The sequence below is a fragment of the Pelecanus crispus genome, chromosome 1 (genome assembly GCF_030463565.1).
Source record: "Pelecanus crispus isolate bPelCri1 chromosome 1, bPelCri1.pri, whole genome shotgun sequence".
Taxonomy (NCBI): domain Eukaryota; kingdom Metazoa; phylum Chordata; class Aves; order Pelecaniformes; family Pelecanidae; genus Pelecanus; species Pelecanus crispus.
This window is the reverse complement of record NC_134643.1, coordinates 218,392,188-218,680,545: the sequence shown is the minus strand read 5'-3', so window position 1 is coordinate 218,680,545 and position 288,358 is coordinate 218,392,188. Positions and strand designations below refer to the sequence as shown.

Below are 288,358 nucleotides of genomic sequence, written 5' to 3'. Positions count from 1 at the left end.
AAGTGAGACAGGACATGGGAGGGACCAGAGTGCACTGAACTCCTGGGGCACCCCAAATGCTGGTGGATGGGTAAGCCTTTGCAAGAGGGAGGCGTGTCTCCATGAGGAGGTCTGTGAAGGGGATGGGGAATGAAGAGCCGGTGTCAGCCCATGGCACCAGCGCTGCCGGTTTTCGGAGAGTATTGGGAAGACAGCAGGACACCTAAGCTCAGGGCACAGGTAGCAGGGGCTACAGGCTCTCAGAGTAGTAGCCATGTAAAGACAAGGAGCTTAACTCCTTGGGAAATGAAATACAAGAAAGCATCTCTTGTAGGGTTAGAAGGAGCCAGTGGGCAACTGGATCTGCGACCTGATGGCCACCACCAAGAGGAAAACAACCAGAGAAGACTGTACGCATGTGAGTTTAACAAAGTGAGCCTTCAGGGGTCTTAATGCCTCCTGTGTTGCAGACCTTTCTTCTCCCCTTTCATCCTCTCCCATTTAATAGTGTGTAATGGTCTGGGATGTCACAAATTTCTGATGTCTATTTATGATCACATCCTAAAATTTCACCACCGTTTTGCTTACGGATATGGTTTTCTTTTAAGAAAGCATTGCAAGCAGTAATAAGCCACTGTTAGCCAAAGTGGGGGAAGAAAAAAAAAAAAAAGCAGCCTGAAATGTCATAGCAAAGTAACCTGACATTTCCTAAGAGTTTTGCAGGCACTTTCAATACAAGTGAAGAAATCACTGGGGCCGGAGCCTCACACACAACTCTCTTGCCAGCTGGTTCAAGTATCAGTGCTTCAAAAGCTTAGAAACACTTCCATCCCCGCACAGAAGGTGTAGCCTGGGCCCGCAGGCAGACGCCCCCAACCCCCTTCCACCCTTTCCTCAAAGGCCAGGCCTGCGCGGATTTTGTGGAGGAGCCTGAGGAGGCCTTCGCGGCCGCCGCCCCGGGCCCCATGCCGCGGCAGCCCCACGGCAGCGGCGGGACACGGCCCACGCGGGACGCGGCGGGCGCTGGCCAGGGTGCTGAGCCGCCGCCCCGCCGGCTGCTCGCAGCGAGAATGGCCTCAGCTTTCCTGGCATTTTCCAGAATTTTTTTTTTTTTTCTCCCCTCTCTCTTCCTACGCTTTCTGTCTCAAAATTTTCTGTCAACCCAGAGCTTGGCCAGTTCATTCAGCCTCGCCTCGCCGTTAATAGAATAGAATCATAGAATCATCGAATCATCGAATCATAGAATCATAGAATCGTTTAGGTTGGAAAAGACCTTTAAGATCATCCAGTCCAACCATTAACCTAACATTACTAAGTCCACACTAAACCCATTAAGGGTAGAGTAGACCAAATCATGTCGCAAAGTGCCACGTCTACCCATTTTTTGAACACTTCCAGGGATGGTGACTCCACCACCTCTCTGGGCAGCCTCTTCCAATGCTTGACTACCCTTTCCGTGAAGAATTTTTTCCTAATATCCAATCTAAATGAGGGCATAATTCCCGTGAGGATGCCAGAACAAAAAGGTGGGGTGGAGGAAAATCTGAGTGTAGCTTATGTCTTGAGGAAATAGAAACTTTTCCAGTCAGCAGCATGTCCACATTAAGAGAGTCCTGTCCCAGCCCCCTGTTGTGCATTCCTGAACAAATGAGCAGAACTTTCAACTTATTTATAGCAGATTTATAGCTGTGCTTCAACTGAAGCAGCAAAAACTTCCTATGGTGTAGAGGAAGACAGAAACGGTAAGGGGTTTGTGTGTAGGACAGAAAGGCAGAAATGGTAATAGAGTTTCAGTGGGGTGGTGGTGGTGGTCCCAAGTTGGACACTGGTGCTTGTGAGGTTAACTACTCTTATTTGTATCATGGTGAGTTCTTCTCATGAGAGCGTGTATGAGTGGCAGGAAGATATTTCAGACAATAGTGAGGGTCTCAATGCCTACATTCAATCTTACTATGCAGAAGTTATGTTAGAAAACAAACAAAAAGCAGTGCTCTCTTTCTCTCAACAAACATAAAGAAACGATCATCACTTTGCCTCATCTTGTAAAAATTGATTCCTATTATCCATCACTGAGCTTCCATTTATTTCCTTTTTTTTCAAGAGCTAAAAAGGACAGGAAATTATGGATTAATATCTCACATCACAGAATATCAGGTCTATTAATAAGCAGTACTGATGAGATCCAGAGATAAAAATGGTCAGCTGAAGAGACTGTAGCCATGCTTCAGAGTCTCCAGTGTGGTCTTTGAAGTGAAATAAACTGTCTCACTACCACCAAAGTCTCACATTGTGTCTGTTATTCCCTTGTATACCAAGTCCATACCAAGAAAAAGATGAACTCAGCATGTTATAATAGTACTTTTTTCACCTAAGTGACTCAGTGTTTAGTTGGAATAAGGTAGTAGAGAAAGGTCATACATATTTTATAGCCAACGTGGATTTGCCTAGTGCAAACCATTTTTAACTTCTAAGATAACACACCTACGTCTAAGGACAAAAGGAAGAACGATGAATGTTGTCTACCTTGACATTAGCAAGGCTTATGACACAGTCAGCCACAGCATCCTTCTTTTCAAGTTGGGTTATTAAGGTCTGACTAGATGGATTACTATATGAGGCTGAAAAACTAGCTGGGCTGTGAGGTTCAAAGAGTTTCGGTTAAGGGTTTGTACTCTTCCTGAGAGCTCGTTACAAGTGGAGTTAGTCAGATGTTTATCCTGAGATGTATCTTTTTTTAACATCTTTGTCAATGACCTGGAGGAGAAGACAGAATGCACCTCCTCAACTTTGCAGGTTACACTAAACTGTAGGAAGATCGGGGAAGAGCAGTTGGTACACTTGAGGGCAGGGCTGCCATTCAAAAAGACATGGACAGGCTGAGGGAATGGGTCGACAAGAACCTTATGAAATTGAACAAAGAAAGAGATCTGCAAAGTCCTGCCCCTGGGAAGGAAGAACTCATTGCAGTGGTGCAGGTTGGGCACTGATTGACTGGGAAACAGCTTTGCTGAAAAGGTCCTGGTAGACAACAGCCCAGACGTGAGCCAGCAGTGTGCCCTGGCAGCAATGAAAACTAGCAAGTTACTGTGCTGTACTAACAGGAGTGTAGCTAAATATTGGAAGGAAGTGATTATGATTCCCTTTTACCCCGTGCCTGTTAGACTACACATGGAATTTTGTGACGTGACCAGTTTTTGGGCCCCCAGCAAAAGAAAAATATTGATTAACTTGAGCAAGTCTAGTGGAAAACCACCGAAATTGTCAAAGGCATGGAGCACATGCCCTGTGAGGGGAGGCAGAGGGAAACAGACTTGATCAGACTAGAGAAGTGAAGGTTTGGGGGTTACTTAACAGCAGCCTTCCCATATGTATGAGGAGGTCATCAGGAAGACAGAGCCAGGCTCTTCACGATGATTCATGGTGGGAGGGCAAGAGACAGTGGACAACAGATGGAACAAGAGAGGGATGGTCTTTAAAGAGTGACCTGGTAGAATGTTATTCCTGTAACATAAACTTTCAGGTTAGGGTATTCTAACGTTTGGCACTTCCTTTTATCTTGATAGAAGATTCTTTTAGTCTTGCAAGTCAATATTTCAGCCCAAGCAAAATGTTGGTTATACATTCTATGTTCATAATCATTCTATGATTCAAGAGGTAGCACTGGAACATGCAATTTGGATTGGATGCTTTTTCTTCTTCCTTTCTTTTTTCAAAAGTAACAAACAAAAGAAAAATCAATGACTCCAAGAAATATTTTTTTATCAGTTTTGACAATTTGTGTGATTACATAAGTGTCAAATTGCCTTTGTCTTCTGGAACAGGATAATTTAAAAAGTTTTAGTTTGCCAGGCTAGATATTCTGTGCAAAACTGCAGACACATTCACGATATTAACTTCACCAAACAGCCTGCCACATGCACTGGATTTCAACCTATTGATTGATTTCTGCTCAATACTCAATTATTTTTCCAGAAGTGTAGAAATAATTTCTCAGAACACAGTTGGAACTTCTGGCGACTTTTTGGTGGTTTTTTTGTTTATTGTACAAATGCACCAGAGATTTGACTGTGCAAAGTACTCAGCATTCTGGCCCTAGTTCAGCAAAGCATGTAAGTACATGTTTAACATCAACCCTAGACTTCAGTGCTTTGCTGGATCAGGGCCAGAGAGGGTACTATGCTGAAAATCCATCCCGAAGGTATGCCATGTAGCTAAACAAAAAAATACAGCTTTTTCAATGGCTCTCCTCATTTCCCTTTTCAACTACATTTTTAAATAAATAAGTAAATAAATAAAATTAGCCGTCCTTCTCCAGCTATATGGCAAAGGCATTATGAGAAGCTTTCTCTGTGTGGCCTTAGAGTAAGCAAGCAGTATCACATGGAGTGGCTAATAAAGGGGTACACAGGCATGCGATAGTGATGTTGCTGGGATTGTGACTATTCATTGAATTTTCGCAGCAGTGTCTCATCCCAAGGGGTAACATCATTTCATGGGATGTTAGCAGCTATTTGTGTTTAGTTCAGGTTTTTCTGATACACCCCAGCATTATATTTTTGTAAGTAAAAACTATAAGTGATCTTTTTTACACACGTGAATAAGCTTAGTTCATAGCTTCATTAAAAGACAAGCTTGTAGTATTTTTTCTCCTCCATATATATATGTAAGTATATAAATTAGAACTGTGCTTCTAGCCTGTGTACATAAATAGCTAATTTTTGTGCAATGTAGATAAATATTGTTGAGTTGCAAAGAACAGGAGTACAAATGCTTCCTGAAGGCACACAGATGCTCCTGCAGCACTTGGACACAGCAACCTTACCCTGGGAGCCAGCATTGCCAGCAGAATAATGCACAAAGATTCCTGTTTATTCTTATAATTTACAGCTAAACACCACTAGATGTCCTCTGCTGCCAACCCTGCTCTTACACATACAGTTAAAGTGGTGTTACCATAGCCTCTCTTTACAGTTATGCACCCCTTGCGTTGAAAAGCACATTACTACTGCCGGATTATTGCTGCCTGGAGAAGAGAAGGCTCTGGGGACAGCTTATTGCAGCCTTTCAATACTTAAAGAGGGCTTACAAGAAAAATGGGGCAGACTTTTTAGTAGGGCCTGTAGTGATAGGACAAGGGGTAATGGTTTTAAACTAAAAGAGGGCAGATTTAGACTAGATATAAGGAAGAAATTTTTTACGCTGAGGGTGGTGAAACACAGGAACAGGTTGCCCAGAGAGGCTGTAGATGCCCCATCCCTGGCGACATTCAAGGTCAGGTTGGACGGGGCTCTGAGCAACCTGATCTAGTTGAAGATGTCCCTGTTCATTGCAGGGGTTTGGGCTAGATGACCTCTAAAGGTCCCTTCCAACCCAAGCATTCTATGATTCTATGATTATTTTTGCTTTATTGACAAATGCTATATGACAAGTATTAGAAAAGGTGTGATTGCAGTATGTCCTGAACACCTGTAGGGAGGAATTAGAGGTTTGCAACTTTCCTTCCATTCTTGGACTTCACCTTTCTACTCACTCTGTCACCATCCCCTTTTTGGGGACATGAGAAATTAGTAGATGAAAGGTCTGAGATTTGGCTCTACACCAGCAAAGGACTGGCTAAGCTCCGGTCACTGGAGAGCTCTTTCTTCCTGAACACGATCTTTCCACGCTGATTGTCATGTCTTGCCTTTATACCTGCAAAACTGTTCGGTCTTTTTTGCAAGCTGGAACTTGGATCAGAGCTGAACCAAGCCTGCTAATGGGATTAAAATGGTCTTGTTGTTGCATGAACTTGCAGTCTGTATGATAATGAAATCCATACATAGGGATTTATAAAAACAGCCTGCTGTATGGTGGATGGGGAGGGGATAGACACATAGTGCAAAAAGGGTTCTAGGTACATCTCAACAGAGAGGACAAGAAAGTTGTATGTGCACAGTCAGAGTGTTTGTGTTTATACAGAATAATGTATCATGAATGGAAGTAAAAAGATTTATCTCAAGTGACAAGCAGGTTTATCATCTACGAAATCATCTTCCTTTTTCTAGGAATGCACGTTGTGGGTGTCAGTTCGGGGACACCTTGTGTCTTATAGCACTTGCTGGGGGCATTGATTAAGGCTTTTACTGAAGAATGGAGTTTGCATTTCATGATTGTTTTAATTGCAAGTACTCTGGGCTCAGAGCACCGTTAAGGAAGAGTTTCTCTGTATTATCACTTGTAAACACACTGTTATTTCAGGTGAGAGAAAGGAAAAGCTTTTTACAAAAAGAAACATCTCTTGCTAGATCACTCAAGCATTGAATTATTTTCACATAAACTGGTGAAAGAAATGTCATTTATTTAAGGGAAGAGTCTATAATACAGAATTAATTGTGAATCACTTGCGCTTTCAGTTTGTCAAGAACAGTCTAATATTGCTTGATGAAGCAAATGATGTCTTATTACATAAAATATTTTTTCTGCCCACATATTTTTATTATCTCAGTGAAAGGTTTTGAAAATAGGAGGTCTTATTTTCTACTGCTATATGTCTTCAATGTTTATTTATTCTCTACATTATACTTATTATTTGTACAGTGCTTCTGCCTAAATAATCTTAATCTATTGTGCTCACATTGCAAAATACCTAATAAAAAAGTACTCTTTCTGGCCCGAATAATTTGCCTCCTGGCCATGAATTCAGAAGCAGTTAGGGGGTGACAATTAACCTGTCCCAATTCAAGACACCTTAAAATGTCTTCTATGAGGCAAATTAAAAGCAGCTTTGCCCCAACATGGCGAATTTACTACTTGACTATTGAGGAGCCATTTTCTCATGCTTTGTCATCACTCTTTAGGTGCCTCCTTGGCTACCACTGCATGATACACACCAGATTTATGCCTAAGCTTCAGTGCTGCATGTACATAGCCACAGACGAGAGACAGCAAGTAATTAAAGCAAACAGACTGGGAATTTTGAGTTAACCAAGCAGCAGTTATGGGCTAAGAGGTCAATCTGAATTATCACAATGGCATTTTATTGTTATTTGCCTTTGCAGAAGGTGTAAATGAGCTGCAATGATGCACACAACTGTGGAATAAAGGCTGGAATTTCTTGACCCTCCTTTCCACCTAATACCTAGTGCTGGTAGATTCCCATGATATTGTGCTGGTTTTCCTCTTATTTAAACATTGACCATATAGTTCTGATACTGGCAATGACTTCTCTGTTTTTCCTGATGCCTCCATGTACATCTAATTGTGGAGTCTCACTTTACATCTAGCTTTTCCAAGCCAGCTTTTTCATCTTCTTTTTCAAGAATTCATATAATCTCACTGAAGTCAGTGATGTTGCATCCCCTCTTATTTATACTACTTTCATCTTTGTTGCCTCCAGTTAAAGCAGGACCAGAAGAGTCTGGCTCATTATGTACATATTACTTCACACAGAGAATGGACGTACAAAAAACTGCAGTGGCTAGTTATGCATTTGGGTTTGCGACCTCGTCTCAGCCACCTCACACTTAGTACTTTGCTCTATGAAGCTGCTTAACCTTTCAGGCAGTCCAGTCTGGAAGCTTACATGTCCATCAGCAACTAATAAAATCAGCAGTACCAGCTGATCTATTTTTTATAGCTCAAAGAGAGACAGAAAGAAAAGAGGTGTCTACAGCAACGTTGGGACTAGATAGATAAGAGAAAAGTCCCCTGGAACAGTGGTCTCTGGTTTGTCTTCCTGAACATCTCAGAATGAAAAAGTTTGCCATGACACTATGAGCCCCTTGAGAAGTGTATGCTCTGAGTGGCTGCCATATGGAGACCAGGGTTCAGGGTTTCTTTCTTATTGTTCCTCATCATATAGGCTAAGTCTTGTTCTGTAAATATCTGACTTAAGAAATATCAATCTAATGATAAGAAATCACAAAGATCATTTCTTACTGATTTTGGCTGGAGGTTTTAAGAGGAAAGGAAGCACCGAGGGGTCCTTCAGGGACTTGTGTATATTTGCAATCAGCTACACCACCATTATAATATCTACTATGGAGCAGAACTTTGATTAAATGCTTCATAACAAAGCAAAATCTGTCCTGGGAGCACCTCTCTTTTCAGGGGTTTCTTTTCAAGGCTCCTAAGAGACCAATTCAAACCATGACCATTGCACATTAGTGTCATAGAGCCTGATTTAGTGCGCCTTATGCAAGAAGTTAAATGCAAGATTCTCCTGAGAAAAAACTGCAAAAACTAGGGACCTAAATTCTTATAATAAGAGTCATCAGTGAGGAGCCCAAACAGCCTTCAGATGTCATTAATTCTGGGATCATAAAGGAAATAGGTTCACGCAGCTTTCTGTGCTAACACACTACACAGAACTGCAGACCTGGTACAGATTTTTTTAACCCCATCTTTCCCATCTCAAAAAATCAACCATAAACCAGTGTAATCAACTTGCCACCTGATCTCTGACTTAGTTGCTTCTTGGTTATCCATCTAAAGAAGGCTAACTCCTCAGTCTAGATCTCCTTTTCTCAAAGAGTTCAACATTTTCAGGTGAGTTGAGAGGCAATCCACCTCAGCAAGTCACAGTAGTTCATTTATCTCTTTGCCAAGCCTGGTCAACAAATGCTGATGGGGCAGGAGATTTCAGGCAAACACTGCCAGTCTGGCACAACCACTGGCTTCCAAATTTCCCTGTCTCTTCTTTAGTCCCTTGTAATTAAAACCACAGTGGTATAGAAAGCACCTGATCAATCTCATACTGAACTCAGTTTCATTCTTTCTGTAGATTTTAATGAAGGTCGTATCAGGTCCTGACAATACAAATATTCAACCTTCTAGGCTGTTTCAAGCGCTCATGATGTTGGGTTTTTTTCATGTTTACCACTACAAAACCTGATCTGCTCAAGTACATCCCAAATGTGAATGTTGCCAAGTACAAATTAAATCATGAATGTTAGCTAGTAACTGCTCTGAGGGCACTAGTCTGAATGATATACCAACTGCAATTATTATATTCTTTTGCCATATGCCTTCTTGCCTTAAAAGACTGAGTCAGGAAGAAGTTTCCTTATAGTTTGTCTAAGCTGCCACTTACATTCCCTTTTCTGTAATCAGCAATTGCATATTAGATAAAGTTTGTCACCATGCCAACCTACTTAGAAAGGTCTTGGACCGGAAATACAGGCAGTGAGGGACAGAAGTTCATGAGAAAGAGTTTCCAACATTTTTCCAGCTGACAGGAAACTACAGTTACCACAAAGGATTTCTTGATGTTTTCATGCCAAAACACGGGTCAACAGTCAGACATTCAGCTCATGACTCAAGCATGAAAAATGTAAAACATCTGGCTCAAATCTATGCTATGAACATGTTATGGAGACATTCATGACCTTAACCTAAGGGCTCATCGGGTTCATTTTTAAAAAGGATGAGTTTTATTTGAAGAACAACCATGTAGGAATATTCTGCAGTATTCTAGGTGTCAGGACTGAAGCAGTGAAAAGCCTTCCTTCGATCAACAGCAAATGGAGGAATAATAGAATATAGCACTATTCTGCATTTTTCAAACCCAGAAAAATAGTCTTTGTTTGCCTAATGCCTAATTGCATTAGGGCTCACTTCCTTAATTTTCTTGAAGTTTTTAATAAGTAGTGACAATGTAGTAGTAGCAACAACAACAATTGTATAGAAGCTGAAGCTAGTAGGAGGTCTTACCAATTGCATGGTAGGTACATACTTTACTCACAATCACTGTAATAACAACCTAGTTCACAAACACATTTAACATGACAGATGTTTTTTATAAACCCTGCTTCAGGTGATGAAATGTTTTGCAGATAGAAGAATAAATAGCATGCCTGAAAACAGAGAAATATTAGCTGTGCTAGGGAACAGACCCAATTCTCTTCAGATCCAGTCCAACGTCTGTATAAGAATAGATTAATGAACTGAGGACTGATCCCTCAACATGCTGTCACTCTTGAAAAATCTTTTAAGTAGAAGATAGTCTGAAATGCAGAAATGGTCATGCAGTCACAGACAAATTAGTGGCAACATCAGAACTAGACCTCAGAAGATAATCACAGAAGTCCATGCAGATGGGTACAGTTCTGATGCAGTAAAACCACATCCATCTTGTTGATATTTGGCTAGCTGAGAACATAGCAAAACAAGCTCACATCTGCCTGTATGTGTCTGCATAGACATATCCATAAATCCCAGCCTCACGCCTAATTCTCTCACCCATGCTGCTTCATCAAGAGTGATGCAGAAGCAAGTTACTGCTATCGTTCCTCACTGCCACTCAGACACCAAGCAAAGGAATGTAATGGAACAATTTTGGTTTGCTGCCTATGTTCAAGGCTGATTCACATCTACAGAATTGTGATTCTGAGGCATGTGGAGGAACAGCTTGAAAAAGGGCCTGTAAAATCTGCCTGCTTATGGTCAGTTGCTATCTCTATTTCTTTTTGTGGCCATGCAGCATAGGAAGAGACAGCTGTACTGAGCACTGGGATCCAGTCGCTGTGTGATTTTTAACTACTGATGTATTCTTTTATGCATAATTGACTAGCTTTTTAATAATGGGTTCGCAATTACTGGAAGAAACACTCATGAAATATCTCTAGGTAGTGCATTTTAAGCCATTACTGTAGCCATCTTGTGAGCCTTTCTTTATGTGGCGTGGCTTTCTTTTGAATTTCATGGTCTTTAGCATATATCTTCAAGCAAATTCATTTCTTTCCCCTTGTTCCTGCTTCCCACTAAAACCCTTTTCACAGGGGGGCTTTTCAATGGCTTTCCCAGTCCTGGTGGTAGCAATGCCTTTCTTACATTAGTTACCCTTAATTTGCTTAAAAAATCAGAGCAGAGCTGAAGCTGGGGGGGGGGGGGGGGGGGGGGAGGCGGGGGAGGCGCAGAGACGTGCTCACTCGTCACCAGGCTCTGCACTGGTTAGAGGACAGCATTTAATGCAAACATAATTGTAAATAGGACAAACTCAGGAAGTGGTTTTAAATGTGTATATTGTTCAAGATGAAAATATTCCCATGGGAACCAGCGCATCAGCTGCTTCCAGCCTGATGGGGAAATATAATTTGGATGGGAACAGGTGGAATTCTTCCCATTCTGTGAGTCATTTTTTCTCTGGCTCCCATTACAGACGTTGGTACAGATCCTAACGCAACACACACTGTTCTTTTTAGTTTGTTGTTTTGCTCTAAACCCAATCAAATGGGCAACATGCAGGATGACTAAGCTGGTGGACCAGACTATTTTTCAAGGTGGTTGATTTTGGCTGAAAATGGATTATCTTGGTTTTGTCTCTTTACCCAAATAAAATACAGATGGATGACTTGGGCCACAGATAACCTTTTTTCCTCCAGAAAAAAAAGGATTATTTCATACCTCTATCTATCATGAGTGCTCTTGCTACAGACTGGGAGAAGGACCAAGGAAAGATAAAGTAGAAATAATGTTATTCAGTCTTTCCTGAGCAGTCAAAATTTGGTAAAAACTTGAAAATCAGGTTCACCGAGTTCCCTAAACATCAGGAGTGTCTGCATGTGATTTTTCATTTCAGGTGAATTAGAAGTCCTTGAGAGACCAACAAATCCTGCACGGAGAAATGTAATAAAAAAGTTAAGTGTATCACACTCCTTTCTTGTCTCCATCACTATGCCCGTAACACTGTTTCTGCCAAGTCCCCATCATTACTACACTGAAGCTGGGAATAGTATAGATGCTATAGCACAGTACAGATGAGATTTAATGAAAAATATCCAACACACCAAGACAGCCTGACCACTAGAGCCAGCAGTCTCGCTTCTGTTGACTAGTTTGAGTTTAGCCCTGTAAGAAGCTTGTTTTTTTATTGACTTTTCATATGCTGATTTTTCTCCCAGGCCAGAGAAGCAAGGAATATATACTCAAGTACTTCTGAGATAAACAGAAAAGGGAGACCTGCATCATTGTCCTGGTTTTGACTGGGATAGAGTTAATTTTCTTCCTAGTAGCTGACTGTCGTGGTTTAGCCCCAGCCAGCAACTAAGCACCACGCAGCCGCTCGCTCACTCCCCCTACTCCGATGGGATGGGGGAGAGAATCGGAGGAGTAAGAGTGAGAAACACTCCTGCGTTGAGATAAGAACAGTTTAATGATTGAAATAAAGTAAAATAGTAATGCTAATAGTAACAGAATAATAATGATAATAATAGTAATAATAATATACAAAGCAAGTGATGCACAATGCAATTGCTCACCACCCGCTGACCGATACCCAGACAGTTCCTGAGCAGCAATCGCCCCTCCCCGGCCAACTCCCCCCAGTTTCTATACTGAGCATGATGCCATATGGTATGGAATAGCCCTTTGGTCAGTTTGGATCAACTATTCTGTTTTTAGTTGTTGCTAAGCAGTGCTGACACTGGTCAAGGACTTTTCAGCTTCCCATGCTCTGCCAGGTGCACAAGAAGCTGGGAGGGGGCACAGCCAGAATGGTTGATCCAAACTGACCAAAGGGCTATTCCATACCATATGGCGTCATGCTCAGTATAGAAACTGGGGGGGGGTTGGCTGGGGGACAGCTCCAGGACTGGCTGGGTATTGGTCAGTAGGTGGTGAGCAATTGCATTGTTCATCATTTGTTTTGTTGGGTTTTTTAATTTTTATTATTGTTGTTGTTGTTGTTATTATTATTATTATTTTCCCTTCTTTTTCTGTCCTATTAAACTGTCTTTATCTCAACCCATGAATTTTACTTTTTTTTTTCTGATTTTCTGCCCCATTCCACTGGGGAGGGGGAGAGTGAATGAACGGCTGTGTGGTGTTTAGCTACCTGCTGGGTTACACCACAACAACCATGAAGCTCCTCATGCTTCTGGCTCCTGCATCTCACTCCTGCTGGCTCCCTCAAGGTACCTGAAACACGATAGAGCAAAAGCCCTGAGTCTTCCTATGAAATTAATCTTCTCCAAGGTTTGAAGGGAAGGGGCATATGAATAGTGAAAGCTCATAGTGTTTATAATGTGAAGCTCCTTCATTCTTTTCTGGTGCAAAGGAGCAGGAAGCGTTGGTAACTAGCACACCTCTTATTGAATTCTCCGTGAGCTGAGCCAGTGCTTTTAAGGAGTCTCCCTTGACTAATGTTTTTCACAAAAACAATCTTCCCATGAGGAAGGACTTCTCATCTGTGTTTTGTGTCATCTGCAGTGCAGAGCCTTGAGGCTGCTGTTGCAGTCAAGGTTTCCCTCTGCTTCCAAAGGTGTTTGTTTTGCCTGGATGAGAGATTGGAAACATTTGTGAACCGTGACTATTTTGACACAGGGCAGGAAAAACACTTCCTGGCCAGCCTTAAATATACCCCATGGTTAGCAGTGAACTCTGGCTCAAAAATCCTCTAGTCTGCAAACATCAAGAATGGAGAAACCAAGCTCTTTTGTCCCAATCTTATAGGTGACAGACAAGTGTAGATTTTGAAAAACTTACCTGGAATGACACATCTATGCAACATTTTGTAAGCTGCCTGGGACTTTTGAAGGCTGCCCTAGATTCACACATAGAACAGCTGCTCCAGCCTATCATCTGATGGGTTATGTGTCAGTAGATACATGTCAGTCACTCATCCCATATGGGCAGCAGATGGGGAAATTGCTGGGTGCATTGTGCTTACAGCTGACCTCATACCTGCCCACAAAGTGTAGCATGGATGCTCCTGTGACAGTCAGACTTTGAACCTAAATCTCACTTGAGCACATTCCCATATGAACACCCTTCACATTGCTATGGATAGTATGAGTAGGTGTATGGATCATGAGCTGTATTTAAAGTTGGGTGGAAAAGAGTTTTCTCCAACTTACAGAAAAGTTCAGTTTCACCAATGTTCAGGATGAAACCAACACCTTCAAAGGTGTAATAGAGATAAATAAAAGCAGCTGCCATGGAAAGCCTTGACCTCCCTGGGTCTTTTACTGTGTATGTGAGAAACCTTTCTTCTTTATTTCAAAAAAATACATAGGGAAAATATGTATTCGTGTATATATTTGTATATATAAACATAAGTCTTCTGAAAACAGTTGGAGTTACAGTTGCAGAGACGCTGATATCTAAACCTAGGGCTGTTTTGGCAAAGAATGTCATCTCTGGATACAAACGTTCTCTCTGAACTTTTTTCCAGAATAAATGTACAGACGGATAACTCTCTGGTGAGACTCCCCTGCAGTTACATCAGAGATTAAATTTTGTCCCACGTTCTTCCCTGTTGACAGCTTTCTTCCAATAGTGTTGGCTTCTAAAGGCTGAAAGACAGAAAAACCTGCTATACCGAGTGCTGCATGTTCTTCCATGCCGCAGCGATTTTATAAAGGCTGGCATTAGAGGGGTTTGCTCTGAGGACAATGCATTCTGAACCGGGTTTGATGGTCCTTTTGTCTATTGTGTGACTTTCTCAGGAGCACTGTGGAAAATCCCACAGATAAGCTGGTAATATAACTAAATTAATAAAAACATAGTTATAAAGGAAGGAAGCTACAAACCCTGTCAAAGTCTCCAATTTTACATTTCTACTACAGCCAGTTGTCCAGCACCACTGCCTGAACTGCCTGGAAGGGAGGTTTCTGTCCAGCCTCCTCTATGGTCATGGTTGTCACAACTGAGATCTTTGGGTGATGAAAAGATTATCCATAAGTGTTGGGATCTGCTATAAAATCTCTGCTGCCACCTGCCTTCCTTCTCACCCAACTTTATCCTTCAGTTCTGACTTCAGATACCTCATTAAATGGGTCTTCTTTCTTGAGAAGCTCCCAAGAACTACATCAATCTCAAGCCTTGAGGTGTTATTCCCTTGGCAAGGTTTGTCCCATCCCAGCAGTCCTACCAAAGCATCTTGAGCATGATCTGCCAGGTTGCTTTTTGCTCACAAGCAGGAGGTGCTTAAATAAAAAAATTAATTTAAAATTTAAATTCTAACTCTCATGCTTACAGGGAGTGAGGTCAATCCATGTTACATTAGGCTGTGAGGCAGACTCTCCAGATGTTTGCACCCTTGTGTCAAGAAGCCCTAGACAAACACTATATGGTTTCAGCTTTGAAAAATGCTCTTAGACATAATTTTGTGGGCAATTTTGCTTTTCCTACATTCTGGGGATGATTAATTTGGGCTGCATTTTTCTGCTTTTAAGATTGTGGGTGGATGTCAGTTATGACGATTTGTGTCTGGTATTTTGGTACTCTGGTATGTTTGCTTTTATGGTACATGGATAGTAACTAGTTGCATTTTACAAAGCTATTTGTTGTAAAATTGAGGGTGTACAAATAGGATGGAGGGAACCGGTATGCTAGTCTCTCGTGCTTAAATCACCACATTGCACAACAGTGCCATGGACTGGAAATGTGTGCTTCAGGATCCCTGCTGGCTTGTGGTCATTAAAATCATAACTAATACCTACCTGTGATGGATTGGGTTGGTCCTTTGGAGTTAGCTTTGAGGCTTTTCTTCTCAAAAGCAACTTAGTGTTACCTGTGTAATTCCAATGGTATGGTCTTTCCATCTGTAGAGATCGAAGTGTGTTGATGAAACATTGACAAGGATTGGCAGATGTCTGCTATGGGCATGAAACAGTATTCTGGTTGGCTTGCTGAAGTGAGTGGGAGCTATGGAAGCTTGTGTTTTGCAGGATATATTTCCAGCAAATATATTTTGTAGCAAACTTTTCAACATTTGAACTTGGTAGTAAAAATTCAGAGTCAGCATTTCAATTATATTCCCATCCTATGAATTCTGATGAAATAAAATGTTTTTTGTTCTCCATCAGGGATAAAATGAGCATCTTCTGAAGTTTGTAATGAAAAACGTGAGACAGATCATCAGAATAATCAATAACCTCAATAACCTTGAGACTGGGCCACTTCCCTCAGAGTGGAAGGAGTTACCTAAATTCAAGTTCTTGGTCTGACTTTGGCAGAGTTGGAGCTTTCAAGATAGTCTTCATGTCCCAGATCAATGGTATGATCAATCTGTTGCTCTGGGTCAAAAGTCACTCAGTTTTGACCAGAGACTCCATGGTGAAGTTGAGAATTTTATCGAAAATTTTGAGAGGTTTTCTGGATTTGATCCCAGACATGCAAAAAAAGTTCATGCAAGCAGCTTTTTCCAGCACTCAGATTAAAAGCCACTGGGTAATTGTTGACTTGCCTGAGTCCTGTCTCTCAGAGCTGCCTAAAAAACAAAAAAAAAATCTTTGTTTTGCTCTCTTCATGTCCTCAGCTTGGGAAATGGAATCCAATTTTCTAAACCATCTGTTAAAGCAGCTAAACATTAGCAACAGAAACATACAGATGATTTCCAGGAAAAGCACAGGCTATTATCTAATTGTATTCCCTGTGCTGAATCAGAGGGTTCCTGAGTCATTAAACAAGTGGCTTTGCTTGTTCTTAGTGATATTTGGCACTGAATCTTGACAAATAGGTTTTGCAGGCTGCAAATAGCACAGGGACTCAAGACCGGTAATGATAAAAATTCATGAGAGGACTGGCTGCCCACTGTCATGGTTTAGCCCCTGTCGACAGCCAAGTGCCACGCAGCCACACACTCACCCTCCCTCCGCGGTGGGATGGGGGAGAGAATCGGAAGGGCAGAAGTAAGAAAACTTGTGGGTTGAGATAAGAACAGTTTAATAATTTAATGAATAATAGTAATGATAATTGTAATGAAAAGGAGGACAACAAGAGAGAGAAACAAAACCCAGGAAAAAAAAAAACCCAAGTGATGCAACCGCGCACCACCCTCTGACCGATGCTCAGCCAGTTCCTGAGCAGCGATTGCTGCCCCCCAGCCAACTCCCCCCCAGTTTCTATACTGAGCATGACATCACATAGTATGGAATAGCCCTTTGGCCAGTTTGGATCAACTATTCTGGCTGTGCCCCCTCCCAGTTTCTTGTGCACCTGGCAGAGCATGGGAAGCAAAAAAGTCCTTGACTAGCATAAGCAGTACTTAGCAACAACTAAACCATCAGTGTGTTATCAACATTCTTCTCCTACTAAATCCAAAACACAGCACTATGCCTGCTGCTAGGAAGAAAATTAACTCTATCCCAGCTGAAACCAGGACACCCACACAGGAAGAGTACAATGCCCTGCGGAGAGCTAGAACGTTATTTGTACGTTGTATTTCCCACTGTTTGCTTAGTGTTAAGACCAGCTGCCTTCTAAATTTTGTAATCAATTTCTGAAGATGTAAGGCTATGCTGTTTAAGTTACATCGTCATAAAATGAAGACAGACAGTCCACATGCAAAAATCATTCCTTCACAAACCTCTTACTGAGTTTTCTTGCAGACAGGTATGTTTAGCATCATCAATGGCCTCATTTCTGCTTTCAGAATCTTTTCTTAAAGCTTTATCTCACATAAATAAATAAAATAGACTACTGTGACTCATAAATTGAAAGAAACACAAGCATATTTATGTAGCAAAGTTCAACGGACTTCAATTTTAACTGTCAAGCACTCCATATAGAAAGTAACCCTATTCCAGAAGGCTTCCTGTCTGCAAGATTTAATTGCAGACTTCTGGTAATTTATTCCCTGAGTACAGCAAGTTCTGTTCATTTCTCATATCCCGTTAATGCTGACTTCTGTGCACTTCCCATGTGAAGTCATCCGAATAGATTTGCAAACTCTCTTGATTTCACACAAAGATACTGCCCTGGGATCCTGGCACCTACATGAGACAAACACCCACCAGTGCTCCTGAATCAGAGGAGCTTGCTGTACTCGCTATTAGATCACTGACGCACTTGGTGGCCTTGGCTGAGGCTGTCCTACTGCACCAGGCACTGTACAAGCAGAAAGGAAAAGACAGACTGTCAGATAAAAACGTGGTGGAAAGGAGGAGCGATGCTCAGAGGTGCAGAGAGATGAAATGACTGGCCAGTGGTCACCTGTCGTGGTTTAACCCCAGCAGCAACTCAGCACCACGCAGCCGCTCACTCACTCCCCCTGACCCGGTGGGATGGGGGAGAGAATCGGAGGAGTAAGAGTGAGAAACACTCCTGGGTTGAGATAAGAACAGTTTAATAATTGAAATAAAGTAAAATTGTAATGATAATAATAACAATGTAATAATGATGATAACAATATACAAAGCAAGTGATGCACAGTGCAATTGCTCACCACCCGCCGACCGATACCCAGACAGTTCCCGAGCAGCGATCGCTGCTCCCCATCCAACCCCCCCCAGTTTCTATACTGAGCATGACATCACATGGTATGGAACAGCCCTTTGGCCAGTTTGGATCAACTATTGTGGCTGTGCCCCCTCCCAGTTTCTTGTGCACCTGGCAGAGCCTGGGAAGCTGAAAAGTCCTTGACTAGCATAAGCAGTACTTAGCAACAACTAAACCATCAGTGTGTTATCAACATTCTTCTCCTACTAAATCCAAACCACAGCACTGTGCCTGCTACTAGGAAGAAAATTAACTCTATCCCAGCCGAAACCAGGACATCACCCCTTATAAGGAGCATGAATCCCACACAAACCTGTGTTCAGTTCTGTGGTAAAGGCACCAGACCTCCACTCACTGTCTACCAAAACTCCTGACAAAATGCCATCAATGAAAGCACAAATTATTGAAGCTGCCTGTAGTCTGTGCTTGCATCATGAAATGACAGCTTTCTCTCTTGTTTTGTTCCACAGTTCCTGTTCTTGTATGCCAAATCATGGTGAACCACAGCAGCAAGTCCGTTTAGTGACTCTTGGAGTGAAAAACAAAATAATGTTTCATTTCATGAAGCTATCAGCAGAAATTATGATTGTAATTAGAAGAGATAAAAGCTATTAGGATGCTTATGCTGGGAGGCACCCCACTATGCTGACTTCAGCTTTCTGAATATGTCTGATAACCGAATGGGCTCAAGAACCCCTTCTGAAATGACAGGAAGATGGGGATGAGTGATACTCAGGCATGTCAAGCTCTGCCTATGTAATGTTCATCTCCTGCTGTCATCATTATTCCTCTGGTGCCAAGTCTGTCTGATGTTAAACACTGGAGGCTCAATTCACCCATGACGTAACTCTGTCAAAGGCCAACAGAGCTCCGCCACCGGAGGCATTAGTCCCTCCTAAATCTTTTTCAGAGTGTTGGATGTGCTGCAGCTGATGTGTTAACGACTCTTGGCATATGCTGCAGGAGCGTCTTTGCAAAGCAGCTCACAGGGAATCTTGCATATAGCTCAGCTAATATTAATTTATGTTAGTTGGAGGTGGTGTGCATTTCCCACATGCCGTCTTGAAAACAGACCCCAAAAAAGCTTTAATAATGAAGCAGATTGCAATGGGAAGCCACTGATCCACACAGCCTCCCCGTGAGGGTAATCCCAGCTCCAGCAGTGGAAAAGTGAAGAGAGGGGCTGGCTGGATGCGGGCACGTGGACAGTGCTAAAAGAGCAGGAGACCTGCGGGGTGCTTGATGGCAAGGAGGAGGATGCTTCGGAGAAAAAGTAAACGTTTGAGCTGCCTCCTTTCTTACAGATGCAGTCTAACTGTATAAAAGCTCCAGCATAAGCCTGGCTGAAGGCTTGGTGATAAATATAGTAGAAAAAAGGATTAGATAAACCTCATATAGTAATGCTTTTATGGACCAGGAAGAAAGCAGGCCATTTTTTTCTGAAATACTGGATTTATGATCTGGGTGGAAATTACAGTATGTAAAGTATTTGCCACTTTTCCTTTTGTGGAAAGAGCTTAAAAATGAACTGGGGAAACCCATTCTGGGAAAATACACCACAAAAAGGGAAAGGGTTTGAGATTCTTAATAACATCGTTGTAGAAGGCACATCTGAAACCTAACCTGAAGTACCGAGTACAACGCCATTTAGCCACGTTAAAGAAATACTGAATCGTCCTGGAGTGTGTGCACAGGCTGTGAACTGAGACACCTGGGGAATACAGACCCTGTTTTATGAGACATTTTGTCTTACGAGTACACTTTTGCAAGCCAATCTCAAAAATCAGTCCTGCACTCCGATTCCCTGCCCTCGGCATGCTGCGCTGGAGACAGACGGTGGCTCTGGGGACACCCTGGGAAGCCCCCCACCTCTGCTCCCCCTCCACGGAGGCAGGGCAGAGCCAGGCACAGGCTCTGCCTCCTCCACACGCTTTTATGAGGATTGCGTGGTTTCTGACAGCCGACAAGAGCAAGGGACCCTCTGGCTGCTCCCAGCGCGCTGGGACAGCGTGGGTTCTGCGGGACAGCCGTGACACCTAGTGGTCACACACGCGAGGTCCCGGGCAGCCGGGAGCTGCTCCCACGGCCCTTGGAGACCACCTCGCGTGTCTTCAGACCCCACCAGGCACGGGAAAAGGGCACCAGGTTTCTGTAAGAGCACCGGTGGGAGCATCAGAACACATCTAAGACAGACACTGAGGTGCTGGAGTGTGTTCAGAGACAGGCAACAAGGCTGGTGAAGGGTCTGGAGAACAAGTCTTATGAGGAGCGGCTGAGGGAACTGGGGTTGTTTAGCCTGGAGAAGAGGAGGCTGAGGGGAGACCTTATCGCTCTCTACAACTCCCTGAAAGGAGGGTGTAGTGAGGTGGGTGTTGGTCTCTTCTCCCAAGTAGCTAGCGATAGGACAAGAGGAAATGGGCTCAAGCTGCGCCAGGGGAGGTTTAGGCTGGAAATTAGGAAAAATTTCTTTATGGAAAGGGTGGTCAAGCATTGGAAGAGGCTGCCCAGAGAGGTGGTGGAGTCACCATCCCTGGAAGTGTTCAAAAAACGGGTAGATGTGGCACTTCGGGATATGGTTTAGTCTAGTCTACCCTTGATTGGTTTAGGTGGGCTTGGTAGTGTAGGTTAATGGTTGGACTGGATGATCTTAAAGGTCTTTTCCAACCTAGACGATTCTATGATTCTATTCTATGATTCTATGTCTTCAAAGGATCTCCACATATTTAAGGAAGATTTTGCTCTGCTCAAACTCCCCGTGAGTCTTTTGAGGAGTCTCCTTTCCTGGTGTCACCCTCCCGATCCACACTGGTGGGGTTTTGCCCCTCTCCGACAGTCACCATGTAACACCATGCGGCGGGCATGTGGCAACCACGCAGAAACTCAACCACCCACCTTGCAACCAGTTTAGATGATGATGATCGTCACTGAGTTTGCTTCTAAAATCCACACTTGCCTCTGTGTAGTAAGTAACCTGTGACCTTCATCTCATAAGGGGGTCAAAAAACTTGTGCTCAGACTTAGTCTAAACAAGCAGGCTTATTTGGGGATGTTCTGCCTGGTTCCTGGCTCCTGTGTCCATGTGCCCTCACGTCTCTGCAGTCTACCTGCAGCTTTGCTGGGCAATGATTTCTGTGATAGTACTGCTGACCTGTGATTTAATCCAAGGATCAGTAGATGTGGTCAATAACTGTACCAGCTTTTATGGGTAGGTTTGCTTTTTTGACCAGGCAAACAGTTCGTTTATCACAGTGGATGGTTTACTTTCCACAGGCTTATCCCTAATATTGTACTAATTTTTCCAGCAACGAGATGAGCTGCTGGTCTTGATTAGCCTCCTAAAATACAAATTTTAATATTCCAGACTCCACTGGAGAGGGTAGTAGTAGGCATTCCTATCATCAACCTCATCCAAGCATTCAAAAACCAGGAAAAAAAAAAGAAAAGAAGGGACTTAGATGCAGCAGTGCTAAGAAGTGTACCATTTAACTTCTAGGATAAGGAATTGGCTGGATAGTCGCATGGTAGTGGTCAATGGCTCAATGTCCAAATGGAGACCTGTGACAAGTGGAGTCCCTCAGGGGTCCATACTGGGACCAGTGCTGTTTAATGTCTTCATCAATGACATAGACAGTGGGATTGAGTGCACCCTCAGCAAGTTTGCAGACGACACCAAGCTGAGTGGTGCCGTTGACATGCCAGGAGGATGAGATGTCATCCAGAGGGACCTGGACAAGCTGGAGAGGTGGGCCTCTGTGAACCTCATGAGGTTCAACAAGGCCAAGTGCAAGGTCCTGCACCTGGGACGGGGCAACCCCCGATATCAGTACAGGTTGGGGGATGAAGAGATTGAGAGCAGCCCAGCAGAGAAGGACTTGGGGGTACTGGTGGGTGAAAAGCTGGACATGAGCCAACAATGTGCGCTTGCAGCCCAAAAAGCCAACCGTATCCTGGGCTGCATCAAAAGCAGCGTGGCCAGCAGGTCGAGGGAGGTGATTCTGCCCCTCTACTCTGCTCTGGTGAGACCCCACCTGCAGTACTGCGTCCAGCTCTGGGGCCCTCAGCACAAGAAGGACATGGACCTGTTGGAGCGGGTCCAGAGGAGGGCCACAAGAATGATCCGAGAGCTGGAGCACCTCTCCTGCGAGGAAAGGCTGAGAGAGTTGGGATTGTTCAGCCTGGAGAAGAGAAGGCTGCGAGGAGACCTTATTGCAGCCTTCCAGTACTTAAAGGGGGCCTACAGGAAGGATGGGGAGAATCTTTTTAGCAAGGCCTGTTGTGACAGGACAAGGAGTAATGGATTTAAACTAAAGAAGAATAGATTTAGACTGGATATAAGGAAGAAAGTTTTTACAGTGAGGGTGGTCAAGCACTGGAAAAGGTTGCCCAGAGAGGCAGTAGAGGCCCCATCCCTGGCAACGTTCAATGTCAGGTTGGACGGGGCTCTGAGCAACCTGATCTGGTTAAAGCTGTCCCTGCTCACTGCAGGGGGGTTGGGCTAGGTGACATCTAAAGGTCCCTTCCAACCCAAAGCATTCTATGATTCTAGTTCTCAGGCCTCCAAATTGGGATCTCAATCCCTGCTTCAGGTGCAGACACTGCAGAGATCCTGCACATGCCCCAGTCCTGGCGGCTGCATGAACAGCTGCATGTGAGCCGTGCACAGGGACAGGACGTTCTCTCCAGGGCTAGCTGTGTTTCTTACCATAGGGCTATTTCAAACATTTTTTTATTTAAATTCACTTTACTTAAATACATTTGAGATTTAGATTTAAAATTCATTATTTAACTTCAGTTTTTAATTTAATTTGATATTTATAAAATTCAATTTAAAGATTGTTTGGATATTTCAAGCGTGTTCTGATAAACTCACACAGAGGATGGGAGATAGAGTTGAGTGTCCCCAAATTACTGACGCTGAACTTTGTATGCAGAATACACCAGGTACTAATAATGCATCCAAACATTGTGACCATGGATATATAAACATATATATGTGTGAGGGTGTGTTTAAATAGGGCATACTCCCAGAACTCCATGCCAGTGACCTGCACTGCTCCATCCACTGAAACTATCACCCACTTTGCACTTACATGTACCACAGTTCATGTCCAGAGCCTTTCTAATGCGGTCAATAACCTGCTGTACTGAAGATGAGGAGCAAGTGCTGATGTATCAGAGGGCAAGGAGATCTGAATAAGACACTTGAAAATCTGGGAAGTCTAAACCAGAGAAGGACTGTGAGTGAGCTGTGCATGCCTCAAGGGACCCAGCTGGTGCTCTGCAAGCGCTGGGTAAATCATTTACAGGCAACGGCAATGTGGTGAAGGCGCTGCCGGGGGGAAAGAGACAAATGAGACCATGGGGAATGATTGACTACAGTTAAAGGTCACAAACCTTTGTAAATATATGGTAGAAACTGAGTTAATGTGGTGAAAGATTTACAAGGCCTGAGCAGGCATAGGAAGAGGGCTGAGGGTGGCAAATTTTGGACCAGTATAAAAGTTGACAGTCATGTATTGGCAGGAGATGAGCAAGCCTGGCAGATCCTCAGTAGCAAAGAGCAAGACTTAAGCTTCCAGTTTCAGAAGGGACTGATGCCTTTGGAAGCCCCAGTTGGGATGATCTATGGAAGTCTTCATGTCACAGATTGTCACAGTCTCAAATAATCTTCTAAAGCATCTCCTTTTGGCTCTCTGTGTAGGATGGCCCTGCTAAGGAGGTGCAGCAGAACCTTCTCCTGAAAGGTCCAGAAATTGTGTAAAGTAACATAGTTAAAAAGCATGAGGGCAGTAGGAAAGAAGAGCTTACTTGGGTACAAACTTTCATAGGGGCATTGTGAAAATGTCAGCAAATGAAAGAACTGGCTGAGGCATAATCCCCACCACCAAGAGCAAAATGCAAATAAAATGAGCTAGTTGTGGGCGTGGCAGTTTGCAAAGTACGCCATGTGTAGTTGACATGACAGACCCCTTATCAAAGCTGCTTTATCTGCCTGGAGCCAAGGCAGCAGGTGCATTTGTGCTGCTGGAACAGAACACATAGACAAACACATGTCAGCTCACCGATCAGTTGGTCCCAGTTAAGTCAATGGAGCGGACACGGATTTTGGAATTGAGCACACTTTTCACTTTGACTGATCAGTAACCAGCTAAGCTTTTGTGTGCCTTGGGCAGGGTATTAGCAGCACAAATCTACAAAATGTTCAGCCCTTAGACTTAAACCAGGAGAAAATAGTTCCAAATTGACCCCAAATCAAGAGATGCTGGAGATTCTTGTTCTTCAAATACCATTTTCTTTTAGCTGTGCCAGGAGGAATAAAAACTTCTCTTGAATATCTTTGTGATCATTTTTAAAAGTGCCCTTTCCATACCAGAAAATCAAAATATTTTTACTGTTAATCAGTCTCAATTACATTCGTCGTTTCAAAAGTGAGAGGAGAACAAGGACCCAAAGGGTAGCTGGAGCTGAATGCCATGGAGCCAGGAATACAGAAAGCAAAGAGGCAGGGTGGCATCTCTGAGCAGCCACTCTCTGCTTGCAGACTTCACTTGTATACCCTGAAACCATGAGCATGAGCTGAAACCAGGTGAAATTCCAGGCATTCAGACTTCATTTTGACAAACTCTTTCCTCCTTCCAAATGGCCCGGCCTGTGCCTTGGGATACTTCTGTCCTTTCACTCCTGAGGGGCAACATCTTCAGTTGTTTCAACAGAAAACCTTTCTACGCAATCTGTCAAACTGAACATTTACAGAATTTAATAAAAGTCTGAGCACCCTAGGACTTGGAGAAATGCACCTCTTGGTTCCCTCTGTAGACGTGACAGGATAAGGTAGCTGTGTGCCTGCCTGTAGGACAACATTGCTTATGCATAGCGAAACTGACAGCAGAATTTGTTCGTTATTCCTCATTCCTGGATTAATGTAAGGACAAAAGGATCATGAAAGATGCTAACTGGAACACAGACTTTAACCTTTTTTCAGTTTGCAGGTCCCCACAAATTTTCAAGGCTTCATACAGGCTGCTGCTGACAACAGGCTTGTTTTCCTAGGCTTGATCTCGCAGGCACAGTGGAGGTTACACATGGGAACGCACCAGTCTGCGGCCACCGAAGGAAAGGGGCTGCTCAGAAATGAGAAACTCCACTTGCATTTGCACCTATTGCACTTTGATTTGGTGAGCATGCTCCCTATCAACAGGGTGGAAAGAAGATTGAATTGGAGATAGGGAGAAAGTCCTGTGTTCATCACCAGGAAATTCAGTTTCCAGGATATAACTCAGATTTTTCTCCCATTCTCAGAGCTGCAGGCTTGTCTTTGGCAGGAATCACAGAATAACAAAAATCACAGAAGGGTTCGGGTTGGAAGGGACCTCTGGAGGTGTCTCATCCAACACCACCTTGCTCAAGCAAGGCCACATAAAGCTGCTTGCCCAGGACCACATCCAGCTGGGTTTTTAATATCTCCAAGGATGGAGACTGCACAACCTCCCTGCACAAACTGTGCCAGTGCTTGGTCACCCTCACAGGAAAAAGTGTTTCCTGATGTTCAGAGGGAACCTCCTGTGTTTCTGTTTGTGCCCATTGCCTCTAGTCCTAGCACTAGGCACTGCCGAGAAGAGCCTGGCTCCATCCTCTTTGCACCCTCCCTTCAGGTATTTACAAACATTGATGAGATATCCCCTGAGCCTCCTCTTCTCCAGGCTGAACAGTCCCAGCTCTTTTCCAGTCCTTTCCTCATAGGAGAGATGCCCAGTTTCTTGCATCATCTTCATGGCCCTTCACTGGACTCTCCCCCACTCTAGGTGGGACATACTGGAGAGGGTCCAGTGGTGGCTGGAGGCATGGGACTGCCCTGGCTCCACTGCTGAATGGTGAGCACAAACTCAGAGGGGTTGTTTTCTCCAGGTTGGTGTTCCCAGAAGAGAAAAACCCACTCCCTTCTGTCTCACTGCAACTGCCTGGGTGAATGAGCAATGATGGGTTAGTGGGCAGTGTGGTCTGTCAAGCCCACATGCCGGGTTCTCACGTTTCAGTCAGTTGTTTTCACCTTTCTGCCAAGTAAAAATAACGTGTTTCCAAGGGACTTTGAGTCCTGTGATGTGGGAAGAACCACCTGCTAAAAAAACACCATGGAAGTTTTCCTCTTAATTTGTCAAAGGCAGAATTTTAATTTATCTTTGTGGAAAAAGGACCCTTGAAATCATTGAACCAGCCCCTTGTCGAGGGGCTTAACATGTGGCAAAAGTTACAGGAGCAGCCAGGAAAGTGCTGTGTTTTATTAATGAGTGTTTGCAGCAGTCCACTGAGGGCTCTGCTGAGGTCGGAGATGTTTTTCGCCTCTTACTCAGAGGGAGCAACATTGTGGGTTATAGAGAAATAAAGCTTTCCCTGGCTCTGAGATATGTTTGATGGAAAGGTCCATCCAAGATTGGGCAGACAGGTGTTATTCAGCCTTGTAGGGTACAACAGGTGGACAACCCAGGCTGGAAAGCTTTTCTTTTGGCTTTTGCTTCCTTGGGACACCCTTCTCCATGCATGGGTAGGTGGCCAAGCAAGTGGAAACCCTGCGTGATGCACCTGTGTATGGGCTGTGCCATGCACTATGTGGGAGCACAGGTCAAGAGGAACGCTGCCGCAGCAGGAATATCCTTGATCCCCTGGACACCCCCTCCGCACCACGTGGGACTGAGCAGCCCACTCACGCCCCACCCCAGGAGAGTCTCACCCACAGCCTTCCCTAAGCAGTGAACAGGGCCAAAATCCTGCTCCCCAAAGGAGGCCAGAGCCTCCTGCTTAATTTAGTGGCAGAAGCAAGACTATCCTGCTTGTCCTCAACAGAAGCAATGGAGAATGGGAAAGTGGCTGAGCTCCGTGTAGGGTCTCTAGAACATCCAAAATCTCATCCTGAGTCTGGGAAACCCTCGGCTGGCCCTCAAGTTCTACAAATGAGTTTTCAGGGCTCACTGTTAGAAAAGACTTTCTGTTTAGAAACAGAGAGCATTAAGGGCCCAGCTCTGAAACTGGTGGGACGTCAGTGGGGTGTCAGGTCTCAGCCTCTCCTTCGTGGTGATGATATGACACCCCCATGTGCTGGCAGACCTCAGGCAATGCTGCTCAGCCAAGCAGCCACAGTTCCCCATAATGCAAATGCAAGAGGGTCTGTGTCCTTGCAGAGTGATGTTCCGCTAGAGTTTTTGCAGTTAGAGGTTTTGCTGAAGCTGTTATTGAAGAGATTATGGCAATTCTACACAAGGTTATCCTTAGGAGAACTTTTAAATTAAAAATACAAATATATATATATATGTATAGGTATATACCCCATACTTGCTACTTACCAACTTACTGTGTCTGCCCTCAGAAACAGAGGTTTCCATATCCAACTATTTCTCATGATAGATCAAGAAGGTCTGACCTTATATATATATATATAATACCACCTTAATCACATAATCACTATGCTAAACAACAAATTGTAGGAAAAATTTTGTGGCATAGATAGAGATTACACTAAAAATAACACATACAAAAAGTACAGATGCCAGATGCTGGACATTTGGAACATTCTGCTTATTTACACAAATAAAAATGACATTTCATTGCTTAACCCAGTGCATGTTTTGTTTTCTTTTTTTATCAACCCCTAAATCTATTATGAAAGTTTCATGCATATTTGCTAATGACACACTAACAGTTGTTTGAATAAACAAAGTGCATTTTCCTTCATCCCTGCCTGTCCCATTGACTTTGCCTGGAAATGCCGATGAGGAACTTTTGTTTGCAAAACTAGTCACAGAAAGATAGCGGTGTGAATTTTGTCCTGCAGTGTTTGCACAAGCACTGGAGGCAGAACTAACACAAATACTCATGGGAATTTGCTTCTGCGAGGTTAATGTCAGAAATGATTTATTGAAGCCTTCCTCCAGCTCACCAGTCTGGCATCCATCAAGTGAGTAAACAACACCCCCATGATTTCAGAGTGCTCTGAGGCCGGCCACTGAGCAAACACTCCAGATAAGAGTCAATATTTTGGGAGTAATCAATCAAATGGTATTTATTCCCACAAAATTTAGGTTGAAATACTTTGAATCAAGATCAAAATCAATGTTTTTTGAAGATAAATCCATTTTTTTCCTGTCGATGCATTAAAGTTGTTCAGCAAAATTGGTGAGATAGCTGATCCAACTAAAGTTATACTCATATGACGTAGAATAATTTTAAAAACCCAGCTTTTTAGTGAAATGACAGAAATTAGTATGTCTGTCCTCATGTGTCCCCATTTCAAGAAGAAAGAAGATTTGCGTAGTGTTGCCACACACTTGTGCCATGGAAATGTCCCTTCCAGTCCTTTCTCCATTACTTCTTGTTCCTGAGAGTTTGGTACTTCTTTAAAAGGTCTTCTTTTTTTCTAATCTCTAATTTCTTTATGAAATGCACACTGAAATTAATTCTTCCTTTTCCATCATGAGTGATAACTATAGAAATCTAGATTCGTAGGGCCCTGCTGAATTGCAGGTAGAGCTTCCAGAACCAAGCCCAGCCCTCAGTGAATTTAATTTATATGGCAACCAGATTGTAACCATTGTTATAGTTACTTATGGCCAAGTCAGTGGTACTGAACCCAGCCAAGAAGGATAGTAATTATTTTTTTCTGTTTATTTACCAGACAAATGGCTATTACCTTCATGGATATAACATGTTACATTCTAGTCACAGCCAAAACCACTTTCCCATACCTGCAGCAGATGTTAGGTGGTATAATGTATCAAACAAGAACCTGAGATAGCGGCTTAAAGCTGGCAAGTACCTCCAAGCCAACATCAGATCGAGCTGAAATGCTAGTTTTGTCCTGTTCAAATGCCAGGTTAAAGGGTTCCTGTTAATGTGAGGACAGGAATAGAGCATATTAAGCCATAAATAAAAAAAAAGGGCTAAAGGGTGTTAGGTTTATGGTTGGACTCAATGACTCAATGATCTTAAGAGTCTTTTCCAATCTAAATGCTTCTACGATTCTATGATCAGCTGTGAACAGACATGCACTTAGCAAACAGCTGCATTTATTGAAAATCTTTCAGTTTTTGCCTCTGCTGGCAGCTACTGACCCTTCAGCTCTGCCAAGAGCTGGGAGCTGCCTCATCTGCTTTGGGCAGCAGTGCCCAGTGCCCAGATTAGTTGAAACACCCCGCACCTTTGAGGTGCCATGTGCTGTCCTTTTGCTGGAACTCTGTGGGAGTGCCGAGCAGCCACAGCTGGCCTGGGGACAGACATCTGCCCACACTCTGGGGCACCTTGGAGCTCTCCTTTCACGCTGTTCGAGTTTGCATCTCGCTGGCATCTTCCTTCCTCCTCCCTCCCTCTGCTCTACGGGGCTCAAGTCCAGTTTGTCTTCCAACCTCTGTGTTATTAGAGAGATATTTCTTTTTTATTCTGCATCCAGGGGAATCAACGCATTAGCACAAGAACATGGTGCAGCTGAGGAGACCCTTGGTTTGGTAGTCACATCTGCACTCCTTCTCCAGAGCCTGCCCCAGGGACCCTGGCTAGCCAGGAAAGGCAGCCTGGGATCCCAGCTGCTCCTCGCCATGGGTATCACCGCACAGCGCAGCAGCTCCATCTCCTTTGGTGGCTGGCATGTGGCAGCCCTGTGTCTACCTGCTGTAGTGCTTCCTCGAAATTAGGAACATGGGGGTGGTTTTCAGAAAGAGATGCAGCCTGAGGTCCATAAACACTGGCCTTCTAGTCCCAGGCTCAGCAATCACTTCCTCTGTGATGGGAGGTAAATTATTTAACCTGAGCTTTTTCTTTATTAAGAATATGATTCTGAGATAGGAATTTCTGAAGGCTGTGTGCATGTCTGCATTAGTTAAAAAACTACTCTTAGTCAAATGTGTGTGTAGATTTGCAGATGAGCTACAGAAGTTAGATGGAGAAAGGACTTTGTAGTCTTTTTTATTTTTTTTTTCAATAAGGCAGATCCTTCCCCTTCCTTTTCCTTCCTTAAATGAGCGGTGATGAGCCAACAGGTGCAGTAGGGAGTGGGATGTGAAGTGCCAGGTTTTAGTTTAGCTGTAAATCTATTCACATGGAGATTTTTCTCCTGCTCGCCCCACTCTGTGTGCCTCTTTGGGCCAACAGATCCTCAAACCTCTTGGCCTTTCTTCTGTCACTAGGAGGTTAGTTGGGTTCTTCTGGGGTTGTAAGGAAAGGCTATCAAAGCTGAGCATTTAACAACTTGTGCATCTTCTGCTTCAGTTGCTTTAGCAGAGCTGGGGAGGTGTGGAGGTCCTGGGCACTCCTTGCATACCCATACACTGCCTTCATCTGCATGGCCCAGTACCGAAGTAGTATCACAGAATCATAGAATCATTTAGGTTGGAAAAGACCCTTGAGATCATCAAGTCCAACTGTAAACTCAACAGTGCCAAGTCCACCACTAAATCATGTCCCTAAGCACCACACCTACATGTCTTTTAAATATCTCCAGGGATGGGGACTCAACCACTTCCCTGGGCAGCCGGTTCCAGTGCTTGACAACGCTTTCAGTGAAGAAATTTTTCCTAATACCCAATCTAAGCCTCCCCTGGTGCAACTTGAGTCTGTTTCCTTTCGTCCTATCATCACTCGTGTCCCAACAGCCATGGCAGCTCTTGGATCCTGCTCTCTTTCTTAGTCCGCCATGGCAGAGCCATCCCCTCTGTGACATGAGGCAGCAGCTCAGTAGCAGATTTGGGAATGGAACTGCAAACTCCTGACTCCTGACTGGAGCCCAGGCTGTGGGATGGAGTCTTGGGCCTGCAGAGCACAGCTACTGGAAAGGCCACACAAGCGAGGACTGGGCTGGTGGCCATGTCTCTCAGACTTGACTTTTCACAGCCAATAAAAGAAAAAGTGCCTGATGTCCTGAGGAGAGGGGGAGGAAGGGATGCGGCGCTGTACAGCGTCCTGGTGTGTCCCCAAGCTGGCAGGGCTCTGGCAGACGCAGACGCTGCTCTCAGGCATTTTGGAGAGGGAGGGACCTTGTGAGCTTGCAGAAGCGAAACCCAGCTCATCCCACGGCAAACTGAGGGCTGGCTTTGCCGACGCTGACAGGATGAATTACTGGTGTTTCAGGATGAGACCTGCCCCTTTCCCTGCTTCGGTTATAAAACCGTTCTCCAGGGAAGCAGGGATGGCTCCTCACTTCTTTTGGCTCTGCTCAGGCCACAGCTGTAGAAACATGATTGCTTTGTGAGTGGAATGGTATTATTGTTTGTCATAACTTTCATATGCCGGGGCCTCTGTAGTTGATTTTTTCAGCATTATATATACATTCCCTCCTCCTCTGAGAACCCCTCTTCACCATTTCCAGGCCTCTCCCGCACCCCCTACCTTTCAAAAAGATGCTACGGTTTTATTGTGGTTCACTTGCGCGTGACTCTGCAAATGCTTTTTGCTTTCTGCCTGGGGCCTGCCAGCTTTTTCCCACCACTGCCAAATGGCAGCAGAAAGAAGAAAGGCTATCATCTCAGGCTGGAGGCTTTCCTTTCTACTGTGATCTCACAGTCCTTTTTCTTTTAAACATAACTAGCATGAGGTCAAGGAAGACAGCACGTTAAGTCTTTTGAATGACCTTTTTGGAGTATACATGCTGCTGGTGTCTGCCACTGGCAGCTTCCCTTGCCACAGCCAGGGGAAAGATGTCCCTTTGGCCCTTTTGCCATGCTACCACATTATCGGGTCTTTTTTTTTTTTTTTTCTCTGTGAGCAATGTTAGCAACCTGCTGTAGCCACACCAGCCCCAAGCCGAGGGCTGAGCAGAGAGAGATTAATATTAAATGGAGGGTGAGCTTGTGATTTCCTCAGTTGATGCACTCGATACAAACCATCACGTATGGCCCCGAGCTGGTAGACATGCTGTTGGGCAAAGCCTTCACACCAGCAGCTGAGGTACGGCCACGCTTTGCCCTCGCCTTTCCAGATGCTGGTTCAGAGCCTTGATGGAGGGAGGGGATGGATGGTCCTTCTGCTGCACCCCACCACCTCTGAACACCCATTTAATGTGTTGGGAGCCTGGAAGAAAGCCAGGGTGGTGAAACACTGGCACAGGTTGCCCAGAGAGGTAGTGGAGGCCCCATCCCTGGCAACATTCAAGGTCAGGCTGGATGGGGCTCTGAGCAACCGGATCTAGTTAAAGCTGTCCCTGCTCCCTGCAGGGGGGTTGGGCTAGATGATCTCTAAAGGTCCCTTCCAACCCAAAGCATTCCATGATTCTACGAAAGCCTACGGCGGCATTGGTCCTACTGAAGAGGTACCAACCCTCTTGAGAGTGACGCGACGCAGGTCATGGTGCAGCCTGGCAGGGCTGGGGAGCGGGCAGAGGTGAGGAGCCCCAGTCCGGCAGCAGCTCCCCACTTTGCATGCCAGCCCTGCAGTGCCATGAAAAGCAAATCTGCCCCGAGCAACCCCCTGGGAATGGCCTGGACACGAGTGGGGAGCAGGGCTGGTGAGGGGTGGCAAGGGGTTGGGGTTGGGGCTGGGGTGCAGCTGCCGCTAGATGTCAGCCACTCCTTGCTGCAAAGCAAAAGACCCCAAAATGCAAGAAAAATCCCTGAAAAGACTCAATTCCTCCTTTTCCACAGCAGTCCGCTTAGTATCCCTTACCAAGTACTTGAGTGAGAGCATCTCTGAGTTGCTTCGGAAGAAAGTACTTAATTTCATCCATTAAAACATCCAATGTCAGGCTATTTCTCTGCACAGTAACATTTTAAGCCTTAATATTGTAGAAGCAGATTGTCCAGTGATTTGCATCTATTTTGCAGGAAGGATGTGTTTCCCTTCCTCAGAGTAAGCTCAGGAAATGAGACAACCAGGCAGGAAACTAGCTAAACGCTGATGGAAATATAAAATGAAGATATTTATCTTGCCAGTGTATTGACAAACCATGAGTAAGTGGGGTTTTTAGATGTTTTAAACCATTGATTTAAAAATGGACAAAATTAAAGTTAAATATCCCTTCCCTGAGCCCTCTGAAGCTGATCTAATTAATCAGCATTTCTGCTTCTGGCAAGCAAACACAGCAACAAAATCAAAAGTAACTTATTACAGTAAACTTTGCAGTGCAATAATATTTGTGTTTGGAGTTTAATCTGTTTCCTCTGGTGTTGTACCTAACATCTGGCACATGGGAGGTCCCTGCTCCCCCAAAAAACTAGGAAAACAGAACAACAGTTTCTCAGTGATACCTTAGCATGTGAGTCCATGTTTGCTGCCGCTGCCCTCTAAGGCACCTTTGTGCTCTTCCAGCCCCATGGTGACTGTTTGGTAGGCTGTTCCCAGAGCGTAAAACAAAACATCTGGTTGTTAACTACACAAAGCTCTTACAACAGCTGGACTCTGCCAGGATGCGCAGGACCGCTGGCCAGAAATCACTTCCCAGCTGCAGGAAATACCGGTGATACGGGATCTACTATACCAGCTCAGCATCAGCTGGGAGCTGCCTGATCTGCACCCATCCTCTCGTCCGCTCTTGGCGAGGTGCAGTGGGCACAGGGCACAACGTGGCTCCAGCCTGGACCGTGCTCTGCCTCATCACTGTTGCAGCCAGCGCTGGCTTTGCCAGCATGAAGAGAAGCTCTACTTCGCGCTCAAACTACACTAACATTTGTCAGTCTGGTTGAACTGTCCTAGGTTGAGGCAGAGGCTGCAAACTCCTGGTTTATATTATGAGCCAATTAGCCCAAGCGTGCCAAAAAGGGCACTGCAGAGCATCAGTGACACAGCTGCTATGGGGCTTTCACCTACAGGTGAGCAGTTCAAAGCTGGACTCAATCATCGCAGGTGAAGCATCAAACTTAAGGAGTTACCATCAGCCCTACCGAAGGCTTTGCTATTTTAGCAGAGGCTGGGGAAGCTGGAAGTGGTCGGGTAGTTGCTGCTTGTCTCTCACCCATTCCTGCATCCCTGCAGGCAGACGCAGCTCTGGCCTCAGGGGGATGATGGTGCAAGAGGACTCGGGGAGCAGCTCCACAGGGTGCTGCTTTCAGGAGCCAAGGCAATGCCAGCCAGACCCCTGCTCCCTCCGGCAGTCCGTGCTGCCTGGCTGTGCCAGCACAGCTCTTGGTGGAGCCGCTGCATAAATCAGATCACTGACATGATCCAAGTTAAACATAAACCTCCAGCACAAAAGAAAACGAAAACTGATGGTCATTTTTAACCCGGATCTTTTTGCTGATCTTCTTCGCAGCTCAGCGCCGCAAATAGTTGCACTGGCAAAATGAAGGAGGAGCTGAAATGCAATGCAGTTATGGGAACGAGAGGCTGAGGACAGAGAGGGTGTGGCGGAAACTCCACCACCGAAGCCAGGGTCTCATGATACCACATTTTTGCATTACTGGAGCTTAGGATTCTCTGGCAGCAGAACTCTGGTCTCCTTCACTATGAACTCCTTAACATTTGCTCTCTTTAAAGACAGCTTTAAAAAAACCCCAAGACATAACCAATTAAACAAACAGTCCTGATAAAGGCTAAGTCCTGCTAAGGGCTACTTTTTGTGAGTTTGGTATGCAGCCACATGCTCCCCTCCGTAGGCAAACATGGGCTGCTTTGCCATCCCAGTGGCTCGGGAGGCTGTCCCCTGATCGGAGCCACTCAGCAATCCACTGTCACTTCACAGCTGACGATCTGAGATGCCCGATGTGGGGGACGTGCATATGGGCAAGTGGCCGTCAGAGAGACCTGGCACAGCCAATGCCATCTCGAACGCTATGCCTGAGTTTCTCTGGTGGCGTGAACAGCCCCAACAACAAGAGGAGATCCTCCACCCTCCCCCAGAAGCTCTTTTATGTTTGTTATGATTAACTGTAGCTATATTAAAGACTCCTAATTACAAGTTTCAAGTCAGTGATCCCATTAATCACCAACCTAAGAACATTACGGTGATGAGCTGCCAAAGGCATGTACAAATCACTCTAATTACCAGGTTTAGATGCTGCTCTTCAAAACTTGATTAGCTACAGATACACAGGTGTTAATTCCTACTGTCTTCATAGCGCGTCCTCACTATTACCCACTCTAGTCTGATTTATGTTCTTGTTAGATTAATATTATGCTAATTAAGTAATCCTGCACACAGAATGCTTCATGATGGAGATGATTAAGTGTGTTTAGATGATGACTAATATCACAAACTGTACTATTGGTGTCAGAGAAATTGGTGCGGGACGTACACAAAAAGAAGGAACCCCTCGCTGCTACCGTACATCCTAACTGTGAACAGAAATGATAAAAAGGAATGAAATAGAAGCGGACCATTAATAAGCTTAATTTTAAAAACCCTCACATTGCAAGAAAATGTAGACAATCGACTGAATCTGTTCTCTGAAGGGCTGAAATTACCCCTAGGAGTGAGCCCATTTCAAGAGCAGAAGTTGCCCCTTCCAAAAGCCACAAGTAGTTCTCATATACTCAACAGGCAGGTGATTACGCCATCCCCCTCCACCATACGCCCCAGATCTGAATGCTCAGTGCATCTTTGGATGCGCATATTCCATATTACGTGAAATAAAAAGGAGCCTTACAGGAGGCTCTGCTCTCCCCAGGCGCCCCACCACAGCAGTGTTACAGCAGCGGATGGTTGTGTTTCCATCTTTGCACTCCCTTGTGGTTTTGGGGGCATGCTTAGGCAAGCCCAAAGCTCCAGCTGCTTCCCCAGCCAGCGCCTGGGACCTGCGTGCCGACTGTGAAAGGGTTTCTGTCCACACCGCGTGCACGCACTGAAGCATGCACGTATTTTCACTGTTGCCCAATGATGTTTTGTTCCCAGTTATTTCTCGCAACCCACACTTAGAACCAAACCATGCTGGATTAACCCACTGCAGCGTGAGCATTTCAGTCCTTCTTCCTTCAGGGGAAAAAAAGCATTTGCAAGAGTGACGAAGCCAATTCAAGAAACAAACTCACCAAAAACTTGAGGGTTGCCAGGAATACCTTAGTTATCCACAGAGGTTAAAATTTTATTTTGATATAAAAATTAAATAGCAAAGTTTATGGGTTTTTTTACAGTGATAAATTAGAAATTTACAGTACATACATCAAAGTAGATATATTTTCTGTACACCCCAAAATAATCAGTGTCTATTTCCTTAAAATTCAGAAAAAGGAGCTAACTTGCCTGTTTAACGTAAGAGCTAAGCTTGTACCTCTCCAGCAGATGCTTCCAAAACCTGCAGTGAGGAGAGCACACGCTGGGGCAGGGAGAAGGGAGCAGGGCCTGCACAAGGAAGGGAACTGCTGCAAAGTTGCTAGTTGTACAACTGCAGCCAGTGCACTTCCGAGACAGGAGCAGTCACACGTTTTTTGGCTTTAAATTCATAACAATATTGAAACAGAGAACATACGAGTTGCAGATACCCACTCTTCACAACCGCCAGGTTTTAGGCTGTCTGCTGTGACTTCCCACTCATACAGCCCTGAAGCGGAGCAAGGTAAATGCACGTGGAGGAATAAATTTATGGAATGGTTTCATTGCTGTAACAGCTAATTTCGCTTTGGGTTCGTACAATGTCCCCCTGAATGCTTGGGAAAGATGTTTCTTCAGGAACAGCAGCTGCTGTCTCTCCCCAGCCCATCTCCTCCCCATAGGATTTGAATATCCCCCCTCCGGGTCCCTTGTCACGCTGTGCAGTGCTATGCTCATCCGACTCACTTCCAACACCTCAAATCACCGGGGACACGTCTGTCACAGTCCATGGGGTCGCAGGCAGCGATGCAGGCATCTGATAACAAGGGACTACTTAACATTCACTTCTGTGTACATAACATGGTTAAAAACACCATTTATTGAACCAGTCAGGTCAAACATGGGTCAGGTCGGCCAGGAGAGTATCCAAACCATTTCAGAACGAAGGACACTTGAGCGAACGTGACACCTTGGCACAGCCCGATACCAGGTTAAAAGACAAGGCTTCTACTGCATCCTCGCCCCTTGAAAATCAACATATAGCTGCTGACTTTACATCCCTTGCTGCGCCAGGAGAAACACTGCACGATGGAGAAACTTGGCCATCTGAAGATTTCCTACTTGCAAAACTCCTTGTCCACGGAGAAATAACCAGATCCAAACACAACACTAATAGCGAGAGACTTTATGGAGAGGATGAAAAGGCTTGGCTGGTATGCAGCATTGGCCAAGACAACGCTTGTGTGTCTTGAGCAGAATGTGTCAAGTTGTCACTTGTTCTGCTGGAGAGGGAGTCCAACCGCAGAGACTGCAATTAGGGTTTGTTTGGGGTTTGGGTTTTTTTTTTTTTAAAAATGTGCTCTAGCACATGTTTCAACATTGACATTGAAACAATACACGCTTCTGGGACAGATTAGTGCTCATGGCCAGAGCTGGAATGAATTGTGGTTTGGGAAGCACATGGGGCACCTGTACGAGAAGTGAGGGCTATAATAAAGCAGTGCCTGTTCTCAGCTGCCCTCGAAGGTCGTGCGAGTCCAGGCACCGGTGGGGGGATGCTCCGCAGCTGACCACGTTCCACGCAAACAAATTGAGCAAAAGTTTAGGGCACAAAGGTCCTTCAAAAGGATAGAATATCAGAACAGTGTTCTCTTAAGTACTTCCGGGCTATTTCTGTTTGCATCACCTTTCTTATTAGCCAAAGAAGCCCCTGACACAAGGTTCGAGCTGCCCACGAGCACAAGCTGCTGCCCCCTCAAATACAAGGATAAGAAAACTTGAAAATTGCTGTGAAACAACATTATTCACCAAGAAGCTGGATCTCTTCTCTTGAGATCCCTTTACAAAAACTGGAAATGTCTCCTGTTGTTCCTGAGGACTGAATGCCCGCTCACATTCTGCATGTAAATATAGGTTAAAAAAAAAAAATCTCCATAGCTGTCAGTGAGCAATTGGAGCATCCTCGTGAGGCAGTCAGCTGTGCTGCGATGTCATGGGCTGAGAATGTTCTTTTAATTGTAACTGACACGCATAATTATACAACTGATCTGTGTGAACATGAGGTTGCCAAGGAACTTAACATTTCACTTCTCCCCAGACTGGCGTCTACAGAGATACCATCGCACTGAATGAAATATATTAAGACTTAATTGCTTCATGCAATGGGTCTCCAGAGAGAGCCAGATAAGTTTATTTGGAGAAAACTGGCATTGTTTGAAGAGACCCTCAACTTATTTTTCTCTTTCCTGGAGGAAAGAACACTATAATGTAAGACTTTATTTAAAGCTATTAAATGCAGCAGAATAAAGTAGTCCGCTGGGAAGAGCAGGAGCACCTGAAGGGACAGGAACGGAGGCAGGCAGATAACAATAATCGTTGCACAAGACCATATACAGTTTCCCAGCTCCCACTGACTCCTCTACTTCTGACAATGGCCTTGAGTAAAGCTTTTAAAAAATTAGAAATATTGATTGAACCACAGAATAATTCAGTGGGAAGGGACCTAGGGAGGTCCAAATTCCTGCCCGAGGCAGAGTCAACTCTCAGTTCAGACCAGGTTGCAGAGAGTAAATGAGTCAAAATTATTATTAGACCATCAGATGACTTAAAGAATCATTTTCACTAATACCTCCCTAAATCCTACTTATCATGGGTAACTCTCAGACCTGGAAAGTCCACTTGGTCTTTGCCAGAGGACCTGATCCTCAGCTGACTTAAGTAGCGTATGGGAGCAACAGAATTCCTCAGGGCATACAGACACAACCCTCGGCAGGCGCTTCCTTCACGATGCTGAACTTGTAAGGAAGACGTCTAACTGAGGTCCTGGGTGCTCCATCTGCTGCTAACTGGACCCTAAATCAGCCCAGAATTTGGCCCCGGACCACCTTTTGTCCATCAGCTATAAGACAATGAAAAGAAAACAACATCCCACAGCTGTGGGCTACAGTCCCTCAGCTTCTAAAGACTTCAGTATATTGCATCCTGCTTTAAAAAAAAAAAAAAAAAGGAAAATAAGGTGTAAGGTGTTTGGATATTTCACAGCTTTTAAAGCCTCCCTGGGCTTTCCTATTTTGGGCAGCATAGTTTATGGCTATTGTATCTGCAGCATGATCTTGTTGCTGTTTATTCTTTAAGGCTTTTTTCTCCATCCCCCAGAGACAGGCTGTGTAACCGTCTCCCTACTCCCAACATTTCCACGGCAATGCTTACACATGATCAGTCCTTCACAGGAGAGCAGACAGACCACTGGGGTGTCGTCCTTTTCTCATACCACGGTCTCGTTCCCTTTCCCAGGTTTCACCCAACCATCTGCTCTCTTCTCCCGTTTCACTTTCCCTGAGTTCACCAGTCTGTTTGAGCACTTCTGCCACGTGTGCAGAGTTTTGGCTGACCAGATCCACATACCTGACGTAATACCCACCAGGAGGGACATGAAGATTTTGAGCATCTCCACTGCCATGTTGGAATCATCTGCCGAATAGCGGAAAATGGCCCAGTTGGAGATTTCGTAGAAATAACAGGCAATGACACACGTTGCTGGGACGGTGTACAGCACTGAAAAGACACCGATTTTGACCATCAGCCTTTCCAGTTTGTCGGTTTTAGTTCCATCTTTCTGAAGATTAGACCTGATTTTAAATAAGGCCACGAGTCCTGCTGCAATGAATAAAGTCCCAATGACCAGGTAGGTAAAAAGCGGAGCGACGACAAAGCCCGTCAGCGCATCTAGGTTCTGGTTCCCAACGTAGCACAGACCGGTGAGCTCATCTGCATCTACTAGTCTCATAATCAAAATGACGATGGTCTTCACTGCGGGGATAGCCCAGGCTGCGATATGGAAATAAGAGCTGTGCATTTCTATAGCTTCATGGCCCCACTTGAGTCCTGCAGCCAGAAACCACGTCAGTGTCAGAATAACCCACCAGATGGAGCTAGCCATCCCGAAAAAATACATCAGCAAGAAAATTATAGCACATCCTGTGTTCTTAAGACCTTCTTGGATAAGAACAGGTTCTGCTGCCTCTTCAAAATCACAGGATATCCTTTCCCGGCCCACAGTTAGCCTCACAATATAAGCAATGCTATAAATATTGTAGCACATGCTCAAAAATATGATTGGGCGCTCCGGGTAGGAAAATCTGGATGAATCAATCAGGAAGGTCAGGACCGTGAAGGCAGTTGAGATGAAGCAAAGACTGGCCCACACGGCCATCCAGATATCTGTGAATTCCTTAGCTGACCTGCTGTAGAGACCAGCGTCGTAGCCGCACTTCAGGACGCAGTTCAAGCTTCTCTTCACCCAGATGTACTGATCCGAGTTAGATCCCATGCTGTGGCACTCCTCTCCAGGCTGCAAGGAGGTCTTGCTGTGAAGGGGAACCTCTTCGTCTCCTGGGCCCTCCATGCACATGTGGTTGTGATCATTCTGGGGTGGGAATTTGCTGCAGTTTAGGCTGTCTGGCCAGGCAAATCCAAATTCTTTTAAAACCGGTTCGCACCTTCTTTTGACAGAGAGGCACATGCCACCGCAGGGACCTATGGGGATGTTAATCTTCTCCGTGCACATCGGGACATAGACCGAACAAAGGAAGAACTGGAAGAAACAGAAACCACAAGTGTGTGAGGGGAAAATTAAACAGGTCAAAATATAACAAGTTTTCTTTTTTTTTTTTTTTTTTGCCTTTTTAGCAGTAATATTTGGTCCTTTGCCTTAAAAAGCAGGAAGCAGCATAAAACAAATAAACCAAGAACAATAAAAACAAAGAAGAACCCCCCCCCCCCCCAAAATGTTGTCTTCTTTCAGTTCAAATGTAGACTGAAGCCAAAGCCTGAACATTTTACTTCCTAGATTAGCTCCATGTAAATTTAGCCCATCAGTTTCAATAAAGCGAGTGGGATTTGGCCAGATCTAAACCTCAAGGGTGCAATTTGGGAAAGCAAAAAAACAAATTGGAGCGGTTTAAACAAATACATATATTTGTTCTAGGCACTGCCTGCATATTACAGCTAACAAACAGAAGAAAAGGCATTTCTTGAATTACTTTGGTTCACGATCCTCCTAGAAGAATGTCTTTTTCTTTTACCGTAAGGTCACGTCGGTATTTACAACGGTAATAAAATATCGCAGTTTTCTCAGCTTTTGAATAATCGCAATTCTGTGACGCGACAACGTAAGAGGGATCGCGTGCTAATTCGGGAACTCTGCCCCAAGAAACAAGCTGGTTTTTGTTTGATGAAACCCATGCCCGTGGGGAGGACGAGGAGTTTGCCATCCGCCCGGGAAAGCAGCTCCTGCGGTGGGACTGTGGGAGGAGGTCCCGGGCAGCCGGCAGCCCCCGGGAGCCCGCTCCCCGGCTCCCCCCTGCGAGGGTGGCAGCAGAAACGGGGGGGAAAGGACGGGGCCGGGCTCGGGAGCCCCAGCTTTCCCGGGCGGGAGGGCGGCACCGCGCCGCTCCCCGCCGCGCTCCCGGGGCTGCGCTGCCCGGCGCCCTCCGCTCCTCCACCGCGGTGACCCCCGCTCCCCCCGCCAGCCGGGGACGGCACTGCGAGGCGGCGGGACGCTCCGTTTGGGCTCGTTTTTTTGTTTTTTCCGGACTGAGCCGAGGGGATGGGGATGGGGATGGGGGGCGGCAGCCGGTCCGGGCACCGCACAGCCCCCCCGGCCCCGCACAAAGGGGACCCCCGGCGCCCCGAACCCACCTGGAGCTGGCTGGAGCAGCCGTACTGGATGAGGGGGGTGAAGGTGGTGAGCTGCAGCTCCGCGTCCGCCTGCAGCTCGTGTCCCACCAGGTTGGGCATCTTGGTGACATTGTAGCCCAGGTTCTGGCACATGGCGATGCGGATGGCGTCGCAGCGCCGCTCCTCCTCGTCGCCGAAGCCCCGCGCCCCGCCGAGCAGCCCCGCCAGCAGCAGGGCCAGCGGCAGGGCCAGCGGCCGGCCCCGGCCGCGGCCGCCCCCCGCCATGGCCCGAGCAGCGGCCCCGGCCCCACCTGCCCCGGCCCCGGCCCCACCGGCCCCGGCCGCGCCGCGCCGCACGGGCCGGCTCAACGGGGAGGGGCCGGGGGCGGCCCCGCTATTAAAGAGCCTCGCCGAGAAACTGCCCAGGGGAGGGACGGCGCCTCCCCGCGCCCTCCCAGCGCCGCCGCCCCCGCCCCGGGGGGCCCGGCCCGCCGCCGGGGCAGGGGGTGGGCCCTACCCGCACCCCCCAGCTCGGCTCCGAGGAGCTCCCCCCCCCCCCCCCGGCTCCCTGGGGCGCCCCGCCCCGCACCCCCCGCCCCCAGCAGCACCCTTCCTCCTGGCTGCATCCCCCTGCTCCTCGCCGGGGAGCCGCTACCGGCACCCCCCCCGCCGTGTGCCTCAGAAACACCCCGGGGAGCCCTGCCCGTGCCCCCTCGCCCCCCCGCAGGCGCCTCCTCCCGCGTGCCCGGCGCCCCGGGACGCCCCCCCGGCCTCCCCAGCGTGGGTGCTGCTCCCAGGGGCTGCCCGCGGCACCCAGCCCGGCTGCCCAGGGCAGGGTGGGCTGCAAGCCCGGCACCGCTGAGGCCCACGCTCATGGCACCCCAGCCCTTCCCTCCCCGCTGGCCTGCCTCCCTGCAGCCAAGGGCGCTCAGCCGCTCCACGGCCCGGTGGAAAATCATAGAATCATAGAATGCTTTGGGTTGGAAGGGACCTTGAGAGATCATCGAGCCCGACCCCGCTGCAGTGAGCAGGATTGAACCTGCGAGCTTGGCGTTATTAGCACCACGCTCCAACCAACTGAGCTAACCCAGCAAAATAGCCGGGGTGGCTTTCCAAGCTGCCACCTTTTCTTCCTAATGAGTTAAATTGCGCCGCCGGCTGCTGGGTGACATCTGGGCTTTAGCGTTGTTTGTTTTTTCATGGGGGCCAAGAAACCTGGAGGGCACCGCTAGGTACTTTCCGGCATTTGTGCAAATCTCTGTAAAATAAATAAGTGCGGATGAAGCACTCGTGAATCTGGAGGGGAAAGGGCTGGGTGATTAAGCAGACCTTTAACGTGTCAGCGGGAGGAGGGATTAAGAGCAGACAAATGAGGCTCACGCTTAAATTCTCTCAGTAGTATTTACACCTGTAATAAAATCTGGTTGAGCTGGTTGTGCCTTTAGCAAAAATATGTCATCTATTAATGAATTCTTTGTAAAGCACTTTGAAAATGTTTGTAAAGCCCCTGTTAAGTGACCTCTTACTGTGTGTGTACGGCGTGTGGCATGCGCTCCTGAGCATGTCTGTCGCAAGCGGCTACGCCTCCCTGCGCACCTCGGGGCCTTCGCTTCTCCCCGGCGTCTCCTGGACGCATCGCTGGGCTAAGACTGAGACTGGCAGACTAAGGCAGTGCTTAGCAGTGGCTCCTTTCCGGGCATGAGATTGTAAATCACAGCAAACCCCATGCTATGAAGTGCCCTGTGCTCAGGCACTGCGGGTTTCCCCTCTGCGGCTCCATCGCCGTCGGGTTTTTTCACCTCCGAGATGCAGGAAATGTGTGTGTGATGGCGTAGGGACTGATGGGCTTTGATTGTGCTTTTCTCTAGCAAGACGATGGTGTTTTAGTTGAGGTTGCACGAGCCTAGATATTTACGTAGCTCTCATCACTGTTAATACTTTACAGCTAGCTCCAATAAACAGTGCCTATAACCTTACAAAATCCTTGCGAGGCAGACAAGTAACATTATCTGAACTTTTTAAACACAGAGGCAGACAGTGCTACAGTCCCAAGGTCAGGCAAGGAGTCTACGATGGAGTCAGCAACTCGGCCATATCTTGCAAGGCCCATATTTACTCCCAAGCGTTGCCGTCCGTAACCGGCAGCGCTCAGCCGCTAATCTGGGTGGATGATAATGCTGTGAAGGCACACAGTGTGCTGCACACGTCTGCCGAGCTGTTCCCAGCCCCACCAGAGTTTATCGCCTGCATCAGACAAGCGCGGGGAATAGGTGATGGGCGCTCTCCATACAGTCAAACGCTCAAAAGCAGGAGGCAGAGAGGTTTGGGGTTCATTTTTTGTCCAAATTATGTAGGAAAGAAGATTAGAGGGAGGGTCATGGTGACCTTAAAACCTACACATCTTTGTCTTAGTATATGAAAACCCTTTTCATTTGCAGTCTCCTGCTGCACTTAGGCACTGAAGCAGAGTTTGCTGCTACCAGAGCAGGACCTTTGCCTAATTGGCACGAAAAAAGTCACCTACTGCATATTCAGCAGTTACGCAGCAAAGCCTTCTGCCCATGGACCTGGTCCTTGGACTCAGTAAAGGGGCAGGGGGATATTTTAAAGCTACAGTGGTCACAAGTATCTTTTTAGAAGAAGAACTCTTCCCCCCAAAAAAAACCCCCTACCGCTATTGCCTTTTCTTTGAGAACACAAAATAAATATTAGAAAGTGCTACACTGCTGTATTTGCTTTGGAAAGTCTTTTAGATAACAGGAATTAGTTTTCAAAACAAGAGTGCTGGGAGAGGCGGTGGCAAATCATACGAGAGGTCAGAGTTGGAGAAAATGGTAATTACCCTGCTTTGAACCTTATGCATATATTAACAGTGATTAAATGTCACCATGATAAGCATGTACATAATAGTTGCTTTAAACAGATGAAAGTAAGAAACCTCTGGGATACTGGGTTTATAGATTCTTAGATTACTGGGCAGCGTGAGACAGTGGCCTGAATCCAGCACAGCACAAGCCACGTTTCTTCCTTGATTGTTGCCTGACGGCATTTTTTTCTAATAAATCTGATTTTGATTTTGAGGTTGCTTTCGTTAAAGGATCAGCAGCCACCCTGATAATTATTATTTATTGTGGCTGCCAATAATTATATTTGGTATCCAGTCTGAGTTATCTTCAGCTTCCAGCCACTGACTTTTGTTCTATCTTTACCGGCCAGGTTGAGAAGTCATTGCTGGGATTATCCCTGTAGGTAATGTCAGGCTGCGATTAAGTCACCCCTTGACCTTTTAGTAGTAAGCAAAATAGATTGAACTTCCTGAGTTTCTTACTGTAAGGCGTCTTTTCCAATTCTTTAATCATTCTTTTGATTTTAAAAGAGCAAGATCTGACCCTGCTGTTTGAAAAGCACTTTCAGCCCAAACCATCCTTTACAGTCTTAATGGCTATGTCTGAATTAGCAGCCTAAGCACCCTTGGTCAACGAGGATAGGCAGACACTTGCAGAAGGCAACTCACACAATAGGAATTACATGAGTATAAAATCCTGCTTATAATTTATTATTATCTTGTTATTACTATTTCCCCCTTAAGTTTGTATGTGTACTTTTGCATATTTATTAAAGTTGTGAGCATATTTTTACATTACAAAAATAAATAATGCTTACCAGCATCTCTCAGAGTCTTTCAGTGTCTCACAGGGAATCTGAGAAGGTTCATAACTCTCCTCTGAACATTTTCAGTGCATCAGCGTTTGCCTGAACTGTAGTATTAGAGCATGGCTCAGCTTTCCCATAGCAGTGACTCTAATGTCAAATGTGCGGGTAAAATCACCTCTTCGCTCCTACACGAGACCCCCCTGCGCAGACCTCCAAGGACACGACCTACCCCGCCGCATCACCCTGAGAGCCAGGACTCATGCCTTGTGGCAGAACTAAGAAACCTCGAGCATCAAAACGGGTAGATGTGGCACTTGGGGACATGGTTTAGTCTGGTCTACCCTTGATTGGTTTAGTGTGGACTTGGTAGTGTAGGTTAATGGTTGGACTGGATGATCTTAAAGGCCTTTTCTAACCTAAGGGATTCTATGATTCTATCCTGTTGATTTTTTTTTAAAAGTGGATACCACATTAGGATGTGTTTATTTTAACCAAATATAGATGTCAACTTTTGGTCAGATTGATTTCGTTCTAAAAATGCCTCTACCTCTCATTGACTGTGGAGGGAACCTAGGATGACTAGCCCGGAGGAGAACGCTCACCAAGAAGTGTCTAACGCTGGATGAGAGCACTCCCTGCCTTCCTGCTGCTCTCCTGGCACTCAGTGACAGAGGAGATTGATATTGCCATCCCAGAGAGTTCTTTTAAAGTTCTGGGATGTAAGTTATCTAAACATGCAGGGTTTTTAAAACATGTAACTTCTAGAGCTGTTTGGGGACATTGAAATTGTAAGAATGCATTAATTACTATTAGTTATCTCTATCATGCAACTGATATATATTTTCCAATATACGACAAAAATATCTGCAGGACACTTCTGTCACCTGCTTTGTTTACTGGCAATTCCACAACTTCCATCGCCTAACGTACCAGTACCATTAGTGACTTTCTCTTTGTCTCAGTTTACATAAAACACTTTTGTCCTTGACCGTCTGTCCATTAAGTTTTTGGGTTTGCTTATTTTATCACATTCTTGTAATTGTTTTGAATTTATATTAATTCAAATCAATGTCTCCTTTCTACTGTTTGACACTTATGCTTTTCTTAAACTTTATTACCTTTTTTTTAAAATTTTATTGAAGATTTTTTCTTTAATTTTTCTATCTATAAAGTTAGCTGAATTTTTTAATCAAGGCAGATCACTTTCTTTATTCAGTGATGGCTTTTCAGGCATCTAGTAATGTATTTACAATTGATTCATAATTACTATTCACATACCTAATATGAATTCTCTCTCCCCTACTTACTTCTGTACTTTGTGGGGCTCTCCCTTTTAAAACAGGAAATACATCTTTTCCCCAGTTTGCATTGATTGTGCTGTATTTATCCATTATAATCAGCATTTCAATTGTCCAGTAACAATCAGAAAATAAATTGTTTTATCATGACACTTCAAGTGAACATGGCTCCACTCGACTTCAGGAAAAAGCCCAGTGCAGTGAGTTGCATATGTATTTATGTGTATATATATATGTGCAAATACATACACACATGTCTCTAGTTTTTTAATATAAAAAATATTCATATATAATACCTATGCACAAGGTAGTGCACAGAGTGGCACTCTTATTCAGTGATGGTGAATCAATCAACGTTGATCTCAATGGGGCAGAATGTGCTCCAGACCTTGAAATAAAATATATAGTATGTGCAAATTCACCTGCCACGGTGCACTGCAGCACCTTTCCGGGCCTGATCCAGCGGCGTGGGATTTGGCTCCTGAGGCTCTCAGGACGCCTTGTTTAGGTTTCTACCTTTGGTGTCTCCATGTGACCCAAGGGAGACCCAGACAGCACCAGCAACACAGTCAGGAGGGCAGGTCTCCTGACATGCTGTTAATCTCTGTTTTCATGCAGACATGACTGTAACTTGCTTTAATGTACTTTGGTGCAGCTAAGCTGTGACACATAGATCCCATATCTGGATTCACATGTGTAATTCCTCGCATGCCAACATGGGTCAATAGTTGCTCCATGACCCCTGAAAGTCAATATTTTGGTCTGCACAGAGACCTCAGAATTTGGTTTTGTAGCATTGTAAACAGGAAATTTCAGTGCTACTTAATATGCATCATTTTGAGCAAACCTTTGCATTTAGATAGCGTCAAAAGATTTGACAATGCAAGAGGATTTTTCAGATTATGCGTATGGTTAGAAATCCAGAAGGCACAGATGTATCACACACAGCGGTCAATGGGGCACTGAGAGCAAAGCTGGCCATAACTTTTGGAAGATTAAAGGTGCCCATATAAAGGTCACTTTATCTAGTTACTATTTTTTCACACAGCTATTTCTCTTTCTGTGCTATAAGAATAACTTTAGTTCTTTTTTTTAAACAGTTTTCCCAAAGCACCTTTCCTCAAATAATTCAGAGATTGATATATCTGTCCAGCCAGGTTAGCACACAAGAAGCTGTGAGGCAAAGTCACCAGCAGAATCTGGTGAGACAAAAACTGTTGCACAATGAATTTTTTTCAGAGTGTAGCTACGTTTATAAAATGTTGTATTAAAATACAGACCCATCCAAAACAACCAGCCCTCCTCCATTGTCTGATTTTACCAGACTTCTCAGGAAAGCTCTCCTGCAGATACTCAGCATGCCCAATTTCAAGCAAATCTGTTCCCTTTGGGAAAAGCAGCAGACTGTGGTTTTAAAATCAGACCCACAGTGGATGCAAAATTCAGCCTGAATTTTAGAGTCAGTGCTACTGCCTCCCAAACTGACTTTCAGCTTGAACTGCTATTCATCTTTGCTTCTATAATGCTCAGAGATTCACATTTTGCCTTGAGATTTCCCACACTTGACCTTAGTCCAAGGGATTTTTTTTTTTTTCTGGAAAATGATGAAGAGTTTTCTTCTCAGAAAATGTTCAGAGGCCTCTTTTTTTTATGCTCAGATAACTCCAAAACAGCTTGGTTTTATAACTTCAGATTTGGCACATGCAAAGTGCAGTCCTGAAGGAGGAATGCACTTTTTGTCTCATTTGAAGAAATTTCATTTTGCAATAGCAAATTAGCCTGAAAGTTTCAGAAGTAATAGACCAGTCGTTCACAAGGCGTGATTTAACCATGGTACAAAATGACAGGCTGAGTTCTCTTTTCTCTGAGAGGTCACGAGTCTTGCTTTATAAATACGGCTTAGTTTCCTTTTTGCAGAGTCATCTTTCCCACTAAATCTTTCTGCGTCCTGTTTTACTTTAACTCTATGGCAACATCAGAGGTTATTTCCCGCATATTTGCTCTCCATAAGCAACATCATACTTGGCTCTTGGTGGCATTTTGCACATTCTGTAAAGCAAATTTCACTGGACATGATTTAAGAAGGCATCTTTCTGCCTCGCGTGGCAATCTGTGTTAAATTACTACTCCTTGCTCAGCCAGATTGCACCCGATCCTGGTCCTCACATCCAGTTGTCACCCACATCACACAAACCTGCTTATGGACATAGGGGACAGAACTTTTCGAAAGCATCCTATAGTGCTTTCTCCTCAAATGTATTACCCAAGAAGTAAATACTAAGCTTTTAAACATTTTAATTAATTAATTTACTACCCAAGAAGTAAATACCAAGCTTTTAAACATGGAAAAAAATTAATTAATTAAATGACATGAATTAAATTTTTGAACTTTGGAAATTAAGTTAGGCTGAGATATAAATTCCTTAAAATGGGAGCCAGGAAGGTGGATTTCGCGATACACTTTGGCTGTTTTGCACTGCTCCAGCGATACCGCAACGAGCTGGTTTAATCAATCAGTTATTGCAGGCTTAAGGTTGTTCTGTGCCATTGGAGCAGCACAGAGCTGTCAAGTGTGCTGATGAATCTGGCCACAAATCTTAAAATGTACTATTTTTCCCCATTAAAAAGCCCATGTGAGCTGATATGCTGTGTTTAATTACATATCAGCAAGTATTGACTTGCAGGGCACGGCTGGAAAAAAACCCCTTCTTTGTATTGTGTTAGGCAGGCGGTGGGTCATTCTCCTGGGAAAGAAATTCGACATCTGCCAGGAGGTGAAGTGCGCTGCACTGACACTGCTTTTGTAGCGTCTGTGAATACACAAAGCGGGGCTGGATACAACAGTGAAACCGGTCCCCTTGCTGATAGGGACGGGTCGCCACGACTCTAGCGAGGAGCCACTTCACCCGCCAGTAAAGTGGCTTTAAGTTATACACACAACTGCCTTCAGGTCCTTATAGAATCACAGAGAAGTTTAAATAGGCAGCAATACTTGACTCTTCCAGTTCTAGTTGGACTGCCCAGTTGGGGGCGAAATCGATAGCCCGGCTCAAGTGCATCTACACCAATGCACATAGCATGGGCAACAAACAGGAGGAGCTGGAAGCCCTTGTGCAGCAGGATGGCTATGACATAGTCGCCATCACAGAATCGTGGTGGGACAACTCTCATGACTGGAGTGCTGCACTGGAGGGCTATAAGCTCTTCAGAAGGGACAGGCCGGGAAGGAGAGGCGGTGGCGTGGCTCTGTATGTTAGGGAGTGTTCTGACTGCATAGAGCTCGACAGTAGTGATGACAAGGTAGAGTGCTTATGGATAAGGATGAGGGGAAAGGCCAGCAAGGCCGATGTCCTGTTGGGAGTCTGCTATAGACCACCCAACCAGGATGTAGAGGTAGATGAGGCATTCTATAAGTGGCTGGCAGAAGTCTCACAATCATAGAATCATAGAATCATAGAATCATTTAGGTTGGAAAAGACCTTTAAGATCATCCAGTCCAACCATTAACCTACTAGCCCTTGTTCTCGTGGGGGACTTCAGCTTGCCAGACATCTGTTGGAAATACAATACAGCAGAGAGGCAACAGTGTCAGAAGTTCCTAGAGTGTGTGGAGGATAACTTTCTGATGCAGCTGGTAAGCAAGCCTACCAGGGGAGGTGCCCCACTTGACCTGCTGTTTACTAACAGAGAAGGGCTTGTGGGAGATGTTGTGGTCGGAGGCTGTCTCGGGCTTAGCGACCACGATATGATAGAGCTCTTGATTCTGGGCGATGCCAAGCGGAGGGGCAGCAAAACTGTTACCATGGACTTCCGTAGGGCAGACTTTGGCCTGTTCAGGACCCTGGTTGGGAAAGTCCCTTGGGAGGCGGTCCTGAAAGGCAAAGGGGTCCAGGAAGGCTGGGCCTTCTTCAAGAAGGAAGTCTTAAGGGCGCAGGAGCGGGCTGTCCCGTGTGCCGTAAGACTAACCAGCGGGGAAAACGACTGGCCTGGCTGAACAGGGAGCTTTTGCGGGGACTCAGGGAAAAAAGGAAGTCTACCGCCTTTAGAAGAAGGGGCAGACAACTCAGGAGGAGTACAGGGATCTTGTTAGGTCCTGCAGGGAGGAAATTAGAAAGGCAAAAGCCCAGCAAGAAGTTAATCTGGCCAATGCTGTAAAAGATAATACAAAATGCTTTTATAAGTACGTCAACAATAAGAGGAGAGCCAAGGAGGATCTCCATTCTTTGCTGGATGTGGGGGGGAACATTGTCACCAAGGACAAGGAAAAGGCTGAGGTACTTAACGCCTTCTTTGCCTCTGTGTTTAACAGACAGACTGCTCATCCCCAGGGTACTCAGGCCCCTGAGCTAGAGGATAGGGATGCGGACCAGAATGGAGTCCTCATACTCCAGGAGGAAGCAGTTAATGACCTGCTACGCCACCTGGATGCTCACAAGTCTATGGGGCCAGATGGGATCCACCCGAGAGTATTGAGGGAGCTGGCAGAGGAGCTTGCCAAGCCACTTTCCATCAACTATCAGCAGTCCTGGTTAACAGGGGAGGTCCCTGATGACTGGAGGCTTGCCAATGTGATGCCCATCTACAAGAAGGGCCAGAAGGAGGACCCGGGGAACTACAGGCCTGTCAGCCTGACCTCGGTGCCGGGGAAGATTATGGAGAGGTTCATCTTGAGTGAACTCAACAGGCAAGTGCAGGTCAACGAGGGGATCAGGCCCAGCCAGCACGGGTTTATGAAAAGCAGGTCCTGCTTCACCAACCTGATCTCCTTCTATGACCAGGTGACCCGCGTGGTAGATGATGGAAAGGCTGTGGATGTCATTTACCTGGACTTTAGCAAAGCTTTTGACACTGTCTACCATAATATTCTCCTTGGGAAGCTGGCAGCTCATGGCTTGAACGGCTGTAGTCTTCGCTGGGTAAAAAACTGGTTGGGTGGCCGAGCCTAGAGAGTTGTGGTAAATGGAGTTAAGTCCAGTTGGCAGCCGGTCACGAGCGGTGTTCCCCAGGGCTCTGTTTTGGGGCCAGCCTTGTTTAATATCTTTATCGATGATCTGGATGAGGGGATTGAGTGCGCCCTCAGTAAGTTTGCAGATGACACCAAGTTGGGTGGGAGTGTCGATCTGCTGGAGGGTAGGATGGCCCTGCAGAGGGACCTGGACAGGCTGGATCGATGGGCCAAGGCCAACTGTGTGAGGTTCAACAAGGCCAAGTGTTGGGTCCTGCACTTGGGTCACAACAAGCCCATGCAGCGCTACAGGCTTGGGGAAGAGTGGCTGGAAAGGTGCCTGGCTGAAAAGGACCTGGGGGTGTTGGTAGACAGCCGGCTGAACATGAGCCAGCAGTGTGCCCAGGTGGCCAAGAAGGCCAACAGCATCCTGGCTTGTATCAGGAATAGTGTGGCCAGCAGGAGCAGGGAGGTGATTGTCCCCCTGTACTCGGCGCTGGTGAGGCCACACCTGGAATACTGTGTCCAGTTTTGGGCACCTCGCTACAAGAAAGACATTCAGGTGCTGGAGCGTGTCCAGAGAAGGGCAACAAGGCTGGTGAAGGGTCTGGAGCACAGGGCTTATGAGGATCGGCTGAGGGAACTGGGGTTGTTTAGCATGGAGAAGAGGAGGCTGAGGGGAGACCTTATCGCTCTCTACAACTCCCTGAAAGGAGGTTGTAGTGAGGTGGGTGTTGGTCTCTTCTCCCACGTAGTTAGCGATAGGACAAGAGGAAATGGGCTCAAGCTGCGCCAGGGGAGGTTTAGGTTGGAAATTAGGAAAATTTTCTTCACGGAAAGGGTGGTCAAGCATTGGAACAGGCTGCCCAGAGAGGTGGTGGAGTCACCATCCCTGGAAGTGTTCAAAAAACGGGTAGATGTGGCACTTTGCGACATGGTTTAGTCTAGTCTACCCTTGATTGGTTTAGAGTGGATTTGGTAGTGTAGGTTAATGTTTGGACTGGATGATCTTAAAGGTCTTTTCCAACCTAAACGATTCTATGATTCACAGTGGCACCATTCTTCACTTTGTGGGCCATTTAAGATATAGTCACTGAGTGCTAATTATTTCCAGATTCCAGTCTCCTCCACTATTCTAAGGGTTTTTTTATTTATTAATAGTTGCTCTCTCTTTAAATGATCACAGCATGAACTCAGTTTGGGAGCTGGTGTAACTATGTCATTTAAGGCGATGAGGTTTTGCTAATATATTTATGCATATAGCATGGATGCAATTGCAGAAGAGATCTGCTTTATTCTACTCCCTCTTTCAGTATAGTTTATCCCCCTTTCTCACACAGACGGAGCTGCTCTTCCATAAACCATTTGTATATGACATTCACAGTTTTCCTTTTTCTTTACCTATTCCTATATAGTTAAAGCAGTGCTACTTTCATATGAAGACAACCACATAAACTTCATTCCAGACAGTGAGAAGGACTGGTTTGGCAAGTCTTTGCCAAACAGGTTTCTTAATTTCTATCCAAGCTGGCAAATTAATCACATGGATTACTGTCACACAGACTACAGGACTTTCAAAATTAGTCTGAATAATGTCATTCACTCTTGTCCAGAAGGCTTTGCTGCCATTTTACATTTACCTTGTGTTTCTTGCATGTGTACAGGTGACTACATGGAGTGTAGCCCACATTATCCTATGTACATACATGCTCTTCCTCTGACTCCCTGGCAGGGTAGGTCCAGGTGCTAATTGTCAGAAAACTAACAAAATAAAATAAATAGTCCTGTGATGATGAGGAGGGGTGGTGAGACCACAAAAGAAAACACATCAGCTTAGATTGGCTTCAACCGTCAAGGAACCGCACCCTGATTCTTTTCTACCGTGCTGATTGTGATGGTATTTTAACACTGTACTGCGGTTTTGTTATCAATGGAACAAATGCAGAATTTTATTTTTGTTATTGCTGGATCAAGCATATGAGTATGTACTGGTCTTTCATTCCTGAGCAGTGTAATTTATATTTGTAGGCTGACAATTCCTCTAGTTCTCCATGGACATGTAGATGAACTTAGAAATAATGAGAGTTTATGTGAATTCCATTTTTCTCAGGCATTTTTATTCCTCAGAGAGACTTCCGTGGGACCAAATTACCATGAAAACTAGATTACCATGGTATTTCAGTTCCTTACTCTAAAAGTTCATGTCATTCATTACTGTTGACACTATACACACAGCCTTAGCAAACTATGAAAAATATAAAAAGAAAACTCCTAAAAATGTGCATTAAAAAACATAAGCTGCCATTTAACCCAAATATTTCCTGAGCAAAAGTAAAGCCAATAATTTCCCAAATATGAACATTTCAGGCCACAGCTGGGCATAGTGCTGTATTGAGAGGTAAGGGTATTACTCAGTTTATGACACAAAATCACTCCAGATATGGAGCAATCAGCTGGAAAGAAGGCCAGCACACAAACCCCTTTGCTCTGAATGCAAGGTGCAAAGCAGTGAAGAGTCAGGCTCCAAATTTAGACAAAAGCCACTGTATCTGCTCCTCCAGTGCAGCCAGTTCCTCAGTCTAAGACCTAGATCGATCCCACTTTATTCTAATCTTGCAGAAAAGGCTTTCAAGGTTGCACTTTGCCACCACACCAAGACCACTGCAATGGAGGACGACCACTGAAAAGGCCAGTGATGTTCTCCGTGCTGCCCCTAACCTTGCCTCTCCTTCCTACGCATTTGATGTAGGGGTTGTGCAACCAAGGGTGAGTTTTTTGAAAGGTTTTGCCATGGATAGGTTAGTCTGCTGTCGAATCCTGTGCAGTCAAGGCAGACGGGGAAGGTACTCAACAGTCCAGTTCAGATCTAATGTGGCAGCGCTGGAGATGCTCCACTCTCCCTTGACTATTGAAGGAGCTTAGGATGTCTGTCTCATTCCTTAGCTACTCCAGGTAGCTGGGTAAAGTTAAGAGGAATTAACATAGGCTCAAGTGTAACAAGAAAGTGGGGACTAAGGGAGAACTTATGCAAGAACCCTTGGGCAACAATGCATAACCATAGGACAAAAAATCCTTGGCTTCAGCCTGACTAGAGGATCATTTTAACACCTTTACCGTTAAGACCCCCACATAAAGTGTAATGCCATGCCACTCCAGGCTCTGAATTATGAAAGGGTGAACTGGGTCCCAAAGCCAGCATTTCAAGAGACCATTTGTTGAGTGGACACATGGGAAAAGAGAATTTCCAAAAGTCCTTCTAGAAAGTGGTGCTGGTAAGAGATGGCCCTTGGGCTTATTTTTCTTCAGCTAAACCAGAGATGCTGGATGTTAAATGATGTTTTGAGACAGTGAGCTTCTGGTGAGCTGTAGTGTAAACCTGTATATCTCTTTTTTTGGATCATCAATAATTACAGCTCCTCCACACAGTGGTAAATACTGCATACTCTTTCAACTTGGGCTATTTAGTTTATTTAAAATTTCCTCTGAAAATATGTTTTTTTGCACTATTTTTACGTAAAATCTTTCTCCCAAAACAGAGATGGATGCAGTTCAGTGGGGATGGGAGGGCCAGGAGGAGGTATAATTTCTTGCATACATTGTTATTTCCCATGTAAAGTTTACTAAAGTTCTGGTATGAGGGAACCTATTGGAAATATATCATATGGGTTAATGTTGCTTTGTGGTGCTGAGACATAAATTGCACATCATGGACCATTAGGTCCATGGTCAGTAACCACCCTTACTGCCTTGTTTTTAGGGGCAGTATACTATCCCAACCAGCCTGTACCAGTTTCCCCTGGGTTTTGGACTAAAGAGATCTGTATAAAACATTACACCTCTTCTCAAAAAACCCCCCACAAAACTCAACACGCAACTTTCTTTTATTCTCTATAAATAGAATATAGAAGGAAGGTGCTTTCCTGGTGTGGGAGGGGAATGTAAAATGATGCCATGTCTGACCAGTTACCTCATCTCTATGCACGTGCATATGCACATGCACACGGAACTCTAGGCAACGCAGTGAGCTTTCTGCTCCCTATCTTCAAAGTCTTCCAATGCTAAAAACCACTACAAAAATATCAAGAGAAGCTTTCTGACAGTGACATACATCAGCCTGCAAAATGACCTCTCCCAGGGAGCGGTGAAAGCCCTATCATTTATGTTGTAAACAATAGTAATTCTTAACACATGATGTGCACAGAGCTGGACAAATATTAAATGATCTGCAAAACACGCCTTTGAGATGTTACTGCTGCACAAGAGGCATGGATGTGGTTTTGGGCTTAAGGCCCAAAGAGCAAAAGTATTCCTAATAAAGAATTTACACTCAAGTTCATCTCTTCTAGCTGGGTACTCAGATACCAAGATAACCCCACCGCATTTACTTACAACTAGACAAAACACTGGAAACTATTCCCTGGAAGACAATACTGGGAGAGCCAGAGAAATAGTCTATTACTTTAAGGAGGGGATTTTTTTAGAGACACAAAGTTAGGTGTCCAACCTGCACTGAAATCCAATGGGATCTGAGCATCTAACTCCCACAGGGTTGTCTGAAAATACTGACCATAAAATGTCAGATTTTTCTCTCGGCCACACCAGAGTTAGTATGAGGGAAGTCTCTGCAGGAGATGTCTGTAAATGAGATCAGAACTCAACCATAAAATGGTGACAAAGTCATCTGGAGCGCACAGAGCTGTACTCAGTGATGAGTATACCATTTCATTATTTCTGTGTTTATTACATTTTTTTTTCTATGTGTTGGTTTTGGTTTATCGGCAGTTTTTATTTTGATTTGTATTTTATTATAATTTACTTTCATTTGCTAGTTCTCAGTCTATTTACAGAGAACAAAAGAATGCACCATGTAGAACAGTAGAATAATAGTGTTTATTTTCACAAGTTTGGAAAGATCAAATAACTCACAAGTCCCAAAGTGGAACCATGCCTGAGGTAGGTTAGGTCATCTCGAGTGTGGGGAAACAAACAGAAATATCCCATTCTTCACTATTGTTTATTATATTTATGCCACTCGGGAGTTTTAACAATACTGCGTATATAAAACATTTGTTCTTGCTTTCTGCGCTATTCAGAGTTTTCTCAAGGCTCTTTAGTGCTTTTTTTTTTTCCTAGGGACACTGCAATGTTGCTATGCTTTAGTGACTTTCTCAACTGATTTAGCAGAAATGTAAGAAATGGCCCCTAGGAATGAGCCAGGGGTGCTGAAAAGGAGGTTTTGTTCTCTGAATGCTTCTAAGTTTAAAAATTATTCTTTCGAGAGTTTTAACTAGTTTGCTTCAACTTCTTTCCTCGATTCTTTTTCATGTACACTCAAAGCTCGGTCCAGCAGAAAGAAACCAAAAGCAGAGCCTGTTGTTGCTATCAGTATCTTTGCAGCCCCATCAAATCCACAACTGGTTTTTACACTGCCTTGATTTTTCACAGGAGGTCCAACCTTGGATGTCCAAAGCCACATCTGCCCGCCTACACCCAGTGTTTCAAAAGCTAACAGTAATCATGGGTGTGTTTTTTCTTTCATTTGCAATTTGAAGTGCTTTCAAGACACCTTGCAGCAAAGGTGCTGAAAATAAAGGCAAAGGGGGCAGCTTGGCTCAAAGAGCCTCCTCCAAGCCATTCAGCCTGCTCCCAGCTTTGGACATCCAGAGTCCTGCTGAAGGACGATGTAGTTTATCAACCCAACATTGCAGGATAACCTAAAATCACTGCCAATCTGCTTGAAAATGCAAACCTGCAAACCGCAGTGATTCAGCAGCTGCTACTTAGGCTGTTGAATTCTACTGCTGTGACGTCCAAGTGCTGGCAGCAGGAGTGATCGGAGTCCTGAGGCTGTTTCAACATGAACATTTGAAAATGAAGATGCTGAAATTTACTGTTCATTATTCCTCTGGAAAAATTCAGGCTTAAATTGAAAGCCTTTGCAAAAGTGCTGAGTTCCTAGAAACTATCATTACTTTTCAAAGGAGCTGTTGGGTGCTCAGCTGCTTTAGAATAACTACATTTCTATCTGTGGTCTTAGCAACCCAACTTCATGGACTGATAGTTTTATTACAGAAACTTTAAGTGCGTTAGGAACTTAAAAAAGAGAAAAAATGGCTCCTTCTGAGTCTTAAGTTCATGAAGATATTCATGGCTTTGAAAAAATTGCTGTTTGAAGCATAAATAATGTTGCAGTAATGACCTCAAATAAGACGGAAATGGGTGAAGAGGAGGGGCAAATGAAATTTTTTTACTTGAGGATTTCATCATTCATTCCTGCCTCCTTTTTCTCTCCTACTTTGTGAAAGACCCTTTGCATCGACGCTGCTGAAGAACAGCCAACCACCAGCTGCCGCTCCTGCGGGCAAGCGGTAATGACTGGCTTGCATCCACCCTACTTAGGGCCAGACCTCTCTATAGCATGTTTGTCTCAGATCTCATTCAAAAGGCCCCAGAAAAGAGCCAGGGAGGGAATTAGCAATCAGGTGGCACAGCCAATGATGTCCAGAGCTCTAGTTCACTCCTTGGACCTCTTTAGGGATGGGGACCCATGCAACGCTGCCTCAGAGCCCCGTGTGCGCAGCCTGCTCTCATCCTTCCCACTCGGAGCCATGGAAAGGTGAACATCATCTGCACGTTTGAAGGCTGCTGCCCCCACCTGGTATGCAGAAATGAAGGACCTGGAAGCTACGCGGGACAGGTCTTTCCTGACTGCTGGATTTGATAAACATCGAGACAGGAGGATGGCAGAGGAAGGACACGAGTTCCAGACACAGCACTGTGACTGTAGAGCATGGGCAGACAAACCTTTTGATATCACACAACTTCTCCACCAGAAAAGATTTTATTCCGTCTGGGTGGTGTGGAGTGGGTTGTGGCAGCTTCCGTCACATGAAGGTAGGGAACTAGCCTTTATCATCTGGGTGAGGGAGTTGCAAGCAGAGGAGCATGCTGAGGTACCCGGATGATGCAAGATGTGATTTTGCATTCTTTCCAGAACTACAGAAAGCACTTTCCTGGAAAGCAGGAAAGAAGCAGAAGGGTCACAGTGGCTGTTTTGGGTTGCTTTTGAGAAGGTGTCCACATGCACTGCCTCTTACTCCTTTTCTAGTGAACCCAGCGGCTTAATTTAGCCTTTAATGACCAATTCTGTCACCTGATTTAGAAAGAAGAAATCACTGTCTCTAGGAACAGCAGCACTGTAGGCTAAATACAGTCGAAGTGCAATTCTGCTGACGCCTTGCATATGGCTCAGTAAGTCATCTCTCGGTTTGGCCTGCAGAATCAGGGTGGTAAACATTATGTTTTTGTTTTCTTGATGTAATCCTTGGTACCTCTGTAAGGAAGACGGCAACATTTATGTCTGGAAAAAATCCAGATTTGTATAAACTGGAGGATATTACTGTGTGTATTAAAATGTTCACAGGGTATTATCCCACAGCTCATCCCATATTTATTTTGGAAATTATTACATCTGGAAAATGGGAATGCTTCCAGTTAATTCCTTCACCTTGAAATATCAGCAAACACAAGGGTATTTTGAGATTATTCCCTGCTAAAAAATGAATGAGTAGCATTTGCGACTGCCAGCCAAAAGAGAACCTCTCTTCAAATAATGCAAAATGGGTTAAGTTTAAAGTGTAAGTAGTTTCAGAGGCAAGGGTGAAAGCAGTTCTTAAAGGATCCTTCTTTCCATGGAGGAAAGTAAAACCAACTCAATTAACAGCACTGAACTCCCATTCAATACAGCCATTTCAAGCATTAGGGATATAAGTTACAAGCATGTGGTTTACTTCTACACAACTAGTTCAATACTGTACCCACCATTTGTCCTGGATTTTGAAAAGAAAAGGAGATTGGTGGAGCTGACTATCCCCAGGTACCCCACTGATGGCATGAAACTCCAGAGCTCCTTTCTCACAAGTCTTCGTCTCTCTCCTGAAATTTGCTCCCTTTTTACAAATTTTCTGGCCGTATTTTGACATCTCCCTGGTGAGCACACAGCACAGCAACATCTCCCAGGTTCTGCGCAGTTTACTGAAGGAAGCAGATGCCTGCGTGTACGCATTGCCTCCACTGACCTGAGCAGAAGGACGAATTTAATCCCTAACTTTTTTAGCAGCACAATGTTTTTCAGTCTGGCGTTCGTAAACTTTATGATGGAGTCATGAGACAATCACACAGACGGCAAGAGAACAAACCGAAGGAGAAAAACTATGAGAGTGGGAGAACAGGAGAAGAAGGGAAATAAGTGAGTGCAAAAACCCCCTTCTGCTGGGAAGAGCCGTTCTTATCGGACAAGAGAGGCTACTTCCAGAAGCGAAGTTCATGCTCCAAGAACTGCATGAGTAGCAAGGAAAAGCTGGATCACCTGTCCCAAGGGAGAAAAAAAAATACATGGCAAAAAAAAAAAAAAAAAAAAGTACGCAAGTTGGAAAGCAGCATGAGGAAAGGGCAAAGCGTTACATTTCTTCCAAGTTAAAATGTTTCCAGATTGTTCTGATATTTAGAAATGCTTAGAAGGAAGATTTCCCAGATCTCAATGCATTTGGAAGGCAAAGCCTCCTGCAATGTGAAGTTCCCCGTTTGGCTTCTTTCCTCGGCTTCTTTTTTTTTCCTGTCTGATTTTGTTCCAATTAGTTAAATGCTGCGCCTTGGATTTCCAGCTAGACCACCTCGTAACATCGATACCTACTCGCTGCGAAGGCAGGCGGAATTCTTCATACCTCCAGCCACTCTCATGGGCTGAGATGAGATATGTAATTTACTTGCAGACATCAGATTTGTCAGACGCCAAAGATATTAGCAGAGAATGTTCTCAGGCTGTGAGACCCGCTAAAACCTGGGAAGGCAGGCACTACTTTGCTTCATTCAGCAATTCTCACCCGAGCTACCCCATTCCCTAACATAACCAGTTATCACCTGTACAGGTAAACTGGAGGATTGCAGTGCTGTCCAGCGGTTAAGGTCTCCTGCTAAGGGCCGAGTCTGGCCCCGGACTTGTGCTGAAAGCTGTGTTTTGTTAACCCAGCTGCAAAGGGGTACGTGGGCAATCGGAGCAGAGTCTAAACGCAGTGAGATGCTGCCACGTCGCTCCCTTCTGTGGCACAAGGCACGGAGGCTGGGATATCGCCGCTGTCCCTGTCTAACGAGGCTCACATGCGCATCTGACATTTTTGGCTGCCTAAATTTTTATTCAGACACATTGGTATATCTGATACTGCTACATTAATGAGGACCAGGGAGTACGCTGAGCGCTCCCAACTCCCCCACCACTCACGCTGCTTAGCAATTAGCTCACTCCCTGGCTTTGCTTTTGGGACAGCTCTGAGTAACTCTCTCCAAGGCACCTGGATATTACAAGGCAAGTCCTGCACAGCGCGTGCCACGTCACCTGGCCTCAAGCCACGGGATTTATCACTGGCGTTTGTTTAAGTAACATTACAGAGACAGCCTGCTGTTCCCAGTGTACAGCCTTGTTCATGCGACAGGGAGAGCTGCCGAAAACCCCAGGTATTTATGGGGGCAAAAGTAAAGGTCCTCGATGCTTTTTTAGTTCATGTGACTCCTTCCTTTTCCAAGACTATTTTGTCCCAGTTCCAACCAAGGGTAAGTTTCTCCCAGGACAGAGTAGCCTGGGCTGGCATCCAACGCCAATTGGGCTATCAGCGATATTCCCATGCTGCTTTACCCCTAGGGCTTCTTCCCAGAATAGAGTCTTGTAACCCCATGGAAATGGGCCTGGAGCAAGGTCAGGGCTGTGCCGCCGCCTTTATTAGTGCATCGTCAGCGTCTTCCTCAGCTGGCCCAACAGGAGAGGTGCAAAAGCCTCCAGTTCTGAGCAGGCAGCTATTCACTCAGCTCAGGGTTGCTGCACAAATGAAGAGGGCACCTTCTTGGCTCCTTCTTTACCAGTTTTCCTTAACTTGAGAAGGACGAGTCCTACCAAATCAGGACTGTTGACAAAAATGTGCCTCAGAAGTGAAATTATGATCTTGTGCAATTATTAATATCATACATGCTGTAGTTCCCGGCCCACAAATACAAGGCAGCAAGCAAGCCTTAAGCCCAGAGTAGCAGCAAAGCCAAAACATGCATGCAAGAGAGCCAGAATCCATATCTTAGGCAATAATTGCCTTTTCTGCCCACAAGCAGTTCTTCAGCAGAGTAATACAAAAACAGCAAGCAAGGCACTGGGTCCAAGCCAAAGTCCAGACAATGTTGCAGCAGGTTATCTTGCCGATGCCGCTTCCCCAGGAGGGCCAGCACACAGCAATATTCACTCCCTTTGCCAGCCATGCAACCGCAGCTGCAGGGGAGCTGTACCTCCGCACTGAAGCTGGATTCAAAGTTATCTGTAGGGTTTTCTACTAGATTTTAAATACAGACCGTCATAGACAGAGTTCTACCTAACAGAGGGTCGGTCAGGCGAGCACGCTTGACTGCAATAGCATAATTGAACTATTTAGGCCAAAAAATCTTCTACTGCAGGTTTGCTGGGAGCCTGCAAATAGTCTCGCGGCGGCTCCGAGTTCCGTGAACCATCCAACCTGCCCGCCTGCGGGCTGCTCTATTTGCAACGCAAGCACGCTCTCGCATCCACAGCGGGCTTCGCGGAAGGCACGGCGAAGGTTTTGGCAAAATGAATGACCGATTTGCTCTGTGTTGTTGGGAGCGGTGCAGGCTGGTCTCAGGGCTCATCAGCGAGGGGGGCTCTGCAGGCTGCGCAGGAGGAGGCTCTGAGGCAGGCTGGGAGGGGGAGGCATTTTCTTGCGGTGGATCCGTTCCAAGTCCGTATTTGCCAGCAGGTTAGTTTGCTGCTCTTCCAATTTTCCTCGTCTCTCTCCCGCCAGGTCTCGAAATAACCTCTCCCGACCTGACCACCGCGCTGAAGGTACAGGCTGTACTCGCTCCCCCCAGGACTGTTTGCAAGCTGCTGTTACTTAACGGGGACCTGGAGCGAAATCATCCCGGCACACCCCAGCCCGTTTAGGCCGAAAATAATGAAAATTGAAATTTTTGGGACCGGGCGCCAGTTTTGCAGCTGCGCTACAACCGTGTTATCAGTCACCGCCTTCACGGTTTGGTAAGCTCGGTGCCGGCGGGTTGCGGGGCCCGGCGCCGGCGGGTTCCCGCCGGCGCCGGGCCCCGCAACCCGCCGGCACCGGGGTCACGGCCGGGGGGCGAGCGGCCCCCGCCGGGCAGGGGTCGGTGGCGGGGAGGGGGCTGAGCCGGCCCCGCCCGCGGCCTCCTCCCGCCTCCCGCCCCAGCCCACGTGCGGCGCGGCGCTCGCGCCACCCCGCCCCCGCCGCTCCCCCGGCGGCCGCGGATTGGCTGCGGGCCTCACGCGAGCCGCGCGGAGGGGAGGGGGGGGGGGGGGGGGGGGAAGAGAGGAGCGCGCGGCTGCCCGCGAGTAACCCCGCCGCCGCCAGCGCCCCGCGCGACCTTTCTCCCGCATCGGCGGTGACGCGGCGCCCCCCCCCCCCCCTCGCCGCTAAGATGGCGGCGCTGAGCAAGTCCATCCCCCACAGCTGCTACGAGATCGGGCACACCTGGCACCCGCGCTGCGCCCGGGCCGCTCTCCACATCACGCAGGGGGCGCTGGCCGAGTCCCTCCGCATCTACGGCACCCTCTACCTGGTGGGTCGGCGGGGGGGGGAAGGGCCTGGGGGGCGCGGGGGAAGCCCGGCCTTGGTTTGGGGTGGAAGGCCGTGAGGGATATCCGGGCGGGGGGGGGGGGGGGGAGCCTGGCCTGGGGTGGAAGGGAAGGGTACGGGGGCGGGCCTGGCCTGAGGTGAGGGGCATGAGGGGTGTTTGGGGAGGGCGCGGGGGGAGTCTGGCCTGGGGCGGGGGGGGAGGGCATGAGGCACACGGAGGTGCGGGGCGGGGGGAGGGGGGTGTGTTGGGAGAGGAAGGGCCCAAGGGGCAGCCTGGCCCTGGGGTGAGGGGGGAGAAGAGCAAAAAGGGTGTTTTGCGGGGAGGCTGATGCTGAGGGAGGGAGATGGTGCGGTGGGGGCAGCGTGGCTTGAGGGCAGAAGGGTTGTGTGGGGGGAGAGCCTGGTGCTTGAGGGCGGGGGGGCAGAGGAGGGGGAGCGTGTTGAATCTGGCCCTGGGAGGGGAGGAGAAGGGCATGGGGAGGCGGTGGGGTCTGGTGGCATAGGAGATGCTGTGAGAGGGGTGAAGCTGGTGGGGTAGGAGGGCAAGGGTATGGTCTGAAAATCGTATTTTCATCATCTTCCAGTACCCACGATACCTGAATAAAAAGACTTAGTATTTGCCTGAGAGGCTAGCATGGTATCTTTGGCAGTAGCAAGAGCACGTGTGTATTACTGTTGGTGACACCTTCGTAATCAGTGCCTTAGGACCAAGGAGGTTCCATTGTATAACTGAAGCAAGGCTAAAAACCCAAAAACATTAAAGCTGAAGTATTCAGAGAGAATCCTACAGGTGAGAGATCTTGGGTTGCAGTTAGATTCGGTTATATCACCTCAGTTGCAGCTGGCTTGCTTCCAGCAAATTAGGGTGTAGGTAGAGGAGTCAGATCTGTTTGCATCCGTTTGTGTAAACATATTCTGAAAGCTGATCTAAGCTGGAATTGCTGCAGGTGAGCACTTCCTTCTGTTCCTGCCTCTGTGTTTCTCCTGTCGTGGTGCTTGGGGGCTTGAGTGGTGAGCTGGCCCCAAGCTAAGTCCTAAAGAAAGAAAAACAAGTCATCGAGTCTGTACTTTCAACTCTGTACCAGTGCTGGTACAACACAAGACATGTAATAAAGAGAAGGGAAGGAGTGGGACTGCAGCAGTCCTGGGCTAATTCGTTTAAGCTCCCATTGAAGCGTTCCTTGTGTGAAAACTGTGACAACATCCAATTACATGATAAAAAAAGTTAACAACTGGTAGCAGTGTGGTCCTAAGGAGTTGTCATGTCTGACAGTGAACATTTTCACTCTGAACTGACACAAACAGAAGTGGCAGCTGTTTGTGTGAGCATACAGTAAGCTGGATCAGGAAACTAAGAGAAGAACATTCCCTTTCCTCCTCCTCCCCCCCCCCCCCCAGTAATTTTTTCTTTGTATCCCTTTTCTGATCCAGTTTGCTGTGTGGTAGCTTGAATACTTGTACCAGCAGAGAATGGGCCTGAAATAAACCGTGAGAGGTGTAGTGGTGATCTGTCAGGTCTGGCTAAAGATAAAGCAGCTTAAACAGGTCTGTAATTATATCAAAGTTCTCCAGCCTCCAAGCCTGGTAAAGAGATCCCTGCTTATAGCCATGTTACGGTTCACTCGGTTGTGCAGTCATGGTTTAGGGGGAAAGCTCCCCCTTTTTATTTCTTTGAAAAGAAGATGAACCCCGCAAATCCAAAATGTTTTCCTGATCTGTTTTACGTTGTGGGCCCATGAACATTTACATCTTGTCACAAATCCAAGGTGGGGTGGGAACCTTCTCAACCAATGTCATGCTGCGCTGCAACACATCTGCATCAGTTTTCATACTGCCTTCTTTATAGTTTTTAATTTTCTTAGGTTTTTGCTGACAGTGTTTAACTTGACATCAGTTTAAAGCTGAGCTGCTCTAAAATCTTGCTGCTACCTAAAGAGGGAGGAAGCACTTGCCTGCCTTTGCTCCCCGACACATAACTATGCTCCTTTCTTTGTGTGGTCTTGGACCTTATCTCTCCTTGAGCAGATTTGATTCATTCACTAGCCCAGAAGAGGTTACTACCCTGCTTTTAGCTGGGCTAATTTTCAGCTGCGTTAGTTGAATTGATTTATGAAGCAGGGTTTGACGAGCACCAGAGCCAGCGTAAGGTAAAGAGTGCAAGGGTGCAGTGGGGACTGCAGAGGAGGAAGCAGAAGCCTTGCACATTAAGTAGGTTGGCAGGGAAGGAGCGGTCCTGAATCAGGAGAGTCATCACTAATGTCATTCTTTGCTGGACTTAAAGCGGTGCTTGAAAACCTTGTATTTGTAAATGAAATACCACAGTTGGACAGTGTAAACATTCAGTCCTTTCCTGTATTCTGAGATTCACATAGGGGGATGAACTTAAGTTATTTTACCTTTGTATTTATATCAGTGTATGTTCAGAATGTTTCTGGTACTACTTAGTCCCACTCCTTTGTACAGCTCAGCAACAAAAAAATGCACTTCATTTTTCTATGTCAAGCCTGTAAAATGGCTTCTGCTTGTTTGTTCCTTCTGTTGCCACAAGCTGACAACTAAGGAAACTAGATGAAAGAGTTTCCTTTCACAAAAGCTTGCGTGGAAATGAATTAGAATGAATAGATGAGAATAAATTGCCAGAGGTCATTCTGGGAGAGAACATGATTAGGGACAGTTATAATCCAGAGTCCAAACTTGTAATACCTACACCCCACACCTCTTAAATGTTTTGCTGCTCTTCAGTCACTTCAGTCAGTGGGAGACTGATGGAGCCAAATTAGATGGTGCTAGTATTTGAGGAATAAAATACTGATGTTAGTAAATGGCTGTAAAGAGTCTTTGCTTTTAAATAGTGCTGTACTGGTTTTTTTTTTTGTTTGTTTGTTTAAATAACTGTCCTTGAGTATTTTTTTTAGCTGGAAAAAATACAATCTTCAGATATCATACTTTCACTGTCTTTATTTTTGCTCCAGTACAAATTGATTGCTTTAGTAAAAGTAGGTTTTCTATCTAAATTGAATTGTCCCTCCCCATACGAAGTGGCTGACAGGAATGCCTATTTCATAATTAAGACTGCTTGTATTTCACAAACCGAGTGTCCCAATGTGTAAGTCTTCTGAGACCTGCTTTTACCCCCCCAAAAAAAAGAAATAAAAAAGTTAAAAATTGCTTAACACCTATACCCCCAAAAGAAACCCCAAACGGTCTCCCATAAACCTTATAATTACGCTTTTTAAAAACTGCCTGCCTTGAAAGTTTTCTTAAGAAAACTCTACTGAAAAAGTCCTTCATCAGAGTTTGTAGTACTTCGTTCTGTCTGTACTTCTGCTTTGGATTAGTCAAGGCTAAAGAAAATGTGAAGGTGTAAGCTTGTATTTTCAAAGTTGAAGAATTCAGACTTTTAGAAATTCACAGAGGTGGGGAGAAGAGAGCCATTTCACAGGGAAATCGCATAAAGCTGGAGAAAGGGAAATGAGAGGCTGGCATACCAGATTTGAATTGTCTCGGCTTCTGTTTCCTGGGATTTCTGTTGATGTCACATGGGAAATCTGCCATTCATCACATGCGTTAGAGCGAAGTCCTCTGTCTCCTGAGGGTTTGTAGGTTTTAGGCACTTGTTTCGTGATGGTGCACGTTTTGCAGTAGATGAGTATGCTTAGTCCTTAGTATGAAGTCTTTGTAGTATATCGAGGTAATTGGATCTGGTGGTAACATTTCCTCTTCATCAAAATATGGTAAAAATCATCTGTTTGCGGTTAAGCTAATTCTTCTAACTTTTTGCCTGTGGGATGACAAGAGTCATTCGTGTCTTTCACCTTTTCTTTCTCCCAGTCTGATCATCTGTTTTCTTCACTTAATTTAAGCCAGGCTTCCTCCCCTTCCCACCCAAGGTCTGCTGCCCTTCCTTCACCCGGTGTGCCTCTGCTGCTAAATGACACAGCCGGGGAACAGCTTGAGCACTGGCCCTGTCGTGGTTCACACCGACTGTTAGTTTACTCCTGGCTCTGACTCCAGACGCCTCTCTCCGAGACGGATCTGCTGGTGTAGAGGAGAGGAGCACCAGGCCTCAAGCAGTGTGGATGCCAGCGGGCCTGTTTGCCGTGTCCTCTGGACTGGGGGATGGTTCAGCCAATTATTTAGCGGAACAGGTGTAACCTGAGTCTGCTATTCCAGCACATTTTTAATGATCCTCGGGGCTTGCTGTATCTTATTGATTTCTTTCACTTAATTTCTTCTCAAACCCTTTCATACTCATTTTGGTCTCACTTTTGATGCTCTTTTCATACTCATTTCACACTTACTTGGGTCTCATTTGTAATATTTGTCATACTTGTGCCATATCTGCTTCCTCCTGTGCTTGTAGTAGCCTTCAGGTTCTTAGAGGCCAATTGCTTCTTTGTGTCAAAAGGTTTTTTTCCTACTTGCGATTCCAGTGCTGTTGTCTTCCTAGGCCCTCTTTGACCCCTGAGTATCTGTATTCTTTCTCTTAATTGGCATTATTTATTTTGTAAGCTCCCTAGGACAGCATTGTATATAATACTGTTAAAGACACAAATGCTATCAGCAATTGTACAAGTATAAGGTGTGTTTTCTTCCTGTATAAACGTGAGAGGGACATTGGTACTAGGACAGCATGGGCCAGGTAGTCATGCACATGGCAGCTGGCAGGTCTCTTCACACATAAATCACTGATTGACTAGAGGTTATAACAAGAACAAACCTAATTATTGCGCTAATGAATTAGTTTGAAAACTGTTGGATGGAAGACACAATCACTGGCCAAAGATCGAGGTGAGGCAGAATGAAGCATGAATGTCGCATCACTTCCCTGGCTATGCGTACATCGCTGTAGGATGGAGCCAGAGGTTGGCCAAGGATGGATGGTGCACGCCAGCCGTGCCGCTGCTGCTTCAGGCTCCCTTCGCCTGCAGTTTCTGTTAGGGAGAGCTGTTTGGACTGGCCCTGGGCAAAGCTGGGGAGCCAGCTAACACTAAAACAGATCCTGGCTTATCTGCCAGCGTAGACATAGTCATCATGTGTCATATTCTGAGGTGTGTGAGAAGGCTGTACTGGCCAGATTGTATTCTAAAATAGTCCAGAATTGCCGGGTATATTAAAATGTGTTTTTTGTTTTTTTTGTGCTGCAAACCATTGTGTTTTTGGAAGTAGGGTGGGGAGACAAGGATGTTAGTGCTACCCTTGAATATGCTTTTGTATGCCGGCTTGGATCTCTGGGAGGGGCCATCAAGAAACTCCCTTCTGTCAGGACCCGGTACCTGGAGTTGCTGGGACGGTGGTGTGTGATTGCATTCTGTTGGGATATCTGATCATCTTAGTGCTGTGTAGTGTCCCCTGTTTCTGTGCTGTGTTATGAAAAACAGGTAGGTCAGTGTGTTCTTCCCTTCAGATTGTTCTGGAAGCTGGGTTAATTGTGGCTAAAATTAGCTTAAATGTTACTAAAGTAAGAATCTGGCTGCGACATCTTCATTCCAGGCTGTGATCGTTCTGCTCTGTTCAGGTGGCTTTCGGGCCAGATGGGTAAAATTCTTCCATAAATTGAAAATAAACAGAAATAGTCTTTTGCTGAGACACTGAGAATTTTGAAAGAATCAGTTAATGAATTCAGGTGGACTAAAGAATTTATGCTCAAAGATGCAAGGAGTAATCTGGAGCCTGCATCGCAGTAATGGTGGAAACCAGGGAAAGCCCCAGCCTTGATGGACTGAGCAAAGATCTTGTAAAGACGCTACAAATACTGGGAACCAGCAAAAATTGTTAAAGAGACTGTTTATCAAGGAGATGTAAATCTTTTCTCTTAAGTTGGTACAGCTGTATAGCAGAGTGTAAAAATATCAGGGTAGGATGAAAATAATTGAAAATTATACTGAGTTAGGCATTTCAAGAGGAGTGAAAAATAGCCGTCTACTCATTTAAGTACAAGGGAAACAAGTGGCAAAGATAAGTCGTCATGGAATGAGAGTGATGCCAGGATTGAAGGTAATTTAGATGTCATTCAAAGAGTACGTGAGTACTGTTCATTTCTTTTTTTAGTTGCGTGGATGATATGGAAAATTTTAAAAAAGCCAAGCCAAAACAGCCTGACCCCCTGACAGTGATCCTCATATAATGTCTCGCAAGGGGCAGAGGAAGTCAGAGAGCAGGAGGCACATGCCTTTCCTCAGAGTGTTGCAGGAACTGACTTATGAAATGAAAAAATCTGGAAGCCAGGTTTTGTAATCCGTGAAATCAGGGAGAGACCAGCTAATTGAGGAACAACAAATCTGAATGTTTAAGAGGAGGCATGAGAAACAAATTGCTGATTTGAACAAGTGTCTTTCAAAACCCAAGTGTTACCTGAGGGCATTTTGAGATTTAGTTACTCCAAAGTGCTTAAAAATAATTTGTATATGGCAAAAGAATAATGTTCTTGTAAAATTAATACAAAATTGCAAATGGTTATAAAAGAACATAGAAATAATTGAATATAATTATGAAAGACATCTGACATCAGTCAGGTGTCAGCGGTCTGCCTGCCGCTTGAGTAATCTGAGGTATTTTCTTAACTAGTTTAAATACTGAGGATTGCTTCACTTTTAGCATGCACGTGTGACTTAAGTTACAAGATTTTCCTTGGCTCTTTCATGACTTTCAGAGTATGTATTACATAAACCATCTACACAGCATTATTGGTCATCTCTAAATTTGCATTTTAAAGGTGCCTAACTGTGCCAGATACGCACTCTTATAAATGTCATTGAACTCTGCCTTCCTGAAGATTTGGCTAGGTGTCTGAATATTTCTGTAGCTTTTTTTTTCTTTTTTTGGGGGTGTTTTTTCTTTTTTTTAAATAAAAGTTCATTATGATGTGCTTGATTTTAGTTGGATATTGTGAAGGAATGAGAGAGAGAGATGATGGTGCTTTTTTTCAGTTTCCATCGATCAGTGCTGTATGTATTGGCTAATTTCACTAAAATTTGATGCAGAGGTAATGTTCTTAAAGACATACATTTTGTACAAACTTAGGAAATAGTGGTTTGATGGAGGAGGGAGAGAAAAAATGATGTTGTACGCACAACAGCAGGGTTAGTGCAAGGTCTGTGGTTTTTTAGCTTGCCGTGTAACCTGTCAGACTGTGTACATTGGTCAGCCAATTAGCACATTCATTAAGTCAAATGCAGTGCATCCTGTAGAATCTGTAATTCTGTAGGTGAAGACTGAGGATACTGGAGGTGAAGCTCAGGTTATTGTGGTTAGATGATGATTACTTGTAGGCGTTACATGACACATGGTTAAAATAATCAGGCCTGACTGGTGCCTTTGATCATGGGAGAGCTTGTTTTTGAGTTGTGTTCCTTTTCCACTGGAACACATTGATAGCCTACCCTCAAAGTCTTGCACTAGACTATGTAGCTGTGTTTTAAGGATGATGTTGGAAATGCATATGTTCTTTCTATGGTTAAGACAGAATAAATCAGTTCTGATTTCTTAGTTCTGTAGGGCTTAAAACTTGTATATGAAGGCTAAATTAAAAAAAGAAAGGGCTTCGGTAATACTCTTCCACAAACTGATGGTATCTTGAATCTGGCGGACTGATTTTTCGTAATTATGTTTTTATGTTGGAGAGTCAAAGTGCATTTGTGTGAGTTCTGTAGTTAATGCTAGAAAATAACTTTTCTGTCTGTTTATTGTTACTGAGTAGGCTTTTTTTAATACTTCAGACATAAAATACAGTAGGCCTTAGAGTTCAAGTCATTAGCAATGTTTATTCTTAGAGTGACTAGTGATTATAGAATCATGGAATGGTTTGGGTTGGAAGGGACCTTTAAACATCATCCAGACCAACTCCCATGCCACGGGCAGGGACATCTTCCACTAAACCAGGTTGCCCAGAGCCCCGTCCAACCTGGCCTTGAATGTTTCCAGGGATGAGGCATCTACAACTTCTCTGGGAAGCCTGTTCCAGTGTTTTACCACCTTCATCGTAACAAATTTCTTCCTTAAGTCCAGTCTTAAGTCTACCCTCTTTCAGTTAAAACCATCGCCCTTTGTCCTGTCAGTACAGACCCTAGGAAAAAGTCTGTCCCCATCTTTCTCGTAAGCCCTGTGTAAGTACTGGAAGGCCGCAATATGGTCTCCCTGGAGCCTTCTCTTGTCCAGGCTGAACAACCCCAACTCTCTCAGCCTGGCCTCGTAGGAGAGGTGCTCCAGCCCTCGGATCATTTTGGTGGCCCTCCTCTGGACCCACTCCAACAGGTCCATGTCCTTCCTGTGCTGAGGGCCCCAGAGCTGGACGCAGGGCTGCAGGTGAGGTCTCACCAGAGCAGAGTAGAGAGGCAGAATCACCTCCCTCGACCTGCTGGCCACGTTGCTTTTGATGCATTACCTTTTTTTTATGCTTTTTTTTTTTTTTTTTGATTTATTACTTGAAGAGTGTTTGCACTTGATTTGAGAGGTAATCTCCTTCCAAATCCCCTCTGTATTGTACTGTACGTAAAGGTCTAAACCCCACGTTTCTTCCTTCTACCCTTATTTCTATTCACATGAAAACAATCTTAGAGATGTAGTAGCCTGTCTCTCATGGTTTTTCCACCTATGCTAAATATAATTTCATAGCAATGTTTTTTTTTTAATGAGTTAAATAGAGTTTTTCATATATGTGAACATTTTCATCTATTTCAAGATGGTAATGGCCAAAATGTTTCAGTGAGAGTTAAATCAGAGCTTGTTTTAAACTGTAGGGGAAATGGGGTGATTACCATTGGAGAGTAAATCTGTGGTCAGTTTACATTGGGTTGATGAACAGGAGAAGGAGAAATCTTCCAGTCTGGGCTAGGTGCATAAAAAATAATCAGCTTTTTATGGTGCTTGTATATTCAAGGATTTTGGAGGACAGGTTTGTGGCCATGGCTTTTGCTGTGATATGTCATGTATTAATCCTGCGGTTCGTTCCCTTTGATAGTAAGTAACAAGGGTGTGGGGTTGCCTTCAAAAGCCGCCTAACACTGCCAAGCCTGCGTTAAAGGATAATTGAATTTTGGGTTTCAAGTTTTAAACAGTTGTGTGCAGAATTGAGGAAAGGAGTTATTTCTCTTAAAAACTAAGGCAGAGGCTTTCTATTTTTGGTTTTCCCACAGGTGGTAATGGGACACCAGGCAGTGCTGGATCAGTCTTGAGGTGTGGAATGGAAATCTTTCCCCCATGTTTGACTTACCTTATTCAAGAGGCTTTACTTGACCACATTCTTAGTACTGAACTAGTTGTTTTTGGGGCCAGAAATACTTTCTCTGGAAGTCAGGCTGGCAGGTGTTTAATTCTGCCCCCTCCTGTGTGTGTGTAGGGCACAGATGTCCCACAAGGACAGTTGGGGTATATTTCATCAAATAACTTCTTACTTGAAGGTGTTATTAGAGAGTAACGTATTTGTCTTGTCTGACCGTAGCATGCAAAAGTTTGGTTGTCTGAGGACGGAAGTGTTGTGATCTATCTAAATTTCATCCAGATGCACATATGCTTACCCTTATAATTACAATATCCAGTGATACGCAGACTGTGTAGTTTAATAGTCTCTTCTGGGTTTTAGTTGTGAAGTACAACTTGTGCACAGATGAAGCAAATACAGCAATAAATATAATGATAATTTTCTTAAGCTGTCTCCACTTGTGCTACTAATTCTTTAGACTTGTTGCTGTAAGATTTTTTACTTCCTTAAAATTTCAGCATACGGTTGCATGTGTGTGACTCAGCTGTCATTTAAATAACAAAAGTCTACTCTTGTATGTAGGAGAGGCTTGGAATTTTGTCTTAGGAGTTTGCAAATCACTGGAAAACTAGCAATAGGCATTTAAAATATTAAAACATCATTTAACACCTGTATTATGGTATTTGAATGCTTGAAAATTTTCTGACTACTTATTTCTTAATATTTTAACATACCTGAATTTTTTTAGAACTGAATCTGTTATTTTCAGCTTTTTTCCTGAAGCGTTCTCTCTGTTATCTTTTTTCTAGCTCTGCTGTTTATGTTTTTAATGATCAAATATCTAGGATTCTTTTTGCTTCATCCTTTTTCCCTCCACTGATCCTTTTCTTTCCTCTAACTGCGATTCATTTGTTTCTTCTTCTGCAGTATATCTGTATTTTCTGCAGACTGTGTTGGACTGCAGGGACATCAAGAGCGAGAACTTGCACATGCAGATAGAACGAAATTAGAAAGTTCTAAAAACTTCGGACATTCTTAGGCCATCTGCCCTGTGACAGTGCATGATTCATTTTAAATTCCCTTTTGCTCTCGGTTGTTGAGTGTTTTGGCATCTAGAAAAGTATTTCTTATGGGAGACTGGGAAAGACAGGATTTATTAGTTGACTGTATTAGACGATGAGAATGTAAAAATGTTTGCAACGCTGGACTCTCCTGTTTTTAGTGCTCTGGTGGCTTGAGCTCTGCTGGCTTTGAGAGAGAAGAAAGTGGAGTTAAATTGCAGGAAGGGCTGCAAAGGCTGCTAGATGCAAACAGCTCAGCTGTTGGTATGGACTGCGGATAATGAGTACTGAAGTCTCTGTTTAATGCTTACATAGGCCAAATAAAGACTGCATCTGCAGACTGTACGGCTGCTTAAAGTTTCTTTTTAGTGCATAAAATGTCATAGTGTAAGAAAACTTAAATTGTGGTGGGAGGAAAACATCAGTTTTAGTTTTTTTGAAATGCGGGTTTGCTTTATTACTTTCCAGGTATCTTGGAAATCTTGCAAATTAACTTACAAGGAGAGGTTATACTCTACTCTGCCTCAAATGCTTAATTCTTGATAGGGTTGGGATTTTTCTTGATGAATAAATAACTACTTAATGTTAGGTAAGTATTTCAAACCTGGATATTCTTTACCTGCAGAGAGGAGATGTGCTTGAGAAGGTGCCATTATCTAATTGCTACTTTAAATGTCAGTGACAAGCATATTGGTTTATGTTACAGAGTTTTTATGGTGTATTGGATATATGGTGGACATTGGTTACATTATGTCTTTTATTCCCTTTGTAGTCTCTTCCCGGGAGAGATGTGTGTACAGGGTGACGTTTTGATTTTACAGTTTTGCAATTTTTTTTTTAAAATTGATTATATACAGTATATATGTAAATGAGAAGTGAAAGCTATGTGCCTTCTATCTGGAATGGAAAACAGTGCAGTCAGTGATAGCTCTTAGTATCCGTGAAACTTTATTACACAGTCTTACTGGTATTTTTTTTTTTTTTAAAAGGAAAGGTGGTGCTGTACAGGGAAGGGTTGTCTTGGTTAAATGTAAGTTCCATTGAAGGGTGGAGTTGTTAATGACAGCCTTTATCCTAGAGAGCTGGGTAGTCCTTCTAAATATCCTAAGGCCAGGTCCTTGGGTGCCTTGAAAATAAGAGATTTTAAGAGTGACTCAGAGTTTTATACAAAACCAGGGTAGGAAGTTGCAACAGGTCTGGTGTGTTCTTAAGCCGCTGTTAGTCAAAGGAGATGCTGGAGCATTCTTCACCCTGAGGTAGGTAAGGCTGCATTGCTCTGGTCTGCCAGAAGTCATGAAGAAGTGAAACCTGTGTCTTAATTTACTGGCATTCGGTGGAGTCTCCTCTCCCTGGTTCCAGACATTTTTTGGGCAGCCTTCTTCTTCTTGTAAAGGGTAATAGGCAGGAGAAACACCATGGCTTCAGAAATAAAGTAGAGAGAGAGGCAGCACTGGAAGTGGATTGTGCTTTTTTCTCCTGTGAAATCATGGCCTTACATTGGTGTGAGCAGTGTGTTGCTTCTGTTCCCTGATTACAGCTAAACCTCTGGGTTAGGAGGTGAGGTGAGGCAGCACGGGCAGCATGAGGTTGAGGGGAGGCAGCATTGTGTCTGGGTTTCATATAGCAGCAAACACTTGTGGCATTGTCCCACACAGCAGTGCTCCACTCCATTGCAGACATGCCGTGCTCTCTTATTAAAGCTGAAAAATCAGTATTTGTAGTCACTGGAGAGTTTTATTTTGAAAATTTCTTGTCACTCCATCTCAAAAAGGTAAGAGTGGAACTAAGAAAGTATGGAAAAGGTTGACGAGTAATGGGAGGTATGGAGCTGGTTTTGGCCATTCCTGGATGCACGATAGTGTTGTGGTTTAACCCCAGCAGCAACTCAGCACCACGCAGCCGCTCGCTCACTCCCCCTGCCCCAGTGGGATGGGGGAGAGAATTGGAGGAGTAAGAGTGAGAAACACTCCTGGGTTGAGATAAGAACAGTTTAATAATTGAAATAAAGTAAAATGGTAATGATAATAATAACAATATAATGATGATAATAATATTAATATACAAAGCAAGTGATGCACAATGCAATTGCTCACCACCTGCCGACTGATACCCAGACAGTTCCCGAGCAGCAATCGCTGCTCCCTGGCCAACCCCCCCCCCAGTTTCTATACTGAGCATGACATCACATGGTATGGAACAGCCCTTTGGCCAGTTTGGATCAACTGTTGTGGCTGTGCCCCCTCCCAGTTTCTTGTGCACCTGGCAGAGCATGGGAAGCTGAAAAGTCCTTGACTAGCATAAGCAGTACTTAGCAACAACTAAACTATCAGTGTGTTATCAACATTCTTCTCCTACTAAATCCAAAACACAGCACTATGCCTGCTACTAGGAAGAAAATTAACTCTGTCCCAGCTGAAACCAGGACAGATAGTCAACTATTCAGATCAGTGAGCTGAATCAGAATTGCAGTCCTTCATTCTTGTAGTGAGTAACACAAGCAAACTAACTTTTACAGCTGGCAGTGCTAAGGTCCTGAAACAGACCACCCTGAGGTGCCTAAATAAAGGTGTCCTAGGATCTGTATGCTCCGTTTATAGCTGGACAGCTGAGACCATAATGTCAATGAGATGTTCGTTTCTGTCTGACTCTACAGGGAGTGTTGGGTAACTTACAGACCTTCTGCGACATCTTCTGTTAGCATCTTCATGGAGATTAGTAGTTTGCCAAGGAAGTGTCTACTGGATGTCCTGATGCCCTCTCCTTCCATGCTGCTGTCTGCTACTGATGCCTGCTGCTAAGCCTTGAGCAGTACATTTATTATAAGAATTTGGCCTTCATTGCAGTGTCCTCCCAGCTCACTTGAGTGAAGGGTATCCCAGTTGGAACCATGAACCGCTGCAGTCTGACAGATTTCATAATCTTTCTGTCTTGCCAACGTCAACTTTAATAGTACTTGTGGAACTGAAAGGGAGAGCAAGGTGGTGTCCAGAAGTATCTCTGGTATTTTTTCCATGTAGTCACACCACTGGTGGTGGAGGAGAGGAGGAGAGCCGGCTCCATAGTCTTCTCTTGCCTGTTTTCAGCTGTACACAATATTTAGCTTAGTTGATGTTTATAAAGCACTTCGAAAATGATAAGCATTATCTGATTTTGTTTTTTTCTTTCTTTTTTTTTTTTTTGGTGGGCATGCATCAAGCTCCATTGCCCTTACATATACAGCTCATTTGGTTATCGTGGTCATTGTTTCTTTGGATTGGTTTCTGTGTCGTTCTTTTCTATTTTTCACTTGGGAGTAGAATAGTAAAGAGAAGGGAAAGCAGAAATTTGTATTAGTCTAAAACTTGTTGGAGAAGCTACAGAAATATATTTTTGACTTTGATTTGACATTAATTTATAAGATAGCAGTCTTTTCCTGTTATACTTCTGACACTTTGGTCTGAGGAAGCAAGGCTTCACACTTCAGGTGTAAGGTCTGTGATCTTAAAACAAAAAAATTGTTATTTTGTTCCAAATGTTCATGACCTTTGTACAGTAGGCTAGAAATAGCCAAGGAGATAGCAACTAGTGATCCAGCATTTAGAATACGTTAAGACTCCTTCAACTGAAAGATTATCTGGATTGCATTATTGCCTAATCCATTATGGTTTAAGCAGTCTTGACACTTGATTAAATAATGTGTAAATCTGTTTTCAGAAGTCTGTTTATGCATGTATTTCTCCTCAATCCTTAGTCCAGGCTCCATTTTGGAAACAGATTTTTGGCAGAACTTTCCTGTGGTCACTTTTAGCAGAATCCTCGGCCCATCTCTGAATCTAAAACATCTACTTGCTATTCAGCACGAGTGGACAGTGTTTCAGAAGAGCAGCTCCCTCCCCCATGTTTTTAAATTGAGGAACCGAGACTTTGAGAGGTGTTGCCAATACCGATTCAACAGGATGTCTTTTGCTGGTTTTGCATCAGCACCAGCAGAATGAAGCTCACTCTGTTTGGAACTTCTCTAACTCTAGGCATTGACGAAAAGCCCCTGCCAGTTTTGAGACTCCCTGGGAGATCAGTGCAGATAAAGATGATAATGCCATTAAAAAGAAAAAACAATAAAATCTGTCTCATGGTGCACCCAAAGTATAGTCTTGTGGAGTCATAGGAGCACGCAGGTTGGAGCGACCTTGGGAGGCCATGTAGTCCCAGCCTCCTGCTCAAAGCAGGGCCAGTTGGATGAGGTTGCTTGGGGCCTTTTCCAGTGGAGTTCTGAGGATCTCCGGTGATGCAGAGTCCAGAATTGCTTTGCGCAACCTCTCTAATATTCAGCCATGCTCAAGTGAAAATTTTTCTTCCTTGGGTCTAATCTGACTTTCTCATATTTGAACTTGTCTGTTGCCTCTTGTCTTACCCCTGTGTACCTCTGAGAAGAGCCTGGTTCTCTACACCTTCCCATTGGACAGTTGCAGAATTTCTGTGGACAAAATGACTTTGAGAACCTTCAGTGTTTGAGTCATTAAGTAACTGTTCTTTATAAAACATGGGACATACATTAAACTGACCAAAAAGAACATTTATTTTTTAGATCCAGGCTGTTTTCTGCTTTAGCAGGTTTTTGGAGACAATATACCATTTCTATAAGATTTGTCAGGAATATGTTGTTCTTCCAGCAGGTGGTGAAAAATTTTTTGAGGACTTGCAGTTTGTTAATTGGAATCGAAAACCTTTAGAAATACGTCATCATTTTGTAGGCACTGTGTATTTGGATTACTTCAGTGATATTCTGACCTTAATTAGTGATATTCCAATTGTCTGGAAGACAAAACTCAGTGTAAATTTATCACACCTTAAAAGTTCTGATATCTGGCAGACAGCATTTCTGACTATTATGGCCAATGGTAACAAGGTAATAAAATTTCTCCTATACTTCCCATTTAGGATTGTTTGATGTATTTCCTGGTATAAATATTGTAACAGCTGGAACAAGTTCAAAGGAAATCTTTGTGGTATTGTTCATAAAACCAGCAAACTTAAGAGGCTTTGATTTACTACTTAAATGGGCATGTCTCCTTTTCCTTTTTTATTTTTCTTTACAATGTGCAAAAAAGAGCCTAACTGAATTAAAGTTTTTGTCGCCCCCCCCCCCCCCCCCCCTTTTTTTTTATTTCCCTCCTCCCTCAGATTGCAGCTATTCTCAGGAAACGAAAACTTGACTATTATTTGCACAAACTGCTACCTGAGATCTTGCAATCAACTTCCTTTCTGACAGCAAATGGGACCTTGTATGTTGCTTGCTTTTGCATTCTAAGGTTGGTATACTGTCCTAAAAGTCAAATGTAATAGGTAAGCTATTTTTATGCAACTTTTCAATTTATATAATAATTTGTCTTCTTTTATAATAGCCTTGTTTGTAATGCATACGAGTAAGAAAAGCAACAGCTGTGCCATCATCTTGATTTCTGGTCTTACCACTTGAATATGAACCTTTTTTTTCTTTTTCTTTCTTGTTTTTGTAATCTTTTAAATCAGTAAAAAAGTCAATGTATTCACTTTGCTTCCTTTTCTGTTTTACTGATTCAAAACACACTGTTGCAGGAAATTCAAATATATTCTAGAGGGGAACTGAGAAGGCCTAATCGTTCTCTCCTAGAAATAATTAATGTAATTTGATGTTGTTTTCTATTTTCCTGATGCAGGGGCTGTGATGACTTTTCATTATCCTAAACTTTATCCAGCCATCCAAGTTTGTACTTTCCTTATTTGTGGTCATAAATGAAGGAAATCCCAGGACAGCTTCTGGGGTTCTGTAAGATACAGACTTGCTCTGAAAAATGAGTATAAATGCCACTTCTGTATCCTGAGCTGTTTCCAGTGTATATTTCAAGTAACTGTCAGGATAGTTAAAAATTAAACTTTACTTTTTAGGAACATGATGATGTCCTAGATGTAAATGCATTTATTGTAAGCGATATTATACATAGACATGTAAAGCGTACAGTAGCTACGAATTTTTGAAAGTTATCTGACAGTGCACTCACCAGTCCCTCTAGAAGTTAATCAAACCCAATATGCCCTACTTCCGGATGTGTTCAGAGGCCTCTCAACTTTGCTTCAAAGCTGAGGGAGAAGGTAAGAAGAGGCGGAGCTGGCAGACAAGCCATGGAATACTTTTAAGTAAATCATTTGCAAAGCTCAAATCTTTAAGTAACAAGCTCTAAAGAATAGGAATTTTTTTAGCAATCTGAGTTGTATTAATACTGATTTATCTTTACTAGTCTGAGCTGTACAGTGGTCTTCCTTATCCTGCCATGTACTTGCTTGTAAATCTGCAGTGCCTTACTTCAGTGCGTAGTCAGATGTTACTCTCTAAATTAAGCTGGTGTGGTTTTAAGTTTTATTGTTTTCAGCTGTTCCTCTAACAGGTTACTAGCTATTTAGGAGATCTATGACTATGCCTGTGTAGTAAATGAACCAGGTAAGAGATTAGTGTCTGACTCTGAAGCCAGTTGGTGTGGCATTGCTTTCACCTGCATGGAGCATAGCTGTCTAAAGCTGTTTTGACCTCCAAAACCAGCAGCATAGCCAGATGCAGACTGAATAAAGGGAATTGTACCTAGTCTATGCGCCTTTCAAGTCCCCCGAAGCATTCTTTGGGTTGACCCAGGCCAAAATCATGCAAAGGACAATTCTAATAATTTGATGTGAGGGAGGGATGCCTGTAAATGCTTACCCTACTGTTCTTACAGCTGTGCAGCAGAGTAACCAACCAACATCTTGAGAGATGTACATGTGTTTTCTGTTGCAAAGAGATGCCCATGAAGAGTTGTCACCTCCAGCAGAATCTATGCCGGTAGGGTTTCTGGAGGCTGCCCGCCACCTGGACTTGAAAATAAAAAATGTCAGCCTGTTGGCTGGGGTGCAAGTTGGAGCTGGTGAACTGAAATCACAAATGGAGGCAAAAGAAGAAAGTATTTAGGAAGCCTTACACGTTAACACGTGTTGGAGTAGTCATGGGCAGGTGCTTTGAACAAGTCAGTTCAGTACTTAAATATGGTCAAGGAGCCAAGTAAGGGTTATTTGAAGAGAAAATGAGAACAAGCCAGAAAGCTGTATAAATATGTGACACCTTTATAAGTTGAGTACTGTACGCCTTTTTCCGGACCACCCCCCGGAAGAGCTTCTCCTAAGATCATAATGTTGACAAGTCCTTCACTTGGAATGTACTTAATATCAACATTGTCTTGCAGCTTGAGCCATATAAGCTTTCTTCTCGTCTGCTGCTGGGTGGGTGACAGAGGATGGAGATGTGACACTTCACTCCTTTTTTTTTAAACTAATTTTTGTGGGGTTTTTTCATTCTTTTTAATGTTTTGTTTGAACTTGTATGATTCCTTGAATTTATTGCTCTGTGATGCAGTGTAATTCCTTCTGTAGCCCCTGAGAGCAAAACTAATTGTATGTAATTTTCCAGCCCAGAATGAGATTTGGTATTGTGTGTTTCAATCCATCAAAGAAGTATCAGTACCTCTATGGTTCTGCGTAACTGGGGCCTGAGTATTTCTGAACTTGATTTGCAACCATGCAAAGAGATTGTCTGAGACTTTGGAGACCTAGATGCTCTAGATCTGATTCTAGATAGTGATGAGAGATTGGATGTGATAGATCTTTATAATAGGATGCATGCTGCAGTTTTTGTATGCTTTTTTGGTTGGAAGGTGTATTATATATATTATATTTAGATTGGATATTAGTAAAAATTTCTTCATGGAAGGGGTAGTCAAGCGTTGGAACAGGCTGCCCAGAGAGGTGGTGGAGTCACCATCCCTGGAAGTGTTCAAAAAATGGGTAGACGTGGCACTTTGGGACACGGTTTAGTGGGCTGGTGGTGTTGGGTTGATGGTTGGACTGATGATCTTAAAGGTCCTTTCCAATCTTAATGATTCCTAGTTTTTACTTTCATTATAAATGATCCAGCCACCAAGCCAGGAGGCGTGGGGTTGCTACTCTCCCCTTAATTGGTTTAGTGGTGGACTTGGTAGTGTTAGGTTAATGGTTGGACTGGATGATCTTAAAGGTCTTTTCCAACCTAAACGATTCTGTGATTCTATAGTGGGAGCAGCAGTAACTCGGAAGCAAAATTGTCCAGCAAGCCCCGTGCAGCTGACTGATCTTACCCTCCTGGAGTTCTAGACCAAAGCAACAGATTAAAGGGTTTGTAGCTGGATATATTAACCTCATATTTACCTGCACAATTCCTGATTTGAGAAGAGTTGCCTGCTTCCTTCTTTTGTAGCACCGAGGAGGAGATGTGTTAGCAGGCATATAGGGTGTCCTGGATAAAGTGACCACTTCATCTGTTCGTACCTTTACCGAAGTCCCAGTGAATCTTCAGTCCCTGTGTATACTGAAGATACATCTTAGTCATCCAGTAACAATTAAAAGACCTAAATATGAAATGTAATTGTTGGTGAGAAGTCTGGCTTCTGGCCATATGTCTTTTTGATTCTCTTGTACTATTTGTTTCCTTTCAGCTAGGGAAACCCACCAAAATTGAAACCGCTGCAAATATATTTCAAGGATGTAAAACTTCAGGCAAGAAAGTGCAATTACAATAATTTCAGGCATTGTTTAATATTCTCACCATTTCATAGGCGGGCAAAATTTCAAAAACATGTAAATCCAGTATGAGCAATGGTGTAGGCTGTGGATAGATGTTCTCATTCTGGAAGGGTTTACCAAGCTAACTTGGCTGACTTTTTCTTGGGGTTTTTTTGTTTGGGTTTTTTTTTTTTTGTTTTTTTTACTTCTTTTTTTTCTTGAAGTGAATTAGGGAGTATGTGCAGACTGCTCTGCTGGCAGAGCAGTGGCAGTGGTGATCTCTGTTACGGATGTGTGACAGGCCAGCTGGGTATTGTAATATCTTCTGCTGGTGAGGTCCAGGAGACTACATCTGTCTGACCTTCAGATGGAAGTGCTAGGCTCCAGTGTTAACTCTGTTAAATGAAAGGTGTGTTTTTTAGGTGTTTGGTTTTATTAAATGCAAAACCTCATGAAGACATGGTTTTCTTAGTCTAGCAACTGGAGTAATTTAAGTTTGTCCACATACAGCTATACATTAGCTTGCTTAATTAGATTCAACTTTATGTATCAACCAGCCTTTGAGTTTTGGATATAGTTGTACATTGAGAAATTACATGCATAACCTGAAAGAACTTCTATATCTCATTCCAATTTCTAACCATAGACCATGTGAAAATAACCATGCAAATAATAGCATAAACTTGTTTTCATTTACTTTAGCAGAAGTTTAAACGTTTCGCTTACTGATTGGACATTTTAATTTCCACTAGGTTTTATTATGTAAAATATGTTACTGTTGTTTCCGAAATCTTACCAAACTGAACATGTAAGCATTCGCAGAGGGATTCTAAACCATGCCAGAGTAACAAATTCCTATTTCTTTCCCACAGAAAACACATTTGTTCTGTTACTTAACAGGTGTGTCTGGTAAGATGTGTTCATACTTACTAAGATGTTTAAAATGGCTTCTCTGAAACTTCATACAGTAATTGCTTTCCAAGAGAGTCCTAATAATGAACTTTAGCTCCCGCAGCATTTGGCATTGTCATCCTGAGAAATTATCCTTTTGCAGCTGTGGGAATGAACAGTGTGTGTAATTGCCATTACATCACTTGCTGCTGATACACTGGCTTTCTTTTCACTTATGAACATAAGCTGGCATTGCTCACTGGTAATGCTGTTTTGCAGGAGAAGTATGAAATGAGGCTGATCATGCCTTTTACAGCAAGAATGAAAGTGGGCTAATCGGATGATATTGATTAATTATCTCTGTTCTCTCTTCTGTGTTGTCAACATTAAATTTTATCTAAGAAAACTTCTTTTTCTACCCTGTATGTGTTTGCCATTTTGTTTGTTGTATTTTGTTTGCTGTGTTTTTAGAAGGGTAGACTCCATTATAACACTCTATTTTCCTGAACTGATAGTGCTTATTGCCTGAGCAGCATCCATGTAATTGAAGTATGTTTATTATCATGCTACCAAATTTCATGACTGCCTGACTATTGTTTGCTTCTGTGATCAACCTGGATTAGTTTGAAGGTGCAGGTGTCCTGAACAGACCAGATGTGGCTGGTGACGTTGTGTCTGACATGCATTTTGGTTTTCCTCCTTTAACACTGACCAATTTATAGAAATACTTTCTTAGATGTTGTCATTTGTGTAACTACTTTTTTTCAACTCTTATTCTTGGAGGAATTTTGATAGCTGAAATTGTGTGGACTCTTTGAGTGAAACCCAGATCTTGTTGCAAAAAATGAGAGCTTTCCTGCCTTAATAGAACTGGAATGTCACTGTTGCTTCCAGTTGTAATGTACAGATTGATTCCTTGGCTTACTGTAAATGACTGGTTTACTGTTTTTAGCATCAGTTGACTATCTGTCTTTGGAATGTGATGTATATTACAATAATTTGATTTGATTTCTGGCTCACCTGATTACATCCCTACATTCCCCAAGGCACATCTTCCTGAAGATGTATTTGGACAAGTAGTAGTGAGGGGAGCAACTATAAGTTCTTTTGGAAGATTTTTCTGTAATTAGTATCTGCAACTTTTCAGAAACATCTCTTGAAAGCACTGCTTGCTTTGAAGCAAAGTAATCCTTTAAATTAAATGGATATGTTAATGAAGTATTTCAGGTGTTTAATGTTTATGAAGTGCTTCAAGAACCCCTCTGAGAACTATTGAACTGTAAAAATATAATGATTAGTATTTATTTGTAAGTATTGATTAATGTAAAGGGACAAAATTAATCTTAATAAAGCGTGCATATTTTTATGATAAAGGTAAAATATGGTGTTGTGCATGAATGTTCCGGTTGCTTTGCATGTAATATGTGTACAAATTACATTTTCAGGAAGATCCTTGGAAAATTCTACTTTTGGTCTCCTGGCTTTGGTGCTGCTTTACCTGCTTCTTATATGGCTATTCTCATCGAAAGGAAAAGCAGGTACGGTTTGTGTTTATGGATTTTCAGTTTTATTAAATAATCTTTCTTGGTTTGGTCATTTGATGCTTGATATTTGACCATTCAGTGGTTTTGTTTCAGAATGCTGAAAATGTAGTTAATTTAAAATAGTGTCTTTTGCAACCTTAGATTTAAAGGTAAGAAGCTACTTTACAAACACCAAGTTTCTTTTTTGTGGTTTGTTTTTCTTGTTTAAGGTGTAATTGGGTTACTTAGGATTGCCTGATGAAGCTCGGTTGCTTAGGATTTCCTACTGAAGCTCTGTGTGTGGGTTTTTTTTTATTTTATTGTTTAAATATAATTTAAATAATATTTGCAATTAGTCCCAGAGAAGGAGCATGCTAATGAAAGTTGCTGATGACTTGAGTTGACATGACATGGGTTAAGATAGAGGAGTAGTAGGATGCTGTGGAAAAAACTGACCAGAAGAGCTGAAGTAATCCAAATTGGATGAAACATAATGGTACAGAAAGCAAAGCCTTTCGCTTAAGGGAAGGTGCCGAAATTCAGCTATCAATGGGAAGTTCGTTATGAAAGCATGAAGAGGTGGGAGGAAAGCTCCGAGTGATCCAAGGATAGCCGAAAGCTGCTGTTTGTAACGTGGCCATGAAAGGTGGCAGGTGAAATCCTGGGCTGTAAGGTTTTAATGTTTTGAAATTCAACTTATGTTGGTAGCTTGTATCAATAGTGAAAGTTATAATGCTTAATTGCTTTAATATGGAATGAGATGCTTTAGTCATCTGGTTAGTAGGTTTTATTCAAAGTAGAGAAGGTGACAGAAGGGTAATGTAAGGGATTACTCTTCAAAAGATGATGAGGCAGGGTTTAGTACTAGAGATGATGTGAACACACTTTTGGTTACTATGAGTATCTGAAACTTCCTTAAGTAGTCATTTCAAAATAACTGCAAATATGTATACATCATGTTGTTGACTGTCAGGCCCCATTCCTAAACTTCAGTCATGGAGTAAGCAAAGTCCAAGCCAAGTTTTAGGGAAGATTGTCAAAGTTACGTCCTTTTAAAAGAATGCGTTATCCATTGTTTTTGAAGATTGAGGATGTGTAAGAAGTTCTGGAAAGGTGGGAGGACTTCTAAATTACTTTAATGTAACTGTAACTGTAGAGAAAATTGTCGTAATGAAGTTACTACATAAGTTAATTACCTTTTTATTGTCTTTTCTTTACGATTTTCATCTTACTGTAATTACTTCCTAAGAGGGTGGATACATTTTGGTAGAACTTTGTCTAGTTACTTAGACTCCAGCGCTGCTGTTGGCATCAGTCTTTTGATTTTGTAGTGAGAGCAAATGCGTTTCCTCCCTTTGATCGGTGACACCACTAGCTTAGCTTTTCTTACAGCCCTGTTACAATGTGAGGATTTTGTGTGTCAGACTTCTAATACTTCTAGATAACATTAAAGGGGAAGAAATCAGGCTGGTTGTCCATCTATGAGTTTCTTGTAGCTTTCAGAGTATTTGTGAGTCACGAGTTGAAACTGCTTGTGAGCCCAAACCTGTACAAGGCTTTTGTGTAACACTGGAACAACTTGGAAAGACTTGCAAACCTAAGCTTGTTAAGTGTAGCAAAAAGAGTAGGCAAACAAATTTTATGTCAAATGGGGATTTCTAAAAGTCTTAGTGGCAATGTATGAAAGCTTTGACATGTTAACAGGCTCCTATTTAGCATCTGAAATTTGAAAGAAATGAAAGTTGAAGTAGAGGTCTATGAAAATGAAAAGGTAGGTTGGTACAGCATGTATGTAAAGAATACTGCTGAAATAGTTAATTCCTGGAAGGTTATTCTTTCTGTTAGAATCCAAAATGTGTGACCTAAGGTATTTTGCCTAAAAAGTTCACATTATATTGCATCAGATAACATGTAAAAAGGCAACATCGGTATTGCAGTATAACACATGCAGCTGAAAATGTGGGGTCATTGTTATTCATGGAAAAAAAATGTTAAATGGCATCAAAAGGGAGTTGAAAGTTTAAGGTTTGTAAAATATGAAGTTGTTTAGTGTGTTATCAGATGCTAACTGTGTATAATGTGTGAAATGCTGCTGCTGACAGTAAAATACGACTTTCTGATTTCACATCTGTCTGCTTGTTAGCTTCTGTTACAGACAAAATCAAATTTTAATAGACTTGTAGTCTCTTAGGAAACTGACATTTGATGTGGCAACACAGTGGCATTTTCAGTTGTATCCTGAGTAGCTTACAACAAATTATATTGAAAAATCAGGGAGGTGGGAAAAAGTCCTGATTTGAGTTCATAAACATGTCTCTAGCCCTTTAAATTGCTACTAGCAGCTGGCAGTAACATCAAACTTAATCACTTAATCTCTTCCCAAGTGGATACCCTATTTTAAGTACCTCACTGGCATTTGCTTGCACAGCATCCCTGTCAGTCCTGAACTTGGGAACAGCAGGCTTGTAAATCAGATTTTCTTCTGGGTGTTGCTGTTCATGTGTGCCAGCCTTGTACATTTTATAATTCTTACGGGAGAATGGGGAAAAAGAGATGGATAGCTTGTCTAGGCGCATTATAATCCTGAGGAGGAGCATGTTTTCTGATGTGTTACAAAACTAGTGTGATTATAGTTTATATCTGTGTAATATCTAATTGCAAATTTGCATGGCACTGGCAATGAGAAGGGGAGGCGACATTGCATAGAAACTTCAGACTCAGGAAATGATCTGCATTTTATTATGCTGCTACAGTTCTATAAAGATACAAATTGCATGTTAGTATGTCCATGTGTATTCTATTTGGTGATTATAAAATATGGTTATCCTGTCTATGAAAACTAGTTTATTAGGATCTGTGGAAAGGAATAAAACCACTTGTAAACTTTTTTGTATATATATCTATAAATGCTCTGTGAGATTACTGGAAGAGAACTCGTCACGTTGTTATGATTATAAGTAATGTGTTGATAAGAATTATTTCTTAGATAGTAATTGAATGTAGATACTTAAACATGGAGATTATGTGCCTGTAATGTGCAGATTCATATTCTATGCCTTTAGTCCCTTAGTCCGGTAGGAGTAGCTCAGAATTTTTGCCGCTTTCTGGTACTCTCAAGCAGTGTGAGTTGCCTGTTAGGATTAGGAGGAAGCGTTTTTACTGGCCAATTTATAAATGACAGTCTGACGTCTGTTAGCTGCATAGCTGGTATACATTTGATGCTCTGAGAAGTGCTAAGAGGGCATAGAGTTAAATTTCAGCTGATTTTTACTTTACAGTATCTTATACAGTACAGATCTTTTTAATTGTTTTTAGTGTTAGTCCTGCCATGTTGTTTCTTTTCGCGGTATTTATGGCTCTGGTAGAGGTGCTGAAAAATGAGAAATGAAACAAAAAATATTGTAGGTGTTACTGGTGTGTTATGTGTTTTCACATGCAAAGAAAATGTTCTTAGAAATAAGGAGAGTACTCCATTTCCCTGGAGAAATGTACACAGTTCATTAGAATGTACATTTTTGTAATTCCTTTTGATTATTTGGCCGTAATGCCAACATTGTAATTGCTCTTTATGTATATATTGTCATAATAACTATAGCTGTATTATAATAAGTAAGCTTATAACAGGTGCACTTGCACAAGTGTATTTAAAGGAATATAATTTTCTTTACAGTTTCACTTTTATACATCTTCTATTAAAGAAAAAATGTGCAATTCTTTTGTCACAGAATTCAGTTTGGTAGTGTTAGACATTAAAACTTGTGTTAATGCCTCCTCAAAAATAGAGATATGACTCAGCTACGTTAATTTCATTAAGCTTCCTTAGGAAATCATTACATGCATTTTATTAACCTTTGTATGGGGTTATTTTACCAGTGTACTCCTTATTTACTCCTATAGGTGGTGTTTCAAATTGTTGATAAGAGGCAATTTTATTTGTCTGTAATTTTGAAAAATGAATATTTTGCTTACGTCTTTTGGCCTCTGCTTGTAATTTGAAGTTACAGTCTCCTGTCATTTTTTTTCAACACCTGCTAAATGTTGTGAACAAGAATTGAGCATGTAGTAGAGGAGGAGGTATGTGGCTTAGACTGAAAGACATGGTACTGCCTTGTTCTAGAAGCACCGAGATTGTTAGAAGGCAAGGAAGTAACTGAATATACTTGTTAAAATTGTTGTGAATGAAGCTGTTGAAATGTGATTTGAGGCTTGGCTGAAGCCAGCCTCTTACTGGAAATCTGATTAGATCAGTTGTACCTTACTGATTTCTAAGACAGAGAAGTCTGATAGCTCAGTGAAGAGCCTGTACTTAAGACCTCTGTGACTACTTTCAACGAAAAGAATGATATTCTCTTAAGTGTTTTCTAAATGTGCTAACGTTTCAAAACCATTTAAGTTGTGTTTTGCTGACAGCTAAATGGCAAACTTCAGTTTGTTGGACTCTTGTTCAAAAAATAATGTATTAGTGAGTTTCAAGAACTATAACGAAAGCTTTAAGAAGGGACACAAGTATGGTTTTAATGAAATTAATTGTCTTACTGCCTGGCTAACTTCCCCCCCCGCCCCTTTGTAAGCAATTAAGTCAAAGGAAGTTTAACTACAGCCACCTAAAAGTTTCGTGGCAGTTCTGAAGGGACCCTTCTGGGATTGCCCCCTGGTCCCCCCCTTAGGCTGCATTAATGTTTACGTACTGGCTGTTAACATCATAGCGGCGCCTGTCTCGTTGCTACAGTTAAGACTGTGTCACTGTTGGTATTATAAAACTTGAGATTTAGGGCTTTTATAATTTGGTTGTAAAATCTTGCTCTGGGCGACTATTGGCAACGTGTTTTTAGTTGAAAACTTTGGGTGTTTTTCATAAAAAAAAATCAGTATGCTGGACTCTCAAAAATATTTAAAGCATGTGCATTTAAAAAGTGATGTATTGCAACAGTGTACATTATAGAGAACACATATATACACATATATTTAGTATTCTTGGAAAGAAAAGTATTACTATGTATTGCTTAGAAAAGTGGCAGAAACATTTGTGTAAGAACAATGTGGAATTTTTAGACTGTACGTTTGTTCTCCTGATGAAACTTTCAGTTGCTTTTAGGGTTATTTGCTTGCCATAAATGCCATTAGTCTAAAGACATTATAAAGGAAGAATATGGCAGCATAGTAGTGGTAAAAAGTATACGCTGCAAATAAATACAGCATTTTTGTATGTTTGTCCATTCAAATACAGATTTGTTGGTACATATTTCTGTAGTATAGTAGTATAGTATATTTAGACTTGAGGTGACAATTTCCTTTCTCAAAATGTTCTATGGTTATTTGGTTTGATGCTGTGTTTTAGGGAAACCTATAAATCACCAGTATGGCTGGGCGCATGATCAAAACAAGTAAACAAACTTTTAACACAGCAAGTGTTTTTGCAGGCTTTAGTCTTACTTGCTACAGCTAAGAAATTGAGAGAGCAAGCTACATTGAGGGATGATTTTTTGCCTATTTTTTGTGTTGTAGTGAAAAAACCCTCAAGTTTGGATCACTCGCGTGAGTATTTTGTGTTGTGATGTGGTAAGGAGAGCTAGCAGGGTAACTAATTATTTTGGAGTTTTGCTCCTTTAGAGTGATTATTACTGTGAAATACGGAGCCAAGCTGTAGAAGTTAATGGGAATTGGGTTTTTCTTGTGTCTAAACCAAACTACGTTAAAATCCATTGCACTTCAGCAACTGCCTTGGTGAGAGCCAATGTTTGAGAGATCTGTGTTTTTATAGTAACAGCATGTAAACATTTGAACATATTTTGCTGCATGCTTTGAGGACTGCTACTGTTGTAGTTATTGGAGGGAGGGAAAACGCTGATCGTTCAAGGTTGCCTGGGAGTGCAGGAGTCGATCTGGAAGATGCTGTGATTGTGGGAACATTGTGAATGGCAGGTAGCTCAGGACTGGCAGCTCTCAGGAGTGTTTTTCATAGAATCATAGAATCATTTAGATTGGAAAAGACCTTTAAGATCATCAAGTCCAACCATTAACCTAACACTACCATGAAAATATCAGGAAGTAAACAGGAGAATGAACTTCAGGTAATTCTTGTTAGGTGATACCTTGTGAGAAATATGATCACAGAGAATTTATATTTTTACAATATTTATATTTAATAATTCAATAATATTAATTGTAGGCTGAGTACCATCAAATCTGGAAAAGCTGTGAGAAACAAGAGGAACTGAACATTCTGATCCATTCCATCAGCTGCCTGTTAAACACCATCTTAAAACCACAGTAAAAAACAATGCAGCTTGGCATTTTTCCCAAATAGCAATATGGAGCATTATTTTTTCATTATACTGGTGGTACTGGATCCAGGTGGGATAGAGTTAACTTTCTTCATAGCAGCCCATATGGTGCTGTGTCTTGGATTTCTGACCAAAACAGTGTTGATGACACACCAATGTTTTGGATAGTGCTGAACAGTGCTTGAACAGTGTCAAGGCTTTCTCTCTTCCCTACTCCCCCAGCAGTGAGTAGGCTGGGGGTGGGCAAGAAGCTGGGAGGTGACACAGCCGGAACAGTTCACCATTGGCCAAAGGGATATTTCATATCATATAACATCATGCTCAACAATGAAAACCAAGGGTTTGGTCTTCCATGGTAGCCATTGCTTTGAGAGTGGCTGGGCATTGGTCTGCTTGTGGGAGGTTGTGAGCAACTGCTTCTGCACCACTTGTTTTTCCTCTGTCCCTCAATTATTAAACTGTCTTTATCTTGAACCGTGAGTTTTCTCATTTTTGTTCTTCCTGTTCTCTCCTGTGTCCCACTGGTGGGGGAGCGAACAAGGCTGTGTGGGTGCTTAACTAGTGGCCAGGGTCAACCCAGTACACCGGTACTAAAAAATTTAGTTTAACATTATTTACACATTTTAAAATATTTCAAGTGTGGCAATGTTATTTTTTCTTACTTTTTTCTTATTTTTTCATGGAAAGTAGCATCTCTTGCTGACTTTGGATCTTAGTGGGAGCTCCTAAGAGCTGGAAGCTCTTGCCCACCACAGACCTAAAGTATTTCTGATTAATGATTTACAGTAATTTGTTTTTCTGAGAAATGGGATCTCCTGACTTATACTATATTTGTTCTGACACACTCAGTCTTCAGTTTGGAAAAAAAAAAACTAATAGCCTGGTATTTTACGCGAGAAAGATTGATAACCCCTGTAGGGTATATTGCAGGCAATCATAACTTTGTTGATATTTGCAAAGAGATTTCTATTTTTCATTTACTGTTATATCATTACATGTTAATTCTGGAAAAAAGTTCCTGAAGCTGATTTAACTGTATTCTGTTAATTAAATATTAATGAAGTCAGTCTTTAAAAGCCACCTTTTACAAGCACAGGAGCAGGCAATTCTGCTGTATCGTAAGTCAAGCTAGTGGGGCAGAAGACCAGCTTGGCTGAACAGGGAACTCCTCGTGGAGCTCAAGAGGAAAAAGAAACTGTGTGACCTCTAGAAGCAAGGTCAGGCTTTGTGAGAAGATTAACAGAGCTGTGGTTCGCATATGCAGGGAGAAGACACGAAAGGCCAAAAGCTCAGTTAGAGTTGAAACTGGCCAGTGTTGTATCTGACAACAAGAAGGGCTTTTTTTAAGTATGCTGATAGCAAAAGGAGATCTAAAGAAAACATTGGACCACTACTTGTTGAAGGTGGTCACCTGACTAACAGGGATGAAGAAGAAGTGCAGGTATTCAGTGTGTATTTTTGCCTCAGTCTTTAATAATACCAATAGACCTTGGGCTGCCCAGTCCCATGAGTTGGAGAACCGCAAGTGCGGTAACACTGACTTTCCTTTTGTGGATGCTGAAGTTGTAAGGGACCAGCTGTATCAGCTGAATGTTCACAAGTCCATGGAGCCTGATGGGATTCACCCCAGACTACTGAAGGAGCTGGTGGATGTTATGGCAGGACCCCTCTCGATTATCTACCAAAGGTCTTGGGAGTCTGGGGAGGTCCCTGCTGCCTGGAGGCTGGCCAGCGTTATTCCAGTCTACAAGAAGGGCATGAGGGAAGACCCAGGGAACTACAGACCTGTTAGTCTAACCTCAGTTCCTGGAAAAAACTATGGAGAAGATTATACTGGCTACTGTTGAAAGGCATTGAAAGAACAGTGCAGTCATCAGGCACAGTCAACGTGGGTTCACAAAGGGAGAGTCCTGTTTAACTGATTTGATATGCTTCTATGATAAGGTCACCCGACTAGTGGATGAAGGGAAGGTTGTCATTTAAGTTGTAGCCGGACTGTGAAGCAGTCTTGTGTGAGGGAAAAGGATGTCATCTGTGGATCATAAAAAGATGTTGTGTTACTAGCAAGATGTAAACTCTGTGCACTATTTGTACATGTAGCTGCAGAGTTAAATTTGCTGCATTTAAATGAACTGTGGAAACCATTTTGTTCTTTATGCAAGAAAGATCCTTTCTCCCATACTGTGCTCTTAGTTATTCCTGCAGTCAGTCTATCCTTCACCCCTGCCTTTTACTCCTCGTGATTCTGTGTATGCACATAAAATGTAGGTATAATCCTTATACTTCTGCGTGCCTTTTACAAAGAAGTGGTTACAGTCAAAACTTAGACTTCTCTAACCATGTGAAATGTGTTTCTATTTCATACCAGTCATCTTTTCCCAATCAGTTGAGTGAATCACCATTATGTATCCCAGTTACAAAGGCAGTCTAGATAACTGTCTTAAGCTAGATTTCATCCACTTCAGATGGCAAAAGTTTGGCAAGATGAATCCTACAGTTGTGAACAGAGCAAGAAGGATCCTTGGGGACCAGTGTTTCCAGTCCCATGTATTTATAGTCAATAAGCCCAGGTTATAAGCTAATCAGGTTTCTGAAAAACTGTAACCATGTCTGCAGAAGTGTTCAGCAACCGAGTTTCAGGAACTTTCAGCCTCCGTCATTTGAGTGTTGGAAGAATTTGGTCCAGCTTGCTTGTATGGTCCTTGAAGTCTTGCACAGGATGGAAGAGCAGAAGAGCAGCTACAGTGTCATAGTTGACAATCCATTTTCTGGGATAACACAGGCAGACAGAGTCAGAACACTGGAAGATCCCATGTAAAAAATATACCTGTGATTCTGGAGATGCTGGAGAATGCGTTGCAGACGTCTGGTTGGGTCAGTACAGACTGGGTTTATTTTCTCTTAGTATTGTTACAGTCAGGGCTGAGCTGGATCATGCAGGACTATTTGGTTGCATTTGCTCAGTGATTTCCAGTTCCCTGAGTTTCATTGAGGATTTACCAGTTTAGGCACAGCACCAGCTGTGAGGTTACTTCATGAATAATAATGTAAAGACATCGCAGGCAGCACCCATTAAGCTCTGGACTACCTCTTCCAAAGGTAGTTCATGTGGGGCCAGCCTGGATGGACGAAGGGCAGTGCTAAGGTCAAGCTACAAGATCTGATAGATCCCGCATGACTCTGTGTAGTTAGCTCTTCTTGTGCTGCTCCATAAGTAATTGAGACTTGATTATACTTAAAATTGTTTTTATTGTTGTAAGGACCACTTTTGGCAAATCTGTTTTTGAAATGTTCACTTTGTAGGCTGAAAACTAAGTAGAAGTGATTTAGTTATCTGAGAATTTTGTGTTCTGTTTTTCATCATTAACCTGAAAAACCCCACAAAAAAACCCAGACAACTTACAGTCCTGTTGAAATGCCTACAGATAAAATGTTAAAATTCAGACTGCTGCTGAACATTGGACTATTCTGTAGGACTGACTTGGATTCAAATGGCACAAACAGTGGATTAATTACCCTGTTCTGTCTGCTCAGCACTAGCATCCAGGAGGCACTCATTTGGACTTCCTTGGCTTAAGCAAACACGTAATACATCTTCTGTGTCTGAGTGCTTGCGTGTAACATGCAGCTCCCAGAGGGGGAATAATAAATATTCTGCTAGTATAGAATAAACTTCAGATGCTGCCTAGGTGAGCTGGCTATAGTGCTGGCTGATGTGGCAATGAAAAGCTTGACATTTACCTGGCAGGATAACATCCATGCCTACCATGCCTCTGGTACAATGGCTGAAAGTCTTTGAGGGAACTTTTCTGTGATGTATTCCTCAGGTCTGCTTGTAGGATAGATAGTGCAGATGAGAGGAGCTTAAATTTTGTTTCCGTATGAGCCACACTTATAAACCCCCTGTAAATGAAGTGACTCTTTCCTGTAGCCTCATCGCTCCCAAGGAGTTAATGTTGTTGTTAGCTCCTGCAGCAGGAAAAGTGTGGAGGTAGAAACCTAAAATGGCAATGATTTGCTATATTTAACCATGCAAGGGTTTTCCGTGGTGAAGATTACAGCAGTGTACTGTGGTTAAACATCTTGCTTCCCCTTCCTGCCCTCTCCCCTCCACATCCTGGGACAGAAAATGACACATTTTTATTTCCTTTACTAAGTCCTATGGATTGCATAGTGTTTCTTGTAATCAGATAACCTGCACTCCAGATTGAAACTTTTTGATAAAGTAAGCGTATGCTGTGAAAACCTTCTCCTAAAGATGGTCTGTTCGAAAAGCAGGAACAACAGAGTCCATGGCATTAAAGGCAAGCATAAAACAGGTCTCATGAATTTGGGCCAGTACCTGTCATCGCAATCCAGACTGCTCCAACTTTAGTGAAAGATTGGAACAATATGGGCTGTCTGGTAGTACAACATCATTTTGTCTATTTGAAGGAATTTGTATGTGCTCCATCTTGCTTTGTCAGTGATAAGTTTTTCCTTTTAAGCTCTGCTTCAGTGTCTGTTACTCATTCCTCGTGAGCAATGGACTGAGGAACTAGCAAAAATGTTCTGATATCAACCACTGGCATTTTGGATCTTTTGAGCTTAAAGTTAGAAAATAATAGGTTCAAACTGGACTTGGGAATAGCTTTTTTTCCTTCTTCGGTAGGTGAAATGTCATGTTAACGCCTGTCTGTAGTATCTGGCACAGCTCATCGAATACTGATGTCCTGCCAGAAATTGACTTCTCGGTCAATAAGGATGTGTTGAAATGACTCAGTCAAACTTCTAGTATGGCTTGCCTACCTTTCTAGAGAAGGTTTACATTGGCTTCTGACACTGCTGTTCCTTGGGACCACTTGTGTTCTAGGCCCTTATGGATGTAGGCACGCTTTTAACAGCGTTAATCCGTCTTCTGCACAACTAATTCATAGGTCCTAACTGGATTTGAAGCCTGTTTTTAAGGTGACTTAATATGCTGTCATTTGGGTTCTAAAGGGGAAAAAAAATGCAAATCGAACTGTATGTTGGCACGTCTTAACTCCATACCCTACTTCTGTTGGAATAGCTGGTCTGATGTTTCTGAATATAAGGGCATTTAGAAGTTAGTTGCACCATGTGAAAAACTGCAGTAGTCTTCTATTTGAGTTGGATTGATCTGTCACCTTAGCCTCAGGTATTTTGTAAACTGTGTAATCCAATCACAAATGTAATCATTAAAATGTTGTGAGTCTAAAGAGAAAATTAGCTCTAAACATGCAAACAAATCAATAGCTACTAGTTTGACAGACTAGAAAAGGAGCATTAGGCTGCTTAAGTCTTTTGAAATAGATGAAAAAAATGATGATTTGAGTAGTTTATGAAAAAACTTGTATTATGGAATGGACCGTCTCAAACTGGGCACAGAATATGACGTGGGGAGGGAGAGGCAGCTATTTCAAGGGGCTTCTTGGGAAGCCTCTGGAGCTGCCTCTCACCGAGCTGCTGTGGGCTGGGTTTGGGATGTGCAGGTAGGCTGTGGGTGAATGGCTCTTAACCTGGGAAGGGCTGGAGGGTAGAGGTGGAGGAGAACAGGTCAAACAACAGGTCAAACACTGGATGAATTTCCACTGGTGTTGGGGCAACCCCAAGCTGTCTGCTAGAGTGTTAGACTTATATGAGAGCTTTTTCTTCTTCTTGTCCTCACTCCCAAATACCGAGTATATGTCCAAGGCCAGTGAATATTGCATATCTCTGCAACTCTGAAATTTCCGTGCCCTGTCTTGCTGCTCTTCCTAATTTTTATTAACAGTTCTGTCCATTATGTCCTCTTTTTGCTATGAAACAGCAGTGATTGCCAGCCAAATATGTAGAAGCAACGACCTGCTGCTGCTAAAGATCCCCAAAGCGGTGTTGCTCAAAGAGAGTATTTGCTTTGGTGCCCTACATGCATACCTTCCAGACAGAGTGGCCAAGCAGCACATGTTGTATCCCGACTGAGAAGGTGCCCAGAAAAGAAATGAGTGTTTTCTTTTTGATTGACTGAGCTGATGAAAAACAACTCTGTGTTACTATCAACAGTCTAAAGAAACTGTTATTTGTGGCCTTATTTAACACTAGATAGACCTTCTATACCAAGAATGTTAATAATTAAAAAATTGCTGGAAATCCTTAATTTCTTTTCCTGATGTTTGATTAATTTGTTATTCTTCTGTTATCTACTAGTCAGTCCTTTTATGAAACTAATAAGCTTTTTGGAATCTGATTTTTATCTCTTCATGGAATCTTGTGAGGTTAACTCACACTTTAATTACGAGTTTTTTTCCCCCCTCTGTAGGTCAGCTTTTGTTTTGACTCTGTTGGTGCTGTAGACACCATAGAGAAACTGGGAAGGAGGAAGAGGGAGGGAATGTTGAAAGAAAACCTGTATCAAATAGGGTATAAAACAGTTAAAAAATTAAACTATAGATGTTATCTTGTGTTGCACTAGCTGAAAACTCAGTAAGAATTATTGGTACTAATTTAACTGGAATGTATTACTGTAGATATATTTTCTTTTTGGCTTCTCTCCCTTTCCAGTTTTCTCATACCCTTTTTTTGGCATGAGTTCAAATCATAGAACATGTGGAGTTCCTTTTCTTTCCTTTTAAGAACAACAAATTCTGAGTATTTGCAAGAAAAAAATAACCATTTTGCTTAGCATGTAATGTGCTCGAAGCAAGTATTACTGATTTGCAGTTTTGAGCAACTTCAGTTTCCCAACCTGTAAAGTGTCCATTTCCTACTTTAAACAACCCGAAATTTTGAAATAGAAAATTCCCTAAAAAAAGCAGTGGCCCGTGGGTCCTTAAACTGTATTTTTTGACGTGAAGTTATGTGCTTGAACATTATCTTCGTATGAAAGACTTGCTACTGGTATTTACTAAGCTCAAAAAGTAATCATTTTCTTTTTTGAAAACTTATTGCTTAGGTCTGTTTTCATAATTTTTGGCATTATTTTGAAAGCTTATCTGTTCCTGCTGATTTTAAGTGAACTTTTGCACCAGGATTTTGCTGCTGGCCTCCAGCTGTCAGTAGGAAATTGGTGGGTGTGAGAGATTAACGATACCCTAAACATAATCTGTAGTACTTGTGTTATTGCAGGGATGCAATCGCAACTCCAGATCTATAGTTGGTTAGCTTGTGGTGTCAAGCTGCTGTAGAGTAGAAAAAAAAAAGGCCTCTTCGTTTTGACCTTTTTCTTTTCAGGGAAACCTGTGATTTGTGTGTTTGATTTAATTCTGCAGGTTATAAAGTGGTGTGTTTTACAGTGTGTGGGGGGAGGGCAGCTGGGGGGAGGAATTCTTCCTGTTTTTGCAGACCACAAATCCTGTCTGGGGAGCCATTACAAACTATTATGTTAGCTTCTCAGTTTATGTTCAGAAATTAAAGCCAGAGTTAACTCTTTTTTTTTTTTTTTTTTTTTTTTGAAGGACAAATGTTCTTAAATGTTTCTGCAACAAGTCAGTACAGCATAAGTTATCTGCTCTTCACCTTTTTTTTAACATACATCTCCATATATACCTTTGAATCCACTGATTCCTCTGAAAGTAGTTTTATTTGTGATTTCTTAGACTTGTAGAGAATCCAAAAAAGGATTATCAGTTAAAATAAGGTGATACCTGTCAGAATATGCAGCAGACTCAATGAACAGTGGTATTCATATAAAATTCAAACTTGAATTTGTAGGAGACTTATAAAAAATGTATTTTTTCATAAATTCACTATGTTAAAGCCACGTGTAGTTCAGATCTTGTCGTATAGGTCAGAAGAAAAGGTAAGTTTGACTTGTTTCATTCTAGTACCTATTATTCTCAGGTCGGGCTTGCTGGTTTGACACCACTAAGAATTTTTGGAAAAGCAAATAGTAGGAACATGTTGTTTGGGACTGGGGATGAAGTTAGAAACCTTTTATAGCAAATCTAAGACTATTCTTGTCTTAGGAGTAAGTCGGATATTTTGATTTTGTGGGATTTTGCCCCCCAACTGTTTAAATTTACTGTATATGTGCAGAAACATAAGCCATCAGTGAGGCTGTTTAATCAGAGAACGTGTTCTCTTAATTGGATGCAGAAAGATTTTTAACATGCTGCTTTATGCATCTTCAGGCTCCTCTAGCCATCTCTACTGCTAACTGCTGCGGTACGCTGGGTTATGAGAGCTGTGGCAGGGTATGGGGCCTGGGTGTACCTGCCCCAGTGTGTGCCTCGCCCCGTGGTGTGAATTCACTGGCTCACTGTTACAGCTCACACCTAGAGCTATTCTTACTGGAAGAGGTGCCTGTTTAGTCAATTTATGTGACTTTTGTACATAGTGGTATTCATCTTGCTGTAGTTATTTCCTGTTATTTCTGAGTTGGTCACTTATTTCCCCTTTAGTTTTGAGCAAGAGAAAAAATGTGATCATAAAAACCACAAGACTAGTAAAAAAAAATGCAATTATAGTAGTTCAAATATGTTTAATTAATGGCAGTGAATGTTTAGATTTCAGGATGTCTACTGAGAAAGGTTTGTGGTTTAACTGAAACAAGGCAATAGAGAAAACAATGCCTTAAACTTCATATTGCCAAAAAAAGTTCTTGATGAGAAAACCTCAGGGACTGGAGTGCTGCATATTAGACATATGAGATGGACAGGGCAAGGCAAAACATATGAAAGAAATAAACACTCAAAAGGAGGAATGAATATTGAGAGAAAAATAGCTTTAAAATGACAGGTGCCTACCTCTCTTCTGTGGCTGTTTAAAGAGAAGGTGTTTGCTCTCTGTTGGAAATTTTCTTTGAGTGCTGCTGTGGTTGCAATAATTAATTTATGGTAAAATTGCCATGAACATAAGCATGTTCTAAGGATTCAGCCCACCTTCAGGCAAGGTTTTAGTGGTTTTTTTTTTTTTCTTTTTGTTGTTGTTGCTTTTTTTTAAGCTTAGCAACAACTATATTTAAGGAAAACCATAAATATATTGAAGGAAAACCATAAATAAGTAGAGAGAACTGGCAGTGAGTTTTGTAGGAAAAAACATCTTGGTTGTATTTTAAAAATTGGTATTTTGAATGATTTCCTATTATATGAAGCAAAAGCTCATGATACTTGTGAAAGTAAAGTTATTCTTTGAATTTTATAACGTGTCAAGCTAAGCAAGAAAACATTCTTTAGGAAACTGTTCCACAAACAATATGTTGGCATGCAGATTTGGACAGTTGTCATTGCTTCTGCTGCCATGAACAGGGTTTTTAACTCATGTGTAAGGGGAATTGGACTTTGGCCCCAATCAAGTAAGTTTTTCAGAATTTAAAGCACTTACATGAAAATATAAATACCTTGCTCACAGGCAGATGCATTCAAAGTCTGAGAGTGGCACTTATGATTTCTTTGACTTTAAAGTACTACTGATTAAACAAAGAATAGGAAATCCTTAACGTTTTTTATTTCCTGTATTTTCATTTTAAGTCCTTGAAGATGAGTTCTGAAGAATTGGGACAGTTTCAGTAAAGAGCCATGAGTAAGATTAAAATCTTAGGGAACATTGTGGAAAAACTGAAGGAGCTCAGTTTTTGTTTAAGAAATGATATGTGGGTGACTTGGTTGGACTCTGTAGTGTTACAGTGGAGGTAAAGGCGTAATCGGTTTCAGTGACCGGACACACGAAGTCTGAAGTAGGGTGCAAATTGTAAAGGTAAGTAGCATTAGAATAACTTACCAGTGGTTGTGGTGACTTAATTGGAAATACTTAAAGACAAATTTGATCTTTTTAAATTTAAAGACATGGCTAACTCATTAAAGTTTGTGTTTTATATTAGTTAGGAAGCCAGATTATTTATCACTGTACTCTCTTCTGATTTTATAATCTGTGGAAAAAATTATGTATGATATTTTGAAGTTGCTTTCCACCTTTTTCTTTTTTTTTTCCCCCGTAGAACGATAGAATTGTTCAGATGAGCCTTGGGAAGTCAGCTAGTGCAGCTTCCTGCTCGGAGCAGGACCAGCACTCACTTCAGAGCAGCTTGCTTAGGGATTTGTCCGGTCAGCCTTACACACCTCTGAGGACAGAGGTCCAACAGCTCCTCTGGGTCCCTGTTCCGATGCTTGGCTGTCTTGATGGGGAAAATGCTGTTTCCTCAGGTCAAGGCAAAGGCTCCCTGTCCGTGCTCGTGGTCCTCTCTGCCAGTTTGATCAATGCCTGTTTTGTTCTGGGGACCAAAACCAGGCGCAGGACTCTGTGTGGTGTAGTCAGTGCCAAGTAAAGGGGATTAATCATTTCCCTTGACCTCCTACCTACACTTCTGGTAATACAGCCCAGTACGCTGCTAGTCTTCCTTGCTATTTTTATCCTATAGCTTTTTGGTTTTTTTAACAGTTATTTTAGTCTCTTTTCTCTGGGCAGTGCAATCGCAAAAATATGTGGTTCTTTGCTGAGGTTTATAGGCCATAGTTTAAGAGCTATTGCTGAATTTGGTCTGAACATTACCAAGTTGTCCAAAAAACAAGTTTTATCAAGTGAAACTTTTATTTGAGGAAGGTATAAATGAACAAGAGAACTATCGTCTGGAAGCTTGTGGTCTGTTGTAATTTAAACGTTAAAAGTGGAATCCACGAGATGGGAATTGTTCAGCCACAGATGACGTGACCTGTGCTGAATAACTAAACTCCAAGACATTGCCTGCTCAGTTCTTTAACAAGCATACAAGAAAATCCATGTGAAAGTGTGAATTGGGCAGGGGGGAAAGGAGAAACAAAATGAAAAGTATGCTAAACACTACTGCTTTTTGGTACTTGAATTAAAGGGTAATTAAAAAATGTGATTGCTTTTGTGCAATCCTCCTTTCCAGGTAAAAGATACCAGTCTTGTTAAGACTTTTTCAGGACAGCTTTTCTTCAGTTCTTTAATTTAACACAACGGACTGGCAGGATGGACCAGGACATGCCATCCTGTCTCTTGTCCCACAGATGCAGCTCTCTTGGATGCTGACTTAGGTCCCTGTCCTAGTTCAGCCTTGGTCTGCCACTCACGAATTTTGCCCCTAGCTTGTTTTTTTCCTTCCCGAATTAAAGATTGCGTATGCATATTGCATCATTGCATATGTCAGAGGGAGGCAGCAGGAAGCCAAAATGAAGATCTTGATGAGAGTGGCCTCTGGAAGAAAATGGCATGAGACAGAGACGATGGAGGAGGAGGGGGCAGTAAAGATTTGTGTGCATCTGCTTGGGCTTTCCCATAGTGACCTTGCAGACCACCACTGGTGTAACTACCTGCTGATGTTGGTGCTCCTGAGATTAACGTTCAACATTCGTGGACTTTGGGGGTGAAATATTAGCCGTTTATTAAAACCTCCCCAAAGCAGGTGGTTAGACATGGCTCACTAATTATTTTTTGTTGTTTAATTATTTCCTGCTCTTGTAATACCATTTCCCAATTGTATTCTTCTCTTATTTACCAGTTGCAGTTTTAATACAGTCCTTGGGTTGTACCAGTGACCCTTTTGCTTGGCCTACCTCCATCTTTCTGTCCTGTTTTCCATCAGCTCTCATTGCTACAAATAGTGCAACATTTTCTGAACTTCCACCCGCTTTTTAACAGTTGAGTTGAGGGTTGGCTTAGGCTTGCTGGATCACGTTTGCACAGGGCCAGAGAGAGTCGTCCCCCCCCTTTTTTTTTTTTTGATGTGTTCTCCCCCCTGCCAGAAACATGAGGCTATTTATTTTTAAAACAGTCACAGAATTAATTTGGAGGAAGAAAACTTTCTGCTTGGAGTTAGCCAGGGCCTTGTACAGCAGCAGATAAGAGAAGGGCTTGCTGCAGGCGCTTTCAGATGATGTCATCTAGCAACTTTCCACATTTTCAGCTCTGGAAGTTACTTCCTTGTGTGCATGCATCGTCTGCACATTTTCCTTCCTCCCGACCACCTACTTCTCACATCAGTCTTGCTGCAGCTGCACTGCAGCTTCTGATTTCTTGTCTTCCTCTTCCCTAGCCCCTTTTCCTTTCTTTGTCTTTATGGTTGATGAGTTGCATTTTACACTTGGCCAAAAGGGACCACAGTAGAAGCTAAAACTTTTGTTAGATCAAATTCTTATTTTTTGTAGAAATTAAAAAAAAAAAAAAACAACTAGTGGGAGGCTAAAACACCCAGCCTGCATGTCATCCCTGCCTGTGTGACATAGAGACTGAAGGAGAGAATCCACCAAGTAAATTATGTGCACATACAATAGTCATGCTGTTCTGTGCACGCTATATATAATACAACTGTGACTACACATGCTATACTCCTAAAGCTGTGTCTATCACTCAGCAGCTGGTGGTAGCTTCTTGCAGGTAAGTGTGTTACTGCAGGATGTTATTGAAGTTCTGATGTTTTCCAGAATAATCAAAGTGTACTGAGTTACTAGGTTAGCTCTCATGGGTAAATTTAATACTGTGTTTCCAAACAGGTTAGTGTTTGGACATTAGTCCTGAACTTTTAATGATGTTACAGGGGTAAAAAAAAAAAAAAAAAAAAAAAAAAAAAAAAAAAAAAAAAAAAAAGCAAGAATCATAGAATCGTTTAGGTTGGAAAAGACCTTTAAGATCATCAAGTCCAACCATTAACCTAACTCTACCAAGTCCACCACTAAACCAGTTAAGGTGAGAGTAGTAATTTCATGTTTCCTGGCTTGGTGGCTGGATTATTTTTTAATGAAAGTAAAAACTAGGAATCATTAAGATTGGAAAGGACCTCTAAGATCATCATTCCAGCCATCAACCCAACACCACCATGCCTACTAAACCATGTCCCAGAGTGCCATGTCTACCCATTTTTTGAACACTTCGAGGGATGGTGACTTCACCACTTCTCTGGGCAGCCTCTTCCAATGCTTGACCACTCTTTCCATGAAGAAATTTTTCCTAATATCCAATCTAAGAAACGTGAAATATCCAGTATTTTTCCCCATGAGAACAAATGAAAACAAAATTTACAGTACACAGAACTATATTGGCTGCCAGTTTGGTAATCAGGAGGGTCAGGACACCAATATTACTTTATCATCTGCGTTAATCAGCTGAACGACTAAGTGATTGTCTTGAGACAATCAGACCAGCTTGAGAGTTGAATTCATCTATTACATGAAGTGAATTTTCACCCCTTCCTGGTCACAAACATCATGCAGTATTTTGATGCTTTATTACAAGTTGTAGAAGTCTCTTTGCGTTAATGTTTGCAGACCCTATTCCCTATCTTTCGTCTTTTTGTTTGTGTGCTTCATCCTCACCAAATCCTTAGAGTCAAGCTTGAAAAACTTAGTCTCATGACTAAATGGAACATACAGGCCTGGGTTGGACCTTCTGTTATTCATGTAGTAGCAATATAAAAAAAATCCTGAATGACGTGAAGGCAAAGATGAAATCAGGTTATAAACTCAGTTCCATATTGAGAACTTTAATGGTTAAACATGTGATGCCTTCTATGGTATTTTCGAGTTCTGTGTGTAACAGCAGTGGGGACAATAAGAAAAATCCCAAATACTACAAGGCTGATAGAAAAAGTCAAGAAGTTAAGAATAGCATTCCAGTAAGAAATACTGAAATTGAGTTTTCCAACCTTTGGCCATAGTTTCTAAGCTAATCTTTGCAGAATAGGAGGAAGGAATGAGGGCAAAGCAAATCCACAGTGGTAAGGTTTTCCACTTCCTTAAGGCCGATGGTAACTTTTGAATAATGTACAGAAAATAACTGTTTTTTTTCATCTGGACCCTACAGTGCCATCTAATGCAGTCTGTTACTGGAGCAGCTCACATCTGCATAGTCAAGAGTTCAGTTTTGGTCTTGTGTAGCAGTATAGCATCAGCAAAAGTGTGAGAGTATGAGCTCAAGTTTATACTTTTCCTGTCTAAATAGCAGTGTGAGCTATGGGCTGAGGCATAGGGACAGACCCAAAAATAGAAGGGGGGGTGGGGGGGGAAGAAAAAGATTAGATAACGTTTATAAGAGAAAATGGTGGCAGCTGTGCCAGGGCACTGTTGGCATTGCGACTCTCAACTAGAAAAGGCAGGGAGGGCATACTGGTTTGAGCCAAGATTTCTGCATCAGTGTCTCAGTAGAAAACACTTTCCATGATAATGTAAGCAGAAGGGCTGAGGCGCCTTGAGTTGTGCACTGATCACAAAACGGAAGCTTACACACAAACATTTTTCTGTAAATTCAGAGTTTAAGTTAGGCTTTGACCACGTTTTGTATGCTTACGTTAGCAGCTTGTGTAAGCCTACAGGTTTTTATTTTGTGGTAAGTGCTGTGTAGTTCAGTGTGCCTTGCCCCTTCATGAAGGCTTCAGGACTTGTGCAGTAGCAGGTTGCTATATATAACTTGGTTCACATAATTCCTCACCGCTTTGGATACCATGCCATCAAAGTGCTATTTTTGGTTTCATACTTATTTTTCTATAGGGTGGTAATGATTCCTCCTCCATCACTAATCTGTTTTTTAAACTCTTTTCTTTAATGAAATATTCTTCATGCTTGAAGTGTTTTTCTTCACTGTGCAAAAAACGTTTAATTCATTCACTAATTTTATCATTTCTGCTTGTAGGAGAGGTCTCCTAACGATTTACATGGCCAATCAAGTAAGTAGTCCTTTATTTCAAGAATAAAAAATATCTAAGATCAATTGGAAATGTATCTTGTTTAAAGTTGATGCTGAGATTCGTTGCCATTTTAATGCTTCCAGGATTTTTCTTTTTCTTTAAGAATTGTGTGTTATTAGGTAAATAAAACTATCTTAAGAGCAAATTGTGACTGTAGGTCATTTGGAAGTATCTGTAAAGCTGAGGCTGAAATGTATTTAATTGTGCTATGCTCAAAATTTCTTGTATCATAGCCCCAGGAAAATGAGTGGTTTTATATATGCCTTTGATAGTGGAATGGCGTCTGCTACTTTTAGTGTTCGTTATTTTGCAGATGAGTAATCCAACACTGTATACTTTAGTTTTGTAATTAATTGTTTCTCAGACTGATACCAGATATTGCACATGCAAACGGTTTTACCACATGGTTGTATAGACTGACATTTTTTTTCGATATTCCTCACAATCTCATTGAAATACATAACAGTAGTGAATTTATCTAAATGATGCTTTGTGCGTTAACTTTTTCTAAATACGTAATACTTCTATTACATAATCATACTCCTTTAGAACTGGTTTTATTATGCCAAAAGAATTATCTGAGGTTTTTATAAAGTTTGAGTTCTGTAGAGTCATGGAAACTACAAAACAAAAGACAGAACCTAAGAGTTGTGTTCCAGACTACTGGAAGAATTTGCTGGGACCTCAATAGAGTCATGCAAGTGTAGAACTCTTTGATGATGATGAAAAGTTTCATGAGTAAAAGTGATGAGACAAAGGCAATGTGTGGCAGTACAGACTAGGGTGATAAAATTGATACCTTCTCTTCCATCCATGTAAAGTCATTGATGGTGACTCTTGTAATTCTGAGTATTTTGGGAGTGGGGGCTTTTGGAAGGAGGTGACATCATGCGATTGCTAGCAGGTAAATATCCTGGAAGCTCCCTATATGTGTTTGCCAAACCCATTACAAACTTCTCTCTCGAATTCTGGTGTTTAACAATTGCTTTTAGGCAGAAATTGTTTCTTGGGTTATTCTGTATTCATATACTGCCTGTCATTACAGACAGACTCATGAGTAGAGCTTACAGACTCCAGAAAAGAAGAAATTAATTCTTGCCATTAATTTTATTATCGTCAAGTACCATATTAACTTACAGCTGCTTGACTTGGATGGCTCATACCTTAGGATTCCTTTTCTTTGTAAAGTTTTTTCCCTAATTTGAAAAGATGAAAAATCCCTTTCTTGGAATTTAATTAATTAGATGTTCAGACCCTCAATAACATGTGGGAGCAAAATTGGATTCCTACAAGGATATGTTAACCTTGAAAGGTTTGAAGTTTTCCTTGAATTCAAAAGAGCAACTGTGTAGAAACTCCTTGTTCAGGAAACACGGGTTATAACAGTGGTGATAATTAGTTGGGCATGTCATCATTCATTTGGGATGGACTCTTCAAGAGAAGGGTGAAATAGGTGTGCTTAAATAGCAGCACCTCTGAGTATCCCAATTCTGAGAAGGCTATCATCACATTCATGGCTCTTAAGCTGCGATGCCACCCAGCTCACGTGATGTCGGATGGTGTTATAAGGGAAAAGTCAGCTGATGCAATTACATGTTGTTGATGCCATTCAGTGCAATGGATATTCTCTTCAGCATAATGGTTTATTTTAGTCACAAATCTTTGGTAAGCTCAGGGCTACCAGGGTTTGCTTTGTAAACTGCCCTTGATCATAACATACTTACCTTGTTAGCAAGCTGTGTAATCACTGTCAATGTTTCCCTATTTGTATTGCTTGCCTTTGGTTTAGAACTTGATGTGCTTTGTTAAGATTCACTTAGAAATTTACTAAGCCTTTGAAACGTTTATTTCTGTCATCTTTAGATTGCAGCATGCCCCATTCTGAAAGCTGGCAAATTTTAATCATTAACGATAGCAGCTAGATTGTGAAATTACATTGCATGCATTTCTTGCATTCTATAAAACTCATGTCAGGAGCTGTTAAGATATTCATTGAACTAAATGTATTCCTTAGTTTAGCAAAACATGAAACAAAACAATGTTTTGCAGCGTGAGCAATAATAGTTGTGTCTTTTTGTGTGATTCTTCATGTGTGCCTTTGCCTGGTTAGACAGACAGGAGGTAATTGTAATTAGATTTATTGGTTATTATAAGCAATTATCATGACTGTTGCTGCAGTGAATTTTTATAGCCATATTAGGGCTTTTAAATCAGAAAATTTTACTTACATTGTCCTGTTGGCAGTGCACGACAATTTGTCCTCAGAGATGAATTTACTTAGTGAAAAGGGGAAAGGTGTGTTAAAGTCTTTATGGATGGCTGCTGTTTTTCAGTTCAGTGAGTGAAATGCAGTAGAACATGAAAGGCGGTGGGTCTAAGGACTCTTGCTCTAAAGGTGACATTTTTATTCATTTCTAATCTGGAGCTACTAGAGACATATGAATAAGTGTCCTGGCTAATTTTGAATAAGTCAGTGATTTATAGATTTATGTGAACCTGAACTCCCCAGCTGCATTTTCTTGCTCCTTAACACAGTAAAATGACAGATCAAAAACAAGTTGTTCAGGTTATATATGCTCTATGGAAAAATTGAATAGAAATATTTTCTTACACTAGCTTTCTGCTAAATTGAAGCTGTACAATAATGCACTTCAGGGCTTGGATTTTCTTTTTTTTTTCCTTTGTTTAGGCAAGAACTAGAAATAAGTATAGGAGTGAAGAATCTGTAGTTTTAATTTTGATATGCAGAGTCTAAAATCAACTTCTGAGCTTCTCACTGGAAGTCAGTCGAAGTTTTTGTAAGTAAATTAATACGCCTGAGCCCTAACATTATTGAACACGCGGGTTTGGAAATTTTTAACAAGTTACAGGCTGAGACCTAATGTTTCTGTAATACCCTGGAGCAGAGTAGCAGTAGTCAGTGCTGTGGACCACACAGAAGCACAGAGCCTTTCAAGTTCTATTTTGGATTGCATATGCTAAAGTCAAGAAATTTCTAGGATCGTAAGAGACGCATTGGTAGTGAATGTATAAGATGATCCTTCATGGATAATTTGAGATCAAAAGGAACCCCAAGATTCCAACAAAAGGTGGAAAGTGAAATGTAATCTCTTCAGTTATTTTTATCTGGAAAAGTAGGTGATATTAATGACTGCCCATGAGTAAGATGTATAGTGCTTATGTTTCAAAACAGTTATGGCACACTTCATTGTGAGCAGCTCAACAGTTGAGTTGTTGCTTTTAAGAAACCATATCTTTAGATCACGATTTTTTTTTGTGTGTGTGTTGCAAACAAAGGCTGCCTTCAATATGCAAGATAGGAAAGACTAAACTGGACTAGGGCTAATTTGATATAAAACTTTTGAGAAACAAAAATTTGGGAGAATTGATATGTTGTCATTGAAATGCTACACCAAAGAGGCAGTTATCCTAGCATATGCTGAACTACAAAATGTGGGGTGGTTTTTTTTTTCCTTTATCAGAAAAAATTTGAAGTTTCTTTACATGCTATGTTTGAAATTTAGACTGTGCATCACTATATCAAAGGCTTTCTTCATTTTGTACTATGGCTTCTAATGTTAATTGGAAATGTTATTATATTAACAAGTTGCTCTTGAGGTCACAGGTTAAACAATGTAAAGCTCAAGCATAAGATAATGCAGCTGGATGCGAAAGGCAGAGTGATGCTGTTGAGGACTGGCTCTCGAGTGTGATGGGAGGAAGAGATGTAGGAATCTGGCCCAGCCGTAGAGAGAGCATTAGGGAGTGGAAAGGTATAAATTTGAAAAATAAGACAAGAAAGATAGGAAGAAAAGGAGGCAGAGAAGTACAATCTAAAGATGAGAAGTGAGAATTTATTGTGGCAGAGACATGAAGGGACTGGAGTTGGGCTGACATAATGGGAATTGGTTTGTGGGTGTTACAGGTATAACAAGTGGAAGAAAGATGAGAAAACGTAGAGTCTGTTCTAGTTAAAGCAGTGAGCAGATGATAAAGAAAATGATGGGTTTGCGGGGAAAGGAAAGGATGAATTTTATTGCAATTAAGATGAAGAGAAATTTAGCAAGAGCCCAGAAAGAGAGGGGGGGGGGGGGGGGGGGATATTATTGAATCCTGGGTGTGGGAGTTGGAGAAACTTGTCAGCAATTGCATCTGGATAAAGTTTACACAGAAATATGGAGATCCCATGTTTTATTTATTGCTATGCTGATGTTAGGTCATCGGTGCATCTGCCACTTATGAAGTAAGTACACAGGTCCTCATATACCAAGGAGGAGATACTGTTTTAAAGAAATCCACAGGCATGCTTGTCATCAGTAGTATGAAAGCGAAGTATGGGAGGAAGGGTGCGTCTTCCCGGATGCAGTGCAATGCGGTGATCGCACATTAAAGACCAGTGATAATGAATAGAAATGCTGAGAGGACAGTCAAGAGTGTAAGAAGAGTGCAATAAGGGAAGACCTTCAAAATTTTGTGCGTTCAAACTTGTGATGTTTTTTGGAAAAACCTCTGGGAGCCACTCTGACCATGTTCACTTTAACAGCCTGCTGATGAAGCTGAGGGCCTGCTTACCTCGTTGCTGTTCCTTTCAGACGTACCAATGCCTTCCTTTCCTTATGTCTGCTATTTCAGACATACTTTTTCCATTTGCATTTCAAGTGCAATTAGGAAATAGTTAAAGCTACTAAGAAATACTGTTCATATTAAACAAATACTGAACCAAACAAGTTGATCAAAGGCATTCCAGTGGGTGATGCTCTGCTTCTGTATATGATGGAGAACAAGTAATACAGCTGAGCACAAAGTTTCTTGCAGTTTTCAAGTAGTCCAAGCAGTTTCACAGTTGAATTATTTTTCAGTTGCATAAATAGACTAAATCTGGGTTCATTTTGGCTTATCTTTGTTTATTCCAACCAGTCAATGTGAAGGCTGCATGTAAGTTGTGCTCTTAAAGCTTGAAATATTTGGTCTAGGAGCATGCAAAAATGCCGAAGTGCAGACTTAAAAAGAAGTCCCTCAGGATCTCATGGAGAAATGAGTATCCAGTGCTTTTCAGTCAGCTTTAACTCCAGATATTTGTATGTGTGGGTTTTTTTTTTTTTTTAATAGGATGGAAGTCATAGTGGTTCAAAATATCACTAAATCTTCATGCTTTGCAAAATTTAAAAAAAATTAAAGCCGCTAGCCTAATTTAAGATATATAGCTTATGCAGGCAGCAAAGCAGATACCAAGCTTGACAGAGATATGGCACAATATAAAACATGGTTCAGATGTTTGAGGCCAAGGGCCCTCCAATATCACTTTCATATACACTAAATTTGTTATTGTTTCATGCTTTGTGGGGGTGATATGTGGAGGGATGAAAGAAAGAAGAGTGAGACTGGCTACAGCAAGAGAAAAAGCAACAACAGAAATCTACTTTTAAGCTGTGCTTTTGCTGATCCTGTGGTTTTAAGTTTTTGCTAAAGGCAGACTGGTAATACTATAAAGGAAGGTACTTGTGTGCAAGAAGTGCTCTGACACTGAGCATTCCTGAGTGATTTTTCTCACCAGCTTATCAAGTGCTTTCTGTACAAAATTGCCAATATGTCTGAGTTGTTAAGGAGGTTTCAAGAAATACCTTGTGCCAGTTTCAATTAAATATGGGAGGATACTATGAATAGTACAGGTTGAAGGTTTGGGTTTTTTTTTTTTTTTTTTTTGAGTAATGTGCTGTTTGACTATAAAATCATGTTTCTGTCATTTGCATAACTTGCAACTCTGAGAAATTATCACCTAGTGCTGTTATATACTATAAAACATTGTGTACCATTTCATCCTTTAAAATAAAGGTCCATGATTGTCACTTCTTCATTGATAATTCTGTGAAATAATAAGTATTTGTTTTGGTAAACCATTATAGTTGGTTACACAGTTTATTTATTGTAACACAAGAAAATGTTTTCTGTTTAAACTTACTAAACTGACATTTTATAAGCAAGGCACTGGCCAGCTCCTTTTCTTCTCCATTGGGAACAATTCAGTTTTAGTCAAAAGATGGAGGCAATCCAGAATAAAGAAGGGCAGATGGATTTACTTTTGCCCAACACATATTTTAGAATTTTTGGAAGCACTGGGTTCTAGTAAAATCGATTTGACCACTCCTCCCTTTTCTTTTTAGATAATTAAAACGTTTTTGTGTGCTCTCCTGTGATTCTGAGTATTTACATTATACAAGGACTGCTGGGACGGAGGAGCTTACCAAATCTTTTAGCATATTAGCTGAGACAGGAATACTGGGGCGGGGGGGGGGGGGGTTCTATCATTTCAGAAGTAATCTCTACAATTGAAAGTGCATCAAGTAAAGGCTTGAGACACTTGTCTCCCAGGATGCTAGCTGTCCTTCTGCCACTATCTCCTCCTTGCTTTGTCACTGCTATCTGCGCCCCTCTTCTGGGGTGACAGTGGCTTTGGTTGCAGCAGCAGCTGGCAGGGACCATGTATATTTGTTCTCTAATGGTGTTGAGGGTAGATACCCCTTTCATTCCTTGCGTTGTCGCCTTTTGAGTCTACAGTGTATCAGTTGAAGTAAAACCATTGCTTAGTTACTTCTTGCAGGCTAGCTTTGTTCTTAGCATAGTAAATCATCTTGTTTTCTCTGTTTTTATAAGTTGTTGTTAGAACAGCACAAGTACTTTGATATTTGGTTTAGATCGGATATTAGGAAAAATTTCTTCACCGAAAGGGCTATCAAGCATTGGAACAGGCTGCCCAGGGAAGTGGTTGAGTCCCCATCCCTGGAGGTGTTTAAAAGACACGTAGACCTGGTGCTTAGGGACCTGGTTTAGTGGTAGACTTGGCAGTGCTAGGTTAATGGTTGGACTTGATGATCTTAAAGGTCTTTTCCAACCTAAACGATTCTATGATATTCTGCTCCTGACCTCCTAGTTAACTTAGAGGAAAATATTCCTGTTTGAAAGCTCCCAGGGAAGCTCTCAGGTTTTCCTCATTGAAAACCACGCTGAGCTTGGGATCATAAAGTAATTCGTGCCTCATGGAGGTCAAAGCCCAATGTTGGGACAGTGTTCTGACACGATATACTGATCTCCCTAGGGAAGCATCTGTCATCGCTGCCAGGGTAAGGGAAGAGCAAAAAGGACAGAATTTAGTACTGTCTAGAAAGAAGTCTCAAGTGCTCACTTATGGCAAAATTTCTGCTGTCGCATGGACAAACTGCCTCAGGTGATAACTTGTCGCTGGCTGTAGTTGATAATTTTTTGAACTTCTGTCACCAGTTAAGCCTTTAATTTTAGTGCTAACCAGAAACAAGTCTTCTCTGGTATCAGTTTAGACATCAATATCAACTCACTAATGTTTTCCCTGAGGCTACAGTTCTAATACAAGCTTCCTCCTTAATATACCTCAAGTCTGAAGCTCAGCTGAGAGTCCTGAGTCCCATGACATTTTTGCTACTATTTTGGCCCACATTGTAACCTGGGATTTTGTGAAGAGTTGTTTGCTTCTGCTTCTGTCAAGTCATGCAATATTCCTTAAGTCCTGCCTTTTGTTGCGAAATGGTATTTTTCTGCTATTTTGTCATCTGAATTTAGGAGGAGAGCCTCTTCTGTAGCTTCTGCTTCTTTACTGCCTGGATCTTAGTGGAAAAATGATGTAGAAAACAAAGAACTCGCATCTTTTCCATTTCATAGAAGGCATACTCAGATGGAGCTCATCTGACATTTGTTCTATAGCCTTCACATCATTTACTCTGTCTCCTGGTTTAAAGCCAGGCAGAGTCAGCCCATCGTTCTCAGAATGACACTGGGGATATGGCTGGCATCACGGCATGGACAGTCAGGCATCACAAGTACGCTTTTTGACAATGACAGAGGACTTAAATGTAGTCTGGTTTACCAAACTCAGGAAAAAGAACCAAGATTGATGGATTTTTATCCTTTAGATTTTAAAGAGCAAATCTCAAAGAAGAAAGCTAATCACACATTAGTTTAGACTTGAAGACAGTGTGCTTGACTAAGAAATGCGGGGGGGGGGGTTAATATAATTTCAATAGGCAATCTTTAATACTCTATAATTAAATGGTAATGAAATACAGCAGTTTCAGGCAGTAATGTCACTTAGACTATTTTTAAAAATAAAGCCTCAAAATATGAAGTTGTCTTTCGGAAACATCTCGAAGGAAAAAATCATAATGAAACAAGAAGGCTTAGAGATTCAAAGATTTGCATAACTAGAATATACTTGTTACTCATTCTGGTCTCTTTCCTTTGGTTTGCACTGAATCAATAATTGAGAACTGGCTTTTATTAATTTTAAGCTCTTCTAATGCATCTTATTTGCTGTAATACCTAGGTATGCATATGCATATGTTTGCAGAAATAATTAAAAAACACCAGCTCAGAAATAATTAAAACTAACTAAACCCAGTTTTGAATAAGAATGTGGAAAAGAAAGCTTATTTTCTCAGAAGACTTGTAACTGTTTTTAACCTTGTCATACTTCTGCTTTTGTCTCATTCTCTCAGTATCCCCAGGGTACAGAACAGTTCAGGAAGAGACGCTGTTAATACCACGTGCCAGTTGTATACTGGAGTGGTAAAGTAAAGGAAGTGTAAATGTAGTAGTAGCAAAAAGCCAAAATGATTTCCATTGAGATGTTAATGAAGTTAAGGTAGACTACTTGAAAAGGAACAAATTTTTCTGAGTAGTTTGGAGGAATATGGAAGTTATTCAGAAGAAATGTGTGCTTTTTAATGCCTGAGAGTAATGTTCAGATCTATTCTAAAGGCACTGAAGCAGAAGAAAAATTTTACTCTTTCACAGAATCATTGAGTTTATTGTGGTGACTGTGCAGGGAAGTGTATTGTATGGTCAACTTTTCCAAACTCCTTGCTTAGAAATTAAATGCAGATGTTTTCAAATAATCAAAGACTTGGGCATGTTTTTTTCTAGTCGATAAATGCTCAAGACACTTTCCAAAAAATTTATTTTGGAATTCAGAATCAGATGCCATAAATGGGTAAGCTGTATATTTTACACATATCATGTTCTGTGGGATAGGCAGTTTGGCAACTGAAACAGGCAATATTGAAAGAAATTGCTACTTTTAAATATAAACATTACATAAAACTCATATGAGGAGGGAAATAAGCTGAAGTTGTACTTTCTTTTGACTAGAGTATAATGTAGACTAATTTGATTAACAGAATACTTTACATAATCAAATTACGGATAATTCATGGCACTCTATGATGATTTTAAAAGGATGAAACTTAAGGTCATTGTCACTACCCCCACCCTAAATCTTTAAAAGGCAGGTTTTAAAATTAGGAGTCATGTGAACTTAAACATTGCTGATGTCTTCACTTTTAAGTAATACAGTAATAAAGTTAGATCCTGACAGCTGGCGTTCTTGTGGATTGACATGGCTAATTGCCTCTGGCATCTTAGCCTCAGGAAACCTCATCCATCACTACAGAGTAGGGAGTTTGGCAAGAGTCAGGGAAAACATTTAATACTTTGTCTCTTGCTTTCTGTGCAGAGCTGCTTTGTATTTTTGAACTTTCCAGCGTATCTTGTTAGAAACTTGATGTAATACTTATTTTTATGCTCCTTTAACGTGATCTTTTACAGTGAATAAGTACTTGTTTGACATTCTAGAATTAGCAAAAATGTCAATATTGCAAATCAATTTTGAAATTTACCTCTCAGATAAAGCTTATAGCTTATGCAGAATTTCATATCAGAAATATACTAAGTGCTAAAGAAAGCCAGTTGACTTTTGTAGTTAACTCTTTGCTAGTTAGTAATTGAGATGAAAGTAATGCTTCAGGTTCTGAAGAGCTCTCAGACACCCATCTCGAGTGCATATAGCATTTCTGATTGCGAGGATTGCTGTGGGCAGTGATCTGACAGATGGAAAAAGATGGGTCAAGAGTGAGTCCAAGACTTCCCAGCAGGTGAAATCCCAGTAGTGTTTCAAGAACGTGGAGGTTTTTCCTGGTGGAAGGAAAGGGTTTCAGAGGTCTTCTAGGGGAGGCTTGTGAGAGCAAGAGTCTCCTGCTCTTCCTACTTCACAGCAATCTCAGCAGTCCTCTTCCCTTCTTTCAGATCTTTACCTTGTCAGGCAGTCACATTTTCCTCCCTAAACCTTCAAGAAACGCAGGTGTTATTCTCCTCTCTCAGCAGCAGTCCCTGTTACCTGGCAGTTTCTGCTGCCCTCTTGAGCTTCTAAGTTTGTGAGATTTGGGAAGAAGGGGAGATGGGTCTGCTCTGGGAGAAGTGGAGGGAAAATGCAATCCAAGGACTAAAGAAGTTGAGGTGGGACCTTGAACAAATGTCTCTTCATGTGATAATGTAGGTGTAGAAATGGAAGCTTCTTTGGAAGGAAGGGTGGGTTTTTTCCATTTCCAGCAATACTTGCCGTTTGCATCTTCACCTCTGCTTCAGAACAACACTCAGGGTCCCGGTGCTGCTGGCACCTGGGAAACGCCCCAGGTGTTCATCGAAGTGGGTGAAATGCTGCTGCAGGCTCATCGCTCCTTCCCTTGCCCCAAACCCTGAAGTCCTCTGCTGAAGCTTGAAATCAGAGTGGATGTCCCACTGTCCATGGGAGTGGTGCATAACAGGGCAGTATTTGAGTATCTGCTTTATCGAATGGTGAGCTGAGGTGTAAGGAATGAAGGAAAGGTGTTCTTGAGCTGGGTTCTCTGCAAACTCTTGATGTTTTGGGGAACAGTTGTAATGACCTATTGCCAGATACCAGAGTTACCAGGAACACACAAAATGTAATTGGCTTGGTCTTGTTGGAGCACAAAAGAAATGGGCAAAGGCGTTTGTGTGTAGTCAAAGATACAGAGGTCGGTGGATCAGCAGAACTGCTGAGTGCATTGGCTAAAATCTCTAAATACCCACTTTAACTATGTCTCTCTACTGCCTTTTAACAAAACTGGGAAATTTTAATGTATAGAATTTTGGAATTTTTATTTTTTGAGATTTTGGCAGTCCTACTTAACATCTTCCAGTTATTGTGTTGATGATAGTTGTTGTCAAGCTGTTTCTCTATGTGTTCTGGGAGCGGTGAAGTATTATGAAAACTAGTCTTGGAGTACTGATTTCATTTTATAGAAGAAGAAAGCTCCAATTCTGTGTTCAAAATATGCAAAATGAAAGTGTTTTGGCTGTGTGTGGTTTTTTTTTTTTACACACACAGTTAATCTTACTGTAGAAGTGGCTGGTGGAATGAGTGTGCCTTGTTTCTGAATTAATTGTATATTACATTTAGTTATTATTTTCTGTGCTCCAAATGTTTCAGTTGAAATGAAATCCTTCATGCTTTTAATTACCTATATCCACTCCTAGTATATTTGTGCCAGTTCTGGTCTGATATTGTTCCTAATGTAATTTATAGGATAATGATAATTAAACAGAGCAGCAGTTTCAGGCCAGAAATAATTTTGCTTCTTTTAAAACTCTAAGCTGTCAAAATAAGAGTCAATCGTGTGTTGGCAGTGCTTAAATACTAGTTCTACAGAAAGTTCTGGAGCAAAAAAAGTTATAAACATCTTTTTCCATACAAAAGTGAGTTGTTTTGGGAAACAGCTTCTCCTTTTGACACTTTCTCTGCTGGAAAACAAAAACTATACCTTTGCACATACAGTCTGAAATAATAATTGGTTTTATATTTTCTCTTGTGCATTTTGAAGAAGTATTTTCTGTGTTAAAAAGTGTCTCATGGTTATGTATAAAAGTGATTTCAAAAGTCTTACTATAAATAAATAATTTTACTTACATTTATAGTCAGATATAATGGATGTGCCGGTGTATAGCCGTAACCTTGTATACACTGGCAAATGTTAACATGTGGCTGTTTTAAGTTCTTTGCATGATGCTGTTACAGGGTACATAGATTTTTAAACAGTGCTGAGATTAAGTTTTTTAATTGAGTAAACAGTCACTGGTTTGGCATTCAGGGGGAGGTGGTTCATTTGAAATCTTGTCTCTGTGATATGCTCCTTATGCCTCTAATAAGGTTAGAAAAGCGGAGGAGGACAACTTCTAGCACAGCTTGTAAATGTCAGTCGGGATGGAAGACAGGTCAGCTTGAAAACAATATTGGTGTTGGAAAAGTGAAAGGAAAATATCCTTTTTTGAAGCTGAGCTCTTATGAGGAAAAATTGGTTTAGAAAATGTAGAATTATGATTGTTTCTGGTAAAGCAGCAGGAGGTAATTCTGAAGTATCAAACTACATCTAGCAAATGTGGGGAAAGTTGAAGACAGAATAAGATTTATTTTAGCTACAACTATAGCTGACTGGTTTCCCTAAGGCAGTTTTTTATGTTGGTTTGAGCCATATCCACATGTGAAATTTTGCAATTAACATCCTGTCTTTAAGACTGTTCTGTCTTTAGATGACAAATTGAGTTTAATAGCATTGTTACAGGAAAATCCAGAGACGGGTGTGGGAGTAGAATCTTTTCTGAATCTCCTCCTCTATCTTTTCTACCCTTTCCACACTATACAGCAATGATCAGCAAATCAGACCATTAGTCACTATGGAAATTTCAATAGCGCATCAGTTATCATATCTTACTGCAATATTCTGTTAAATGGGGTTATTTCAGAGGAGCTGCGTCGTTTCAGATTGGTCTCATATGGTCACTTCCATGCGAATCTTTCATGTTTGTGTAATGAGTTGTGTGATTCTTTGAGGAGTTTCTTTATGGTGCGGTAATCTTTCTCTGTCTGCTCAGAAGCTTCAATAGCTGCTGCTCGTCTCACGTCTTGAGGATTGCAGGAGATTTTTGTGGACTTTGTTAAAATAAGTCTGGAAATGGAAATTCAATATTTCTAGGGAGAAGAATGATCTGAAGTGGGAATCGGGAAGAGGGACTGAATGCTGTCTACTTTAAAAACATATGTTTCTTGACTTTAATACCTGTTTTATGTTGACAGAACACGTTTTATCAAAGAATTGGCACATATGCGATGTTTCTGAATGTTGTTAAGGATATCCACCATAGCTTGGGTTACAAAAAATATGAGCATTGGTTTCAGTAAGATGTGTTACATTGACTTTCTGTGAATTTTAAATAACTTCATTAAAAATGTCCTGAATTGGTTTAACCCTCCTCCAAAATCAAACTTAATAAATTGTCACCTTTGAATATTTTAAAATGTTAATGATTATACTCTTTTCCTATTGCAAATCTCTTAATCTTGAAAAATTATGCTTTCAGTTATATACAATCATTTGTGTCAGTAACCTTGAGTAAAGTAATTGGTGGCTTCAGTCTCTTTCATTTAAGTGTGCTGGTATAATTCCTGAGGCAAAATTCTGTTTGCAGCATTTAATTTACATAATTTTATGTGTTGTCTTGCAGATCAATATGTTGATGAAAAGGTCTTCAAATATCAGTCCCTTTGCAAAACTTTTCAAAGAATGCTTGTACGGTTGGATTGGAAATATACACATTCCTTGTATGTAAAAGCTCGTGCCCCACTAGCTGCTTACAAATATTTTATAAACAATTGTATTTGCTTCGAATATTTGAAAATTTTAAATATCTTAGATGTTTGTATAGGAATTCTTTTGTTGTTTATGAACAAAAATCCTTCCCTGCTTCCTGACACACACACATGCGTGTGCACACACGTGCTGTCTTTGTCTCCATTTTTCTCTCTCTTTCTGTCTTTAGGGATGTTTTTATTAACCAGCAGGAGCTTTACAAATTATGGTCATTCTCCCATATGAAAATATGCAGTTGTCTTTGGTGACAGCAGTTCTTTTAACACACTGAAATTCTCTGCTGTCCAAGAAATGACTTCTTGAATAACCCTTTTGCTTTGCATTTAAACCTTGATGTTCACCATGTTTCTTATTCTTAGCCTAATTAAGACTGCTGGGAACTGAACCAGGTTCCTGAGCATGTTAAGCTGTGCAAACGGGCCCCTTGAGTCCTGAGCCGCGATTCTGGCGTACAATATCAACCATTTTGTGTTGAAATGGATACACTGAACTTGAATATGGGCATTGTTTGCTAATGCTTGCAAATCATAGTAAGTTAGTTGCCTTAGGCAAAGCAAGAGGTAATGGGAATTCAGTGATGTAAATGACTTTGCTGGAGAACTTCACCATAGTCATAAATAACAAAGCTCTCGGACACCTCCCCCTTCCTCCCCAAAGAAAATCTATATAGGATTTTTACTGAATTGTATGACTGCCTGCTTATACTCCATTTATGAATCTGAATATACCAGAGGTTGAAGATATTTCTATTTTGACAAATTTTGGAATAAGGCCTCTCACTAATATTTAAAAAAAAAAAAAAAAAATCTTACTGATGGGTAAACATCTGTTGTTTTTTCTCTCAATTCTATCCTGTGTGTAATCTAGGCTGTGTGTTGTGTATGTGGAGACTCAAAGAATGTGTGTCAAACTAGGAAGATTATTTTTGGAACTTTACTGGATGGAGTTCCTATGATCTGTGGTTTGAGCAGCAATTTAAGACAGAGTTAAACTGATCTGTGTTAACCAATATCTTCTCATGCATAATGGGGGCGGGGGGTTGGAAGGAAGCATCAAACACAGGTCCACGGAGTGGAAAACCTTCGGCCTATGCAGTGAAAGTGTTCCAAAATAGCTGTGAACTGAAAACAGAAGGGTGTTATGAGCAGTATTAGGAAACTATAGCTACAGGAATTGTGCCACTGGCTTAAGAAGAAAGGCCAGCATAGCAGTCTGCAGCTGAGCATCATGACCTTTAGCAAAAGTAGATGATGAATTACTTGATATTTACTGAAATCATGAGATCAACGGAACTGTTAGGCACTAAAATGAAGAAAATGAGACAGTGTTTTGCAATACCCTAAGAAACAAAAAAATGTATTGTATGTTCATTTTTGTATTTTTTAACATAATTCTTCCAGTTCATGGGTCATCTTGTATGCAAAATCATCAACAGTGTATAGATGCGAGTCCCATGCTGTGGGCATATCTAAATACAGCCATAAGACCATGTATCATTTTTGGGCCGTAGCATAGGCATGGCTGTTTTCACTCTCTTCAACCTGCCAAGTCTATTTGACTGGCCTCAACACACTGCAATAACATAATAATTCTACATTGATCTGTGGTTACTATTGTTTTGTATTCAGTTGCATGCTATTTATCTTCCAGCAGTGTTCAAAATATTGTTTTAAAGTTTGACTTACAATTCTAAATGCAGAGAATTCATTAATCTATTACTTCACTGATATTTACCTTTTGATTAGAAAAGTAAGAGAAATCTTTTAAAACAGGAAGTCTCCATGATTAGAGATCTTTTTTGTTAATGAAAACAAGTTTGCAAAGTGTATTTATGTTAAACTTTAATGGGTTAATATCATGAAGAACAAGAAAAGTGTTTGTTTATGTTGCTTGCTTTTTAAGGAAAATGGGTGGGAACAAATGGAGCAAGAATTTACAGGTAGGCTTGAGCAGGTGATTCAGAAAAACACTTCAGAGGTTTGGTAATAGTGCTAATACTGAACTTTGAGGATGAAAAAAACATAGGGAGCTCTTGGAAATTTTTTTAATAATCACTTAATATCTACTAGATTGGTAAAACGAATAGTAAGAGGAAATTTATCTCAATAAAACACAAGAATTCAGACAGCCTCTATGTTGTTTTGTTGTCTCCTGAAGTATTTTTAGACTGTCAGTTGAGATTATATTGGCGAATGTTTGGGTAAGCACATATGATGATCCTCGAGGAACATGTTCAGGTCTTAAATAGCATCTTTATTGGGTAAAACCACCCATGACTCCCAGAAAGATGCAGGTTGGTGCAAATGCAGTCTGAGGTTGTGGGCACTGCTGGAAGCGGTAAGATTACAGGTACCATTGGTGCACCGTTGTTCTGTACAAACTGTCACCAAGCAAAGCTGGCAGTTCCCTCCCCACTTTCGTTATTGGATTTGTAAACAAGGGAGTAGTTGATAGAGGAGCAAAAATGAACAGAAAGGGAAACTTATGAATTTTCCAATGTATTATGTGATGACTGAGGAGGAAAATGGAAGGTAAGAATAAGGACAAAGGGTGAAGCATATTGAACTTCGTGTGCTTATCTCAAAACCTTTTTTTTTTTCCAAAAAACTTGTGCGTGTTTTTTATTTTAAAAACTGTATTTAGGAGTTTTAAATATGGATAGATTTTCCTTTTTATATAGTAATGTGAAAAGCTGAAAGACTCGTAAGATGTGATAGCTGAAGAAAACTGTGGAAAAATAGTTTGGTCTGAAGAAAGGGAGTAATTGCTCCCAAACTGAATACCAAGATTAGTTGATTGAAGAATTGATAAAATATTCCTGTTCTGCAGGTAAAAAACAAATACAGAGAAGTTGTATGTACATCTTTATGCTGAACTTAGAAGCACAAAATCTGATGCCCCGCCCCTTCATATTGCTGTTTTCATGGAACTATGTTCACTAGCTCCATTTTTAGTTCTTTGCATTCAGCCACAGAATTTCAGGTTGGTACTGCAAAAATGAGGATCACACAATTATGGCGTAGTACTAGGTAATGGGGAAGAGTACTGATTGTCATTGTCGTAAATGCTCTGGAAAAGAGGAGACTGAGAAGACAAAGTTTTACTATTTACGATTTACCTAGGATTGTGAAAATCAGAGCTGGTTCTGGAGACTTGCAAAAGACTCATGATACTTTACTGCTGACAAAGTGGCAGTAACGCAATGCACGTGGGGAGAAAAATCCCTTTCTATATACACAGTGTTGGACTCCAAATTGTTATTCAGAGGGACAGGAAGTTGGAATTATGAGGAAAATGTCAGTTCAACACTTTCTAGCTATTAAACACCCCCTGCTCCCCTCAACTTAATATTAAGGATGATTGGGAAAGGAATAGAGGATAAAACAGAAAAATCATAATCACGCCACTATATAAATCATGGGTGCGCTGACAGGTTTACTACTGTCTGCAGTCCTGGTCCTCTTTAAAGTGTAATAGAAGTAGAGAAAGTACCTCATGGAAAAATAAAGATGCAAAGGTGTTGAAGAATATGTGTAGATGGAGGAGCTAAACTAAGTAAACCTAGCCTGGGGGAGGATGACCAAGGAGGAATAGGAGACAAGTATGTAAAATTGTGTTTGTATGGAGAGGGGGCATAGTGATCAACTATTGACTTGTAATACAAGAATGAAGGGATGCCAAAGAAAATTGTTAGCTGTTCAAAACAAACTGATGCACGCACATACAAAGGTACACTGAGGAATTAATTGACGCAGAACGTTATGGATGCTGAAAGCTTTCTTGTGGGCAACAAGAGAAATCATGGGAAAAATGATTCATTAGTGCAATCACATGTGAAGATCCTGTAGCCTGTTGTGGCAGCTCTGCCCTACAGTTTGCTGAAGTGTATAGCAGGGAGGGTATTTTTCAGGCATTTGTCGGTGGTGGTTGTTAGAGATGGTACTGAGCTCGGTGGGCTGTGGACCTCTTCTGGTACGGCCGGTTTTGTGCTCTTGGGTTTAATACAGATATTTCTCCTTCCGCTTTTGGAGGGTGAGTTCAAAGACTTGATACGTCTGCGTGTGGGGAGGTGAGTCTTGCCCCTTGGGCCGGTTCGGCTCCAGCAGCGGCAGGGCGCTGCGCTGTGTGCAGCCCAAGGAAGGATTCTGGCGGGGAGCTGGTTGGCGCGCCGGGCCCCGGGGCAGTGCGGTGGAGAGCTTGCCGAAGCACCCCGCTCCGCTGCCCGCTGCCTCTTGGGGTGTAGCCTGTTACCTGGGTATTTGCTTTTCCTTATCCCAGCTGTCCATGCGATAATTAATTGAACATATATAAGCAGGATTTTCTCTCTGCTTAATTCTTTTTCCCTTAGGTAAAACAAGCAGGCGTCTTGTGACAAGCAGTAAGAGAAAATGCAGGGAAGCCGCACGGCGTTTGGGACTTTGGAGCATGTTTGGTGGCTTCTCTGGACACCCAGCGTGTGTTTGTTGGCACCGAGTTACACGGAGATGGTGCGTGCCTAGGAGGGACGTTGCTTACCTTACTAAATCTTCTGTTAGTCTGTGCAGATGTCAACATGGGGATTTGTATACAGATAATAGAAAGTGCTCTCTTAAGCTGAGGTTATTTGTCTCTGACAGATTTGGAAGTCTCTGTTCCAGTGGACGGAGATGGGGGATCTTTTTGGCAGCGTGGTTCATAAGACCTTCAGAACGCTGACAGTGTAGTTTTGCTTTACCTTCTCAGACAAAGCAGATCTCCCCCCCCCCCCACACCCCCATGAGTTTAAAAGCACTTGGCCTGGTTAGTTGTCATAGGAAAAAAACAAAGGCAGAAATAATAAATTTTTTTAAAAAGAAACATGAAGAAATACTGGAAGGCTTTAAAGAACAGTAAATGCCATTAGCAGTTCTGCCTGTAACAACTTCTGTTTATTCTCAGTTATCTAGTTAGAAACAAATCTTCTGGAGAGAGAGTTCTTTTTGCAGGCTGGAGGCATGGAAAGGACGATGGCTTCATGACTGCAGAAGGGAGGAGGTAGCTTCTTTTTAAAGTGCTTTTGAGTTTCAGCAATTTCCTCAGTGTACTTTTAAATGGAAAGATAAATATGCTGTATATAGAATCTTTGATGTAAATACCTGAAAGCGTAGAACATTATTTAATCGTATTAACGTGCATTTCCTAAATAATTATAACAGGAAGTGAAATCATTGGGGTAGTTATGACTGTTACATCATTCAAAGGGTTAAATGGTATTTTTGCTAGAGACTTTTAATTAAAATAGATTACACTAACATTTCCCTGAAGTAATAGATGTATTCCCATTGCATATCTAATTATTTTGGTAATAGTTTTAAAAATTTCCCTAATGTAGACTGAGAATGGTCAGAACGTTAGGCTTTATAAACTTCACTGTATAAGAAGTTAGAAATAAGGGAGTTATTCTGATTTTGATGGGTTTGAGCATCTCTTCCATATGGATTCAATTCACATTTTAATCGGAATGTGGAAGTCATTACTCTGACATCTGAAACTGAGGTAGCAATAAAAAAAATTATCACAAACAAGACAGCAGACACAAATTATTTTGTGTTTATTACTGGGTGGCCCTTTTGAAACTTTCCCAAAGTTAATTGGTTCCAGATATTTGAGAATTGAAATTGTATTATGACAAATTTATTTCTGGTCATATTTAACTTCAGTCTCCTCAGTAAGGCTGGCTTAAACAAACAGAAAAGTTGTCAACCCACTCATGTCTGTCTCCAGTTTTTGTTGTAGTAGCTTTAATCCTAGTGATTTGGTTTAGTAAAGACCACTGAGAAAACAAACACTGGTAGTGACTGCGCTGCTCTTGTCAATTATTTATCAGATCTCTAAGGTTTTACCGTGGCGTAAGTGCTGCTGTGTTAACTTAAATTGTTCACAAAGATGTCATGTCGGATTAAATGCCTGTGTAGCATTTATATATGCCTGTGAGCAACACTTCCTGCTGTTTGTGATGGGAATGTGTGTGTGCGAGGCTGTGGAGGTGCAGACCTGTCCCCGCTGTCATGGCGAGCGGGTGACCAGAGCAGGCTAAACCACAAAAGCTGGAGTTTCATCCTCCGCTTCCAACGCAGCGGATGGCTGCCTTACGCGGGACCGGCTGGCTGAGTTGTTTTGTGGTTGTAGGCGTTCAGCGAGATCTTGGACGTGGGTTAGTGGTGGGGTTATGTGTGCTGGGAGCCCGGGGGCTTTATGTGAGGGAGGCAGGTGAGTCCAGGGCAGGGTGCGCAGCACCTCAAGTTCTTCTTCTTACAAATCGGTACAATGTATTTTCTGTAGAAGATAGAGCAGATTTTAAAATATTTTGCAAATAAGAGGTAATTATGGCTAGATAGCATGGACATATATATGTCATATATATCTTCCTGTATTGTTGCGTAGTCTACTGCTATTGCTGTATTTACTGAATATTTACTCAGTGTATATTCACTGAATATTCATATGCCACTATTGTATAGCAGTAGCTTTATTTTTCCCCTTTAAAAGCAAACTTAGGCACGAAAAATGTTATAAAACCAAAGTTACCTTAGTATTTACCTTACCAATCTATCAATATGTACCTCAAACCTTTTTTGTTCCTGTAAGAAACAAGCCCTTTTTCAAATTTCCTGAACTTTTATTACGGGTGTCAAGTTTTACTCTTTAAAAACTCTTAACATCTAGAGTTAGAAATACCTAAAGCTGTTTCAAACAAGTAAATTAAATAATGAAAGTCTTGCAATGGTAAAGTCAAAAGTGGAAATTGCTAAGAATTAATTTAAGTTTCTCTTAATGAAAGGACCTAATTTGTAGCTTGGCATGCCAAGACGACAGTCTTTTTCCTGTCAAAGATTGTGTGTTATCAGCTGTGGCACGCTGGTAATAGGATACACACACAAAAAATACACATTTATATGTATATATAATATATATATAATATTTATATATATATGTATATATGAATGGTAAAAACACACCTGGTGAAAGGGAAGAGAAAGCCTTTGTCTGTCTGTGTGTTTCCCAGAATGAGCAATAAGTAAAAATGTTAAAGGAAATGTTAGATTTGAGTAGGCATGGCTTTAATTAATACAAGTCTATGTTCTGTAAGTGTTGTGTTTGTAAAATTTATGAAAGAGCACTAAACTGCATTAGGGTAATTTATGGACCAAATAAATGTCAGTTGCTAAGGTAAACTAGTGTAGGAAACAGTGTAACTAGGATTAGAAAAGTGAAGAAGGAGAGTAAATTGTAAACATTGTAAGAACAGTGATACAATTGTTTCTTTTTATCCACACAAGCAAGTATAAGTTAGTTTACAATATATTTATTAACAGTCTCAGGCTAATAAAACAACACTTACAGAGCAATTTTGGACACTTTCCAGCTCTCTGTTTTGTGTAGTGACAAGTTAGGCCAGTGCTTTTTTTCTTTAATAAGGGGGGAAAAAAAAGGAATCTGTATTCCTCGCTCCTTTATAAGGTTGTTAAATTTGCCATTTGGCATTTCAGAGCAGTGTTTTGCATTGTGCTCAATTAGTGCAGATGAAGCAATCGAAGCACGAGTTTCAGAAATGTACCTAATTACTATAAAACTCTGAGAGATCCATTCATTCTGCATTTCTGGCTCCATGGGTGCCAGCCACAGAGACTCCAGCAACTTCTGAAGCCTAATCCTGATTCACGTCTCCACGTTTCTGTGGCACTTGCATTTTGGAAGCTGTAATGTGCTCTGGCTGTTTACGACCATGTGTTGCTATGCCTCCCATCTGTAGTATATTGTGGAAGTGAAAGCTTGGTGCATAGGAAGAAATGGAGAAAGACCCTCTGTGGCAAGAGTCAGAATAATTACAAATAAAACATAAAATACCACCTCCTTTTTCTAGGGGCGGAAGAAGGGCTGAAGGATCTTTTTCAGGCTTAGTGAAAATGGATCAATTTTGGAATAGGATTTACTTGCAGCTTGTAGTAGCCATTATAATTTGATGGCTAGTTTGATGACTGACCTCTCCCAGTTTAATGACAAACCTTTCCCAGTAGCCTTTTTTGGAGACTTCTGGTTGGTAACTTATTTTTTACACAGCTACTGGGCCTTTAAACCAAGACTTAAAAGAGATGAGCATCTCCTGCTTCCTTTGATAAGATCTGTGTTTGAAATGACAAAAACACACCTCACTACTCTGGTTGAAGCTGTTTAATCTGGAGGCTTTTGTAAAACCTTACTTCATCCTTCCTCCTTTCTACTGGGTGAGGATGACTGCTATCAGACAGTTCTCCCGTATAGATACTCGTGTTAATGTAAAGCCTGTACCACAGCTACATCTGGGGAGCATCTTACTGTTGAGAATTCATGCTAACAACAATTTTTCTGATGTTTTGATTATGCAACTCCTTTAAATGCCAGTGAACCCCATCGGTTTTAGCAGCTTCAGCGCCGTTTCTTCAGCTGTGTTATGAAAGCTTTCTAAAGTGTGAGCCCAGATGAGACATTATAACAGTCTGATTTACGAGCCCATTTGATGTTTCTTCGCTTATCAGGATTAATTTGCTCATTTGATGGGCAGCACAGCATGTTTTAGGCTCAGTTTGATTGTCTGCCATGGTCTCTAAATTGTTATTATTATTGCCACATTCCTTATGCAGTTCCTTCTTCTGTAAGTGTGATTTATGTACTTTTTCCCTGAGAGGTATGAGCTATTATTTGGCTGTGCTAATGTACAGGATATTCAAACGAACATGCTTATCCATGCAATCCCGTGCAGTTTATATAACAGACCTACTACATGTATTTGTTACCTTTAAACCTTGCCAGGAATAACTGTACGTTATGTTCCTGGTCAAAAATCCTCTTTCTTGTTATTTTGTACTTGGTTAAAGTGTTTGTTGTGAATCTTAAAATCTGTGTAGTTTTTTCAGCTTCCTTGCATGTTTAACATAAAGAGAATGGGTAAATGTGGAGTGAATAAAGTGGTCTGGTGAAGGGATTCTGTACTTCGTCTTGCCCCTAAGGTAAGGAGCAAGAATTTAAGCTTAAATTTAAATGGAAGTTTAAGCCATCTCCTCATTGCTTTCCCTGCTTTCCCAATATTGTGATACAGCTCTACATCACAGCTTAGGACCATGCTGTGGTTTCTGGATTTGGTAAATCATAGAATGATAGAATGCTTTGGGTCGGAAGGGACCTTTAGAGGCCATCTAGCCCAACCCCCCTGCAGTGAGCAGGGACAGCTTTAACCAGATCAGGGTGCTCAGAGCCCCGTCCAACCTTCTTCTTGCAGGTGATTTACCGGTGATGCTTCCAGTTATCCTAAGAAAAGTGCAAACCCAACTGCAGGCTTAAAAATCTCTTGCTTTGTGTTTGCTCTGTGTGAATGTCATATGTTGTGCATTGGGACATTCAGTTGTCCTACTTTCATAAGTAATACACTTTATGAACAGAGTAGGCTATTGTGACAGAATATACAAACCTGTATTTGATGTACCACCAGACATTAATCTGCTGATTCTTGTAATAATTGAATTAGTTCCAGCCTTGTGCTGCAAAAATGAAGTGTGAATGCAAGGTTTTCCAAATAAGTGTTTTTCAGGGCTTTTGGGCAGAATTTCATGGTGTTGTCCTTGTGTACAGGAATTGTGTATTGGACAGACTATTAGATTAATAGTGTAAATTCATCATGAATAAACCACTAATTCCAGAGAAGCATTTTGTTCTGGATTAATTTTGTTAGTATATGTATGAGATTTTTTAAAGTGCCATGTTTTGGGCTAATGTTTCTTCTATTTAAGTACTTTGTAAAATTTCTGTTAACTTTAATGTGCAAAAAGCTTTTTTTTTTTTTTTTTTTTTTTTAAACAGGCCTTGGGTGTTTGTTTTGGTGTGGTGTGTTGTGTTTTTTTTTGTTTTTTTTTTTGTAATGACGCTGTGTTTTGCTCTTTGATGGATTTATAGTCTTCTACTGGAGGATACCGAATCTTTGATATCATTGTCACTGAAAAATAAGAAGGAAATTTCAGATTCAATGTTACTAATGACCACATTTGTAGCTAAATTTACATTCTTATTTAAAAGGTGTGGCACTGGTGCAGACCTGTGCTTAACACAGTTTTTCTGTATTTTAAGTAGTTTGTCTTTCTTTTAAGTTTTATTGTAGCATTTTATTTTCTCTAGATTCCTAAAGCTAGCTTCAGGGGTAGGTATTCTTACAGATTTCATGGTTTTGTTACTAACACGATGCTTCAGCCCTAAGATTAAATAACTTTCAGTATAATAAGAATTGAGAATAAATACACTTCTGAATAACAATACTGCCTAGTAAAGTTCTCCATCTCATTGTGAGAGGAATTAAATTTGGAGTGCAAAATATTACGTTACAGTCATATGGTTCATTTATATGTGTGGGAAGGTTATTTTTAAAAACAGGCCAAAGACAAAGATTGTTTTCAATCTGAAGTGAGCATCACATTTTTTTCTAAATTATCTTAAAGTTTAAACACTACTTACAAAATATCATATCCTATGGAGATCAGATGTTGCACTAATGAGGTGTTTGTTTAACTTCAATCTCTACAAGTGCATAAAAATGGTCTTTAACTGTGCGATCACATAATGTCTTTTCCTTGGGAACCTTGCTTATTCCCATGTCGTGGTGTAGCCCCAGCCAGCAACTCAGCACCACGCAGCTGCTCACTCACTCCCCCTGCCCCGATGGGATGGGGGAGAGAATCAGAGGAGTAAGAGTGAGAAACACTCCTGGGGTGAGATAAGAACAGTTTAATAATTGAAATAAAGTAAAATGGTAATGATAATAATATACAAAGCAAGTGATGCACAATGCAATTGCTCACCACCCACCGACTGATACCCAGACAGTTTCCGAGCAGCGATCGCTGCTCCCCGGCCAACTCCCCCCAGTTTCTATACTGAGCATGATGTCATATGGTATGGAATAGCCCTTTGGCCAGTTTGGATCAACTATTCTGGCTGTGCCCCCTCCCATTTTCTTGTGCACCTGGCAGAGCATGGGAAGCTGAAAAGTCCTTGACTATCATAAGCAGTACTCAGCAATAACTAAACCATCAGTGTGTTATCAGCATTATTCTCATCCTAAATCCAAAACACAGCACTATGCCTGCTACTAGGAAGAAAAATAACTCTATCCCAGCTGAAAGCAGGACACCCCAATAAATGATTGAAGATGTCTTCTGGATGAGTAGCTGCTCAACATTTTGTTTTAACTGTAACCATTGGTGTGTGTTCAAAGGTTTCTTAGGGTACAGGTTATCAGTTCCTCCATGGGCTTTTCCCTGATGCTCATCAGCTATAGTTGGTAAATACTTCACAGATTTTTAAAATTTATCTTCATCAATCAACTGTAAAGTGGCAAGTATGGTAACCATTTTAGGCATGAGAAGTAGTTGCCTAGAATTATTTATTCTGATGGTGTTCGAAAAGTATCTGATAACTGAGTGTGATTCAGTGTTAGAAAGCTGAGACATTTGCTCCTCTTTCCAAATTTGTCGGCTTAAGTTTTTTTAGCATATTGGAATTTTAGTTGGTCTGTACATTCTCAAGGTGATGGATGGCAATAATTAATTCAATATTCTTTATGGCTTTGGGAGGTAAGTGAAAAGTATTATTCCTCTTTTGGAGGAGGAATTGCCATGGTAGTACTATCAGGAGTAGATTTTTAGGACCACTTGATTTCTCACCCTTGGGAAAGAAGACCACAGTGTGCTTATTTACAGAAAAATCCTCTATTTCAGTTGTCTTGCCTGATACCGGATAAGAAGAACAAAAGCTAGAATCCAGCTCTTTTGCCTGAAGTTTACTTGTTTTACCAATACTCTCATTGTGGTTCTTCCTGCTCTGCTCGTGATTTGTCTTCCAAATTTTAGAGAAAGCGAAGCTGGGGTTTTACAGACCTGGCATTGATTGCCATGTAGCTTTATTTCCTTCTTTTGCCATTGTCTGTAGCAACCGTCCAAATTTTGATGAAAGGGTAATATCCTGTGAGACCACTGATACGTGATAGTAGAAATCAAGTCTCATATTTTTTGCATTAGAGCAGGCTAAACTTTTTTCCCTATATAAAAACATGCCCAGTTATTGTTAGGATTACAAAACTAGTTGGCAATAATTACCAGGTTGTCATACACCAGGCAAGGATTTTTCATAGGGGTGAAGTCAATTCACAACAGTAATTCTGGCGACTGCAAGACTGTCAAGCAGACCTGACTGAAAGCCTCTTTGGATCTAATGTGTTTCAGGATGTGGAGCCAACTTCATCTCGGGGGGGTTGAGTCTGAGTCTGGCTGATGCCTTGATTTTTAAGGGTGTTTTATGAATTTAGCTTGCTAGAGGTGTGCGTTCTTCTGCTCTGACATTTGGTATTTGTCCTCCGGTCCTGCTGCTGGGCTGGCTACAATAGTTCTTCAGTTGGGAGGGTGAGTCCAGTTAGCTTCCCTTTGTGGAAAATGTTCAAGAGCAGGAAGGAGGAGTATCCAGCTCCTGGCATGACAGACACACAGAAGTGAAGTGTTTTAAACTTATTTACTATACATGGGTGAATTCTGCGTTCTTGGAAATTCAGAATTCTTTAGCCACAAAATTAGAGGTGGTGAGTTCTCATAATTTTTGTTTGAGCAGATTTGACAGACTTTACTACTTTTTGCTGTTGTATGTTTGCATAACGTTTTCATGATTGTGGGTAGATGTTACGTCAAAACCTTGATTATTAAAAAGCAGGACTTCTGGAGTACAATTGCACCGCGGCTTCTGTCAACAGTCTTAGTGTTCAGAATAGATGTGGCCCTTCTGATAGTGTATGTAAAGGAGAAGTGTGGCTTCCTTCTGAGATTGGTCTTACGATAAAAGCTTCCTGCTTTTCTTGAAAAGAAAAAACAGTACGCAAGCGTGCTTTGCTATGGGCCCCGCACTACTTGGCAGAGAAGGCTGTTCTCAGACTCTGGAGGTACTGTTGTTGTGCCAGTTTTGAAGATTCCTGGGAAGAAGAAATCTTGCTTGTCCAGTTTATCTGACACGGCTGCACTTGCAAACTCTGAGCATTATGCAGCCTGTAAGCGGCGATTTCTGGTAGTTACTCTTGGGCAAAATAAAAACGTTTTTCACAAGAACAGGAAGAGGTTGACCAGTGCTGCTGTCAGCTCTGAAAATATTGTTCTAAGCCCTGAAATTTTTAGCTCTCCTTAAAAGAAAAAGTTATTTCTTTTTTAATAATACAGAATACTGCATTATGTTAGTAGTTAGTTACTCCTCTCCATATAATCTGTACCAAAATTGACTTTCTGAAATTTCTTGCTGATTATTTTAAGTGGTTTTAATCAGTTAAAATTAGCATTTGATTTATTTTTTTATAGAAAACAGCATGTGATGAATAAATCACACCAATTCATTTTTCTTAGGTCATCTCCAGAATAGACATACACTTCATAGCAAACAATTTAGCTGTTGTCCGACATCACGGAAACTTTTCTAGACAGACGAAGGAGGCGTTTTTATAAGTTGCACCAAAAATGAAATAGCATGAACCTGTGTCTTCTGTTTCTAATTAGTTCAGAAAGATTTTGTGACGTACACATGTTCAAACAATAAGGTTGGTAAGTGAGTTTAGCGTCTCATCCAAAGTAGATGGAGTCTATAATACTTATTGTTTACAGCATGGTGATGATAAATCACTAGTTTGAAAATGGTTTTTAGATTAGGTTTGTATTAGCTTAAGTCATAACTCCATGGGTAAATTACAATACATGGAAACAAAACAATTGAGACAAAGAAATTTTTGTTCCATTTGCAAATACTGAGAGCTACTACTTAAAATTGCTACCACTGGGAAACATAAAAGATGAGGTAATCCCCGAAAGAAAAAGGACCATGGTTGTGAAACACATTAAACATAAATCTTGTAAAGCTTGTAGGGAATGCACTGAATTGAACCTGCTCAGAGTTCATGCTAACAAGAAATTCTGGTCGATGAAGGTAGATAAAGGAATTGTAAATGACTGTATTTAAATTAGTCTGGAATTCCAGAACACATGCTTGGATAATATGAAATAAAGCTGTCTAAATATGCAGCTCTCATTAATTTAGTGGTCATAGTGAAACTTAAAAATGTCTGTGTTATGAGACCCAAGGCTGCTGGAATAGCAGCTGTTTAAATCTCTGCCATTTTCCAGGGGTTAGAGCAGACAATAGGGATCAGGGGTCTTTGAATTTTGCTCTCACTTGTCCCAGTAACTCACTGAGGAACTGTGGGTGGACTGTGAAAGCTCACCTCGTTATGCTTTTACTTGTATCACAGAAGAGTTTGACTTCACTTATTTATCATAGCTTGGGAACGAATTCTACAGGAACACCCTGGTGCTCATTGCCACATCACGCACCCTTCCTTCGCATCTGCCGGCTTTCTGTCATGGTTATCTTCACCAATGCTCTTCAGACCAGCAGTGCCAGGTGCTAGAAAATCACAGCAAGGAACCAGAGTGGATGGGCAGGCAGAGATGTAGTTAAGTAGTTTAACAAGGCCAAGTGCAAGGTCCTGCACCTGGGACGGGGCAACCCCCGGTATCAGTACAGGCTGGGGGACGAAGGGATTGAGAGCAGCCCTGCGGAGAAGGACTTGGGGGTACTGGTGGGTGAAAAGCTGGACATGAGCCGGCAATGTGCGCTTGCAGCCCAGAAAGCCAACCAGATCCTGGGCTGCATCAAAAGCAGCGTGGCCAGCAGGTGGAGGGAGGTGATTCTGCCCCTCTACTCTGCTCTGGTGAGACCCCACCTGCAGTACTGCGTCCAGCTCTGGGGCCCTCAGCACAAGAAGCACATGGACCTGTTGGAGCGGGTCCAGAGGAGGGCCACAAAATGATCCGAGGGCTGGAGCACCTCTCCCTTGAGGCCAGGCTGAGAGAGTTGGGGTTGTTCAGCCTGGACAAGAGAAGGCTCCAGGGAGACCATATTGCGGCCTTCCAGTACTTACACAGGGCTTACGAGAAAGATGGGGACAGACTTTTTCCCAGGGTCTGTACTGACAGGACAAAGGGCGATGGTTTTAACTGAAAGAGGGTAGACTTAAGACTGGACGTAAGGAAGAAATTTGTTACGATGAGGGTGGTCAAGCGCTGGAAGAGGTTGCCCAGAGAGGTGGTGGAGGCCCCATCCCTGGCAACATTCAAGGTCAGGTTGGACGGGGCTCTGAGCACCCTGATCTGGTTAAAGCTGTCCCTGCTCACTGCAGGGGGGTTGGGCTAGGTGACCTCTAAAGGTCCCTTCCAACCCAAACCGTTCTATGATTCTATGTCCCTGCCCATGGCACGGGAGTTGGACTAGATGGCCTTTAAAGGACTCTTCCAACCCAAACCATTCTACGGTTCTGCAGTGTTGGAGTGCATTACAGCTGTGGGCTCAGGGCAGCCTTGCCCTGTTATTCTGTCGCTTGGTGGCTGCATCAAGCCTGGGCAGACCTGTTGTTTCTGCGCGTTGTTGTTCCAGCAGCCCCTGGCCAGGCAGCAGAAGGGTCCCCCATGGATCAGTTCCAAAGGGATGGAGGGAGGTGGGAAGTCTTCCTGCCACAGGGGTGGTGCGGGGTGGATGGGTAGGTGCATGTGCTCTTTTTCACTGTTTTGGATCTGGAAATCTGAAGAGTTTGCTGCCCCCGAGTCCCAGGGGAGCATTGACTACGTGCAAGTGTGCTCGTATATTCCTGGGCTGGCCAGAGGGGTCTTTCAGCTCTTATCTTTTATTCTATCTGGCAGCATTACTAATCAAAACCATTTTTGACAGTTGTCATGTGCTTTCTGCAGGCTGGCTTGCAGCTGTTTTCTGTCCTTCTGCTGTGTGATTGGAAAGGAGGAAGGTTTTAGCTGGCTTTGGTTTGCTTCTCAGATGCAGAAACCTCTGCGCAGTGCTGGTGGCGAGGCAGCCTTGCTTGGACCCTCTTTCCCTGGCATTTCTGTCAAGGCAGAGGAGATTAAGTGGCCTGTTTCTCCCGTTTCCCATGCTGGCTGCTGGCCTGGTTTGTGGGTAATTCAGTTCATGAGTATTATACTGCTGGATTTTTTTTTTTTTTTTTTTTTCTGGCTTCCTGATACTTAGTTAATTGCAGTGTTGAGCTGTTCACTCCTTTGTGCAGAGAAAACCAGAAGGTGAAAGTCAGTTACAGGCTGGGACCAGGAATCCTAATTAAATACCAAACATTTTTTGAGAGGGGAGTGGGAGGAAGGAAAGGGAGAACAGGTAGAGAAGTCAGGAGAAGAAAAAAACTATCATCATCTTGGGAAAAGTTACAAATCCCGCAACTGCAGGCTACTGGGTTCAGATTAAGATAAATAAATACTAATGCTTTTATTTCACCCTCTTGGCAGCACACAATGCTTGATTATTTTTGCGCTTCGTTCATTTGTTGAATGTGTGTTCTGCAGCTATAAGTTTGAAAGCTCTTTTAAGGAGAAGCTGAGGTTTGTGAGCCAGTATGCAGCAAGGGTGTGTTCTTGCAGCAGAGACACAGCGAAGGCTAAATGCAGAGGCCGTCACCACGATGTATGGTATCTTTTGGGTGTTAGGAAGATCAGGGTAGGTTAGTTAGGTAGTAGGGTAGAGGTAAATTAATTCATAGGATTGTTCATTGAACCTGGAAGTGCAGATTTAGTTCAATGAGCAAATGGAATTTGTTAGTGTAATAGAAACTGCACTGAACTGATCAAATATTTGTGTGTAAATTTGAATCTATGTTTACATGACAAATCTGCAAATATTCTAAGGAAGGAGCATGATGTAACTAAAAAAGACCTACTTGTGCACTTGACCTTGTTACTTTTAATACTGGATTCTTTATGCTATATTAGTGATGAGTTTTACAAAACCCCAAACATCTAGTTGGGGAATCAATATACATTTATTATTTGAGAAAGGAGAACCATTTTCAGTTAGTACTTTTGCTGTATAAGATATATGACCATGTATGTGCTTTATTTGCTTTCTACCCTGTAATCTTCAAGCTGGTCTTCCCTCCTCCCCAATAAATTAGAGCAGATTTGTCCCTTCTGTTGTGCATCCAGAGCTTCCACAAGCTGGTAATTCCTTGGGCATGTGAATATTGCAGTTAAGTGTCCTTCCATCCCTTATATGCATCTTTGTTTTCATTTGGGGCAGGCAGTAAAACATGATTATATGATAGAATTGTATTATCTTTCTAATAAAGGTGCACAAATGCTGTACAAGTAACCAAAGGAAAGGGAGGTCAAATATTACAGAATGCAAAGGTGGGTGTTTGGTGCAGTATTTTTCTCTGGGTGTTCACATTCTGAAAGCTGAAAATGGAAAAAAATTAGAGAAGTTTTAGAAAACAGGTCCAAGGCTATCATGAGCTCTGTAAAATATGCCTTATGGTGGGACTTAAATTGTTTAGTCTTTATAGACTTTGTAGTTAAGTTGCTTTTATAGAAGGCAAAGGTGATTTGATCTGCTAATGACTGAATGGAAAGAGCTCGTGTTTTACAGATGCCAAGTATATACTGATCTACTCGTTGTACAAGTAAGGTTCAAATAGTTTGGTAATGAAGGCAGAGACATTCGGACTCCTTTAAAAAAGTAAAAGACAGAGGTACATGGAATTCACACCTGTAAAATGGAATGAATGAAATTTTTTATGGTTTTCCAGAAAATAAGAATTTAATTGCATGTCTCTTTAAAAGCATCAGTTCAGCTTCAGTGCTGTGTTTGAATATATTTTAAATATATTTTTACATACATAAAATACATAGAATGGCAGCAAATTCTATATTGGTATTGTAGTAATTTCATCAAAAGCTGTAACAATAAATTAGCTCATCAGTTAGTTAAATCTGTCATCTGGAGTAAGGCTTAGATGGAGAGGGTTGCCTTACACTTGAGATTTTATGGACAGAAATTAGGAAAAATACTTGGTTCCGGAAACTTACTGTACATTTTGCTATTTGTTATTGCTTCTGAATCTCACCAAATCTCTTTTTTTATAGCACTGGTGCTTGTTTTCAGAAGCTGTGTGATGGTTAGCTAATAAGGGCTATAACAATAGTTCGTTTGCAATATGTAATCAAGTTGAAAAACATTAGTGATGATTTCGGATAGAGTGTCAAGAACCTTTTTTTAACGTAATTTGCTTTTCGTGAAGAAACACAAGTTTTACAGGCCAGAGCTGTCAGCCAGCCATTGTAGTCAAGATCAGCAAACTTAATAAGAGTGAAAAAAAGTCTTTTGTGCTATTCTATCCATTTTTATTCTTATAACAAATTGCACCATTTTCATTTGAATTAAATCTGTAAATTGCTGTGAATGACTTCTAAAGATCTGTGCCTTTCAGGACATATCTTTAAATAGATTTTTTTTTTTTTTTTAAATGCATGTTTAGAAGTAGATTCCAGAATTTGTCAGGTGCTTAAAAAGCATACATTTCTAAACTAATTAATTTTCATTAACAATCCTCTCCACTTCTTGCATTTGGAGTTTTAACTTTGGTAAAACAGTAACTATTTTGATGAAGTATTATAAAACCATTTTATTTCTGTGAATACCTAGAAAATTCAAAACATCTGGAATCTAAAGTACTGTTTTTCTTGCTGTTTTTTCTACAATTTCCATCAATAATGCGCAATTATTTTCCACTTTAGTTCTGGTTCATTCAAGTGGCTTTTTTTTTTTTTTTTTTTTTTAACCCACTTACAAGGAATTTGAACAGAAGCGACTGCTTCCTTGGAGTGGGAACAGTTGGTCATCTTTGTCTGGAGATGACATTAGAGCTTGCACGGCATTACAGAGTGGTAAGATACATGAGGCTGCCATTTCACCTCACATATAATGTAACGCAGTATACATTCCTTACAATGAAGAACAATTTTAGGACTCAGTAACTATCAGCTTGGCAACACAGTTATTTCACACTGAGATCACGAAAACCATCTGTTTATAATTTGCTTTCTTACGGACCTCTGACTCGCATCTCTGAATAGAAGTATCTAAAGTCATTGCCTAAGCTTGTAATGATTCTTATTTAAGGCTTATTCACAGTGAATTGAGTACAAATAAATCGCAAATATTTACAGCTTCATTAAAAATCTGGTTATAATGAAATATTTAATGCTAACAGAGGCATAAGCAGTTAAAAACAATCAATTCCTAGTCGGCGGTTTCTTTCAGAACACTATTATTATTTCTTAAATGGACAGTTTTACTTTTTTAATTGGTTATCCTGACACGATGGTAAATATTTCCAATCAATTGTATTTCATAGTCACAGTTACACATCCTAACATAAAATACAAGATTATTTTAATATTTTCTGCATTTAAAAATTGATGTAATTCATGCTAAAATAGGAAGCAATAAATGTAATTGTATGTAAAAACTTGGCACTCAGTGTACAAATGTCTAATATAAATATATGCAAGAATTCTAGAAGATATTTTAAGGATTGAAAAGGGTTGACATTACAACCAGGTAATTAAACTTATTCTAAATGGCATGTAACTGTGGGTGTCTGTGCTCAAGGATACTGTGAATTGTGAACGAAAAGAGCTGTGAAAACTGTTCTGTGGGACAGAAGGGAGGTTTTGACCTGATGCATAAAAGTATGCTAAACTTTTCCGATAGAAATCTATTGCTGAGGAAGACCAAGAAATAATTTTATTAGGCAGCCTGTGTTGAAAGATAGACTAATTTGTGACAGAGCAGTACTTTGCATGTTTTTATCAGATTTAATCCAACTAAATAGACAGACTTCATATTTCAATTTAATTAATACTTCTTAAAAAATTATTTACAGTTGTCATGTTTGTGTTCAGTGGATTTAGACTTCATCAGTATTGAAACAAGTTGTATGAGAATATTACGCAGCATGAATATTGACTATTATTGTACTAATAACTTTGGTAGGTTTGAAATTAAAAACCAAGAATATACTAGGCAAGATATGTTCAATAAACTGGATTTTTAGTCAAAGTAGATTTGATGTCTTGATCCTTTTACTATCAGCAAGATATTATCACATACAGAATTTCAGAAAGTATACAAGGTGTGTGAGCGTACTGTTCTTTTTTTCATTACTGTGGTGGGATTCATCATTCATGCATTTTTTCCCCCCCATTCTTTATGGAGCATTAAGTGCGATGGAGTTTGTCTTGAACATTTCCAAAAAGTAGAGTTTTTTGGTAAATGTATATTTTACATTTCGCCACCCCCATGCTTATTCCTCCGTATTCAACCTGTAGAGCTTGAATGGCAGCAGGACGCTCCGTGTTTGGGGATTGTCACGGCCAGAAGCCGCAGAAGGAAGGATGGCCTGCCACTGGGCTGGCACGAAGCATTTCCCCCCGTTACGGAGGATTCGGGGAATTCGGCTGTGCTTCTTTGGGAAGCACAGGGAATTTACAGGTCGTCTGTAAACTGCATTTTTTTTCATGGACTTGTGTGGTGGGTTGACCCTGGCTGGATGCCAAGTGCCCACCAAAGCCGCTCTGTCACTCCCCTCCGTGGCTGGACGGGGAGAGGGAATGTAAGGAAAGGCTCGGGGGTCGAGACGAGGACAGGGAGATCACTCAGCAATTGCTGTCATGGCAAAACAGACTCGACTTGGGGAAATCAGTTTAATTTGTTACCCCTCCCTTCTTCCCAGGCTCAACTTCACTCCTGATTTTTCTCTGTCTCCTCCCCTGAAGCGGCACAGGGGGATGGGGAATGGGGAATGGGGGTTCATCACACGCTGTCTCTGCCGCTCCTTCCTCCTCAGGGGAGGACTCCTCACACTCTGCCCCTGCTCCAGCGTGGGGTCCCTCCCATGGGAGACAGTCCTTCATGAACTTCTCCAACGTGGGTCCTTCCCATGGCTGCAGTTCTTCACAAACTGCTCCAGCGTGGGTCCCTTCCATGGGGTGCAGCCCTTCAGGAGCAGACTGCTCCAGCGTGGGTCCCCCACGGGGTCACAAGCCCTGCCAGCAAACCTGCTCCAGCATGGGCTCCTCTCTCTCCATGGGGCCACAGCTCCTGCCAGGAGCCTGCTCCAGCGTGGGCTTCCCACGGGGTCCCAGCCTCCTTGGGGCACATCCCCCTGCTCCGGCATGGGCTCCTCCCCGGGTGCAGGTGGATCTCTGCTCCCCGTGGGCCCCATGGGTGCAGGGGCACAGCTGCCTCCCCATGGGCTGCACCAGGGGCTGCAGGGGAATCTCTGCTCCGGTGCCTGGAGCCCCTCCTGCCCTCCTTCTGCACTGACCTTGGTGTCTGCAGGGTTGTTCCTCTCACATGTTCTCACTGCTCTCTCTGGCTGCAGTTTGTAACCTGGTGGGGTTTTTTCCCCTTCTTAAATCTGTTATCCCAGAGGTGCTACCACTGTTGCTGATGGGCTTGACCTTGGCCAGTGGTGGGTCTGTCTTGGAGCCAGGTGGCATTGGCTTTATCAGACATGGGGGAAGCGTCTCGCAGCTTCTCACAGAAGCCACCCCTGTAGCTGCGCCCCCCCCGCCAAAAAAAACCCAAACCCTTGCCATGCAAAGTCAATTAAACTTGTCACTGAAAACATTGTTGTGAAATACTGGAACAGGTTGATTGGAGAAGTTGTGGGACCTCTGTCCTTAGAGATGCTGAAAACGTGCCTGAACAAGCCCTGGTCAGCCTGCTCTGAAGGGCCCTGGGTAGGACCAGATGACCCAGGTGGTCTCTGTCAAACGCTTCTAGTTGTGCCTGCATTTGCAGGACAAAAAGGAAAAAGATGGGAATTGAAGATGGTGCAGAAGTTTGTCCAAAACAGAAGTGTTGCAGATAAATTTATATTTTAAGACTGGTCAAATTTTCCTAGCCTGATCACTTTTATCATTAGTCTGTGTCATGTTATAGTTTTATGAAGGTGTTAAAGAAATTTCTGAATGGTTTAATCTTGTTGTTCTTCCATGTAAACATTGCCTTATTAGAATCTCAACATGTTGTTTGCAGTTTTCTTTGTAGAAAGGATACAAACTTGAAATGTTTTCTGCTAATGTCCACCTCCTTCACCTTAAATATTACACCAACAGTGAGCTTGGGTCTGATTACTCTTTTGAAAGATGAACAACTTTAAACATCCTCTTGGATTTTGCATACCTAAAAGCCCAAGGACTTTTTCTCCAGCCTTGTCATTGTGTGTGCGTGAATGGCTAGAGGTGGCCTCATCATCCCCCACGCTGTTTGGGTAGGAAGCCGTGATTGTAGGGCTAATCTTCTTAGTGATACCAGCACATGAAATGTGGCGCCCATAGGAGGACGTCTATGGTGCTAGATTTGCTGTTGCTGTGATTTTTCCTTGTTTCTGAATGGTTTTGACAGCTGGCATTAATGATGTGAGTACAAGTGTATTAAGAGAGATCTTTTGCTAGTAGATGTGAAAAGAAAGTCACACACACCAGTGGTTTTCAAAAGAAACAAAAGCGGATTAGCTGTATTGACAGAATGCTCAATTCGGTTGAAACATCCTTAAAAATGTTCATGAAAGAAACCAATTTTGGGAAATACAAAAGGTTGTATGAAGTTCACTTCACCTCTCAAAGAAGAAGGTTTTGAGAAGAGTCGCACTTGGGCATTGCCCTGCATCATCGTGGGTGTAAATGAGGTAATAATACGTTTTGCAGTCCGATGTTCTGGAGCTCACACATTCATTCACAGGTTGGGGGGGAAACATAGGGTAATTAAAAGTTCTTTTATACAATTCTTTTCTGCAGGCAGTTATTTAGAAAAGGGTAAACCACACTTGATCTGTGTCTAGGAAGACTGAGGAATTAATCTTAAGTCTTTGATACTACATTTGTTGGGATACAGCTGTCTTAAGGTAGTATAGCATGAACCCAGCAAGTCTTGCAGTCATGTAAGCATTGAGCTGCTTACTTTTTAAATCACTATTTAGAAACAAAATCAGCTACTGCAAACCACTTTTATTTGTAAACTTTCTAAATGTTTTTTTCAAACAGCCTGCTAATTACTTTTTAACATAGATCCTTAAATGTTTAATTTTTTTTTTATTAGAGCCAGATATTAAAAACATGTTTCATTGCAGTTGAAATTGAAACCGGCTTCACTACTTGCTATGGAAACAAGTCTTTAAAACAAATCTGTTCTTGTGTACGCTGATGTGCCAATCCATGTTTTTATGTAACCGGTGAATTTTTTCATGCCTTTTTGCAACCAACTTGTAGAAAGAAAAGTGATACAGAACGTATGCTTTTTTTTGTATTATAGGCTGAATTAAGAGTCAGTAATCTATGTTTGTGTCAGAAGTATGTGCTAATTGTCCCACTGGATTAAAGAAAGGATGGGACAACTAACACAGAAAGATATGCAACCTAACTAAAGATTAACATCATTAAAGATTTCCCTAAATTGTGTTCCCTGTCATTTGCGCACAACAGTGGTGTGTTTTGTAATGCCACCGTTATTAAGAGTTAAGAGGGGCTCAGGTGCTTTTAGGACAAGAGTTGCATCATACTCTTGGTTTTTGATGGTAGTTTGTTAGTTTAAGTGCATAATAGTAAACAGAATTTTAAAAAATTAATCAGTTTCATGAGTTGGAAAAAATAGCTATATGGTATTTTACCTTAGTATCCCACTTTTACCTGATAACCTGTGGAAGACCATTATATGAGGCTGAGCATCTCTGACCTGAATGAAGAGTTTTGTAACTGCTGCAGCGTGGCGGGAGGTATCACGCGCTGTTCAGGTGGTTGCTTAAGCTGAGACCAAAATCCTTGATAGATCTCTCACCTTGCAATAAACCTTTGCCTCACCTGTGCTGGCTGTTCTAAATAACTTATTGAAGTGATTCAGTTGTGATATGGGTGCTAAAGGTAGCTGACACTTTAAAAAATGTTATAAAAGTTGAAAGAAATCTTAATGAGCTGGGTTGTCTCTTTTTAAATAACTAATTTGTGTGTGTGTTTGTTGATGCAGGCCACAGAAACATTGTTCCGAATGGCAGTAGCAAGAGGAGCTATTACACCTTTAAGACACGGAGAAGTAAGGCTAAATATATCCTCCTCCCTCCCTCCCCCACTCCGTATAATGTTTTATTAATGTTTTATTAATGTAATGCTTTATAAATTCTTGGGAGACATATTGTCTTCAGTATTGCCTTCAGGTAAGTGAAGAGGGCTGGACTATATATAACTTGCATACCTATGTTACAGGGTTTTTTTTAAAGGAGAACAAGAATTTAAATCCTGCCCAGTGGGAGATAAGCATTCTTCAAAAAACACTCCTTTTTTCCTCTTTGCCTGAATTATAATTTAGCCTTATAATAGAAGTGACTTGCAAGAATGTCCTTTTAGCCAGCCAGTTTTTCACTGGATTTTCTCTATTAAAAATTGTAGAATCTAAAGAAATTCATACATGGTTGATCTTCATTACTGGGTAGCTGCAGAGAGATTACTTCATCCTTTGTCTGTTCCTTTCAAGAAATCAGTAACTTTAGATAGTGTATAAAGTATTAATACACAAATTATTCTAAAGAGGGTAAATATATTTGAATATTATGTTGCTCATACATGTTTCTGTTGCTGGTGAATATTTGTTTCCTTCTTTGTGTGGTTTTATATCAGGCAAATGCTGTTCTGAACATTGCTGATTAAATGTCTCCAATATTAGGTGCTGGAATTTATGCTTAGGTTGAATTTAATTTAAAAAAAAAAGTACGATAGTCAGTCATGACACTGGAAATGAGAACTGATCTGGGCATTGCCACAGCTGGATGCTACAGTATACAGGGTTTTAAATGTAGCAACCTCAGGTTTTTTTCATGACAATCTGATTTTGATCAAATTCTGAGGTAACTTTGTGAAAAGTTTGTATAGTAGACACAGCATTCAATCTGGAATCTACACCTAGACTAACCCTGGAATCCCAGCTGTGCTGTAAAATGTTGTGCTGATGAAGTTGCCTTAATTTCTTTTTTGAAGTAAAGTAACCTATCTTTGCATCAGTGTCTGAAGATGTACCTGACATTTCCTGTCCTGCCATTGTCAGTAGTTTTACCTTTTCTGATTATGGATTCTTTATACTTCTTATGTACTGCTCTTTATTCTTTTCTACAGAAGAGTGTAATGCAGTTTCCAAAAGTGTTAGTTATGGAACATCTGCAACCCTTCCAAATTATGTCTGTTTAGTTTTTTTCAGTGAAGGGTACTTAATTTTCTGTGTTTTAATGATCAGGTTGCCCAGAGAGTTTGTGAAATCTCCAGCCTTGTAGTTACCCAGTGAATGGTGTGAGTTATGGAAAAATCAAATGATATATTTTTGTAAAGTGTAACTCATTGTATCAAGCAATGCAAAATACTGGGATGATTACAGGCATAACTATGCCTGTTGTGAACAATACTAGTAATTTCTGTGTCTGATACATCTTATGTTGAGCCAGTTCAGCTCAATGATGTGGTAGAAGTTGTTCCACTTTTTTCTTCAGTTATTCCCTCTGATCTTTTATCAATTAAACCACCTCAAGGGCGAGAGAGAACCAGATCAGAAGCAGCAAGGTATGTGGTGAGAGGATGTAGCCATGATTAGCAAGAAGGGAACTGTATGAAAGTGCATCTATTTGATGATGGTGAACTTTACGTTGGCATACTGTGTCCTGTAACACTATTTCTGAGGTATTCCTTGGGCTTATGTGGAAATGCAGTTAATGCTAAGCTAGATAATTTATAGATAAAACATGTAAGAATTGTCCAGAATTGGCTTTTTGTGTAAGAAGGCAATGGGAGAAATAAAAAGACCTTTTTTCTCTCTTACATTTTTATCAGGCTGTGTGCAGGGGTAGAAAGTATTTTGGCTCAAGGAATATCTTTTTGTTAAATTCCATTGTGGAATTATAATTTATTTAGTCGGAAAATGAGGAATGACATTAATCAAATGGAATTAATTTTTCCAGAAGAAAAATATAATTATCAAGAGTCATATTAAATTTTTTTTTAGCTCTTCCAAGAAATTGCTGAATGTTTGCACAGTGCGTAAGCAGAAAGGGAGCCAGAAAAACAGTTGAATATGAACTAAAGTTGACTGTATTCTGTTTGAGAAGTGTGAACTTGGCAGTGAAAATCAAAGCAGAGCAACTTGTTTATTGGAAATTCCAAACTACAGAGGCAGCAGTCCAAATGTGCAAAAGTGCTGTTCAGCTTTCATAGCAGTACTTAAAAATGTAACCCCATTTAACATTTAAGAGGGGGTAAAACGTTTCAATACTACAAGGCAAAAATCATGTAAATACTTACTTGTTTTAAATTCATAAATTAAAAAAATGACAATATTCTGTCTGCACTGCTGAACGGAATAATGCACAAACATTTATTCTATACAGGCAAAATGGTGCATGAAAAACTATCCGTTATAATCCAGCTTGTCATCACCAGGTGGATTTATAATTTATAAGATTGACTGTCTATGGGAAATCCTTTTTCTTCTCCTTCCAGCCTTTCCCCATTCTTTGGGACTCATCAAGCCTTTATGCATATAGGATTTTTAATTTTTTCCTTTATCATTCTTGAAGAAATTGAAAAATGAGGTCGTACTGGTTTTTGACTTCTGCATGTGGTTTGTAAAATTACTGTTGAGAATTTAGAAAAGTGTGCTGCTAAAAGTAGTTATCAAATTTGTGTACATAGCACTAAAAATAAATTTAATTGTGGGATATAGATCATAAAGGTTCCTGAAGAATCTTCTCAGCAGTTCCCTTGCTCCTGGTTGGATTGAAGCGTGTTAGCATCCATAGGAGGGAATCAAACCCAGAAGCATAATTCATTTTCAGGATTCAATATGTTGGTTTTCATGTTAATTAGCTTTTTCTGTCAGTTGCTTTGTTTTGCGGGTGGAGGGTGAGGCAGAGCCTTGTAGAGTTTATTTGTCTCTGTTAGCACTTCTAGCTCATTCCCAAATGATCCAAAAATTGTATGAACAGATACGATCACACCAAATCTGTGCCTGCACTTGCGCACAGAAGTCTTAGGATGCATTTCATTAATGTCACAAGGTTTAAAGTTGGTGATAGGCATAGCTGAGAGCTGTGCATTCGGGGTGCCTGGACCTGACACCACCTCGGTAGCTTCTCCAGCTGTTTCTTCTGTTTCTGGTCCTCATGCGGCAGGCTAAGATCTGCTGCCGTCTGTTCCTCATGCCATCCAGCCTCTTCCAGACAGAGCTACTGTCTTCCTGCGTGCTGGCTGATGTGGCAGCAGTGACGGAGTTGAGGAGACAAAAGCAACTACAGCCTGCCTGCTGAAGAGGGTGAGAAGAGGAATAGGAGGAGGCTAGTGCTTCAGAGTTGCCTATTCATGCTTCCCAGTTCTCCATCCCCTGGAGCTTCTGGTGTTGTGTGCTCAACCCCCAGCGCAGAGCCAGGAGGAGGAGTAAGGGTTGGCAGCAGTGGCTATGAGAAGTCCCTGGATGCGTGGTAGGAGGATTTGCCACAGGCTGAGATGAAGTTCAACGGCTATACACACAGAGAGAAAAATTCCCTAATTTTAATTGGAAGTGACCAATTTTATTCACATTGAACAAGTATATACCAAAACCAGTGTGTCACATAAGATTTGGACATCATGTGGAGATACTGAACAAGAAGGAGGGATCTGATTAGGACAGTTAGCTTGCAAGACTCGTGTTCTCAGTCCATGTAGAGGAGGGAAACAAATGCACACAGTCCATCCAGAGAAGGAGCAGGAGGATGAATGGAGATGGTGGAACCCTTAATGGAAAAAAAGACTATGAAATAGCTGGGCTGGCACGAACAACAGAGATAAAATGGTAGAGGCATGATTCCCAGAGAGCTAGAACTCCGGGTTCCAGGTATCAGCCATGCATGAATTCTGTGAATGTTAACTCATTTCTTATAAGATGTGTATGAATTTGTAAACTGTCTTAATCTCTTTTCATCTGAAAAATGCTGGGAATTCTGTTTGGAAGAACTCAGGCATGTATCTTTAGAGGTCATTAAGTTTATCGGAAAAAAAAAAAACCATTGCTGTCTCAGAACTGAAGAAGAGAAGGGCCATGCCCCATGGATTGTTCCCTTCTGTCTGAAGTGTTAAGGCATGTGGGGAACCTTCAGTACGGTGGAACTTTCAGAATCTTCGTGTAGTATCTTGTGATGGCAAAGAGAAGAAAAATACAATTTTGCAAAAGATAAAGACTTGCGTAGGAGAGTCAGGGCAAAAAAAGAGCTTAGGCTGTATGATAGGCTCCATTTTATAGTGCCTGCAACAGCTGAGATGTTTTGGAGAGGTTTCAAAGAAAGTCTTCAGTCTGTAGCATTACAATAGAATGCCATTAATTTAGGATATTTGGTGCTCCCTCCCACCCCCCCCAGTTATACAAAAGCCTTTGTTCCTGAAATGCTATGGGAAACAAAGTATACAAAGGTATTTCCAGGCTGTGTCTTTAAGTTTCTGAGAGGTTCAGTTCTCAGTAGCGGTTGGATTTAGCTGGGATGCCTGAAGAGATACCTGTCCAAAGCTGTCTATGGCTCTGACGAATATTGCACTGTAAAAACCAGGTGGGGGCTGAATGGTGTGTCCTGTCTCTCCTTCTCAGGCTATTTAGTTCATTTCCAGGTGAGTTAATGACCAGCCTCCAACTGGGGTTTATGTCGATTTGCTGGTGCTGACTCCTGGTTCCTTTGAGAATTACCAGTTACATTGTCCGTATGGAAGAATGGGTAAAGTTCAACAAATGCCCACCCACATACGTGTGTCTTCGGTCTTGGAGATATAGCAGCGGTGCAGCTTAAAGGGAGTTGTCAAACCAGTGCCCTCATAGATAATGAGTCTGGAGCATTCTTAGCTATAAAAATACCATTGTCAACCAAATTTGAAGTATAAATAGATAGAAAAATATAAGTAATTACTGTACTTTCCAGCCTAAAATGGCTTTTGGCCTTACGGTGTAATACATTTAATGATACACATTGCTATGGCAGTAGATACCCTGTCGTGGTTTAGCCCCAGCCAGCAACTAAGCACCACGCAGCCGCTCGCTCACTCCCCCTACCCCGATGGGATGGGGGAGAGAATCGGAGGAGTAAGAGTGAGAAACACTCCTGGGTTGAGATAAGAATAGTTTAATAATTAAAATAAAATAAAGTAAAATAATAATAACAACAATATAATAATAATAACAACAGTAATAATAATATACAAAGCAAGTGATGCACAATGCAATTGCTCACCACCCGACAAACGATACCCAGACAGTTCCCGAGCAGCGGTCGCTGCTCCCCAGCCAACCCCCCCCAGTTTATATACTGAGCATGACATCATATGGTATGGAATAGCCCTTTGGCCAGTTTGGATCAACTATTGTGGCTGTGCCCCCTCCCAGTTTCTTGTGCGCCTGGCAGAGCATGGGAAGCTGAAAAAGTCCTTGACTAGCATAAGCAGTACTCAGCAACAACTAAAAACATCAGCATGTTATCAACATTCTTCTCCTACTAAATCCAAAACGCAGCACTATGCCTGCTGCTAGGAAGAAAATTAACTCTATCCCAGCCGAAACCAGGACATACCCATACTTGAAAGTGTACTTTTTTGGAAGAAGACATGTCTTTGCTTTTGTTTAAAGCTACGTTTAATAGATTTCAGAATTAAATTTTCATTCTGTGTGTTTTCTGTAAGGTAAATAATGTGAAGTGCCAAGCTTTATGAATTTAGCCCAGATACCTATAAAAAGTAATCTCTGTGGATTTTGTGTTCATAGTAAATACTGACGATACACTCGTGATTAAATTTTTAGCTAAAAGTTAAACAAGGGGACTAGTAAGGATCTTTAAAATGGAATTTTATATTTTTACAAGTAGACACGTAAAAGTGGAAATGGCGATATGAAATACTTCTTCGTAGAATCATAGAATCATTTAGGTTGGAAAAGACCCTTAAGATCATTGAGTCCAACCTAACCTAACACTGTCAAGTCTCCCCTCAGCTTCCCTTTCTCCAGACTAAACAACCCCAGTTCCCTCAGCCACTCCTCACAAGACTCGTGCTCCAGACCCTTCCCCAGCTTCGTTGCCCTTCTTCATGCAACAGTTCTATTACTTCCACAGGCTTTATCCTCTACTCTACTGTTTGCAGCTGTGGCAGATATAAGATGACAGGGTCCAAGTGTGACTTGGGTTCAAGCTTTAAAACAAGCACTGCAGCAAATCTCAAGATAACATCAGTTTGTTTTGGTCTGAATAGGAAGGAGCTTAGTAACAGCAATGCAATTATTTCCTAGCAAGCGATTCTTAGATTTCTTCGTGATAAAATGCTTGTTTTGACAATTCTTGTTCCAACAGAGTATTCTTTCTTTAGAAATCAAAACCATAGGCTACTTTGTTGTATGAGGGGATGTATATATATTTTAGAATAATGCTATTAAAGTAAATAATGAATTTAAAAATGTTATAAAACGCTGAAGAAATTGTGCAAGCATTTATTTCTTGCATTTGTGGGTTGCACTAAATGATAAATAGTAGATCACAAAATTCAGTAGTCACTGAAGTTACACTTCCAAAACAATTTTGTCTCTTTGAACTATATGTATGCATGCATATATATCTGTAGGTTCTTTTTAACTGTGAAATTTTATCTTGTGTTGATTTTAAGAAAGAGTTTCAACCTAGGAAAGGAGGGGGGCAATGTTAAAGTGACATTTCTGCTAGCTCAAGGTTCCTTGCCCTCTTTCTTCTTCCCTGTCCACCATGTCATAGCAGAGTGCAGTGTAGAGTCCTGGAAAGTCAGCTGTGGAATTAAGTCATGTAGACAAGAACCTTTTTTATTAATTTTATTAATATTTTATTAATAGCAATAACTCTAATAAAGTTTTGTCATGAGAAGGGACTTCTTCCTAATTTTACTTGCCATTGGAGCAGTTAGAAAGAGATGTTAGGACACCTCAGTCATATTCAGTTGTGTGCTGCAAGGGTGACATGGAACTCATTTAAATGATGATGTCTTTTTCTGTATAAAGGGGTTTATTCTAGAAATTACCGAATTCTACATTTGATTTTTAAATTTGGGAGTTTGTCACAATGATGTTTCTGCTTGTATTTTTGGCCAGCTTCATTTGTAATACAGGAAATGCAGGAAGACTTCATAAATGGTAACATTTTAGGTTCTGAAGAAGTGCCGTGAATCGCGTAAGATTAATTTTCATTGAAATAAAATTACCGTGGGCACACTGTTTCCTGTGATTTCAGCTCGGGGGCATACCAGGCCTAATCGCTTACAGGCACTGTAGTAACTGAATGGCTATGGGGTAGCGGACATCTGATCCCCTCGCCCTCGAGCCTTCCTATCACAAAGATGTCTTTATTATCCGGGGTTCAAAAGTTCTGCTCTCACAGACTACCCCAACATCTCTGGTTTCCATGCTTTTGTCTTCAATGCTTTGTTACTGTCATGTTAATATGTGAGGAAAGATGTTTTCTCAGATTTACATAAAGCCTACAGCAGTAGAGACACTAGTTATGGTCCTGAAGGCTCTCTACTTTTTAAGCCTTCTGTCTTTAGCCAAGGACACATTTGTGTGTTTTTTGCTGCTTTTTGCAGCACTGTTGGTCAAAATGAGCCTCGTTTGTTCTCACTGAAATGATAATGCTTCCTAGCAAACTGTGTTTGGAGTTACAGAAGAAATCTGGTTTGGTACAATGAAACTTAAATTTTTGTCAGGCCATGTCATAACATTCATGGGCTTTTTCTGCCTTCAAAGTAGGATTGTCAGTCTCTTGGATCTTATCCTGTGTATTTTTTCCCCTCTTGGTTAAGGGTTGCTAGTACACAGAAAAATGTGTATATTTTTAATTTAATATGTTGCAAAACAGCAGCAATTTAATTTAACCAAACCATATTTTCTGACTATGTGGTCTAAGAACCAAAGTGCCAGTAGGTTTCAGTATTAATTTCTCTTATCATTACCCTCTTATTTTTGAAAGGCATTTGCAAAAGTAAAAGGAAGGAGTTGCTTGCAGGCAGGTCTGAGGCCCTTTTCCTCTAAAGGGAGGTCTCTCTCTGGCCCCAGGCGAATAATCTTTACTTTGACTTTTAGCTTTTTCAAAAGGAATGTGTTTTTTTTTTAAAAAAAAGAAAAAAGTATCCTAGATCAGTGTTCTGAAACATCAATTAAAAAAACCCTTTAAATCATTGGCATACATAGTTACAGCTTTCTGTTTAGTGAAATCTTTTTTGGCAGTAGTATTGAGCCCATCTTTTATAAATTCTTGTAAAGGAACAGCAAATAGTTAAAATGTATCCATAAGAATAGAACTGTTTTGTAGTCTACCTACTTAAGGTTTCAGTTTGGGATATGTCAGAAGTATTTAAAAGTAGTACTGATATCTGGAAAATCCTTCTGGCAGGTCACAATGGGTAACAGTTCAAAGGTAATTTAATTGCTGAAGACTAGCATACCTTATCTGTGTTATCTGGAAGCAAGTCAAAAGTAAATAATTCTTTTGATTAAATGCAGTGAAAACTAAAGCTGGGGGGGGGTGGGGTGGGGAAGAGAGAGAGAGGGAATGCCATCAATCCCTGGGGAAGAAAGCCACCACATTACCTTTGAGGTGTTCTAGTGTACAGTGTTCGAGTGGTGGTTTTGCCATGTATTTAGTTGTGTGCAGTTGTTATTTGTCTAGCTTGTCCTGGATTATCCATTTTATGTGGTTTATAGGTTTTTAATTCATTTTTAATCACAAAGAGGAAAGTAAATTTGTCTCAAAACCAGAGTTGAATATGAAGAACTTTTCTGCTCTTTTAATGGGCAATTTGTCTGAGGATATGCAGTTTCTTACTAAAAATCATCATGAGCCTTGAAAAAAATATTGACCTACTCAAAATAGTTTACAGTGGAGTAGTGGGATCTGTAGGTTAGGAAGGTGGAAAATAAATACACTGTAGGAATCGTGTATGGTGCAAATTTAAGGTAGAAATAGATGAAAACAGGCTAGTGGCTACATGTTCTAGTATATGGAGAGTAACCAGTGAAGAAAGATAACCCAGAAGTTCGGAAACTTAGAGAACTTATGATTTCACTTCTGTTTTCAAAGTTACCTAGGTCATTCATGCTTTGTATTTTTCTTTTTCATGTATGGAAAGTATAGTCTGTCTATTTTTCATAGAGTGGAACAATGGGATTTAGTACTTAAGCATTTGACATATCATGGTATGCATTATTTTTATTATTTTTTTTTAATGCAGGGTGGTGGTATGTATTTATCTTAGGATAATCATAACTTCCCCTTTGTGAAGTGAAACATAAGGCTAAAAAGTAAATTGAATTATGCTCAAAAGTATTTGCCAGGTATCTTCCACCAGAAGTTTTTGACAAGAAGTAAGGAGGGAATTACCTATTTTAAAGACTTCTTTTCTTTGTAATACCTCGCATGTATATTCCAGATTCTTACTCCTTTTTTGTCAGCAAAACAGTGAGTGCATGGCAAATGCAGACAGTATAAAATGATGGCAACAAAACTAAATGTGAGGAAATATATTTACTTCCCAGTCTAGTTTTTGGTTTAACATGACTTTGGGTGGTCAAGAAATATGTACTGGGAAGTAGATGAGATTGTTTTTTGAAGATAATTGTTCTTTTTAATTTCTTTCTCATTAAAAAATGTAGTTAGTGATTGTCATTTCAAATATAGACATTTCTTTTCTGTAACCTGACAGCATTTGTTTAATAATCATTCAAATTGTGGTCTTGTATGTCATGGCCTTGGAATGAAACTGTCATCTTGCTTTATACTTAAAACCTGCCCCCAAAGACAGGGTCTGGCAACTCCATTGTTCTGCCAGAGCAAAGATAATCCATAGGGAGAATTTTACTTCTATACATGAAGAAAGGCAGAGTAGGTATTACAGGAGGTTGGTGCTTGAATAATGCTTCTTTCTCACTTTGGTGTTGTTGATGCTAATGTTATGGTAATGCATTCATATAGCTGAAGAAATAGGCAACTGTAAAAAGCTATTTAAACTGATAAGCGAAGAATTTGTTCACATTCCTGTATGCATTTAGTAATGCTAAATACATGCTAAAGATGTAATTAAAGCATACACTCAACTGATCTTCAGTTTCCATGCAAGTTTTTTGACTCAAGTTGTTGAAATAGTAGTCTCACCAATGTATGAACGTGTTGTCATTTTCTCTAAACACTTTACAGTAGAAATATATGCATGGCAACTGACTCATTGCTCAGAGGCACTCTGAAGAAGGGATAGTTTAGCTTTAGTGTAAACTTTATTTACATTCAGTGATTTCCAACTCATAAAATCTAATATTCCTTTAGGAAAGCAATGCAAATGTAAAAATCATGTTAAAGGGATTGTCAGTGTTTCCTGCTTACTCTCTAGAATTATCCTAAAACTAAATGCAATTTGAAATGCATTATTTGGGGTTTCTAAAAAGAGGATGAATGTGCTACAGGCAGCGAGAACACTTTCTGTTTCCTTTTCAATGTTCAAAGTTTGGTGAAAATCATACAAATAATAGTTTATATTTCCTTATTAATGAGTAATTTTAGATTGTAGCTGCTGAACTGATAAGAAGTGAAAAAAAATAAAAGAAAGGGAGAGATATGAACAGAATGAATGAAATAAGTAGTAATAACTAATTTCTCCCATGAGATCCTCATAGTCAAGCAGCTGAAGTATTGGCTGGATGAGCAGACAGTGAGGGGGGTTGAAAACTGGCTGAACAGCCAGGCCCAAAAAGTAGTGATCAGTGGCACAAAGTTTAGTTGGAGGCCAGTAACTAGCAGTGTACCCCGGGGGTCAATACTGGGTCTGATCCTGTTCAACGTCTTCATTAATGATCTGGATGATGGGGTGGAGCGCACCCTCTGCAAGTTTGGTGATGACACAAACTGGGAGGAAAGGCTCATACACCAGAGACTTGTGCTGTCATCCAGAGGGACCTTGACAGGATGGAGAAATGGGTTGACAGGAACCTCGTGAAGTTCAAGAAGTGCAGAGTCCTGCACCTGGTGTAGAACAACCCCAGACACCAACATATGCTGGAAAGCAGCTGGAAAGCAGCTTGGCAGAAGAGGACCCGGAGGTGGTCCTGGTGGACACCAAGTTGAACATGAGCCAGCTGCATGAGCACTTGTTGCAAAAAAGGCTCATGGTATCCTGGGCTGCATTAGACAAAGTATTGCCAGCAGGGCGAGGGAAGTGATCCTTCCCCTCTACTCAGCACTGGTGAGGCCACACCTGGAGTGCTGTGGCCAGTTCTGGGCTCCTCAGTACAAAAGAGACATGGACATCCTGGAGGGAGTCCAGTGAAGGGCCACAAAGGATGATAAAGGGACTGGAGTATCCTGAGAGAGCTGTGACTGTTCACCCTGGAGAAGAGAAGGCTCAGGGGGGATCTTATAAATGTGTATAAATACCTGAAAGGAGTGTGCAAAGAAGACGGAGCCAGACTTTCTTCAGTGGCGCTCGGTGCCGGGACCAGAGGCAATGGGCACAAACAAACACGGGAGGTGCCGTCTGAACATCAGGAAACACTTTTTTCCTGTGAGGGTGACCGAGCACTGGCCCAGGTTGCCTAGAGAGGTTGTGGAGCCTCCATCCTTGGAGATACTCAGCAGCCATCTGGACGCGGTCCTGGGCGGCTGGCTCTAGGTGGCTCTGCTTGAGCAGGGTGTTGGACCAGAGGACCTCCAGTGGTCCCTTCCAACCCCAACTGTTCTTTGATTCTGTGGGCTTCTCTTTGTGTTTAAAGAGCTACATTTTCAAACTTTGCTGTGTACTTTTCTGTATGTATAAAAATAGGATAACGGCACTTTTATCGGGCATAATTTGACTAATATTATACTGTCATGGTTTAGCCCCAGCCAGCAACTCAGCACCACGCAGCCGCTTGCTCACTGCCCTTGCCCCGGTGGGATGGGGGAGAGAATCAGAGGAGTAAGAGTGAGAAACACTCCTGGGGTGAGATAAGAACAGTTTAATAATTGGAAGAAAGTAAAATGGTAATGATAATAATAACAATGTAATAATGCTAATAATAATATACAAAGCAAGTGATGCACAATGCAATTGCTCACCACCTGCCGACCAATACCCAGACAGTTCCCGAGCAGCGATCGCTGCTCCCCGGCCAACCCCCCCCAGTTTCTATACTGAGCATGACACCATATGGTATGGAACAGCCCTTTGGTCAGTTTGGGTCAGCTGTCCTGGCTGTGCCCCCTCCCAGTTTCTTGTGCACCTGGCAGAGCATGGGAAGCTGAAAAGTCCTTGACTAGCATAAGCAGTACTCAGCAACAACTAAACCATCAGTGTGTTATCAGCATTCTTCTCCTACTAAATCCAAACCACAGCACTGTGCCTGCTACTAGGAAGAAAATTAACTCAATCCCAGCTGAAAGCAGGTCATATACAAAATCTAAAATTTAAATAATCCTTATATAAACTTCTTTTAAGCTGTGAAAAAAATCAAAAGACGCTACGTGAGGCAAGCAGTTCCATTTTATAAAGGCTAATGTTTTAGTATGCCTTCCAAAAAGTGAAGATGTGAGAAAATACCATTTGTTTTCTCAAATCTGTAGGGAAGTTGATTACCAGAATTGGGAACAGATACCCGAATCAGGGTGTAGTATCGCTGCTGTAATCTTAATTTGTGGTGGGAGGGAAGAGGCTCTGGAGGATCTTCATCATATGACAGATCGGGATCCTCATTGGATGAGAACAAGATGGCTTTTATGGACACTGTAAGTCTGGTACTACACTCCAGTGATCTGAAATCAGTTCATACTTAAAAATCTTTGATCTTCCTTCTTTTAAAGAACTTCTGTGAGTTTGCTCTGGGAGGGCAACCCTATTCCTAGATAACAGCATGTTTAGGAGAAGAGTCTAGCCTCAGACATTTAAGTACCTCTACAAATGTAAAGCAAGTCTTTGTTATGGAAAAGGTCAAATGCCATTGCTGAGTGCTCAGGTGTGAGCATTGTGGGTAATTCGAAAATCAGTAATAGTGGGCGTTAATTGAACTTTATATTTTTAAAGTTCTCTAGTAACTGCCTGCATTGGTTTATTGTAATAATTTATTGTAATATTTTTACAATATTAAATTGCTATCTTCGCAGAAACAATTATTGTTTTTCTTGACTAGTATCTTCGTGTGAGATGGTTACGATAGGTGAAGATCTGGTCTGCCAGCAGCAGGAATGTTAGCATGAGTGAACTGTTGGAAAAATTCTCCCACTCTGAACCATGAAACCAATCTGTTCCTGTCGGTTACGATTTTATGGAAACTAATTCTTGTTGATGGAATCAGGTGAAAAATATGTGGTTCTGATTAACAAACAGTATGCAGAGTTTTGTAAGGTTATGGAGAACATTCCTCTGGACATGTTCAGATATGTGTCTATGACTATGCATATATATATTGCATCTTCCTATATTAAAAATGATAGGCACTTTATTTTTTTCTTTTTATATATACTTGTTTTTAAATATTTGTACTATAATTGATAACATAATATTAAATATTTATATTTTTACTATACTAGAATAAATATTCAGCTTTGTTTCTAAGTTTCAAAACCTCATTGTTTTAAACTCAACAACCCTCAAAATAATATTTAGTATAACTATGTAATAAATAATGAGCCTTTTTTGAAGTAGCACGTATTATACAAGTGACTGGCTGGATAAAATAATGACCTTTCATTTTTAAGTATCCTGCAGAGCTGCAAAAAATAAACTGGTATCTGTAGTCTGCCTAATGGACTGCTCACCACATCACCACATGCAGTTAAGCATAAGTGATTTTTCTGCTCAAGACAGGCTCAGGACTGATTTAGCAATGAAACTTAATTACTTCTAGCCTTAGACAAAATGGCCCAACAGGGTTGAGGTTGTTGGCAGGGCAATGTGGGAAGGCTAGTGCTGAAACTCCCTTCCTCATTTCTGACTTTCTGTTAGCAGTACTTAGCACTGTTAACCTTCAATATTCCCACAAAAATTGTGCGTTGTTATTTATTTCTCTGTTACAGGCTGAAGACAAAGATAACGAAACTTTGCAGCTTCTTAAAAACAAGTGTTCTGATCAAATCCAACTGCTACACTGTATGGGTGAAGTAGTTCTGTGCTTATGGAAACTAAAAATTAAGAATTAGTTCTCAAATGCCTGTGTAAGTGTAAGGTCACCATTCTGGCCATAGAAATCTCAGACTAAAAGCTAAAGCTAAACGCACATGTGCTTCTTGACAATTTAATATGTCATAGGTAAATGTTTCTTTATTTTGTACTCAGGTTATAGGAAAAAATGGTGAAGGATTTGAATATTACCAAAAAAAATTAATCATATTAACAAACTACTTCATACAAAATTGCTTCGTTTGAGTTTTTAGGAATGTGTTATTTAAAGGAAACAGGAACTTCAATTCTGTGGCTCCAAGGAATACATCTGGAATAACAATTCAGAGGGACATATGGCATCAATTGGCTTATATTTTCCTATATGGGGTTCTGATTGCAGTAAAAGGGAAAACTGTTCATTAATTATGCAGAATTAAAAATAGAAATACTGTGTTGTCGATTTATATACCTTGTTGATGTACAGTGAGTTCAGAAAAAACTGCGGAATTTGAGCAAAGAAATTGACTTTTCTGTTTGTCAGCTGTGACAATAATTTGCCTTACTTTTGTAGTATATTTTTCCCCGTAAAGGTTTTGACTCCCTTACTCTTACCTCTTCATATAGATAAATCTCTCATTGACCTCTGTGTCATTTTCATTTACAAAGAGAAGTTACATTGAACGAATTACAACTGCAATATTACTGCCTTCTCAGTAGTGCTCAAAGTCTTGTTCCTGCTAATAGCTATGGACATGTTTATCAATGGAAATATTCATGGTAACGAAACTAAACATGTGCCTAAATATTTGCAAGAGTGTGCAGCATGAGACGCTAATTCCCAAAGGCACATTTAGCACATGCTCTAGTGCTTTACTCAGTAGGGAGTGAATTTAAGTATGTGTATAGGTCCCCCTGATTTGAACAGTATTTAACCAAATAGGTGACTTAAACTTTTTGCTAGACAGGAAATAGTAATTTAAGCATGCACTTGAATTTAATTTGAATTTTTTTTTTTTTTTTTTTTTACATTGAAAGACTTATAGGAATGAGCACTGTCTTAGCTTTATTTTTACAATCCCTGGAATATTTACCAACCCTGGCTTATATTTACCATCCTTGGTGTATCTGGGGTATTTCTCATTATAAGGGAGTAGGCATTTTTGGGTAGTGAGCAGGCATTTTATAAATGATACTGAGATTTCTCCTTAAATGCATAAGTATAGCTTTCAGTAATCTATTTTGTAGATGGGCTTGTAGCATCATCAGTCAGTAGAACTTATCAGTCTGTCCCTTTCTATGCCTATATTCAAATGCATGTGGTTTTACTTTGAACTGCTCAGGCTGAAATTTTCTAAAGCAAATGAGTCTGGTGCCCCTCAGATAAGTGTTCTTCGCTATGCAATCTTAAGTCATGAAGGAGGCTGAGGTCTTTTGCGAAACCCACCACGTGACAAAGTAATGAAAGACACATGCACTCAGAGACCCGAATTACAGTTGCACCAGCAACATGTGTCAAGAACCACATGAACTTAATAAGGGATGATTCCTGCTCTGAACAGTTAACTGCCTAAATAAACTTGGAAAAAGGCTGGAAAAAAGTGTAGTACTAGCATCACATGAGGCTTGGATAGATAAGTGACTAACTTGGAGTCATACAAGTAAAAGTGAAAAGTAAACTTTTTATCTCTTCAACTACAAGGGCAAAATGCCACTGGCTCTTTTGCAATAGGTCGCGCAATAGCTGTACTTAATTCCTATCATAAACTAATTAATGGGGTTTCCTGCAGTGAAGGAGCACTGGTCTTGATAACCCAAGTGGTCTCCTGCAGTTTGAGCTTCTGGTGGAGCTGGGTCCCAGGGGCTTAGCAATCTCTGTTCTTTGCAACCATCCGGTGATAAGGTAATGCTCCGGCCGCCCTCTAAACTTCAGGCTGCAAATTTAGCGACTAATAATATCATTGGGATGTAAGGTGAATCGTACTGCTTTGCCTGCTTCTTGAATTTCACTGAAGTTTGAAACTAAGCTTCACTCTTAGAAGAAAAGGCTGATGTTTTATTGGGATAACACTGATAGCATTGCTGCCTCCCTTCCTATGTTGCTGAAGTGTTTGTAATACAGCTAGAGATGAACTGTGCTCGTTACAAGGTTCCTCTCTGGTTTTATGATTTTCTAAGACAAGTATTTTGACTCCCATGCATGTGTTGGATCTTAAATCTCTGTTAACTTGTTTGTAAGAAGAGTTGAACAGTGATTTTTAATTTACTTCTTTGCTCTGAGCTGTGTCATTTTACTGTCTGTGCAGAATGGAACTGAACAGAAGCAGATACGGAAATAATTCTTTTCAGTAACCATGTTTTGTACACAATGTACTCCTCTCCTCTGGCATTCATTACAGTTCATTGGACGCTGTGTAAATTCAGGAGAAAAACGTAGACAAATAAAATTTGCGTGTGTCATCTGTATGTCCTTGAACTCAGTTTTACTTTGCAAGGACTGTGTACAAGAGGCCGTGAGTGGGTACAATTTTCCAGTCATGAGAAAAGTGCTTGGAATTCCAGACATTTGGAAGTGTGCACATATGTTTAATAAAACTTTTTTTTTTTTTAAAGAAAAAACTCTTCTAAGTTGCTGAAACTCAGAACTTTTATGTAATCAAATCTGACCCTGGAACCGTTTATCAGTGTCCTTCACTTTTTATTTGAATGGTAGTGATGATGTGTAAAGGAAAGATTGATTGATATCTGCTTCCATGTTCTTGGTAGCCACTGAAGGTCTTAAAGTTCATCCTCTTGTTTCATCTCAAATAGAAAAGAGCCATTTAAAAGCAGCATCTGATAAAAAATATGGCCTGGTAAAGGCAGTGATTATCAAGAAATAATTTCACTGTGAGACATTAAATGTCTATTTTACAAAGCATGTCCTTCCAGCAGTTAACTGTACCTGTGAAACTGCTTTAAATATAGTATTTTTTCATAACTTAATCTCCCAATATAAATTATTTCAAGTACATGCAGTTTCTAGAAATCGCATTTAGTATTGAGCTTCACAAAATATTTTGATTATTTTAATGTGACAGTAATACAGGAAATATTGTTTTAAGTGATGGAACTGTGTACACAAAAGATAAAAATACACCATTATGGTAACTTGGATTCATCAGCTTGGTGGAAGTGTATTAAATGCAGTCTCATTTGAGATTAACTACATGATACCGCAAAATATCACTCGGTAGTACTTTGCTAACATTGCACAGGTGATTTATATGGCAGCTGATCACTTAATGCAGGGGAAAAAAAGGGAATTTATCCTAAAATACACTATGGAGAGGTTTATTTTTATTGACTCTAATAAATACTTTGGGATAAATTTTGCCCTAGCATATATTAAAATATCAGTACAAGACTTCACTACAACAGCTATTAAAGTGCTGCTCAACAATGGACATAGTGACAAAAAACTGGCTAAAAAAAGGTTCCTCTCTCAGTTGCTTACGCCAAGGCATTTTTATGCAAAATTATAATTTGAGTTTACGTTAGTGATACTGGAATGGAAAGTGACAGCTGTTTAACCTTTCAAATGCTGTGCTTACGTCTGAAGCAGAGAGAACAGTTTGTGCATTTAAAAGTTACGGAGAATTTTCGAGAAGCTGGATAAAAGGGTTCAGAATTGATCAACTCCCACTTGATTCCTTCTCACTTTGCCGGATGCGCCCATAAGGCGTTAGGGTGCCGTGACAAGGTGTGACCGCGCAGCAGGCAGCGTGGCGGCTGGCGCTCTCCTCTGTGCCGTCTCCTTGATCGTGGGCTGGGTGTTCGTCCCCACTGCTAGGGCAGGGAGCATCCTGCAACTAGCCCTGGGCATGCTACCTAACGCTTGGGGTAATCCCTGCTTTGGTATGGTTTAGCAGGTCTTAATATCTTCTTAGCCCAAGTGCTCGCTCTGCTCCTGCCGTACCAGCACTCGGCGCTTCAGAGATGCCATGTGTCGTGGTTCAGCCCCAGCCAGCAACTCAGCACCACGCAGCCGCTCGCTCACTGCCCCTGCCCCGGTGGGATGGGGGAGAGAATCGGAGGAGTAAGAGTGAGAAACACTCCTGGGGTGAGATAAGAACAGTTTAATAATTGAAATGAAATAGTAATGATAATAATAACAATGTAATAATGCTAATAACAATAATAATATACAAAGCAAGTGATGCACAATGCAATTGCTCACCACCCGCCGACCGATACCCAGACAGTCCCCGAGCAGCGATCGCCCCTCCCCGGCCAACACCCCCCAGTTTCTATACTGAGCATGACACCATATGGTATGGAATAGCCCTTTGGCCAGTTTGGATCAACTCTTCTGGCTGTGCCCCCTCCCAGTTTCTTGTGCGCCTGGCAGAGCATGGGAAGCTGAAAAGTCCTTGACTAGCATAAGCAGTACTCAGCAACAACTAAAAACATCAGCGTGTTATCAGCATTCTTCTCCTACTAAATCCAAAACACAGCACTGTGCCTGCTACTAGGAAGAAAATTAACTCTATCCCAGCTGAAACCAGGACACCATCTTACTGCCCTTCCTTTCATTATGGGCCATGCAAGGGCCATAAAATAAGACATTTCTCAGTTTTGCCTTGGGATGTTTTTCATTCTTCCAGGTGGTTACGGAAAGGCTGTGCTGGTACCCCTACGTGTGAGGAAGTCCTGCTGTGTCTCTGTTAAGTGGCCAGGCAGAGGCTGGTAACCACGCAGCCCCCGGCCCCGGCTCACGGAAGCTCAGTGCACGTTGCCCCAGGGACCGCGGTGTCTTTGCATGCGCTCCCCTCCCCGGTTTTGTGTCCTCCCGGATTTCAACGGTTGGGGTTTTTTTTTAAGGTGCTATCAAGACAAAGTCTTTTCTTACCATGAGTAGAAACAGCCCACCGGATTTGTGCTTCTCTAGCTTCATCCCCCGAGTGAGAGCTACGTGCAGAGGGATGCGGTCGGGGAGCGCAAGCCTTGCTGGCGCGGTACCGGGAAGCCGGGGCAGCCTGTTTCAGGGGGACTCTTTGGACTAATCTAGCCAGCTCACCAGGAGAAGGCTATGGGAAAGGTGGTCCGTAAGTTACAACATAATTTCTGTGCTGTCCGCTATTAAGATGTCTCCAGTCCCACAGCACTGACTGTGAAAGTTTCCCTAAGTAGGGGTTTTAGGAGAGCTAAAATTAGACAAAGCTGCTCTTTACGCTGGAATACCTAATTCAGTCATTTGCCCGGTATAGATGAGAGTTCAGATTTGTCTATATTAATTCCCTCAGGTTATCTTAAGGAATTTTATTCAAGATCTCTTAAAAAAAGAATTGTGTTTCTATTTCTGACATTCTTATCTGGCATTATATTAAACATTGGACAACATACGTATTAAACATTTGAAGATATACTAATGAATGAGGGTAGCTTGAGTTTTTCTTTGACCTATTCCTCTATTGTAGGCAGATTATAGTATCAAAATACTGTAGTAAATCACTTCATAATTAAATTCTTTGTTGGTATCTCAGGGTTTGAAATTCCTTTGGGTTTTCCCACCACCACCTTTGAAGATAAGACCTGATTTGTCATGTTTTCCACGATTCTGAAGTAGTTTCTGCTCAGGTGACCTAACAAGCAGATAAAAATGGTGCTGTATTTGGGGGAGAGAAAAATATTTAAGAGTTTTGTTTTATGTATCCATTTATTCTTTTTTTTTTCTATAGAATTGGCAAAGTTACAGCCTTTCAGAATATCCAAGAATTTATGTCCAATTGTGTATGGCTGTCTTTTTATTGATCAAAACCTTTCTAATGCAAACTTTTTTTTTAATTGGAAGGAAAAAAATCTTTGCTAGAGATGCAATACTTATTATAGGTAAGACCTGAGAAGGCTCCTAATTTTTTATATCAAAACTTTCCAATAGAAGGCACATTTTCAAAACAAACCAGAAGATAACAGAATTAAATTCTGAAGTATTTATTTTTTATTTTTTAGTTGCGTAATCCTGGCTATTTTGTGTCTTGGATTTATTTCTGCTTAAAAGCATAGGGACCTCAGGTCAGATTCATATAGGCTTCTTATATTAACTCTGCTAGTATTAAGCCCTCATTCTGTTTTATTATGGTACATCTGTGTTGTGAGTTTGTTTTTTTGTTTTAGGAAGCCAAATGGTAATAAAGGTCTGTGATTTTTCCCCCAAAACAGTATTTTTGTATGTGTTTCTGCCTTGGTAATGTGCCACAATATTGGTCAGTGTTTGAAGAAGCATTTCATTGCCCCAGTAGTGGAGTAGGTGTTCTTCAAATAGTATGAAACGCTGCCAGAAGCTCTGGAAGCAATCTGAGAATCGCTTTGATGTTACGATATTTGTACATGGATACCAAGTTAAGGACCTTGTACAAGGCTCACTTTAGTTTCTTATTTTTGCAATTTAAACCGAAGCTCTTTAACACAAAGGAAACAACAGAAAACCCCTAACACATTTTTTTTTTTTTTTTTTTTTTTGACAAAAGCAAGGCAGCTTGTAATTAGGGTTGAAAAGGACTTTTAATGGTGTACTAATTTATTCCTCTTCCTTGTCCTGACAGGTTTAATTATTCCTAAATATCAGTGAGTAGACTGATGACTAGCCCAGAATTGACCAGCTACACTGATGATGGGGCAGTGGTAAAACTGTTCTTGCCATTTTGTTTCATTTTTTGTAAGTCGTACTAGTGAATTATTCTTTCTCAGTTAACCTGTGTTTTACTTAATTATAAATAAGCCATTCAGACATTTTCTTTGGATCTAACGGGTCTTTTTTCAGTTCCTCTGTGATCATCCTGGCTGCAATTTAAAGGGTTTAAATCAGTTTTACTGGGTGCTGTATTTCCCCTTAAAGTTGTACTCTAATTTTCTTTCTAACACATTTTAAAAAATTAAACTAAAATTGCCTTCCTCTTGTAGTATTTTTTTCTGTCCTGGATTCCTGGCAATTTTTCTTAACTTAAAATAACTCAACATGTTGAACTTTTCCATATTGTCTCCATCGTTACTTCCTTTTCCCCTTTTGCTTCAGGAAATGCATCTTTCATGTCACTCTCAGGCTAGGGAGTAGCCAATTTTATACAAAGACCAAACCCTACCAAAACCACCCTTTTTTATAATTTCCAGAAGAATTGAACTCCTTTTCTGCCTCCCTGTCAACCTTTTGCTGTTGCCTCCTTCAGTTTATCTCTTACAAGGGCTATGCTGTTATTAGCCTGCTTCTGCGTGATCCATCTCATCTGATGAATGGTAGCTCCTAGTTGTGCATTGCTCTGCTCAGTTATTTCTGAAGGAATGTGGAAAGACCCTGATTATCACTTTCACTTTTTCCAGGGGTTGAATAGCATAATTCTGCAATAGCATTTGATTTAGAGCAAGTCATAAGGAGGTAGGGCATAGAAAAGTGAGGAGGTGATATTCCTGTCTGAAAAAAAAGTCCTGGGTAGTAGATGTGGGGAAAAAACCTTATATGATGGGCGAACAAAATGGATCTCTCTGTGCATCAGAATAGTTGATGTATTTTACTGAGTCTTTATGAACTTGTCTCATGGGGAACAGACTTTTGTCCAAGTTGCGTTGTCCCTGTAACAGAAGCAACTGAATCACATGGGAACAAAACGGCATCAGTGCGTGCAGCAAATGCAGTAAGTTGTGCAAAGGGACGGCCTCAGGTGTCTGCTGAACTCACCTGGTGCTCCAGACTCTGTGAAACAGGCCGTCTCCTACTTAAAAGCGTTGTCATTAGTACAGCTGAAATGGAAAATTACAGTGGTTGGTCTGAAGATACCAGTTTGCTCAAAGACGTGGTGTTCTGGCGTTCAGCAAAAAACCCAGCAACCTTATGCAGCATGTGGGTGCACATCAGGTATGACAGGAAAAAACACCTCAAAGACACAAGCTTATGAACTGAAATAATAGCATGTTATTTTCCCCTTGGTTTGCATGTAAAATATCTTTGTAACAGTAAAGACTAGACATGCTTTCTTTTAAATATTCAAGCCCTAGTCACTGTAGAAATTGGACGCACTTGTCAGTAAAGTTGAGTACTTCCCACTGCCGGGAAGGAAGCAGTTTTCTAAATCCCCCTGAAAGTTTATGGCTGGTGCTTCTACTTTACTTGATGCCCTGTCTTAGCATAAATCCCTCCGTGTATCTGCTGACAGTATCTTTTCACCAAAGAGAATATATCCAAGTCTTACGTGCTCCTCTTAACACTATGTTGAGTTTCTTTCAATATTTCTTTTGTTCTTTTAGTAATTCATGCCAAGTAAGTAAAGTGTTAAAAACATTAATGCTGCTAATGCAAATTATTTTTATCTGTTATTATGCGATAGGATCATTTTGATTGTATGAATAAAGTATCTTAAAGTATTACTTGCAACATGTTTATTAAAAAGAGGCTTATGTGAGCACAATAGTTAATTTTGGTTCACCAAAACTATTATATTTATTTTCAAACTTTCAGCCAAATATCTGTACCATGACTAATCTACTAAAGTATTGTCCAGGTTAAAACTTCGTGTGTAATGGCATTGTATTTCTGCAAGGTTTTTTCTGTAATTTGATAGCTGAAACTATCAGTCCCTGTTTTACACCGGTGTGTACTTGCTGGAACATGTGTAACTTGATCCGTTCATCTGGATTGTAGCTGGGGCATGTGCTGCCTGCTCTGCTCCGTTCTGCTTTTGTCTCCGTGGTTTTCACTTTTGCAATGATTCCCTGTGGTCCGTGAACATTAAGGTCCGTGTGAGGTCAACCATACCTTGCAGATAGTGACAACGGTGCAAATAGTGACAAATATGGGGGGGTCACATGCCGTTTCCTGTTTCCTGCGTTTAATTTAGAGACCGGTGATTTGTGAGCAGCCTGCAAGGATGCTGCACATAGTTTGGTTTGTCTTTAGGTTCAGATTTGATCCCTGAATATTCTCCTGCTCCCGACCTCCTTCTGTTTTCCGTTGTTTAAATACTTTCCGGAAAAGGAGTGTGTTTGGGGATCTTCTCTCCCAGGTTTTTTTCTTTTTCATGTTTTACACTTTTTATTTCGCTACTTTTAATGGGTGTGGATTAACAAAGCTGTTTCTGTTTAACCGCCACCTGAACTTGGATAGTGTGAAAAGGAAATTGGTCCAGCTAAGGAATAATTTTAGTTGTTAATGACTGAGAGCCCATGGAAGGAATACCAAATATTTTCTTCTGGGTCCCAAAAAGAAGAGGTGACTCTTGGCTGGAAATACCTTTTGCAAAGTAGGAAGTGATGTGTAGATATGGGTGACTGTAAGCTCAAAGGTCTTCTGTCTCCACCAGCTGATGCTAAGAAGTAATTTAATAATACTTGTAACAGTGCTAGAAGGTAGTAAGGCAGGCCAGATATTCTGAAAAGAAAATAAAAACAACAGCAACAACAAAACTCTCTCCTTTTCTTCAGCTTTTTAATAAGCCTATTCTAAATTGTAAGATTATAGACTTCTGCTCATACTCTGATGATCAGCTCTTGCTGGCTGATGGAAAATAAGGAGCTCTTGGTCTCACTGTGATAGCCCTTTGCCTGTGCAAATGTAAGTGCAGCTGGTTGCAGTGCTGGGTTGTTGTGGTTGCTGTTAAGGAAACAAAATAAAGATGAGATCCTTTTGTTACTTCCTTGGATTTCAGAGAAATGACTAAAATCCCTGAAATACCTGGTAATTGTGATATAACAGATTACTCAAAGATTTCAGGAGTAGTTGTGAAAGCATTCCCTTAAATATGGAATAATGAAATTTGATGAGATAATCTATAATGTTGTCTTTATCTCAGGTGTCTTTGTTATTAAGTTAGCAGAAAGAAGTTTTTGTTTCAGGATACTTTCACTAAGATTTGCTGGGATCTTTTTTTGGTTGATTGATTTATTCTTGCATACCCTATTGGGAAAGAAAAAAAATCACATCACCTGTATGTGATTGGGTACCCTGATTATTACGCACGGTGGCATTTTCCAGAGTAGGATGTGCACTTAAGCTGTTTTACAGGAAAGTCTTTTGCGACTGTTGAGGAAACAGGGCAGACTGCTGAGTTTTTAGGAAGAGTTTCCAGGATTTAAACTAAAAGCACTTTAATTTCAATTACACTGCTGCAATTTGCAGGAAAGAAATTTTACCTTGAGTTTAAATTTTTCTGGACTTGAATTTGTTAACCCATTGATTATAATAGCATAGTGAGCTGTGACATTTTGTTTAGCTCGTTTTCAGTGTTAATGATATAAAAGTGCTAAATTTATGGTTGGAAACAGAGTATTATAGCGTTGTTGCATTGCAGTTAGATGTTCTCAAAGCTCATTTACGCTGTTGAATACAGCTAACATCAAGATAACATATTTTGGTGGAGCAGGGGGCTGGCCCCACAATTTGTTCCTGGTACTGTTTTTGCAGAGACTGTCTAGGAGTAGCTGAGAGAGGAAAACTTGTTTTCAACTGGTCATCCCTGTACCTAAGGATGTTTGGTTGGTTTCATTTATATTAAAATCGTCTGTCGTCTTTGAAGTTTAAATAGTATTTTCTCGGTATAATCCCATTTTGAATGCCATTTTACTTCATTAGTTGTCAGTTCATCTGTTCACACACCTCACTTTGGGAAATTCAGAATTTCTCTGTGGCGGCTTGGAAAACTTGAGTCAGTTTAATGGAGCAAATATTTATGACCAGCTATGGGTGCATTTCACCTTTTACTGTACTGCTTTCAAAGTGCCTGTCCTGTAATCAAAATGGCCTTTAACTGCTGGGACATAACCAAATCATTTGGTCTTCTGCACCATTTGCAGTCTGTAGATGCAGAAGATACAGAATCAAATTATGTTTCCTGAAAGAGCGATGTGTGGAGTCCTCTAATCCTCGCTAGATAAAGCGCAGTGTCTTTGTGCTTCAGAGCAGTACTTAATGAGACAGTTCAAAAGGACAGCAGATGTGTTCTGGAAAGCATAAAGAAATTGGTTGAGCGCTTTGGTCTTGTACTTGAAGATGTTCATCTTAAGTAATTTTACACAGTTCAGTGTATTGAGTGATTTTATGATGTGCATTCCCTCAGGTTTTTCTTCTTATCATGAGAAGTCTTTACAGAGTTATTGCACTTGACTAGAGGTTGTTCATCCTTTGCTGTCAACCAAACCAATCAGGTCTTTCTAATGCGAGTGCTTGTGTTGTGGCTCACCAGGCAAGCTAAGGTGAGGTGCTCTCTGGTGACATTTAGGACTGATTCAGTGCTGAGAATTACTTGAATGCAATATTGGGGGGGGGGGGGGGGATCTCATAACACTCATGAAAGTACAAAGTTTTGGAAGATTCAAATCTATCGCATTAATTTTACAGGAAGAATATAATCAATGATGTCTTTTAGGGGAGTAATCAACTATATTAAATGCAGATGTTTCATTAATGAAACCATTAATGAAAGTGTTTGTTTAGTTTCTGTTTTTCTCCTCTAGTTAAAAATCATAGATATGATAAGCCTTTAAATTTTTATCACTTACCTTATTTTTCCATAAACTAAGAAAAATACATTTTAAAAATAATTTTTTCTAAGTTTTTGGTGGAGTAAGACTTTTTCAGATGTAAGCTGTTCTCATGGGATAATTGTTGTTGGGTGCTGTATTGAAATTTAGAACTTGCATGTTAGAAAAGAGTTGAATGAACTCATGCCGTGTTGTACTACATGCTCTGATGGTGTAGACCTGGTACTTTTACTCAATTTTAGCTGGGGTTCTGCAGTAAAATCAAGTGTGAAATACAGATAAAAAAATTCATTAATTAGCAACAGTTCAAAATTTTGTTAAAACATCTTGTTTGTGGTATAGTGTCCTTAACACTAAATCCAGTCATCAGTTTAATGCGTTTACAAACATTTGAGAAAGTAATGATACAGTACTTGATGGCTGTGTGGTTTAGAGTGGAAAAGATGTGAGCGAGAGAGGTTCTGCTGCAAGAAAGAGCAGGCTGCTCACTCAGCTTTAGCTGCTTGAAAGTCTTCTCGTCTGGACTAGTTATTTCATCTCAAGGAGCGCGCATATTGAGTCCCTCCTTATTGAGTAGAGAGCGCCTAAATTAAAGAGAGCTTAAAGCAAATCCCTAGCTCCTTGGCTAATATTAGATGAGCTGAATTCCCCATCATGCAGTATTTTACATTATTTGCATAAAATAATGAAAAACACTTGATGGTTCTTTGTGCTATGATTCGTGTTCCAATTACAGTGGTCATTTTCATTACTGGACAAGACCATCTCTGTAGATCGCAGACAGCCCAGGCACGATGCGTTGGAAGGTGTCCAGTTTTATGTTTCTTCCGTAGCAGGTGTTTCTGCAGAAGCGTGTTCTGTGGTTGAGGTTTTCAAGTGAAAATTGCAAATTTTAAATTGAATTTCTGATTTTGCATGTGTGCAGAGTGATGATCTAGGTACATCTTTTTGATGCATCTTTTAATTGGGCTGAAAGTTTGACAACCCACTTGGCAAGACGACTGATCCACTTAGTTGCTTGACTGCCAGGAGTTGTGCTCTGTCTCAGTTTTCACGCTGTATTCTTAGATGGTCTTAAGAGATACTGACTGACCCAGAAGGATGCAGGCCCAGTCTTCTCTTAGTTTTCTCATCAATGCAAAGCTCTTCTAAATTTGATCAGATTTTTTTAAGGTAATCCAGGATTCTTCTCTACCTGCCACTGCACAGCCTTGTGAAAATATCTTCCCCTTCATAGAAGCCAATTCAGTGACCTGTCAGGCACTCAGCTTTCTGGTCCCTTACAGTAAAATCCTGTTCTTTATCCAACACCTTACCAGGTGCAGAGGGGCTGGGACGGCTCTTGGGGCAGCCCTTCCCTCCCCAGCTGCCGACTGGGAGGCGTTGGGTGCAGGTGGCCCCTTCCTGGGGAGGGGTGAGGGAGGTGGAGGTGTGGAGCAACCAAGAAGGTGCAGAGCAGAATAGGGCCGTGGTGTGATACAAATGAAACTGTGATCATTTTAGTTGTTTTGCTACAGACCGGTTTTGAAATGTCCTATTCTGTACAGTGAGAATTGGGATATTGCTTGATACTAGTGCAACAAACTAATGCCTCTAGGCGTGAACAAACATCTGTACCAGCTTTTAAACATTTAAGAGAATATTTAAAAAATCACCAAAAGGCATAATCTTATATTAACTTTGTTTCACATTGCTTTTGTTGTTTTAATTTTTTTTTTTTTTTCTGTGTTGTGGTAGGAGTAGCAGAAGGAAGGGAAATTAATCTGGCTTCTCTGTAGTATTCTCTGCTAGTGCCAAGGCTTTTTTCCTGAACCTGTAACTTACGTGTTAAGAAGAGGGTGACAGATGCTCTAACTTTTAAATGATAGTCAGTAAAACAAACAAAACAATTTTAAAACTGCCAGGAGAAAGAGGAGTATAATATAATGTAAACAGTTTATCCTAATAAAGTTGTAATGAAGTTCTGTGATAGAATAAAAACGAGTGTTTCCTGGTGTGCGAGTCTTTGCTGTATGATCTTTTAAATAGAAGTACTTAACAAGTATTTCAGTAAAACACTGTTACTTTTCCACTGATTTCTATTATCAGTTTTGAGCTTCTCTTTATTAGGTCTAAGAATCTTAAAGCTTAATAAAAACTTAGGGAAAGACACTGTGAATCTAACTAGAATGGTTTAAAATGGTGCTTCTCTTAGCTTCTGGTTAGCATCTCCTCCTTCCACTCAGTCTCCACGCAGGAGATGGTTAAAAGGACCAAACGAGGGGGTCTTCGAAGCGAAGTGAGTTGCTTTGCCCAGCTGTCGCCAACAGCGTGACTCCCTTCTCCCTCACCTCCGGCTCGTTGCAGTGAAGCGGATCCGGAGCGCTCGCACGAGCTGTTTCACTGCTGCGGGGCAAAGCCGAATAAAAGGTAACCTCCAGCAGTGGGAGGGAGTAGACATCTGTGGCGAGAACTTCTTGAAGTTGCTAAATCCTTCCTTTCCCCTGACACAGAAGTATCCGTGCCTTCCCAGGAAGCTTCACTGAAAAGTAATTCCATGGCAGCGTGAACCCCTTCATTCAACAGATAATAATCTCTGCTTTCACCCCCTTCCAAACATTTCTGATTATACGTCTTTCCTAGCGTGCTCACATAAAATGTTAATTGTTAGGAGCCCTTGTTACCCTGAGGAGTTAACTGTATCTTATGATGACAACTAGTGTCAGCTGTACATTGTGGAGGCTCCTGTCTTGGGAAATGTGAGAGGCATTTTAGCTTACCATGCCATTTCCCCGTCCTCACGTTCTCAAGGGGGCTCTTGCTTGCAAGGAAGTGCATGTAGTTCACAGTGTTACTGAAAACTCTGCCAAAGTAGTGGAAAGATACAGAAATCCTGATGTTAAATGGTATCATATACCAGGTGCCAGGATTTATGCATAAACGTTATAATCAATTTTAAATACCTTTTCTTCAATTAGTAAACAGCAGTCATTTCTGAATGTTTTTTTCTTCAATTAGTAAACACCAAAATACCTTTGTATATGTATATATAAAAAAAAATTGTGTAGGGGTCTGCTAGTCACATAATTTTTAAGAAAAGAAATCCACGGTTCCTGAGCACGTTCCTTACTGCGCATTTCTCCTGGCTGTGGTGTTGGCTTCCTCAGCTCCTTCCTGCCCCTGCCTGCAGTTTCACCAGCAAAACAGAGAGGGCAGCTACGGGCTCGGGCATGTGGCTCAGGAAACTTCTGAGGCTGAAAAATAATTATTTGTCTGTTGTAACTAACTTACAGTAAGTCTGAGCATGCTATAATTTCTAGTAATTTTTAGATTTGTCCATCTAACTTACTCTAATTACCAAATACACCGCTTAAGTTAATACTTAAGCCATTGCAGTAGTGGGAAAATCATGCTGTTTATTTCTGAATTATGAAAATACATTCTTCATTTCGACTACTTTAAACCTGTCCCTTTACTAGTTTTTAGTGCTTATGAGAATTTCATCATGTTCTGATACTGTTTATAATTTTCACCAGTATGATTACTGGATACAGTGGCTTTCATGACACTGCCTTGCACAGAATATTATGCTTGGAATATTATTTTAATACATGTGCTTTACAGCAAGGAAATTATTTCAACACCTGTAAACTCTTAAAGACAAATATCTCTTGCAGTTCCTTTTTGAATACTAAGGTAATATCAAACCTTGCAATTCTTCAGTGATTATGAGTTCTGGAAGAAAAAGAGGCAAGCAGAAATCCTCATGGTGGAGTTGGAATCTCAGATGATATCTGTAACATGAGTTATGTTCAGAAGTCTAATATGAGACATCCGCACAGGCTACTAAGAAAATTTATTGTTATTTTAGTATTTACTACATTTGTAATGCTCTTATAGGATAAGTAACCAGATTTAAATTTCAGCTTGCATATGGATTTAATATTTAGAGATGTTAGCTTTTTTGTAGTTTTCATTCGCAACGTCGTATTTGAAGTATATTTCTAGTTCTGCGTTTTCAACGTATCCTAATTTGAACAGTTCACAACTACTTCACATTTATTCATCAAAGTTCTAAAGATGGGAGGCAAATCGTGCCAGTTGAATTGACTGTGGTGGTAGGCGTTTGCGGTGTGTAACAGGCTACGATTTGATCTTGGTGTGGCTTAAACTGATTTAGGCAGGCGTGAACCCCACCGGCTGCTCTGGCCCCCATCCAGTCCTTGGGAGGGGAAAATAGTTACTTTCAGATGGATCGGGTCTATGATTTGGGTTTTTGTGCATCTCTGTGCCAGCCCAAGATGCATGGCAGTAATCAGCAATAAAAGGTGCCGGAGAGGAGGAGCGGTGACTCCGTAAGTTGACGTTGTCTGAAAGTAATTGATGAAACTTCAGCCTGAACTGAGACACAACCCAGTGGTGAGCAGACCTGCACAGCAAAATGTGTAGCTGTCATGAAGAGCTCATCAGCTTGTAGTAGTATTACAGTGACCCGATCTTCGACTTGAAATACAGATTTGAGGTAGAGGTTTTTAAATTTGGTTCAGTATGGTCCAGTGCTGTAATATAAAACTCTTGCATGTGTTGTCAATGAATATCCTAGACCCTGTACTGTATATTAGCAATAAATATAATTATATATATATATGTATCTAAATAGCTGAAAATTTAAAATGCTAGCAATTTCGCAGGTTGGTTGTAGTTCTGAAGTGAATGAATATTTAAAACAGCAAGAACAAAGCCCTGTATAGCATTTTAGCATTTTGGGGGCCCAAATTTAATTGAACGGGCCTGTTTCAGCTATTTCAGAAGGATTTTACTCTGACGTAACATAGTGAATTTAAAGAAATGTGGAAAAGTTTACTCCTTGTGGATCATATATTTTAAAGCTGTTCCTGGCATAATTTTGGATAAAGTTGGAGTTACGTGTAGAACAAATGCTGAAGTATAGTTTTCTTATTGTTTAAAGTTTCTTGAAAATGTGTGTGTAGGTTTGGTATGGTTTTCAGAAGCATTGCATGTTATTTAGGGTGTTACTTGACATAAAGTAATTCTATTTTTTCTGTTTTTTCCTCAATACTAAGCTGCATGTGTAACATATGTGTTAACTGTAACTATTCTCAGCAATTTTATTGAAAAATAACAGACCAAAGGGAGGAGATGGCTTCCATGTGCAGTCAGAAAGTTCTGGTGGCGGTGGCACTAATTTTGGCCTCTCTCCACCACCCAGCTGCTGATTTCAATGGATCTGGCAGGAATGTAATTCTCTGAGAGGTGTAGCTTTGCTGCATTTGGTTGAAACCAGGCTATAAGTTCTAGAGGTGATTGACTAAGAACTCTCATTTCTTTAGGAAAAAAAGCATAGGAATCTTTTATTCTGTGTAAGTTTAATTGCCCAGAGTTAAGGTTATAATATATTTTATATATATATAATATAATATACTATAAATGTAATGTCCTTGCCTGTCTCAGACTGGCATGCAAACTAATATGGTCAGAAAGAGGAAACTAATTGTAGGGCACTTTTGATTTCAGGGATTAAGAAATGAGGATCACTTCAGCTAATGGGAGAAAGCTGGAAAGAACAGATTTTGTGTGAAACAATTTCGGCTTCAAGTTTTTGAGATAATATTATTTCCTGATAAAAATCTACACTGGTCAGAGTCAGGTTAGGAACACATTTGTGCAACTTGAGGATGGTGAAAACAACACCAGAGAAAAGTTGCAGTTGTCCAGAACCGGGCATTTTAAGTACAGGAAATTTATAGTTGAAATCACACTGATAAGAGAACCATGAATGCTAAAGGAAAGGAAAAATGAGGCAAGGCAACTAAATAACTAGTGCAAAAGATGATAAAGCCAGGAATAAAAGTTAGCCTTGGTGCTTACAAGTTAGATTTGGGAATTGAATGAGAATTAGATAAGCTAAATGATTCAATATCATTTCACTTTTAATGACATTCACTTACATTCATTCTTCGGTTGTAAATACCCTGAAAAGCTGTATTACACTCAAAGAGTTGTAAGTCGGGAAGGGTGAAATAGCTGCTAAATCCCCATAGAAATACCAAAATACCCCAAATGAAAAAAACCTGACACAAAATCAACCTTAATTATAGATAAGTGGAGGAGTATCAACATTATTTTTGTCTAAGTCATTTGAACAGAAACAGATGGGTGCAGACCACAGAGTCTATGAGGGTTAGTCACTCAAATATTTTACTCACTGGAAGTTACTGGGAGTATTTGCGTCTGTAAAAACAGTAATGAATGCAAGATCGAGTTATTCTTCAGGAGTGCAAATCAACTTTTGAGATCTGTTTGCATTCTAAATTTTACTCCAACATCTGCATGACTGAATTGCAATTGTATTACTTTGGCACTAGTCTAAGCTGTTTATTATTGCATTAAAGGCATAATGCATATCTAGATTTGCTGCATTATGTGGTGTTCTTTGTTCCAAACAATTGGACATTTTTCTATTTAATTTGTGTTAAGTTATCATCAATTTAGAAAAATCACTAGGCAAACAGATATATCTTTTTAATAAAAGTGGGGAAAAATACTTCTTTTCGTAACGTAGTTCAGTACAGTGTAGTTCTACATAGAGTCTGTATGCAAATGCAGTTTGCTAGGCTGTTCTAGGATCTAGTATTTCACCAGCTCAGAGAAGAGCTGAGGTTGGAAGTCACCTTGCATGGTCCCTCAAAGCATGGTCCACTGGAGCAGGTTGCTCAGGGCTTTCTCCGGTTGAGTTTTGAGTACCTCCAAGGATGGAGGCTTCACTGGGCCTGACCACTCTCACAAGAAAAAAGTTATTTCTTAGATTTAAACCAGATTTCATGTATTTCTGCTTGTGCCCATTGCCTCCTTTCCTGTCACTGGGTGCCACTGAGAAGAGTCCAGCTTGGTGGTCTTAGTTCTACCCACCATGAATTTATTTATACACATTGCTAAGATCTGACACCACCACACACACACAGCCCCCCACCCACCACGCCCCCGGTCTTCTTTTTTCCAGACTAAACAACCCCAGTTATCTCAGCCTCTCCTCCAAGCCCTTGATCATCTTTGTGGTCCTTTGCTGGACTCCTTCTGGTATGCCTGTGTATATACATATACATACATATATATAATTGTATATTAATTTGCACTCTAATGAAGCTTGTTCTTCCCAAGAGTATTGCCTATTAAAACGTTAACTATATTAATTCTCTTTGTACACGGTATTTTTGGTGAGGTGTTGGTCAAGAACATACTCCCCTAATTTTTGCTTCACTCCATAGTTTCAGAACACCCTTTGTGGGAAAGAGGTTTTATTTTGTTTTGTTAATAGGTCTCTGAAGAATTTGATCAAATACCATAGGTGCCTGCACCAATCTTTACCACAATTAGTCTTGTATGAGCTAGAGACTGTATCTGCAAGGCAGAGAAACTTGAACTGTTTCAGTTTCTGAGTGCCTGAGCACTGTGAGGGATTCCAGGTGACCATGCGACTCCACTTTGTGTCTAATCACTCTCACAGCAGGCAGGTATTGAGTTGTTCTTGTGTCCTGCCTTACTGCGGGTCTGTCTTAATCCTGGTTCTCCGACGGAGACAACCTGTATTTAAACAGAGCTGGACGTACGCTTTTACTGACTAATAAATATTTTGGATTTGTTTAATGGAGAATTTTCTATATTCCCTCCTTTGAAAAGCTCTAAGAAGGCTTTCTAGTTCACAAGCAATAGGAAGAATTTTAAGATAGAGGATTTCTTTTTGATATATGCTTGTTTTTTCATATGAAAAGTTTTCATTAGTTCAAAGTCTTGACTTTCAAAAACTCATAGAGAAATTTTCTTTGTGAAAACTGTGACTATTGAAAAAATACGGTCAACGTGAATTGCAAATATTCCCTGGTAATTAGAAATGAACTATAAAATCTGCCGAATGGCTGTTAGTTATTCTTTTAAAACACAATAATAAAAATCAAGGTTTCAAAAGTCATCAAAGTGCGCGTCCACCCAGGCAGGCCTAATTCAGCAAGACTTGCCCCGCTGAGGGCATGCTGGTTTTCTCAGGAGGCCTCCAAAAACAAAGCAAATCTAGAAAACAAACAAGCCCCCAAACCTCCAGCTGTCTGAGTATTAAAGTCGTGGTTGGGGGGCTTGAAGCTGAGCTATGTCAGGAAATGGGAAATGAACTGAAAATACAGCAGTGTCACGTTTGATACGTTTCTTGTGGTGTGTAAACCGAGAATTGGCCATGTCTCATGGCAAAAGCTGCCCCTCGTAGGGACTAATCACTGAAACTGTTCGTTTTTCCCTTATTGGTCAGAATCCAAGTGTAACCTTCCAATAGCAATCCATTCGACAGCGTTTCTGTTGATGTTTGAATGTACGGATGCCACGTATCAAGGCACAGTTTTAGGAGAAGGGCGCTCGATTGCGCGAGGCAGGGTGTGCGGCTGTGAGCGGAGCGCCGGCCTGGGGCGGGAACACGTTGCAGAATCCCGGAACATGATCCTCCTGATGAACCACACCAAGCCTCTAGCTTTCGTGCTTTTTTTTTTTTTTTTTTTCCCCTGGCATGGGTAAATGCAAAATAAGGAAAAAAAAAAGCTACTGCAGAAGGCTTGTGTTGAAGAAGATACATTTTCAGAGTTTAAAGATGATGCTTACAGTGGTCAGTGGAGATGTGTCATTGACTTCAGTTAATTTGGGGACATTTAATTTTAGTGCTACTACTGACTAATAACAACTTAAAAATGAGCTGTCTTTAAGGAAGCACCACGTCCTTCAATTCTATTTATCCCCTTTAAGTGTAGGTTATGTGTGTGATGCTCTACGTGTCTCTGTACTGAGCAATTGAGTCCATAGTGTTATCCAACCAGATGTGCAGGGGAAAAATTGGTTAATTTAAATGCACCTTTCAATATGGAAAAAAAAAGGATTTTTTTAAAAAGTCACTATCTTTCGAATATTTGTTGTGATTCATTCCGAATATTTTTTTTCAGGAAGGTAGTTTCTTTTTCATGCGGTATGTTGGCTGGAGTTTTCTCCTGCTCTTTTCTTCCTCTTGTAATTACTGCTAAGCCAGATGAATATTTTTTTTTTTTTAATTCAGGAAAGAGCAACCCTCCCAAATAATTTGATGTCTCTGTAGCCCTAAGGTATTGTACTTACTTTCTGTGTATACATATTTTTGTGTGTGTGCTTTTTTCCTACTCAGGTACTATTTGAAATGTGAAGGTGGCTGTGTGGCAGCCTAACAGAGTGATGTTTTCACAGCTGAAAATTGAGGGTTTATGTTTTATAGGCTGGGATGGGACTTGGAGACGTGGGAGTACCAGAAAATACAGAAGAGGATTGGAGGTGTGTCCCCATGGCTCCGTGTCGGAGCCGCCTGCCAGTTGTGTTTCAAAGGGTTGATAAGTTTGAGAAATGAGCCCAGACCAGCTCTTCCAGTATGATATGCTGTAAAATGGCGTGTCTTCACTCTTTTAGGAAGGCGCAATAGTAAGGTACTGCCATTTCATTTGTTAGTTACTTTTTTAATATTTCAGTCTCTCCAGCGTTGTGTCCTTGAACATGGGGGACTCCCATCAAGAGCTTTAAGAAAGCCTCTTTTGTGGCTCTGTACAGCATGTTGTAGCTTTGTTTGCAGTCGTTAAGATAACATGAAAAACGGAGAGACTTGAAAAGTGTTTTTTGAGAAAACAAATGTAGGGCGTTGAAGTGCTTAACTATATGTCTATATATAGAATTTGTGAACTAGAAAATCAAGGGTTTAATTTTTTTCTTTTATTCTTCCATACTCTTCTGAGACTGTCAGATGCTCCCCATCTTGGCTCAGTTACCTTCTACATTTGCCAGTTGTAATCATTTAGTCATAATCAAACAACAGTGCTTTAAAATGAATTTGTACAATCTCTTGTTTAATAACACATACTAGTGTTTCTTTTGATCTTATCAGTCTAGAGATTGCTTGAGGCTTGCTGGCAGAAAAAAATCAGGAGCCTCTAACAGCTGAAGTGGTGTGTAGGTGTGGCTAAATTGGCCCAGTGCCCAACAAGGATCTGACAAATTGTTTTCTACATTTTCATAAAGCCTGTCAATTTTAAAGCAGCAGCAGCAGCAATGTTACATGCCTTCAGAAGTTACTTAATTTCAACTAGAAAAATAATCATTATGGGGATGACCAAGTTTATGACAAGAGTTTTCACCAATACTTCTGATAGCTCATTAAATTCTCCGCAACTACAGGGGATTTCAAGGAGAGAAGGACACCAGGTGTTACAAATATTTTGATTTACCAGGATTTACTATAGAAAGAAGGTAAAACATTGCATAACTTGAAATGTCCAGAGAGAGATGGTTCCATTTTATGGTTATCAATTAGCATATGTCTTTTGGGATCAGTAGAAATTTGAACTTGGCAAAAGACAGCTACCATTTTCCATAAGTCGTTAATGCTTTTGTACAAAACCAAATTACCCATTTTCAACATGAAATGCCTTTATAACTTTGTGTTAAAAACTTTAATAATCATGTTTCTGTGCAGGAACTGTGTGACTTCTTTAATAAGCAGTGGCAACACTGGGAATCAAATAGCTCATCTTTGCTACTCGCTGCAGTTCTTAGGAATTGAAGGGTGCTATTAATAGAAAAATAAGGGATATTATAAAGATTACTATTGAAATGGAAATTAAAAAAAAAAGTAAATCACAATTTTTAAGTTAGTGTGTAAAAGAGAAGAGGTGGTATATGACTTGAGAGTAACCAGACTGTGCCAAACTTTGTCCATAGTAAGCTGTGCCCAGCAGGTACTGACAGTAATATTTGATTATGGTGCATGCGTTTTGTTAGCTTTGGGCCAGATCTTGGACTCGGAGTAGTGGTCGTTCCAGACCTGTATGTGCTTGAGGAAACTCAGAGTGCTTTGCATTCCCCGTTGGCTCCTTCTGTCTCCATAGGGAACTGAAAAAAGATTTTGTGGCTAAATACAGAGATTAGTCGTTCAAAACCCCCTGGCCCTGTCTAAGGGACTGTTTGGTCCTCTGAGGTGCCATCTGTGAGACAGAGAGAAGAACCAGGGACTCGGAGACACAGAAAGCTGGGTGGCTGCAATAGTGCCAGAGCTGTTGCAGATTTGGGAGTATATTTTTCCCTTCAGCCTTCGCTATATTTTCACTACAGCGTTAATAAGCCATTGGACAGATCTGAACTATGTATTATATTCAATGCTGAAATTTAAATAAAGAGCGAAGGATTCAGAAGCTTTTGCTGAGGTGCGTACAATTCATGTTTTAGTATATGTAGTGTGTTCATTTAAAATACACACGTGAATAATACTGCTTTCATGAATGCTGACACCACAGGAGACCATATAATCATCCGGTCATTTACTAGTTAAGACTGGTTGGTGAATCTTACCACATTGTATATCGAGTGTACAACTCATGGTACACAAAACAGTCTAATCTCATTTGGTTAATTAATCTTACTAACCGGAGAAAAAGTTGCCATTTTACTAGTCTGAATTTGGCAGACTTCAGGTTCTCACCACCATCTGGGTTTTTTCCTATCAAACTAAAGAGTAGTCTTTACTCATCCAGGCTCTTCCACTGATACTCCAGCCGCCTCCGTGTCTTCTCTTGAATAAGCCAAAAGCCTTGAGATACTGGCATCTTTAGTTTTATTGCAAGTCATGTATTCTGGGCATTGAATTGCTCTTCGTAGCTGCCTCTTCTGGTTTTTTTCAACGCTCTAGCTGGTGAGAATAAAGTTATGCTAGCGTTGCTCTCAGGAGAATCCACTGTGCCAGCCCAAAAAGGCCAGCAGACTCAGAGGTGGGAAAAGGTGATGGGGGCACAATAAAAACCTCCCCAAGTGATTTTTACTCATTTGGGACAGGAAATAGAGAACTAAGGCAGAGAGTGAGAAATAGAAATAGAAACTATTTTGGTGCCCAGGAAAGCCGCTTGCCAAACCCATTGCTGATCTAATCTAGTAGTAAGTGGCTGCTACAGCCTTCCTCTGCACCGTGTCAGGGTGTAAGTGCTGTTTATAGCAGTAAAATCTGGCGGAATAGCTGGTATTATTAGCAGCTCATGGGTTTGGGGCTGCAGTCCTGCCCTTTACTCCTGTACAGGTGAAGATGTAGCTGTCGTACATAAGAACTGCCTTGTCAGCAATGGTGACTAATTCCATCAGGTGATTATTTACTATGATAATTTTTTGCCTGGGGCATTAAATAATACTAAAAAGGAACTACTTACATCAGTAAGAGTGATCATCAGATCAGATTTCAAGTGTCTGAACATCATGAAATGTGACAGCTATTTTCACATAACTTCTTTTTATATGACTTCTGGTATTTTTGTGTAATTAATCAGAAGGATTCTGTGGTTTCCATCCACTTTAACTACTACAAAATTGAAGAAAGTTTTATGCTTTTTAACCAGATACTTTACTATTGGAAAAGAATAGCTATCAATTTTCATTGAGTAGGACACTAGGATTTACGTTATGTAATGTACAGGCAGAAAAGAGGTATTCCGTGCCTATTTATTTCCTTGACCTTGGACTATAAAGCCGTTACATTAATCTGCATGTCTAGTTCCATTATTTTAATTTTTTAATTATAAGGGAACTTGCTTAAGAGATAATCTTTGTGATGAGAGCTGTAGAAAGCATTTTTATTGGAGCAGTAACATGCCTTGAAATAAAATAGAGGAATGACAACCAGTTGAAAAATTCCTGATTTACACCAAAATATAATTATAGTACTGTTTGTATAGCTCTGTGGATTTATGGGTAAAGCTAGGTTTTTCTCGGTAGACCAAATAATACATATGGAAAAATAATAGTAAGTCCACCTTCCCTTCTTTGTAACTTTTGGAAGAAGTTTGGCTCAAGTAATAATTATTGGAGGGACTTCTTTTAACTGACCTGCTAGGCAAATGTCATCAGGGTTTTTAATTTTCCATGATTTTTACTAACAAAATTTTCCTCGGACTGACCTTAGCTGGCAGGTTTTTTTTTCTGTAGCATACAGCCTTCAAGAACTAGTAGTAACTTTTCTTTTTTTAAATCATTGAGTGTAGATATAGCTCTTGCATGCGTTGTGAAGTGGTTGATCAAGAAGGTGATGGTTTTCAGGCTTCATGAATACGCTTGAAGTCAAGTGTTGATGTGCCAGTGGCTGAAACAGCCTCAGGTCTTCTGTGAGCTGGATTTAGCACTATTCAGTGTTGAACTGTAGCTCCAACACTCTAAATGCTTCCACCAGCTGATATCACTGATCTGTCCCCTTGCCCTCCTTCTGTTTTCATTTACATAGATTATGTGTATCTTTGGTGCTTTTTCTTTTTAATTACAAGGTCTACGTTACTTTATCACAGACTTCAGCCCTACTCTTTATTCTGGCTGCATGGGAGAACCAGCAGCCTCCGATCAGAGACTTCTTTTACCCCAGGAAATCTGGGTAAAAATACAATGAAAATGCGTAAGAAAGATACACATAACCTTGGTATTAGGTAATATGCACGAAAACTCAGAATACACAGGACGTGAGAGTAGTTTTAATAGTTTTGTCAATGTTATTTTTCCTTTCTCTGATCCAAGATTTCTATCTGGCTGTGAGAACAAGTTGTCTGTGAGCTGCTAGGGCTGCTGGTGTTACTGGGGCTGCTGGTAACTGCTTTCAGCCAGAGCTTTTTGCTTTGTGCTCAGAACTGGGAACTGCTAAGTGTGCCTTCATGATACTGTTTATGTGAGGACTAAACTTTCTTGGGGAGGAAAAAAAAAAATTGGCTTTGTCAGCCAACAGAGATCTGGAAAAAGTACCTCTTAAGTTTTGTCAGCAACTTTCCTCTATTAAATACAGTAAAGTGGAATGTAATTAATTAAATTGCAGTGCTCACCTTACACACCAAATTGCTAACCTGTCCCGGAGCATAGGGATTTCTCCTTGTAACCTCTGCACATCTCTTTAAAATGTTCAGTTATTTAGGGTGTTATCATTCTCACTAGAAACATGTAGGTTGTCTGCTTGTTGTATCTGTTGCAGCTAGAAAGGTTCAAGCTCTGTGTGTTGCCAAGCACAATTTGTTGACCTTGTATCATAAATCAAAAAGTGATGGACTCTGCAAGAAAAATCCAAAATGAGACTTCCTGCTTACTAGATTTTAAGGCTTAAACTCACTCAGTATCTAGTTTTTAAACCTAAAATAAGTATTGCATATTGTACTGAGGATGCTACAAAAAAAATGTATAGAATGGGGAAAAGTTGAAAAATAGGCTTATTTTGAAAGTAGCTTAATTTTGGAGCAGGGTGACCATTTGCCTTCTGTTTCTTGGTGCTATGATTAGAAGACAATGACTGGGCTTTCCACGTTGGGCTGTGCATTTCATGTAGAACAGTCTCGTTTAGTTGCACATCTTGCTGTCCTTCGGTTGTGTAAATGTTGGGAGAGAGAGTGTCAAACATGCCCAGAGCATTGCTAGGAGATGTTTGCCTCTACTGATCTTAAACACCTCTGATAAAGGAGATTCCACAATCTCACAGGCAACTTGTTCTAGTTTATCACTACCCTGTAGAGAGACCTCTTCCTAATATCTAACCTACGTTCTCTTCGCTGTAGATTTAGCTCTGTCTTCCTCCTTCTGTACTTGATGAGGCAGATTTATCAGTATATGATAATTATATGAAAACAATTGTTGTGTTTGTCACTAGCTATCTCTTTTTAGTTTAGTTTAAGCAGTTTCCTAACAGTTGTGGATTGCACACCTCTTATTTTCATCATGCTATTCTGGGCTGTCTTGTTTTGTCTGTGCTTTTCTTTAACAGTAGTACCCAACATCATATTTCAGCAGGTCATTAGTGTAATACACTGTGATGTCTTACCTCCTCTGCTTCTAAAAGAGTCCATAATGCTATTTTACAGCGCTTTCCGCAGCCTGGCATTGCTGGTGCCTAGTTATTTGCGATCTGCGGAATTTGTTATACTCTTGTATTGCCTATGTATTTGTTTCTTCTCATGGTATTTTTTGTCTGTGTGACTTCTCCTGCCAAGTACTTCATACTTGTTTTTATTGAATTTCATCTTGTTGACTTTGGGCAATTCAATCACTTTGCATGAAGACCTGGCCTCTAAAGGATTAGGTGAATTTGTGACGTAATCTCTGTTCCATGCATTACTGAAGAGGGAAGCAAAACCTCTTTGGTGACCTCAGTTAAAATGCGTTTTAGTTTGATAATGAACTGCTAACTATTAGAGTTTTCTCCTGTAGTGTTCTTGAATAGCTCGGTGTCCACTTACTTACTTAACCTATGCAACTGCCACAAAGGTGCATTAAATTTCAGATAAATTACACCCGCTTCTTTCCTTAAAACATCTGTCAAAGAAGAAAATTACAATAGTTTTAATTTACTTGTTTATTGTGTTGGTTGTTTCTTATTGTCTTGTTATCTAGATGTTTATAAACTGGCTGTTTCAAATAATTTATTCTAGTGTAGTTATGGATATTAGAAGTGGCCTGGTTGACTGTCTAATATTCCCTGAACTCATTTGCAAAAATTGGTACCAGTTTCCTCTTTTCCACCTGGCCAAGGTGTTCCACATCTTACTTTTTTCAAAGAATATTTTTTAAGTTCTGAAAGACATCTGATAATTACAGAGGTTGATTAAACAAGTTCTTGAAGTACTTTGTTGCCCAGATTTTGGCAAATAGAATGCAGTTTATAGACAAATTGATGATAGGTGGATGGTGAGGCGGACTGAAAACTGGCTGGGCTGAACTGGCAGGCTCGAAGGGTTGTGATCAGCAGCACAAAGTCCAGCAGTAGGTTAGTCGCTGGTGGTGTACCCCAGGGGTCCACACTGGGGCCAGTAGCATCTTCATTAATGACCTGGATGAGTGGACAGGAGGCTGCACCCTCAGTAAGCTTGCAGATGATGCAAAGCTGGGAGGAGTTGTTGCCGCACCAGGTAGCTGTGCTGCCATCCAGAGGAACTTCAACAGGCTGGAGAAATGGGCTGACAGGGACCTCGTGAGGTTCAACAAGAGGAAGTGCCCAGGAAGTGCCCAGTCCTGCCCCTGGGGAGGGATAACCCCAGGCATCAGTATATGCTGGGGGCATCTGGAAAGCAGCTTTGCAGAAGACAACCTGGGAGGTTGTCTTGCTCATGAGCCAGCAAGAAGCCCTTCCAGCAAAGGAGGCCACCAGCCTCTTGGGCTGCATTAGAAGTAGCATTGCAAGAAGGTCAAGGGAGGTGATCCTTCGCCTCTACTCAGCCCTGGTGAGACAAATCTGGAGTGCTGTGTCCAAGTGCTGGGCTTCGCAGTACAAGAAAGACATAAACATACTGGAGTGAAGGGCCACAAAGATCATTAAAAAGGAGGTTGTAGTGAGGTGGGTGTTGGTCTCTTCTCCCAAGTAGTTAGCGATAGGATGAGAGGAAATGGGCTTAAGCTGCACCAGGGGAGGTTTAGGTTGGAAATTAGGAAAAATTTCTTTACGGAAAGGGTGGTCAAGCATTGGAACAGGCTGCCCAGAGAGGTGGTGGAGTCCCCATCCCTGGAGGTGTTCAAAAAACGGGTAGATGTGGCACTTTGCGACATGGTTTAGTCTAGTCTACCCTTGATTGGTTTAGAGTGGACTTGGTAGTGTAGGTTAATGGTTGGACTGGATGATCTTAAAGGTCTTTTCCAACCTAAACAATTCTATGATCCTATGATTAAGGGCTTGGAGCATCTCTCATACAAGGAGAGGCTGAGAGAGCTGGGGTGGTTTAGCCTGGAGAAGAGAGAGCTCAGAGGGAATCTTAGTGATATAGACATGTATACTTGTTAGGTTGTTATCAAACTCATTTAAGAAAAGAAAAAAGGAAAAGAAAAAAAGAGACTATTTAATGAAGTGAGTGTTTTTAATATGCAAAGACATACTTTTTTTTCCCCGAAAACTGTTTTTTTGCCGTTTCTCACTTATTTCTCAATATCATTGTTCCGGCTGCCAAGGCTTCTTGTCCCTTCTGTCTCCCAGAAATGGCATCCAACGAACTGATGATTGTTGTTTAAATGATTAAATACGGTTTGAACTTTGGAGGGCTGGGGCAGATCTTTTTAAGTAGAACTCGGGTTTAAATGTAAGTCTGCTTTTGCTGCTAGTTTGAACTGAAATGCATCATTGTCCTCACTTTACCCTAATGATTTCATATAAAATTATTTCATATACTCACATTTTTGATGCAGAATAATAAAATATGATAGTACTGGTTAAGGAAAAGGGAAAAAAAATGGGTAGTTTACACAGTAAACATTATAATGTCTTACGTGACCTAATTTTAAGTCACATGCCAGAAGACTTGGAAAAGGGAAATAGTCTCATTGTAAGATTTATTTTTTTTCTCTGAAAGTCATTGTAAACTTTTCCTATTCAAATTTTTATGACACTTTATCATCTGTATCAACACACAGCTATAGCCTTCAAATATGCACTGCTGCCAGCATTTCCATTTCTTTTCACTTAAGCTATCTGTATCCTATCATGAGCAAAGCTTCTTGAACCCTTGAAAATAAGTGCAAGTGTTTTCTAAAACACTTGCAATTTTTCTGTATGGTTTTTGCCTCCTGAATGATGTATGAATATGAGCCAGTGTATCTAGAACAAAACAGTATTTTCTTGCCCTCCAGCAGTATCTGGCAAAGACAGCATGGATTAAGGCAGGTTATGAATTTAAAGCATGGTGTAGCTGTTCCTGAAACAGCTGTATGTACAAGCAGCTCTACACTCAAGGTACAATGGCTTGTTGGTGTCTCAAGGAGGCTTGAGATGGCTTCATCCTTTCTCCCCTTCTCTGCTCCTGGCATGGAGATCCCCCTCCATCCCTTCTGCTGCCTGTGCCTGCTCTGGTGCTTTTACACCCTTCCAGTGATCTACTTGTCTCACCAAATTGGCAGAAAACTCTGCAAAGTTTTGATTCACTTTCTTTTCCTCCTTGAGTTCGTTTTCTTCAGCACTTTTGAGTCACTGTGCATGTGGTAAGGAAGGGGGTAAGAGCACTGAGCTGGGGATGGGAGGAAGAAGTAGGACGTTCCCCTCTCTGTGCTGAAGAGCTGCTAAGTTTGCCTACTGACTCTTTTATAATCTAGAGCAAGACTGGATTATTCCAGGTGAGTTCAGCATGAATGTGAACTACTAGAAGGGATACTCTCATTTGTGAATAGAATTACCTACTCTCAAACTTGCTCGAAAGCAGTTAAGCAGAAGCAGCTGTCTGTACAGATATCTTAAATGTCCTGGCTTTTAAACTGAAACTAGCAATATGATATTTGAATAGATCACAAAAGCAGAGACAAAACATATCAAGATAACAAGATATCAAAGATAACAAGACATATCAAAAGATAATGTTTAAATTTCCATTCTTTTGCTTTATTGTTTTCATTCTATTGCTTTATTATTATTTTATTCCAGACTATTTTAAGTGGCATCATTGGGTGTGTCTGTTGTCCTGCTGCTCTGGTTTGGATTTCATATTTTTTTTTAACTTCTACAGGAATGGGTCAAAGTCAACTAGAAACAAGAGAATCCTTTTTGGTGGATTCAGACAAGCTTTCATTCTGGCCCATCAAGTGTATAAAGAAAGTGTAACTTTTATAGTAACAGTTGTAAAATCTTCATGATCCAGAACATTCAGTAGGTAGTGTGATGTTTTATGTAATAACGTTTTTTCTCCTTCTTGTAGGTCCTTTTGTTCTGCATCACAGCCGCTCTGTTCATGTTCTTTTTCAGGTATGTTGCTAGTATATCTATTTATGTTTTTAAAAATTATTTTAAACAGCATTTCTAAGAGCTTACTTTATTTTTGATATTCATCTGAAAACTTGTATATTCTCAACTCAAGCTTTCTGAATTGAGTAGAGTGCTTCCATGGCGTTAAAAACCCAGTGCTGTGAACATAATTGGGCTAAAAAGGGAAATGCTGAGTTAAATGCTTTAAATCTTCTGGAGATTATACTGATTACTTAGGGAGCTTCCTCTCATCTCATAATTAAGACCCTGGAGATCTAACGTTACATAGTATAAAAACATCTGAAATACTGCTTTTCATATATGTTCTTAAATAGCTTTTGGCAGGGAAGATAGCATTTTTTCTTCTGGTGAAATAGAGGAGAACAAGAGAATGAGATTTTACAGTCTTAAATAATATCAAATATTTGACATGCATGCAGATGCAACTACCTTTTAATTTTACAGTAAGCTAGTTTTACATGCGTTTTCACAAGTTATCAGTTGTATTCCGTTTTAAAAACATATGGTAGTGGGGTCAGATGAGACACTCATTTTAATAATGTTTTTCTCTCTATGCTTGCAAGATATATGTAATAAGTCACTTACCTTGCCATTGTTTCCCTTTTAAATACCAGACTACTCAAATTTTCTTTATAATATCTCAAGCTGGAAAGTTGCTTGCTAAAGTAACCTTTGACTACAACCTTTTGACTTCAAATTTTCTGTGGCATGTAGCAATCTATAGTTCTTGAAGGCGTATGTGATCCCCTGGTAACTGCAAAACTCTGGAAGCTGCAGCTTGTCTTTTTGTAATTCCATTACTTACAAATTACTTATGGATATTGGCCAAGAACAGTCTGTGGATACGGGAGAGCTGTTAATTTAAAGGATTCGAAGAAGCATTCCTCCTTTCATCTACCACCCATTTAGACGCTTGCATCAGCAGTCTTCTCGCTTTATTTTCTGCTACTTCCCAGAGCCATGGCATAATAGCCTTGGAGAATTTGACTTGTAAGGTTGAAGTTAGACACCTGTCTCTATGAATGCTGATTAAACCAACTCAAAACACTAAAATGCTGGTCAAAGCTATAAATGTTGTATGATTTTGGAGGAAGCTAGTTGTCTCCTTTCTATGTCTTTGGTAATGAACCAATGTTTTAGAGACAACCTGGAAGTTAAATGAGAACTAACCAGAGCCCAGAGGTATTTGGTGAATTCCTTCCTGACCTGACACAGCAACGCTGACAGTTGAATGGTCTCCAAACCATGTTCTCTTCTGAAATTAGTCCCTCCATACCAGGGTTGATGGATATCCTGTTGAGCAATCATCAGCAACATTTAATAGAATCATAGAATCGTTTAGGTTGGAAAAGACCTTTAAGATCATCAAGTCCAACCATTAACCTAGCACTGCCTAGTCCACCACTAAACCATGTCCCTAAGCACCACATCTACATGTCTTTTAAAGACCTCCAGGGATGGGGACTCAACCACCTCTCTGGGCAGCCTCTTCCAATGCTTGACTACCCTTTCCGTGAAGAAATTTCTCCTAATACCCAATCTAAACCTCCCCTGGCACAACTTGAGATAGTTTCCTCTCATCCTATCATTGCTTGGGAGAAGAGACCAACACCCACCTCACTACAACCTCCTTTCAAGTAGTTGTAGAGAGCGATAAGGTCTCCCCTCAGCCTCCTCTTCTCCAGGCTAAACAACCCCAGTTCCCTCAGCCGCTCCTCATAAGGCCTGTGCTCCAGACCCTTCACCAGCCTTGTTGCCCTTCTCTGGACATGCTCCAGCACCTCAACGTCTTTCTTGTAGTGAGGGGCCCAAAACTGGACACAGTATTCCAGGTGTGGCCTCACCAGTGCCAAGTACAGGGGCACAATCACCTCCCTGCTCCTGCTGGTCACACTATTCCTGATACAAGCCAGGATGCTGTTGGCCTTCTTGGCCACCTGGGCACACTGCTGGCTCATGTTCAGCTGGCTATCTACCAACACCCCCAGGTCCTTTTCAGCCAGGCAGCTTTCCAGCCACTCTTCCCCAAGTCTGTAGCGTTGCATGGGGTTGTTGTGCCCGAAGTGCAGGACGTGCCACTTGGCCTTGTTGAACCTCATCCAGTTGGCCTCGGCCCATTGATCCAGCCTGTCCAGGTCCCTCTGTAGAGCCTTCCTACCCTCAAGGAGATGAACAGATCAAATTTAATTCCTTTGTCTCTGGTGGTGTAACAGGAATTAAAATACAGGACCAGGAGATTATAGGTCTATTAGTTTAATTCTCAGGAAAAAAAAAAAAAAAATTGTTTGTAAACATCAACAAAACCAGTAAATCAAAGTAGATTTATCAAAAAATAATTAGCATAGACCAATTTATTTTCCTTTTTCTTTCTGAGTGTAATTAATATTGTGATTAGCACTTCTTCACAGTGATTCATGTGGTAATTTCCTAAAGTAAGCAGGTATAGAAGGTCTGTGTGAAAATACCTCTGGGTAAGCACAGAAGCCCCAGGATAACACGTGGACAGAGTTGTTGCCAGGGATTGACTGTCAGATGGAGGATGTATTGACTATGTTGAGAAGCACCTATGCAGGTCCTCCACTGTTTAATATTTTTGTATTTAAATAATGACAAAGATAACAGTGGAAATGGTTATTAGATGCGTAGGTAAAACTGCTGGCTGGGAACTGCAGTTACTTTGCAGAACAGATTTGGAATTCAAATAGGTGCAAACTGGAGATACAATCTGAAGAAGTATAAAGCTTCTTAGTAGTGACAAGGTTGAGGTAACACATTTGCAGGCAAGGAGCTGTGGAGAATCAAAGGGTTCGGAAACAGTTCACTCAAAAAAGACCCAACACTAGTTGTCACACTCTGCCAGCTGAGTGTAAGACAACAATTTTGCATTCCTGTAACAAGGGGAACGCCATGAGGTATAGAGCTTGCGAGGTACATAAAGTTGTCTTTTTGTTGTACGTAAAGCTTAAGAATTTCTCAGAGCATTTTTGTGTCCTTTTTGATTATTACATGCCAAGAAGAATACGGAAGAGGCAGAGAAGCCTCAGAGTTTCTCCTACAGTGATCTGGCGTTTGGAAAATATGGTTTATTTAAAAGGATGGATTGTGGTTGTTTAAAAAAAAAAAGGGGGGGGGGATGGAATAACTATGCACAAGACTGCTGAGAAGAGGAAGAGAATAGTCTTTTCTCTCTGGCTGTGATAGAAAGGATAGGAGATAACAGAGCAAGACATTTCTTCTTAAAATAATAAAGTGCAGCACAGATTCATTCACTTAGTGAGGAAGAAAATCTTAAGAACGAAGCAGTGAAAAGATTCTCTGGCAAGGCTACAGATTGTCTATCCTTTCGGATCTGCAGGAGCAGATTTTGGATAATATAGGTATTGCCACTTAGGGAAGGGAATATTTGGTTTCCTGAGTCTCTTCCACTTTTTGATGCATATCAATGGCTGTCATATTGTGAAATATTTGATGTAATAAGCTGTCAAAGACAGTGGCCAGTAACATCTTTGGAGGAAGATAACCTTGCTGTGCTTTGTTGAATGCAACTTGAAAGATATACCTGGAAAAAATTTCCAAATTACAGGTCTGTGTTGTAGAAATCACCATGTTTTGTAGAACGTATGGAGTGGAGACAGGAGGGCAGGGGCATCTCTGAAAATTAGTGAAGGGAGAAATGTGACTCTTCTACCGCACTGAATTAAAGTGTTCTTCCACAATTTTTAGTCATAGAAATATAATGGGAAAGGAACAACTGCTCAGGGAGAAGACAGAGGACAGAGAGGTCGCTTACTCAGTCCTCGAAAGTTTTTGTCCAGTTTGTCAGGACTGGAATTCTGAGTTGGTCATTGTCTTATCCCATATGTGAATTCATCATTTATTCCCTTTGGTAAGATTTTGGACAGTCGTTGGAGGAGTCCTCTGTGGATCTGTCCAGAGCCCTGGGGGAGGCAATCTCCCCGTCTGCATTGTTATCTAAAATAGGAAAGAATTGGGAGAGTAGTTAAACTGCATTTCCTCTGTTTAATGACTCAAAATCACTTCAGCCTGTTCCTAATCATAAGCAGATCAAACTGACAAAATTGTGTTAGAATTACAGTACTTTCAGAAAATTCTCAGAAAAATGCCATATTCAAAGTCAGATCTGCTTGGCTTGTAGAATATTTTCCCACTGACTGTAAAATGTTGTTCACTGCTAATAAGCATTTATTAACACTCCTTTCAAAGGTGTTTTTTGCCTTCCCCGCCCCACCAAAATGTTCTAAAAGGTGCTGAGAGCAGTAGCACTTTTGGTCACCAAGATCATATGTAATCCCTTTCGTCATTAAAGATAAAATCCTGGTATCTAAATGGCATAATCTGAAGCTTAAATCCTTTCTAAAAAGAGAGTTAATGTCAGTATGCCCCTATGCTACTAAAATACAACTGATGTTTAAGGGTCAAATGACGCAAGGAATAAAAGCAAAGTAGTCTTTATTTTCTGAGTTCATATAAATTGCCTTATCTGAGGCTATTGTTAAGTTTTCTGAACTTAAAAGTGATTAATGTCCCCAGTCAGTTGCTCTGGTTGTCACTAGCATTCCTGGCAGCTCCAGGGTTAACTGAATTTAGCCACTATTTTTGCTCTGTGTAGTTTTGAGGTGGATCGTTTTCCTTGTACAGCTCATACCGTGATGCACGGATAACATGTGGACAGATAACACGGATAACATGCTCCCATCAGCGCTATGAGCCAGCAGTGGCAAGTGGGGGGGATAAGCGTGGAAAGCAGAGATGCTCTTCAGCGTTCATGTGGACTTTTGTCATTTTAAAGTGACTGCGTGCCAGCATGGCTTAAGGTGATCTTTGCTGAACCTAGGAGATGAAAAGTTAACTTGAGTTGGAAAGTTTAGAACTGTTTTCTTCCTGGAGGAATTAACATATATTCTGTACATCACACAACTTTCAGGATATCTTTCAGGTTGCCGTGTTAATAACAGCCTATTAGTATTATTAGACATTAGAAAGAAGTTTTTTACAATGAGGGTGGTGAAGCACTGGCACAGGTTGCCCAGAGAGGTGGTGGAGGCCCCATCCCTGGCAACATTCAAGGTCAGGTTGGACGGGGCTCTGAGCAACCTGATCTGGTTAAAGCTGTCCCTGCTCACTGCAGGGGGGTTGGGCTAGATGACCTCTGAAGGTCCCTGCCAACCCAAAGCATTCTATCATTCTATGATTCTATGAAGTTGAGCTTGCTTAGTGTTGTTTCTGGAAGGCACGCGCTTGGGTTGATAGTTATCCACTAAAAGAGATCAAAACAAAATCAGTATGGCACAATTGTAACATGATCATACCTCTCCCTTGATGTGGGTATTTTCCTACCCACACCATTAGAAAATACTGCTATAATCTTGGTCTGTGGAAGTATAGGCAAGTTCTTCTCGATTTATTTGAATATTTCCTTTTCTAGTATAATGATATTTCTCAGTATCTCATTATAATGTCTACCTTGAATTAGTTTCAGAACAAATTCTGTAATGGTTCTTTGGCGAGGCAGTTATAATTTGCTGACGCTTCTCTCCGACTGCCAATCCTTACACGTCTAATCTCTGTCTCCAAAGCAGCAGAGAGGCTCAAAAGCCTGTGTAATGGATTTGGGGAGTTTATTATTAAAAAAACCTGAAGTATTCAGATAATCTTCCTGTCATTTGGTATAGAAAAGGTTTCTCCAATTCTAAAATGAATGCCCTTTACTCTCTGTTGGAAGGCTTTGTCCTCATATCGTGTTGACTTGCTACCTCTAATCCTCCTAGCCCATCCCTGTGGCAGATGTTTCAGCCTAGCTGCAAACCTCACCAGGCAGCCTTGATATTTATCGCTGGAGTTTCCCCAAAATTCTTTCGGACTGTTCAAATGTTACTGCATCTACTACAGGACAGCAAGAAAAAGGAAGTGCTAAATCTCAGGAGTTAAGAAGTGAGGTTACAGAACTGAAACGGTCAAAGAAAAGCCAGGAATAATTACTCCAGAATAGACAAAATGAGAAGGGGGAGTCAGAATGAAAGGTAAATTCAGAAGAGCAGTATAGAAAGGAAGACAGTAGGAAGAGGGAAGGAGAGAGTGACTTAAGAGGAGAAAAATAAGATCATGTCAGCAAACAGGACCGAAAATAGAAGAATATACTAGGAAAAAAGCAGCTGAAATGCAGATGATAGGTTTACAAACAACAAAGTTATATTTATAGACAGAGGAAGCGTATTTTAGTGTAGTATTTTCTTCTTTGTTCTCTTCCATCCTTCTTTTCTGGTACTTCTCAAAATGCTTCTGCTGAACTCACTGGAAGTGATGAAATTATGCATCACTCATTTGTGGATAATTGTAGTATACAGTAACTTGTATAGTGCAGTCCATCATACGTGTATTTAATACACACATACAGTTAACCACAGTTGAAGCAGGGTTTTTTTCCCCTTCCACCTTGTTTGGGTTTTGTTTTTTTGGGTTTTTTTTCCCAAAAACTTACATAGAGAAGTTTGGGGAGAGGAACATTCCTGTATCTTTAGGAATTCATTTTCAGGTGACATTGAGCTCCATGGGAACTTAATACTTATTGCTTACTCAAAAACAAAGTAATTTGTGATGTCATATGATGTCATGTATGATTTGTTTAAAAAATGCACCATTTTTAAAAGTGTCTTGGAACAAAAGCACACTTCTCTTTAATGCTTCTGTTTTAAAAAAAAAATTGCAGTTTTCATTAGATTAAGGTTATGGGTGGAAAGGTTTTGATTATACCATGATTTCATGTCATCTTATTTAAGTTTGAGTGATTCATGGTACTGGCTGTCCAGAATAGTGTTCTAGGATAATTGAATAGAATAAAACGAACAAGCAGGAGGAATCCTATAATGTGTAAAATAAATATTTGTAAAACACAGTTGAATTAATGTTATTTTAGTAGAAGTTTTATTTTGAATATTATACTTTTTGTAAGGTTGATGCAATGGCTGTGCTTTTATACATATTTGAAGAAATCCACATAATACAAAACTTTCAGTCTCTGCACAATAAATGAACACCTACATACAAATCCTATCCGCATAAACTTAAATAATCCAGCAATTTGGGTGAACATGTGTTGGCAGACTACAGCACTGGTTGCTATAGTAGTTAATCCTTAGACTATATACTACCAGTTTATAATAGACATATGTTAATTCATCTGCTCTGAACCTAGAAAGGAAAGCTCCATGTATGAGCTGAAACTAGCTATTATGGGAAGTTGGATGTTTCTGATGATTGATTGATCATAAGCTGAGGATAAAGTCTGCCTTCTATAGAGATAAATGCTAAAATGTTGTTTTCTGAAACAACAATTTCAGACAATCAGAAGTTACTGCTGTGATTTTGCAAAGCAGAACGTGGTGTTTTTCATAACTCAGGGTTTGCATAGGTCATGGCGGAAAGCTCCTGATGTCTTAATGTCATTTATATATTATCTATTGATTGAAAACGGATAATGAAAAATATAATGAAAAGAACATCTAAGAAATGCAGATGCACTGTCATATGCTGCCACTGAGTATTGAAACTTGTGTAAAGTCACTGAAAACCTGAAAAACTGAAAGGTCCTTTTGTTCTCAGAGCCCTTTATTCTATCTCATTAATGAAATTCTAGCCTCCCAAATTACAGCTATTTACTCTTCTTTCCCCGTGAAACACATATCCTGTAATTTATTCAGTATTTTCGACATGATATTTCAGAGTTCCTTTATTATCTTTTAAAAACGTGCAGTACCAGTGCCATATGAGTCTCTCATTTAATCACCTTTTGTACAGAAGCAACTACTTGAAAGGTATTTTTGCCTTTTAATTCTACTCTCTTTTTTACTGTAGGATAAACAAGCTTATAGTCTGAGTTGCTATTATAGGGACTTAGTATCAAATAGTCTTCCCCTTTCTTATAAAGATTAAGTCTTTTACATTTGCTGTAGAATTACAGGAATACATTAAAAGTCCTCTGCTATTGAATTATTAGGTAATAAATGAGAAGAAAAAAACAGATGATATTTTTTTCCATGTTTATATATGTTTTTTTACTGCCCTTATATAAACATCTCAAAGTTAGCGGTTCGTAGCATTGTTTTGGTAACTGTCATGAAACTTGATTTCTTAGATATTTTGGATGACTTGGTGAGTAGATGAAAACATTCGGTCTCGTAAGAAATGCTATAAATATCAGTTAGTTTTCTTTAGTATGAGCAAAAGTAAAACGTGGTATCACAGGAGGGGGTTGCAGATGAGAAGATACCTGTACAGCTTCACTCGGACACCTCTGTGGCAGAGCACTGCCTTGAGAGTTGCACATGCTTAGTTCAGATGCAAGTACGGGTGGAAAGATGAGATAATCTACCTTCTGTTTATGTACCAATAGAATTAAAGGTGAAAAAGTATTTGTACTTTTTTTGTTTTCATGAAGCACATTTTTTCTCTCTCTCTGTCATACTCTTTTACCAGACTTCAACTGCATTTCACTTTTTCTTTTTTGTCCCTTAAAACTTGCAACTCCAGGTAGTATTGTTTTGGTTTTGGTTTGAAGGGAGGTTGCAGCCAAGTTTTGCAGAGCCCTGGTCCTAGCTCTCTGCTGCAGTCATGGGGGAGGGAGGATGGTCTCCCCAAGCTAACGTTGTGTATCCACCTCTGTCTCAAAACCGATATAGTAGAGTTAAAGATAAATTTTAAGCATGTTTTTTTAAGTGCAAGAATTTGAGATTATTAGATTTTCATGCAGGTAAGAAGAATATCTAGACTTACAGGTATTACCTAGAAAATGTGTATTAGGGTGCAAAATTGCGGTGTCCAGCGGGACATAGTGGGCGTCTTTAGTAGGTTCGGGAACCTCTCCTGACGATGTTCTTGCACCTTCCTTCAGTCACCTGCGGTGGCTGCTGTGGAGGTCTGTGAGCAAATCCCACTTTTTCTCTTTCTGTGTTCTTATATTAGCAAGTACAAATCTCACCTGTTCATTTGGGTAGTGCGGGAGGAATGGGACAATAATGGTATTCATAAAATTAAAAGAAATCAATTCTGATTTCCAGTCTAGCATTAAAGAGAACCCTACAACAATTAGATCTTCAGCATGCCTGCAGTGCCTGTTGTAAACAGGTTTTCAAGATTCATCCTCAGTTTTAGGCACCTGTCTGATACATTTAGGTTAGGAAACATGAGGAAAAAGATGGGCAAATCACGCAGGCAATTCCCATCTTGTGCGGGCTTAATTTATGTTGCAGGGCTGCCTCTCTCTAGCTGATGATATAGGTGGTTGTGCACCAAACTTACTTGCATAAATCTAGGTGGAATAAATCTAGGCTAATGTCTTTCCTTAAAGTTACCTAGAAACCATATTAAAATAATTCTGAGGGGTGGTGAGTGTTAAGAATTCATGAAATGCTGAGAGGTCATAGAAGATGTTTTTTCTGACTTATTCTGCATACATGGCTTGTATTATTCTTCTATTTCATGAACCTATTTTTTAGTTTTAATATGAAAAAAAAAAAGCTTGTGTTCTGCTAATAAGAGCAAAAAAGGAAGGTTACGTATATGTGTGTGTGTGTATATATATGTGTGTGTGTATATATTAAAAATATATAAAAAGGTATACATTTAAGTATTGATTCTTCTGGGTTATTACCAAAGTCTTTGGATGGGAATGACAGGAAAAAAGATCATAGGATGTTCTTCCTGACATGGAAAAATTATGTCAAATATTTGAAAGCCTCCTTCTGAATTCTAAATAAAATTAATTTGTACAGTAATATAAAGTACAAAACTACAGTGAACTTCATAATCTTTTCAGATCCTTGTCAAGAGTAAAAAGAGAAACGATTTATACTTCTGATGCATCCTAGAGATGCATTTCATGAATTGGGAAGGCAATTTAAATTTGCTGCTGTTTTATTTTTATCTTTCAAAAAATGCATGACCGTGTTATCATTGACTTGTTTCTGAATTCCACATGCATTTTTGGTAATATTCACCTGATGTCTGTCATACTTCTGCCAATTTGGGAATAGCATTTAAAGTATTCCTTTAAATCAGGCATCTGTCAAATAACGTTCAGTTTAATAACTTTTTTCCTGGTGCCATATAAATTTTCTTGAGAAAGTATGTGATAACAATATAGTAAGTTTAGGGATTAGAATGTGACATTTAATATTCATGTTTATCTTCTGAATATATTTGTTTGTGTTACTGAAATGTTACTAGGGCATACTTATTTTAGTCTTAAGATACTAGGAGTTACCGGACTACTTTCCTGAAAATCTCCCAAGAGAAAACTTTTGACATTTTGATGAGGATTGTTAAACGCTCGATGCCCGTTGTATTTACAGTTTCTTCCGAGGAAATTGATGCCATGTCAGTTTATATTTCCTGCAGTCATTATTCTGCTGTCAGCCATGGTATGGCTGTTACGCCAAGCCAAGCAACGTCAGTAAGTCCATGCCTGTCTCTGGACAGAGGTTACAGGGTGCATGACGGTATGCATCATAGGGAACAAAACCAAACCTGGGAGTCTATATTGCAAATTGTAAGTATATTCTAAGTTATAGGTGTTCAAAGGGATAAGCATAAATTTCTTTACAATATCTCAAAAACTTCTGTTGATGGTAAGTTTTAGAAGGAGAGAAGCATCTCTTAGAAATCAGAGCAGCTGTTACCTGGTGCCATCCTGGTGCAGAGCCGTGCCGGTGCCCTGTGCCGGTCTCTGCCTCCCCCCATCCCAGCCGGCAGCTCCACGCCGTGTGCTGAAAAGCGGGAGAGAGGATAGGAAAGGTAAGATAGAGTTTACAAGAGCAGCGCTGTTATTATCGGTAGAGACAGATGATTTGTGTGGCTCTCCCCGCGTTGCGGTCAGTTGTCGGCAGTGGCGGTGGGAGCCGAGGGAGGGAAGGGGCTGGGAGGAGGCTCTGGCTGGGTGCTGGGTGCTGGGTGCAGCGGGGAAAGGGATGCTCCTCTCCAGTGCCTTTCAAAACGTTTCCTTCTTTGAATGCCTCCCGCTCCTTTGACTCATATACGCTTGAGGATGACTGATGGGCCATGCCGAGTACCAAAACTGGCTGCTTCCCCTTTATCTGCTCTTGTTATCGGGTACGCTGCTTCACCGGAGAAGAAAAGAGAAACACAGGGAGGGGAGACAGGAGAACAGGGTATCTGCAGTGAGGGAGTAAGAGGCCAAGCAGGACAGGGTTTCCACCAGCCATGAACCAGCTGTAGCTAAAGGAGTGGGAAAACACGGCTGGTTGCGTTGTTAGAGCTGTAGTGCAGCTTTGTGTCTTCGGTTTTACTGAAGGTCTTTAGGGAGAGTACTTATTTGAAAGCACGTTGGATCATCCAAGTACCTAATTTACAAGTCACCAGGTCATTTTTCACCTTTTTTTTCCTTCCCCTTGATTTAATAGAGAAACGTTATATGCTCTAGCAGCACTCTGTGTCTTTGACTCTTTTTATATACCCAAGTATTACCTAAACCTTTATTATGCTCAAATGATACCCCATTGATCATTGTCGTTTTGACTTTTTTTTAAAAAGATGAATACTGCCTCAAATCCCTTGAACTACCACCTTTCTTGTTAAAGGAGTTTTTGCAGTCCCAGCTCATACTGTTTTTCACTTTGTCTTTCAAGCTGAAAAGGTGATAGTGGGTTGAAATAAGTAGGCGTGTATTTTATTGCCGTTACTCAAACTAGCTCTGTTCTTGAAGGTATAAGCTAGGTTAAATTAGATCCAAATGAAGAACATTAACAGCGTGGGCTGAAGTCAGGCTGGGTTTTTATTTTCCCCTGGTTAAATCATGCTGCTCCTGATCCTCCAATATGCAGAAAGGCTGCAGAGCAGGCTTTCTCGGCTGTCAGTGAGGGAAGAAAATGCTGTACTGTCTAATTCCTGTTTCTTGTAGCTTTTTTTGTGGTTGCATCTTTTCAGATTGAGATATGCTGATACAGCTGTTCCTTAGGAATACATATCAAAAGTCAAGAAGTTACTCTTAAAGGGAGTGACTTCTCTTTTGTTGGGCTTCACTGCTTTTAAACAGAAACAAAACCACGTTTACACTAAACTCAGGTGGCTTGTTTCGTTGTTTCCCGTGGATTAAGTTGTACAAATGATTTTACAGCTATATGGGAAGAAAGGAATACATTTCAATAAAAGTATCTTATGTGATGTGGCACTTCGGGACATGGTTTAGTCTACCCTTAATTGGTTTAGTGTGGACTTGGTAATGTTAGGTTAATGGTTGGACTGGATGATCTTAAAGGTCTTTTCCAACCTAAACGATTCTATGTTTTCCATTACCACTTTGCATGGTACATGGGCCGATCTGCATGCTGTAGAACAACTGAAATGGGGATTTTGGTACTGTGTATACACTATTAAAAATGTAACTAAATAGTCTATAAAAATAATTAGTTTCTTTAGGAGTTAAAATGGAACACCAATTATTGCAAATAGTTCATTGCATTTGCTAGATCAATAAGTTTACTCTTTTATAGAAAATAGTAACTTTTGAATATAATATGAAGAGATTAAATTTAATTTTCCATGTTTGGTCACTTTTAGACATATGGTACATAGGCTCCTGGAATTTATTTAAATCTGTTCTTTCCAACAGTAAATCTTGTTCCTTGTTTTAACAGATTGCTTTACATGTAGTTGGATCCAGTTGTACAGCCTCCTCAAGAGAGGAAATGCATTGCCTGCAGACAAGTGGTACAAGAATTATGGCCGTACAATAGGGAGTATTTTTCCACCATTATCACTTTTCAGTGGAGATTCTTTTTCAGATACGTAACAGCGACTCAGTGAACCAGCAAGGTGTTTACCTGCAAGGTGATCTGGTGGTAACGGGAGAAGCTTTTGAGGGCTAAAATTTCAGGCGTCTCTGTCCAGAGCCATCCCCAAAGGAAGAAAAAGAGGGTCTCCTCCCCTTCTTTAGGTTTTGTCTGTCAATCACAAAGGGCTTTTGTCCTGCTAGCATATTGATGTGTCTGGGCTTTGGCTGTTTATCATCTTCCTGTCATCCTTAAATGCAGAATAAAAGAAGGGAAACAGCTTCTGGTTCTCAGGCTTTGAGAATACACTGCTTGTGGCTGCCTGGGACCGGGGTGCCTCGCCTGCCCCGGAATGCCTTCTGCGGGGATGCGACTGCTGGCAATGCCGCATATCGCCCGCGTGGCTCCCAGCTCCCGAGGCAGTGGTCAGAACAAGGCTGATATTACAAGTCAGATGATGAGAAAGCAATTGAGCTTCACAGATTCGATTTCTCTCTTTGCTCCTGGCATTAAAGTGTCAAGGTCTGCGAGTGGAAGCATAGTGCAGACAAGATTTCCGGCTGCTTTAATCCTGGTGCTAAAAAGATCCATTCACAGCGTGTAGGGATTGGATTTTATTTTTGCAGGATTTCAAAACTGTTAGGTGTATTTTGCCTATGTTTATCATCAAACATCATAGAAAGTTAGTTTTTTCCTTCCTTATTTAAAATTATTTTTCTGTTAAGATTTTTCTTGTGTGTATACTATAGAGTAAAGATTTGGCAACTAAGTGACTTACCCTTTCACATACATTTGAGGCACTTTACATTTTACAGATGGAGTAGTAAGGGAGAAGATTTAAGTAGCCTGCAGAAGGTCAGATACAAAATTTGTGGTAGTGATGCCTTTGAGCCAGAGTTCCAGTCCAGTTCTTAAATCACAAGGCTATCTCTCCTGCATTCCTGTTACAGGAAATAATTTAACTTTAAAAAGTGGGGCATGGTACAGAATTGCTGTCAGAGAATTAAGGTAGGAAGCAGTATATAAGCAGCTGTATTACAAGATAAAGTTTTAAGCCAAATTAATACTAACTCAGTAGATGTATTCTTCATTTCCTTTTTCAGCAGAATCTGATAATTTTATTTTGGTTTTCTGAGCGTGTGGGAACATGAATTTCAGTTTCCTAATATTCTCTTTTCTTTTTAACCAATTTCAAAAGAGAAGGGGAGAAGGAAAAGGAGCTGAAAATAAACAGACCATGCAGCTGTAAAAGTTTCTTTTTTACTTTTTGTCGTTACCTCATGCAATGTTTTCCTGGGGAACTTTACATGCCAATTAGGATTTGAGAAACGTACTTTTGTAAAATGGTGAAAGTGAAGTTGATTTAACGCTTTTGTACTCTTATTTCTCTTGTTTTCTTTACTGTCCCAGCTCCTTGGCTTAATTTCTTTTTCCCAACTGTTTCCTGTCAGTTCTTCCTGTTTTTGCTGCTGCTCTATTAAAAATAGTTATCTAGGTTTGCTGAGCTGAGGGATATGTCTGCTTATTTAATGTAGAAAAACAGAATCCTCCTGACATTAAAGAAAGAAAGAAGAGATCCCTTTGAGCAGCAGTTATGAAACTTTTAAGAACAATCTGTTTATTTACAAAATGCATCTAGGAAGGGAGAGTCACACCAAGTAATAAATCATAATTCTTAAGGATGGATTAGATTTCAGAAATCCCTGCTTGTCATTTGAATGTTACCTGTGTTTATTTGATTGCTACAGTCCTTTGTGCTGCAGTTCTTGCAGACACCATCATAGTCATGAAATACAAGTCCTAAACTGGTAACTCACACTCATCACATGTTTCTGATTTGATAGCAGTCAGGGCAGAAAGTCTCCATTTCATGAAAAGCAGAAGGCAATTACATTACATTAGAATCTACATGTTTTGGTACGTATTTTTAAAATAAATAGTCTTTCTGTTTATGTAAGGGTTGCATACAATTAAATATTTTACATGTAACTACTGTGCAACTTGAATATATATTTGCAGTCTAAAGACTACAGTCCCAAATATGGCTTTTAACATATGACATTTATATTTCATTTTAGAAACAGGCATATTTTTAACTACAGGCATTGGAAATACTTGGAATTCTGTTCCTGTGAGCTAATTGCTGACTAGAATAGGAAAATAAGAGCTACTTTGTGGTTAGATGCTTGTGGTCTTTCTTTTGGCTTTTGGCCCTAAGATAAAATGTCAGGGAAAACGCACTAACGGGTAATGGTATCAATCAGTGTATCCTGGACATAATTTGAAGCCTGTCAAATGTCTGCTACTTTACAAACATTGAATTACATCATTCTTCTTCATTCGACCTTCTGCTTATACGTTATTTGGTTAAAAGAGTATAAATTATGTCATAGATGATTTTCACAGACATGCTTCAGTTCATAAAGTCTCAATTTCACAGAAAAAGAAACTGCTGTGTAAAACCAGCTTCTTCTGTGAAACTGAGACTTTATGGGCCATTTCAAATATTCTGAAGAATGAGACATTCTTTATTCTCTTTCGTATGCGTGATATATTGACTAGAAGCTGTACTGCGAAAGGTTTCTGGTCATATGTTTTTAGCCTACATAATCCTTGCCCCAAAGTAATTAATGTAATAGCAAACTGTAATTCAGAATCTGACTGCTCTTGCTAACATTAATATCAAACCATGGGTCCAATCATCAGGAGAAACTGTGGTTCAAAAATTCAATGGCAAATTTTCAATGGATTTTTAAGAAACTTGAATTTCACTTATGGTGTGAAAAAGAGAATTGTATAAGTAAATAGTAACTGAGGAAAAACCTGAAGAAACATTAAGTTTAAACAGTCATATTCATAGTGGAGATTTTGCTCTAAAGGGTAAGAATTAATGCATTTTAGGTTAAAATTTATGTTTTTTGAAGTAGGAAGAATACCTTAGGTATTTGAAACAGTAATTCTCTGCTGTGTCAGGGTAGTGTGAGAGATTTGTTTTCTATATAAATTTGAATGAAAACGCATTTAATTTTTTTCAATAAAACATAAGTGTTTGGCCCAGGATCGTGCAAATGCCAAAAATTCTGGGCTTGTTGCTCAAATACATTCTTTGAAGTCACTTAGAAGAAACAAGGAGTTGAATAACAGCATGCACATTGGTCAAGAATGAATTGTGTCAAGTCAATCTGGCTTCCTTCTGTGAAGATAAGAGGCTTTGTTGATTCAGAAGTAATAGTGGGTATCATATATCTTCAGTAAGTCTTTAGACAGACTCTCATGTGACATTCTTATAAGCAAGGTTCTAAAGTACACTGTAGAAAAAAACTCCTACTTAAAGCTGGCTGAAAAACCTGAGTACTGATTTTACTACCAGAGTGAAAGTATCGTCCAGAGATAATTGGTTACATCCACAGATTTAATATCAACAGTAAGTCATCATTGTGATCATTAATAAAGTTGTTGAATAATTAGACCCAGCCAGCCTTATCTTCCAAGATGTCTGGTTTTATCCACAGATTTAATAAGTATGTCATTCAAAACAGTTTGGCAAATTGGAGAAATACTCCCAAAATACATGGTGCAGTTTGGTAATAGCAAATGAATGGTTCTGCACTTCGGAAGAAAGAATTAACTGTGCAAATGGAGAATTTGGATCCTCTTCTGGGTCACAGCTCTTCATAGCAGGGCCTAGGAGTTAGATAGATTACAACCTGATCATGAGTCAAGATTTCAGGATGTGGAAAAAAGCAATTGTAATTAATTTTAATAATTGTATATAAATTGGGTATATAAATAAGAGTACAGCATGCAAGGCACGTGACTGCCTCTCGTTAGTGTTGGTAACGTCAGCTGGAGTAAAAAAACCTCAGTCTATACATGGACAGGTTATGCAGAGCCCAGAGTAGAATGAGAATGATCAGACATTTATAGACCATATTCTTAGAGGAACTTGAAATTACTTGAAATGTTTTGTTTAGTCTAGAAAAAGTCTAGACTGATAATAGTCTTTGGATGTATGCAATACTTCTCTTACGAGGGAATGAATAATGAATTTTCTCTTGGGTGCAAAGTAAAAGAAATAATAGACTAAAATTGAAGCCGGTTGGAAATAATTATATTGGAGAAACTTGCTAATACTAAGAGTCGCTAAACAGTGGAACAGTTTGTCCAGGGATATGGAGATTCCATCATTCCATCGTCCATCATGGAAGACCAAATTAGACACGAATGGCAGAGCTGCAGTCCTTGTTTTTCATAGAACCATAAAATTGTTTAGGTTGGAAAAGACCTTTAAGATCATCCAGTCCAACCATTAACCTAACATTACCAAGTCCACCACTAAACCGATTAAGGGGAGAGTAGCAATTTCATGTTTCCTGGCTTGGTGGCTGGAATATTTATAATGAAAGTAGAAACTAGGAATCATTAAGATTCAAAAGGACCTCTAAGGTCATCAGTCCAATCATCAACCCAACACCACCATGACCACTACACCATGTCCCAAAGTGCCACGTCTGCCCAGTTTTTGAACGCTTCCAGGGATGGTGACTCCACCACCTCTCTGGGCAGCCTCTTCCAATGCTTGACTACCCTTTCCGTGCAGAAATTTTTCCTAATATCCAATCTAAATCTCCCTTGACGCAGCTTGAGCCCGTTTCCTCTTGTCCTATAGCTAGCTGCTTGGGAGAAGAGACCAACACCCACCTCGCTACAACCTCCTTTCAGGTACCTGTAGAGAGCGATAAGGTCTCCCCTCAGCCTCCTCTTCTCCAGGCTAAACAACCCCAGTTCCCTCAGCCGCTCCTCATAAGGCCTGTGCTCCAGACCCTTCACCAGCCTTGTTGCCCTTCTCTGGACACGCTCCAGCACCTCAATGTCTTTCTTGTAGTGAGGGGCCCAAAACTGGACACAGTATTCCAGGTGCGGCCTCAGCAGCGCCGAGTACAGGGGCACAATCACCTCCCTGCTCCTGCTGGTCACACTATTCCTGATACAAGCCAGGATGCTGTTGGCCTTCTTGGCCACCTGGGCACACTGCTGGCTCATGTTCAGCTGGCTGTCGACCGACACCCCCAGGTCCTCCATCTAAATGGAGGCTAACTGCATAGTGTCATTTATTCATTTCCCACTTTAGAATTTCTTTTCTCTCTCTGTTACTGCATGAAGAAATAAATAAATAGATAACTGCTTATAACACTTCAGGAAAAACTAAATAAAGTGCTTGAAACCAGAACGTAGAAATGATTTGAAAAGCTTCTTTCTGGAATTCTGTCTCAAGTTTTTTCTTTAAAGTCTTAATAATACAAGGCAAAAGAGTTATTTGTTACTGTCCCTTTGAAAAGTTACATTTTAGACTCAGCTAAAAGAAATAGCAAAGAATCACTATTATGTTTTCTGCATTTGTCACCTTCCAAAGCTGACTTAGTGAAACTGGAATTTAACTTATCCTCTTGTCGCTCTGTAATACAGACTGACAGGTTGCTGATAGGTTCTTGCTGATACACCTCTTCCCACGGGTGCAAACAAAGGGTCAGCCGAATGTTGAAAGCTAAACTTTGAAAGCTTAAAATGTTTGGAGCATTATTTGTGGCTTCTGATAAGAGTGTGAAAGTTTTCACTATACTGTGTGTGCTGTGATTTGGTGACAAGGCAGTGTCAGTTTGAGTTAAATCAGCACAACCCCCCCAAGCAGTGCTAATGTAATTAGCAATATTATTGGAAATAATAAAAACCAAAGGCTGACATTCTACTGGAAATCTATTGCCTTCTCTAGACCGTTATCAGATTTGTTTAGCATGTGTTACAAAATACTTGAGTTTGTTTTAATAACTGGTGAACATAAAGTGCAGGAATAAATTATTCAGGTTTCTTACTCAATATACATGCCTTTCTCTTTGAGTGTTTAAGAAACACTTGTTTACATTACATGTATGGCAAGCTAAAGTTGAAGATGTGGCATTTACAGTGGGTTTACTGTCTGTGTATATGCTATCAGTTGTCTTTGGGAAGCATATAGTGAGTTAGCCAGAAGTTATTATTGTGACTTGCCAAAGCAGTCTGGTGGTTTTTTGCTGCACTTTCACTCCCAATCTCTCAGCACATTCTTATTTCAGATACTTTGATTCATAGACAGCTAATATTAATTTTAAAATGTGAAATACTAATTTTAAAAAAATCACATTAAAATCATACATTATGCATAATCCCATGGATTTCCCTCTTCTTAAAGTGCACTTGCAATCAAATAGCATAGCAGCAATTAATAAAAGCATGCTGAACATGCCACCTGGTACTCAGAATTACAGATAACACTGGGACTGATACGCACATTTGCACGCACATGCACCCGTTGAAGAGCAGTTATCTAGGTTTCAATGAAAGGCATTACCAAAAATGCAGCATTTCTCAGGAAGGAAAAAATGAATATAAAATTAATTTTTTTGTTGAGCATTCTAAAATGCAGTCTCATTAAGCAATGTACTCAAAGGTGAAAATGCCTGATCTTTGAGATCCCTTTTGATTCAGATTTTGAAAATGTCATCTGTCATTCAATCTACAAATGCATTTTAAGGATTTAATTTATACCACTGTATTAATTTAATATAAAGTAAACACGAATTTGGAAAACAACCAAAGCTGTGATGGTATGTTTTGGGTTCCAGGAACAATCTGGTTGTCCCTCTTCCCCTTAATTGTATTAGAAATGTGCATTTCTATTATTTGCCCTCTAATTGGTACCTCTCTCTTCCTCCTCCTGAAGACCAACTTTAGCTCAAACTATTCTTTGAGTTTGAGCAAAAATATTTTTGTATATAAATACCATATTGTGTGTCTATATACAAAAGCCCTCTATTAGTTGAAATAACTTAAGATTCCATATTAGAAAGGATATGGTGCTTTAAAGTGTCATAGCATCAAGATGAGATTTGCAAATATGTAAGTTCCAGGTCTCGGTTTTTCCCAGTGTTTTCTGCTCTCTTTTGTACATTACGCCTAAGGAAATCACCTATTTAGAGGGACTTTTCTTGTCAGGAAACTGGAAAAGCTTAAACCTCACTTCTGCCCAAATTGTCCTAACCTTCCCGTTAGATCAGTCCTGGAGGTTTCCTTTCCACAACTGAGATGGTCTGTGAGACTTGGGCTTTTTCTGTTTTTTCACTCTGTTTGCAAAAGTGGGAAATGGAGAAATAAAAAAAAAAACCCTAGCCGCCTTTAGCATTTCAGAAGCTACTTGATAACGTATGGATAAAGTAGATTCAGGGCTAACGTGCTTTAAGATGTATACAGTGAAGGATAATTTTTCACTTTTGCAAGTACTCCTTGTTATACTGTGTACCATGAGACTGCTAGTAAACCTCAGCATGGTATTTGGATATACCTCTTACTGTACCGCTGTGCAAAGAGAGCTTTTGGAGAATGACTCTTCTGGTAGCCATCTGCTTGATAATACTTATTTTTTTCACTTAACTGGCATACTTGGCATTCATCTCATCAACCCAATACCTTCCCTGTTCTGCTTGGCATCCCTTCTCCCGTGCTTTGCTTTTTTTGTCTTAGTCAGATCTGATTTGGTACAGATATCTTGTTTTCCTTCTTATCACAGCAGGTGGAAGATAGATAGAGCTTATCTGTGTTTTTACACTGACAAAGGTTTTCCAGAAATCTCTTCTTCACCTACGAGTTGTCAAGTACTGTTATTTTTAAATGTGCACTCCAATGCCCTTTCTAAAATAGCAATTTCCATGTGTTCTGTTTCATACTGTATAAGGATTGCAACGTAAAAGAAAAAGACAGATAAAAGCAAAGAAAGTTTAATTAATTGCACTGTTGCTACTTCAGAAGGCATTGCCACTTAAGGTTCATCTAGGGTTTTTAAGAATTAATAGTAAATTTTGAATACCAGGTGTTGTAGCTCTACAATGACATTTCCTGATTTTTTTAAGAAGTTTTTACTTCTGATGTTGATTATGCTAACAATAAAAAAAGGACAAAGGGAGGAGACATAATTTTCTTTTCAGTTAAAGTAGTCTTTCCTGTAATTTGTTGGAATAATAGATAAACAGTTTTTTAGATTTATTGTTTCTGTGAACTATTTCAATTGGAATATTACCTGAATTATTTTACCTGCTGTATTAAAAGTAACACTCTGTAATTAGGTTTTTAATCTAATATAATTGCAAATGTTTTCCGATATGTATATCTAACAAACATACAGAAATTGCTTAGCTTTCGCTATCAAGTAAGAGCTGATAGTTGATAGTGAATGTGCCGGTGTCCCCCAGCTTTAGCAAGACCTGGTAATGCAAAATATTCAGTTTCCTTTACATAATTGTATACTGAATATTTCTTAAATAACATCCTATAAAAGCTCAGGCATTCTCAGATATATACGGGAAAAAGCTGCGTTTACATTGCGCAAAATACTTTCTATAACCGGATAATTGTCTCCTTTTTTTATACGAATGGCCAGAATTGCTCAGGGTGGTAACATGTGAAATGGAGCTGTAAGGAACAAACTGAGCCCAAAATTTCATAGAATCATAGAATCGTTTAGGTTGGAAAAGACCTTTAAGATCATCCAGTCCAACCATTAACCTACACTACCAAGTCCACACTAAACCAATCAAGGGTAGACTAGACTAAACCATGTCCCAGAGTGCCACATCTACCCGTTTTTTGAACACCTCCAGGGATGGTGACTCCACCACCTCTCTGGGCAGCCTCTTCCAATGCTTGACCACCCTTTCCGTGAAGAAAATTTTCCTAATTTCCAACCTAAACCTCCCCTGGCACAGCTTAAGCCCGTTTCCTCTTGTCCTATTGCTGACTACTTGGGAGAAGAGGCCAACACCCACCTCACTACACCCTCCTTTCAGATAGCTGTAGAGAGCGATAAGGTCTCCCCTCAGCCTCCTCTTCTCCAGGCTAAACAACCCCAGTTCCCTCAGCCGCTCCTCATAAGGAGCTCATAAGCTTCCCAAGGAGAATATTGTGGGAGACGGTATCAAAAGCTTTGCTAAAGTCCAGGTAAATGACATCCACAGCCTTTCCATCATCTACCAGGCGGGTCACCAGGTCATAAATTAAATAAATTAAATCTCATTTGAGGGCAGGCAGAGGGAAGGCAGGGCTGTGCCCTCGGCCTTTGCAGAGGCGGCGGGGCGGCAGGGGGGAGGCAGAGCTCCTCCCATCCTCAGCCTGGCAGCCCCACGCCTGTGAAGACGCGGGCAGGGACCCGCGGAGGGCTGGCGGGAGCCTGGAGCTCCGGGTGCTCTGGAGGCTTTGCAAGTTACAGCTTCCGAAAACTGTCCGTAAAGCTCGTTAAGGAGCTATCCAGTTAGTCCTGAGCCTGCAAATGCCGATGCTCTCTGCCATGTTGGAAGGACATGGGATGGGGGTTTTCTCTTGTGCAGAATAACAGGAAACTTCTTTAGCTCATTACAATTTTTTTAAAATTTTTTCCTTTGTTTTAAAAAGTGATGTCAGTGAGCTCCTGGCGGTGCAATGGCAGAGTGTTATTCGAGCTCTCCGAGCACTGGCAGCTGCAGTTACTTCCATTTGTCTATGAGTTCTCTTTCTGTTCGCGTCTGACCTGCGTGAGCTTTGCTGAGGCAGAATTCAGAAAAAATGCTCAAGGGCTGACTATCTGTCTTGCTACATGTATTTTATTCAGCAATTAAATCAAACTTTTCTGAGGTCAAGGGTTTTTAAGAGTACCATAGTCTGATACAACTAATCTATGAACTGTTTATCTCACGAAAAGTATAAATTAAGACCTAAATTAGAACCTAGATGATTTTTTTTTTACCCAAATTAATTTTGTTTTAAACATGCAAACGTACGCAGCACCAGTGTAACTGCACAACTTGAATAAAATTCAGCATTTAAAGACTGAAAATCACCCAGCTGAGCACTGTGCAAACTAAATGCGTGTTCAAATTCTATATAGATTCTTCCAAGGCTATGAACATACATAGAAATGATTGTACTGGAACAGATCAATGATTCATCTAGTCCTGCTGAGAAGTGCTGGTGAAACGTGCCAAAACGTAAATCAAGGACTTGATCAGGATATCAAGTCTGTCACGCAATGTTTAACCCAGCTGGAGACCTGGCAACTGAGTACGAATCATGGGTGACTAACCTCCCCCCACCTCCGTCTTCCTCCCCCACAGGAGGTCTCGTTCCTTCATTGACTTAAAAAGTTTCAGTGCTAGAAGGTACTTTCATAGCAGAACAGTGATCTTCTGGGTTGTGCTTGGCACAGGGAAGCCCCTGCTTGTGGGCACTTGCTCCGGGTTTGCAGAATGGGATTGCGTAGCCAGGAGTGCCCATTAGAGCCAGCTCTGCACCGCGTGGCTTCTGTGCCCACCCCGCTCTCCCCAGGAGCACAGAAGGTAGCTCCTCGGTCTCTGACCTGTGCAAAGTCCTGGAAGAGTAGGCAGGAATAATGGATTTAAACTAAAGAATAATAGATTTAGACTAGACATAAGAAAGAAATTTTTTACAATGGGGGTGGTGAAGCACTGGACCAGGTTGCCCAGAGAGGCAGTGGAGGCCCCATCCCTGGAAACATTCCAGGTCAGGTTGGATGGGGCTCTGAGCACCCTGATCTGGTTAAGGCTGTCCCTGCTCACTGCAGGGGGGTTGGGCTAGATGACCTCTAAAGGTCCCTGACAACCCAAAGCATTCTATGATTCTATGGTCTATGGTCAGACATAAGATGGAAAAATGGTAGATTGTATAGTTGACGTGGGGGTGGGGGGGGAGAACATGTGTCAAACTACTATTTTGTTAAGTAAGGTCCTTATGTATTTCATGTCTGCTAATTAACAAGCAGTTGCCCTGTTCCTTGGAGGAAGATGCTGAAGTAGTGGCCTTAGAATAGCAGAGTACCGCACTTGCAGGTTGTAGCACGTCTTGTGAAGGTGCAAACCAAACCCCACAGGTCTGCTGTAGCTACAAGAAATAGGAACAGTCTTCAGATGTGTCTCCAGTTCTGCCTGCAGACAGGCCCCATAATATGTAAACAAGTCTACATATGGTTGGATGTATGGTTGGTCATGAATTTAGGAGATGCGCAAGTGACCCTCTCCTCTTAAAAAACTGTAGGGGATCTTCAGTTTGATGTAGTGCCTATTGAAATGTGTCAGGGAGCAGGTTGCTGAGTAGTCCATGGTGTGTAGGTTGTGAATCCTATATTGGGGGATGGAAGAGAAGGGATTTCCCTTTCCCTCTTGGAAGCAATTAGGAGAAAACATTAAAAATGTACACGAAAGCCTGGCTGTCGTAGGTTGAGGAAATACAGAGGAAGCCATGTAGAGGCATTCCTGCTGGGCTACCCTGTCCCTTTCAGGGTTGGGAAATTCTTCAGTATTGAAGAAATGAGTGTTGCCAGTGGTGATGATCTGAGTTTAGGTCATGACATCCAGAGAGTCATCTGTTAGGCTCGACTGGAGTCCTGCTTGCGACAGCACATTTCCTGCTGTGGTCTCTGGCAATGGCGTGTTTTGGTGGATCTCTAGCGGTGCTGTTGCTGGATGTATGTTGTTAGAGATCCCATGTATTAACAAGTGATGTTCTGGTTCACTTAAATTGAAGTTGTTTGGGTTTCAAAGCTGCTTGAAAGCTTTTGGGTGAGAAAACTTGTTAATGAATGTTTGATGGAAAGATGCAGCATGACTAATATATGTGTTGATGCCAGACTTGCAGAAGAAATCGGGTTTTAGAGTAATTCTCTCCCCATTCCTCTGCCATATTTTTTTTTTTTTTTTCAAACCAGATGACTGTGACAGTGTTTCTTGAAATACGATGTTTGGCCAGTGTGTGTCAGGTGGCACGGTGTTTTAAATGTTTAATATGGATGCTTACTACGAAGTTAAAGCTGACATACTGTGGATTTTGGTCTCAGAAAATTAAATACTGTATTTAGCACATTTACTGTTGAAATAGCTCATATTCACATCAGTAATACAGGAGAATAAAATGTTCTCTTAATGCTTACTAGTGCTTAACGATTGTTTCCTGTGTAAAAATCAGCTATAATTGGGAACTACGAAATATAAAATAAAAATGCAAACTAATCAATACACTTATGAGATACTTATGTGATTATGTAATCAGAGGTGTAGTATGACTTACCAAGATCAGATCCAATTGAATGTTAATTTTACATTACAGTTAAGAATTCATGAAACGTTAAGTAAGCTTGAGGTGCTGTGAAGATGTTTGAAGCACTATACAGATGTTCATATTATTGAAAATCCTAATTTTTTCACAGAAATCATCTTACAGAAGGTAGTCGCTTGATACATTGATTTCTTCAGCAATTTATGGCAGGACTCAGTTTCACAGCTCTTTTCTGCCTTGTCAGATTTCTCCTGGCTTCAGCAGAGTTCTGGCTAAAAAAAGGTGATCTACACCTCGCACATAGGTAATTTTACAGAGGGAGAGCTGACTTTTCTTCCTTTTCTTAAGGCATGATTAAAATTAGGGTTTTGATCAAATTTTGATAAAATTGTATAAAACCAGCACCTTCCAACTTTTTATCTGCTCATCCAGTTGTAGTAATAGTTTTACTGTAGTGATCCTACTATTTTCAATTGAAGAGACATGTCAATAGGTGATATACGCAGCAGTATATGTAGAGGAACAGTATTGTCAGACACTACCCTGTGATTTTATTGCAAAAGTGGATATAACTTATTAATTGATGAAAATAAATCAGAAAAATATTATTCTGAAGGTGGGCCAATTCATATATTCCTGGACATTACACAGACCACCCAAATCTGAAGTCATGCTTTCCGTCTGTTGTATCTAAATAGATTCAATGGAACTTGAAAGTCTTGAACTGCCACATGCTTAGGAAAGGAAAATTTTCATTTTCACTTCCTTTTCTTATTGTATCTTCCGCAGCAAAAGGCTTCACAGCAAGTAAGTAAGCCTGATGAGTTTCTGGAATCATGTCACAGCAGAATACTTATGTATTGGAAATGTGGTGTTCCTTGCTGAGAATTAGATTTACTTACTCCTGGGATAATTATGCTTAATCACTCAAGAAGAAGAATGGGCATGATCCTGCAATACAGTCTCTTCCCAACCATGTCTCTGTGTTGTCACAGTATGGGCATGGCATCTAACAGAAATTTTAGCCCTGAGGACAGGTACCTCTACTAGAGGACAAGACAAAAAGTATATGTGAGTGTGTGTGTGTGTGTATATATACGTATCATGGGTGATTGTTTTTCATGAAGGAATTTGGCAAAGTTCAGTAAAACTCCACCTTCCTGGCATGCCATGTCAGATGGCAGAGTGGGCCACCATATAGTCTCCATTTTGAAAAAGCTCCATTTTAAAAAACATCAACAGGAAAAAAAAGTAGGTTTCTCTCATATGGGGAACCTCATTTAAAGATGAGGAAGATGTGGATCTCCCAAATCGTAGTGCTTCACTGTTTCACCTAGATTCCTGTTTTAGTCTGCACTTATCTGCAAATGGAAAATGTTCTTTATAATGTTTGCTTTCATGTTGTGACTGCATGGTTTATGCTGCAGTAACTAATGTGCTCTTTCTCAGCTAATACAACCTTGAGAAAAAGTGTTTCCAAACAATGCAAACAAGAAACAGCACCAAACAGCAAATTTTCTGTTCTGTCCTACTTTCTGAAATGTCATTGTGACCCATCTTGGAGAAGTAAGTAAATTTTTGCCAGTAAAGTGAATAATTCTGTCTACATACAGATACGTATTAATTTATACTTATAGACATTGATGTGCAAACCGGTGTAATGTTTTAATTTTTCAGCTAACACTGGGCACTGAGAAGGGTAAGGACTGAGGAGTAATTTCTAATATAGATTATATTTACTTTATAATGTAGTTCATACACACAGTGTTTTGCATAGGTGTGTGATGGAGTGTGGATTTTTTCGTAAGGTACTTACAACTCCAATTATCGTGCTCATTAAAACATTTTAGGAAATTTCTGGCAGACAAACTGGCAAACAAGCTATGGCAGTTTTGTGTCGCTTTGTATCATTTTGTACTGTTTCCTTGAGTGTTTTGCAGAAGAGGAGGCACCTTGTTATGTCAGATGACTGTAGTTGTGGTGTATCTGTTTAGAAAAATGTCTCATGTAAGTTTTAAAGCTGCTCATTTAATGAGTTTTTAAGCAACAAGTCGTGTGATTTTCAAATTCACAGTGGATTTAAAAATAAGCTGCTTTGTGCCTATGGAGTGAGGCAGTCTGAGGAAAAAAGGGGGTAAAAAAAAAGTTCTGTGAGAGTCTCCATTTCAAAATACAATGGATTGAATTTAATATGCAAGTTCTGAAAATCATATTGTGAACATATGTTAATAGAAACTTCCCACAAAAACAGATGATGAGATGTGAAAAAGATAAGATTCAGGGAGAGTTTGTTTTTCTTAAGTGTATCTTTTTCACGTTAGCCTTTTAACAGACATAATTTCTGTTAGGGAAGGTAACTAAAAACTCGTGTATATTTGTCAAGTGAAGTCCTGACCTCACAGCCGTGTTTCCAAAGGAGGAGAGCAGTGTTTGCAACAGCACTGCCTTGTGTCTCTGCCAGTCCCCTTCCTAGCAACCTTTGAACCCAAGAGCCAGTTTTGGTCGTATTTGCAAAAGCATAAAGGTCCCAAAGATATAGAAAATTCTGCTTTTTTTCATGAAACTGAGCAGCTGTGTAGACGAGACAGATACAGCGATGGCTGCAGGCTGCTGGGTGAACCCGGTCCTTTGTAAACCCCAGAGAGTGCAGGAGGGTGTTGTGCTGTGCAAATTGCTAGGAAATCGGGCTCGGTGCATTTGCATGCTCCTGGAAGAGCGTGTTGGTTTAACTATTAATGAAAAAACCAAAACTTACTTAACCTGTTTTCAGACAACTTTGCTGCTCTCCTGTTGTTTAACTAGAGAATTTGAATGTGGATGATCAAAACGCCTTAAAACTTGTATGGTCAATAATAAATGGCATTTAAAAGTCTTGGTATTTTTCCTTTCTCTAAAAAGGCATAACTGTTCATGTGCACCCTTCTCAATATGGCTTACTGGTTTTTTTTAAAAAACTATTAACAGAGAAAGAAGAAAAATTCCTTTATAAAAAATCTTGAAGGGAGAGGAGAAGTTAACCATGATGTGCTATGATGTGCTGGCAAGTTAGGTAAAAAGCAATAAAATGCTATCTGTATGCACATGCTCAAAGTCTAAGTTGTACAGGACATGAAAACATATAGCTGGCTCAGGATGCCAAATGAATTCAAGAATTGACCCACCCACTCATAAAAATAATTCAACTCAATTAAAAACATACAGAAAATGCTATACTAGTTTTTATTTCAGTGGTGAATAAAAAAATTCTGTCACTGATTGAAATTCAGCTCAATGCTGAAAGCACACCTAAGGTCATCTTTACCTCTTAAACCCTGCTTCTAGTCAGGGGGCTGGAAAAGGAGTTTACAGCAGCAGCATACAGTCTCCCCTGTGCTGACCCGGGGGGGGGAAACAAGGAGCAGTTCTTTTTGCTGTTTTCTGTGATAAAGTGTGATCTTCTTCAAAAGAATATAGTTCAGTTGTATTTAAATGTAAGAAAAAATTTCTGTGGATATATTTAGTGGTGGGAGGTATCATTTATTGAACTCAAAAAATGTTTAGTTCAGATTTTGATCATTAAATGACTAAATAATGGTATTTTGCATGGAAATGTCTGGTATCAAAACTTTTGGCATACTTTGAAGTATTTGAGCAAAAAGTCGCTGAATATTGTTAATTCTTAATTTAATTTGGAACATCATTTCAATATCAATTTTAAAGTCAATTTACTGTTTGCAGCCTTGCAAATTCCATAGTGATGGGGCAACAGAAAAACCTTGTGTACAAACCTCAAAAAACAGGCTGGGCAATGTCAGTGTCTAGTAAGAGGATCTGAATCCTCCAGGAGTGCAACAGAAATTTGAGAGAAGGTAAAAGATGCCTTTTCTCCATCGTCTGTCTCTGCAGCTTCATTCTACAAAACACCAGTAGCTCCAGAGTGTGTATATGCATTTCTCCTCGCGGTTTCTTAGCATGTGGAAACCTGTCCTGCGAGCCAGTAGGTTTAATGCAGAGGTGCAGGGTTACTCAGTCGTCGTCTTTGGCATCGACACTACAGAGCCTCTTGCATCTTGATGTGCCTTCTGCCTGAGGAAGGGCGTTCTGCAACCCACGTTACTCATTTACGTGGCATGGGAAGGTCTGGGGCGTATTCTAGATAAAAGGAAATGATACAGTTTTATCAAGAGAGAGCTAAAATGCGTCTGATCAAATCAAACTGCAGAGGAGGGCTCTGTGGAGCCTCTCGGACTTGACCATACAAATATTCTGAAGCTTCAAGGCACGTGCTGCTTTGTCAAGGTCGTACCTAACGGGGTCCACGAGTCACCTGGACATCGGCATTGCTCACCTGTGTCAAGAAGCCTCTTAACTCCGGAATATTTGCACTGAGAATAGGAATACACAACATTTTGGAGGATTGCCTTCCAGAGAAGATCTTTAAAAGTAATCGTGTCCACATTATAAACACAAAAAAAACCCCTGTGGGAACCTTTTCTGAAGCAGCTCAGAAAGCACTGAAGCTATTCATGGTACAAATCTTTTGTAATGAACTTCCCTCTGCTCCCTACATGCTAAACTTCCTTGCACGTATTTTCTTCTGGCTCATAAGGAATGGAGCATGAATCTGAAATTAATGAAATAATCTATTAGTATTTGGCATGAGTCAGACGGGCATTGGTTATTTTGTCCTTTCAAACTGTCAGTTTAGATACTTCTGCCTGTGCTGCCAGATACCGCTCTTGAAGAGCACATGTCTCCAGGGGGTTTAGACCTCACCATTAGTAGTAGGAATAGAAATACAGTTAAAATGTGCTCCCTAATGAAGTCCAGAACTCTGATATTCTGTGCTGGAGGTGGGACTTTCTCCCCCAAAACTCACTTGGCTGCATTCCACGGGTCAAGTTTTTGCAAGCACGTCATGAAACACATTCATTGCTGATTGCCGTATAATGTTGTTTTGCCAGATAAAAATGTGCGTAGTTTTAGGTATTTTGAAATATATTTATAAAAGAAATAGTTATACTTAAAATTCTGAACAAGTAAATGAATACAAAAAAGAAAACATCCCAAATCCTCAGACTCCACCCTTCGCTCCATCACAGATAAATCAACAATGTAAAATTGTTGTTTTTCTCTAGAACAAAAGTTTCACAGCTGTATTTAGAAGTATGTTGATGAAAAGTGATTCATAAGGTGAAGTAATCATTTTTATACAGTGCATTTGGCAGATTTCACCCAAATTACACCATAAAAGAAATATTATATTTGACAGCAAACTGTTAGTGACATGAAATTTGAGAATGAAAACCGACTTTTGTCCAAAGACTTATTTATGACTATGCTGCTCTCTCATGGTACCCTGGTTTTCATACCACAGTTGTGGTCAGTGTGTGTTTTTCCCGTCTTTGTTGTAGATTTAAGCTTTAGATAAATTTCTAATGTCCTTCCATTGTGAAGTAATTCACATTTGTTTGGTGTAGACATAATTGGAGGCTATTATATCTAATTTGTCTACAACAATTTTTCTGCTACACAGAATTCTTACCAGCTAAATATAAAACTAATTAAACTTACAAAGTTTTGGGCTACCTTAAAGGTTTTTAAATTACATCTGTTTTGTCTATTGTATTTTCATTTGAAAAGAGCATGCGTGATTCACCAAATTACTGTGTATATAATGCTAGATTACTTAAAACTGTAGCAAATAATTACAAGGATTTAATAGAATGGGCTAAACCTCTTTATCCCCCTTTGTATGAGTGACTTGGGAGCAAAAGGTTGTGACCTACAGGGTCAAGAATACTGTGTGGAGTGTTTGAGAGTAGTAGATTTATCAGACAATCCTATTCAGTCTCCACTTTCCTATTGAAGCCATCCTGATGCTCTGCAATTAGTAGACACCAGTTACCAGGGATGTTAATGTTCCTTCTGGGTTTTGTTTGTTTTGTTGCTTGTATAGAGTACTGATTAGGGCTTTTGAGTGTGGAATTCACTTGCAAGTGATTTATTTTGCATCTCTAGGATGGTTTCCAGCTGTTTGAGGATTATTTTTTTTTCCCCCTGAGAAATCTTGGTTTCAGATAGCAGCCAGAGTGGCAAACTTTAAGAGTTACAACCAGTTCTTCTTGATAAACTTTTCTTTTGTAGAACAAGAGAATTTCATTTTCTACCTGTCATGTACTTTATTTCTTTTTTATTATCTTCTGTGAAAATCAGTTCCAATCTTTTACTGTTTTAAGCATTAAATGGAATGTTGATAGCAGATTTATAAGAACTTATTGAGTAAAGTTAGGACTGAGGATGTTACCAAGTGTGTGTATTCTAGGAAACCCATGGGATGTTTTACAAAAGAATGTGCCCTTGCTTAAGCTTCTCATTCAGAAATTAAACCCCTATTGATACATGGAAACAGACTCCTATTCATATGTTCCATATGATTTGTAGCATCCTAATCCTTGCCATGAATCCTTTCCTTATTCTCAGTATTGTAGACTGAAACACATAATTTCAAAACATGGCTTCTTCACATTTTTTTTGGAAAACGTCAGCTCTTGGTTGATTACAGTTCTAATCGTCTCTTTTTACAAGTGCCGTGGGTTTCCTAAATCCTATCAAAGAGCAATTTATTTTTAGTTATTTAAAAACTTGTCTTGTGTCAGTATCTATTTAAAATTTACTATGAATCTGCACTTCCATACATTTGCCTAATTTCATAAACCTTTAATTTCTTCCACTTTTACAAACACTTGTATTTTTTTTTACCTTCAACTACTTGTCTCTCTTGGGTGAAACATGCATAATACTATTCTTGATAACGTTGTATGCCAGTAGCCAGAGGAAAATAATTAATAAAATTAAACTTCAGTAAGTAATTGGTAGGCTAAATGACCATGCAGATGTTATACGCTGCCTGGCTCGCATACTTAATAATAACTTGCACAACTTAAGTGTAATTTTGTTGACTTGTGGTTGTTGTACTAATGTAAAGCTATTGCTGTAGTTACTTGCTGGATTACAAGTGAAATTGTGCAACCGTAATAATTTTTCCGCAGTTGGCTTCTGCATGAAGTACATTTAATGACTTTATTATAAACACTTGAAATGGTATAGGTCCAAGAATTGCCATCTGCTATATGAAGTTTGTAAAATTGTTTACATAACACCGATGAGTATATTAAAGTGGTAAAAAACTGCCAAGAACATGCCACTAGAACTTGGATTCATCTCCAGCTAATTACTGCAAATTAAAAATTAAGCAGCCTTGTCTAATCTGCTTTCATGGCTTTGCAGCATCCAGCGCAGTCTGTGACTCAGCCTCAGGTGCAGTTAGAAAAAAAGACATGTTCTGGCTTGGGGAGAAATAGATGGAGAAATGTAATCCCCTGAAAAAAACAGTCCAAATGTCCTGGATATTGCTGTAAACTGAACTTTTTCACTGGAAAGCTGTCAGAGCTGAAGGAATAGTTCATGGTGCAAATCCTTTGTCCACTGATTTTCTTCCTTTCCTGCCAAAATGTGTAGTATTAGCAGGTCCAGTGTGCCAAAATTTGCCTTTGTATATTAACACTCTTTCTTCAGTTTGCCATATCTTGTTGCCTCTAATACAATTAAAGGGATGTGTCACTGGAAATTCCTGATATTTGTTTATTGATTTATTTTTACTAAAGTCTTATAAAGGGATCTTGCATCTCAGAAGCAAGACTGGGACATAAAATGTCTCCTGCAGCAGTATAAGAAAACTCGCAGCAAAAAGAGAAAGTGGGTGACCTGCTTAGCCTGGATGGCTACAAGCACAGCCCGCATCTTCATGCTGAGTCCTATCAGTCACAGTTGACATTGTTTCTTGTTAAATGTTGACTTTGGAAAAAGTGCCTGGCACAAGCAAGTAGAACAGTTAATTCCTACTAGCTGTACATTTCTATCAAACACAGGAGTAGTGGCAGATGTTTTTTCTGTGTTTCACAACTAAGACAGTTGTGTCACTTCTCCAGGTGTTTACTGTGGCCATATGGATTTAAATTTACCTGGTTGTGCCTATTCTGTTGGCCCGTAACGGAGAGGCACTGGGCAACACCTATACTTTTTCTTCATGAAGTTATGCTCCAAAACTGGCCTTTACTTTTGGATAACACAAACAATCCAACACCTTCTGTTCTCAGACCTGCTTGGATTGCAGCCACATGAAGGTTTGTTTGCCACACCATTTTTATTTGACTTCATATTTTCAGGGACAACAAAGTACATTGAGCTTGCTATTTAAATTTAAAATGAGGACAACACAAATTTTATTCTAGGAGGACAAATGGTTATGTTTGTGACTTCAACATCAGGAGTGAAAGAAAAGTCTAACAAGAAACAGGTGAATTCAAAGTCAAAATCTTATTTTCTTGCTCTTATTTAGTATTTCTTTGAGGCTTTTCTCAGGTGAAGGAACCAAGGGCTGACCTGGGTAGAACAGTGCCTTCAGAGTGAGAGTCCCGTGTGGATCCTCATTCACTGCAGTGATACTTTTCTGTTACTAGGACAGAGAAACCTTCAGCTCTGGAGAAGCTCCACTTTTCCTTCCCCCCTTAATAAGGTTCTGTAGTTGGTTTAAGCTTCGCATCTTTGAGAATATGGAAGTTAAGCATTATCTAAACTGTTCCGTCTCTTAATATAGAATAAAAGGACTTAAAAAAAATCATAAGAGATTGTTTACTTTTACCTATACCTTAAGGAAGCATCGCTTACTCCATTCATGTCAAATATCTGACTAACTTGTTCTTTAAAATCTCCAGTAATGGAGAGTCCGTAACATCAATAAACAATCTGTTCCTATTCTTAGCCATTTTTGTCACAAGATTTTTTGAGTGTCTAATCTGAATATATCTTGATGTAACTTTGGTCTATTACTTTGTCTTCGGTCCACCGCAAACATTGATGAAAACAGATTATTCCCTTAACTTTGTAGCAAACTTAAGTAGCAAACACTTACCACATCCTCCCAGCTTTTTCTTTCTTTGTCTTCCTCTACCCTTCTCCCCTCTTCTTTAAACTGAACAATCTCATTTATTTCAAACTTTCCATACAAATAATTCTCATTGCTCTGTTCTGATTTCCCTGAAATGAGTCCATCTTGAAGTGTGATTCATAAGACAGTTTATTTCAGCTAATAAAGCTGATAAACCCGATAAAGCAGGAGAATTAATTCACTGTTCTGCAAACTGTAGCCTTTCTTCTACATCCCAGAGCAGCTTTTGCTTTTTGAACCTCCACAGTTCTTATCCTGTATTTGTGCAGTTGATTATTTCTACATACATATAATGCATATGCAATCGATGAATAGCATTCTGTTTTTTCTAATCCTGTCTCTTCCGCTTGTAGCCCTTTTCTGCTAGGTATTATCTGCAAATGTAATAGGCACAGACTTTTTGCTCTGACACCTCTCTCACTACTGAAATTATTGAGTAGCGGACATCCAGGAGAGGTCCTTGTGGAGTACCACTTAGTACGTCCTTCTGGTTTGTCAGTAAGCCGTTGATAACTGCTTTCTCACTACTCTTGTCTAACCAGTTTTGTATTCGTTCTAGATATCTTCCTTTAGATTATGCTTCCCTGATTGTTTTTAAAAGAAAACGTCACGTGCTTCAGGGCCCAAAGCCTGAATCAAGTCAATAGTGTATGACACATACTGCTTTTCATCTCCAGTCACAAAATGTTACCCATTATTAAAAGGGTTTGGGGTTTTGTTGGGGATTTTTTTTATAAGTGTGTGTTGATTGTTAGACACGTCCTCATGATTGTCTTCCAGGTGCTTACAATGTCTGTTTATGTATGATGGTTTCTCACAGTAGGCACCTTCCTCTTTAGGAAGCCAGTTGAATTGCAGTTATGTCTAATTCCTCCTTTCCCAGACGGTATGATATTTATTGTTTAACTTTTTCTTTACTAAAAATAACTTATCTAAAGCATCACAAAGTTCTGTTAGCTGTTTCGCTACTGCAGTCCCATTGGTGGCTCATAATCAGTCTGTAAGTGTCCTTCTCTAGAAATGACATGACTGGCTGCCAGGAAGATGAAGATTATGCTACATATTTAGTAGTTGACAAAAGCAGATGTGAACACATCACAAGTATGCTATTGGTTATGCTGGTTACCCAGGCTTATCCTGAATTTAAGGCTGAATAGGATTTTTTTTTTTCCAAAATAACAATGATTAGGCTTTACCTATTATAAAAGACTAACTTTCTGTGATTTTCCAGTGCCATGTTAATTTTGTGTGAGGTAGATCTCTGATGGAGACACATAAGTTCGTTTCCATTGACTTGTGAACGTTTTTGTGGCACAGTAGTGCCATGCAGTGCTAGCCCCAGTGCTAGAATCAGTTTAATCATTGCTTTTCTTGGTAGGACCAACTCGCCTGGGCATAGTGTGACAGTGCCATGGACAGGAGTGCTTCAGCTTGTGTTCCCAGCTAGCTCGGTAGATAGCTCCGTGTGAGACTGTTGATCATGTGAATGTACCCTCAAAAGAGTTGCCTTCAGAAAGACTGGTTCAGGGGGATTGGAGTAAGGATGTGTTCGGTAGCAAGACACCCCAGTGCGATACTCTCGTAGGACACCCAACAGCCTTCCTTGATAATGATGAACAGAAGATCCCTGTCTTTGCAAGTAATAACTTCCCATAGAAGCTGACCCCAGACTTCATACGTTGCAAGAAAACAAGAAAAAGTATGGAAGGAAAAGAAAATGTTCTCATATTTGTGCTTTTTATTGTGTATTTAACTTGTGAACTTGCATGTATTTTTTGTCCCGTTACTGGTGCAGTGGCAGCTACAAAGATGCAGAGTTTGATAATGGCTGTGCTTGATAGAGTGTAGAAGCTGTTGAAAATTAGAGGTTTTCTGACTAAAAATGAGTCGAGTCATCAAGGATTTTTTGACATTATTTGTCTGCTACTTTGGTGATATGTTTGCATATGCAAATGATTTGGATTTAGACTTTGATTTGTAGACCTAAAACAATCTTTGGCTCTACCTTAGAGGTTCTGGGATGTCTTCATTTAGATAACGTTAGCCAGTGTTTCTGGATGGCTTGTTTCTGTTTTGTCAGTGTCACTTGTTTGCCTTGCTAAATAAGTTTACATTTTTAACGTATAAGTTCTGGCTTCCTAGTGTAGTGTCACATGTTTCCTATCTCAGCTAGTTGAAGGCAATAGAAGTTTAAAATAGGTGAGAAATGGTGACAGGAGCTAACGGTTCTTTAAACAAACCAAACTGGGGTTAATAATACTTGTCTTCATCTGATTTGTGAGCTATTTTAAATGTTTATCATTCCCTATAAATTTTTTCAAAGGTAAACAGAGGCTGTGAACACAGTGCCATTTGCTTTCTCCACTTATATCATCTTATTCCTACTGAAGTGGGATTACTTCTAGTTCCCGAAGTTGCATCAGGATAGCGTATCATTATACTTCTGGATAACTCCTGGAAGGACAGGGAGTATAATTATAATACCCAGGTTCATACAGCCCAAAACTTACCTAAGTGTCTTTACCTGTTGTGTTTTGTTTTGGTTGTTTTTTTTTTGGTTTTTTTTTTTTTTTTGGTGAATTGTTGAGTATTTCGCATTTAAAACTTTCTTGGCTGTTATAAGAAATTGGATGGAGATGAAACAAGGTATAAAGTTCAAAGCCCCATTCCCAATATCAGACATCACTGGCAACATCGCCACTGTGCTGAAATCTGATCAGTAGACGTTAAATACTTGATTAATCATATGTTTTAGGAAAAGGCACATCACTTGTATGTAGATGTATATTTTGATGAAGCATTCTAGAAATGGGGAACCATGTAATTAAATACATATTTAGCATATGGCACTGAAGAACAACAAAATATAATTTGTATATGTAGACTGGGTTAGAAAAGTAGCAGAAGTTTTCTAATGTTATTTTTCAGTGGTATAGTCACAGTATATTGTGGTTTTGAAGTGGATGTGTTCTCTTAGCTGTCTGGTTTAATTTCTGTGCTCTGCAAGACAAGCACAATAAATGCTCATAATAACCCCCCTGTGACATACCTTGCTTGCCCAACTTGTAAAGTGGGGCTGATATTTCTTTGATTAATCTTAATGCTGAGATTTTTTCTTTCTCCTATATGTGAGTGCAAATGAGTTAGCAAGTGTCCAGAGCAATCTTTATAGATGAAATGTAATGGAAATTTTGGGCAATGTTTCCAATCTCAAAAATAGAAAAAACAACACCCCAACCTCAAAAAACCCAAAACAATGCCTTCCCCAGAAGTTCTATACTAAGAAAAACATTGTGAGGTGCCAACACATAAGCGTTGGACTATGGTTTCTGATTTCCTTGATTATATTCAATTCACGTGTTTGTACTTTGCATCTTGGAGATGTTAGAAATTACCCTGCAAAAATTCGATAGAGAAAGTTGATAATTTCATGAAACCCAGTCAACCCCTGAACCAGGACACTGACGGACAGCAGGCATGGTGGCACTCCCACTATAGTGATAGGAACTGGCAGCACTTTAATACCATCTCTGTGTAGTAGTTGTAAATGCCACTTATAAATTTGCAGAGCAAAATAATTGTGGGAGGTTTTATTGATGTTGTAAACAATGATATCAACAGTGGTTAACTTCCCAGCAATAATTTTTGGAAGGCTATTTTTAATAAATACCATGTTCTTTCACTAAGTTAAATTAGTTAGTTACAGAAAGTGTTACATGTTACGTAATTAAAAAAAAATATTTTTTCATAGTCTTGGGGATTTTGTGTTTTGTCTGGGAGACCGCATGCATTGTTGGCATGGAATTTAAGGTTTCTTGTTGTAAAAAGTCAAAATTGGAAGCATTACAGTATTGTTCAGAAGCCACATTTATGTGATTATTAGAATAAGAAAGGACCAGAAGTCCATTGCAGAGGTGACGCTTCCCCCTCCGACTGTGACCTATAGGCTTGGGCTTTGTATTATATCACTCCAAGTTCCGTGACCAGTCTCTCAACTTCTTTTTCTTTTTTTTTTTTTTTGGTGGTGCAACTTTCTATTTCAAATACTGCACCTGGATATGCAGCACTAAAAATATGATGTATTTGAACAGCACTGTAGTAATTTAAAATGAAACTATGTTAGAGTAAAATTTGGTCGCCTGCCATAATATAAGCCAGCAAGGCAGTTACTCAGGAGTGAATTTCTGTGGTAGCACTGAAATTTGGTTCTCAAAATGGTGTTTTCCAAGGCTGTGCACAACTACTTTGTTCACTCCGGTTCTTCGAGCACAGTTTTGAGACTTTAATGTATTGTCAAGACTTCCTTTGATACTTATGAACGTCAGAGGCGTGTGTACACACCACAGTGTCGTGCTGGAGATCCTGTGTGTAAACTCCAGGTAAGCAGGTAAATCTGCGTGGGGCAGTCATCACAAAGAAATATTGTATAGCCAGAAGTAAAAGTTTAAGTTTCAACAAATTTTGCAACACTGTCATTTAGCTTGAGTGTAGCAACAAACTGATGCTGCCCTAATGCTTATGGCTCAATAACTAGTTGTAACAGTCTTGGTGATTTCTGCAGTGTTTTGCGTTATAGACATTTAAGAATATTTTTGAGTAACAGAGTGAAAATCTCGCTTCAAGTCATTACAAATAACATCTCACTGATCTAAAAAGCATGTATCGCCTTCACTCTGTAACCTAACTCGGCAATGGCTGGGGCATATTCAGAATGATTGCTAATTTCCTTAAAATCTTTTTATAGCTTTTCATTTCATTATAAGTTTATTCTGATTACATATGTCAATTTTATTAAATGTCAGAGATATGGGTAATATAATATAAAAATATAAATAGATCATCTCCTTGTAATCACATTTTTCCCAAATTGAAGCAAAGCAAACAGCCAAACATTTCCCTCAAATCCAGTTATGGGATCATTTGGGAAAGCAGATGTTGTATCCATTTCTCTTGAATACTTGAATTAATCAATCATTCTCTATGAAAGAGGTTTAGCTCACTGAAATTTTGAATCATCTGCAAATAGCATGAAGTATGTTTACAGAAGACAGCTCCAACAAGCTTAGCTTCTTTTTTTTCCTTTTCTTCCCCCTCCCCGCCAATTGCAGAGCCAGTAGAAAAAGCCAGAGGAGAATTTGGCAGTAGATAAATTTAGCACAGGTCTCAGTGTAACATAGAATTGCTGCAGATGCCTCCATTATTTAACCTGAGCCAAACCCAGTATGAAGTTAAGATCATTTGCTTTTCAATCTCATAACGGCATGTCCCTTTGGTAACAGACTGACTGTTCTCATTGTTCTAAGAACAATGAAACGGCATCAGCGCAACCTCGGACGCGGAGGCGGACGTGGGTTTGTGCGCGTGTCAAGGTAAATTTCTCTGTATCCTTATGCCCCTAGAGGCAATTTGACTTCCCATTTTCATGCCTTCAGGGTTTTTTTGCCATTTCCTATTTTTGTTCTGTGCCTGATTTGGAGAGTGTTTGGGTTTTGCTGTAGCAGAAGGTTACTGTTTTTTGATAGAACACTTGTAAGAAAAAGGTTAAAATTGGGTAGTGGAAAAATGACATCACTTTCCAAAATTCAGCAAACCAATTGAACCAAGCGGATAAATCCTTAACTTCATTGTTTAGTCAGCTCTTTTAATTGGTGTTGGCTTCTTCTGTTAGCTGTGTGAGGCAGGGGCTTTGATGAAGGGTTTTGAGAAGGGAATGTGGCCACCTGAGTGACTCGGTTGCTGCTCCTGAGCCCACAGCACAGCGTTGTTGCTACACAAAAACATGGAAAGGCTGCATCCAGCTAAAATTATAAAAAATAATTTTTTCTTTGCTTTTAAGACCTTTTGAGAAAAATTCCATTTACTCAAAAATCCACATTTCAGGAAGCACTAATCTCTGAAGAAATGGGAGCATTTTAAGTAGCAGAATAATTAACATCACTAGAAACCTGATTTCGTATTTGGCAATAACACAAAACTTGATTGGCAATCAGATGTGAAGTGTTGATTAATAACAGCTTTGGTTTACAACCCTGCATCCAGTATTGTAATTTAACTTCAGTATAAACAGGTTTCTTTTCAACTGCAGGGTCTCATTCTTGCCAGAATTGCAGAATTTTTCTTCAAAAATGTAATTCCCTGGATTTACATGAAAGCTTAATGGGAACATAGTTCACTGTTGACTACACTGTTATCGCCATTCACCCTTTCTTTCCAAGTGTTGTAAATGATGCATTCAGTATAGCTCTAGAAAAAGATAATGTATATCCTCTACTGTGCTTCTTTCACCCTTCTCCTTGAATATTGTCACTACTTGCTCTTTCTTTGTTAATTTACTTTTTTTAAAATACAGTTTTATATTCACTGCATGTAATAGTTACAAAAACGTAGCCTTTTCAAAAGATCATTTTATACTTCAAGCACAGCTAAAAGAAATGTCATGGATACATTCTTTCACTTTTTATTTAAACAAAGTTAAACTATCAGTCTGATTTGGAAAAACAAGCAATGAGCCTTTTCATTGCGTTTGGATCCCAGCTGCATTGCACATTTAATAGTTTGAAGTGTAATTTTTATAAGAGTTTCTGCTACAACTCTTCTGACTTCAGTTATTTTTAATATGATTTCTGACATGTCTTCTGAAAGCTACATGTTGTCAGTGGGGTACAAGATTAGATTTTTTAATTATAATTCCTCCTTATAATTTTTTTCATAGTCCTGGGTTGAATAGGTAAGACTTGTGAGTAAAGACAGAAAGAAAATAAACGTTTAATCCAGAAAAGAGGAAATCCAGAGGAGAGAGAATATGGGTGTAAATCCTTTTTTCCCTTAAATTTGCCTCTCGATTTCCTCTGCACAAGTCAAAGGTTGTGCCTCATGATCCTGCTGGGTCTTGGAGGAGGCAGCTCCAAGTGCGGGGGTGACGTTCTCTGCCTGTGGCTGGCACTGGTTCTCCCGGGGTTATGTGGTCCAGCGGGATGGGGCCTCCTTCCTGACGCCTGGCAAGAGGAGGAGAAGAAAAGGTTTTCCATCATTTTTTCCATTCCAGTCCTGGCAAAGTGGAGGAAGAGAGGAAAGCAGGTGGTTATTCCTGCTCCTGCATCATCTGGGAAAAGTTGGGATATGAAGACATAGCACGAAGGAAGGGCTTAGGTTTGATATTGGGGGAAATCTTAAAGTTAACAGCAGCTGGTGCATGGAACAGATTATTTTTGCTCTCTGCAGTTCCAGGTGCCTTGACGTGATGGTGGTTCGGTGTCTCTAAGAGATATGTTTCCATCGGGATGGATGGACAAAAATGTTTGCACATCTATACAGGGGACCATAACTTTAAAATATGGATATTCTTTTTGGGTTGAGTTATCTTTGTGAGATACGCAAGTTTTAGTGTCTTTAATAAGACACAAATACAGGTGATTAGTTGAAATAGCCATAACTCCAAAAGAGAAAGCAAAAAAATCTTGTTGAAACTTCCATGTTAAAGCAGCCTAGCCGTCTGTGAAGGAAACTCCCAGCATTTTGATCTGTGCTGCGTGTAGCTTTAGATCTGGAAAGGAAGCTCCTTTGTGTTTAGATGCTACTCAGCTGCAAGTAGTGGTTTTGATTCAAAGGAATTGCATCTAAATGCCTCTCTGCTTCCAAGTAGGCTGCTGCAATTTTAGATTTGATGCACTTTATTTCTGGTAGGAAAATACATGAGCAGAGTGTTCTTTTTTTTAAGCTGATGTGAAAGTCATGAGTAGTTGCTGAAGTCAGAAGACTCTTGTATAACGCTGTCTACAAAGATTTTTAGGATCCAGTTTCCCATAGATCTATCTAAATGAGGACTAAAATGTCTTTCTGCAGCCTCATCATAAACCACTGATGGCTTGATGGATTTGGGCATTAGGATTAGCACAATAATCATGTTGTTCTTTGGTCACTGAGACGGATCTGTTCAGATAGTTGGAAAGTTCTCCACAACTAAGTAATGACAAGTCAAAAAAGATTTCGTGGCATGTCCGATCATAATTTCTAAAATTCATGTTTTCCATTTAAAAATGTAAATGTGTGTTCTTCTACTGGGAAAAATACTAATGGTACACGTTTCTGAACAACCTTTGGTTTAAGTTTCCTTTGTCTTATCAGACTTGACCATGTTAGCTCTTATTTTATATCCAGAGATATAAAATACTTCATTTTAAAGTAACTTTTTTCTACATAGTTACATCAGTGAGGAAGATCTTACTGGTTTGGAATTGTTCTTGGTTCCCAGAGCCTTTTGGAAAATTAATATTTTCAAAATGTGATTTTATATTACGGTCACCACATAAACAAGTAAGTCTCAGAACAACTTAGAACTGAGCTTGAACTAATTCTTCCATTTCTCTGATTCAGAGTGATTAAGTGTGTGTCCCTGAGTCGAATTTCTTTATAATCCTGTTTTTCAGTGGTGCTTATTCTGCACTTTCAATCTTGTAGTCGCAATGCACTTGATTAGCATGGTGGAAAGTGTCAGACCATGAGGAGGTATGGAGAAGGTACTGATGGATTTATTTATTTATTTATTTATTTAACTTTTTTCCCCCCTGAAAAATAAATGAGCTGTTGAGAATAACATTTAGAGGATAGATGGGGGGGGAATACAAAATAGGAGTTCAACTTACAGGAAGAAAGAGCAGAAGAGGAGATGGAAAAGGAAGAAGAGAAATGGATACAGAAGACATCTCAGAAAAATTACATCTGTTGCTGTCGACTGTTAACACTGGGGAGAAGACGAGGAATGAAGGGTAGAAAAACAGAAGGAGGAAGGTGTAGTAACCTCTGTAACTAACTTAAAACAGGAAATGGATTATCCTCTAGAGTTCAGCACAGCTTGCAAAGGAGCGTAGATAGCCTTTAATTCCTACTAGCAAGGGATTTAATAGTAAAGGATGTAGCTGGCGTGTTCAGACACAGTCACGTTTCATCACTATGATCCTCCCTTCTCCATAAAACAAGACACCTTAACTCGGAAACGTGGTCCCCCGGCCAATCTTTATGGGCAGATGTGCTGCAGTAATATGCCAACACATGTCCTGTGCTTGCAGTGTTTCCTTCCCACATGGCCATAATGAGACCTCTGCTTATAGGGTTTTCTAATTTACTCTTACCCTGAAGGATAACATCAGCAATATGGGGATGTTGTTAAACATGGCATATGTGGTTGCTGTGAGCTGCCTTCTCCTTACTCGTTCCGTGGGTGAAAAGTGACTTGTTTCCTCAGGAGGCTTCTTGTGCAGCGTATAGCAATTGTTCACGGAGAAAATCTTCAGAAGAGTTATGACAAGAGATACTAATAAAAAACCCCAAAACATAGTTGCTGGCATCCAGCCTTACAGTTCAGTGTGGGAACTTCTCCTTCCCACAGGATGGAGGGAGAGTAGTGTAAACTCCTGTACAGCACCTCTTTACATACACAAACATAAATCATTAGAGTTAGTTCATGTCTTGTTGGAAGTATAGTTAGTATCAAGCCTTGGCTCTATTCCAATTTTGCTGTTTTCTTAAGAAAAAATAAATGTCTGTGGCCATAAGTTAAATTTATGTTATAAATATGCACGATTAAAGTCAACCCTGTTTGCTCATGTACCAAAATTGTCCCGGCAGGGGAATTTGGAGAACCCAAATTTATTGCTATGGCTCCTTGACATTTCTGCTCCTCTGGCTCCAACTGCGGCTCTCGCCAAAACCAAGCTGGAGCGGAGCAGAGCATTTCTGCTGTCTGATCAGGTACACGGTGCCCAACAGGGACAGCTGGCAGTTGCTGGTGCTGCTGGCTTTGTACCAGGGACAAATTCCCCTCTGATGGGAAAATGTAACCATATTATGTGCCCTTTTAAATTATTGCTCACTGGGCAAAAAATGGTGCCACCCTCCTGCAGCTTGGGATTTGGTCCCTGGGACATTCCCGGGGGGTGGGAATGGTAGCAGAGGTGAGTTATGCCGTGTACCTCTAATGGCATACGACTCACCCGTTATCTCAGACCTTCCAGGGTGAATAATACCCTAAAAACAAGCCTATAATACACTGTTGAGATTTTTTCCTGTCTCAGGGTCATCTGCAATGCTGGGCACATGTCATGCATATTACTGCGCTCATTTGCAGCATAAATGGCTCATGGGGGTCAGCAGCAGAGTGCAGACTCTTTCACCCCTTGAGCAATGAAGCACTGAGTAAAAGTTACTATTATCAATTAGTGGCTGTATGAAGCAAATCATTAGTCTTAGTTCAGTTATTAGCAGCTAGGTGTTCATGAAACGTGCCATGTGCAGCTAGTGTTGGACCTCAGCAGTCACCATCAAGGCCAGTTGCTGAATTTGTGACATCTCCGGGTTGTCCCTGCATGGGTTTTTGTTGTCCCCCCAAAAAAGGTGTGTTTGGAGTCACTGTAGAGGGGTTTTTGGTTGCTGCCAGTGTTGTGTACCTAGTGAGTGAATAATTAAGGCAATTTCAGTCTCGAGGCGAGTATTCTGAAGCTTTTAATATACTGACTTCATGATGTAAAGCCAAAAATTAGATTTCCAGTTTTGTTGTTGGTTGCTACTTCATTTGTAAGAACAAAGTTGCCATCTTAGAGAAGGGGAGGTTGCAGTGCAAATTAGTCTTGATCGAAAGTATTGTTTCTCTAGGACTCCTGTTTTTGAAACCCTTAATGTGCAAGTTTTCCTCATACCCATTAGCTTTGCATAATGACTTTACACAAGACATTTTAGACAGCAAGCAGCATGAATTAAGTTCTATTTAAGAACTTAAATTGCACCTTTATACTGTGTTATACTTTAAAAGATTAGGGAGTTAATGGGGAAAAAATGGAATTGTATCTTTAGCGTTACTTCTATATTGAACTACGTATTTAATTTTGGTGCATTTTGCAGGGGGATTCATAGCTGTACCTCTATAACTATATAGAATAACTAATACAATAAGAAAAATAAGAATAACTAATAAAATTCTGATACACCAAATACTTATTGCATAGAATTGACTTTAACCATGTAATTAGAATAGACATTAGAAACCTTTTTCACGTTTCTTCGAGTAATGAGGAGAGGGTTGGCGTGTTGTTTTCTCCTTCAGTGACTCAGGTGTCTAATGATTTTCAATATTAGTGAAGAAAGGATTTGACTGACAGTTTCTTTGAGGAGAATTTAAAGCGATTGAGTTGTAGGATGTCATCGGTGGGGCCCGGTCAGCCGGAGCACTAGTTGGGTAGGGACATCTGGTGGTGCGATGAAGGAATGCTTGAACACTTGCAACTCAATGTGCAGTTGCACTGGAGTGACTAAGGCAAAAACATCATTATGCTCATGCTGTCATTACTTTTCTGTTTCGATATTATTCTAGAAACATTTATGTTTCAGTTTGTGTATAGTTTGAATTTACTGGAAAAGTAGAAACTAAGGCCCTGTTCTTGAGCTGGCAGCTTGCAGATGTAATGTGTTGAATGCCCTTAACTCAAAGGGCATTTAACTTGCAGTCAGTTGGAGGTTGATAATCAAACTCATGGTACTGGACTGTGGTTCCGTGGACAGAGCAGGTATAAGTAAACCCTGTGCATTTGGGCTCTGTTTGTAGTTCTGCCAGTGATTTGCTGTGATCTCTGGGCAAAGCTGATTTCATTTGCTTCAGTCCATCACTCACCGATTGTTTCCATCTTTCTGTAAAAGTGCTGTGCTGTGATGATTTTCAGCTTCTGAAGTCCACAGGCAAAGAATCATAAAAAGTAAAATGTTTATGTATCTTTGGTTACAAAGTTCTATATTAATTAAAGATAACAATGAAAAATTTTTCTTGTGCAAGGTTACCTTGAATCCCTATAGATCATATATACATGACCAATATCTTAGGTGTAGTCATTTTAAAAGAGAAAGTCCTTAGGACTTTCATCATCCTTAGGATGAATTTTCTACTTATTTAGCACTGTGCACATGGTGACAAAACAAAGTCCTTGGAAACGTATGTGTTGAAGGTCATACCCTTGGGAAGATTTCCCAGGAGTGTTTAATGCTGTGACGTCTTAGCACCACCGCACCAGGCACTCGCCTGCCAGAATGAAGCAAGACTCTGTTGATCTGTTGATCATCTTTCATCTTGTTCCTGCTGTTCATATGTATCCAGCCATCGGTAGCACGCATTGACCCTGCATGGTGTCTTCTGGGAGATGGTGCCACATGCTCTCGGGAAGGTTCAGGCACAGACTTTCCAGGGACATCTTGGTCTTTGCATGCAGAAGGCAAAGGATTGTGCTCCTCTACTCCCACTTACGAAGCTTTTGCAACTGCTGTCCTGTCTTCTCTTAGAGTAGATTTGTTCTTGAAATTATGATGTTGGTAAGTTACTAGTTTGTGCTTTATGTATTGTGTCAGGAATGCATTTTTACCATGATGTATTCTCCATGCAATCCCATAAAAAGGGGAAAAAAACCCCAAGTATCTACTCTTTGCTTTGCTACCAACATGACAGTGGTGCTCTGAAAAGTCTTCCAGGAAGAATCTGTGTCACCTGCAAGTTTCAACTCCTTTCATCATTCCCTGGGCAGAAAAAGTCAATAACCTAAAACTTTCACAACCAATTATGGACTCTTTACTGTGGTCATTAGTCACACAAGGAACACTGTATTCTGGAAGGAAGGATGTATGTAATGAAGCTCAGAACAACCACTACATAATTAAAATACTGGGACTTTCAGATTGAGAGTTTTCTTAAAGTAACAAGCTGCAGAGATCAGCAATGTGTGAAGTAGAACAGTATATCTCAAAGTCAGAATAACTATTCCCTGCAGCTCCTCAGAAGAGGGTGGTTTTTTTATTGAGGTCCAACCCTCCTTTTTCTCCTTACAGTAACATTTATGTTTCGTAAAACTCATCATGACTTTCTTCCATAAAGTAACAATTCTTTGTCACAGGAAATCTTCCATTATCACCCCAGTGATTCTGTCACCAACCTTTAAAAGCTTCTCTGCTGTTGGTTTGGATGAAAGAGAGAAGCGCTGGCATTCGTATGCTGTACCCTTTGTCTCTGAGATGTCCCAAGGCCGTGGCGACAACTGTGAAGCCGGGGATGGCCACAGAGTTATTACAGACGTGCTGTTTTCAGTTAATGAGAAGCTGGTGTTCATCCGCAGCCCTTCTACGTAATATTTAATCTATAATACTTTATATTGCAAGCAGCCCATTATAGCAAAACCTGTTGTTTTTATGTTTCAGGTGCAAAGATGGCTTGAAAGGATTTACATACTCTGCACTAAAGTAAGTAAAGTTTCTGTGAGTACGTAGCTTAAAGTGAAGATTTTGAGGCATTGTGCACAGTGGCAGCTGCATTGTGTGAAAAGAGTTTTCTTAAGAAAAATCATAGAATCATAGAATCGTTTAGGTTGGAAAAGACCTTTAAGATCATCCAGTCCAACCATTAACCTAACATTACCAAGTCCACACTAAACCAATTAAGGGTAGAGTAGCAATTTTGTGTTTCCTGGCTTGGTGGCTGGATTATTTTAATGAAAGTAAAAACTAGGAATCATTAAGGTTGGAAAGGACCTCTAAGATCATCAGTCCAACCATCAACCCAACACCACCATGTCCACTAAACCATGTCCCAAAGTGCCACATCTACCCGTTTTTTGAACACCTCCAGGGATGGTGACTCCACCACCTCTCTGGGCAGCCTCTTCCAATGCTTGACTACCCTTTCCGTGAAGAAATTTTTCCTAATATCCAATCTAAACCTCCCCTGGCGCAGCTTGAGCCCATTTCCTCTTGTCCTATAGCTAGCTGCTTGGGAGAAGAGACCAACACCCACCTCACTACAACCTCCTTTCAGGTAGTTGTAAAGAGCAATAAGGTCTCCCCTCAGCCTCCTTTTCTCCAGGCTAAATTACCCCAGTTCCCTCAGCTGCTCCTCATAAGACCTGTGCTCCAGACCCTTCACCAGCTTCGTTGCTCTTTTTTGGATGCATTCCAGCACCTCAATGTCTTTCTTGTATTGAGGGGCCCAAACTGAACACAGTATTCCAAGTGTGGCCTCAAATGTACTCAGGGCTGCGTACAAAGGGACAATCACTTCCCTAGTCCTGCTGGCCACACTATTTCTGATCCAAGAAATTCATTTGAGATAGCTTCAACGTGCCACTAAACCTTGTGTCTGCCCTAGTGGTCCAGGCTCTCCTAGAATTTACTTCACAATGGGACCCTCTGGTGTTCCTTACTTATTTGTTGTAGTTATACAAAGTTCTCCCATCTTTGTGTCTTGTTTCAAAAGTATAAAGACACATTATTGTTATCTGTTCCTTACATATTCTGTTACCTGTCTACTAGTCAGACAGCCCAGTGCATGGACAGCGTCAGCTCAAAAGGTGAAGACTGGAAGTCAAGGAAGACAGACTTGCTGTTGTCGGTAGTAGAAAATATTTTATAGAGTTTGCAGCTATGAAACAGCTGTGGAATTTGATATAACGTGCCAATAGTTAAATAATTCAGTCTATAGTCCAGAAATATGGACATGAAACGCTCCTGTGGCAATGTGCAGAAACAGTGCTTCTGAAATCACCGGTTCACAGTCACTAAGTTTTCATACTTTCATCGCCCTCAGCAAGACTATCACAGTACAGTGTAGTTTGGATTATAGTGCATAGTGTTAGGAAACATCTTGCCATTATGACCTCCTTTGCCCTTGATATACAGTAATTCTACACCTAAGATGAACTGGTATATTGACAATATCAACTTCTGGGTGAAGAAAGAGCGCTGAAGATGAAGCCAAGCAACACAAAGTTAATGCTCTTGGTGGGAGAAAAAATATTTTGAAGATTTTATAAATTAGATATTATATAAAAATATTATAGTAATCATCAACCTTTATGTAATGCCATTTTGCTGAAGATAATTGAGATATTTCATGTGCCTTTTTATTTTCTTATTTGGTATTCTTGCTTTGTATGAGAGATGGACTTCCCCGGTAATGTTTTTGTTTCCAGGTTTAAAAAAATTCCTGGCAGCAATTGTGACCATTATCTGAAGTTTAAATATATGTCAGTGAATTGATCTTTTCAAGGAGATACAAGGTTTGGCAACTGTACAGGATGCATTTTCTTTTGCAGACCTGTGGGTAATAACTTCAAGCTTGTCTTAAAGACTTTAGATACTTACATTGGGCTTAATATATTTATTTGCCTTATTTATATAATGGTTGTTTTGCTCTGTTTTGTTTTTTCTTTCAGGTTCATTGTAGGGAAAGAAGAAATCCCCACTCACTCATTTTCACCTGAAGCAGCATTTTCAAAAATAGATAGAAAGATAAAGCATTGTGAAAAAATATCGCAGCCAACGAACATACTGGCTTTAACAAAAAGGCTCATGGACAAAGTGTGAGTCAAAGAAAACAAAAGAAAAACAAAACGAGTCATTCTTACTTCGCTCATTTTAATGGTTTGTTACAATGTATTTGACAATGTTTTGTAATACTTTTGCTTTGCATTTAAGTGTTTTGCATCTCATTTTTACTGGGTAGATAGCAGTGACAAACGATGAACTCTAATGAAAGCAAAATGTAAGACCTGTTTGTCATAGCAGTGACTTGTAGCGTGCAGTTGTCTAACAAGGGACAGTAAATTCAGTCAGTTCTGAGAGGCAGTGGTGGTTGCTTTTTCTGCAGTTCCCAGCAAAACCAGCTCATGGCATGGTTCTGCTGGTGCTAATAGTGATATTATGGAGGCAAAATTGTGCTGCAGCAGTGCTTACTTATGTCACCTTAAGTGACTGTAACATCATCTTTTTGGTGACCTACATCCCTGTATGGCATAAAGGAGAACTGCCTAAGAACAGGATTGGTAGCACCTGCCCTGCCTCCTCTGTCAGGAAATAGGAAATAGCTAACCAAAGAGTGAGTCTAAAACTGTTTGCACAAGGTCAGATCTAGACATCTGAAGCTAGGTAAGATAGGTTCCTTCTCAGTCTACAGGATCCAATTTATTGTCCTTTAGTATGAGCTTAAAAAAATTACATCAGATGGCTTTTCAGGCTAATATGTTCAGGTGATGTACTTCTGCTGTGCTTGATTTGTCTGCTTCAGGCACATTGGATACCACAAGGAGTCATTCATTTAAAGGGAAGATGGAATAAAAAATGTTCATATCACACCTATGAATCTTCACTTCCATTGACCTCTCCAGCAGCAGTTTTATGACCAGATCTTTACCTGCTGACATGCAGGAGAGAAACAAGTCTTCCAAGTGCATTGTGTTCTCAAAGTAGTAGCTTATCTTACTTGCTCAGATAATGAACAGAAATGAAGTGACCTATGTCACATGGCGACTTCCTATGATTTGCTGTGATTTTTAATTGAAAAATGTAAGGGAAGTCAGCAGTGGCTTCTCAGGAATGACTATTAGACAATGAAAGACCTACAAGGAGAAGACAGCTCCAGCCATACACAGATTCTTTTAGCTGAGTTGCTTACACGTACTTTGCCTTAAATACCCCTTATTCAGTTTGCTAGATATAGTTCATAGCTCTTCCACTGTTCGTTAAATACAAGGATCAAGGGACTGTGGGTGGGGAAGAGAGTCTTTTCTTTAAGGTTTTGAAACTCCCGACTCAGACATTCAGAAGACTTTAAATTTCCAGTCCTAATGCTCTCACAGGTTTCTCTTCCATATGGTTCTTTTCAATATAATTGAGTCTAAATGCCTGTAACGTGATCACATTCTCATTACAATTTTTGCTACATAAACTGACCTCACAGATGATTTATGGCCATGAGACTTTATAGTACACGATTCAAAACTTCCAAGATATTTGGCACAGTATATAAATTGTGTAATTTATTTTGCATTAAAACTTAAAATACTTGGCTATAGCAAAATACAATGTTCAGACCTGGTATGGCATTACTTTTAATTCTACATAATGCAGGGCTAACAACTGTACAATCCACACGTCCCACCATCCCAAGCCAGTCTCTTTTAGATGCTCAAGGTCAAGTTCTCAGTCCAAAGTAAGACCTACATAATAATCAACACAGTAGAAGAAATAACCCAGAAGTGAAAGGCTTGTAGTTGAGAGAAGTCTCACAGTGTATCACTGTGCGTTTGTATGTTCTGCATTGCGCTCCAATGAACCTTACGATGGTATGAAAGATGTAAGGACACAGATAATGGATGTGTGGTCAAATACCCTTCCAGAACCACAAAGCAGAGCCAGGCCAGGAAGGGTCACATCACTTCTCCCTTTTGACCACACCAGAAAATTTGTTGTTTAACTTTGTATTTAATGTGTAGCATGGCAAGAGGTTGGATCCAAATAAGTGTGCAGACACTTCTTGCTGTACAACTGAAGTATTGTTTGTTTTTATTGTCCTTTTATGACATCATAAAAGTTCGCAGTGCCCTTCAATAGGTACCGGGGAGAATGAGTGGTGGGAAAATAGCACTTTACGTATTTTTAGGCAAGAAAAATTTATGAAGTCTCCTGTCGATGATGCTGAAAACAGCTACGAGTTAATATGTGTTTCATTGTGCTTTTTGCAGGTGCAAACATGGCCCAAGGCATAGATGCTGTAAACACTATGGAGATAATTGCATCTCATACTGTATTAAAGTAAGTGCAGAAAAAGTTAGATTGACAAACTCTGGCAAAGACAGGGTGAAAGTCTTTAGTCAGAAAAAGCATATACTTAGGAAGTGAGAAAGGAGCCTGTTACTCATTCTTCTTCTATTGAAAATGTGACAAGCCTGAAAACAGATTTTCTCAATTTAGGGCGGGGTGGTGGTGGGGTTAAAGTTCTCTGGTCTTTCAGATGAGCTGGAGTGAATGAATAACATGAAACACGTGGGAAAAAATGGACTAGCGAGCAAGGCACTTGTTTAACTATGTGATGCACTTCAGGGCTGAGCCCACTTGTGACTCCACCCTAAATAAAGCACCTGGAATGTGCTGCTTGGGCAGGCGGCGCAGCCCTGGCGCACGTGCAGCTGCGCGGGTCTGGCACGCGGCGCCGGGCGCTGGGCTCGCTCCTCCATTCATTTATTTTAAGGGCTCAGGGTAACGAGAGATTGGTCACAGTTGCTGTGCCCGGGAAGAGCTGTTTATGTCCGGTGGCATAATTCATCCTCCATTATTAATGTGATCAGCGCATTTTTTTTCAGAGGACTACTGTGTAGAGATTCGTTTTGGCTGGCGTTGGGTTGGCACAGGTGGTACCACCTGCTAGGCCTGTTTTAGGAGTTGGTAAGACTCCAGACAGTCTCAATCGCTTAATAATTTACCCCTTTTTTTTTATGGAGCAGCAAAAATGGATTTGAGTATCTTCAGATGCTTTTGATATGTATTACTTTCAAAAATAACTTTTTAAAATTAACATTTTATATACAGTTAATGTTATCTCAGAAGAGGTATGTTTAAATTAAGTATCAGAAGAGATCTAGCACAACATTTATTCATGTGTGTTTATTAACAACATAATTTTGTGTTGTATTAACACTCTTTTTACACTGCAGTATATTAGCATGCCACTGTGTAGCATGGATATAAGTTGCACTGGAGTTGATAGGATTTGAGCTGGTGCTTAAGTGTTCTCCTGAATTACAATAAAAATATGCAGTAGAGCATTCACGAATAGTTCAGGATAGTGATGTCACTTTTCTGTTGTAGGTATGACATATATTTAGCAGAATCCAGATCAAAATTACAATTTTACCACCTCTCACCACTGTGTCAGTCCACTTAATGTTTCATTCGTGGACTCTGTTCTTCAAGGCATGAGATCTCTGGGGACACAGACTTCCCGTTTGCTTTGTGCTTGTTCAGTGCCTTGCCCTGTAAGTTTGCTGTTCGGTGGCTCCTGGCCCGCTTTGTCTCCCATCTCCTGGTGCTCATGTTTGGTCAGCATCCTCTGGGGAGCAAACGTGCCCTGTGCCTTTCTTTGCAGAGTACTCTGTGTTTTCCCCATAGATACCAGTGTCTGGCCTTCAGAATCCATGTCCAAGACTGCAGTGAATATTTTATTCAAAACAAAGATTAAAATTAAGCAGAAGTGATTTTATGGGTTGCTATGCTGCATTTCCAGATCTCTGCTAGTGGCAGTATCTCCTAGTGAGCATCTTTTTACATGGGTGCCTTGCTATAACTTCAGTCTGCTGCACTTTTACGTAAAGTGCTGTCTTTCATTACTTAGGCATATTTTACAGTAATTCGCTCTTAACTACAGTTAGTCCAGACTTGCTCCCTGATCTTATTTATTAATCTCACAGAAAATCCTTATGCATTCTGTGCTGCATGCTCAGCAGTCAAATCTATACGTACTCTCATAACACTCTATTCAAGCGCAATTAAAACAAACAAGTAAGGATTTCTGTTAGACTACTCATAATGGAACTGATGGCTCTTCTCCATGGAAAACTGTCGTAATCTGCTGGAAGAATGATTGTATGTGTGACTTCATGGGTAAAGAGAGAGGTGATCTGACCATTATGGAATATAATGAGCTTGAAAAGCCTTTAAAATAGAAGGGTGACCAAGAAATAGGAGTTAGTCTTGTTCAGTCGCTTTAGTGGAGTGACCCAAATCCGATTCCAGGTTGTGAGTTCCTCAGATTACAGTAGACCATCCCCTACTCTCTCTGTCCTTCTTTAGGTGAGTAGGGAGATGTGTTAATGAGGAAAAGAACAGGAGAACCAAAAAGGGGATACAGGAGTCTCTGTCTTCTTCAGTCCTTTATTCAGCATCACTTTGTTCACATTTTTTATATCCTCCAAAGGGGATGAGGGGAGAAGAAAACCCAGCTGCTAATGGAGCCGAACTAACTCTTTACCTGACTAAAAATAATAATTTAAAAAAGACATTTTTATAAGGCTCTTCTCTCTTTAGAGATACCAGTTGTGCATTTGAACTATACTTCATTCTTGTACCAGTCTTGTATAGTATTTTAGTATAAATTATTCTTGACTACAGGAATATAATCAGGGAAATATCACTGAAGTGGCAGCTAGATCTTCGAACTTCCTGCCTTTTCTGTGACTTTTTAAATATTTAAACATGAGTGAAGAATTTTATTTTGAAGTATTTGGATTTTTAAAGATGAAAAATTCTTAAAGCATTTTCAGTTCTCTCTATGGCTGTTCCTGGAGTCAATCAGTAATAACTGTCAGCTGACATGATTTGAGTGTGTTTTTGTAATTCCATATCTGGAAGGGAGCTTTCATATCTGCTAATGATCTGATGAGCTGCTTATTGCCAAAATTTCCCCTCCGTGCTGTATTTTCCCTTACCCTTGAACATCTCGTCTTCTCATTATCGTATCTGTGCTTTAATTGTCATTGCTTGCTCTTTTTCTCCTCCTTCACATTTAAATGCACATTTGGTAGTTGACATAATCTGGATAGCTTTTATGTAACATTTAGTAATGAGATACCATCTGATTTCATAGACTTCCCTTCACATTTTAAATACTTAAAATGCTTTGGGTTTGTAAATGTCTGAAAAGAGCTACCAGAAGCAGTCAAACAATATTTTTCCTCTTTTGTTATTCTCTCTGGTTACAATGAGGAGACATTAGCCAGCAGTAGTAGTCCAGTTGTCCATTTTTTCTGCTGATGCTGTGGATGACACCAGACGACCTCATAACCTACCTAATGACTAGGATGACCAAGAAGAATATAAGATTGTTTTCTGATGATTGTAATCTCTGCATTCTGTCTCTTGAAGGAACATGGGCAACCATTGACCCAGAACAAATTTTAAATATCTTAACTAAATTATTTTTAAGAATTATTTTAACTAATTCCTAATATGTTGCAACAGGGTGACTGAGTTTTGGTATGTTAGTGAACTCTGTTTATGTGCACACACATGCTTTTCTGAATTTGGGTTATAGCCAATATCTTGACTGTATTATTAACTTTTTAAGGAATCTGTTTCTCAAAAGGGAAAAAAAAAGGTTTACTCAATGAGTTTTGCAGATATGTAGTTTCACTGTGCTGCTACTTCTGGCTGATCTGAGTCCCAGCTCAAAATCTCTGTGGAGAAATGCCTCTTAGCAGGTTTTCCTTCGCTCATTTATGCTTCTTATAGTGTCGTGCTTATACTCTACTGTTTTCTACGTCTTGTTACCATTTGAGGTCTTTTTATGGAAGAGAAAAGTTACAATATTGTGCATTGATCACAAGATGTGACTCTGAAAAACACCTATAGGTATGGTATCGATTCACCTGGTTGATTTAATGAGCTAAATAGAAAGATTTTGTGCACTACTTATTGCTGTTTGGTGCACATCAAAACTAAGCCTCAGTCATTCAGTTCAGCACTTCTAAGCAGGCTACTCATAAAAATAAAATCACGGATATATTTGAGTGTTTCCAGTTGTAATTTAAGTGTTTCCTAATGCAGTTTTTCTCACCGCATCAGAGTAACCTGGGTGAAAATGTCAAACATACCATACTGTTGTTTGTTCTCTTGTTTTGGGCTTTGTTCATAACTGCTTGTTTTAGGACTTTCTTTTTATATAATGGTACCCAGTATCGTAATCATCTATTTTTCTTGGAAGACGAGGACTATGTATTTCACACTAGGGTACCTCTTCATTTTAGGGGCAAATATATATATGTTCGTCTTAATTTTGGCATTTTAACTACACAAAATTCACAGCGCATTTACATCTCTGCCTACCTCGCATGCCTTTCAGTAAGCATTTTCATTACACAATCAGAAAGCACTGGGTCGTTAGCTGTTCAATTTACATACCTTTAAGAGTAGCAGACAAAGAAGTGGAAATTTTTCATTCATAGCTACTGAATCATTGGATGACACAATATATTTTCTTCCACTTGAATCTCATAAACCACTTCTTGAGTAGCAGGAAGAGTAATTGCTTCAGGAAGAGTTTATTACTGGATGTTTAACCACAATAAAATTTTATGAGCTTTATGATGCATTATCAAGTTCTGTAGGAGGCAAAAATGTTTTGAGTTTCTGAGTTTGAAAGTTTGCTCAGTCAAACCCTCTGCCAGTTGTCCCTGTAACTGGAATTGTCTTGGTGTCCCTGAGTACCTTCTGAAAAAAGAACTACAGAAATCATGAGCATTGGGTGCCTGCCTTATTTGTCAATGATGAGTGCACAGATAGTTTTCAGATAAGGCATCTTCCAACCAAAAAATGGATAGATTTTATTCAGAATTATTAGAGAAGTTAGCCATAGGGTAAGATTAATGATAAGAAGATTTGGAGGAAGTTGTAAGAAACTGGGGAGAAAAATTTGGAAAGAAAAAGTCAGTGTGGTTTTGTGACATGGTATAAAAAAGCAGATTGGTATACAAGGTGGAGTAATAAGAAAAAATCATTAGAACCCATGTTATCCTTTCTTGGTAGCTCTGCACATAATCTCCCTTCCAGTTTCACCCTTTCTCTTGCTGCAGGCATCACTCAGCCTCCAGTTTGGTTGAGGGAAAGTACGTGAGCACATGCCAAGCCATCAGGGTCAATTTCTAATTCTCACACTTTCTGAAATTTATTTTTTGTGGACCTTTTCCTCCTTTAGTGCTTTCTCCAGACATTTGAGTGTAGAAGTGCTCTTTTTTTCCACCACATTATTTTCCTCTATATACCCATTTGTGGTTAAAAGCTGGTCAGTAACCTGGAAATGAAGTCACCAGGGTTATTTCAAAGGACAGAATTTTGGAGCAGAAAGGAAATAGAGTTTGTCCCTTGAGGCCTTTCAGATATTCATAGAAATTAAAGGAGAGTCAATTGTCTATGATTTTATTTCCTTTGCTATTTTACAGGGGAATCAAGGAAAAAAAACCCGGTCTCAAGTTTGAAGATGGGGATGTATTTTACATAGTATCTGCAGAGTTGGTTTTAAACTGCTCGATGTCAAAAATAAGTACTTCTGTAGATGTTTTTGCTTTTTCTTTTTCTGCATTTGTGGTTTCTTACCACAAAATCAATCTTTCTTTTCTCTAGGGCTTTGTTAGGATGTTTAGCATTGGTTACCTGATCCAGTGTTGCCTTCGGATTCCATCCACCTTCCGGCATCTGTTTACAGAGCCATCCCGGCTACTTTCCCTCTTCTACAACAAGGAAAATTTCCAGCTTGGAGCTTTTCTGGGATCTTTCGTCAGTATATACAAAGTAAGCTTATAACATACAGAAATGACAAATGCCATGGGTTTTATTTCACTTTTCAGAATATCATGAAGAGCTATAAAGTCTAGCCACTTAATATTACTGATACTATTTGCTACAGCATGTCACCGACAAATTCTTTAATATTGCAGTAATCAAATTGTAAATAGAAAACTAGTCTTCCATTCCATGTGTTTTTGCTATCATTTCTGAATAAACCAGATGGATTTTGCAGCATGGTATCAAGGTCAGGAGATGGGGAGTACTTCAGAGAAAGTGAATTCAGATTTCAAAGGGACTTGCTGTTACACAAAAACATTTTAGTACAGACACAAGTAGTGACTGCAGTAGCAGCAGTGTTGCCAGAGAGAAGCCATTTGCAGATTTTTTTGGCTCAAATATCTGGAATTCTTACTGGATGCTAAATAGCAGAAGATTGCAGAACATATATCATGTGCAGCTGAGACATTGCACTTACCGCTTGGAAATCTACCCTTCTACACCATTATAAAATGACAGATTGCGAACTGATATGCGTTCATAAGCATTGTTGGAATTAATCGAGTTATGTTTATTTATGCCAAAAGAGAACATGACGAAGCACACGCCCTAAGGGAGAATATATTGCATAGTGCAGTGCTGAAGTGGTTTTTGCGCTTTTATATTGTTAATCACACGTCATTTTTCAACTGCCACTTTACTTGCTCTGCAAAGTTAAGATAATCCTGTATTATTCAGGGTAAATATTACTTACTGAAAATTTGAAAAACGAGTGTTATTTCTAAGCAAAACAGCAATTTCACTTGACTTGCAGTCAGATTGAGAGGCAAGAATTTGTAAGGTTACAGAGTTTAAAATTTTTGATGGCAAAGTGCAAATGGGTTTTTCAGAGTTTATTTGAAAATTAAATTTTTGCTCAAAATTTAAGAAAAGAGCCGCTAGAGAAAAAAGTATTTAAATTGCAAAAGCTGAAATGATTTTGATGTCTTTTAAAAGCTCCAATTTCAAAGTGTAACTTAGTTCTATAGATACTCATTTTAAAAGGGTGACATACTCTGACCGTTATTTATAGTTTATTAAGTATGTACTTGGCACTGATGAGGCTACACCTGAAGACATTGAGGTGCTGGAGCGTGTTCAGAGAAGGGCAACAAAGCTGGTGAAGGGTCTGGAGCACAGGCCTTATGAGGAGCGGCTGAGGGAACTGGGGTTGTTTAGCCTGGAGAAGAGGAGGCTGAGGGGAGACCTTATCGCTGTCTACAACTCCCTGAAAGGAGGTTGTAGTGAGGTGGGTGTTGGTCTCTTCTCCCAAGCAACGATAGGACGAGAGGAAACAATCTCAAGTTGTGCCAGGGGAGGTTTAGATTGGGTATTAGGAAAAATTTCTTCATGGAAAGGTTAGTCAAGCATTGGAACAGGCTGCTCAGGGAAGTTGAGTCCCCATCCCTGGAGGTGTTTAAAAGATGTGTAGATGTGGTGCTTAGGGACATGGTTTAGTGGTGGACTCGACAGTGTTAGGCTAGGTTGGACTTGATGATCTTAAACGTCTTTTCCAACCTAAATGATTCTATGATTCTGTGATTCTCCTTTCTTTTATTGTTTGCATTCCGTAACTTACACTGGTTTAGGTTGCATTATATTTTTCTTCCAGTTTGAAATAAGCCTGTAGGGCAGCAAAGATTCTAGTCACTCCAAAAAATCAGACCACAGCTAAAAAAAATGAAATGCTTGATGTATTTTGAACCCAAAGGAATTTCATTATGGACTGCTTTTAAAAAAAGTCCATCTTGTCCCTAAAAGCAGTTTAAAGTGCCATTGTGGGATTGTAGTAGCTGTACTATTAGTATTTTGTGTTCCCATTACTGTTAATTAATGTCAGCAAACATGGTTTTGCAGTAAATATGTTGGTCATGGTAACCTGGTTTTCTTTTTTAAATTATTTTACAAGTTTGAGTAGGAAACTCGACTGTCATAATAGCAATGTATCAATGACTTTGCAAGGAATTTATTTATTTAAAATGTGCACTGTAAAATAACTAGTGAGATCACATCTGTGGTACTGTGACAATTTTTGGACACAGCTATTACTTCCTTTCTTCTTTTAATTTTAATGTCTTTTTCAAGAGTGGGCTCACCTGAGGGCCACCAAGATGATTTGAGGACTGGGTCATATGATGTGCAAGGAGAAGGTTGGAGAACTGGGTTTTAAGCTAGAGAAAAAAGGCTCAGGGGAGATTTTATTGCTACCTACACCTCTTGGAGGTGTGCAGTGATAGGATGAAAGGCAATGGATACAAGCTGAAATACAGGAGATTCCAAAGAAATATAAGGAAATACGTTTACCTGTGAAAGTGGCCAAATATTGGAACAGGTTGCCCAGTTAGGCTGTGTAGTCTCCATCCTTGGAGATGCTCAGAACTCAACTGGACAAACTCCTGAGCTACCTGCTTTAATTAGACCTGCTTCAGGGTGGACCAGATGATCTACAGAGGTCCCTTCCAACATAAATCGTTCTTCGATTCCATGAAGAGCACACATTAGATGGATTAAGAGGCTGACACACATATCTCAAAGTAGACATCGGCTGTCATACTGAATTATATAATGTTCTCTTGGTGCCATCAGCACTGGATTGAGCCTTATTATTGGGCACTTATTGGGCCTAATATATTTTAATGCAGCCTAAGCCACAACTACTTACATCCCTTCTGGCCTGAACAGCTGTGTATTGTTGTCTGTGTCAACAAACAGGTTATTAGGCATTTTGCTGTGTCTTTTAATCATATGCAATTCTACCTTTTTAGGTTAATGCGTTTTCCTGGTTCCAGGATTTAACTGGATGTATGGAACAATCTCAAGGTGTTTGGTGTGTAGCTGAAAACAGACTTTATCATGAGAAAGAGTCTAGACAACTACAGCAAATGAAGATGATATGAATTCAAGATTAGCTTTGGAATTAGATTGGTATTCAAATTAGATTGATCTGCTCTCTGATTTTGAAAGATGGTAGCAGTAAACTCTTAACACTGAAATGTTTCAGGTACTGTGGATTATGGGTATTATCACACTACCGTCTTAATTCATACTGTGTGCTATATTACCAGCTTATAGAGGAATATCTCCAGTCTGTGCATTATGAAGAAGAAATAACTAGGGCTAAACCTGCTCTCTGTTTACCTACAGGGTACTAGTTGCTTCCTGCGTTGGGTACGAAACCTAGATGATGAGCTTCATGCACTTGTAGCTGGTAAGTCCATGACAAGAAGTCTATATTGCCTCTGTTGGGACTCTGCAAATACTTCTCTCGTCTGTGCTCCCAGTCCCTTTTCAGACTTCCCGTGATGAAAATAGGACTGTTTGCATCAAGGTTGTGTCAAAGTGACAGTGATGTTTCAAGTAGCTTAAAATAAAGAGTTGCAATTAAAATTGTAAGGCAAATTCAATCAAATGGTGTGTTTTTTATGGTCAGCTTCAAGGACAATGTATTATTGTATGCACAAATGTGAACTTGTCCTTTATTTTCCAACTGTAGAGATGTGAGGTTCAAATACTGACTCTTCCATACGTGACAGAATACACATTTGAAAGGATGGGCTCCATTGGATCCAAAGAAGGACCCTTTTGCCATGAAATTTGTGTGGTGGTGCAGGCCCTTCCCTGCTGTTTATGCACCTATCAAGTATTGGAACCTCAGAGGTCTCTCTTTCTTGTGGGATGAGAGAAGAAATCTGGTGCTGTGCTCCTGAGCACTGAACTACAGATTTATTTCAGGGTTTCAAAAGTCTCTTTTTTTAACGACATCAACTGTATTTTGATGGGCAGTACAGGAACATCACTGAACTTCATTGTAGCAACAGAAAGCATAATCTTACGCAGTGTCTGTTGAGCTGACATACTGCAACAGCAGCAATAAATCACAATCCTAACAGTACTTTCGTTTTCTAATTGTTACAGGGTGTCTAGCAGGAATTTCTATGATGTTTTACAAAAGTACTACTATCTCTATGTATCTGGTGTCCAAACTAGTAGAGGTAAGATATTACCCTCCTAACAGAGTTCTTCATTTCACCTATTTTTTTCAAGGCAGAAAAAGAAAATGAACTTCACAGGCTTTGTCCGACAATTCCAGTATAATACGAAGTTTGTGTGGCGGTGGTGTGTTTCAGTACGTGCGTGCCAAGAGGCAGTGCCGTTCTGTGGTCTCATTTTTTCTTATTTTCTTTCCTGTGACTCATTTTAAAAGTCCTTTATCCACTGGTCCCCATGTATATTCTCCATTAATTTTTTTAATCTCCTGGTAGCCCTTTGCTTTGTAGCTTTTGCAGATTTTTTTAAAATCTGAAAGTTCCAAGAATGTGTGTTCTGCCAGAAACATAAATCAGACCTAGTCCTTAATTGCAGATTTATTGCCAAAAGCTACAGCTTAACTTCCTGCCTTTGTTCCCTAATTTTGGCATTCAGCAATCTAAGATAACTCAAAATAGCTTAGTTTTTAGTCTATAGCTGGAGTTGTTTGTCAGTATACTTCAACTGATTGAATTCCCAGCTTTGCAATGAACTTCATTCTAATTACTGTTTTTCAGGCTTGAAATATTTCTGTGAACTCATTAAAATTAGGATCCCAGGGCAAAAAAAAAGTTTGTAGAGTTTGGGTATGTTGATTATACTTTGCTAACCAGCTTTTGATTTCTTACTGTGATTTTTCCATAAAATCGGGAATTAGTCATGGTTATTTCCCCAACAGCACCGCTGGAATAAGTTGAGAGCGTTCTCTTATTATGCATCATCCCCAAATCATAAAGCTTTCTCCTGCAGACCTCAAGGGCCTCATTCCCTAGTGGTATTTATCAACCTCCATTACCAGAGCAGAATTCGTTTCAAAGAATATAAAAAGAAGGAGCTTTTTTTTTTTTAAAGCATAAAATTAAACATAAAAAGGGAAGATATACGCTATTTATTCTTGCTCTTTTTAATCCTAGATCAAACTCTGAAGGTAGTTCACGTATTGGTTATATAAAAGCAAATCTGTGTTATCCATATTGACTTTTAGAACACCAGTTGTAAAAAACCAATATTATCTTGTATTGCTGATGGTTTTCTCTGGACTTTGAGACATTGTGGCTGCAGTGAAATAAGGAAAGTGCTGTGTGTTCTTTCTTTCTTTTTTTTTTTTTTTTTTTTTACTACTTTTATCATCTTAGGCAAGCCAAGGGTAACTGACCAAAGAGGCGTGTGCTGCTTTGGAAGGTCATGCTGTGCTCAGGAAAATAAACTTTACATGTTTTCTCAGAACGAAAAGTATGTGATTTCAAGCTGTTTAAGAACAGTGAATATTCACTTTGTTGGAATAGTTACTGCATTGTTCTTTTGCTTTTTTAAAATGAAGAATTTAACATAGCAGACTTCCTTTTTTATCTTTAAGATCTGTACTACCCTTTTAACACCCAAGCTGTTGTTAGGTCCTGCTCTATACATTAAAAGCCTCTTATTCTATTGATCTTGGATAACTTCTATAAGCTATCTCAATCAGTGTCACATTTGTGGACATATACAAAAATACGTGAGCATCGGTTAGTAATGTTGACATGTTACTGTGAAAAGGTAAAATAAATAAAAATTAAAAAGCTACTTTGTTTAATTTGTTTCATTCAGCTTTTCTTGTTATTTTTATAGACTATATACTTCAAAGGCATTGAAGCAGGGAAGGTTCCTTATTTTCCTCATGCAGACAGCATCATCTATGCCATTTCTACATCAATATGCTTTCAAGCAGTAAGTATGTTGTCTTCTAACAGAATATGAAGTTCTTTTAGCTTAAGTCAAATGTTGAATGAAATGAGGAGTACAGGGATACAGTGATACAGAAAAGATAGTGTGAAGTAGTGGTTCCGGCAGGATGCTGTGAACTGGGGCTTCTGCATCCTGCTTTTGAGTGTCACAGGGGGAAGATCATTTCTAGGACTCAGATTTCTTATATGCTTATAGCTGATTACATTATACAAAGCATTGAATTCTTTGGAAAGGGTCTCAAAATGCATTGCCTGAGAAGATGAACATAAATCTATGGGCTTTCATAAGCATATGAATAGACAATTTCTCAAGGAGACAAACAATATATTGTAATATTTTACGCTTTTTTAATCAAATAGAAGTTTTCACTTTCAGCTAACTTGAATTCAAGTTGCCTGCTGAAACAATCCGCAAAAATTAGTAAGAAAATCTGAAGTTATATGTTGGAAACACACTGTAGTTACCATCTTTTGCACTTTGCAAGTCAGTTACGTGCCTTCACCCTCAGTCCTTTTGATGGCTGCATCACCTAGAAAAAAGCTCCTTTTTGGTGGTACCCAAATTACTCTACTATTCCACTACATCTCTCCATTTCTAGACCTTCTGCTGAAACATCCCACTGATGTTATGACCTCCATAAGTATATGTATTTTTTTTACCCCTCAATAAAGACAATATAAAATGACCCTAAAGCAGTCTTCTGCTGTCTTGCGCTTAACAGGACAGTTCCACTCCTTTTCCTCATTGCTCCCACATATTTGGGAATATCTCTCATTCTGGTATCAAAGTGAACTGATATTTTACTGCTTGGGATGTGCCTGAAGGTCTGCTGCATTGAAGTCTCCAAAATACTGCTGGCAAGGACCGTCGTATGAGGCTAACAGAAATAAAGTTAACATGAGAAAAGAGGAAAGGGTTTTTTCATTACTTAATAACTAGTTGGAAAAGGAGTCCAAGACTGGAAATAAATTACTAGGTTTAGGAGAGAGGAAGGAGGGGGAAATTAGCAAAGGGATCTATGCTGAGATGTTTGTTACTCCCTATATTCATAAGTGACCTGGAAAAGTAACGGAATAGAGAGAAGACAAGGATTTTGGTTATATAACATTATTTAAGATATGTAACATGAAAGTATAAAGATGACTGACTACAAGACATGGAAGATCACAAAATGCAGAGTGAGTGGGGGATAAAATAGCAGGTTAATTTGGCATGCACAAGTGCAAAATCATGCACATGGGAATAATAAGGATTGTTGTTGCTTTGTCTGCAACGACATCTAAGTTAATTGCCACCACTTTTGAAAGATAGTCTTCCAGGTGGTGTCTTCTGTGCCGGTGGTGGTGATGTAGAGCATCAAATTCAGTTGTGAATGGTTTGTCTACTGACAGCGCTGGACCTTGGCAGGTGATCACAGCTGCTTTCGGTCCATGAATCCTGAGATTATTTAAAAAAAAAAAAAATAAAAAACAAACCTATATTTCTATAACTATCCTTTCACTGGTTTTGGCAACGTAATGTAGCAGATGAAGCTTTTGCCTGATGCTGTCAGCTGGCTTTGACAGGGTACTCTCCTTGCAGGCTGTCATGGAAGTTCAGAACCTGAGACCTTCATACTGGAAATTTCTTTTACGACTAACAAAGGGCAGGTATGTAATTGGGAGTATGTTACAGCTTGTCTAAACATGCCATTGATGACATTCAACTTCCTGTGTCATTTGCTGTCAACAGCGGAGCTACTGGAGTACGTATGAGCTAATTTCCTGAGTATTTACTTTGCTTTTCAAATGGTTTCCAGTCCACTTGAAGTTCTTTGCTGCTGAAGCGACACTGCTAGGTTTAGTCTAATGACAGGAGCAACGACTTAAATCTGGTTAAGTCTATTTAGCAGATCGGTGGTTTACCTGAAGGCTTTTTTTATCTTTCGTTCACTTGGAGGGTGGAATGCTTTCAGATTTCAGTGGAATATGAAGAATCTGGTAAACAACTATACAGGTTGAAGAAATCACTTAGTATGTACAGTGACTGACAACATGGTATTACTACATGTTTAAAAGCATGTCAGAGTATTTCCTAAGAATACTTTGAAGATTCAGTAGGTTTTTGTAGGACATCTATTTCAGCTGGGAAAGGAAATTTTTTTCTTGGAAAACTAATTGTCATGGTTTAACCCTAGCCAGCAACTAAACACCACACAGCCGTTCACTCACTCCCCCTGCCCCAGTGGAATGGAGGAGAGAATCAGAAGAGTAAAAGTGAGAAAACTCATGGGTTGAGATAAGAACAGTTTAATAATTGAAACAAAATAAAGTAAAATAGTAGTAGTAGTAGTAATAATAGTAGTGATGATAATAATAATATACAAAGCAAGTGATGCACCATGCAATTGCTCACTACCCACTGACCGATGCCCAGCCAGTCCCCGAGCAGCGATCGCTGTCCCCCGGCCAACCCCCCCCCAGTTTCTATACTGAGCATGATGTCATATGGTATGGAATAGCCCTTTGGTCAGCTTGGGTCAGCTGTCCTGGCTGTGCCCCCTCCCAGCTTCTCACTGGCAGGGCATGGGAAGTTGAAAAGTCCTTGACCAGTGTCAGCACTGCTTAGCAACAACTAAACCATCAGTGTGTTATCAACCTTTATTCTCATGCTAAATCCAAAACACAGCACTGTGCCTGCTACTAGGAAGAAAATTAACTCTATCCCAGCCAAAACCAGGACACTAATGAAAAATTTTCACTGATTATAACCATAGATTTACATTGTAGTATCTTACTGGATATTTTTTCTCTTATTTGCTGTGGGGATCTAAAATGCTTACCTTTTAAAATAGATTTTGCTGTAACTATACTGATGTACTATGTGACAGAAACAAGGCATACAAATTGTGATGTAGGTCAGTTTATGAATGGGATTATAAAAGGTAACGTTTGTTGTGACACTGAGCTCTCCAGACTATAAAAATAGAAGTGAAATCAGAGGCCAGTCCCTGGAGCATGTTGAACCTACACTCCCCATGGCACAGTACACTCTTAGCTGGACATGAGGAGACAGAATATGTTGCTAGACGTGGTGGGAAGCTTTCCTTGGGATGCCTGGAGGCAGTCTGCAGGCAACCTCTGAGGCTGTACAAACATGATACAGGGGATGATGTCAGCGCAGATGTCCAATTTTGGCTGCATTTTTCCCTCCTGTGCTAATCCTAAGATTGCTTTAGTTGAAAGAGAGGAGGGGAAAGAAATTCTATTCTGCTCATTTATTTTATCTGAAGTAAATCACTGTAATAGTAATTTTGACACTCTCTCCATAAAGGCAGATTCTTTTGACATTTCATAGGTCTTTCACTCAACAGTTCTGAAGACTAAAGAGGTGGATAATGGATTGTAACACCCATACAATTGTTATCCACATTTGGGCAGGCATGGCCAGAGTTTGTGAGAAAGAACAGTAGTAAATTTTGGTTTGAACTCTTTTGTGAAGTTAAAAGTAGAAGGGGACTCTCTCCTTTCCCCTTTTCCACAAGTTGTGTTATATAAAGTATATCTACTCGAAGCGCTATTAATCAGATTTGTCAGGTTTTTTTTTTTTAAATCTTTACTGCCCAAATTGAAAAACTTGTAGCCTCTAAAGAGTGAAGGCTGAAGCCTGTATTTCAAAGATTTGGCTAGTCTTTTATGAAGTTAAATAATTTTAATAATTTTATAAATAAATTAATAATTTAAAAATTAAAATACTTTTAAATAATTTTATTTTTTCCAAAGTAATTGAAAAATCTGCTCACTCTCTCATGTCTCTTCTTTTTCAGGTTTGCTCTCATGAACAGGAAAGTTTTAGATGTATTTGGTACTGAAGCATCTAAGAACTTCAAGGGTTTCACACCGAAGCTTGACCCAAGATACACGGTTGTACCACCAGAGCTACCGCTGGAGCTGTCTTGAAAGTGGTAGTATATCTTGTCATTGAATGTGATCAGCGTTTTGTCCTGAGAAGTTAACTTAACAGTCGTATATGTGGAGGAGGGCTTGGGCTCCACTTCAGTATTATTTCAGTGAGAAATGCTTTTTACCAATCAGAAATACTGAAGCTTTGCAGGAAGGTGTGGCTTAGTGATTAAGCCCCTTCTGTACACAGAAAATATTTCTGGATTACTGTAGTTGGTTGACCATATGGTAGATTGCTGAATGAATTAAACAAATGAGTAATATATTTAGAGAGGAGAAGTAAAACATAAATATGCATAATAATTTCAAAAATTCTGTAGTTCGTACCAGTAGAATATTTCTTGGTAAAACTAAAAATAATTCTTAATTTACAAAGGAAGACAAATGGCATAGTTTAGGTCCAAAGTTTTACCTGATCTTAAAACCATTGCAGTCGGGTGAGAATGCCTCCTTGGCTTTCTAAATCGTGTCACTGATTTATCTCAAAAGAGCCACCACCCGCTCATTATTTAAAATTACATGTTTTTGCACAGCTATGGTTGCAAAATAAGGCATTCCTTAGGAAAAGAAAATGCGTATTAATTCAGAAATCACATTCCAGGGCTGTAAATCTCACTAACGATACAGATAAAAGACAAGGAAAATAAGAAGGCTGTACCGGTGACTGCTGCGCCGTGCGGAGCAGCGGGGTGTGGTGGTCAGTATCTGCCAAGTGGAAAATGACAAAACTGGCAGAGGAAGGAATGAAATGTTCCAGCCTCTGAGATGGTGCTGGAAACAGCAGACAGTTACAAAAATAAAAAAGCCAAGAACAAAACAAAACAAAACAAAAAATCCCCCAAAATATACTGAAATTAAATGTTTATTTTTAAAGGGCTTGACATTGTCGCTTTAGATGGCATTGGGTTGTTTGTCAAGCTGCAACGCCAGCCAGCTTTTCAAGCATTTCTTTAAAAAAGAACTGACCCCTGAGGTTAGACTGTTACAAGAGAACAGTTTCGACGATCGTATTAATAGTATTTTTTCCTTGTACTTGATGAAGAGTGGTTTTCCGTCGGTCCATCAGACAGCCACGACTGGGACAGTTACATTAAATTTAATATGGTACTCAATGCAAATAACTACCTATGCAAATTCCGTCTCATTTTTACCCTGTGTATTTCTTCAGATAATTTGCGTTCTGAAGTGAGACCTTGACATGCTAATTGCTTTTTTTGCTTTTGGGGTCTTTTTTTATTAGAATCCATTCAGGTGATGCTGAATGGTGTTCTTTACCCTAGAACTTAATGAAAAGATGAACTATATTCACATTCAACTGAAAAGAGATGAGGTAAGCCAGGGAATGGAAATTGCAGTAGGTTGCATGTATTTTAAAAAAGAAAAAAGAAATCAATGTTTTATTGGAAGTCTTTGTCAGATGATATGAATTGGATTAATAAGTAGAGCCTTTGTGTTGTAACACTGTAATCCTACCCCAGCCTTAAGCATATTTTAATTGCCATTAGTTTAATTTCTTGTTACCGAATATACAGTAATTTTTATCAGATTTACAGAAATGTCATGAAAATTGTACCGATCTGTGCACAAAATCTGCTTCTTCATCAGCTACTGTAACAGTGATGCTTTATCACTGTTACTAAAGGGGCTTCATCCTTTAAAACAGCAGTTGTCCAAGTTAGTGTGAATAAAGTTCTGCAAGCTAGTTTGTATGCAATATTTTATTGCTTGAAATATTATATTAAAATTCCTCAAAAGGAAATAAAAGTTAATTCAACAAGAACTTTAAAAGGATCGTAATATGTTTGTAGTGTTTTTTCCACTGGAATATGGTCTAAAATATTTGACCTTGTAAAGTCTGAGAAGTTATATATTTTAGGTAATATGTTAGAACTCACACACTATATTATGAATACTTTCTAGTATAACTATGTACCGGTCTCAAGCTTCAAGATATTTTATAGATGGATTAATTTTCTTCACTGGAATGACATTTGTGATTGTTTCTCTATTTGAGTTAAAAAAATCCAAGTACTACATCTCAGCAGCTAAACAACAGTTTTGTCTATGTTTTCTTGCTTCCAAAATTCACAGTCCTTGTTTCAAGTTATTTTCATGTAATATAAAAAGAAATTAAAAATTTTTAAATTATTTTTATTCAAATCAAGTATATGTAAGAGAAAAAAAATAAAAGTCCTAATGTTTTTCCCGGTAATAAACAGTTGCTGCTTGAAAAAGTTACTTTTTGTCTATGTTGTTAATAAGCCATCTGGAATCATCAGTGAAGTAATACTCGGTGGTGAAGGAACGCCAGGAATGTGACTGAACATTTAAATTGTGCGTATTTGTTATAAAATAAAGTCCTAATGCGGTGTAAGTGAAGAGGTAATGCCAAAGCAGTTCAGCTGACAACTTCAGCTCTGCGCTTCCACGGGTAATTATGCAGTATGGGTTGACGTTATTTAATGTTTCTTTTTTAAACAGAGAAAGCCACATAGCCAGTTAGGAAGGCAGTGCAAAGCTGCACGCCTCCAGCGCTGCCTGCTCTGTGGCCAGACGGTTGGGCCCCATGTGACCGAAATGGCAGCGTTTCCCACCACTTGATGTGGCACGGCTATTTATTTTTTTGATCATATGATGGGTATCTGCTTGATCACATTGAACTTCTTGCAAAAGAAGTTGATTTTGCAAAGAGGAATACAGGGGGGGAATTGCTCAGGAGATGGTGGGAAGTGGTGGGTCAACCTCCAATACCACAGTTCTTGATAGAGGTTTGGGTGTCCTTAGGGAGGCTGCACAGGAAGATGGTGCTTGGCTCCCTGCAGGCACTTCAGGAGGGTGTACCAGGAGCTGCCGCCTCATCTGTGGCTCCCAGAAGTCGAGCAAATATGCCTCTGGTAGGCAATATTTTCGCCTTTCCTTGAGGTTGTTTGCGTGCATGGCTCTTCTGGAGAGTTCATTGCCATCCCTACTGCTCTTACCGCGCTGCCCGTACTGCGCATCTCGCTCTCTCTGTGGCTGTAGTCCTCATCTTGCACCCAGACCCCCATGCTCCCTGTGTCAGATTGCAGCCTTTGGCCCCAGTTCCTCTTGGTTCTTCATCCCTTCACCTCTACCCAGCCCAGTGTCAGCTGTCCCCTGTCCTCAGTTCTGTCATACGAGCTCCATTTACTTGGGTGCCTCCTTTTGCTTCTCCTCCAGAACTGCTCCTTCACTGGGCATTTGGGGGAGCGCTGCGCCTGCCCAAGGGGAGCAGTCAGGAAGGGATATTCCCTCGTACACCCCAACTTCTGCTGCCACCCTTGGGTTTTGGTTGGCAGAGCTGCTTCAGGAGCAGCAGAGTTCAGCAGTCCAGATCTAGAGTTTTCCCCTCCCAATCCAAGACATTCTGGCTGTGACTAAGATATATGTGCAAAATCCCAAAGTGAAGGTTGCGGTTGGTCTTCTTTTATGATGGGTATTCATTAATATCCTTTGACGGCCATCTTTCAGCTGATTTTCAGGCCATATGAGATTGCTTTTGTTGCAGACCTTCATCACTTATTCCCAGTCCTTGTTGGAGGTGGTGATGAAGGTGTTGACGTCCACCACTGAGATCTGCTAAAGGAGAGTTTGTTTTTTTTTTTTTTTTACAGAATCATTTTAGATCACCTAGCACAAGGCTGAGATTAGTGCAGATTTACTGGGTTCGTGTGTGGTAGATACTTCCACCAGGGAGCGCATGAAGGCAGATAGAAATTTTGTTCTTTTAGAGAGCTAATAATAAAAGCAAAGAGTGCCTACAATGACATATTTTTAGTTTGTATAGGTAACGCCATCTCAGTTCATGAGGAAGATGAGTAAAACATCAGAACTGCTTCAGTGTAGATGGGGTGATTTCACTGCCGAAGGTAAAAGCTTGAGCTTCCTTGTATTGTCGCACACCTGGGTCTCCAGGACAATCTCTGAAACTCTGCCTTCTGCAGGTGACATCTCTCCAGGCAAGGCTGCTCTAGAAAATACGGGTTTCTGTTGCGTGGTCAAGAAGCTCCATGTTCCTTGTCGTTTCTCAGCCACAATGAGAACCAAGATGCCTTCCATAATATGGACAACCTGTTCTCCTAGTAGCTTCCCACAACTCTCATAAGCAGACCTGGGACCCTTTTACCCCAGTCATCTTAGATGGGACATTTCTGAGAACAGTCAGTAAGGGTCAAAAATAATTTTCAGAAAACTTGTTGGGTTGTTCCCCTTCTCCTTTGAGAGTTTTCCTTCCTTCTGCCCAGGCCACTGTGCTTCTGCATTTGTTTGAGGACGTGGGAAAGGGTTGGTTCCAGATGCTTGGTAACATCCCAGGCAGAGAGGTCTGCTGTGGTCTGAGCTCAGCCCTATGCTTGGCAAATTAAAAATTTAGGACAGCTTGTGTGAAAATGCTTCAATTTCCAACTCTGCCAGAGGAAAATATTTCTGGACAAGTCATCCTGGGGTGGGTGTGCACTGACAAGGCACAGAAAGACAGCAAGGAAATCAGTGATGCTTAAACTGAGCTTTTACTTTGTTTAGGATTTTTTTTCCGCAACCACTTTTAACATGGAGCGGAGGCAGGGTGCAGGCTCTCTACCTCAGCATCAGGGTTATGAATCCTTGCCATGATGCAGAAGAAACATAGGACCAGGGAGAGGGCGGTACATCACCAAATGCAGTTGGGGCCAGCAAAGTAATTTTGGTGGCCATAGCTTTGTGCCTAAATTCTGGTCTGGAGTTTCCATTTCCAGATTCATGTTCCTAAGCAGCGAGTCCTTCACCCAGAAGCCTGGCATTTCCCTCACTTCAACCCTTGTTCTGTGTCCAGATGAATCCAGCACCAGCGGTACTCGCAGGTGACTCAAGGTGGGGGTGGGGGTGGGGGGCGGTGTCTCACAAGTTGCCTCCTTTTACAAAACAAGTAGGTTTTCTCCCACTCCTTTGAGGATACAACGGAAGAATTTGACACTTTCCCTTGAGCTACACAGTTTCATGGGCTTTCTTATTTAGTAGAAGATCCTGAATGTTTTATTTATCCTGTAGATACATTTCCAGTAATATTTGAGGCAAGGATATTTTTCCCCCATAAAGAGCCTAAAATTGTGGAGGTACTTGCAAAATCACCCAACTCTCCCCCTTGCCTTTGGCCATGTTGAAATGGGATTGCTTCACTCAGGACACAGCACCCACCTTTTGCAGCTGATGGATCATGTCCTTCCATCTCCACAAATACAACACTCATTTTACCAACAGGCTCCTTTGAACGTGGCAAGCAGAAACGTGAATTAGAGCCCACTTTGATCTTAAGGACTTCTCCTTTTTTCCTGGCGCAGGCCAGGGAGTTTTCCGCTTGCTAATTAAAACAGAGAGAGGTCAGAAGAATTTTAAATATTAATGCCAAGGTTTTACCCAGGGTGGAAGAGGCTGGTTGGAAATCCAGACGGACGATTAATCTTCTCATGCCAGTGGAATCCAATCAATGTTTTTTTCCCCTCAGCTGCCACAACGGAGACATTAAAAAAAGCTGCTGTGGCTGTTGGAGCAGGAGCTGGCGGGACTGTTCCCAGGACTGTTTGCTTGAAGGTTACGGAAGACCTGATCACACAGGGTCAGGGACAAAAGCAAAGCTTTTTTCTACGTTTTCCTATTATTTTAAAGGATGAAGACCTGCTTTCCCATTGCAGGCAGTAAAAGCTTGCAAGAAAGGGCAGATTGGGCTGGGGTGAACAGACTTGGTGTGAGAGAGTCCCACATTAAAACACTGCTGCTTGCACCATTTTGAAGCAAATGTGAAAATACTCCTGAACAACCCAGAAATGTTGTTTTTGCTCATTGTCTATTGACTGTAAAAGAAAAAAAAGCAGGCATTTCCAGCCCAGGTCACTTGTGATTAAATTCACAAGCAGATTTAACATCTCACACCATCTTGTACTGAGATGCTCTTACATCTCCTTGGACACGAAAAAGTAATATCCTGTAAACAATTTGAAACCGAGGCAGAAAGTGACCCCCCTCGTTCACCCGTGACATATTCTGGGTGGTGCCCCTAGCCCGGTGGGAGAGGACAGCTCTTGGCTGACGGCGCTGGCTGTACAGAGGTGAGGTCTGGCCTCTTCTACAGCAATGTGGGGCCGGCGCTCACTGTCTCCTCCACTATAAGACCTGGCAGCTCCAAATGAAGCTTAAGCTTCAGCAGATTTAAAGCAAATTAGAAAAAGGAATTTCCCCACCACCACCCTGAGGTGTAACTCAACTGGGGAACTCCTTGCCTGTGATCATCGAGAGGAAATGGGCTTAAGCTGCGCCAGGTGAGGTTTAGGTTGGAAATTAGGAAAAATTTCTTCATGGAAAGGGTGGTCAAGAATTGGAACAGGCTGCCCAGGGAAGTGGTGGAGTCACCATGCCTGGAAGTGTTCAAAATACGGGTAGATGTGGCACTTTGCGACATGGTTTAGTCTAGTCTACCCTTGATTGGCTTAGAGTAGACTTGGTAGTGTAGGTTAATGGTTGGACTGGATGATCTTAAAGGTCTTTTCCAACCTAAACGATTCTATGATTCTATGATTCTATGATTTACAGGAGTTGAAAAAGTGACTGAAAGATCAGCTCTGACTGTACCCAAAGGCTTAAAAAAGACAGTGGCTCACACGGTGCAATTCTCACCCCGTTGCCATCACTGCTGCATGGGTTTGAGACTGTATTACCCGTGCACAACATTCATCTAGAAGAGCTTTGAGTACTGTGTAATGAGGGACGGGCACTTGGACAAAAGTCACCTCCCAGGACAGCCTGGCCATGGGTCCTGATCAACAGGACTGGTGGGACACCATCAGCCCACCGCAACTCCTCAGGCACTGGGGCACCAGCCCTTGTCTCTGGGAGGGTAAGCAGTAAAATTTACTGTTTCTCACAAGCTTGGAGAGGTATCCACCAGGTGGGTATGTTTCCCCACTCCTAGGTGCCCTAGCTGATGCCTGCAGTGCTCCTGGCTTATGGAGTCATGGAGGGAAACCAGGTGCATTTCCACCAGCCTCATCTCCAGTAGTGCTTCCCAAAAAGGGGTCTTGTCCCTGCACCTTTACCTGTTCTATCCGTATGTTTCTGTTACCCAGTGCTCTGTGTCAGCCCCACCATATGGGAATATTATTTCTCCAGGTAAAGGAAACCCCAGGTGTCCTGGCCAGGGGTCTCCTATGGGAGTGCTCTGGTCCTCTGCGTGGAGCCTATCTACGCCTCTTGGCTGCAGCCCCAAATTTGTTATTAATGCATTTTTCCCCACTATCAACCAAGGTGGGTTTGTTGTCAGGGTGGCTTGGAATGGGACTTCGCTTGCTTACATTTGGAAGGAGACCGTGAAGCTCTGTCACAACTGCTGTTGGGTCTGCCAACCCAAATGTCTGCGATGGGTTATCAACTTTTGGCTTGATTGCCTCTTTGAAGGCACATGGCCTTGATTTCCCAGTCCACATACCAGGGGTGATGCAGAAATCCAGTTGTTTCTTTACAACAGTTCAGCTGAATCCTCTGCAGGGTCACACTGACGTCAAGGAGGTGTCCTGGAGATCAACCATCTTTAGTCAGCTGGGTCAGTCCCACAGCCACCACCTTCAGCGAAGTGTAAGCTCTGTCCCTGCTGTTGGTCCCAAAAGCAAATCACTGTTGCTCATGCAGGGGATATCAGGGAGGTGAAAAAGCTGGTGTGTGACGTGGTAACTCTACTTCATGCTTGCAGGCTTACAAGGAGCAAAAGTCATCAACTTTCATACACATTTTTCTGGGTGGGACCAGCAGCAGAACACCTTCATCTGCCCACTCATAGCCTGCTGAAATCAGGGCAGGAAACCAGCAGCCCACAAGAATAAACTCCAGATCATTAAGCCCAGGGCCACTCACCACTGCAGGCTTCTTCTGACATTTGGGAGTCTGTTTCTCAAGGAGCTACTGGAGTCAACCAGGGAGCGGGCTGATGAGATCAGTCCTAGCAAACTGGAGTGAGCCAGACTCGCTGGTGCGCTGAGAGACATGCCCAAGAGCCTCCTGCAACTTGCAATTTGCAGCATGTGGAACAAAGCTGGCCTGATGAAAAACCTCCCCCTTTGATAATACTCTTCACATGTTGGCCTGCCTGGAAACTTGGCTCCATGCAGCCTCCGATGATCAGCTGCTTTCTGAGCACAGCCTCGGGCTTCACATTTGCTGCTTTGCAGCTCCAGGAAATAGAGGGAGCCTGAAAAAGAGCATTTGCAGTGCTCCAGTGGGAAGCCATATGCTGCAGTCTTCTTCACCCCAGCTGGATTTTCTGCTCACCTGTCTGTCCCCCTTCACCCTCATGGTTCTCGTTTACCCCCACAGTAACCTACAGCTGCTGAAGATTATCTGCATCCCTGCTGCAGGGCATGTAAAATCCAAAGATGATCCAATGGGGTGAGCTCAACCTTTTTGCTCAGCTGGGAACAGCAGCAGTGGGGCTGCCTTTCTCAGCTGAGGATGTGTTTGACCGTAATGCTGGCTTTGATCTGTACGTAGACAAGGATGCTGGACAGGAATTACTACTTGCTCCAGCAATCATAATACCACTCAGCATGGGATTAATTTTTGATTCCATGAATTACTTGGAAATTATTTTGCTTTAATAAATCAGGATGGGAGGAGGATATTCTCACAGAAATGAGAATGAGTCCAAATAAAACAGCATGTGTAGCAATGCAAAGTAATTTTCCTGGGAGCCTAGGGTAGTTGGGACCAGATTTTCAGTCCTTAACTCAGCTCAGGTCCTTATACCAAATCTTTCTTTGAGCTCTTGATCCTCAAGATTTTTTCTGCGCTATAAGGAAAGAGTGACCTTTTGCTTGCTGTGTTGGGAAATGTTGCCCAAGGCTTGACAATTTAAGCACTTCATCCCGTTACATAGAAGAAAGATCTCCCTCTGCTCCTGTCCACTCCCTCCTGCAGTAGGTGAGTGTCGTGGTTTAACCCCAGCCAGCAACTAAGCACCACACAGCCACTCGCTCACTCCCCCTCAGTGGGGTGGAGGAGAGAATCGGAAGAGTAGAAGTGGGAAAACTCATGGGTTGAGATAAAGACAGTTTAATAGGTAAAGCAAAAGCCGTTGCATGCAAGCAAATCAAAGCAAAGCAAGGAATTCATTCCCATGGGCAGGCAGGTGTTCAGCCATCTCCAGGAAAGCAGGACTCCATCACATGTAATGGTTACTTGGGAAGACAAACGCCATCGCTCCAAATGTCCCCCCCTTCCTTCTTCTTCCCCCAGCTTTTTATGCTGAGCATGACACCATATGGTATGGGATATCCCTTGGGTCAGTTGGGGTCAGCTGTCACAGCTGTGTCCCCTCCCAACTTTTTGTGCACCCCCAGCCTGCTCGCTGGTGGGGTGGGGTGAGGAGCAGAAAAGGCCTTGACTCTGTGTAAGCACTGCTCAGCAGTAATGAAAACATCTCTGTGTTATCAACACTGTTTCCAGCACAAATCCAAAACATGGCCCCACACTAGCTACTATGAAGAAAAAACAGCACAAAACCCAGCCAAAACCAGCACAGTGAGAGCATGGCCTAGACTGCCAGAGGACTTGGGAGTCTCATTCTCATTTTTGGTGCCTCAGCCTCAAATCATGATTCTCAATATCCACCCCAGCTGCAGTTTAACTTGCCATTTGTGTGCTGTTTTCAGACGTGACGATCTCTAAGGACCTTCTGTGGCGCCACTTCTCCTGCACAGATGTCCTCAGCTGTGAGAGTGCTAAGCAGCCTCCCATCTCGCCCATGTCCATGGGGACGTGGGTGTCCCTCTGCCAAGGCCAGACCTCTGGAGGGACCCAGAAAACTGTCTGGAGGGAATCAGGTGTGGCCCATGCAAACTCCTGGACAAGTCCCAAGACCTGCTGGCCGTGTATTGGTTGGTCTTGGCTAATGCATGCCAAGGAGCTTGCTAATGAATTAGCACTGAGAGCCTGCCCGTTCCTGGCCCAGCAACGTCCCCTGGCACTCTTCAATTTGTGGGTACAGACACAGCATCGATGCATGGGGAGGGACAGGGCTTCCCGCACCCCCAGCACTGCTGCAGGGCTGCTGCTGTGCTCGTTGCAGAGCAGAAAGCAGCGAGAGGGGCTCAGCAGAGAGGCACGGCAGCCTTAGCCAGTGGATCTGCTAAGATTTTGTTGTGATTTAGAAGTTGAAGTCCTGATGGGACTTGTCAAGGCAAGGATTTTTCCCTTTGTTTTCACAGGAAGTTTCTGATTCCCAGCCATCGCTTATTACTGTTGCAAGGGAGGAAAGTGAGTCATGGAGTTTCCTATTGGCCTAAGGAGATATGCAGAGAAATTACTTGTGAGGGACTCTGCCCAGACAGCCGAGCGCCTGGCAGCGAGGGAGAAATCGGGCAAAGAGCTCTCAGATTCATTAGCATGACTGCAAATTAATTGCCTGCGCCAGTAATGGACATAAACATGTTTCCCTTGTGGGCAATCATTCTAGGAGGGAGCAGTGCTGCTTTGTCAAGGGCCGGGGTTAGACAGGGTCATATGCATTTTATAGCTTTAACCTCCATAATTTACTACATAGACAAAGCAGGGGAGGAAACCGGATGCGTGCGGAGCAAAGATGGATGTCCCCATTTCCTCTCGCTCACCCCCTTGGTCTGCTCTCTGGAAATCACTGCGAATTCACTGGGAAGTTCACAAGCTTACGTTTATTTTGCTAACAGAGCCATGCTAACCATAGTCCCCGCCGCACACAAGCTGCAGGGAACAGCAGCCAGCTTGTCCCAGGCAGGACCACCGCGGGGGCTGCTGTGGCGGGTGTCCTGGGGCAGGAGATGCATCTCTGCCCTCCCTCCTTGCCCAGAGAGGCCCTTCCTAGAGGTGATACTGAAGGCAGAGGTGCCTCCTGCAGCACAGAAGGACCATTTTCATTTTCCAGAGGGATATCTTCATCCTGCCTAGAGGACATACTGCAATGGCCGACTACTTGGGTCTGGTGGTGTTTTGACTTCCCAAGCAGCCCTCTCTGCTCTCATCAGCATCCTTTCACTGCTTTTTCTTTAAACAAAAATGCCTTTATGCTTTTAGGCTCAAGAAATTAAGGATGAAAGCAAGTCACCACCATGTAAGCAAAAACAGCTCCTCCCAACATGTAAGATTTCCAAAAAGCTAATGATGGGCTGGGTGGGCCTATGTTCAACTCCACAGGGAAGACAGCACATTTTGTGCTAACAAAACTAGGAGGCAGTAAAAATTGTGCAGCCTGGTTAGAGACAGGGACTCAAGAGGAGAGCAAGGGTTGCCTCTGACTGCAAGTTGCTCGTAGGCATTTGCCATTTCTTATGTCTCTTGTGAACTGGCTGGGGTTCCTCCTTGTGCAGTGGCATGTGAAGCAGAGGAAACGTTGCTCCATAAGTTTAATTTTAGTCTGTGCAGCAGGCTCGGAGATCATGTGTGAAAAAGTGGATCATCATTAAGGTGTAGGCAGCAAGTGTGGACCCAAGCAGCTCTGCTCCTGTAGGAGAGATGGGGACATCTACACATGAATGTGGCGCTTTCTTTTGAGCAGGTCAGGGGGTCTCTGCTCCTACTCTTTTGCCATCCCTGTGTCTAAGAGATTGCCCCTTTTTTGGGGAAATCACCTATCCCTCATCCAGATATTCTGGGAGAAGCTCACTCTTCAAACCTGCAGCATGCCTGCAATGTGCCATGGGGTTTGGTCTTTACTCTTGTCTCCCTTTCAAGGTTTGATCCAGTTGAAAGAACTGAAGAGCATAAAGTTTCTTATTACAGACTTGGTTGCTCATACTCTCCAGTAACACAAATCCTTGCCTTGATTGTCATGAACACTCAGATCCAGCCCAGCTTTCTGCTTGGGCTTCCCCCGTGGAGGGTGAGAGCTCTATACTGCGCGCAGTGCTCAGGTGCCAAGGTGAGAAATACCTCCCTATCAATAAACATGTTTCCAAAACTCTGCACCCAGGAATCCTTTACATCTCTAATTGCCCTGATGCCATGAGATGGCTTAGGAGTACATAAAAATACACCTACAGGCATGTGCACATTTACAGATGACCACAGTGTGGGTTACAAAAGGTTTGGGACTTTGCTGACTTTGCTTAGTTTGGCTTCATGTCATTTAATGTGATGCTACAGTGAGAAGGGACATTTGATTTTCTTTTTTAATCAAAGGAGAATACAAAGGAAGTGCATTTTCAGTAGAGATGAAATGTGTACTGTATTCCTCTCCCATCAATGCTTTATAAAAGTCTGTACTGCTGGGTGTTGACACCGATCTTCTTCTGGTAAAGTTACAAACTTTTATTAAAAATGAACCATAGGAAACAAAACCATACAGCTAAATCGTCTCTGTCAAATAAATAGCGGTGAAGACTCATTTTTTACACCGATACATGCTTCCTTGTCCCTCCTCAGCAGTCGATCTCAGTAAGGATTTTTTGCATGAAGTCCTGCCCTATTGAAGTCTTTGAATTATCTCGGGCCAAAATTTTACCTTCTGCTTTTTGGGTGAGCAGAGGTGTATGAGGTAGGTTTTGCTCTGGATGCAGCTTCCCCTGATGCAGCTGCAAAAGACTTCACTCCAATGGGACCTGGATCCCATCCAGTGCGTAAGCCTGACCCAAAGCCTACCCATCTCTTTATAAACCTTCACGCTCACTCTGTGATGACCGTAAAAGCCTCATGATTTGCAGCTATTGATAACACACCCAAAAAACCAGAGATCTAATTTGATGTCTGTGTTAATTTATTTTCAAATGACTTGCCTGGTTGCAGTTTGTTGATGAACACTGTCGGAGGCCAGGACAGGGGCTCCCACTGGCATGGTTTCTCCACACAGTAGGTACTGGAGTGCCAGGGAGTGCTGGTGGGCTTGACCTTGGGGAGCTTTTCATTGCAATGAGTGCCACATTTTGGCTCCCTGAACCCCCTAGATGGAGGTGAGCTCCCCCCACCGGGGTCTGCAAGCCCTGCGTTGCCCATGGCAGGGATGCACTGAGCACTGGGCATAAAGTAATCATGGGAGGAGAGAGAGGAGTTGTCTTATTTTTGCAGGATGAACCCTAGCTGGAGTTTACATGAGAACAAAAGGACCCAAGAAATATTTCTGAGCTCTGGGTCTGCTATGCTGCACTTCATTTGTGAATTTTTTGTACAGCAAGACCTCCCCTTGCTTCATTGTAATGGAGTCCTAAGCCACGTCCATGTCCTTCCGTGAGGACTGCTCCAGCAAAGGGTGTAAGCACAGGCTCAGAGCCACCACCATGGACTGGCTGATGCTCACACACTGAGCCTGAGGTTCCCACCGCTACCTCTCCCGCACTCTGCATAAGCTGGGCCCTTTGCAGGACATGGCTGTGGTCTGGCCCATCCCTCCAGGTGCCAGACACAGCTGGCTGAAGTGAGCTGATTTGCTGAGCCGCTACGGGTGTACGGCCCTGGTGCACAGAGCCTAACCGGGACACAGCGGGGTGCACGGGACATGACAAACGAGTACCACCAAGAAGTTCATCCTTGTCCCACACTGCATTTGCTGAGTGTACTTCCAGACTTTCCAACCAAGAGCCACTTTGTGCCCAGTCTCCTTCTGTATTAGAGAACTTACAAAATCTGTGAGACAGAGACTGTGCCTTTGGGTTTTAAGGCACCAAATGAGATTTAGATAATGTTTGGAGGCCACTTTAGAGGGTGGAGGCTCTTTTGCAATTTTTGCCAGGATCATCAAAGATTATAGCCATCCTAGGGAATTATCTGCGCCCTCATATCTAGAGCTAAGGTAGGAGAAATCATTGGAAAGAGTCTGTGACAATCTGTGCTGCCTCCTCCTCCTTCATAATTATGCAGCTGATGAGCAAAAGGCTTTCAAGGAGCTGAACTTAGGGAAAAAAAAAAAACAAGCAAAATGCAAGACCTGCCTCCCCAAATCTTCCTAAAGGAAGATTTCCTTTAGGGATTCCTACAAAATCCAAGGGTGACCTTTTATAAAACTGGTGGAGAAATTAGTGCTGATTCCTCGCATCTTAGAGATCAGACTCCTTGAGGGGGGCCTCAAGCCAAGCAACTGACCAGTGAAATATTCCCAAACCATTACACACAACTGGAAATGCTTAAAAGATTCTTCATGATATTGTGGAGGGAGAAGGAAAAGAAGAAAGAAGTGGAAATAGCTGACAGAAATGAAATAGAGCAATCCTGTGCACTCTGTTCTTGGAGGGCAAGACCAGGCAGGTGAGAATGGACCAAGCTTGCTGATGATAGAGAGAGGAGAAACAGGAGAGGTAAATTGTGTTTATATAGGTGCCAAATAATTTGGACAAATGTTCAGCAGCACTGACACTGCGACAAATCAAAACCTGAAGAGGAACTTTTTTTTTTTAATCACTGAATAACCAGATTAAAAGCCAATATGGTCTGGAAATAATTGGAAAGATATCATTTCCTAGTTCCCGTGGGAACACAAGCTGAGATACTCTGTGCCAGTTGCTGTCAGCAGCATCTATTCTGAGAAGACCCCAAGTACCAGGTTACAGCATCCCAGGCTGGGAGTGCGTGGGCTCAAGAGCAGCTGAGCCCACTTGTCCAAATTAGCCCATTACTGGCATCCTCGCTCTCTTCCTTAGGCTGCAGGTGAAAAAAGAGAAACCTGTTACATCCTGCCAGAGTGCAGAACAACTTCAACTTGCAGAACTGAGGTAGGGAATTTTTCCTGTATTGCTGTTCATTGTGTTGGCTTTGTTTTGAAGTGTTTGATGTATTTCTCTGTGTAAAGGTTTAGGAAAGAAGTGCTCTTCCTCTGCAGCAGGTGGGAGGGTAACAGAGGACAGTGGAGGAGAGCATCCCCTGGCTCATGGGGACACCAGAGTCCTGCAGAGTCACTGGGCCTCAAGAGGCTACACGAGGCTCCCTGACTTGCCTTGTTTCCCATTCCTCTTTGGAGGGGCTCCAGCTCTGCTTTCATTTTTTTCTGCTGAAACAATGTTTTTAAAAGCCATGTTTTTGCACTCCCCCCCCCCCACCCCCCCCAAAGATCATATACTAAGTTTTCATCAGAAAACTAGACATTAAAAAGATTTTTGTCAATGGCTTTTTTTAAAAAAATTGGGTTAAATGAGGTATTTACTATAGGTACCTGGGAAAGTAGCAACACTGAACATGTTCACATCATAAAAGAGAAGTGGCCCAAGCCGACAGCTCTCCATGTAACATCTTTGCTCTTCATTCTCCCTGTCCTCCTTGGCTCCCACTGCATTTTGGAGCTCGGAGGGCTGCGTGCTGGGTGGTGGCAGGACCAGGGAAGAGGCTGTTGGGGAGAGGGGAAGGCAGGAGGTCAGCGTATTGAAGAGGCTGCAAAGTGAGCTCAGATGAGCTGCAGGAGTGAGAAAAATGGGCCAGCAGGCACCCTGTTGCCCTGCCCACAGGCTTCTCCTAGGAAATGCTCCTGCTAAGCTCTTCCCGCCCTAGTCTGCTGCTTGCCCTGCAGGCAGGGTCCTGGTGTCCCCACAGGAGAGCCCGTCCATGACATACTGCCTCCCATCACCTTCTGCTCTGGAAACCTGCATGATGGCCACTGGTCACCCATGGTGTAGCATCTGTGGAGACATGGCAAGCTGGAGATGCAGGCCTGCCAGCACCTCGAGTAGCTTCAAAATGTTCATACTGCGTGTTGTCTTAAAATCCAGCCTGTCTTGTGCTGCTGGTTGGTGTTGGGAGGCATGGGGCTTCCCCAGGGCAGTGGTGGCAATGAGTGTCTTTGGGCAGGCTGCTGGGGCTCTTGGATATTATGGAAATGTAGTCGTATGGGCAGGAGGGTGATAGCCCTGCTGCTGCATGGCCATCCTGGGCATGTCTCTGCTGCTGGAAGAGGAGCCCCAGGCATGGCTCCTCCTCTGTTGACCAATGTGGATGTGGTCCCCAGGCCACCTCTCCTGAGTATCCTGCTTTAAAGAAAGAGAAGACAAATTCTTGAGTAGAGGTCTTCAAATGAGTGAAACGTGGGACCTCGTTTCCCCTTACAGCTTGGTGAACAGTCGGGTGGGTTTTTCCCCGCACTCAGGCCTGTCTGTGAGTCTGCAGCATGTGGCCAGGTCCTGAGCTGCCATTAGTCATGATGCAGGTCTTGTTCCAGGGGAGATGGGGATTTTGAGAGGATTTTGGACACATGTCTGGAAGGCAGCATTAGGGAATAATTGTCACATGCAGAGTGCTACTTCTGGAAACCTTCCTTCCGCAGCAATCGTGTTCCTCAATCTTCCTTGACCTAGTGATTCGAAACTCCCATTTCCTTCTTTATTCTGACTTGTGTATGGTGTTTTATTTCCATTTCTGCTTTCAGCCTATTTTATGACATTGGGCAAAGCTGTTCAATGTCTTTCTTTTGTTTCCTCTTTCATTCACTGTCCATCATGTCCTGTCTGGCCCTGTTCATTCAAAAGGATACTTCATTTTAACTGTAAACACGTGGGTTTTGGATCAGATAATGAGAGTTTTTTTGGATTAAAGATGATATGCAGTTGCACAACAGAAGGAGGTTCTGCTCTCAGGGAGGAGAGTAATGTAGTTTGGAAGGGACCATGGGAGGTCATCTGGTCCAGTTCCCTGCCCAGATCTGGTCCTTTGACGGCTGTGAGATTTTGCCAGTAGTAACAAAATATCCCCTTAATTTCTGGTTAGATTTTTCCATGCTTTATTCTCCTTTACTTTATGCAGCTGGTAACTACAGGTAGAAATAGATATTTCTGAGAGTGAGAGAAGAATCGTAGTGCAAGTAATGGTGTAGTCAAAGTCAAACATAGTTAATTAGAGGTGAACTGTTTTTAATATGGGCTATACAGAATTCATCCACTTCTCGCTGCTTGGCCTGAAAGAGATGAGTTCTCTTGTTTTTTGTTCATTGCCAACCCACTAGTGACTGGTCCATTGAAAGTGTGTCATCCAGGATGTCAGAAGACCAAGATGTGCCCAAAATGGAAATTTCTTCCAATGTTGGTAGAGGATTACCAGACGCAGCTCAAAGGTTAGTACTGCATAATTACACCCACATGGGAAATGGCAATACTATATCAGCCAGGAAAAAGCCCCAAAGGATGTCATATTGCACAATTCCCTCCCCACCCACTTCTGTTCCCATCCTATAACAGCTGAATTTACAGCTAAGACAACCAGCAATGAAGCAGCCTAATAGACCTGAGGTCCCATTTGTCATCACAGGACATTAGTGCCTCTGGACCTGGATCTCAGCAGGTACAAATTGGGAGGGTTGTTCCTGGGAGTTTTGTCATAGTTGTGCTAGTTTGTGCCAGCTGAGGGCTTGTACTGAACTCTCTGTATCTGAGCACAGGAGACAGATTGATGCTGGTTACCTCCATGAGGAGAAGATTTAGAAATCTGCAGCCTGGTTGTCCTTGTTTTCAGTAAATCAGGACTCCTGAAATCAGTTGGATTCTTGTTTAATTTAAATGCAATTCACCCCACCAGATGCTAAGTTTAGTAGCATTTCACCCGGGCTGTACCTGGCGCAAGAGCACGATTCAGCCTAGTGAAGCTACACATCTGTACTACAGAGGCTGGGGGAGAGAACAACCCATTTTCAAAAGAAAAAACCCTGGTCTATATAAATCAATAAATCCTCAGAAAAAAGCTGGTTTGAGACTGAGTTTCTTTAAGGCACTAACTTGTCCTTGGCACTACAGTTTTAAGCATGTGATTTTTAAATGCTAATCATTTAGACTAAGACCATAACATTTTAAGCAGGTATATAGCAAACAGTGTAACTGAAGACAGATCATTCTCCTAGTAAATAAGAAAGCATTTATAAGCCTGTGTTCACAACTACATATACATTTTGAGAATAAAATTCTTCTTGTATTCAGAATATTACTTCATCATGAGGGAACTGGAATACTTTGTTCAGCTTCACAGAACTGCAATATTTTATATAAACAACATATTCAGTTCAGCAAGCTACTTAAACTTCTGCTTCAATCCTGTTTGCTTCAAGCTTTGATTTCCATTAGTGCTCTTTCAAGTTAAGCATGGGCTTAACAGCTTTTCTAGATCAATGCCCAGGATAGCAGGTGACAATTCCAGCTATCAATGAGACTTAAGTCAAAAGACTACTTCTTTGGTCTTTTTGTTACCCCTAAACCTGTTTTGCCCAGCTCCAGGTGTGCATTTCTTTAATGGACCACTGGTGAGTTGTTTATAGCCTTGGGGGTCTCGTGTGCCAACGTGTGTCCCTTCTCCAGTCACCCCCTGCCTGTCGACACCACATCCCGTGTCTCCATTCTCAAGGCCTCTGCTATCATACCAGGCTTGTTTTCCTGTACAATGTATCATTATCCTGGGGTCATAAATATTTCATCTAGCACAGAATAAGTATTGTCTATATAAAAAAAAAGTTATGTTTTTACCACATTATTATTGCAAAGAAAACAAATCAGGCAATAGCTACCATGGTCACTAGAAAAACTGCTGTTACAGCTGAACAAGTAAAAGCAAAACTTCAGGCAAGCCAAGATGTGTTTGAACAAAGCCTGGCAAGTTGTGAGGCCTTGCAGAGATAGGATGAAGCCTGTGGCCTTTTACTAGCAATGGCAATGCTGAATTTAGTGGGATACAGGGCAACAGCAAAATGAAAACATTAAATAGGCTTGGTGCCCAGACTGACTATTGAGAAACAGCACGAATGACCTCTTGTTATCTTGATAATTCCTCTTTCAGGAGACCCCGTGTTAGGATGTGAAGCACTGTATCAAATATTCCCTTGGGGATACCATGCTGACTACTTCTGATGATTTTCTTGTCCTTAATGTGCCTGGAAATGGCATTGAGGTGAGGTTGACTGGCTTGTAGTCCCCTGGCTCCTCCCTCTTGCCCTTCCTGAAAATAGGAGTGACATTTGCTTTTCTCCAAGTCACCATGATTGATCAAATATTATCTAGTGGCCTTGCAATGATATCTGCCAGCTCCCACAGCACTTGCGGGTGCATCCCATCAGGGCCCATGGACTTATGTGTGTCCAGGTTGCTTAAGTATTCCCTGACCTGATTGCCTTCCACCAAGTGTACATCTTCCTTGCTGCAGGCTTTCCCCTTTGTCTCTGAGACATGTGTTTCCTGAATGCTGATCTTGCTAGTAAAGACTGAGGCAAAGACGGCATTCAGCACTTCAACTTTTCCATGTCCTGTGTAACCGGGTCCTCCATCTTGTTGAACAATGATGAGCCCACATTTTCCCTTATCTTTCTTTTGTTTCCTATGTACTTATAGAAGATCTTCCTGTTGTCTTTGACATTCCTGGCCAGATTCAATTCCAGCTGGGCTTTGTCTTTCCTAACTTCATCCCAGGATTCTCAGGCAATATGTCTCTATTCCTCCCAGGTTACCCGTCCTTGCTTCCATACTCTGTATGCTTCTATTTTTTGTTTGCGTTTGGCTAGGTGCTCCTCTTTCAACCATGCAGGCCTCCTGGCCTTTTTGCCTGGCTTCTATTTTCTTGGGATGGAAAAATCTTGACTTTGGAGGATGTGATCCTTGAATATTAACCAGCTTTTCTAGGCACCCTTTCCCTCCAGGGCCTTACCCCACAGGACTCTTCCAAGAAGATCTTTGAAGAGGCCAAAGTATGCTCTCCTGAAGTCTAGGATTGTAAGTTTGCTTTTCACCCTCCTCCCTGCTGTCAGGATCCTAAACTCCAGCATCTCATGATCACTGCAGCTAAGGCTGCCTCTGATCTTCACACCTCCAATGAGCCCCTCCTTGCTGGTGAGTATAAGGTGCAGCAGAAAACCTTTCCTCCTTGTCTCCTGTCACTTGGAGGAGAAAGTTATCATCAATGCACTCCAGGAACCTCCTGGATTGCTTATGTCCTGCTCTGTTGTCCCTCCAAGAGGTATCAGGGTGGTTGAAGTCCTCCATGAGGATCAGGGCTGGCAAATGTGAGGCTGCTCCTATCTGTCTGTAGAGGGTCTCATCCACTTGTTCTTCCTGGTTGGGTGGCCTATAGCACACATGCACCATAATGTCATCTTTACCTGTCCTGTCTTTTATCTTATCCCATAAGTACCCCATTGACTCCTCATCCATCCCTAGCCAGAACTCCATGCAGTCCAGCTGCTCTCTCATGTAACTGACCTCAGTGCCAGGAAAGATTATGGAGAGGTTCATATTGAGTGAACTCAACAGGCAAGTGCAGGTCAACCAGCTAGCAGGCCCAGCCACCATGGGTTCATGAAAAGCAGGTCCTGCTTCACCAACCTGATCTCCTTCTATGACCTGGTGACCCGCCTGGTAGATGATGGAAAGGCTGTGGATGTCATTTACCTGGACTTTAGCAAAGCTTTTGACAACGTCTCCCATAATAATCTCCTTGGGAAACTGGCAGCTTATGGCTTGGACGGGTGTAGTCTTCGCTGGGTAAAAAACTGGTTGGGTGGCCGAGCCCAGAGAGTTGTGGTAAATGGAGTTAAGTCCAGTTGGTGGCCGGTCACGAGCGGTGTTCCCCAGGGCTCTGTTTTGGGGCCAGCCTTGTTTAATATCTTTATCGATGATCTAGATGAGGGGATTGAGTGCACCCTCAGTAAGTTTGCAGATGACACCAAACTGGGTAGGAGTGTCAATCTGCTGGAGGGTAGGATGGCCCTGCAGAGGGACATGGACAGGCTGGATTGATGGGTCAAGGCCAACTGTATGAGGTTTAACAAGGCCAAGTGCTGGGTCCTGCACTTGGGTCACAACAACCCCATGCAACACTACAGGCTTGGGGAAGAGTGGCTGGAAAGCTGCCTGGCCGAAAAGGACCTGAGGGTGTTGGTAGACAGCTGTCTGAACATGAGCCAGCAGTGTGTCCAGGTGGCCAAGAAGGCCAACAGCATCCTGGCTTGTATCAGGAATAGTGTGACCAGCAGGAGCAGGGAGGTGATTGTGCCCCTGTACTTGGTGCTGGTGAGGCCGCACCTGGAATACTGTGTCCAGTTTTGGGCCCCTCGGTACAAGAAAGACATTGAGGTGCTGGAGCGTGTCCAGAGAAAGGCAACAAAGCTGGTGAAGGGTCTGGAGCACAGGCCTTATGAGGAGCGGCTGAGGGAACTGGGGTTGTTTAGCCTGGAGAAGAGGAGGCTGAGGGGAGACCTTATTGCTGTCTACAACTACCTGAAAGGAGGTTGTAGTGAGGTGTGTGTTTTTCTCTTCTCCCAAGTAATTAGCGATAGGACGAGAGGAAATGGGCTCAAGCTGTGCCAGGGGAGGTTTAGGTTGGATATTAGGAAAATTTCTTCACGGAAAGGGTGGTCAAGCATTGGAAGAGGCTGCCCAGAGAGGTGGTGGAGTCCCCATCCCTGGAAGTGTTCAAAAAACGGGTAGATGTGGCACTTTGCGACATGGTTTACTCTAGTCTACCCTTGATTGGCTTAGAGTAGACTTGGTAGTGTAGGTTAATGGTTGGACTGGATGATCTTAAATGTCTTTTCCAACCTAAACGATTCTATGATTCTATGATTACAATGACTCACCTTTTCTTCCTGGTAGTCTTGTGTGATTTAAGGCTAAGTGGACCAGGTCCTTTTCTTGTAGTCACATGTGACTCCCCTTCAGCTTTGATGGCAGTGAATCCATTTTGCAGCTGTAAGCTCTTAGGTGGGGCAGGAGCCTTCACCTGGTGGCAGAAGTTACTAACTTCCACTCTTCCCCTTCTCCACAGGTTTTGCTTACCTTGATAGTGGGGGTAGACACTGCCTGCTTCTCTACTGCAGAATAGTGGAGAGAGTCAGCAGAGAGAAAGAGGCACTTTGGGGCTGATTCATCTGTTCTATCTTAGGTATCTGTTTTACAGTTGAGATGACATAGTCCCTAGAAGTGCCTGGTTTTCTCCAATGACTGCAAAGGTGTTTTAGATACAGAGGTGCCATACAAATCATGTTTCTCAGTGTGTGACATGAGACAGTGGCTTATAAAATAGCTGCAAATTAAGAACAGTAAGAATTAAATGCCTTTTATACATCCACAGGCACATTCCTACATGCGCTCTAACAAATAACATGGGGAAAATTGAGATAATGAATGAACTCTGAAAGTATAATCTTACTGCTGGTTTTCAGTAGCTGAACATTTCACCAATGTGACAATGTTGCCAGCAGACACTGATTTTTTTTAAAAATATTGGGTGATTTTTGGATTAAAAAAGGTTGATCAACATGACACTAGATGGCATTGTATAAATACATATAAAGCCTGGTGCTTTTATCTTTCTGTTTCAAAGGAATGATCAGGTATGAATATGTCATTGAAATGTGTGGGTTTTGTTCACTGATTTTTGTTCTCTGTTCATTGCAGTTCAGGATTTAGCATCACTGAAATGCATGGTGTAGTGTCCTGGTTTTGGCTGGGATAGAGTTAATTTTCTTCCTAGTAGCAGGCATAGTGCTGTGTTTTGGATTTAGGATGAGAATAATGCTGATAACACACTGACGGTTTAGTTGGTGCTGAGTACTGCTTATGCTAGTCAAGGACTTTTCAGCTTCCCATGCTCTGCCAGGTGCACAAGAAACTGGGAGGGGGCACAGCCACAATAGTTGATCCAAACTGGCCAAAGGGCTATTCCATACCATATGACATCATGCTCAGTATAGAAACTGGGGGGGTTGGCCGGGGGGCAGCGATCGCTGCTCGGGAACTGTCTGGGTATCAGTCGGTGGGTGGTGAGCAATTGCATTGTGCATCACTTGCTTTGTATATTATTATTATTATTACTGTATTGTTATTATTAGCATTACTATTTGACTTTATTTCAATTATTAAACTGTTCTTATCTCACCCCAGGAGTGTTTCTCACTCTTACTCCTCCGATTCTCTCCCCCATCCCACCGGGTCAGGGGGAGTGAGCGAGCAGCTGCGTGGTGCTGAGTTACTGGCTGGGGCTCCACCACAACAAGTAGTTCAGTGATAAGCTACTTTACATAGTTTCATCTACTGCTGAGAATCTACAGCTTGCAGTCTTTTTTTTATTTACGTATAATATTTACTCTCAAACAAGAGAATTTCTAGACTATAAATGAGAAGAGATTCAGGCCTCATGGCTTCTTATTTTTTTGTGAGTGGCTTAGAGTCTGACTGGTTCAGTCCCAAGGTGTCCAATGAGTTTCTGTGAATCACCACAATCAGTTGAGCATCCCCCTTCTGAAATAAATTTTGGCTCCTTTTTTTTTAAGAATACTTGTCAGGTAGGTTGTTCCCCTGAAGGATCACATCAGGATTGTGTGATGGTCCCAGTTCTTGTAAATGGTATTAAAATACTGATAAAACCAAGCAAGAGGATGTTGATAGGTCATGCACATCACAGTGGGAAATGAATCTGCTTTTTTGTCAAGGGTGGGAGATTTTGGGATGTCCGAAGAAGGAAGGAATTTTTTACAATGAGGGTGGTGAAGCACTGGAACAGGTTGCCCAGAGAGGTAGTGGAGGCCCCATCCCTGGCAACATTGAGGGTCAGGTTGGACGGGGCTCTGATCACCCTGATTTGGTTAAAGCTGTCCCTGCTCGCTGCAGGGGGGGTTGGGCTAGATGACCTCTAAAGGTCCCTTCCAACCCAAAGCATTCTATCATTCTATGAAGTATGAAATTACTCAGTAGGATCATGTCCACATTGGCAAAACAGGAGCATGCAGAAAGGTGTGATACTTTAAAGGCACCAGATGAAACTTTTTCTTGGAAGTGGCAAAATTTCACAGGCCTGTTCTGAACATTGAGGTGGACAAGGGCTTAATAAAGGGAACAGCGCAAGAGAGCAAATCCTCTTCATTGCTGAGGCCTTCTAGGCAGGTGCACGTCCTGGGGATCATCTTCCTATGCACATCCTGTCATCACCCTGACTGCTCTGATGAACCAGTGCAAAACTGACTGGAGTCAACACACAGGAGTTTTCACCAACTTGGTGAAGAGAGCTTTAAGGTAGGAAAGCTTTCATGCCTTTTCCAGGAAATTGGTACAACTGGGTGCCTCTCTGAAGTGCTGGCACTCTAACATGTGCAGCACAGGGAAGAAACAGGGGGAATTGGAGGTCTGCATGCAGTTGCAGGGCTAAGATCTCTTAGGAATCACAATGACATGGTGGGATAGCTCACACAGCTGGAGTGCTCTAGAGATCGGATACAGACTTTTTAGGAAGGACAGGCTGGGAAGGTGAGGAGGGATACTTTAACCATCCTGGTGTCTGCTGGAGGGACAAGCAGCAGACTGAATGAGTTTTGGGTTTCCTAAGAAGACACTAACACACAGTTGTGTCTAGCTGTGTCCAGTGCAGGGCAAAAAGGAGGAATAAAGTCCTCAAAACCTTTCCCAACATACTAAGTTGAAGAAGGTGATTGGGAGTAGTCAGCATGGATTAAAGAAGGGGGAGTCATGCCACACCAACCTAAGAGCTTTCTACAATGAAATAACGAGCTCGGTGGAGGAAGGGGAGACCAGTGGATGTTGTTTATCAGGACTTTAGTATGCCTTTTGACACTGTCTCCTGTAACATTCTCATAGGCAAACTGATGAAGTACAGGGTAGGAAAATAAACAGGGAGGTGGACTGAAAACTGGTTGAACTGCTGGAGTAGAAGGGTTGTGATCACCAGCATGAAGTCTATGGAGGTATTAAAAATCCAGCTGTATATGGCCCTTAGCAACCTGCTCTTGCTTACCCTGCTTTGAGCAGGGGGTTAGACTAGACAATCTCCAGAGATCCCTTCCCACCTCAAACTTCCTGTCATTTTGTGAACAGCAGCTTCTCTGCTGGTCTCACTTAAGGTTAAGCCTGTAGCTCAAGCCTCCAATTTCATAAGCATCTGTAACTATTTTAGGCAGGGCAGAGTGATCCGTGCCCTGCAGGACTGCCTCTAAACTCGTGTCCTGTTGCTCAGGGAGAGAAGTGGCAGATGTGTGCATTCTCATTTTTGGGAAAAGGCTGGTTATGACCAGAGCTGTGTTTATGGCTGTAGGCTAGAATTTAAATAGTTGGTCATGCTGGAGTGTGTAAGAAGAGAAATTGGCTTTAGGTCTTTAATATGCTTCTGATACTTGGACCGAAATTTCTCATGCTGGGGTGATTTCACAGAAGAAATGTTTTAAGGTTTGATGGCTAACCAAACAGTATGTTTGATAATTGAACTGCCGTGCCATGTTAGTAGTACTGCTGTTAAACATGGGAAATTTATTTGTCTTTAGATACTTGAAGCAGCAGGCGGTCTGGGACTCATCCTAATGTACTGATCCATTCAACCTAAACAAGCATGAGGATTGAAGCTAGAAATTTGCACATGTGTGTCAGGAGGAAGCCATCCCTGCTTACCCTAAGGGACCTACAGACGCAGACCAAGCTACTTTGATGGCATTGCTTAGATGGGAGGAGGTTTATATGGGCAATGCAAAAAAAGGGGTATTCTGGAATTTTTTTAGGGAATAGAACCAGTCAAATTTATTTTTCTTAAATAAGGATTACGTTTCTCTTGGTCCATTCTATTATCTTCTAAATACATATTTCAAAATTTCCAAACAAAATTTAATTTAAAAAAAGAAATGAAGATCTGTGTCAGGGTTGTAACTCATAGTTGTGTGAGATTATTTAGTTTTGTTTAAAACAAAGCAAACTTTTTAAAGCAATTCAGTTGTTGTAGAAAAATGGCTTTGATAGATGGTGATTTACAGTATGTTTTCCAGAAGATGAAAATAAGCCAGCCAAAATATTTCAAAAAATAAAATTATAGTCAAGCTGAACCCTGTAAAACACACACTTTTTTTTTTTTTAATTGTTTTATTTTAAAAGCCTAATTCAGCCTTGAGCTCTCTGGAGGAGAACTGAATGCTGCAAGGATTAACAGATCTTAGTAACTGAACTGGCCAAGGAAAAGTTTCCTGTGTTTGCCTTTCCTCTCCTAATGCATTTTTAGCCAATACAGCCTGTTTTACTATGTTAATGGATTATTGCTCCTATTTCATAGGAGACAGTAGGGATTGAAAGAGTGTTGAGATCATGGGGCAATAGAAGTCAGTATATTAACACAAAGACCGATTATTTCTATCTTTAATAGCCAGAGAGGATGGTGCAACATCTGTTCTTTGCGCCTATGGAAAGTATTTGGTCGACCTGCCAGTTAGTGATTATTGCATTGTACCGACAAGAATGAGCATCACATGATTTCAGACATATGGAAGGTGCCTGTTGGGGTGAATTTCAATCTGAGTTGCAGAGCTGAGCCAAAAATTCACAATAAATCATTTATATGACAAATTTGGATTCCTTTCTGCCTGTGGGATATTCTGTCTATGTTTTTGAGGGTCTTATGTTGCTGCCCTTAACTGCAATAACTGATTCCTTTCTTACAAAAGGATAAGGAAACCCCTGGGGTGCTTTGAGCAGAAATAAGGAGTCCTGGGCTCTACTCTGGTGATGCCTTTGGGATTCACATCTACACATCAGGCAAAATACTGATTCATGGATGTCCATGGATAGATTTTCCTTTTCCTCAGTTTACTTTGAGATAGGTCTGTTAAATGGTAACGAGCTTGATTTTTTTTTTTTATTTTCAGAAATAATAGCTGACTTAGCTTGTCATTAACATTTTAAGAAGTTGCTCTTTGTCCTGTAATTGTCATGTTGCTGCATGGCCACAGAAACAGCTTATCTGGCCCTTGGTACAACTGAAGAGTAGAGAAGGGAAGGTGCAAAGCAAAAACCTCCTGAACCACAGCTGCTACTTGAGGAACAGGGCCCTTGCACAAAACTGCAGATCGCCCAGCCTTTTCCTCTTTCGTCCTGTCACCAGGCCTTTATTCCCTCTCTGGTCCCCAGAAAATGTTTTACCCCTTGAGCTGAGCCAAATACCAAAGCAGTGGCTGCTCCAAGGGGTAGAAACTTCAGTCACAACAACCCCATGCAACGCTACAGGCTTGGGGAACAGTAGATGGAAAGCGGCCTGGCCGAAAAGGACCTGGGGGTGTTGGTAGACAGCCAGCTGAACATGAGCCAGCAGTGTGCCCAGGTGGCCAAGAAGGCCAACAGCATCCTGGCTTGTATCAGGAATAGCATGGCCAGCAGGAGCAGGGAGGTGATTGTGCCCCTGTACTCGGCGCTGGTGAGGCCGCACCTGGAATACTGTGTCCAGTTTTGGGCCCCTCGGTACAAGAAAGACATTGAGGTGCTGGAGCGTGTCCAGAGAAAGGCAACAAAGCTGGTGAAGGGTCTGGAGCACAGGCCTTATGAGGAGCGGCTGAGGGAACTGGGGTTGTTTAGCCTGGAGAAGAGGAGGCTGAGGGGAGACCTTATCGCTCTCTACAACTGCCTGAAAGGAGGTTGTAGTGAGGTGGGTGTTGGTCTCTTCTCCCATGTAGTTAGCGATAGGACGAGAGGAAATGGGCTCAAGCTGCGCCAAGGGAGGTTTAGGTTGGATATTAGGAAAAATTTCTTCACGGAAAGGGTGGTCAAGCATTGGAAGAGGCTGCCCAGGGAAGTGGTGGAGTCCCCATCCCTGGAAGTGTTCAAAAAACGGGTAGATGTGGCACTTTGGGACATGGTTTAGTGGGCATGGTGGTGTTGGGTTGATGATTGGAATGATGACCTTAGAGGTCCTTTCCAATCTTAATGATTCCTAGTTTTTACTTTCATTATAAATGATCCAGCCACCAAGCCAGGAAACATGAAATTGCTACTCTCCCCTTAATTGGTTTAGTGGTGGACTTGGTAATGTTAGGTTAATGGTTGGACTGGATGATCTTAAAGGTCTTTTCCAACCTAAATGATTCAATGAAACTATTCTATTCTATGAAACAGCTCATTCTGGATGTCATAAATTTTCTATGAAACTCTTGCAAGGGAAGTAGAGAGTACCACTACTACATTTTAAAACTGTTTATTTCAGATGAATTGCCTTTGGTACATAGAAGGCAAATTTAGCAGCCTTGTCTTCAGGACTGATGTTGGAATTTTTCACACCATTTCTAAAAAGGGAATCTGGGCCTTTCAAGTAGCCCTCATGATCCCAGATCTCTCAGTGCCATGTTTCCTCCTGGCTTTAAAATGCAGGCAATGACAGCTCCCACGAACACGCCACAAACCACTTTCTGAAGAGATTGTTATAGAAATGCTATGAATCTTACTTAGGCTTTGTAATGACTGGCTAGGGAATCGCATGGTTTCTGTACTGTCCCTGCAACGCATGGCAGTATAGCCACATCCAGCTTGGTCAATTACTGAATGCTTTTGCAGCTTGCCTTCATGCATGCAGCACTGAAATCTGCTTTCTGTGAATATCAGTTAAGAAAACAAGAGTGTGTGAATTTTCAGAGAGGATGATGCAAGATGAGGAATGGGAATTGCCCATGGTAAAGCACTAGTGTTTTGTCTGGCCAGCTCTACTGGATATCATGAAGCACTGCAAAACCACAGATATATCTTTAATCTTTACTGCATCAAGTTTCTAGTGCATCAGATAAAGCCAAACCTGCTGATGATCGGGGCTCTATTTTGATTTTGCCATTTTGGGTTTTGGACCAAATCACCAATTGCCAGCAGCGCCAGCATTTTTGTGTGTGAGTCATTAAACAAAGAATAGTAAAATTTTAGTCACTAAAGGTACCATTCTTTATGGTACCTTTTATTATCAAATAATTTTTTTTTATTTACCAATGAAATAATAAACCCTCTTTCACATGCAGTGTAAGATATAATGGAGAGCATGTTTGACACTTCTATTGTGCAAAACAGAGACTTTGCAGGATCCTCTGTGGTTTGTATGATATGCACGTGCTCACAGGAATATGTGCGTGGCACTGAGCTCCCCACTGGTGAAGAGCAGCAGTGCCTTCTAGGTGGTGCATTGCAGCAGGTTCAGGTTCTGCTTGGGTTCTGCCAGCATGTTTGTCCTGATTTCTGCATGATATTATTCCTCCCAGCAGGCTGGCACAGAAAACAGTTTCCTCTCCACAGGATCAGCACAGTAGATCTCAAACAGTCATTTCTGATGTTGTATGCACTCTGCTCTTAGCTAGTTCTGTTTCTAGATTTATTTTTCATGTGCTGGAGTGAAGTGGAATACAAGAGAGTGTGCCTGAATGCCATTAAGCTGTGGCTCAAGGACTGCCCCATCTTGTATAGCAGCAGCAGCTTTGACAGTGCTGTCACGCTGTCCTGACTTTGACATGATGCTTCCCAACTGGGACCTTTTATGTGTAATCTTGATCAGTGAAGGACTTGGCTGTAGAAGAGATCCCCTTCTGTACTGCACAATCTCCACGTCACAAGTACAACCCACAGATTAACAGTACTCCACATCGTATATTAAACCTGCCTCTTCACCTGGATTTCTAAGGCAGGTATTTCATTGCTTGTAGGTCCACTCAAAAAACCAAAAACTCCATGCCTGCCTTTTGGTGAGAAAAATAGAAGCAGAGCATTGACATTCTGGGCTGTCAAATACAGTAGTGGTGATACTATCTGAGTCCATGGTTGGACAGCGTTAAGACCAAAGCTTGAAAACAAGATGCTCGTGTCATCTACCTCTGGTGGTGCCGCAAGGTCACTCTCTGCGGAGTTAATCCTATGAGTACTCCCATCCCATAGGCTGATCTGCCCATAGCTGAGCTGGTGTAAAAGGGCTTAGCCCACCATCCTGGTGACTGGTCTTCCTCACCTCCTCCTAGGATCTGCGGGTGTAGTTTTTCCTAGCCTTAATCTACCAAAATGTGCTCTATAAAGATAAGAATGAGTAAAATGTGCTAAAAAGTTATAGCTAAACCTGGATACAAGCACACTTGGGTTGGTGGCTCTGGAGCGGTAGTAACTGGCATCAGATGTAGTGGGAGGGAGAGGTGGGGGCAAGTGGCTGGGGACAGGCTGGGGTCTGTAATCTCTTAAGCCAAGTCAGCTGCAGGCAGCACAACGTGTCTGGCCATGTCATTACATGAGTGAGAGGACCCAGACATCGAGGACCTCAGGGAGCAGTAGCTTAATTCTGCTCCCTAGATCTAGACTTTGCTTGAAGGGTGGGCACCCACCGCAGCTGACCTGCCATCTTGTCTCTATTAGCGTGCTGGTGTTTGATTGATTCAGTACCGTTTCATGCCTTTATGCAATTAATTTCATTTTTGTTGGCATTTGAATGACCTTTTATTCCAGCCCCTCAGTTAATATTCATCTTCCCACAGACACATTAGTAGTGTGCTCTAATAACAGATAAGTGGTGTGGTAAATACCCTTGGGTCTCATTACCATTTGAGAACTTACTATTTAAGAAATATGACCCCAAGTGTGCTGGGGAATGAAAATAATTAGTCATAGCCCATTATGGACAACTGCTCTGCTGTGGCCTCTGTGTGCACTTAACAACATATGTGTGAGAAGTACTACCCACCAGCGGGTATCCTTTTTCACCCAGGCAGGGTCTGACTTGAGGTATAGTCTCTCACCAAGCCCTTTCCTCATATTTGGTGCTCTTGATGTAGTTGGTGCACGGACATCTCGCATCATGGGGAAATGGTGTGACCCTTTTAACTCATGTGATTAACACACCATGGCATGGTGTAAAAACTGAGGAGGAACCACTGTGTATGATGGGAGGTGCCTCTCTTCAGTCTTCCCATATTGCCTGTTTTCAGGGTCTTCTCTCCCTTCTGAGATCAGGACCATCCTTTTCTTTCTTCAGTCTTGGGGCCTTGGTCTCATGTTGACCCCAGTTTCTCTTTTCCACCCACAAAGGCTAGTTTTCCTGTGCAGCTAAACCCTTGTCTCACACTGTGATTTCTCCAGTTTCTCTCTGGTCCTTGGTTTTCCCTGGTCACTACGTGGAGGGCTCATCTGTGGCCCTTGCCTGCTGCTCTAACCCATGTACTTGCCCTCTGGGATGGCTCACCTCATGTACATCCATGTCTGCTCTGTTGGCTTGGTGACCCTTCATCTCATGATGGGGGTCCTCACAATGCTTCACTGATGGGGAATTGTTCCTGCCAGGAGCCAACTTTCCGTGATGTGCATGAATGCTGATCCCTGGTGGGGTTTTCTACTGTAGGAGACTTCACGGACAATGATATGGATTGAACATGACCCAGAGAAAAAAAGAAGAATTCCTCTTTCTGTTGATACCACAGACCTGTTGCACTGACCTTTGAGGTTATCTGGCTCTTGTGTAGGAGCTTAGAGCTCAGAGAACCTTTTGGTAAATGTATATGGGAACAACATCTTAACTTTCCCATCAAATAATTTTATAGGGAGCATAGATACACAAATGCTATTTGCAAAGCTATTGCTGCCCTGGAAGATTACAGCAGTTCTCTCAGTCATTATTAATTCTTCACGCATTTAATTAACTCTGCTCAAAGAGGCCTGCGAATGCTCCACCACTCTGCACCTGTTGAATTTGTGGTGCGACAACCTGGGTTATTAAATAGCTGTGGCTATATGGAGAGCAAATCAAATCATGGTTCTGCAGGCCTTTTTATTACAATAAGCAGAAGGGACTGCTCTCTCCTGCTTTTTTTTGCAACAGTAATTTGTTCCTTGCCTCACTGCTTGTAAATGACTGAGATGCTTTGGGCTCACTTGGAACATCCTTCTCCAGTCACTACATTTGGGCATCTTCTTTGGTCTTTGCAGCTGGAGGCTAATTTACAGCTATTTTTTGTAAAGAAAAAAAAGTGCTGCATGTGAGGCTGGGTTGTACCAGATCTAAGAAGGCCTCCCATGACTTAGGTCTGTATATATTCTCAGTATATGCTGGTTTCTCTCCTTTACACTGATACATTTTTCGAATGGTCTGGGATCAAGGGATCTCAAGGCCTGATATCCCTTCTGAAATGAGCAGGAAGATCCTTGCTCTGGCAACCTTTGTGAGATCTGGAGGCATCCATCTGGCCTTTTGGCCAGTCCCCTCTGAGTAGGAGCTATTTTCTCTACCTTGCTTGTCCCTCAAAGGCAGCAACAGTTGAGCCCAAGGCTAATGCAATGCTGAAGTCCCCATCTCAAACCTCAGCTCTGTGTAGTAGATGGTTGCGTTATTCAACTTGAATGCAGTCTCATTGCTTGGTTTCTAGGTCAGCTTGCTGATTATCTTGCTATTTTGCTATTCTTGCTATCTTGCTATTTTTGGCTAAAAAGCCCTATCCCCCTGTTCCCTCATTTTCTTTATTTACAATTCCAGTTTGAAGGAGTGTAATAAATACTTTGAAAGAACTTTGTCATTGTTTATAACACCATAACAGTCAGAGGATAGATTACAATATTTTTTAACACTTAAGGAATAAGCACGCTTGCATATAGGATTAATTTGACAGTAGAAAGAATGGCTTAGTATTTTCCAAATAATGATGCCAAGGTTGGCTTAAAAAATTATTTGTTATTTGTGAATGCTGAGAAAGCTGCTTTGTACATTTGAAAAGATTTACAAGTCCTGAAAGTTTTTGTGGATTTTTGCATGAACTGTTCATCCAAAAAGTCACCCCAGAAAACTGCTCACAGCTTAACATTCTTTAGCTTCTGGTGTTTCAGTTGCCACTCATGGAGTGGAGATAATACTTTATGATTTTGTAGTTACTGACACATAAAAAATAATGAATAATCACATTGGCCATTTGGAAAGAATCCTGGCTTTTACTGTACAAGTTCTCAAACAAGATCTTGGCAAAAAACTTTCAAACAAAAAGTTGATTTTTATTAAAAAAATTTAGTATGAATTGGTGGAAGAATACAGAGGGGCCACTTTTGTAATGGATATTACTCTACAACTAATTTGACTAATTCTATTTATAAAACAGATACAGCTGTGCAAAAGCTTTGTGAGGAAGCCCATAAACATGCAGCCTTCATTCACTTTTAACCATGAACTGAGGATATGTTCTTCTTCCTATTGCCAAACCTGAGCATAATTTATATTTTTTTGTGGAAACCATGTGAAGTTGAGTGGTGGCTTCATCCAGTTGTAACACAAAACCAGGAGAGGTTTGTGGTTTTGGCTGGGGCTTTCTTTTATAATTTGATTTTGATACAAGTAAAAACAACCTTTTTGGCTGGACATGAGGTCTGAGTTGCCTTCTCCCAAAATCAAAAATACGTGTTCTGTGAAGCTGGCGTAGGTTGGCTGTCTGTGGGTGAGACTTAACTTCCATCTGCAGATCCATGTGCGACCTGCCCTTACCTTCAGCAGATACAAAACCCTCCCTCCCCTCAGTGTATCATCACTGAGTAACTATTTAATTTTTTTTCATTTCCATTCCCTTGGGCTGGACCAATTTCATAATTATTTTAATGTTATTCTCCCTGTTCAGAGAATGGAAACTGAGCAGTCTGTCACCTTTTTTTCCAGTCAGGTTTCCCTTCAGATGGCTGTGCTTTTGGGTTAAAACCACTGAAGAAAGATGTTTCTTCAGAACGTTTCTCAGGGAGATTTAATTGCAGGAATGCATGTTAACTTATGTTAATATTACCTTTGGCAGAAACACTGTTCCCTTTTAATAAATACAGTCTAAAATGACAGAAGAAGTTGGATGAACCTACCAAACTTTATTTTTCTGTTTCTGTCAGGCTGCTGTGTGTGAAGGGACATTTCACAGATAAGAAGTCCCCTAGTGATCTGCCACAGTGTCTGGTAAGATATAGTTTAAAAGAAGCTTTATCATGATGGAGACCAAGCTATTACTGTAACTCACTCTCCTGTGGCTCCAGGCAGTTGATTGTTACTTGACATTTTTTCCTCAAAAACTCAAAATCTAAATGACATGCTGTTTCTTTTTTTATATATAGATACATGCCTGTGTGTATATATATAAAAGAAATATATTTTTTATATATATACCAAAGTAGAAAATCTTTTTAGCCTCCCTGGTAGTTACTTAGATTTATTTAATGCACCCAGCAAAGGAAGTTGTTTTGGCATCATGCTAGTGGAACAGGCATTGTCCTGCTAAAAAAATTCCCCTTCTTTGCCCTTGCAGCATAGGCAGAGTTTGTCTTTCAGACCCAGAAGATTGCATGGACGAGTGAAGGAGCTTTTTGATATTCTGTGTCCACACAAAAACATTTGATGCAAACAGATATGGGCTCCTGGCTGCTGATGTTCTTCCCTATCTGTTTGCAATCAGGGCAAAGCCGAGTAAGACCTTAATTCTTTGGGAACTTGGCAGATTTTATTAACAAGATGAAAAATGATATTT

At 41.1% G+C, this 288,358-nt stretch overlaps 2 protein-coding genes across 3 annotated transcripts; one reads left to right on the top strand and one right to left on the bottom strand.

Moving 5' to 3' along the window:
- Positions 1 to 39,374: 39,374 nt before the first annotated feature.
- On the bottom strand, positions 39,375 to 42,073 carry FZD4 (frizzled class receptor 4). The gene is made up of 2 exons (XM_075711466.1): positions 41,810 to 42,073; positions 39,375 to 40,703 (listed from the first exon to the last, which is right to left on the bottom strand). Exons 1-2 carry the CDS (start codon positions 42,071 to 42,073, stop codon positions 39,375 to 39,377), a joined length of 1,593 nt encoding a protein of 530 aa, XP_075567581.1.
- A 21,108-nt stretch (positions 42,074 to 63,181) lies between these two features.
- Positions 63,182 to 254,172, top strand: TMEM135 (transmembrane protein 135). 2 transcript variants are annotated; one of them, XM_075725047.1, is made up of 15 exons: positions 63,182 to 63,322; positions 78,760 to 78,887; positions 84,513 to 84,605; positions 105,431 to 105,464; positions 142,958 to 143,023; positions 187,329 to 187,375; positions 234,539 to 234,580; positions 236,548 to 236,694; positions 238,855 to 238,924; positions 244,283 to 244,450; positions 247,628 to 247,691; positions 248,399 to 248,475; positions 250,118 to 250,216; positions 251,816 to 251,883; positions 254,040 to 254,172. In XM_075725047.1, exons 1-15 carry the CDS (start codon positions 63,182 to 63,184, stop codon positions 254,170 to 254,172), a joined length of 1,377 nt encoding a protein of 458 aa, XP_075581162.1. The 2 variants fall into 2 exon arrangements, with proteins under 2 accessions (XP_075581162.1, XP_075581170.1); XM_075725055.1 differs by lacking the exon at positions 142,958 to 143,023.
- The last annotated feature ends 34,186 nt before the right edge of the window (positions 254,173 to 288,358 follow it).

What these genes read in the sequence shown, in the direction of transcription:
- FZD4 (XM_075711466.1), bottom strand. Translation starts at nt 42,073, where the DNA reads ATGGCGGGGGGCGGCCGCGGCCGGGGCCGGCCGCTGGCCCTGCCGCTG. An exon ending in GCTGCTCCAGCCAGCTCCAG is followed by an intron (nt 40,704 to 41,809) that starts GTGGGTTCGGGG and finishes TGTTTCTTCCAG; the next exon opens with TTCTTCCTTTGTTCGGTCTA.
- TMEM135 (XM_075725047.1), top strand. Translation starts at nt 63,182, where the DNA reads ATGGCGGCGCTGAGCAAGTCCATCCCCCACAGCTGCTACGAGATCGGG. An exon ending in GCTTGCTTTTGCATTCTAAG is followed by an intron (nt 78,888 to 84,512) that starts GTTGGTATACTG and finishes TTACATTTTCAG; the next exon opens with GAAGATCCTTGGAAAATTCT. An exon ending in CTGTTCATGTTCTTTTTCAG is followed by an intron (nt 187,376 to 234,538) that starts GTATGTTGCTAG and finishes TTTATGTTTCAG; the next exon opens with GTGCAAAGATGGCTTGAAAG.